The sequence below is a fragment of the Miniopterus schreibersii genome (genome assembly GCF_964146895.1).
Source record: "Miniopterus schreibersii genome assembly, chromosome: 9".
Taxonomy (NCBI): domain Eukaryota; kingdom Metazoa; phylum Chordata; class Mammalia; order Chiroptera; family Miniopteridae; genus Miniopterus; species Miniopterus schreibersii.
Genome location: NC_138118.1, coordinates 72058416 through 72346773, shown reverse-complemented (window position 1 = coordinate 72346773; position 288358 = coordinate 72058416). Strand labels below are relative to the sequence as shown.

Sequence of the window (288358 nt, the reverse complement as noted above, 5' to 3'; positions counted from 1 at the left end):
ATTTTGTTGAATGAGAGGTGAGAGCAATTGCCTAAGTGTTTAGCAGGATAACTCCTTGGCAGAGGAGAGGGTGTACGGGAAGGGAAATGAAGGTTACTCAGGGAGGGTGGGGTGTAGGAGAAGTTGCAGATATGAGATGAGAACCGGTCAGGACCTGCACCTGGTAGTGCATTGGGAGAGAAAGGAGTGAACTGTCTCCCAAGCTCTCAAGGTGGTTGGGGAAGACTGAGCACTGGGCACCCGATGCCAGGCTAGCTGCCCACTGGACAGTGCCTTGGAGGGGCTTTTCTGAGCACAGGGCCACATCAGGGGGTGGGATCAGGCTGTAGGCCGGTCAGAGAGGTGAGTGGGGAGGGCTGGAGAAGGGACCTTTGGGATTCTACACTGAGCTGGTTGGGACAGGTGGGCGGTGGAAGCGACAAAGCCAGGCCTGTTTGGAGGAGGTGGGGACCACAGATGATGGGGTGGGAGTAAAGGGATCAGGGCCCAGTTGGAATCTCTTGAGCTAAACATTTCCCTGGGCCCTGTCCTCACATGAAAGGCCAGGCATGCTCGCCTAAGCCTGGGGGTGTCCTTCAGCTGCAGTGGTGCTGGTGCCCCTGAGCCTTTCTCTGCTTTCTCCAGAGGCCGTCAGAATTTAGAGAGTGTCCTGTCAATGTGAGCGACTCTCATGTAATTCTCCGGTTCCTATTGAATCAAACTGTGAGGGTGGGATCTAGTGATCCATTTGAACATGGACAGAGGGGGAGAATCATCCCTCGTTGAGAGCCACTGACTTAACTCAAAGGAATCAATCTCTAATGGTGGAATTTCAGGTATCAGTAAATGTACTGGGGACAGAAAGACCCTCCCATTGCCTCTCAAATAAAACCCATACACAGCTTGCCACATTTCCTACTCATTTTAAAAAATTTATCTTTATTGTTGAAAGTGTTACACATGTTCCCCCTCCCTGCCATTGATCCCCTCCACTCCGCATCCGCCCCACCCCCAGGCCTTCCCATACAATTGCCTGTGTCCGTGGGTTACGCACATATGCATAGAAGTTCTCTGATCAACCTCTCCCCCCCTCCCCACCCGCCTTCCCTCTGAGGTCCCTCAGTCTGTCCCATGAGTCCATGTCCCTGGATCCACTCACATTTCCTGCTCTTTCTGCCTGTACCCCTCATTCTTACACAGAATACAACTCTGTTAAACACGGCAAAACGGAACATGGGTGACACTTCCCCCTGAGATGATTTTCCTCCCAGGCGTCAGAACGAGCACAGTTGATTTTGTCGTTTCTCCTCGGTGTGAGTATAGAGCTGGACATTTTTTTCTCAACAGTTTTTCCTTACCAAAGGCGAAAGGGCGATGCTCTCCCAGTTCTTGAGCCGACAGGACCCACTGATCTGTTTCTCTCACGTTACCGAGAGCCCCCAGGGTGGTAGCTTCTGAGACAACCGGGCCCCCTCGCCTTTGCTCTCGATTTGCTGCAGGTGAGCCTTTCAGGTGGGGGGGGCACAGTGTGAGGGATTCACTGCGCAACAGACGGGACAACAGCAAAGTGTTACCCCTCCTGATTCAAGTGAACCCTTTAGCTGTCTTTAATTTCTTGTCCAGAAGAAACTAGTAATGGGGGGAATGAGAGGCCCCAAACCAGGCTCACTGGGGTAGGTGTTAGAGGGGGCCTTCCCCTCCTCAGCTGCCTGCCTTTTGCCTCCCTGCCCTCTTTCCACTGGGTGCAGAGCTTTCTCAGCGCTTTCTGGTGCCTAGCCCATAGGTCTCCTGGTGTTCTGCACACAAATACATTAGCAAAAACTGGATTTCTTTACTACAGGACTTCTCAGGGCCTTTAGAAAGCAGACAGACATTGTGAAGCTCCAAAGAAATAGCTACAGTGTGCAGACTTTTCTGGACTCTTTTAAACACAGAACCTCACTTTTGAGGTTATACACAAGACGGGTGTTTCGCGGACCACACTCAGGAAAAAGCATCTAGTCGTAGCTGGCAAGGAGCTGTGATAACTAGTGGTGACAGTGAAGACAAAGTGAAGAAAGGGGGGACAGGGAAGGTGGGGAATGTAGTCCCTGTGGCCTCATTGCTGAGTCAATGGGACATATCTTCCCTCTTCTCCTACCAGCCTGACTTTTTAACTATTTGATCCCAAATATTTCTGTTCACCTCTAATTTCCTGTGGGGCATATCAAACCCAGCACCAGGAATCTTGTTAGCTGCTTCTTATGTATAATCCATGCCCGACCTGTAAGCCACGATGCCGTTCTATATTCCTGCGTGACATCACTGAGCCAGCCTGGAGCAGAGACTGCCAAGGCCCGCTGCCTGGAAGGAGGGACGTAGGGAGGAAGCGCTTCTGTGAAACGAAACTTTGTTCTAGAAGTTCCAAGGAAAGCAAATGAGCAGCCAGTTCTCGGAAGCAACTTAGGTTGACCTGATAATATGCTGATGGTGCAGATCTGGCAGTTAGTGGACCCAGGGTGCTCTTCTTCTGTTTTTTGAAAGCTCCTACTATCCATTCCCTGTATCTATTCCCAGGGAAGCGGGGATAATAGATCCAGCTTAAAACCATCAATATGCTGACTTCTCAAGGGCCCGAGGATCACAGGCAGGAGGGCAGAGCAGGCCATTGGCCAAGTGGCACAGAACACAGACTGCAGGCCCTTGCGTGGGCTCAGACCAAAGTCAGGCTCCTGCGGAGTCTACCTCCTTGCTTACCAGGCTCACTCCCCTGCCTGCCCTACGCCCTTGCCCCCAGTGTTGCCAGATCTAGCAAATAAAAATAAAAACACCCAGTTCAATTTAAATTTTAGATCACCAATGAGTAACTGTTTAGTATAAGTATGTCCCATGAAATATTTGGGCCATGATTGCCCTAAAGTTATTTGTTGGGCTCTGGCTGGCGTGGCTCAGCTGGTTGGAGTGTCGTCCTATGCACTGAAAGGCTGCCAGTTGGACTCCCAGGCAGGGCACATGCCCGGGTTGCGGGCTCGATCCCTGGTAGGGGGCATGCAGGAGGCAGCTGATCGATGTTTTTCTCTCTCTCTCCCCCTCTCCCTTCCTTTCTCTCTAAAAATCAATAATAATAATAATAATAAATCTTTAAAGTTATTTGTTGGTCATCTGAAATTAAAATTGAACTAGGTGTCCTGTATTTTATCTGGCAACCTCACCTTTACCTCTTCCCCTGAGAGCATGCCCACAATCAATCATTTGAACAAGAGTTCTTGCCTCAGGCTCTGCTTTGGGGAACCTGCTAAGAAAGTGGGGGGGGGGGGCAGGAAAGGAAGAGACGCAGTTTGAGCCACTCAGGACCCTTTGTTCAAAGCTGGCAAGTGGCCTGAAAGCAGCTTCTCCAGCAAAGGCTCTGGGATCTGACACCAGCCTTGGCCTCAGCTGTGTGTGGCCTCTGGGAGGAGCTTTCAGTTCCCACAGAGAACACAGTAGCCGCTCCATCTCCGCAGAGGAGGATTTGGCCTCCTGGGTTTGGCCTAATTAGGCATGAAATCTTGGTGGGGACAGATGCCAACAGATTTCATTTTACTGAAATGATACTTCCTCCCCGGCCCTCATGGATTACAGGAACTGCACTGCTAACCTTGCCTCATTGACCTGAGTCCTAACAGCAACGATTTAGCTTCATTTCCGCATCTTTCAACACAATAATCCTTTGGTCTTCTGTGGCTGTGTTCATCTGAGGAGCACCCCAGCTCTCCACGTGCACCTGCGAAGTTGAACTAGACCTGTGAGAGGTGCCTGGCCCTATAAACCAACTCATCTGTGAATCTTACATATCTTAAAAAATAATTCATTGCAGTGCACTATTTTCTAGTGTATATAATGATTCAAGTGTGCAAGTGATCTTGTTAAAACATAGGTTCTGACTCCGTTGGTCTGGGGCCCAAGATTCTGCATTTCTGACAGCTCTCAGGCAATGCCAGGTATCGACATAGTGTCCTCTATCTGCAGAGGAAAACCAGGCCCAGATGGGTGCACAGACGGCTAACGGCACAGCTGGAATTTGAACCCACGCAGCCTTGCCCTGGAGTCTGTGTGCTTTACCACGAAATCAGCAAACGGAGAAGCCAGTTGAACGACTGGGTGGACAGGACTGGTACATAGATCAGTTCCCAGGACGCTGGGCCAGGAGACCTGCAGAAACCCATAGTAGTGGCCAGGTCACCAGGGTTCAAGGTCAGCTACTACCTCTCGCTGGGTGAGCTTGGGTGTCGTTTAACTTGTTTCCATCACTGTGAGAAAGGCTGACGTCATGACTGTGACCCCCTCAGAGCTATTGGAGGGCCCCATGGCAAAATGTGTGTTAAGTGCTTCACACTGAGCCTGCCAAGTAAACACCTAATAACTAGTCACTGTCATTACCACTCTAACCTCAGGCAGTCATCCTCCAGCGAGCGAGGCAATGCCTGTGGCCACACGGCTGGCAGCTGGACCTGGGCCAGGCCGGAGCGGAGGGGACACAGTCCTTTCCTCTTACTGTGCTTTCACTCACCGTGTCGCAGCAGCTTCTGTCTCTTTCGGCTGGAACCTGAAAGGTGATGTTCTGGTCCTGCTGCTTTTGGGAGTCCGTGTGGGAGTCTGTGTGGACACGCCGTGCCCGGCGCCTGTTAAAACGGATGAAGGCTTCTGATGGGAGGTGGCGCTCTCCTCCAACGCTCAGATGCAACAGCAGCGATCCCCATGCCATCGAAAGGCGTGTCGTCACTGGGAAATGAAGGGAACCTCAAACCGCTGTGGGGTGATCCGCTGGCGCAGACAGTGCCCAGGCAGCTCAGCCCAAGTGCTCTGGCTCAGTGGAGGGGACAGCTTAATGCCTCCGTCACCTGTCTTCACGGCATCTCCCCATCACTGGGCTTCTGTGGACCAAGTCTCCCTGGGGCGAGCTGTAAATTGTCACACATTTAATTTCTCCCAGCAGCAGGGCATTGCCTTTACCCACCTGAGCGCCAGTCCCCACAGTCATCACCTTTGTGGAGTCACTGGGTCCCAGCTCAGACAGGCTAGAGTCCCCGACGAGCGCTGGCCCAAGGCAGCAAATACTTAAAGCTTCCAAATAGAGACGAGCGCTGTGTACGCGGAAGACTCGGCTTCTATTTGTAGCTGCGAGTGATATAAAATTGTGGCTCTGGATTACGATCCTTTAGGACTGGAAGCAGGGCGATGCTTGTTCTCGTTTACGTATAAAATCGGTTGTTACTCATAACAACCAAGGAAATGGTGATTTAAAACACTCCCCTGGAAGTGCAGTGCACAGCTCTCCTCTCCAGGACGGCACTGCGTGGTGGGACCTGCTGGGTGACGGGAAGGCTCTGGGTCTGTTCCGCGCGTAGGGTGGGCAGTGGCCTGGTGTCGCTCTTGAGAACTTGAGATGTGGCTTGTGTGAGAGAGGACAGGATTTTACATTTTAATGAATTCCAATTACAAATATTTAGGAGCCACACGTGGTAGCGGCTAAGCCTTGCAGGGAGCAGTTGCAGAGAGAGAAGGAACTTTGTGCACCACCAGGGGGCTCCCAGGAGCACGCGGGGTATCAGGAGGGCGAGGTCAGCCCGCAGGCGGTGTCCTGCCCGCCCACGTGTCCCCCCCCCCCCAGGTCTCTCCCTGGATGGGAATAAAGTGTCTTTGCCTCCTGTCGCAGAAGAAGCCGTCGTTAGAGTTCAGAGGCTCCCAGTGAACAGGCCGCGAGCTGCAGGCGCTGTGCTCTCCAAGGCGACTGCGCTCAGGGGAGGTGGGGAGGGAGTGCTGGGTGTGGGCAGCGTTTCCCCCATCTCCTGTTTCCCCCACCTCCCTTCTCCCCACTGCCCACCCAGTGGGTGACTCTGTCCCACCCAGGGAATTCTGGGAAGTGCCTATTCCCTGGTAGAAATTTAATACTAAAGTAGCAGAGATGACTCATAGTCCCCTTGGGCATGGAGAAATGTCTTGATTTCCTTTAAACCAAATTGCAGAGCTGGTCAGGAGTCGAATCTTGGGTATTTTGGCGGGCAGCCTGGGAGAGAGCCTCTTGGGTGCCACACTCAGCCCTTCTCCTCTGAGGTCCTGCCACTCCCGGGGTGCAGCCAGGAGCTGGGCTCTGGGGACAATGGGGTGCAGCCTGGGAGTTCAGCGTGAGGGACCGTGGGATGCAGCTGGGGAGCTGGGCATGGGGAAAAGTGGGGGACACTGAGGTACAGCCGGGAGCTGGGCAGAGATCCCGGAGCTGCAAAGTGGCCATCACAGCGTCCCCCTTCCGTCCAGAGTGACCCCTCGGTGAGCTCAGGTTTACTGAAACCACAGAGTGGAAGTGAAGTGGTCCTTGTGCCCTGAGGGAAGGAAACACAGGGCCTGCCCTCCCTCTTAGAATTGAGGCAGGAAAAATTCAGAGAACACAACCCAAACTAGCCATGTCCGAAGTGCTCAGCAGCAGGCCAGCGATTTTCCACCGGTGAGCCCCAGGAAAGTTTAAAACATGCAATACCTGGTGCTTTAGTCAGGGGCACTGACCTCTTTTCCCTGAGACTATCAAATAAAAAAATTGACAGCAGCCAACACAACAGTATCCATCCAGTGGGGATGAATCAAAATTATACCTTTTTTTTTTTGGTCAGATCAGCAAAAAATATATTTTTTGGTGTGTCCCGATTCTAGTAATTAGTTTACGTGCCATGAAATGGAAAGGCTGACAATCGCTGGTCTAGACCAAGCCCTGTGCATTCATCCACTTAACTTTTCCAGGTCAAGGAGCAGCAGCATTTTCCCTGAGAGCGAGGCTCAGAGGCCCTGAGGGGCCCAGGCTGACCAGGGTGACCAGGTGCCTGATGGCCGAACCCAGGTTTTCAGTCCAGCCTCTGACTTCTGCTCCCGCATCACCTCAGAGCGGAAGAGGCTACTCCCCACCGCAGCCGTGTGGCTATCCTAAGAGCACGCACGAGAAGAAAGCCCAGCACATCCTGTGAGAACACTGCGATTAGAGCAGATAGATAGTATTTAGTAACTGGAGGAATGGCCTCTCGTCTGAGAGCCAGGGACGTGGGAGTCTCCGCGTCTCTCCCCATTGCCTGGAATAACTGGAGATAAAGCCCAGGCTCTCAAACAAAGGCGGGACTGTTCCCTCTCAGCTGCTAAGAACAGCGTCAGTTATCCACAAATGGAAGCCTAATTGTGACCAGATTCAGGTCTCACCAGTTTGGTGCTATAACAGGGACCTGTCTGGGCCTGAGTCTCACATCCTTCCTCCAGCCCCCACCCGGACCCTCCAGCAGCTTCGGCTCCGAGTCTTGCTGATTGAAATTAGAGCTCTGGGCTCAGGTGGGCAGCACAGGACCCCCAGTGGGGAGGGAGGGAGGCCTCTGGGCTTTTCCTGTAGTTTGGGATAGCAAGCGGGGGAGAGGGGGTCTGAACAGACTCCTGCTTCTCCCAGGACTGGTGGCTCGTTCTTGGAAAATCACAAGTCTAAATAGGAAACCTGCTGAGAGAAAGCAGAAAAAAAACAAAGGAAGGCCAAGAAGAGGAGATTAAAGATTGTTTTCTTTGATTAATCCCCCCCCCCTTCTGCTTCGTAGGCTACACATTGGATTACACGGGAAGCATTTAAAAAGATCTAACTCTTGTTAATGTGCCACAAAACTATGTAAATAAAATTTTGCCTAGACTTGGGGTTTTTAAAGGGCAAATGCAAGTGAGGATCTGTTTTGTTAAGAAGCCCAAAATCCATGCTTTTAATGAGTAGAATTCTTAATAAATATTTGATTTGCATAGTGCTCTTCTGTTTACAAAGTACCGTTCCATGTGTTATTTCATCACCATTCTTGGTAGGTGGGTGGGGTTATGAAGGTCATGAAATTTGGAATCGAACAGACCCAGGTTCAGATTCCATCTGCAGTATAATCTGTGTGACCTGGAACGAGACACTTGACCTTTCTCAGTTTCCTCCGAGGTTTGATGACATTGTCAAGGCTGATTGCTACCAACCTGTACGGCGGAATCATCCAAGAGCATCTGGAGGGAGGAAGAGTCGGGGGAATTAGTGGGAAACAGTCAGGGATCGGTAACAAAAATTTAAGGTCAAGTTCAGGCCTGTCAAGAGGGATCAAAGAGGAATTCTAATCCTGTAGTCTGTGTCAAACACAAAAGCAAGGGCCTAAATGTGGCAGACACACCCTAGGTGACCCCCAAAGAGTCATACCCGTGTATATCTCCTCCCCTTGAGTGCAGTTGGAACCCGTGACTTCTAACCAATAGAAGACTGCAAGGACTACTGATGTCCCTCCCTTGACTGGGTTACGTTACATGGCTAAGGTGATGGATGTCACTCCCTTGGTTGGGTAGCTGAGCAGACTGGAGAAGGAGCCTCTCCCTTGGTAGCTTTGAAGAAGCGATGGTCAGGTGCCCCTTAGGAGCAACCTCACAAGGCCAGGTCAGGAAGCCACTTCTTAGGGCAGTGGTGGTAATGAAATGAGTGGATGTAGACATACCCCTGCCTTCAAGCCTGGAGAGGCTCAGGTATACATTACTCCAGGCTTGCTGGACAATCAGAGACAGAGGAATCAGGGAGTTGGTCTTACTTCTAGATACGAAAGTTCATTTGAAGGATATGTGACTGGTTGTTTGGCAATCAGGAGACATTTCTAATTTGGACTCAGATCCATAATTAGAAGCTCTCTGTCATCTCCTAGGGCATACGTTCACATAGCCATCTGTCTGGGACTTGGGGTCTCCACTGAAATGGGGTGAGCTATTGGGCAGATGTGTGAAGAGCTCTCTAGCCAGGCTCCGGGATGCCCAGATGTTACAAGTGACACAAAGTTCACGCTCTATAGCTGACTGTATTGCCTTGTTTGAGCTCATGGCTGCATGACTTTGAGCCCTGTTCCAGCATCTCACCCATACAGAAGGCCACCAACAGCAGCAGCCGGTACACAGTGGAGTTTAGCTTGTCTTTGGTAAGGACCAGAGCAGTGTTAACATCAGCTGCATGAGCCACCAGCAGACCACACGTGGCCTCCATCGCAGCCCTTGCTGGCCACACAGGAAGCTGGCTCTTACTGGTTTCCCACAGAAACTAACAGGATTAGAATTGAGGCTTTTAGACTCTAACTAAAGCTGCGATACTCAAGCTTGGATGCACATTAGAATGTCCCAGTCATACCTCAGATGAGTAATATCAGAATCTCTGGAGATGGTACTAAGGCATTAGTAATTATTTTAATTGCCCAGGTGATTCCAAGGTACCTCCAAGGTTGAGAACCACTGAAGTAAAGGGTCTTTTCTATGTCATCTCTAGCATGTAGGCCTGCAGTAGACTGATTCTTGGACAGCGTATTATATTTAAATATCACACACACACACACACACACACACACACACACGCTCTTAGAAGATGTATATATAGATAGGTCTACCTATACCTATAGTACATAGATTATAATATACATGTCCCTTCAAAGTGATAGGCAATGAATTTAGCATCCTATAAATGTTCAGGTTACCCTTTGAGCTTTAATAATAAAACAAGTCATCCATTGGTGATGAATGGGTTTATATACTTATCTCCTGCCTTTGGAGTTGACTCTCAGCATGTGGCTGAAGGGATGGGCACTTTCTAGTAGGTTCGAGGCAGATTGTTAGCAGTGGAACAGACCTGTGCTTTCCCATTGTTCCCATTGTTCAGCCCTAACTTTACTTCACAAACAGCCCTAACTTTGTGGAGCAAAACCACCCTCTTTTTTTTTTTTAATATAATTTTTAAAAAATTTATTTTAGAGAAAGAGGGAGAGGGAGAAAAACATTGATAAGAGAGAAACATTAATTAGCCGCCTCCAGCGCGCCCTCTACTGGGCCTCGAGCCTGCAACCCAGCCAGGCATGTACCCTGACCAGGAATCAAACCAGCGACCTCCTGGCGCATGGGATGAAGCTCAACCAATTGAGCCACACCGGCCAGGGCAAAATCACCCTCTTAAACCTGAAGAATCCAATCTTTCCCCCAGACCCACAGAGTCATCATCCTTGGGGTTGGGGGTCAGGAACTAGAATGAACTTTGGAACAATTCAAAAACCTATCTCTGAAATATTTTAGAATTACTTGGTTTCAGTGCTATCATTGGACTTAAGACACAGGTTTCGTGTTGTCTCATTGCCCTTCGCTGGGTGTTGTAAGAAAGTGGGATGGTAGACGCTGCGTTGGAAATGAACATACTAAGTGAAAACCCCTCCTCAGGTCCCCTCGACTGTTTTTTCTCTTGTTTGTCACCTCACCGGTCCCCGAGTCACCCTTCTTCATCGAGGCTGAGAAGAAATGCAACGATTTGGAGCATGGACTGTGGTTTTCTGAGGGAACAATGGGGAGCTGGGAGATGCAGCCCTTGAGCCACTGGAAACAAGATGAAGAGAGCCCCTCCCCACCACCCTCCAAGGGGAGATCCCAACGTGCCCAGTGAACATGCCTCTTAATAACCTGCTGAGATCAGGTTGCAGCAGTCACAGCCACCAGGAGGCCTCGAGGGGCTGGCCTAATCCTGGACAAAGGGGCAGGGGGCGCAGGTCTCTCATCCCAGAAGTTCCTATAATCCCTGAGGCTCAAAAGACCAATAGTTTCAATGTGTCCTGAATTTGCCGAAGATAATCCCACCTCGATGGTGGCCCCCTGAGTTTCTGGGTTTCGTTGTTGTCAGTTAATTCCTATTTTCTTTTTGGTAGCTAGTCTCTTTTTCTATTAGCCAGAAATATATCCTTTTTTGAAAGAAAAAAAAAAAAATAGTTACCCCTAAGGATTCATGTTATCAATAGGCAAGCATTTTATATTAACCAAAACTGGCCTTTACCTTGTGAGCTAACTGAAAAGTCAGGGACCAGTCTGTTTCTCATACAATACCTAACACCTTAATGAGGTAAAAGTATCTGCTTTTAGGTAAAAATAACTTTTCTGAAAATAAGCTCTGCCTTGTGGAAAGATGGAAGGGGTAGACAGGCCACCCTGTGAAATGTCAGGTTTGGCGGCCTCTTCAGATGGCAACAGTTTTTATTCATTACCCGCTATGATTAGCTTACTTGTACGTTCAGAGGTGGGAGTTGTTTTTCTCTGCAAGTGAGGTAACTGGGATCCTTAGGAGCAGGCTTTGCAGTTCTTACTTTGGGTGAGATTGCTCGGCCTCGCTTTTCTCATGGAATTCCAGGGGCGTTGGCAGGCTTTCCGGCAGCACGTGGTGCCTCTGGGGACCCCCCCCCCCTGCCCCTAGACCACGTTTAGAAACAGTAAATACAGCCGAGGCTGAGAGGGGACACAGCCACTGATGGGGCCTTGTCACTGTCAGGCATTGAGCTGGGGGGGGGGGGAGTGCCAGCTACTTTCAGTAGGAAATCCTGGTTTCTTTAGGATTCCTGACCCAATTTAAAGATGAAGAGAGGATCAGGAAAATCACTGAGTAGTCCAAACTGTGGTAGCCTGGCCCTATCCCCGTAGCCAAAAAGGCTTTTGAATACTATTTTGTTCTTCTGCTAGAGTAAGGGATTGTGCGGGAGAAGTGAGGGTTTTATGTTTTGAGGGAAATATATTTACTTTTAAATAATTTTTGACTCAGATGGGTTGCAAAAACAGTACGGAGATTTGCTGTGTATATTGACTCCCTCCCCCCGTGTAACATCTTACATAACCATAGAATATTTATGTAAATTAAGAAGTCAACCTTGGCACAACATGTTAAACTACAGACTTTTAAAAAATATATGTTTTTATTGATTTTATAGGGAGGAAGGGAGAGGGAGATAGAAACATTAATGATGAAAGAGAGTCATTGATCGGCTGCCTCCTGCATGTCCCCCTCTTCCCCCACTGGGGATCGAGCCCACAACCTGGTCATGTGCCCTGACCAGGAATCGAACCACGATCTTCTGGATCATAAGTTGATGCTCAACCACTGGCCATGCTGGCTGGACTCCAATAGTGAGAAATCAGTTATAATTATTTGCAATACATTTACTTATATTTTCCTCTCTAGTATACAAATAATTTCAGAATTCCTAATCCTGCCCCTATGCAAAACAGATACAGCAAATCGAGCACAGTGTTTGTGTGTGTAGTTATTTTTTAATTTAACCTGACAGTATTCAATCAAAACTTTCCCAAAGTGTTTTGGTAGGCAATATTGTAGATAGGGTCACCTGACAGGTGTATGCTAACTTTTAAGAAGCTGTCAAATGATTTCCCAAAGTGACTGCATCATTTTGCATTTCCCCCGGCAGTGTAGGAGACTTCCAGTTGCTCTGCATTTTTTTCAGCACTTGGTGTTTCCAGATTTCTTAGGTTAAATTACTTAGCCTCTTTTCTTTCTCTGTAAAATGGAGTTAATAATAGTACCTCCCTTATTCAGTTGTCTGAGAGTTAAATGAATCCATATGTGCAAAACACTCAAAATAAGGTTGTCAGATAAAATCAGGACACCCAGTTAAATATGAATCTTAGAGAAATAGATTTTTAGTATAAATACATTCTACATAATATTTGAGATTTCCTTATACTAAAAAATAGTTTATTCGAAATTTGATTTTAGCAAATAAAAATACAGAAAGCTCAGTTAAATTTGAATTTCAGGCAAACAAGTATTTTTTTTAGTATAAATATGCACAAATATTACTAATCTAATGTTTTAGGAGCCTTATTTAGGGGTGACCTATTCTTGGGCCTCAGCTTAGTCCCTAGAGGATTGGAGCTTTGCCAAAGGATTTTTCAAATATCCATGAAGGAGATCGTGTAAGAGATTCAAATGTTCTTGGATGAGCTTGGACTAGGGTATTTGTTTCCAGTAAAATCTGTATCGAAGTGGAATATATATACAGACATGTGAACACAACACACGTGTGCAGCTGGATCTGTTTTCTCACAGTGGACACACCTGGGGAGCTGGCATCAGATCAAACAGCACATGCCAACCCACTATCCCGACTGGTAACGTAGGAGACTGGTTTGGGGCTGGATGGATTTAAAGCAAAGTTAAGATACTGCTATTTTTACCCCAGCAGATGACTTGGGGAGTTTCTGAGGGTTTCCTCTTAAGTGACTTCCTCAGGGCTTTTGACTTGAAAGTAGGTCATTATCATTTTGAATAAAATTGGCCAAGGGAGACAAGTCTGAGCTAAGGAAAGTGCCTATAAAGAAAGGGGGTTCTGGAATGCTGGCAGGTGCTTAATTGATTGGAATAATCTGTAATTATATTTCCTCTTAAGTCTTTCCCAAAGACTAGGTAATAATAGCAAATACTTCCACAGCACGAACCATGTGCCAGATGTTTGAAGACCTTTACATATGTGAACTCTTTACATCATGACATCTTTACCATGTGAGATGGGTGTTATTATCAGCCCCATTTTTCAGATGAGGAAATCGAGGCACAGAGAGGTAAAGCAACCTGCTTGACACAGCACAGCCAGGAGGTAGCAAGGATCTGAATCCAGGCACGTTGGCTCCAGAGTCTACCCTTTTTTTTTCTTTTTAAAAAAATATATTTTTTTATTGATTTCAGAGAGAGGAAGGGAGAGGGAGAGAGAGAGATAGAAACATCAATGATGTGAGAGTCATTGATCGGCTGCCTCCCACAAGCCCCCTGCTGGGGATCGAGCCCGCAACCTGGGCCTGGGCCTTGACTGGGAATCGAACCCCGATCGCCTGGATCCTAGGCCGACGCTCAGCCGCTGAGCCATGCCGGCTGGGCCAGAGTCTGCACTTTTAAAACCACACTGCAGACCCTCCAAGATTTGGTGGGATTCCATTTTGCAGCTCTGCCCTCTAAGCTGGGAATGACCATTTCCCTTTTCCTGGAATAAATTTAGCACTATGGTCCGAGAAGCAAGTTTTGCCTTTCCTTGTATGTGAATCGGCCTCAGAGGTTGACGTCTGAGGGGCAAAGCGAGTCAGTGGAACAAGCCCCCAGTGAACGTGAGGGCAGCTGCCCACAGAGCATCGGGGACACAGGGGGAGAGGTGCTGGGCGACGATCTGAGCCAAGGTCCCCAAGCTCGCTGGGTTGGGGTCGTCGCTAATGGAGCCCTGATTTCCCATTGCAGGTGATAAATCTTCCTAATGGCGTTTCAAACGCATTGTTCTCAATTTAAATATTTTAATATTAATTTATTCTAATGTCACCTCAAGTGGATAATGCATAGCGCCATCAGCCGAATTAAAAAGGGGAACAGGCAAATCCTTGTAAATTCTCTTCTCTGGGAGCGAATCCAGGGGACAGTGAAGAACACGCCATCGAAACTCATTTCTTTTTCAGTTGGGTAATAATGATACTCAGAATTGTAATAAGTATAAAAGACAGTTAAATTTTTAGCTGTCAGCTGGATTGTATTGTCTGCAAAAAAACCTTATCCAAGCACCCGGGAAAGGCTCGCAGGGCGAGGGTCTGGTCAGGACAGAAGGCGGCTGGAGAGCGGGTTTCCCAGGAGCTTCTCTGGGGCACAGAACCTTCTGGTTTCAGGGGAGGGCAACCCCCGGTCATTACGATGCCGTCCACCGCGTCCACTGTCTTTCTCTAACGCCGTGTCGTTATACAGGTGGGTGCGACCTTGCAGCTGACTCTGCACTTTCTTTCCCAACCTCAGATTTCCAACCTTAAAACTTTCCCGTAGGTCTGTCAGGTCTCCGCACTTGACCTAAGCCCTGCCGGCAACTGCCAGCAGCACCCACGTGGAGAATGTGAGCTACTAATAAAAGGTGGCATTAGCAAGACCTGTGCGAAGAAAACTCAGACCCAAAAATAACTAGTACTGACTTTGCATCTTGCCGATAACATATATCATAGAACTGTAGGTATTTCGGGCTGAGACTGACTCTCTAGTGAAGCCACTTCCTCCAAGAATGAGTTCCCTGGCCTGCAGAGTCATGTCTTGTGGGCGCCACCCCACTGTAAGGCATCCGGTCTCCTTACCTTGGCATTCAGGGCCTCCACACTCTGGTCTCAACCTTTTAATCACTGAAATGACCACAGTGTGACATTCTCAGGGTGCAAAAACAGGTACAACTGGCTCATTGTGGCTTCTTACTTAGAGGAGTCACCTTCTCTGCTTTCTAACTCACCTTATTTTTTTCTACCCCAAGTTCAAAGTCAGAACTCCCTTCCATGGCGTTTCTCTCTACAGTGAACGAAGGGGAAATCCTCAGTATGGTAGCCTAAGTCTATCCCTCAGATCCAGGTTAAAACTGCTCGCTTTGCAGCACCCAGGCCTGAGTGGTGGAGCCTCTGGATTTGTACAAGAGATTTATACAAATCAGCCTTTTCTTTACACAGACGTCAGGGGGAATGTTGGAGAGAAGCACTTGGGCCTCACTTTGCTCTAGAGCAGGTATTCTCAGCCCTCTCCATGCACTGGAATCCCCTGAAATACTTTCTAAACAATATGTAAATGCTGAATCAAACAATATGATCCATCCTGAATCAACCAGCCTGTGGTGGGGCCTGGGCACCGGTGTGATTTCAGCCTCCTGGGTGAGTCCACCGTGCAGCCTGAGTTGGCCAGCTCGGCTACAGGGTTCCTGACCGGCTGCTCCTCTGCTCTGCTGTCCCTTCCAGCCAGCTGTCCCTCGGGCACTGGACCATCAGATCCCTTCTGATCCCTGCTTGGCCTAAACCAGACTGTCCTTTCCCTTTCTTATCAGCCCCCGTCTCCGAAGGATTGTACTGGGGCTCCCAATCCCCCCCCCCCCATTAGCCACATCAGCTCCAACATCAGTGGGAGTAGGCGAAGACCCAGGCTGGGTGTCATCCCATGTCTGGAACAGATCGTTGCAGCGATTCCATCAGAGCTTCCAAGGCAGGTGCCTTAGTGCCGAGTTGCTGAGCTGGTCCTGGGGTCACACAGGTGGATATGGATGTTGTGTGGTTCTGCTTTCAAAGAGCTTCACACCGAGAGGAAAAACAGCCCTTTGCACACTGACTAAGAAAGGGTGCAGGATTTTGGGGGGTAATATTTGAAATATTTATATATATATATTTTAAAAAATCCTCACCCGAGGACATTTTTCCATTGATTTTTAGAGATAATGGAAGGGAAGGAGGGAGGGAGGGAAGGAGAGAGAAAAACATTGATGTTGATGAGAGGCACATCAATTGGTTGGCTCCCACACATGTCCTGCCTTGGCCGGGATCAAACCTGCAGCCCAGGTACATGCCCTTGACCAGGAATCAAACCTGGGACCCTTCAGTGCCCGGGCAAAGCTCTAACCACTAAGCCAGGGCTGAAATATTTATATCTTGATCAAAAGGTAGTTACATAGGTGTATATTTATGTAAAAAGTCATCAATGTTTCTATGTCTATTATACTTTAATAAAATAACAAGGACCATACTAAAAAAGAAATGTAACTGTAAGGCCATTGTAAAGGGCTGTGGGTGTAGAGCTGTGTGGACAAGGTCTCCCCTCGCCCACTCCCTCGGCCCCACCCTTCCCGACAACGCTCAACAACACGAACCTGGCGTCTCCGGTCACCCCCAGACTGATGGCTGTAAACCTGGTCCTGGACCCTCTGCAGTGTTCAGGCCGAGGCGCTGAGGGAAGCGATGAGAAACCCAGCGATTTCCTCATGCCCACAGTCAGTTAGTGGTGGGAAAAGAAATTCCTCAGCCTTTTTACTCCCCGCCGGGGCACTTTCTGCCCACCCTGTGGCTTACAGAGGCCTTCTTTCTGAAGACACTTGAGATGAGTAATGGAGTGTTTTATAGAATATGGCAGCAGGTTTCATACAAGTAAAGCCAACAGAGAATGATTTTGAAATAAAATCCTGTCACAGTTGGTTGGCAGTGACGTGATTTTTTTTTTATATATAATGTCTTCTTGACTACAGCGATAAAGACTGCAGGGGAGTTGGTGAAAGGGGGAACTTGGTGCCAATTTGGTAGCTGTGTGAAATCATTTCACTTCAAAATAGAGAGCAGAAATGTGAGAAATCAAAATAGATGCTCCCCGGCTCTCTGCCTTCCTACTCTTCTTGGGTAAAAAAAAACAAAGGAGAAAAAACTCAGCAGTGAAAGCAATCTCCAAGGACCAGGTCTGGATGAGCAGCTGTCACAAAGGCAGAGAAAAACGGCTCCCTTTGCACTCACACAGAAGCAAGGTCAAGGTTTTGTGAACTTGAGGCAAGATCCCCAGACCTGGGCATCACTGCAAGGGAGTCGTTTAGCTTCCGGATACTCTCCGTTACAAAGTGCAAATATAGCCCTGACCCGTGTGGCTCAGTGGTCAGAAGGTGTGATTTCTTCGCCGGGGCACGTGCCTGGGTTGCAGGTTTGACCCCTGGCCCCGGTTGGGGCTCCTGCGGGAGGCAACCAATCGATGTGGCTCTTTCACTCCTTCCACTCTCTCTAAATATCAATGGAAAAAATATCCTCAGGTAGGGATTAACAAAAACAAAAAACCAACCAAACAGAAAACCCCAAATGCAAAGGAGTTAGCTCAGTATCTAGTAGAGAGTCTATCCACCTATTGCTTCCCAGAGGTGGGGTAGGGAGATTAAAAATCATTTCCCCTTTCTCTGGACCCATGTGATCCTTTAACTGTCATTTTCTCTTGATGCTTGTGCCAGTTGTTAACTTATTTCCTTTCGGCTCCAAACCCACCCTTTTCTGTCCTGCTGTGTGGTCCTGGAGCTGGACTCAGCAGGTGCCACTCTGCCCTGAGGGCCGGCGCAATGTTATGCTCTACCAATAGAGGGCGCTGCAAAGCAGAAGGGGCAGGAGGGACGCTTTTGTTCCCCGCGCTGTTTCCCCCGCCTTTTGGAGCAAGTCGGAGTCCAGAGGGTCCCAGCAGTGGTCCAGGGTTCACGGCAATGGTGACGGCTCTCAGGGTCCCGAGATGAGCACCCTCTAGCACCCTGTTTCTTTTTGGCTGCAGCAGCCACACCCTCTGTTCCAGGGCCTGCGGCTCAGCCTTGTGGAATCCTCCTCCAAACATCCAAGACCCTCATTTACTCTTCCTTCATCCGCAGGAACGGTAGCTGCCTTCTGAGCTTCTGCCTCTATGACACCTTACAGTTCTCTTGTATCCCTGTTAGGAGTTAATCTTTTGCCTGGTTAACAGTGCTTTACAGGAGATTTCCCCTGTTCAAATTACTAACGGGGCTTGTCTCTCGACATTTCCCTAACAGATATAACACAGGCCATCTGACTCTTTTCGTGGCTGTTTGCATGAGTGTCGAGTGCCCCTCTGAGCCTCTGTGCTTTGGCTTCTAGGGAAGCAGCCTTCCAGCTGGGGTATGTTAGATTGGCTATATTTCAGGGAATTAATTTTCAGATCCCAGACTTCCACTTGTACTCTCTCCTAATAAGATCAGCCTGAGAACATACCTGCAGGGGAGATCCCATGGGAAAGGTTCTGTTCTCCTTTCCCAGCTCACCCTCTACTTTCAGAGAGAAAGGCATACCTCTCATTTCTCCCTGATTTTGTGGTGCATTATCTGAAGTTGTAATACAGTTATGTTGTTTTGATTAATTTTGTTCTAATAATTTTAACAATAACTCAATCCAGACAAAAACTTTCAATATCTAAAAGCTTAACATTGCAGGAAATGAAAAAATTATTTTGATTTAGTATACTGTTGTTACATAGAATTATGCTAAGGTAATTAAAGAGATTTTCAAGATTTTACAACAGGGTAAAATTTGGGAAATGGAATGGAAATATGAATTCAAGGAAGAAAGGAAACACTAAATATTCTTACCATTAAAAGGTCATTTGTGTATTTTTAAATTTGGGGTGGTGATAAATATAAAATTACTGTGGTATCCACATTCCTTTGGATACATGTGAAAGCAAGCAACAAAATTTTTGTTTCAAATTGTCGCTATTGACTGCATGTCAGAATTACACCCTTTGCAACTATTTATATGCAGGAAGCGAAACTCGATTTCATCCTTAAAAAGTTTGAGAGGATATGTAGTTTTCCAAAATTGTATCAGGGTAAACAAAGTTGGTAAACAAAGTTGCCTCACGTATAAGATCCATGAATGAATGAAGTCTGACTGGATGACTAAGTGAATGAGTAAGTGACTCTGCAACTGAAAGCAAGAAATCCCTTCTGGGATACATGAGAACGTTCCTTATTTCTCTGCCTAGTTTCCCAGCATATGGAAAATGGCAGAAACAGCCTGCCCTTGATATTGGGGCCCAGGTCAGGAGACAGGTCAGCCCGTTTCTCCTTTGTCTTTATTTAGAATGACCTGCGGCTGAATGAATGGCTTATGATAATGTATCTCCTCAATGCCTTGTGTGTGACGTAGCCTTGGGAGAGGTAGCTTCTATATTGTCCTCTGTAAAACGGATTTAGAAATTCCTAATCAGTGGCAGTTGGAATATTCATTTTACCTTTCAGAGGGAACACTGTGGCCTAGTAAGAAACACTGTCTTAGAGACAGAAGACCCGTGTAGACCTACTGGTTTCGTAGTAACTGGTTGCATGTCGTTTATAAATGCCTGCATGTCTCTGTACCTCAGCTTCCTCATCAGTAAAAAGTGTGTAGTGATAACTGTGAGCCTTAGATGAGATTGTACATTTAAATGTGCTTAGCAGGTCCTCAGTCAATGTTTGTTGAAGCTAAAGCTACAGTACTAGTTGGCAATGACCTTTGGGCATATCTACCTCTCCCTGCCCTAAGGGCTACCAGTTACTCTACCATAAATTAAGTTAGGAGGCCATCGAGGGCTGCACACTGCCTGCCACAGGGCTTGACCTCGTAGGGACCTTCCAGCGTGATGCAAGCATGTGGAGCATTTAATCAGGGCACACGCCTGGGTTCCCACTTTACTCCCACAGATGTGGTCAGTATCAACTTTAAAGGACGTGGCCTGTGCCTCAGTCATCGCCTGGAGGCAGGCATGCTTGCAGGCATTTCATCTTCAGAGTCTACTGTTTATTTAGTCAAGAGTTTATTTAGGGTCAATAAAACCCTTCTGTGTTATCTGAAATATAAAACACAGGCAGCATAGCTTCACACCAGAGTGGTCACTGAGTCTGCTGTCTTGTAAATGTACAGAACCGGCTGAGGTTCCAGCCAACTGGATTACAAGCTGACCAGGACATGCACGCACACACACACACACACACACACACACACACACACACACACACAGTGATTTCTTTACACCAGTCGATGACAGATCCCTGTCACCAAGCTGGTGGTGGTTCAGCTGGCGTTTTATGAGCAGTGGAGATCAACTGAGAAAGGGAAATGCTTGTGCAAAGTATCAGATAATAACATCATGAGGTTCTGCCCATCACTGCAACACACAAATAAAAGGAAGCAGCTATGGTTGCGGAGTCCACCAGGTTAAGCAGCATTAGAGGGGCTTCTGCACTCACACCCCTGCCTTTAAAATCAGGATTGCTCACTGAGCTCTTCCCACATTTACACCACCGAGAGATGAATTTTAAAATGAGCTTCTTGGTGATCTCTGCAGAATAAACCCTCAGGTTATATTTCTATAAAGATTAAGGATCTCATTCCAGACCCCAATTAACTAAGGGAAATAACAACTGCAGGAGACACAGAGGAAAATCAGGTTCCTACAATGCGTCGGACAGCAGCTAAGCTCCTTCCCAGGAATCATCTCATCACTCCTCAGGGCACCACTGCAGGGCAGGTCATGTTCCTTCCATTTCGCAGGTGAAAACACTGAGGTTCAGGGAGGTTACATTTGGGACCAGGACTTGAGTCCCTGTCTCTCTGAAACACAGCCCACATTCTCTCCCCTTCATGTCCTTGTCTCTAACCCCGTCGAAAAAAAGTGAGTGCTCAGAAAACTGGGGCTCTGGAGGTCAGATTAGTATTTACAGTTTATCCCCATGGACCCAGAGCAGTGGTTCTCAGTCCGGGCTGCACCCTAGAACCCCTTCTGTTCCGGGGTTTGTGCTCCTGGCATGTAAGGAATCTCTTAGGGCCGAGTTTCTCAACCTTCAAATCCCCTGCGGGTTTGTTAAAGCAGATCGCTGGGCCCTGCCCTCAGCACTGCGGGCTCTTACGTCTGGAGTTGGCCTGATAATATGCATTTCTAGCCAATTTCCTGGTGGTGCTGCTGGTGCTGGTGGGCCCTCCTGTTGTGAACTGTTATCTTAAGGTGTTGCTCCTCCAAGTGCTGTCCCCACCAGATATAAAGGTCAGAGTTACTCAGGGACTCCAGGGCAGATTCTTGGGCCCGGGCCCAGACCCGTAGGGGGTGGACACCAGGGATCCGTCTTTTAAAGAAGTGTTCAGGCGATTCTTCAGTCCACTGAGGTCTGAGAACCGCTGTCCAGTGGATTTTAAGCTCCCTCAGCTCGTATTCAGCCTGGCTTGTAAATCCTGACTCATTCTGAATGACAACCATACAAGCAGAACTTCATTGACAACTGACCGCTAGCTGCTGCTGTGACTTGCTTTTGGTTATTTAAAATGCCCATAAGGGATCTCTTAGTCCATGCTCTATAAATAAAGCCAAAAAAAGGAAATATTTTTACTAATTTTATTTTTTTAAAAACAATTGTTAAGGCTCCATCTTATCAGGAGGAAAGAGGCCTGACTGGGGGTGGCTCCTTGGGACACCCCACACAGGTAACATCGGAGGAAAAGGGCACCTGTGACGAGGCTCCCCGGGGAGCTGCGTCATTGCCTGGCTTCCTTGGGCTGAAAATGTCCCCAGAAGGTGCCACAGGCAGGCTGAGGAGGTGGAAGCCAGGCCCAGGGACGGATGTGCCCTGCTTCCCGGGGCCCTGCCCCTCAGCTGTGGCCCCTGAGAAAAGCCAGACGCCAAAAGGAGAATTTGTAGGCGCCCTGCCGGCTGGTTCCTGCCCAGTTCTCACAGGACCGCCTGCGGATCCCAGCGCCACCAGCTATGGGACAGCGAGGGAAAGAGTGCGAGGCTGAGAGGGAGATGGCCCAGCTGTCCTCCCTGAAGAGCTGCAGAAATTAGTCCCCTTATCTTAAGTGACAGACACAAAGGAATTTCTAATGGGGGCGAATGAAGGTCATGGGAAAAGGTTTCCCTTTGTTCTTCCAGGCTCCAAAATCAGCTCTTCGCCCCAGAGGAGACACACGGGGAGGCCTGTGCCGCCATCGCAGACCTGGTGGCAGTCACCCTGCTTGGGATGAAAGCGGGAAGGCCAGGTCCTCCGCCCCTGCTGCCCACCCCACCCCAGCCCTGCCCAGAGGCCCTCACACTGCCACCGGGTCACCAGATCCTCAGCCCAGCCTGCCAGCAGGAACAATGGCCCTTTTTTCTTTCAGGGCCTCATTTAGGCCGTCGGGCTGCAAAAGCAGACGGAGGTAACACAGCTCCCCGTGTGGCTTTCTCCTACCTGTGGCCAGCCCGGACTTCACTCAGGTGACAGGACATGCACACCTGGGCGGGTGTGGGGGGGCGTCCAGCTGTCATCTTAGGGGGAGGGGCCCCAGTGTCTGTACTCACGGGGAGGAGTCCCAGGGAGCCCAGGAAATATCTCATCAGGGCCCACTCTGCAGAGAGCACAGCTCATCCGCTACCAGTTTCTAAGGAAGATCATTAGATCTCCGGGGAAAACCAACAAACAGCGAGAGGTCCGGAAAGGGTTTCGCTTCCCACCTGGCAGCAGGCCCGAGATCAGACCTGTTACCCAGCCCGCAGGTGGGGCTCCGGGAAGAGGCACAATCCTCCTACTGTTCCCTCGGAGGCCCTGGTTTCTCCCGGGGTCGCTGTGAGTGGGTGAAGCACAGCCCCCGGCCGCCGAATCGGGGCTCAGTGAGCTTGATCAGTGTCTACAGGGACAGCCCATGTCCCTGGAATACTCCTGGTGGGTTTCATTTCAGAAAACTTCCTGAAAGTGGAAGGGAATTTATATTTGAGTTTCCATTTTATTTGTTATTTTTATGAGGAAGTAGGTGAGAGTTGAATGATACACAGGGAGAGGTAATTGAAGTTAACAATGGCTACAGCCGAACACTCAAAAATAACAATAACCAACTGTTATCACACACGTTCGAGTTGCCTTGCCCTGTGCTAAGTACTTTCCAGGCAATATCTCCCTTCATCCTCGTGATAACCCAGAGAGGGAGGCGCAAGCCGCGCTCTCCCTGACGGCAGAGGAAACCGAGGCCTAGGACAAACCGAGTGTGTCCATTGTGGAAGCGCACAAGTTATGTTGGGTGGAACTGAAGGTCTTTTCAGGCTGGTGGGTGGGATGGTCACTGTGTGTGTTTTTCATCAGGTAGGAAATCCTGCTCTAAGTTTCCCGCCACCACCAGAGAGAGCTTTCCTCCCCGAGCTGCTCGGCCTTTCATTCCCCAAGCGGCCCAGATAAGATTGTCACTGCGTCTCCCTTGTTTACCGTTATATCCCCAGATCCAGCAGAGCTCCTGGCATTTGGTGGGCACTCAACTCATACCTATTAAAGGGACTGAGTAAATGAATAATTAATTGAATAAATGAATCAGTAAAGCATTCACGCCGGGCCCTAGATTCCTGGAGATGAGCAGAACATTTGGGGAGTGTGTCAGCCCCGGTCCTGCAGAGAGCAGACACTGGAATAGAATTACAGTGCAGATTTATTGGGGGAAACACCTGTGAGAAATTAAAAATAAATAAGCAGGACTGGGCGAGGAAGACCCCTGTGCAGATCCGACCCTCTTAAAAGGAAGGGTGGTGCGAGCCGGCTTCCTGAGCCCGCCAGCTTCCCTGGGGGAGCTCGGAAGCAGCTGGAGCCAGACAGCCAACTGCAGGTTCCTTCTCGAAGCCACATCTGACCTCTGGGCTCCGCACCTCCTCGGGCTCTCGGGGGCAGGAGGTGGAGTTTATCTGGGTGTGACAATGGTTATTGCTTTTCCTTCGTCCAGCCATGTCTTCACCCATGGTCCTTCCACTTGGGGGCACCTGAGTGTCCACACCTTCCTTCTTTCCAACAACACCTGAGTTGTCCCCACCGGGAGGCCAGGTGAGTCAGGACGCCGTGGCCCTCTCAGCGTTGCCACATTCTCTCTCTGTCCGATCAATTTTCAAATGGCCCAAACTCAACAAGCCCAAACCTCACTGAAATGTGTTCCTGTCCATGACAATTTTCTTTCCTAAAATTCCAGCGCGGACAAGAGCGCCAGCAGGCGCTGGCAGGTGCTGCGGATAAGCATCCAGCATTCCTCCCCAGCGCAGACGCCTGCCACCCACCCCTCCACCCCCTGACCTTTGAGGCACAGCCCTTCAGGACTTCCCTCTCGCCTCCAGGGGGGCCGCCAGAAACCCAGGCCCTGGCAGAACAGGCCCCACAACATCCTTGGTTTCCTCAAAGGGTGTCTGGTTATCAGGATCTCCATAAACACCCGAACCGAGGCCTCTGTTATCAGCAGCGGGAAGAGCACGTTTGTTTTCTGGACGCCCTGCATCCTGGCTGTGGATGTGCTGAGTAAACAATCCCGGTGACTTAAGTCGCTTTCCCTTGCACGGTGCCGGTGCTAACTCCAAACCTTCCAGCCGGGCTGTGAATGGGAAGCTGTGCGTTAGGCACTTCCTCGCACTGTGACCTTTCTACCCATCACGGTTACAGTGCCTGCCATTGCTTTCCCCCTGCTCATTCGCTGGTTCACGCGTTCATTCACTCGCTCATTCCGTTTTCGCTCACTCCACAGGCACTGGGAGAGGGCCTCACGGGGTTGTAGTTAGCGGCCTGGGCTCCGCAGCCAGACTGCTGGTCTCAGATCCCAGCTAATCAAGGTCTAGGATGCGGGATCATAGTCAAATGGCCTAACCTCTCCCACCTCAGTGTTCTCATCTGTCAGTGGGGGTAATTAGAAGGCCCACCTCAGAGGTTAGCAAGGCTTAAAATAGTTAAACAGTGCCTGGCACGAGGTAAGGTAATTAAAGGGATACTGAGTCAGCAGCTTCAAATCCTGGCTCTCTAGGAAGTTCTTTCTGAATGACGCATGGTCAGGACAAAGGCTGGTGTAACCTAGGACTAGGGTGAACTTAGAACTTCTCCGACCTGCGATACCTTTGAGATGGGGGCTAGAATAACGAATAGTTCTTGAAATTATTTATTGAGTAGCATGAGTTTCAGCATAGTGCAGAAGTATAAATAGTTCTCTTCAAAAAATAAACGTAGGAGCCCTGGCCGGCTTGGCTCAGTGGTTAGAGCACTGGCCCGTGGACTGAAGGGTCTCGGGTTCGGTTCCTGGTCAAGGGCATGTACGTCAGTTGCAGGGCCCATGCCTGCCCCTGTTGGGGTGTGTGCAGGAGGCAGCCAATCAATATGTCCCTCTCACGTCCGTGTTTCTCTCTCTCTCTCTCTCCCTCTCTCCCCCTCCTACCTCCCTTCCACTCTCTCTAAAAGTCACTGAAAAAATATCCTCAGGCGAGGGTTAAAAAAAAATGAATATAGGAAGTACTTTGAGATCTTACTTTCCACGTGTCATCCATTTGGCTCAAACTCATAAAAAATAAAATTATTTTTTAAAAATAACAAATAACTTTGTGCATATACAAAGGAATGACAATTATAATTACTTCATGTAATAAGTAATTTTATATAAATAAGTAATTTAAGTATATAATAAGTAAAGTAAGTATATAAATTACTTATATAAAATTAAGAAAATATAAGCAAAATACAGTAATATTGTACAAATTGTACATAAATACATATTGGCATACTTTAATCAGTTTCTCAGTACTAACTGTATTGCAGTAAGTCTCTGGCATTTTTGAAGAATGCATTTATTTCAATGTCTTTTTATTTTTTATTTTTAAAACACAATTGAATGCTGTATCACTTACAGTTGCATTTAATGATTCATAAACTTGAAATTGACCCTTCTCTGTGGACTAAAATATTTTTAATTGAGAAAACACTCTCTCTAGAGGTGCTGAATTATTTAGTAAGCTCAGAGCAAATGCAGCTAAATGGAAGATATTCTCAATTCTAATGCTTTTGAATTGGATTGTGTTAATATGTCAGCCCAGATAACTTTACAGAGTATGCCTTTTGCATCTTTGGTCAACAAATATTTTTACAAAGGCTGAATTGTCAAATAATTTCTCGCTATTTATGATTCTTTTGAATGTTTCACAAAGGTTGGGTGTTGTCGAATTGCAGGTCTTTTCAATTACATTCCATTTCAGTGCAGAATATAAATTGATCCAATTAAAAACAGGAGCTTCATCAAAAGCTCCTTCCCACGAGTCAAGGTATTGCACACCTCTGAGCTCCTGCAGTTTAATTTCTTCACTTCCTCTCTGCTTGGGAAGAGACAATTTCGATGTGTCACAGTGTAAGCCTATTTTAGATCGTTACAATTCCTAAAAAGCTTCACCACCTGAATTTTTATTGTGCTCCCTTTATTGAATAATTTATTAAAATATTCCAATTGATTTTCATCAAAATATAACCGACATTTAAAGAATTACTTCAGGACACATAGGTTGACTTACACAGTAGTTATTTGAATGCTCAAAGATTTTAGAAATTGGATTGCTGGTGGGCACAGGGGAAAGGAAGAAAATGGGTGCAGCCCTGCTGAGGCTTTTGTTGTTATTGTTATTGTTGTTATTGATGTATGTGGTCAGTATGTTTTGAGAGGGGTGATTGGATTCTTAATATAAGTTCTGCCACAAGAGTTTTGTACTTTACTTTGTTTATATATAGAAACGCTTGTAATTTCTGACAATGACAGTTTCTGTTTCCTTTGGTGGAATATCACATCTGTTTGGATACCTTCATGAATTATGTGTTCTGCGATAGTTTCCTAGTACATTCTGCTCCACAGCTTTCTTAGTTTGGTAAGAACATTATTTTCCATGAACCTAAGCATCCCTCCAAATTTATTCCTGTTATTACTGCAAAAATGCACCTTATCTTCAGTGCTGAACTTTTGAACTGAATTTATGACAGTATTCCCAACAATGTCAGATGTTTTACCTGAGAATAAATCTCCAACAGTTTTACTTCAATTTCATGAATTGTTTCGGGGGAAAATTCCACCATCATTGGAATGAAACAATTTTCTATTCGAAGTGTCCGAGGACTTACGTAAAAAGGGCTTCATGCAGCTGGTCAGCCTCTCTTCTTTTGCTAATGTCACCAATACACACATAACTATTAGTTCACTTTCTGTATGTATAGATTTAGCATAAAAACAGGCAAAACAAATTGAGAAGAACAGTTCTTTGATCTAAATGAAAAGTCATGCTTCACAGGGTGATACGTAAACATGCGTCCCTTTTGCAGTTGCACATGTGAAATTGTCGTTTAGAAGCACAGCCCTCTTAAAATAGGTCTGGTTTTTGAAGTAGACACTGGAACTTCAGCACATTTGTGTCTGGTTTTTATTTGGTCAGTGATGTCCCCACGATCTGATGGTGGATGGAAAATGTCATCGAAGAATTTGTACAAGTTACACATTTATCAGCTTTCTTGATACACTGGAAATTCAGTACTTAGTTTTTCATTTAACATGCATTTTTTTTGGTTCGATTGCTGCTGAAAACATTTATTGCCAAATTAAAAAGTGTTGTCATATGGTAAAATAAATAGTTGTAATTTTATGCCATATTATCAATGAAAAACTTCCAAGGCGAGAGTGTTCAGATTATTCATCACACACTTGACACAAACTACAATTTCCCTTATTTTCCAGACTACACTAACTGGAGGTCTGGTGACTTTGTGCATCTTTCAGGCCACTGCACTGGCCAAGACACACCTGGCTGGTGCACCAAATGGCCAGCAGGAACAGTGGTGCCGAATATATCTCCCATCACCTTCTAAGACCAGAAGGATACACACACACACACACACAATCAGCAGCAAGTGCCCTGCATGCTGATCTCGAAAGGGAGATGCCAGTTACTGCCTGTTCTGGAAAAGCTGAAGAAGAGGGAGAGGTCATTGCGGGCCCTCTTTCACATTCAAGCATGGTGTTAAAGTGAGAACCATACATCCCATATTTGCAGACCAGACCATGGTGGCAGCTCCAAGGACAAAGGACAGCTACCAAACTCACCCCAGCTAATTCTAATGCAATCTCCACTAACAGTATTTTATAGAAAAATAAACCGCCTGGGACAAATGCTACAAAAACTTCACGGGATGCCAGGCCTAAACTGGTACTGCCCCGGGTGAGGCGGGCTGTATTATCTCTCTGGCTGTGTGTGAGGTAAGCAGGCAAGCCTTTGGGGTGGACACCCCGCAGCAAGGGAGGTCAGGACAGGGAGCACCCGAGCAGAACCTTAAAAGATAGTTTGGAGATTGTCAGGCAAAGCATGAAAAGCGTTTAAAAATTAAGAGCTCTGTGTAAGCCTTTTATTCATCTCAGGTATCACAAAAGTCCTTAGGATGGGTAATATTACTCTGATTTTATGTATGAGGAAACTGAGGCTCAGAGAGGCTAAGGCACTTGCCTGAGGCCCCCCACCCAGGACCTAGTGAGGCTGGGGTGTGAGAGGAGGCCTGAGACTCCGGCGCCGGGCGTCCGCTCCCCGCAGGCCCACCAGGCGGTCCCGCATACAGTGGCTCCGCGCAGAGGTGGCCTGCGCACTGGGAGCTGCGGGACACTTTGGCAAAAGCAGCGGCAGGGTGGGCCTGATGAAAGGCGCCGCTGGAGTGAGTCCTGATGGTTGCACAGAGCCACAGCCACACTCCTGTTCCCCACCAAGACCTCCGGGTGACGCCCTCCCCTCCCCTCCCGCCTCTCAGCCTCCTACCCTTTACAGGTGAGCTCCAGCCAAGGTAAATGCAGCTTAGTACTTCACCGAGTGCTGTCCTGGATAGTTGTTTGTTTTTTTTGTTTTTTACTGTTTTATGTGCATGTTGAGTCTCTTAAGCAAAATCTTTTTTTGAGGCAGAGATTGATGCCTTATAGATACTATCGGTTTCTTAATAACCCCCTCTTGGTGCTGAGCACACAGGAAGCGTTCAGAAAAACATTTGTTGGTGGAAGGAGGGTTGTCAATGAATGGATTTTGGATCGCATTCGATCGATTTCTCTAATACAGTCATGTTTCACCTTCTCGATGGGGATACGTTCTGAGAGATGCGCCTTTAGGCAATTTTGTTGTTGCGCAGACATCACAGAGCCCCCTGACGCAAGCCTAGGGGCGCAGCCTGCCACTGTCATTGTGTGTGCGGCAGGGCGGGGGTTTGTCGACACCGGCATGGCCACAAGCACGCGAGCACTGCGTCGTCCTGTGACCCTGCGGCGCCTACGGCATCGCTGAGCAATGGGCGTTTTCTAGCTGTTACAGTCTTATGGGGCCACCCTCATAGATGTGGACGGCTGTGGACTGGAATGTCATTACGAAGCACATGCTGTATCTCAGACTTTTAGAAATTTGACCTGAGTTTGAACCTGCTTTAATTCTGCTTTTTGATACTCGCCAGGTCTGTGCCACCATGCCCCACACTTACCCTTTGGTTTGCTCTTGCCTGGGGCTTCCGTTTTAGTTGCTTAGCCTTGTGCTATGGCTGCACATTCCACCTTCTCTGCCCCATCTGAGCAATGGGCTCATTTTCTTCCGGACATTTATGGTCGAGTGAGTCCCGATGGGCAGGCAGTTGACCCATTAATGCCCCGTTGGCCACTCCCACTGGTGTGTTACTTGATTTTAGTCTCAAGGGATTGACCTTCACTCAATTTGATAAATCTGGCCCAATGGACATAGGACTAGACTCTGGAACTGTGTTATGCAACATGGTAGCTACTAGCCACACGTGGCTTTTTAAATTAAATTAAATTTAAAATTCAGTTCCTCAGCCACAGTAGGCACATTTCAGGTGCTCAGTGACCGCATGTGGCCAGCAGTTACCCTACTAGACAGCACACATTTAGAACTTTTCCATCACTGCAGGAAGTTCTACTGGAACAAGGCAATCGATTTGGGGTAAGAGTGTTGAATAAATTAACAAATTCTATAGCCAAAACTGAGCAGTAGAAAACCAAGTTTTGAGGAATGATTCTTATTCTGGCTTATTCATTATTTGATGTAATTATTAATAGAATTTCTAGGGATAAAATTACTTATATAACTATTTGTTTAAGTATCTGCATCTTTCAACAAATCTGTGAGAACTTCCAGAACAGGGAGCACATTTCATGTTTCTCTCTGCCAGGCTCAAACTTGTGTCTGGCATGGAACAGGCTCAAAAACGGGAGAATGAATGAATAAATGCTTGGAAACATCATTTAATTTTCTCTATTGCTAACTATCGCTGTTAGTCTCATGGATTCTGTTCTGAGATGCACCAATTTCTTTAACCTGTTCTATTTTATTGCTGTGCATTCTGAGACTATGAAAGAAAGGAAAAGCTCGAGAATGATGTAAGAATTTATTTGAAAACATGAAAAATCTGTGGTGGGGACACAGAAGGAAAAGCTCCCCGGGGACCCATGTGGGGGTCCGTGGAGGCCTTACACTGGGGGAGACGTGACCCTCATTTGTCTTTCTCGTGGAGTTGGCAGGAGCCGGAATGGGTCATCCTGATTTTTGACACCCACAGGTGCCCTGTCTCTCAGTCAAGGAAGGCAGGACAAACCGTCGAAAGTCAGCTTCCTGCCCCCTTTCTTTCCCCGGAGGGGCCCTCGGCCAGGGCCCTGCGATGCTTATCTGGGCCCCGCAGATCTTCGGAATGAGGTCATCCGGGAAGTCGAATCCCTTTGATACAATTCCCTCGGCATCCTCTGCCCTTTGTCTTCTTGGAGGATGACGGGTGACCCTCGTGCTTCTTACGTGGCCGGGGCAGCTGTGGGGAGGCGGAATGCCAGGGGCAGGCCTCCAGGTGGCTGCAGATGTCCTTCCCCAGCTGCCAGGGTGGGGGCCGTGGATGTTCGTGGGCTCCCCAGGAAAGCTGCAGAGGAGAGGGGAGGAGAGAGGAGACGTCCTCTGTGCTGGGGACTCTCTCACACACAAACATGTGATTCTATGCACGCATCTGCCATGACAAAGCCAGGGGGTTTTCCTCTGCAATTCATCTCAGTTGACAATCCGTGACACCAGGTCCAAGGGCTCGCCCTTTCCTGAAGGGTAGGGGCGGGTAACATTTCTGAATGAGGCCTCCACAGTCCTGAGCCCGTCTCTTCACATCTTTTAATAGATGAGCCCGTCTCTTCCCATCTTTTAATGGACATTTCCCTATTGTACGTGGACACCTTGCAGTATTTCCTTCCCAGTGAGAATTCTCCAGTGTCACAGGCCTTTCGAAAAGCCATAACCTGTGCCCCGTTTCCTATATGAATCCCCCCTCCCCAAAATGTGTGCGGCCTAACCTGTCCCGCTGCGAGCACTGCACCGCCTCTTCCCGGGGTTGAGGCGTCGGTGTGTGGGCCGGGGCCTGTGTGCGGAGCCTTCTGGCCGCTGCTGACCTCCCGTCAGAGCAGCGGGAGGCGGTGACGCGAGCGTTTCTCGCCGACCAGCTCACATCGCTGTCTTGCTTCATCCGGAGAGCCCCTGTCTTGCTCTCTCGCCTGTTTCTCCGTTTCGGTTTCTTGTTGATGACTGAAGTGTGCCCTGGGCAGCCAGGCGGCATTTATTGGCAGCAACAGCGGGTCTGAAGATCTTCGCGTTTTCCTGCCTGGGGCTGAGCTCATGAAGCAACTGGAAGTCCTTGGCTCTCAGGGACGATGACAGCATTTCTCTAGAAAGAGATAAGACTCGTGTGTGTGCTTGTGCATGTGCGTGTGAGAATATTCATTGTGCATATCGTCAGAAATCCATAGCAGGATGATGACCTAGAATAGTAAACTGCCTGTGAGAGACCGGTGACGGGAAGGTTTCCTGTTCCCAGTTGGCGTGGGGGAGGGGTGGGTGGCGGGGTGACAGAGGGCGTCAGCTGATTGGGGCTGCCTGGCTTTCGCTGTCCCTTCCTCCTGCAACATTTTTCCAGCCTTCATCCAGATAGTGTACTAGTGAAGGAAGGAAATAGATGGCACCACCTCAGGGTTTCACAAAGGGGCTGCTTACAGAGGTGTGGGGGGGTGGGGGCCAACCAAGGACAGAGGAGGTAAGGAGCTCGCAGCAGCAGAGAGCCATCACCACCCCTGGGCCTGGTGGGACCAGGGCTGGCTGGAGCTGGAGCTGGAGCTGGAGCTGGAGCTGGAGCTGGAGCTGGAGCTGGAGCTGGAGCTGGAAAGGTTGGGGACCACTCAACACAGCGGACCACAGCCTCTGTCAGTGCCTCAGCAAGGCAGGGACCAAGCTGAGGAAACCGTTACCCCTCCCTCTCCTCCTCCTGCCTTCTCATCTGCTGGTGGTGTCCCAGGATGAAATCCACCTCGAAGCCAGGGAGCAAGTGAGCTGGGTGATGAAGTCCCAAGAGTGTGCCCCTGAGGGTCTAGGACAGAGCAGAGAATGAATCGAGGGTAAGGGCCAAATGGCACAGGTTTCGTGCCTCTTCCCCCAGCCCATGTGCTCTGGGAGAGGAGACTCCACTCCAAAACCATAGCCTTGGGCTCTGGTGATCTAACTCCCACCCAGTGAATTCCACCCCCACCCTCAACCCCTATCCTCAGCGTTGAGTTCAAAGCACACAACACAATTCAGGCCAATGAGCCAAGAGACAACTTTTCTAGAGACTTTGGAAAAGAAAATGTGTCACTTGATGAGAGCTACAGGGAGAGAGAGATTTTTCCCTTTGGCTAGACATACATGAGGAAACACGCAGCTCCGCCAGCTGCTTCCAGCCACATTGCAACCAGCAGGGAGCCAGCTGCAGGAGGAAGCAGGTGGCATGGAAGAGAAGTGAAAAATCGTTGCCTTGTGCCATCACTGGGCCACTGAAACTCACCTTATTATGCTAGTTTTAAATTACCTGGCCCATATCATCTCTTTATCATTTATGTTAATTCGAGTTGGTGTTTCTGATACTTGCAACCAAAAGCATCTCACTGAAGCCACCAGGATTGGGCCTGGAACCAGAGAACATTCTCCTATTCGGTGCACTCCAGAATTTAGAGCACCTCAGGGCAAGACAAGCTATCATTTGATAGAAATAACTGGAATGTAAATGGGGGGAAACTAAGGACCGGATCAAATCCAAAATGCCTGTGGAGAGGTGGAAGCTGGAATCACAGAGCCAAGGGTCCCATGTCCGGTGTAGACAAGGTCGGGGAAAATGCAGGTCAAGAGACAATGACAAAGACTGAGTCATGGCAGTGAGTGGGTCTGTCTGTCAGGCTTAAAAGGCCTGGGGCAGGTTGGACAGACAGTTTTGAATGAGGTCACAGCTTTCTTTACATCCCTTGAGAATTATTGGGTGTTGAGGCAAAACCAGTGCTGCGTTCCCAGCGTCACCCATCATGACTCTCTGGGGAGTAAGCCTGGCGACTCAGCCTGTGGTTGCTGTCACAGCCGGGCCAGCCACTGGCGAGGGAGGAGACGAGGTCGGCTCCTGGCTGGCGCTCACTTTGCTGCCAGCAGTAATACCAAATATTCCTTAACAACTTCTTCCTTTGTTAGGGATTTTAATGATGTCTCTCCTTGATCATAATAGTAAAGATGTGTTCTCCTGGTGGGCTGATGGTAAATAGGAAGGCAATGGTAATGGTATTAGTTATAGTTATTGAGCACTTAATATACACCTGGCTTTAACCTAAGCACTTTATGGGCATGAATTCATTTCATCTTCATCACATCCTATGAGAAAGTTATGTTGTTTTTCCCAAAAGGTAGGTGAGAGAAATGAGGTTACCTGGGTTGAATTTTAAGTGATTGGAAGGCTTTTAAAGCATTTGGTTCACCTACTTTAACTAAACACTTGGAAATATTGTATATACATAAATGAATATATATTTATATATATATGTGTGTGTATATATATATGCAGGTATTATAAAGAATATTACAGTGAATGTCCATACATCCACAACCAGTTTGAGAACTGGCCCTGTTGAAGATTCTGGGTATGAGTTTCCTGGTCCATTAATATTTGACCAAGGAGGCAAGAGCATACAATGGAGTAAAGATAGATTCTTCAATAAATGGTGTTGGGAGAATTGGACAGGTACATGCAAAAAACTGAAACTAGACCACCAACTTACACCATAAACACGAATTAACTCAAAATGGATAAAAGACTTAAATGTAAGTCTCGAAACCATTAGAATCCTAGATGAGTGGATTAAAAAGCTGTGGGACATTTACAGCCTGGAATACTATGCAGCTGTAAAAAAGAAGGATCTCATACCCTTTGGGACAGCATGGATGGACCTGGAGAGTATTATGCTGAGCGAAATAAGCCAGGCAGAGAAAAACAAATATCCCATGATCTCACTTATATGTGGAATCTAATGAACAAAGTAAACTGATGAACAAAATAGGTTCAGAGGGATGGATGCTTGGAAGAGACAGACAGACCTCAGTGGGGGTGGGGAGGTGGGAGGGGACAGGAAGAGACTAACCAAAGGACATATATGCATAGCCCATGGACACAGACAGTGATGTGGGGAAGGCTTGGTGGGGAGGGCGGGGGAGCAAAAAGAGAGAAAATGGGAGACATCTGTAATACTGTGAATAATAAATAGATAAACAATAAATTATTATTGGCACTAGTGAGATACTATAGCTGGAAACAGGCTATACCTTAAGCCAAATGCCTGCAAATTGGAGCGTTCAGAACACTGTGCGGATCAGTGGAAAACTGAGAGTTCAGTCAACCCATTTGCTTGCTGCATAAGATACCGACTGACATTTTTCTCGTTAAACCTTATTTGTCTCATTGAAGTGACTGACTTCGGGCCTGAGTTGACTTAATTGCACGGTTTCTTCTGATAGATGGTAGACAGGGGTTGCTCTGCTGGGCCATGATCAAGTGCAACAGACAGGCCATGAATGACAGTGGGCAGCCCCAGATAGTAGATGGCTTGCGAACATTCTCCTCGCAAAATAACCTACTGCTGCCAACCTAGCAGTTTGTTGGTTTAAAAAGCGTGTAAATCATAGAGTGCAGCATTCTGTCCAGTGAAATAAATTTTAATGTATCACACCAATCACTGGCTCACTTAATCCAGTCCCAGTTTTTGATAGATAAGCTTGGAAACATAGGCAATGAGCTATTTTGGGATACTTGCCTTTGGTCTTTTGCTTTGAAGCTTTCCTTTTAATAAACGGCATTAAATTATGTTTTCTAAAAGTGATAAAGATACTATTACAATGCATATGTGAAAAATTCCACCTACCCAGAGGTGATGACAGTTAATACTTTAGTATATTTCCTTCCAGTCTTTTTCCACATATTTTTTTACTAAAAGAGGTGATACTGTATCGCAGTGTGATTTCTTTCAGTTAATGTATGTACTGATGGGGTTTTTTAACCACTGAACATGATGACTCAAGTAGTTCCCTATGTTGTTATCAATTCTTCATAAATATTTTTAATGATAACATAGTATTCCATTGTATGAAGTAGGACAGTTTATTTAAATATTCTCCTATTATCAGTTAGGTTGTTTCCTGTTATTTATTATTATAAGTAATACTCAATTCAACTTCTTTGTTCACTAAGTTTTTTTCTACATCTTTAATCAGTTTCTTAAACTAGCATCCTATAATTATAGTAGAATTATTTAGTCAAAGTTACAGATATTTTTCAGGCTTCTGAGACAAACAGCCAAATTATTTCCCTGGAGGGATATCCTTATTTATATTTACTCTAACAGGATACATAAGGATTTGTCTCACCAGTATGAAATATTACATTTTTTAAATTGCTATTTTAATTGGTAAAAATTATAGCTTTTTTAATTTGCATTTTTCTGGTGATTCTTAGGTTTAAATGTATTTTTGTGTATGTACTGTTCATTTTTTGTTCATTTTTTTGAAGGGGTAAACTAGTTTGCTCCTGCCCTTTTCCTATTTATTACTGGGATCTCAGTACTTTTTTCTCATAGACTCATATGAAATCTTTGCTTACTAATTGAATTAGTTTTTTTTGTCTTAAGTATGATAATATTATTTTCAGCTTACTCTTTGCATTTTAATTTGTGTTTCAATGTATAAAATCTCTAAATTTTTTACATAATCCTATCTATCATCCCTTTGCTAGTCTTTACATTGAACTTATGGTTAGGAACCAGAAATAAATAGAAGGTAAAGTCATTAAGTATAGTATGTATTTTTCAACAGTGTTATTGAGGTATAATTTACATACCATAAATTCATTTGTTTTAGATATACAATTCGGTGATTTTTAGTAAATTTACAGAGTTGTGCAAACCTCCCCAGAAACTAAGTTTGGGACATTTCTGTCAAACTCATGCTCATTTGCAGCCACCCCTCATTGCTCCCCGTCCTGGGCAATCACTAATCCACTTCCTGTCCCCACGGATAACCCCATTGGGACCTTTCATAGGGATGGGGTTGCCCAGTGTATGGCCTTTCTGACTGGCTCCTTTTACCGGCTGTAATGTTTTCAAGGTTTAGCCACGCTGGAGCATATATCAGTCTCTCACTGATGGCTAGGCCACATTTTGTTAATTCATTCATCCACGGATGGATCTCTGGGTTGTTTCTACCTTTTGACTCTTATGAATAAAGCTGCAACGAACCTCCACATACAAGTCTGTGTGTGGACAACCATTCTCACTCCTCTTAAGTATACGCCTAGGAGGGGAATGTCTGGGTTATATGGAAAACATACACGTAACATTTTGAGAAACAGCTACTGATTTTCCAAAGGGGCTGTGCATTTTGCATTCTCGCCAGCAGTGTTCCATTTCCTCTGCATCCTTGCCAGCACCTGTCACTGTCATCACAGTCCTTTTACACGATGCTCCTTCACTTGTCTCTCTTTTGTTCTGCTCTATAATATAAGGTAAGGATTTAAAATAACTTCCCCTTAACCATTTGTTTGTCGTGTCTTTTTATCCCATTAAATTTATATTTAAATGAAATATTTTTATGATCTTTTTACTCCCAATATTTCCTTTTCTCCCAATATCTCCAATTCTTCACACAAAACTTCATCTTTTTCCTTCTCATTCAAACAAAAATGAGCCTTTCCCTGAAATTTGCCCATGTGAAACGCCAGGATAAACCAATGTGACAATTTAAATGATCGATGACTGCTTTAAATCTTTTTTAAAGTTGTGGGATAAAAATCTTTTTAAAAATACTGCAAATGAGTGTGTTTATCCTCAAAGTGTTCACCTTGACTGTTCTGATGGGGGACTATTTTTTTGAAATTGCCCTGCAGAGCGTGCGGCGTATTATTTTGGCTCTCCTTCGTGATTACTATGTAGGTGGCAGGTGGAGCTTATTTTTAGAACAGGCATAAAGTCATTTAGAACCAAACTTACTCAGTAACTCAAGTGACTGAATTGAACCAAAAATATGGACTGCATAGTAACACACACACTCACACACGTACACACACGTGCACACACACAAGCACACACAGAGGGTTTCTTTTTCTGTGTGTTTCCTAGATTAAACCAGAAAACAGTTCTAAACGTAGGGCTATTAATATTCTCAAGTGATAACACTATTAGTTAACCAAGAGAATAACTTCCTCTAGGTAACATCTTTAAAGATAAAAACATTCAGATAGATGTTCAAGTTCTCGCATATTTCCTTAAAAGTTTAACCTACTATTTGATAATGACATTTAATTTCAAAGTTAACTTTGATAATTCCAAGTTCAAAGTTTTATCTGTACTGAAGTGTTCCCATAGGAAGTTCTGATTACAAAGTCGGGGCATATCGGAGAAAAGGTCTGCACTCCGGCTCTAAGCTCCCTACCGAGCATGTAATGAGTTTCTGGTCTTGCTGGCCTTGGTGTTGAACTCGATGAATATCAAGCATATCTATGCTTCTCGTAGGCTTCTTCAGAATGCTAATGATCCCATTTCTTACAAAAATGCTTGGAAAAATCTTTTTTCTTTTGGTTTACCGGGCTTCCTCCTGCTATGTCTGTATTCAGAAAGAGTGTTGACAATAGCAGAGGTCTCCCGGAGGCCGGAAAGTAAACTCTCAGAATCGAATTTGAACATGAATGGAACTGCCTGGCTGTGAAGTTGACAGAGAGACACCCCAAAGGGCTTAACTCTACTGCCTTGTAGACAGAGTGTAGTCAGAGCAGCCTGGATTGTGAGCTCTTTGATGTGCAGTGTGGCTTCTGACACCTCCCTGGGCCTCAGTTTCCTCAACTGCAAAATGGGCACACAATGAAAAATGTTTATCTCACAAGATATGGCAAAATTGGAATCTAATGACACTGGACACAGTGTGTGGCACATAGTAAGCATTCGAATTATGGTAATTCTAATTGCTGTCATCATTGTCAGCCATCATCATCATCATCTTTGTACCTCCTTACCAACTAGAGCAGTCTGAGAGAGCTTCCTGCAGCACCTCTGGTTCCCATTCCTGGGGCAGAGCCTCTGGGCTTGACAACAGAACATAAACTAAGCCTGCAACACATGAGCGCATGGCAGTGGGTCGAGTGAGAGATAAGGGACAAAGGGAAGGCTGGGAAGACGGTCCTTCGGGGCCAGTCCCTCTGATCCCTCCAACTAAAAGTGGCAGCACTGATGCAATGAGCCAATCGATGCAATCAAATTGTTCGAGACAGTCCTTTCAAAAGGATATCAAGATAATTGCTTGAAAAGGGTAAAATTCAATCAATCAAACAGGCATTGTGTCTACATAATGCTAGATAATCAGATTGATCGGCTTTTCCTGAATTGACAGATTGAGATTCATACTGTTCTTGTAGAGCGTAGAGACAGCAAAGCAAATCGTCCCTTCAACTAGAATCCAGGTACCACCGGTTTTGGGGAGGTTGTTTCAACATAGATTCCTGGGTCCCCCCTGACCTCCTGACTCAGACTCTCTGGTTCCTGTGGTTTTTTTAGGCAGAGGTTCTCACCTTGTTGCACATTAGAACTACCTGGGGGACTTTTAAATAGCCCAGGCTACACCCCGAACCAATGAATCAGAATCCTGATGGAACTGGGGGGGGGCAAGAACCCAGGCATCGATATATTTGAAAGCTGGCCAGGTGCTTCCCAAGGGCAGCCAAAGTTAAGAATCATGGAATTGAGTTGCACGGAAGGAGGCAGGTATCAGAGCTGTCCTGAAAGCTTCCCGTGGGATTCCGGGTGTAGGAATGACAGAGCGTGCCCTCTGAGAGATGTGACCGATAGAAAGGGCAGGTGAGCATTCTTCCTAAGTCCCTGGAGCTGTTTGCAGCAGTCGTGACTCATGGTGAGTTTTTGCCCTGCGATAACCTGTTCTGGAGAGGCTACAGGTCCTGTGTCTGCTTACGTTTCTAACACAGCAGCCAGAAAGCCCCTCCTGACCAAATCCTCAGGTCCTGATGTTCTTCTTGGTTCCACGTCATGGTCTCCTCCTCCCAGAGCATTCCAGGTGCATCCTGCCTCTCCCTCCACCCTCCCTGCGCCTTCAGCGCCTTCCTCAGGCCTTCTCTCAAGTATTCAACGCACCAGGCTTTTCTCCCACCGGTTGTGTGTGGGAACCTGCTATTCTAACCAATCAATCTGTATTTATGTAGACTAAGGGGATCAAGAGCTACTTTCCCCAGGAATCTCTTGTGTTTTAGTAGGAGCCTTTTGGAGAGAATTCCTTCAACCAGATAAGGCAAACACTTCCTTCTGACCCAAACTCAACTTGTCTTGTCTGCAACCTCTTGCCCCACCCCTCCCCAGCCCGACCTGTATATAATTGATAAGTTGAACCAGAAGGACTTGTGGGATGGAACCATAAAAACAATTTTGTTTCTGTTTCCCACTGCCCCTTTAAACCTGTTCAATGGGGTTGTTTCCTCGAGGAAAGCTCAGGGCAGCACTACAACTTTCCTGATAACTTTTCTCAGATAACAAGAATCTTCCAGTCACTTTAAGTCACAATTTGGACATGAATTGCTTCTATTTCCTCAATGGTCCAATAAGAGCAAAAGTTGGTTGCTTCTTTCTTCTGTGTCTTATATTTCTACTCTTCCTTAGACTAACTGGACCTCTAGACCACACTTTCTGGACCTTCAAGGTTGAAGCAGGAGGAAGGTTGGGGGATAGGTAGGTAAGATGCCCATATCCATTTCCTGAGCACTACAGACAACTTGTAAATACTTGACCATACTTGACGGGCATTGTCATAAGATGGCAGCACAGTCTCTGGGCCCTTCTCTTGTAGGTGCTTTAGGCTCTCCTGAGACACCACATTGGGCCCTTCAAATACAGTCAGCCTTCCACATCTGCAGGTTTCACATCTGCAGGTCAAAATATTTTTCAAAAAAATCTCAAGGAGTTCCAAAGAGCAAAACTTTGCCACACACCAAGCACTGCCCTGAATCCATGTGAGTGGTATGTAGGCACACCCTGCTGTAGCCTATATGCAAATAAAAGTTATATGCAAAAACTATGCCATTTTATCTAAAGGACTTGAGTCTCCATGAATTTTGGTATCTGAGGGTACAGTATTGACAAGCCCATCACAACAACCTTGGTCCTTAGTGAAGGTGGGCTACGTTATACTGGGAATAAAGGAAGTAACCCAGAAATCCCATGCCAGAAATTCTTTAAGAATTCAGAAATCTTTGTGCTACCATATTAGCAAAGATTCTTGCTTATCCACACTGTATATTTACTAAGGGGCCTTGAGGAGGTGGGAGTGGGGGGAGGGGGAGGTGAACGCTCTGCTCCACAAAGTCACTCAGGGTCCCAGGCTGAAAGAGGTTTCACCATCTAAAGGGCTCCATCACGGGTGGGGAGTACAAAACTTGGCGTTCTCAATCCCTTGGACCAGGTAAGAGAGGAATAGGATAGTCACACATGGGTTTTGCACTGCTTTAGCCAGAAGTGACATAGGTCATTTCCACTCATTCTTCATTGGCTAGGACCGGTCAGGTGACCCCACTTAGTTGCACAGCTTTGGGAAGTGCAGGGGAGCAAATGGAATACTTCTCAGCACTCATTTCCTTGCCATTAGCAAAGATTCTTGCTTAAGGTATCTGTCATTCCTGGTTCAAGAAGCAATCTCAGAGAGATCAAGAAATGTACCTAAAGAGACACAAAATTTGGAGCTGGGCCTCATATGTGGGTGGTCTCACTTGAATTTTTTGTTCCTTCTACCCCATCAGTGACTAACTGTAAGTGTTTGAAGGGGTATTTTCCACAGCAGTTAGCATTTATTTATCCTCGAGGGCTTCTAGCAAATGCGAAACAACACCACTAGACATAAGCTGACACTAGAAATGTCTGCCTTATAAATATAGATAATTGTGCTATTTTTACGGGGCGTGCTCATTAAACCATCAGGTGAAGTCTCTGATGCTGTCCTGGGAATATAAAGGGTCATGCCTGGTGCCTAAAAATAAAGAACTGATTCACTCCAGGTTGCTAATGTGTCTGTTGCTTCAAAAGCAGCAGCCACCAAGAAGCGCAGCTCCTGTGCGGGTAAGAGGCTACATTTACACTGCTGATGGCAGGTTTTTGCAGTTTCTGGAAGTCTGCCATCCCAAATTGCTCCAGGTCAGAGGAAAGTTTTTCTCTCCCTCGCCCTGTGATCAGCAGTGGCCATGGTTGTTTATTAACTCACAGCAAGAGCCGGAGTAAGGAATTCATGAAATTGAACACTCCACAATTGTAACGTGAAACTTGGCAAGTGATGAGATTTCTTACCTCGTCCAGTTGCTTGGGGTCTATTGTTTTGATCATTACATCTTGAAATACTGACCATTTTCCAAACGGCCATATTAATGGGAAAAAAGAGCATGCCTTGGAGTGGGTGGCCCCCACTTAGGTTTGCTTTGACAAGGAGCTGCTTTGCCCCTGGTCCCCAGCCCCTCTGGGAAGTGTCACTTACACAGTGTGCCCCTCAATACTGACTGTCATGCATGGAGTTGTATATGCATAATATTGACAAGCCCATCCCAAACCTTCCTCTCTGGCCTGGCACCTGCTCCAGTGCCTCAAGGAAACTATGCTTCTAGAAAGGAGTCCAAGGCAAGAGTGCCTAGGACGACATGCTAGACCAAAAAATAAAAATAAAAAAATCAAACGATGATAAAAATAGCCAGCATGAATTAGATTCACCTTATGCCAGGCACTCCTGTAAGCACTTTAAATATCAATTTATTACACCCTCCCAACTCTGAAGTGGATACTACCAGTATCTTTATTTTGCAGGTAAGGGAGCTTGAGGCACAGAGAGGTTAAGAAACTGGCCCAAAGTCACACAACTAGAAAGTGGCAGAAACAAGTGACAAAGGCAGGTGAATGGTTCCAGAGTTCAGGCTCTTAACCAATAAAGGGAATAATTTTTAAAAAAGGACTTGAAGGTGGGAAAAAATGACTGACAAGAGGTAACCCTCTAAGCCCTTTGCCGTGTTTCTCTCGCTGACTTCTATAAGGCCCTTCCCAGCAAGACAGACTCAGACTCTGGCTGTGGTCCCATGAAGATCTGGGCCCCCAAACTGAGCTGATCCCTGAAACCACCTGGGGAATGTTAAAAGGCAGCTACAAGCCCTGCTCCAACTCTACTAAACCAGTCTGGGCCCCCAGAAATAATCCTTTACATTAAGCTTCCTTGGCTGTTCCACGGCCAGGCAGTTTTGGAGCCCCTGCCATAGCAGAATCAGATTGTTCCCAAGCACAGGGATAGACCAGAGCAGGCCTGGGTGAGGGAGGCAGGCCCAAGACACATCCCCCTTTATGACCACGGGAAGCCTCTTCTAAAACAAGCACGAGGCTAGGTTTGAGGGGGTGAGAAGTGGTCATTGTTCAGAAGGGAAATGTTCAGTCAGCGAGGGTCTGATCACCAGTCTGCCCCGGTCATCGTATTGCCTTCGTGATGGGACTGAGATCCTTTTTCCTTTTTCTTTTTACACAAGCTGCACCGCTGTAGAAAATGCACACCAGTAAAAAGAAGAAAATTAAAAGCATTTGCATTCTCACCGCCCAGAGTTATGCTGCTAACACTTGAGGGTATAGAATCGCTTCCTGCCAGATAGAGACATTTCTTGTCTGTTTTGGGGACAAGTTGGTGGCATCACCATCTTGCCAGCTGCTCACCTGTGGCCTCACTGTGTGAGGCACCAGTAGGGACCTCATTCCGTCATCAATGTGAGGTTGCCAAAGCTTGAGACCCCAGGGGTCCCCTCCGAAGTCCTGAGCTGGGGCCAGCAGGCGTGCAGGCCCCGGGAAGGCCTGTGCGTGAGCGGATTGCTGGTGGAGCAGTGCCACTAGTTGCCACAGCTGCTGCCACATTAGCAGGACACAACCAGGAGCACCAGCTCAGGCTCACGGTGACCAACTGGGAGGAACCTCAGGGACCACCTGGGGGTCATTTTATAAACAAGGAAACCAAAGCTTAGGAAGTGAATGCGAAGCCCAGCTGTCTGTCCTCCCTGGCTGTGAGCTCTAACATCCCTGGGACATAACTATGGGGTCTGGCCAGGGAATCGGGTGATTCCTAAGGGACATGATTAATGAGTGAGCTACAAAAACAACGGATGGGCAAAGCTCACCGGAGCTTGACTTTGTGAAACTGTTATGACTATTGGCACACCTATTTCTAGAACTTAACTGTGGCTTAGTTGGGGGAAATCCATGCAATAGACCCAACAAGAGTCGCAGCCCCACATCTTTTGGTGACAATACCCTCATCCTCCTTCCTCCCTTTCTTACTCTCTCCCCTGCAACGTGATTGGTTCGGTTTCGCCTAGAGCTTGTAATTTTGGAGTGTATTAATAATGGCCATTTTAATGAATTTACTTTAAAAAATATTTGTGCTGTACTGCAGGGTTGCAAACTTTTTCTTAAGGTCATATAGTAAATATTTTAGGTTTTGTGAGCTATAGGTTCTCTGTTGCAACTGCTCATCTCTGCACTTGTTTGTACAAAAGCAGCCACAGATAATATGTCAATGAATGAGCATGACTGTATTTCAGTAAAACTTTATTGACAAAAATAGGTGGCCAGTCTGCTTAACTCCTACTCTCTTGAATAATTACAGCCTCTCTCATAAGTCTTAATTGTTTGATGAGATGTCAGAAGAAAAAGCATTAAATCTTTAGAGTGAGTGTGAGGTTATATCTCTATTCATCAAAAAAGTTCTTTTTTCTGAAAACTCTACTTTTTCTGCTTTTTAGTGACTGCCAGAACAATGTTCTTGCCAAATGTATGTGTCGTGATCCGTGTGAGTATCTTCACAGTGTGGAATTATTTGAGCTGGGATTATACAGTTCAGCATTCTCTCCAAGATATTAAAGCAAACAAAGGATGGTATATCAACCACCAATGCTAAAATTTTTGTTGTTATTTAAGCAAAAAATGCCCTCAAAGTAGCCAGTTCTTTTTAGGAAGGTATTACAGTTTCCTATATCAGTTAGTTGCAAAAACAAATCACTCTAACTTAATGCCTTAAAGTAATATTTATTTAGCTCACAAGTCTGTGGATCACCTGGATGGTTCTTTTTGCCTCGACTAGTCTCCAAAGATATAGAATGGGCTTGTTCACGGTCTGCAGCCAGCTGGTGGGTGTGTCGGGAGCTGGCTGCTCTAGCATGGCCTTACTCACATGTCTGGCAGTCGGATGACTGTCAGCTCAGGCAATGGTGGGTGGAGAAGGGGTGCTGGACCTCATGGCTGTCATTCTGCAGCAAGCTGGCCTAGGATTGTTTACACTGAGGTCCAGGAGGGCCAAGACTGTAAGTGGAAGCATGAAAGGCCCCCTGAGGCCTAGGCTCAAAACTGGCACTTGGCCACTTCCACTGTATCCTGTTGGCCTAAGCAAGTCGTGAGGCCAGCCCATATGCAAGAGATGGGGAAATAGATTCCACCACTTAATGAGAGAAGTGCAAAGTAATGCATTGATGGGAGCAGATCCTAAAAGGTGTGGACAATTGGGCCATTACTGCAATCAATCTAGCAGAGTTTCTAAGAGACTAGACAGAGTAATTGTCTGGAAAATAGGACAGGAAACCCTACTGACATCATCCACATGGTTGAGATGAAAACAAAACTAGCAAGACTGACATATATTTTCACAGCCTGTTCTTATTGTTGAATGAATCCCAGCCATGGCTCAGGTTCCATTCTGCCCACCTCACAGGCCTGTTCAATTCCAACTTGTTTCCTAGTGAGCACAATTGGGCTCGGCCTGGAGAAAGCCCTGGGTATGAACATTCAAACTGTCGAAAGAGAAATTAGGATGTTATTCTTTGATTGACAAGAATTATTTTAATTTTTAACAGAAGGCTTTATTATTGAGTTCCTTAAAAGAGTGAGTTCTCTATTTACTGCATAACTTAGTTTTATGAATTTGCCAAATTTTCTGGGCACTCCTTTCACGTGAAATGACACATCCCTATTTCTCTCAGGACTCCTTACATATTAGGGTGACACTCTTAGTTTTGTTTTTCACCATGTTTGTAATTATGAAAAGGCCAAATCTGCAACAATAGTACCTATTTTCTTTTCTTTTTAGGGGTCAATCCACATGGGTCTGGGTAGAAAAGCATTGGGCAAAGGTTTGACAGATGTGAGTCACAGCTTCAGTTCAGTGAGACAGCACAGGTACTAGAAACAGCAGCAGGCGCAGAGTCAGAATATCTGGGGTTGGAGCTCATCTGCAAATATTTTCTTTTTTATAAAACATTGTTGAACTCTTCTTGCCTTTAGTTCATTAGGGTGGGTACTTCCAGTGTCCATCACTACGTGATTCTATTTTTTGATTGCGTGACTTCTCTGGGCCTCAGTTTTCTTATCTGTAAAGTGGGACTAATGGTACTTACCTTGCTCATTTCACTGGGATGGTAAAGATCAATGAAAAAATCAGAAGTGAGTTTACCGCCAAGCTCCTGACGATTGAACTTCAGAGCACCCCACTTCGTAGCTTTCTTCTAAGTCAGTATTATTTTGTACCTAATTTTGTATTCATAATTGTGAGTCTACCAGAGTTTCTTAAGAAAAAGGAAAGAATAAGGAGGGCCCTTAATATTAAAGAGAATAATAATTATATAATGCATATAAATTTATATTTATTTATTAATCTATAAGGAATTATAAATAATAAAGGAAAGAACAAGTCAGATGCCAAAGGATGCCAAACCTGAATATGCCTCCAGAGATAATGTTAAAGAAGTGTTTTATGAGGGCTCTGCCGCTGAGAATCCGGGGAGCAGTCCTTTCATTTAAGGCTTTCACGTCTAATTAAATGCAAATACTCTGGAATGGCAGCGCACAAAGACTCATCTGTCATTTATACTTTAGTGTGTAACTTAGAGCTCTTTCTGAGAGCAGGTTTTAACAGATAGGGGAAGGAGGGAAAGCATAAAGTATGAGACCCTAAAATGAGTGGGGGAGAACCCAGATGGAGAAAGTAGGGTGATATCTAAGGTAAGACTCTGGCAATGGCCAATCAGGAAGGAAAGGATGCCAGCCATCGTCCCAGAGTAGGACTCTGGACGCCTGTAGGGATTAGATCCTAGCTGAGGTCCAGGGATACCAGGGAAAGGGTTGGAAACTCATACACTAAAATGTTGACCAAAATGTAGACAAAGCATTTATTTATCCTTGGGTGGCATGAATATATTTTTTGTGTGAACACTTTTATTTTCATCCAATTATAAAATGGACATGAATTCTCTGTATCAGGATTATTTTAACATTTGAAAAAGATTCTACGTTTCAAAGCAAAGAGTACAGAGAAAACACCTCACAGTATTGGACCAAAGCTAGACTGAATTCTTAGGGCTTAGATAATGTTCCAGATGAACAGGCCCTTTCTACTGGGTGATTTTATATTTTCATACCTATTTGACAGAAACATTTTCCTCCTGGAAGCAGATTCAGGCTTAATAAGAGTTTTTAAAGTTATGTAAAATTGAGTCTAGTTTTCTTATGGATGCTATTAAGAGACCATTAGGGTAGAAGCCTTTACCAGGGCTCATTCAATTTAGTTCAGTTCAATTCAATTCTACAACCATTATTTATGGAGTGGGGGTGTCGAGATGAGTCAGGCTTGATCCCTGCCCTCAAGATGCCTAAAGCCACGTGAAGGGGACAGGTGCAAAGACAAGAGCCGCCGCGCTGTCTGTGATAAGTGCTCTAGCCCTATTAAGTCTCACCACCCAGTCTAGGGGTCTTGCCCTCAGAGACAGAGGGAATTTTGGATAGCGCTTCCTGTGCAAGGCAGTTTCTCTCTATAGCTATTATTAAGCATCACCACCAACATAGACATAGGCCAAATTACAGCTTTCATTCCATACTTAGGACTTTAAAAAACCTTGGTCCCATTTTCCACCTGTCCTATGGAAACCTCATCCCTAAGTATGCTGGAATATTCTGGAACATTTTGCTTCTTCAAACTCACCAGCCTTTCCTGCTTGATTTCCATCTGGTTTCAGTCCCACAAGCATCACCCTTCCCTCCTAATAAAAAGGGGAGTGAAATTCAAAATGCCTGTGATTTGCCCCAGTTTCTCCTAACTGCCCAAAACACTTGCCACACTGCCCTCCTTTGCCCATATTTCCAATAAGTCCCATGAAATAGAGGCTCAGAGTGTGTGTGTGGGGGGGGGGGTGAGAAAATGAATTCCACTTGGGAAGGGGTATCTGGAAAGCCTCCTGGAGGAGATGCCATTTAATTGGGGCCCAGAAAGGTGACTGTGGTTTCAGAAGGTGCGAGCGATGCTTTGTGGTGGTGGGATCTCCGTAAGGAAGGGGCCAGAATTGCGCGAACGGAAGGTGGAAGGTGGTAGATACGAGTCTGCTCTGGGACAGGCGTGCTGCTTGCGGAGGGTGTGGCCCAGGGGAGGGAATTCAAGGCGGAGGGGTGGCTCATAGGTATTCTGCGAAGGGTCCTGGGTGCCAGTCTAGGGAGTTTAAGATGTATTGTTAGTGCAAAGGAGATGACCCTAAACCGCGGTTGGGGGGGAGCGTCCATGGGCCGGGTGCTGAGAGCGAGCCCAGGGCCCCCCTCCGAAAGCCCCTCCCCGCAGCCTGCGCCCTTAGATCCGCTCCACAGACCAGTTTGCGGAGCATGAGGCCGGAGCTTCGTCACCAGCCCCCAGGGGCCTGCCAAAGTTCATGCTCTCAGAGCAGAGTTATTTCCTCCGTGTCTGAGCTACAAAGAAATATTTATTGAGTCCAGGCCAGCTCCACAGGAGAGCATGGTAAGCCCCCGGCATCACACCTTCACCAAACACCGCTCCAGGCCCCGTTTAAACACACGAAGCCGGAGCCTCCACCCAGGAAAGGGAACATCAGTGGAAAGCAGATTTCCTGCTGTTCTGGTGTGGAAAAGACCAGGGGTTCACTCCACCCGCCTCTATCTCCGCATGAAGGAGGTGAGATTCAGCTCACAAGGAGGCAAACAGGTCTCGGGGAGGAACACATTAGAGAAATAATCCCTCCAGAGTCATTCGGAAAATTGCCTTTGCTGATCCCCAGAGGCAAAAAACAATGTGCATTTGATGAATTCAGCCAAATAAAATCCTGGAAAATTATCTGAGTTTTAAAAAATTTCAAAGAAGAGCTTAAAAGCATTAGCCGGCTTCTGCGAGTCGGGAAATGACACAGACACGCACACACATGTGTCTTAAGATGTATCTTTCTGTCCGATAGTGCCTCTAACCTAGAGTAGCGTCATGTATTGTTTGTCTCCTACAGGGAGAGGGAAGTGGAGGGCTAGGGAGAGGTGTGAATTTTAAAACAGACTCCAGGAGTGAAAGAAATCATATGGTCTTTGTCACCAGGAGAAACCTGAGTCCTTCGTGGTTTGAAAAACTTGAAGCATTGAGTCTTTTCTTTTAGTTTCAGGGAGAGGGAGAGAGAGAGAGAGATAGAAACATCAACGATGAGAGAGAATCATTGATCAGCTGCCTCCTGCACGTCCCCCTGCTGGGGATTGAGCCCTGACCCGAGCATGTGCCCCGACCAGGAATCAAAACCACGATCTCCTGAATCATAGGTTATGCTCAACCGCTGAGCCACACTGGCCAGGCAAAGCACTGAATCTTGGGTGTGGGACTTTACCTTGAATTTTTATGTCTGTGTCTTGTATGTAGAACAAAGACATCTAAAATGCATGTGGGGCACCTGTCCAGGGGAACTAGTAGAATTCTTACTAGTTGCCTTTACCTACTGTGTGCTCTCTGTTCTTGGAACAGGTCATGAGAGGGAGGAAGAGTGTACAATTATCTGTTCCCTCCCTCTGGTCCCTGAACTTCCCTTTACAACACCTGGCCAAGGTGTGATACCGATCTAGTGTTCATGGCCAAGGCTTCTTAGAATCCAGAGAGGTAGAGACTTGGGAATCCAGTTCCAAGGACGGGCCTCAGGTGGCCAGGCCGACCTGCCCATGGCTCTCACAGAATCAGTCTCAGCAGTGGCTTCTGTAGCAGAGAAAAGGATGAAGGTCTGGGACACGGAGACACAGAGCACCTGAGAAGGCATCTAAAATGGGTCTGATACAGGGAGGAGCCGAAGATGGTTACACTGGGTTATTAGAATGAAAGACCTGTACTGCTGGCCAGATTACATAACAATTCAGGCAGGACAGAAAACTGTTTACAATGTGGCTCTTAGTTGGTTGGGTTTGGAGTATATCATCCCATTGGAGCAATTATGCAGGGACTATGACCTGAGAGTTTGAAGACAGGAAATTATTTTTAAGGTCGTGTTCAATATCCTCTCTTGTTATAATGGTGTACCAGCAATTTGTCTGTATTCAGAGTTTTACCATGGGCTCGTTCAGCCCAGGAAAGGGGCCTTAATCAGAATAGGCTCAGGATGTTGTTCCAGAATGTGCTTCGTCACTGGATTTTAATTGAGCATTTACTAAGTACCAGGCCTTGTAAGAAAAGCATGTACAAGGAGGAGCCTGCTTTCTAGGCCCTCGCTTTGCAGAGGAGGAGGCCCTCGCTGGCCTGATGGACTCACGTAAGGAGAGCCTCAAGGTTTACTCTCAGGGCCCCAACATCTGCTCCTTGAGTGACCCTTCCTGTCCTCAAGTCCTTGCGCAAATGTCACCTTCTCAAAGAGACGTACCTCGAGCACCCTATTTTTGAACTGCTATGCCTCTGATCTCCTGTCCTTACTCTACCTTTTCTTTTACTTCCATACATGCAGCTTCTAATATGCCACATTAATTAACTCAGTCTTATGACTATTATTTATGAACAGTTTCTTCCCCAGGAATGTAAACACCTCACAAGGCAGACACTTTGGCCTGTTTGGATCACTGTTTTGTTCACCGACGTATCCCAAGTGCCTTCTTGTAACTGACTAATAGAATAACTCAGCGCCGTCTCAGGCCCTGGTCCCCAGGCTATGCTTGACTGGGACTGGGATGGGCTCCCACTGGAGCAGGCTCCTGGGCTGCAGCTGAGCCAGGCTCCGTGTTCTGCAGCTCAGACCTCTGCTTTTTTCCTCCTCATTTTGTGATTGAACATTGATTGTTTGTTAGAACCTAATACAGGGATCTGGGGCTACATCTTCTAAAGCACTATTCCCAGCCTGGGAGCAGAGATTGTTTCTCTCTCGTTTTTCTTATCTCTGATCACAGTGCTGGGATTTTATAGGCGCTCAATTAATGTTTATGGAAACGAAACTTAGTTGGCAATGACATTGAGTCCCTCCTTTTTCAAACCTAGGAAGAACCCTATTGCGCACTGTTTCTACCAACCAGGATTTGGTCCTATCTAACTGTGTGTCTCCAGACCCAGCCACGTGGAGTGAAAGGCTGTTTTGTGTGGGAGTGGGAGATGATTCTTGTTCCCTGGTACCGGTCTTCACCACAGCTTCTCCCTCTTCAGTTCCTAAAATTCCTCCCTGATGAGCTGCCCAAATCCTTGCGGATGTCTGCTCTCCTTGCTGTCCTTGTCTGTCATCTCTGAGTCAGCCTGAATTTAATCACACCCCTCCTTGCTGATTGGGTCCCACATCTCCACAATCAGAAATATTGTTTACATCTCCCAGCTCCTTTCTAGGTTACCCAAGATAAGCAAGGGGAGGAAGTAAAAATAGGGCAGAAGGACCAGGAGACACCCAAATGAACTCTAATGGGTCCTTAGGTGTTCCTGGGCCAAAAAGCAGGCCTCTGATTGGCACTTGATGGTGGATTCCATTTCCAAGAGTCAGCAGCCTCTGACCGAGCAAGGTGAAGAGATGTAGCAGAAATTCTTTACAGTTGACTCAGTTCTGGAAGGCTGATTACAGATGCTCCCAACCACCTTTCTCCCCTTGTCTGAGGCTTCTAGGAAGAGTGCTGAAAGTGGGTGGTGGTGCACAGGTCTCTCTGAGGATATCAGGTGAGAGCTTGTGTGTGGGGAAAAAGCCCTCCTTGCCAAGCTAGATCCATTCTCTACAGCCCAAACAGGGCCTTAGAGGGGATACCTGGTGTAAGATGGTCTCTGTTCACTGTTATAACCAAGAGAAGGAGGCCAACATTCTTGAAAATGAGTACCAGTCCTTCATGCTGCTCCTTCTCTGGGAAAGTGTCTTTACAGTCAGAGCCAGATCGAATGGGATGGAGCCAGAATGGGTGCCAGGAAGGGAATCCAGGCCCTCTCAATGGGACAGCATTCCCCTGGTGCCAGGACTCCCTTTCCTCGGGACTTTGACTTCTGTGGCTGTCCATGCCTACTTACCATTTGGAGAGCGGACAGCTATGGGCGCCCAGATCCTGTACCAGCTCCTAACAAGTAATCAATGTCCTTTGAGAGAGCGAGGAGAAGAAAGCTACGGGGTTAAGGAAACAGGGGACCTGGTCCATGGTGTGCCCTCTGCCTTTTTCTCAAGTTTGCTACCTTGCCAGGACCTTTCCCATACCCTTCCCTTCAGTTGGTCCCCACCCCACCCACCCTACCCAGTCCCTACACACCTATTCTCTAACAACATAGGATAAGAATGGTCATAAACCCCAGGGGGGGTCTCAGCAGACACATTCGAGGTCATCACCTTCAGGTTCTTAAAAAACAAAGGGTGGGAGAGGTCAGCTCCCCACTACTGCTGCTCCTCATACCCGAGTGCAGGCAGGGCAGGACTGACCCACCGGCAGCATGGGGCTGGGGTTCCCTGGAGAACCCTACAGCCATTGGGAAGCTCTACCGTTTTCTTCAGCTAAGGGCCCACTCTCAGGAGGGAGAGGGGCGAAGGGGTAGGTGGATGTGGCCAGTGTGATTGGGCCAGCGCCTCGGGTTGGTTTAGCATGCCCATTGTAAAAGCCAGTGCTATCCTACTGAGAGCAAAGGACAAGAAGTGAGACGAAAAGAGACATAAGAAATAAATCCTAGATGTTTCTTTTGACATTTGACTTACCATTGTATCTGGAACTGGGATAGTCAACCCTATATTGTGTGGATGTTGGCATGTGATTTGGTCTGGTTCATTTGGGTTGAAATTAATTTTTTAAAAATTGATTTTAGAGAGGGAGGAAGGGAGCGAGCGAGAGAGAGAGAAGTAGAAATAAATATGAGAGAGATACATTGACTGGTTGCCTCCCGCCAGTGCCTAGGATGATGCTCTAACCAACTGACCCACACCGGTCAGCACTGAAATTAACTTTTAAAACATCTTGTGTGGTGGTGCTAAGAGACTCCCACCCATGGACATAATTGTAAGTTCCAAGTGCCTTCTGTGTCTGGGAAGTCAATAAAAGCAGTGCTAACCCAAGCTTTGCTGTCTATTAATATTGTTGCCTATCTGTGCATCACGATCATTTCTAAATATTTGTTGTAGCTCCTGTGAACAGTAGTCTAAGAGCCCACAATAGGCAGAAATCACAGTTACATAAATACCTCTCTTTCTGTTGTTTCCCTGAACTGATTTCAATTCTTGGCCAAGAGGCACGTCAATGTCATTTGCTATTTGTTTCCTTCAGTGAAAAGTGTTTCTAAAGAATTGGCTTCTCCGTGAGTAGTGTCCGGTGACATCACGCATTTGGAAATATATGTTCACCCACTTCAGGTAGGGAATCCTCCCTGATAGCAAATATAAATATATAAAAGACAATTGGAAATGCAGAACCCAACTAACCAGTGTTTATAGTATCTTTCCTGAAATGGCCAGCTTCACCAGGGAGTTCCCTGTGTAGCCTGGAAGGATTCTGGAGAGTAAGTCACGTTTCATTTATTTCTCCTTCGATGGATGCTCCATGACACTACGGTCCCTTGGACTGATGTCTCAGAGAAGAAACACTGAAGGATGAATGAAATGCCATTTAACGCCATTATATCATTTACTGACATCCTGGCTAGGCTCAGTCTATCCTCAGGGGAACTCTCTACAGGGGAGCCCATCTGATGGGAAATATAGATTTTTGTGTTCCTAATAAGCCAACAAAGATAATCACAAGTGCTGAGCTTGGCAGTGGAGAATGTCAACCTGAGAGTCAGAACTGGGCAGATTCTTACCCTTCCTTTATGTTTTGCGCTCTCCGATTTCAGGAAAGTTTGCAGAGACTGGGTTAATGCTCTGTAACTGGAGCATTATCCACATGAAAATTACACTGGACGGAAGACCTGAGTTCAGACTCCATTTCACAGGATATCAGTTTGTAGCTCTCTTAGCTAACTTCATTCTCTGGTTATAAAATGGGGATAACTATAATCACCGCCTGAAAACGCTTTGAAAACTTTGAAGTGACATTCAAATGTAAGCCATCATTATCACCGTGACGGGATGCCCCGTTATGTCCCCTTTTTCCCCTACTTTAAATAGTGGAACAGCGCCTTTAACAAGAACTAGTAATTTCCTGAGTTGATGTGACTGGACTAAAGGGGCCTGTTGGCCAGTGAACATCAAAACCCAATAAAACATGAACAGGAGTTTGTAGCAAAGAAATAGAGGTTTATTAATTAAGGAGATAGTGCCAAGCCTGGAGACACAGGTAAGCTAGTGCTCTAAAGCCTGGCTCCCGAATGGCCCCCATGGGGACAGGTTAAATACAGGAAAAGTGATTAATCTTGGTGATTAAGGGAGTTGGGGTTATGGGCTCTAATGGTTGGTTGGGCCAGGGTGGGCAGTAATCGATCATTGCATCAGGTCCCGATGTCAACCATGGAGTCATTTGTCTGGTTTCATGAGGATGATCGGTAGGGTCATTCTGCTTTTGTGGGCCTGGGGCTGAAACATAACAGAGGTCAAGATGTGCTCAAAAGTCCAGAGGCTTTGTTCTTAAGACAGTTTGATGCTGACCAGGATCTGATGTCCTAAGGGCTTAATGATTAAGGAAGGGACAGAAAGGGTCTTGTTAAAGAAATGGAGTTTCTGTGTGGTTACATTGACTTCATGCTTCCCCTCACATTGCTCAGTGGTGATCAATCTTCTGACAACTCCCCTAACCCCCTCCTTCAGAGATAAAAAGCCAAGGTGCCAACTGATCTTGCTGAGAAGAGTTGAGGGATTTTTGAATTGTGAGAATCTAGGTTGGTTTTTTTTACCTGTTTAATAACCCCCTCAAGGTGAAACGCAGCAGGGATAATTAAGGTAAAATCAGCAATGACATCCTTCACTGATCTTCCAGAACTATGTAGAATTTTGCATGATTTTCAAAACATTTTACCTAAAGATTGCATTCATTAGTTTAAAAATGTAAATTAAAATGTTATGCTCCTTTATTATTGCCTACTCTGAAAAACTTACCACCCGTTCCAGCCTGAGTGTTGGCACATTTATGAAATCGAAGTTTCCTCACTTCATCATGTTGGATTTGATAAGTGATAAGGAGTTTCACTGGTCTCTGCCCTAGAATGCATAGGTGTTGCTGTAGGAGGGAGCTGGTGTGAGTCAGCAACCTTGATTTGCAAGGGTTGGACAACCAGAAGGAAGCACAGGTTGGGTATTGCAAGAAGGTCACCAATATCTTGGTCATCACAGATCTTTAGGTGACTGAGATTATATCAAGGACTTGAAGTTCAAGTCATAGTAAGTCTAGACAGAGACTCATAGATTTAGAGCTGGAAGTCACGTTAGAGACAATTTAAACTTCTGCTACTTAAGAGTGTGGTCTAAGGACCAGCAGCCTCAGCATCACCTGGGAGCTGGTTAGAAACGTAGGAGGTCAGGCCCCACCCCAGACCTACAGAATGAGTCTACATGTAACAAAATCTTCAGGGGACTGGGAGGCACATTAAAGTTTTAGATGCACTGGCCTAACCCATTCCTCTTGTTTTATAGATTAGCAAACTGAATCACAGCGAGTCTAAATGACCTGTTCAAGAGCTGACAGCAGGTCGCTAGCAAAGCAGGAGTCATCCCATCTCATAATCTGGTTATACATCTGTGAATCTGAGTAGCAGTAGGTTTTGGACCTGGCCCCAAAATCAAAGATGGGTTCTCCCAATGAAATGTGCAATAGTGATATTAAGCAATGCCAAGCCAAGAAGTCCGTTCTTACCCTGGCCAGTGTGGCTCAGTAGGTTGGTTGTTGTTTTGCGCACCAAAAGGTTGCCAGTTTCATTACTAGTCAGGGCACATACCCAAGTTTTGACCTTGATCCCCCATAGTGGGAGTGCAAGAGGCAGTGATTGATGTTTTGTTCTCACATCGATGTTTCTCTCTCTCTCTCCCTTTCCCTTTTTCTTACTCTAAAAAAATTTTTTAAATCTTTTTAAAAAGTCAGTTCTTATGCTTGGTTAAGCTAAAATTTCTACACTATTTATATAAATGGTTTCTTCTCACCAAAGTACCACAACTCTCCTGGTGGCAGTTTATTCTAATTGCAGGTTGAGTACTTAGAAGCCTTGAAAATGGAAACTGTTAACATGACAGCAAAGGGGAACGTAGTTTTGCATCCATTGCATAAGGTAATGCAGTGCAGTGTTGAGATGGGGTCTACCCCAGGGCCTTTGCTCTGCGGCTCCCTCTGCCTGGGATGCTGCACCTCTGAATCTTCACAGTGCAGGCTCCATCTTATTCAAGCCTCATCTTTGGAGATGCTTTTCTTGGTCACTCTATCGAGAGTCCACTTTTCTCTTCATCCCTTTTCCCTCAGTCACTCTCTGTCCCCTTGTCTTGTTTTATTTTATTCATGGCAACTATTAAATGAAATTATTTAGTTTAACTATTTGCTTGCTTTCCATCCCAAAGTATGTAATCTGATGAGACCAAGGGCCTGGCCTGGCACATCCACAGCTACATCCCTGTTGGCCAACAACAGTGCTTGACTGTTGGTGCTCAATAATTGTCTGCTAAATGAATGAATAAGTAATTAGAACAAAGTTTTTCATGTTCATGGCAAGAATAATCATCAATAAGAGCTAATATTTAGTGACTTTAGGCATGTGCTGGGCACTATGTTATGGGCTTTACACACATTATCTTGTTTAATTTAATTTTGTATTATTAAAAGTTTTGAAAAGCAGGTTCTAGTGTTGACTGTTTGGACATTATGGCATTAAATGCCCCTTCCTAAAATTGGGGAAACTGACGGAAACCTGGACTTGGCTTCATGACATTTCCCTAAATTTAAGGAAGCTCTGAGCAGCCTTCTGCACAGTGGTCCACGCTGGCTGAGGTCTCAAGGATCCAGGCTGAACTGGATGGACCAGGGAGATCACTGCACTCTATGCTGTCCAGGGGTCCCCTTGCCAGTATTCCTTTGAGCACATGAACTGGCACCACCGGACAAGGGCGGATGGCTTGGAAAAAAACGTCCTGATTATACTTTTCAAAGTGACGATAGAAAAATTAACTCTGGCCCATTACCTCTTGCATGACCTACAAAACCATTTGTAAGAGAAAAGAACATGTGTAGAGAGGAACATGATGCCCACCAGAGGACAATCCTTGATCTTCTCATTTTCCACCAAAGTTAACAAAGCAAATAGGCCAATTTTGGCCTCAATCATCAAGTATGTTTCCTGGTGCCTGCAGAGGAGGGAAGAGCAATAGATTTGCTCTCACGATGGCTACTCAGTACTTCTGCTCAGTTTTTTCCCCCAGTTTGAAATTGCCCAAAGTGCTCGGTCCCCATTCCACTCTCCACCGTGGTTCCCACCAGCTCCACACGTCCGCATCAAGAGCTGCAGCCGCTGACCCGGTTGCACCAGGCCCACCCAGTGATTGGGAAGTCATGGGAAAGGCACCTCTATGCCCAGAAGCAGGAGGTTGGGGAGAAACAATTTCAGTAAATGCATTTCATTCCAGAGAAGAGCTTTTTAAAGAACTGTTTAACATTTAAAGTTCTATTATTACTTTTGGCAGCATCCTGAGTCCATGTCTCTTTTTTGGCGACTTTTCTAGTACTTTATGTATCTGGAAGCAAATTTTGCAACCGATTTCAGTAGCACTGGGAAAGATTTTTCAGTGTAATTATAGGAGGTATTTAAATACTATTTAACTGGTGTTTTTCTGTATACTCACCAAATAAAAGGGGCAACTTAAAATAACTTTATAGAATGACCTATAATATAATCTATGTTTATATATCATAGGCATAGAACATGCTTTAAGCATTGGTCATTGCAGAATTAGCTGTATAAATTTTTAAAATCTAGTAACAGTTACCCACAAATTCCAAATTAGTTATCCAATGCAAAAAAAAAGATGGGTATATAAGACTGTGGGTCGTCCCCTCCTTCTCATGGTCAGTGGTGGGGTCGGTCATCTTTAGGGAAAATTTGAAATATACACAAAAGTAGAGAGACTGTGCCCATCATCCAGTTTCAACAATCATCCATCTGTTGACCCTGTACATTGACGGTGAGAGGAAGGGGTGACAGCGTGGCCCTGTGACAGCTGGAAAATCAAAACGATTGTCTACCAAGGTGTGGATGGGTCTATTGCTGGTCTCTTGGGATAAGTTAGGAAGTAAACAGATAAGAATCTCTGCTCTCTAGAAGCTTACATTCTAGCAACTTTGAAAGTAATTTACCATGCAGATACCAATGGCATTAAATACGGTGATTTCTAAGGGAAGCTGAAGCCATTACAATATTCTGATGGAGAGTTGATTTCTTTTATATGTATATATATCTTTATTGATTTCAGAGAGAGGAAGGGAGAGGGAGAGGGAGAGAGAAACATCAATGATAGAGTCATTGATCGGCTGCCTCCTGCATGCCCGCAACTGGGGATGGAGCCCGCAACCCGGGCTTGTGCCCTGATGGGGAATCGAACCCCGATCACCTGGATCCTAGGCCGACGCTCAACCGCTGAGCCACGGCTGGCCGGGCTAGAGTTGGTTTCTAACCACAACCTTTTCATCTGCTGGCAAATAATCTGAGTAAAGACTATGAAAAGGAAATATTCTTATAAACTCAATATAGCTTCTGAATTCTCCTGCCAACTGGGACAGCTGGGTGCCTGGTAGAAGTTCCTGGGGAGAAGCCCTTAACAGTTAAGGTCAAGGCAGAGCTAAGCAGTATTTTCTTTGTAGCAGTCGATGTTAAAGAAACCTTTCCTTCCCTACCTCCCTCCAAGCACTATACTAACCATTTGTTGCTGGTGAATTTTGGACACACGTTTTGTTTCCTGCACAGACATTAGACATGATTGAAAACCAAGGTTCTGGGTGGAGACAAGGTGGAATGAGGGAGAGAGAGGCGGAGGACAGGACATCCTAGTGGCTTATATCCTAGGTGTTGTCAACAGGCACAAAGAAATGCTTTAGCATCGCTCATGTTGTCTCCCAATCTAGGCCAATCCTTTTGAAACATAATACAGCCTTGAAAATTTTAAGAGACCCTTTGCCACTCAAAATCTGAAAGTGTCAAGTGATACAGAAGGAGTGTGGTTTATTATTTCCTTTAGAAAATATGTAGATGTAAATGAATTCAGTAAGTACACTTTAAAAAGCAAATGTGAAAAATATTGAGCTTATATATATTTATATATATTTATACACACACAGACACACACACATATATATATATAGCTTTAACTTCATGAACGTACTGACTCATAAATTAGGACTTTGTTTTGTTAATGGAAATTGTCAATTTGAAGTAATTATAGATTCTCTGTATCTTGTGACCTTTGAAAATTCAGCATATTTTGTGTAGAGTTTTTTCATATAAGAAAATGCTATTTGTTACATCCTTTGCGTTCATCCTCTAAGCTCCAAAAATATTTTCTGTTCATTAGGCTAAGCTGACATGAGAAGTTGTTTTCTCATTTGTTTGTCTTAAAATGGTAGCTGCCATTTTGCGACTTTAGAATGTGGGTGCGAGGATGACAGATAGTGGAACGTACATCATTAGGCGCTACTGGAAAAGGTGATTAAACTCTGGACTATGGGTTAGGGATGCAGGCAGGAAAGGGGAGGATTTCTTAGCAGGGCAACTGCTGAGCAGAAAGGCCCACAGCTGACTGCTGAAGATCTTGGATTCTGCAGGGGCATTTGAAGCAATCTCTAGTTCCAAGTTTTCAAAAAAGGTATCTAATTAGAATTAATAAAACAGTCTTCTCCTATGTGAAGATCTTTATTACTACAACTATTTATCCTAAAAAATATTTTTTAATGAATTTTGTTATGTTTCATGCTTTTCTCATCGATGCATTCCAGACTTTTCTTTTCATGGAATTTCTTGCTTTAACCCTGGTGAGTACTTCAACCTAATTAGTGTACAATCTCTTTAGCTACAGACTAGAAGCATAGGTCTTCCCAGATTAAATTTCAGAGAGGCTTTCTTAATCTTTGTTAATTGCAAATTGGAAAGATTGCTTGTCTGTCTGCGATGCTGAGATGTGTGTGGATAGAAGTCAGATTCATAACGAGATAGAAAGGCAGAGAGTTGGCCTGAAGAGTATAATTCATTCACCTCTGTGAACCTGCTGGTCAAAGGAAAAAACAAAACTTTCTGATTCCTGTTGCAGGAGTGAGGAAGATACAAGAAGAGAGGGGAAAGGGAACAGACTTAGGTCAGGATTCCTCCTCCCTCCCATCTTCTACCAGGCAATCCTGTGAAGTCTGGAGAAGGGGCCACAGGGCTGGGGTCAGCAACCTGTCTCTATAGAGGACCATGTGGAAAATATTCTATGCTTTGCAGTCCAGATGGTCTTTGTCACAACTATTCAGCTTTGTCGCTGTAACCTGAAAGCAGTCAGACAATTCATAATGAATGCACATGAGTCCTAGTAAAACTTTATTTAAAAAATGAGGGGCAAGGTGCATGTGTCCCAAAGACTGGGGTTTACTGAGCCCTGGGACAGGCAGCTGGGCCTGATCAATCGGCGTGGTCTCCCCGCTGACAGAGGCCCAGAGCAGAGCCTCTGCAATGATTCTGTCACTCAAATGTATGACCTATGGGGACTAATGCAAAGGCGCCTAGCTTATTTAAATTCAGAGTGAAAGAGCCTGAGGTCCAAAGGGGTTTTCATGACTGTAGAATCTCAGACACTCCGAACGTTTGTTGCTGGGATAAATAACCCGTGGGCAGGGTTCACTATGTTTTCCATTTGCTCAAGTCAAGAGCATGTTTCATAAGCAAATGCAAATGCTCAAGAGCTTTTCGGAGTTTGTAGCAAGTGGCATGAATTTACATTTTGCATCTCCCAGGAAGGCTGTGTCAAGAGCTCCCTCTCTATCTTTGTCAGACATACTGGCCTAAGTCCTAGGAACAGGCCCTCCAAGAGCCCCTACGCTGGACAGAAGGCTGTCTTGGCAATAGCTGACCCCATGCCTGCAGCCCATAGGAAGGGAACATAAGATAAAAGTATAAAGCCGTCAAAACGGTCATTTCTAGATGAATAGGCCAACCAAGCACTGTGCATTCAAGCGCAATGATCATGGATCATCAGTGCCACGATTTTCAGCTACCAGCAGAAAAAGGCAAACGAAAGCAAGTGCCCCGGACTGCCTTTCGCCTCTGCCCTGGCCCACGCACTTCTAGTTGCTAATTATTGTCCCCAAGGCACCTGCCCTGTCTTGTCCTCCAGCGTCTCAGGCTCTCTCTCTCTCTTTCTCTCTCTCCCCTCTCTCATTACCTAGTCCCCGGCCGTTTCCCAGGGATGACTTCCTGTACCCCGATGCAGCTGGCATCTTAATTCAGCCCCGTAGCACTGTGCTTATCCCCAGTGATCCACGTTCCCGGTTAGATTTCCCCAGGCGCCTGCCCCTGCACTTGACTGTTCTATACGTTCTTGCCACAGCTCCTACGCTTTACTCTCCTGAGGAGAAGCTGTAAGGCAGAAGAGGGCCCTTTTAAAGCCTGTGTAAATTCATGTAAGTCATAAAACTCACCCACAGAGTTGCCCAGGAGTCCCCGGGTCAAGGGAGAGGTGAGGACAGTCATTGGCTAAGATGCTGGTCTGTTGGGAACCATCAGGATTTCACTCCAGGGTCTGCACGACAGGGAGGGGGTTCTCCACGCAGACATGGGGGGAAGATGAATCGTTCACGTCTCCATGGGCGTCTGGTTATAAATTCTGCATATTGAGATACTGAAACCTGTTCACGGAGGCAGGATATCCGGTTAATTCCTCTCCGAGTGTGGGAGGTGGCCCTCAGCACGGCTGACTGTACCTGATATGAATGCTTACTGTTCGGTGGGATGTGGGGGTGCTGATCTGACTGTGTACCTCCCTGTAAATGACTGTTACTCAACCAAGGGAAATGATGCAAAAATGTTCATCATAGGTCATCTACACGAAGCCTTGGGTGCTCAGTAACAACTACTTTTACATTTTCTAGGTTTTGGGGGGGCAGGAAAGGAACAACTAACTTATAACTGCTGAGCACCCCTTGTCTCGCCCCTGCCCCCCATCCAGGTCAGCCATTGCTGTCATTTTTTCAACTCTGAAACTCTGCTCTTCTTTTTTCCTGTGTCTGAACCATCAGGACAAACATCTCCGTAGCCCTCTTCACCCTCACAAATCTGACTTCCCTGGAGGGGAGAAACCAAGTGCACCCTCTCCTTTCAGGCATGAAAGTGACAGTGAACTTGAGAGAGAAACGGAGAGGCACAGAATTCCTTCCGCTCCCGTGAACTTTCTGGGCATTTTGTTGAAAGGGGTGATAGACTGACCTTAACAATAATACACACAGCTGACATTATTGGGTGCTTGCTCTGTGTCAGGCGCTGTGCTAAGCACTTGTGTATGTTTTGCTCTCACAGCAATCCCATGTCAGAGGGAGCAGCTGAATACCTCTTTTAGATGAGAAACCGAGGTTAGGTAGGCTAAGTGACTTACTCAGGACACATAGATAGCAGAGGGTCTGGCCCCGCATTCAACCCCTGTGGGGTAGGGAAAGAAATACAGGAGAGGCCCTCCTGAGTCCCGCCACTCTGTGGTTATGCAGCTTCTCAGGGGAGACCCACCCCCACCATTCCAGGCAGGATTCACTCAGCGCAAACTCAAAATGCCTCGTGGGTTACCTGGCAGCCCACACCCATCACTCTCTCCCTTGATGCAATCAGTACCTGTGTGTTCAGGGAATGGGAACTCAGATTATCACCAGCTGAGGAATAATTATGAACATATATATAATTCATGTATGCAAATGTTAGAAGTATTTATACCTTTTTTCTGTCCTTAGTCTTGTTTAAAGTGCTATCATGCAGGGGCATGTTGAGGTCTACAACCTCATCTCTTAGAATAGAGTTTTGTTTGTTGGATTGAATGTAATTGTGGTATAAATCCTTAGTGCAACAGAGGTTGGATATGGTTTCTTGTTGTTATTGTTTTTTTAAGACAATAAAAAAATTGTCTTAAAAATGCCTGTACGTTGTCTATGGAAGACATGCTGCTGACCCTGTTGTCAATAGAGTGCTTTTCTCCTCTTGTCCTTGTGCCGTTATTGAACAGTGACACGTGTTTGAAATGGCCAGGCAGAGTCAGGCTGCAGAACTGCCTTGGAACCATGCAAAATGAACCACCCTACCTGAGCCCCACAGAGACTTTGGCTGCGTTGGCTTTGTTCTCTAATGGAGGTAATTACCGAAGACAAACTCACACTGACAAAACCCTGGCGCAGCAGGACCAGTAACAAGAGCTGACCTCTATTTAGAGCTTTCTATGGGTCAGGCGGTGTGCTAAGCAAGTCACACATATTAAGTGTTTGCTGTCCATTCAGGTGCACTATTATCCCAACACAACAGATGAGGAAGCTGAGGGATAGAGAAGCAATTTGCAGAGCTAGTGAAATAGCAGAGCCAAGATTAAAAACAGGCCTCACTGACTTTTAGTCTTCTGAGTCACCGTGCACTCAGCCAAGTGACACAATCCCAGCTGATTCTTGGTCGTAGCAGCCGTAGCAAACTCATACATGCTTCTTCCTTTGGACCTTTGCCTCTTTTCAGTCATGCAACTTCAGAAAAGACGAAGTGGGCATCTAGCTGCCTGAAGTCCATGGTAGAAACGTATACTTTGGGAGAAAGGGCATGTTTACCTAGAAACTCTTGTCTTCCGGACTAATACCTAGGGATTTGCTGAGGAAGACCCATGTGACAGATGCGCACACCAGCCAGATTTTAAATCACCAGCATCTCATTGCTGCATGTGGAGGTTCTTGCCTGGTGTCTGCAACTTGTTCCGTCAGTGCTCAGGACAGACGGAAGGGCCAGAGAACCAGGGCCCAGAGACTGAGGGGAGTTGGAGTATAAGCCCCCCAGCTCTCCCACCCTCAAATGGATTAACTCCAACAACTTTCTTTTGGCTTCCAGAGCTCTGCAGCAGTCTCAAGCTTCCTTAATCTTTCTCAGTAATGCACCTTTCATTGGCTCCCTTCCTATCCCGTTGACGTGCTCCACTCTTCCATTGCTTGTTCTGGAAGTGTTATTTCAGAGTGTGGTTCTAGAGACTCCACCATGAAGACAGTCTGCTCTTTGGCTCCCTGCGTGTGCCTAGGAAGCGTCCACATGTATAGGCGCTGCTGTGGTTTCTCATTCAATGAGCTGGCACACTGGCATCGAGTTCTTTCTGGGGTACGTGGTCCGTCCTCTGGTGAACTCGTGGAGCCTCCCCTTGCAGGATGAGGAGCTCTGTAGCCCTGCCTTGTGTAAATGCCTTTGCCTCGAATCAACCGCTTGGCCATTTTTTTCTTCCATAAACACGAAAGCAAGCCCAATCCTTTCAACGTGGATAGGCTTTTATTAGCCTGCAGTCTTGCGTCATATGTGTATGTTGGGTAGATGTATTTGCATCAGGATTGTATCATGTTAATAGGCTGGCTTGTGGCTGAGTCAAATATGTCCTTATGGGGCTGCTATAATAAGTGCTATAAAGTTTAGTCGGTCCTTAGGGGTGCGGGTGGGGGTGATTCTAAATACGAGTCCAAGATACTGACCGGATCAAACTTCTTAGGATCAGTGCAAGCTGCCCCGAGTGTGCAGCGAAGCATCGCCAAGGACCGCTGCCCCTAAGCCTGTTCCCTTCACTTTCAGGTGGATGGGGTGGATGGCAGAGGCTCAGGTCTTCTCGGTGACTACTCAGAGCAATGCTAAGGGCACTCCTCATGAAGTAACTTTCAGCATCCTGGGCTCTCTTAGGCCTCTGCAAACTATTTTCATGCAAGCCCCATAGTTCTGGCATGAAGAGGGTTCTGGGACAAGCTCTAGATAAGGCACAGCCTCACCTGGCTGGGCATTCAGCCTCGACAGGTGTCTGCCGGTGAGACCACTTGTCTTTGCCCCTTTCAGAAAAATTTTGTCACTAAAGCTGTTTCTTTGTTGCCTCTTTCATGAATCTTATAGATGAGTGCATACATCCGAAGAAGCATTGTTGGCTTAAGGGATTTGTAGGAAACATTCAAGTGTCCTCCAGAGTGTTTAACCAGCAGTCAGTGCAACAGTCTTCACAGCAGAGGGCTGAGGCCAGAACCACAGTTTTAAAACGCTGTGGCTGACCCGCTCCATGCATCTGAGCCAACTGGTTTACCTTCTCATTTACTAGGAAAAAGAAATAATAACAGTGCATGGCATTCTAGTATTTCCCACCTAACAGGAAGAAGAGTCTCCTCTGTGACCTGATTAAAGTATTACATGGAGAGCAGGTTTCAGATAGGCCCTGGGTCTATCTACTAACTCGTGTAAATCCACCCGTTACATTTAAATGGACTTCCTTTTAAGTAGGTCATTCTGCCAAAGGACAAGGGACTTAATCCTGACTTTAGTTTAAACGTGTTTTGCAAGATAGTTTCTCCTAGCAACCCATTGGGGCATTAGTTTGGCCCTGATGCAAACGGGGTTAGCAGCGATCTGCGAAGCTTAAAAATCCCTTGTTTGGTTTCCCAGAATTTGTTTCCTAAAATATATATTTTTTTGTTTTTGTTATGTTTTGCTAATGGCAAATGAGTTTGTGAGACTGAAGATTTGATATTCTCTTGCTGTTCTTGACCAGGGCATGGAGTTCCAAAACCGCGTTGGGCAGCTTGCTGAAGCAGGCATCCCCTTTGCCTGAACCCTCTCTTTTATCGCCCGTCTCGCCAGCTTCTTGGGTTTTGCTCCCATATGCTCAACTCTTCCTTTCCTCTCCATTCCTGCTTCGACTCTATGGTAGCCTAATTGTCATCACCTCACCCCGTGTCACTATGATGCCTCCAGGCTGGCCTCCTGGACCTTAATTCTGGATGTTCCAGGCAACCGTGCCTTCTGCTTCTTGGCGAGCCGTCCCCAACAGGTTCTTCCACCGTGTCCCTCCCCCACTCAGCAACATGCCACACTCCCTGCGGCTTACCATGCCCTCTCAGGGTCCCCTGCCCGCCGATGCCCTCCGTAATCTAGCCCGTCCCCCACGCCCCCAGCACACTCTCCGTTTTCACTCCTCAACATGTTTTGCTTTTCCCACTTACCACCAACAACTCGCGATCACTTCCAGGGACAGTGGGTTTGCTTGTGCAAGTCCAGATGCCAAAGGGCACTGTTCCCATAAAGTATTACTTAAGCGACAGCCCCCAGCAGCGAGCGTCATGCGGAGCTGGTTGGTTCTACTTCCCCACTTTTCTTCCTTCACGTTGCCTGTCTCTAAATCCCGCTCGTCCTTCAACACGGGCCTCAGCTGGGATGTTTTCCTTAACGTTGCCCCCTCTCATTTGTCTCCTCCTGCTTTGAAGGAGGTTCTGGAAGTCTTACGAGCTCTTACCCCCAGCAGTTCCTTGTAAGGACTCCCCTGGAACAGGGCATGAGTCCTTCTCATTCAACTCCCCGTCTCTACGGCAGGACGCCGAGGGGCTTGGCGGGCTGAGCAGCTTTCTCTTTTTTTCAAATGTGGCTGTTTTAACTCTCTTAAGTAGTGTCTGGTCCCCTCGAGGGACATGGTCGCTGCCATCCACAAACGGTGTTCCCTGCCCGGCCGGGCGTGGCTCAGCGGTTGAGCATCGACCTAGGATCCAGGAGATCGGGGTTCGATTCCCGGTCAGGGCACATGCCCGGGTTGCGGGCTGCAGCTGATCAATGACTTTCTCATCATTGATGTTTCTATCTCTTTCTCTCCCTCTCCTTTCCTCTCTCTAAAAAATCAATAAAGATATATTTAAAAACAAACAAACAAAAAAGCACACAAAAAAAACCACGGTGTTCCCAAAAAATGCATACACGCTTAACAGCTGATAGCTTAAGTGATGTTTCTTTCTTTTCAGATTTAACCTATTGGGATTATTAATTATTTGAAGTGGGTATACATATTTTGGGGCACCCTGTATGTAGCTAGCATGGTGCTGAGCACAGGATTGGTGTCCTATAAATATTGATTATTTGATTCCTGGGCACGACCTACTATTAAACAGGAAAGGAAAAAGAACATCGAGCGTTGATATGTTTCTTAAGGCGAAATCAGCAACACCCCTATTTGGATTCCAGAAATATCTAACACGAACCAAAGGTGTAATCTTAAGGCAACAAGGCCCTTTCCAGGAAGCTGTCAAAAACGGTCCAGAGAGAAGACAAATCAATCATTTTTAAGCAACAACCGTAAAGGAAATTCCAAGCAAGGCAGCTTCAATTATTCAGAGCACTGAGTAGCTATTCGAGGTTATTAATGTGCAAACTGAAAGGCAGAAGAGCTAGAAAAGCCACACCTCTGCCCTCTTGTTAGAGATTGAAATTTCATGAGGATTACCTGTTGTCATGGAGGAAAATGATTCTAAATACCTATCCGACCGTCACTACGAGGAGTCACACGTCCTCTGGTAAATGCTCCAGAAAGCCCAGCCGCAGAACTCTGTCGTCCCATCTGTCCATCTGCTCACTGAGGATCCTGCTGCCTCAGACAGACAGACGCAGCCCTGGGCAGAAGGCGCCCGGTGCAGACGCCCCCTCCGGCATTTCCCCAGCACTTTACCTCTCCTACCTGATCTGTGATGGCCCGCATGTCGTCAGGGTATTTTTAAGATTTGAGCATAAACAGAGGTGTTAGATTTCCATTTGTCTTTCCCAGGCCCCTTCCAAAATTCCTCCAAAAAATCTCTTTGGCAGCAGATATTGATCTACCCCACGTACACCAGTGTGGGGTGTTAATCGGCTTCGTCTTCAGGTTTGTATCCTGTGTGGGAGGGTGGCTGGGGGAAGAGCCAGTTGCACTGGTTAGATGTCCGCTAAGAGAAGGAACACTTCTTTAGATGGTAGTGGATTCGTAATTTCATAATTAACCCCGCGGTGTGAGCGGGGCAGCTCACATCCGTCATTGTTTTCCTCTGTCTACACAGCTCACATTTAGGAAGCTGGGCCCTCACCCAAATACTGTAGGTCTTAGAAGGCTCCTTTATTAGATTGCCCACTTGGAAAATCTGATAAAAAGCCTCTGTCTCTTTTAGCAAAAAAAGTGCACAGGCATTTTTCATCTAATTCCAGGATGTACCCAGCCTTTCTAAAGCATCTGGACCCCAGATTGAAAAGAATAATAATAAAAATAACCTCTACCACACCTGTGTTCCCGGCTGTGCCAGCACCATTCTAGGTGCTTTAACACATAGTATCGCAATAACCTAAGGAGGCAGTTCCTACGGTGATCCCCGTTTTACGGTGAAGGGAACTGAGGCCAAAGATAGAGCCTGTTTAACTCCTCAGGACTGGTAAAAGGCAGCGGGAGGATTTGAACCCAGCTAGTCGGGCCCCCGAGGCCACCGTACCACCTGGTGCTCGTTTAGGATCCCTGGATTAGGAACCGTAAGGGAAGGTGATAAGAAGTGAGCTATTAAAATAAAACACACAGCGCCTCCAAGCCTCTCCTATGATTTCATGGACTTTCATCCCTTCTAATGTCTACACCATAAGTAGAGATCTAAAAATCATCCTGCCCATATACCTTGAGGAAACTATTAAGCTTTACAAACTATTGAAACTTTACAAACATGAAGGCCTATTGATCCTCTGAGCCGCCTTTGTAAATAAACAGGAAATTCTGTTGTTACCGTTGTCAACAGTATCTAAGAGAATGTTTCAATCCTACATATTCGAAAAGTGAAACAATGTCAGTTTCGATCTGGAATTGTATGTAAGGCCCAGGGCACAGAGAACAACACTGGAAGTAATGGGGAACTTAAGCGACATCAGTCCCTCAGGAAGGTCACAGAGGAGTCAAGGGTGAAAAATGCGCAGACACCCCACCAGACTGGGGCTAAAGCCGACTCGCCCTGAATCCGCCGGAGAACTGAGTCAGCCTGGACGGTGCCGGTTTGACACTGCACCAGGAAAAAGCAGAAACTTTATGACTGCCACCTTTTTCCGTGCCTAAATCGACAGGCACAAGAGAGAGAGATCTGGTTATCAGCCCTGTCAACAGCAGCTATGAATTATTACTCCCTAAGGGTCTCTTCCTTGGGTCCTCTTTTCCTTCCCAAGGGACTGGGTCATAAGAGAGAATCAGATGAGTGTCACATTTTAATTTTCTAAGAAAGACCTTCCTTGCTGCTCTTATCAAAGTTACCTCTTTTAAGTAAGCTGAAGTAGAAATAAAGATTGATATGTCTTAGTGTTTCTCTCTGTGTGGGCTTGATATAAAGCTTTAGAACAGGAAAACCAATCTTGGGGATTACCCAGAACACATTCACAACATGTGTGTGGTTGTAAAAATATATGTGCTCGAGAAGATATGACTTTGGGTGGTGGGCACACAGAGCAATATACAGATCTTGTAACATAGAAAAAACCCACACCTGAAACCTGTATGCTCGTATTAACCACTGTCGCCCCAATAAATTTAATAAAAAAATAAATAAAATATGTGCAGATTTCACATTAATATCCAATAAATGTGTGCTTGTGTGCGTGTGTGTGTGTTTGTGGAGATAGTTTTGATTAAATATTCCTATGGAATGTTTTAGGTTAGACCAATTTTGAACATAGAATAGATGAGATTTGTTAATGACACTGACACATATTTTTACAGTTTGCAAGATGTTTGTACAAGTGTTACTTACCTTAGCCTTTATAACCACCCGACAGAATGGGTTTTATTACCCCTGTTTTATAGACGGGGAAGCAGACTTAAAGAGGTGAAGTGTTTGGCTAAGGTCACAGAGCTAATAAATCAATAAATGTGGACCCAGGTTCAGTGCTCGTTCTAACTACCCTCAGCTTTATTTGGTTTATAAAGAATGACGAAGTTGTATTTTCATGGTTGGCAGTAAAAAAGGTATTTCAGGAATAACCTGTATAACCTTTGTAAGACCTGGCGTTTGCCTGGAGAGGCGACTGTGTGGGGAAAGGCGGTGGAGGCCGCAGCTGGACCATCGTTGGTTCAGCGGGTCAGGCGGCTTCCCTGCAGCTCGCTGGGGATTGACTAACAGCAGCCCGGGGCGCACGGGCGAGCTCGGGGGCGCCTCATGGGTGAGATTCTTCACATCCGTCCTGTCTCATCTCAACCAGCTGGAAGGGTGCGTACTCACACGGAGCAGGACATGGGGCTCAGAGGGGCCAAGTAATCAGTCGAAGGCTACAGGACTAGAAGGTGGACAAATCTGGATTTGAACTCAGGCCCGTCTGATGCCAAAGCACGAGTCTTTCCATTTCACCCCCCAGGTCCCCAGAGCAGCCACCTTGGTGGAAATCACTGGCTCTGTGTCCGGATGAAAGTGACATTAGCTCCACGCAGGTAGCCAGGAAGTGGGCAAGTAAAGCTTTTTTAGCCTATTCATTTCTTCCTCGTATTATCAGAAACCCTTTCTGACCACGCCCGATAATAGAAGTTCTCCAGTGTTTTGGTCTTAGGGCCTCTTTACTTTCTTCAATTATTGAGGATCCCAGAGAGCTTTTGGTTATGTGGATTATATCTATGGGTACTAACTATATTAAAATTTAAAACAGAAAAAAATTTAAAAATATTTATTAATTTAATAATGAATTGATTATATGTTAATATAAATAATGTTTCATGAAATATAACTGTCTTCCAAAACAAAACAAAATCTAGTGAGAAGAGTGACATGGTTTACATTCTGTTAATTTCTTTAATATCTGGTTTTATGAAAGCAGCTGGCTTCTCTTATCTGTTCCCGCATCTGTCTGTCGTAACATCACATGTCCATGGCCTCCTAAAAAAACCACCAATGTACACTCCTGAGAGAATAACGAAAAGGGAAGATAACATTTGAGCATTGTTAAGAAACTAGCTTTAACCTTGTGGGATGCCTGAAAGGGCCTTGAGGACGCCCAGAGGTCTCCAGGCCACACTTTGGAAGTTGCTGCCCTACCCCCACTTCACCACGGACGAGGGCTGGTGAAATAACTGGGTCTTGGCGTTGGAAGAAATATTACAGGTCAGAGTCCAGTCATCCATTTGATGAAACAAAATCCCACGAAGTCCAGTCTCAGCTCCCCATTTTGCAAGGATAAGGAGTCCCCTATGTTCAAAGGACTTTGGATGGATAAGAGAGCCTTTATCCATTGAGAAGAAACTTTTTTCTCAATGGTTTCCCAATTTGGTCTGAAAGCTGTATAAGATTAGTCCCATTCTCTTCTACGTATTCAAAATATTTGAAAACAACTACCTCGTTGCCCCTTGAGTGCTGTCATCCTCTCTGAGCTAAAGACCTTTATGTTTAAGAACTTTGGAGACCTTCCTGCTTGGAGTGTTCTCTAGCCCCAAATCCGTATCTTCTTTCCAACATCTTCAAAGACCAATTTGAGCTCATACGATGTTGCCAGAACCCTCTAAGGCAGATCTTCTTATGGCTTATTCTGTGCTCTGACTTGGGTCAATGTCGAACATTCTTAAAGGTCTCTCTTCTGGTTGTATGACCTCCAACACCCTTCTCCAAGGCATTGTTTCATCTGTCCCTTCCCTCTCACCCCTACAGCAAGGCAGCTCTATATAGGTGCTTCAACATTTGCAAACAGTTGCAAACATCAGCTCACTTAATTAGCACAGGAACTGTGCCCAGAATGCACTGGTGCAAATAGTATAAGAAAAACACAGAAGTTTCCATTAACCCGATTTTATGGATTACCATCTTAATACTTCATGCCTGGGATTCTGCAACCTGCTTTGCTGGCTGCCCAGCTCTCAGCGTCTCCCTGTTCTAAATCACTCTACATACTGATGCTAAAATCATCTTCCTTTCCTGCTGATCTGAACATGCCACCATCTGGAGTCCATTTATAGCCTCCTGTCACCCTTGGGATGATGTATTTTCCTGTGACCTTCTAGACTATGCATCTGCTAAGACCTCTGTCCTGCTTTTCTCAACAGTGGCAGTGGTCAACTACTCATTGCAATTTTGTTCATTTATTTGTTCATTCACCCAGCATTCGCTCTTGCATGCATTTATTAACTTAGCATCTACTATGTGCTAGGCTCCGCATTGCAGGAAAATACGAAGATAAATCATTTCTGTCTTCAAGGGATTTGTAAACTCATATAGGTCTTACATGAAACATTTAATTCAAGTACAAGATAGACTGTGATAAGAGAGGTGATGAAAGTAGACTGATAGTTGTGGGTAAGCCTTTAGGTTCACCCAGTGGGAAGAGCAGAGAAGGTTTCTAAGAGGAGGCACTGTTTGGTTTCTGTGAAGATGAGAGATTTCCATGAGCAGAGTAGGGAGAATGGGATAAGATTGGCTTTCTCGCTGTTTGTCCAGTTAGTTCTCTTATTGATTGCTCTCTCGTCCGTCTTCTTAGACATTTGACCACAAAGATTTGTATGTGTGTGTGTGTGTCTGTGCAAAAGTGCCCTAAATACTCAAGGGCCTGGTAAGCTTGCACACCTGACTTCTTAGAAAAAAGGAAATTTCTAGGAGAATGACAGTACATAGCAACCGAAAAGGCATGAGCAGACAGATTTTATCTCCAGATTATGAGTGTAATGAATAGAAGATACATTTACAAGGAACGGCACCCATCCTTATCAGCCCGGGTCCGGCTGGAGCCACCAATGCAAATAGTGTAAAGAAAACGCAGCATCCCCGAGGGGAATATTTGCATGATGCGTGGTCCGTGATGTGCTACAAAAATAACAGCACAGCATCACACAGGTTTGTCACGAACAGTTTGATGGCAGATAGTTCTATTTAGGATTCTTGAAAATGAAATGAGTAAGGCTTCACATTTTTAGGCTGGAAACATGTCCCATTATTTTGCTATATTTCTCTCAATGGCATATTCATCCCACAAGAAAGCATAAAAATAGTGTTAGTGTCACGTACGCAGTTCTATCTGGCGTGCTCAGTGGAGGGAGCATGGACGGTACTGGGTTTCTATCTGCCTTCTGACCTCCCACTGCTCAGCCTTGCCCGTGGGAAGGCCGCATTCAGTCGTTTAGATCATTACACGCTGAAGGGCTGGCAGGCTGGAAGAGGGAAACAAAGCTGTATTTAGGCTTTCTGTGTTCGAGGGCTGGGAAAGCACTGCAAAACATCTTCAGTGGGGGGAAAAGTAAAACCAGAAGATGTTGGGAAGGGATGGGCTCCAAGGAGAATTCATCAAGGTGTTAGGAGACTCATGAGCATGACATGCATTTGGTACTTTTACCAGGAGACGCGCAGGTACTCAGGGAGTGGAAAAACACAGGGGAAATTCCAGCTTTCCTGGGAATTCATGGTAATCACGTGAGACCACAAAAATTAAGGGAGGAAAATCCATGAGCGTCACTACTCTCAAGCCCATGCAACCGGGAACAGAAAGTCATTTCCTGCGTGTTCTCCACGGGCCACCTAGGAAGGGGCGGACAGCCTCTGCTCCTCCCTACCCTCTGCGCCACAGTCCGGTTTCACCCTTTACGGTCGTATTTTTGGACACTAGCGTATCTGTATCTCTAGCCCTTTCTCTTGAGCTCCAGCTGCTCTTGCTGGTTAGCTTTTCACTTGGGCGCCCTCTAGTTTGGTTAGTTTAACTGCCGTGTAAAATTAAACCCTCAGAACCAGCTCCCCCTACTTCCACGACCTCTCTAAATCTGGGACCATTTTTTAAATTATAATTTTAAAAATAGGTAATACATTCACATGCTTTTAAAAAAACAAAAATGTTATACACGAAACATTTCTCATCTTTCCTTTCCCCATGTAGCCAATTCCGGCCACTTGCAAGAAATGTCAAGTGTCTTCATCCAGGTACAGATACGAAGATAAAATTTCTTCTTTTTTATTCACAGGGGATTATATTCTTCATGCTTTTCTGAACCGTGGGTTCTACTGGTGTGTAACAAATACCTCTACACTTAGCGGCTTAAAGCAGCTCACTGTCCTCTCTCGCAGTCTGGCGAGTTGATTGGGCTCTGCCGGTTGTCAGTCCCTGTGCTGAACTCCCACCGTGGCCGCACCCAGACGCTGGTTAGCACAGGAGTTATATGAAGGCCCGCCGGGCTGGGTGTCCCAACTGGGTGTACGAACGGCCGGCAGCTGATGGTGGTGGTTGGGTGGAAGCTCAGCTGCCACAGTACCTTTGCAGGAACTTTCCGTGGGTCTTGGGCTTCTCCCAGCAAGGAAGCTGGGTTGCGAGTGGGGGCACCCAAGGAGCGAGCATGCCAAGAGAGCAGGAAGCAGAAGCTTCCAGGACAGTGTGCACTACGTACAGAACTGGCACTGCCACCTACGCTGGACTCCATTGGCCAAGAGAGTCCCAGGGCCTGCCCGGGTTCAAGGGGATGGAGAAATAAACCCCGTCTCTTCATGGGGGAGTGGCAAGATCGTACTGGGGAAGACCTTAGGGATAGGAATACTGCGTTGGTCATCTTTGTAAAATAATATCTGTACCACCACCTGAAGTCCTTTACTACTTCTCCCAACATGTGTCAGAAGCCTAAGGGCCTTCTTTTGTAAAGTTTAGCATCTTAACCTCCCCCTGTTGCCACTGGCTCCACTAATTCAGACCCTCCTCTCTTTGTAGCTAGTTAATTGTTAGAGTTATCTTCCTGCTCTCCAATGTCCCTTCACTGCAAATAGCCAATAAAACTTGTATTTTTTTACATAGGTATTTCCATAAACTTGAGCTTTGATGATGTCATTCTCTGAAGCAAAAACTGGCTCGAGTACTAGAGTGGTTTTGTTTGATCTTTGTGATGTTGACATATATAGTATTTACATTTTTTAAAAAACATTCAACATTGTAAAATCCAGATTAGGCTCCTTTTGAAAAAGTGGGCTCTCATATGTGGAAATTCAGTCACTCAACTACTATGTTCTAGATACTGAACAAAAGGAAAAAATATTCGGTCCCTGTGGAATTTAGATTCTGGCGTGGAGAGGTGGCGATAGATAAATAAAGAAGTAAAATATATAGAATGTTGTATAGCAACAAGCTCTGTGGAGGGCCAGGAAGGGGTAAATAAGAAGAGGGGTTGGGGAGGGCTACGATTTTCAACCACATGGTCATGGATGGCCTCACTGAAATGAGGCATTTCAGTTAAAAAATGTGAGGAGTAGAGAAAGGGAAACATGGATTTCTAGAACTTCCCTTTCCAATAGAGTAGCCCATAGCCACATGTAGCTATCTAAATTTATATTAACTCAAATTAAATAAAATTAAAATTTTCATTTTTTTAGGCACACTAGGCACATTCCAAGTGCTCAATGTGGCTAGTGGCTACAAAACAGATACAAACATTTCCACTGTTGCAAAAATTCCATTGGACAGCATTGCAGAGAAAGAGTATTCTAGGCAGAGAGTACAGCAAGTACAAAGGTCCTGGGGTGGGACATTGATTGGCTCATGCTAAATAGTGGCATGGCTCTTCTGTTTACACATTCCTACTACTCCCTGTTGTCTGCCTTATACTGTAGCTGAGTAGCAATTTTCATTTATTTCTGTAATTCAAGGCAACTTTCCAAAGGTCCTTATTGATACTGAATTTTAGACCCTTGGTCAATACTATATAGAATCTACAGGATGAAGTCTGAACTCCCTGGTCTTGCATTGAGAAGCTGTGTGAAAGATGGTAAAGACCAAGAGTCTGGACTAGGAGACCGAACACATGTGTGCAGTTTTGGAGCAGAGTAGGTTCATAGTGTGATTCACAAGGTATCATCAAGAATGAAATGGCACAGGCACCCACTAATCAGAGCGAACGTTGACTGAAAGTGTCCTGGAGGGCCTCTATAGGACCAGGGCTACTGGACCTTCAGTGGTGTTTCAGGAGGAAGTCTGGAGTGCGGGGTGACATTCTGGGGCTCAAGGCAATGACCGATTTCCAACTGGAGCTGAAGTATTTCAACATTATAGCAATAGGTAAGTCTTATATGGCATGCACAAGTGGGATTTCAGCCTTGAATAAATAAATGTGATAGGTATTTGGAAACTGTAATGGGCTAGAGAGCTTATTGCAGAGCTCCTTCCGCACAGCGTATGGTGACAGGATTCAAGGCCTTCTGCAGTGTGTCACCAGCATCCTTTCCGGTGTTCGCTCCTGTTTCCCCATTATATTATGGCTCCCTCTCTCTCTCTCTCTCTCTCCGGTATGACACATGCAGTGCCTCAGAGGCTCTGTGTGATACCACCTTGGCATCCTTCTCCCGGTTTTCCTCTGTACTTGTAGGACCCTTCCCCTCCTTTCTGCCTGGTTGACTCTTCCCCACTCAGCTTTAAGGCACAGTCTGAACTGCCTTCATTGAATTTTATTTGCTCCTCTCAGGCCAGAAGCATATCTCACTCCTGTGGCTCAGAAACTTCATTTTCTGCACTTGCTTGGCGACTACCCAGAGTACAAGGCAATTCTTTGTTTTTCTATATGTTTATTTTCTCCTGGGCCAAGTCCTAAGTTCTCTGCAGTCAAAGGTCACAGGTCATTCTTCCTTTTTCCTTACAGGGCCACATTTCCATAGATATTTGCCAAGCATCTCCCTGGTGAGGGGCTGAGGGAACACAGAAAACCAACTGGGGGCCCCGACCTCCTGTAATCCGTATCTGTCCGGTTTCTTTATTTAACGCCAGTAAGCTTATTCAATTCTTACAAGTCTTAGACAAAGATGGGGCCCCCAGGGGCCCCCTGACAAGGGGTAAAAGCCCTGACTGGCCTTCGTTGAGGATATGGGACGCGGAGACTCTCAGCCACCTGGACTTTTAGGCCCTGCCGGGATCGTTTTCCCCTCCACGCTCCCCGGTTCCCGGCCCCTGGAACGGCGTAAACAATGATTCACACCGCGCCGGCCTCCGCGCTTTACCGAGCGCATTCATCACGCGCATCGGGCTCCCGGGGCGGTCAGGTTCCAACACGTTCGCGGAGATTCACCTTCAGGTCACCAGACTCGCCTCTATTTTGCTAAACACCGATCATAACGCGAGTTTCCTCCCCTCATCGTGTCACTATGAGTGTGCCAGAGAGGGGGGCCGCGCGGAGCGGGCGGCGCTGGCTCGGTGTGTCCGTCTCGCCGCGGAGCACGGAGCCCGCGTGAAGTTCTCGGGCGCCCGCCGTCTCCAGGAACAGCGATGGTGACTAGGGCTGTGGAGGAGCGCGGAGGGGCTGGGAGGGAGGGCGTGTCGCTGGGTCGGAGTCCAAGCCAACCCCGGCTGTTGGGGAAAGAGGGGCCTTCCAGCCTCAAGGAAATTGGGGTTGGGGGTGGGCAGGAAAGTGGCCTGGTGGAGGATTCTGGGAACCCGCACCCGCGGGGGAGCCGGTGCCCGAGGCGCCCTGCCCTCTCCCCCTGGGGTTCCGGGAGCGGCTGGGGGCCCCGCGCCCGGGGCGGAGGTGCGGCCGGGAGGGCGGGGCGGGCGGGGCGGGGCCGAGCGCACCTGGGCGGGCAGGGGGAGGCGCGCGGGGCCGGGCCGGGCGGGGGCCGGCGCGCGCCAATGGGCAGCGGCTGGCAGCGCGCCCCGCGCCCGAGCCGCAGTCGCGCCCTCTCGCTGCCTGGCGAAGGCGCGGGCTGCGCGCGGAGGCGAGCGCGGGGAGAGGAGCCGCGGGCGCCGCGGGCGCCGCCAGGGCATGAGGATGGCGGTGGGCTCCGTCAGGATGCAGCCGCCCTGCGAGAGCCCGGCCCTGGCGCGGGCGGCGGCGGCGGCGGCGGACAGCGCCCTGCGCCGCAGCCCCGGCGCCTGCGAGCCCGAGCGCGCCCCGCCGCCCGCGCCGCTGCGGCCGCGGCTGCGGGACCTGCCGGCGCTGCTGCGCAGCGGGCTCACGCTGCGGAGGAAGCGGAGCGTCGCCGGCGGCCGGGTGAGTGGCCGACCCGCCCGGGCGGCGCGCACGTGGAGCGCGCCCACCCCCGGGGGCCGCTCGGGGGCGTCTGAAAGTTGGGGAGGTGGCAGAAGGAGCAGCCTAGTGCGGGGCCAGGCAGAAGCGGGTCCCGGGACGGCGGGATCGGAGGGTGCCCCTCCCCCCAGGTGCACCTGACTTCCCCCAGGAGCGCCTGGATTCCGGCGGCCGGACCGCGGGCATCGCCGGAAGGAGGGCCCTTTGGCCGGCCCCAGAGGGGGAGCTGCAGGTGTCCGGTGCCGAACGCTCGGCCAGCCCTGGCCCGACGGCAGGGCCCACGAGTGGGATCCCAGTTTGCAGGAGGCAGGGGGCGTGTGCGATTGTTTTGGACGCGCCTTTGCAAGCTCTGGGCATTGCCACCACGGAGGGGGGACACCCTGGAGTTGGAAGTGACCAAACGAGCTTCCAGCCCCTGGGTTCCGAAGTCTCCAGCACTTAGCACTCCAGTGACGCCCCCTTGAACAGGAGGGCGCGCCCCCCTTCCCCAAATCGTAAATCTTAACACCGTCTGATGGTGTGTTCAGATACGATGTTTTGGTGAAGGAGGGCCCGCGTTGGGTTCCAAGGGCATCTAATGGCCTGGGCATTGACGTGTCTGACCTAGACAGGTTTTGTTTGTTGGAGAAGCGGATGCCTGCCTATCTCCTGCCGTCTTTCCCTGGCCACTCACAGGGCCTCAGGCCACCTGGCTGACTTACTCGGGTTTCCCTGCGCACCAAGGGCTTTGGGCGGGGCACCTTTGGTGGGTTCTACTCAGTTTGTGTGTTTTTTAAATGTGTCATTATTAATCAGGTTTTACTGAGAAGCTGCAGCAAGGTAGATTTGGGGGGGGGGCGGGCTATAATTTAAGAAATGAAGTCTTGATTGTCTGCCTTTAAAAGAAGACCTCAGCGGGGGACTTTTAGCTCCTGCAAAGATGGGTTGGTGGAAACTTAGAGCGAGGGGGGAACACTTGTTTTGGGGTGGCTTCCTGAGGGTAGGGAAGAGCCTGAGTTGATGTAGGTCTTCGACGTCTCTAGGCCGCTTTCTTCCCCTTTTAGGTGCCTCCTTACCCACGTTGGGATGGATGGATGTGATGCACCTTTCTGAGGATGTTCTGAGGAGTAGCTGGGTGGGATAGATGTGTTTAGGTTCGTGACCAGGGGGGTTGAAGAATTGCCCACAGGTGACCTCGCGTCCCGAAGGTGTGATAACTAAATAAAGGCGAGAACCAGAGTTGTAGACTTTGCAGGAACCTAGGGGAAAGTAGGTCAGCTCCTGTTCCTGTTATCCATGACAGTTACTTTTTCATGGCACAGAACACTGAAGACAGGAGGGCGGCCGGGCAGTCTGGGAGGAGAGGTGCTGAGGGTTTCTGTGTAAACAGATCTGCAGTGTTCATCTGCACGCAGGCTTGTGTTTCTCTCCGCCTGGGGTGATGTTGTGTGCCTGGCCAATATACAAATTTATGCTTATCTTCTAGATTATTCTGAATGGGGTTACTTCAGATCATGTATACTTTATTAACCCTTCGTCGGTTCTAACACTGTATTCTCTTTGGGACATTCCAAACACATTTCATAAGTGCATGGCCAGTTTCTTACTGGGGGAAGACTGTCGAATTTTCCATTGCTGAAAACTCATAATTTTCAACTGCCTTCCCCTCCTCTGGCTTTGGAACTGCCTTTGTGATTTTGGAAACTTCTATAACAAAAATGTAGGGATTTGGGGGGAAAAAAGAAAAACTGGTGAAACGTGTACCTGTATTAGTCTGCTCAGGCTACCATAACAATACCATAGACCCGGTGGCTTAAGCAACAGAAATGTATTTTCTCACAGTTTTGGATGCTGGGAAGTCCAAGATCAAGGTGGCAGCTGATTTGGTTTCTGGTGAGAGCTCTTTTCCTGGCTTGCAGACAGCCGCCTTCTCCCTGTGCCTTCTCCCCATGTCCTCACATGGCCAGTCCTCATGCACATGGAGAGAGATAATCACTCACTCTCTTCCTTTGTAATAAGCCCACTATTTCCATCACAGAGGCCCTACCCTCATGACCTAGTCTAACCCTAAATACCCTCCACAGACCCCCACCTCTAAATACTACCACTCTAGGGTTTAGGTCTTCAAGTTACGGATTTTGAGGAGACACAAACATTCAGTCCATCACAGGAGCATTTTGAAGAAATATATACACCAAACCAGTTGGTGTCTTGTGAGCAGCTGGGGTCATCTGGTGAGCCCCTTGGTTAGGGCAGTGATGCTAATGCGAACAACTCATGGCTAGATTCTTCTGTGGACCTTTTGTTTTGTATCTCATGGGCTACACCTCCAGATTACAGCTAAGTGATTATATGGACAAGTTAGCACAAAATCATTACCCCAGGATTTAAAAAAAAGCAAAAAAAAAAAAAGCATCTCTGTGCATTACACAGATTGGTAAGAAAGTTTGCAATTTCTGCATCCAGTAAGCTCTTTGGGGGATGTGTTGCCCAAGCCAGTGCCTTGTAGGTGATCTCATACTGGGGAAAATTAAGCAGACATTTGGCTCATACTGCAGAATTTCAGGGTTCCTTGGTTCAGTCACTTCTAATCATATTGAATTCCAAATGCACACTGATTAAGACTCTTTGCGCTTCTTTAGGCTAAGTGGGGAATGACTAAATTTTGCCCTGTGGGAGGACCCAGGCTACTGCCTAAAAATTAGTGGTGAGATAAGGCACAGCTTGAATTCCCACAAAAACCCTTTCCTCATTTTTTTGAGGTTATGAGAGATTATTATAATAAGCACCCAACCTTCAACAGTTATTGGCACCTGCCAGTCTTATTTCAATGATTTCCTCTTTCCCCACCTTTTTTTGTGGGAGCTGGTGTCTTTTAAGGTAAAATCTTAAACCTCATGTTATCTCACTCATAAGTATTTCAATTTACATCTCTGATAAGAACTTTCTTCTTTAAAGAAACAACTTCTATGCCTGCTTCTACACGTAAAAATGTTAACAATAATTCCTTAATATAATTCCCATTCTTCAGATTTTCTCCAAGATATCCTTTTACTTATGATTTGTTGAATTCGGGAACTAAGTAAGGGTCACACATTGCGTTTGGTCGTTAGGTTTCTAAATCTATTTTGTTAGCCGTCCCCTCATCCCTTGCCTCTTTTTTCATGCCATCGATTTGATGGAGAGAGTGGTGGGTCATTTGTCCAATAGAATGTCCCACTTTCTGGGCTGACCTCTTACCATGGTATCGGTTGACTTCTTTCTGTGTTCTTCACGTTTCCTGTAATCTGGCGGTGAGATGCAGAGGCTTGATTAGATTCACGTTCAAAGACAAGCATCCCTCATAGGTAATGCTGCCTAAAATCCATTGCATCATGTCAAAAGACAGAAGAGGTCTGGATGGCTCTTTTTGAGATGTTAACGTTGAGTAGCCGGGCTCAGGTAGAGGCAACTTACCTTTTTCCATTTCACCTAACGATTGAACATCGCAGATGGTTGTCGCCTAGATCCATTTCATTAGGGGTTGTAAAGTTGTGATGAACTAAATCTGTGATTCCTCTTTTCGAAAAATGTGTATAGTTTTCATTGAGGTAAAGGCAACTTACAACATTATATTACTTTCAGGTGTACAACATAATTATTTGGTATTTGTAGAGACTGTGAAATGAGCACCACAGTAAGTCTAGTGAACATCCATCGCCATCCATGGTTGCAGATTTTTTTCTTGTGATAAGAACTTTTAAGATTTACTCTCTTAGCAACTTTCAAATATACAGGAGAGTATTATTAACTATAGGCACCATGCTGTACATCATATCCCCTGACTTGTTATTTTTATAACTAGGAGTTTATATTTTTGACTCCCTTCACCCACTTTTGCCCACACCTCTGGCAACCAACAGTTTGTTCTCTGTATCTATGAGCTTTTTTTTTTTAGACTCCACATATAAGTGAGATCGCATTTGTCTTTCTCTGTCTGACTTATTTCACTTAGCGCGATGCCCTCAAAGTCCATCCACGTTGTTGCATTCTTTTTAAATGACTAAATAATATTCCGTTGTCTCTGTGCCACCCTTTCTTTGTTCATTCATTACACCAGCCAAGATATGGACATTCAGGCTTCCCTATCTGGGCTATTGTAAGTAATGCTGCAGCAAACATGGGGCTGTGTAGACCTTTTCAAGTTAATGTTTTTGTTTTTTTCAGACAGAAACCCAGAAGCGGAATTGCTGGGTCCTGTGGTGGTTCTGTTTTAAATCTTTCAGGAACTTCCTTATAGTTTTCCATAGTTGCCGCACCAATTTACATTCCCACCACCAACAGGGCGCAAGGGTTCCCTTTTCTCCGCACCCTCGCCAGCGCGTGTTACTTCTTGTCTTTTTGATATCACTCCTCTTGCGTTTATTAATTGGAATTCTGTCTGTACAGAACTCACCCTTGTGTGCTATTTGGCTAGACCTGAAATTTAGATTCTGTAGGAGAGACAGGGAAAAAGCTTAATTTTTTCCCTTTAATCAATTTTCTGCGTAATGGTTGGTGCTCTAACAACCTCCCATGATAATCAATGAGTTTCTCTTTTTTTCAGTATCATTAAGCACTTGTGGATCTTAGTGTATTTGTTTCAGTCCATCGCAGTCAATATTCTTTTTGATGCTCAATTTCTCCTTGTGTCCTGTACACTTTCACAAAGGCCCCAACGGTCTCCGATACTTTCTTGCTTTCTGGTACAAGATATTCAAAGCTTATCTTGTCCATTCCGGGCTTCAGACCTGAAGTCAGCCCTTTTCCCAAGGAGCACTGATTCTTTTTACTGAAAACCATTTATCTCCCCCAATATTGGCCTCTCGTAGCGATGACGTTATTTTTACCTTGGTCTTAAGCCTTCCATCTGAAGTTCTCGTTTCTTTTAAATCCATCTCATCAGGCCGCTTCTAAGACTGTCATTTTCTCCCTGCAGTAAAATAGCCGGTGACGACCACTCCTGCTTCTATATTTACTGTCGGAGCCGACGCTGACTTATTTTGGGCCTTGACTGCTGGGATCTTTTCTGCAGGGCTCTGCCACCTTCTTCAGCTCCTGGAAATCTGCTGCATTTCCACCATCCGGAAGGGTTCACCAATGTGCCGGGTTGTTCAGCAAGGCCCTCCTGTGATTCTCGGGCTTTGGATCGTCTCTCCCCTGACCTCTTCCCTGCAGCACCCTTCGCTCAGGCAGGGTCCCCCGTGGCGTGGCGGGTGAAGCTGGAGAGACTGGGGAACAGCTGCTGGCTCTGGGCATGAGATTCCCTCACTTTCATTTCCAGTCACGACCCAGATGGTCCCCTCTCCAAGAGCAACAAGGTAGCCCATTGCCTTGTCCAAGGTGGAGTGCGTTAACGTGTGACTTAGCACTGCCCTCTGCCGGGAATAAGACTTCATTGATTTGGAAATAAGACTTCATTGATTTGGAAACACATACTGAATGGGGACATCTGTAATAGTGTCAACAATAGAAATAAAGTAAAGAAAAAAACACCCCAGCATGGTAATGGCATAAAAACAGATTAAAAAAAGAAAGAGAAACACATACTACTCCAAGTGATCCTGGCAGGCCCCATTTATAGTCATTTTATACACATATCTTACATGCAAAGTGTGTAATTTGCTCTTCGTATTTAAATTAAAACCAGTGGCTAACACTTCATGACACTTCATGAGGTGCCATGCGTGTTCTGATGTAAGTAAACTTCACGGAGCCCTCACACCAAGCCTGTGAGTTAGATGCTATTGTTTGCATTCTACGGATGATGAAAGGGAAACACAGATGTTACCTGTCCCACATCGCAGAGTGGGTGGAGGGAGGGAGGTTTGAATCCAGCCATTCTGGTTCCATAGTTCATGCTCTGAATTGACTCTCTGGTTTTCCTCAAGTGCACTGAGGGCAAAGGGTATATTTACTCTAGTCTACCATAGCCTTACAGTGCCTGCTGATATGACCCTAGCACTCTGAGAGGCGTCAGGTAAGGCTGTCGGTAATGCTGGACATTAACTTTTCTTTCATTTGAACACACTGATGCTTGTGATAGACCTACTGGGTGTGGGGGCAGGAAGGGAGGGACAGTATCGTGGTTATAGGTGAATGGTAACGAGTATTTACTGAAATTAAAAGTAGCATTCCATGTGTCGTCAGCAAAAATCACCCAGGCCCACCTTAATCAAAGTCAATCCAAAAGGCTTGTGATTTTACCTGTTTACTTTTTCTTTATCTGCTCATGGAAGCCTATCAGAAGATAAAGGCCGCTAAGGGAGGCATGCATCTTCTAGGGAAGCTGAGTCAGATCAGACATGAGGGACACGTGATGATTTAAATTTTTTTTTTTTTTAATGATTTTAGAGAAAGAGGAAGGGAGAGGGAGAAAGAGAGAGAAACATCTATGAGAGAGAACCATCAGTTGCTGCCTCCTGCACGCCCCCTACTGGGGACTGAACCCGCAACCCTGGCGTGTGTCCTGACCGGGAATAGAATCGGTGACCCCTGGGTGCATGGGAGGGTGGTCAACCAACTGAGCCACACTGGCCAGGCGGCACATGATGGATGATCATATTTCAGAATTATTGATTACCTGCTAGCTTGAGCCTTGATAGTATGGCTCAAACATGGTAAAACTATGTTTACCGTGGCTACGAATAAAGTAAAGCTCCAGGGATGCCACTTCTAAAAATATCTGGGGAGAAGGGAAAGAAATTACAGATTCATTTATTCTACTTTAATTTCATGTGAATTTTAGTAAAGGATCTCAATGGCAAGTTAATGCTGTTAATTTACTCATTTCTTTCTCTCCCCTCCGACTCTCACGTAGGCTTTGGCTGCATAATTAGATCAGAGTCAGAGAGCCTCAGTTATGGCTTCAGGATAGGGTTGGAATCCCAGTGCCATCACTCTGCATCTTTGCATGACATTCTCTGAGCTCTTTAAGCCCGAATTTCTTCTTCCGTAACGAGATACACTGTGGGTCAGGTTTTCCCAAGAATAAAGATAAGATATAGAAAGTTTGGGGCACATTGGAGCTTAAATTTTTCCTTCCCCAGCTGGATGCTTATTCTGGGTGAATGGGCTTTCACAGACATATTTTTGGAAATCTAGGCATAAAAATTTTTTGCTTTCATATGCAATGTCAGATTCTATGTTTTTTTTAAAATTGTGATATCCTATCAGAAAGTGAATATTTTAGGTGGTGTCTAAATACTGGGGCTATAACAGAATAGTCTGAGTTTCACACTTGCACCATCTCTTAAATTGGCAGTAATTGGTAACTTGTGCAGCTAATAATAGGTGGAAAGGTAGGAGATAAGTCATTGGTGATGAGTTGGGGTTTCTTATTAGTTCTAATACAGTATTGCATAACAACCCTTGTTAGGGACATGATAATTTCAGTGATGAAATGTGATCTGGAAGTAGTTGGTGAGAAGTTATACAATTTTCTGTGAAGGTAAAATAGTTCAAATCAGTGACCTAACTTTTTGTGGTAAAATGTTATTATGAGAAATGATTCATAAATGGATCTGGAAAAGGACACTGTGGACACTGGCTCATCTTTATCAGATTGAAACTTCAATAGCCCCCTAAAGGGAGGAAACTACAGTCCAGAGAGGTAAAGAAACTTCCCCATGGTCACCCAGCTAGGAAGCAGGAGAGGCAGAATGGAGCTCAGGATTGTCTGATTCCAAATATCGATGTCTTTTCCACAATACCATGTCACCTAAGACTTTGACATAATTATAACACGTGGTCTGTGGATGCAGTGGATGCACTGGATATTCCAAGTCTTAGTGTAAAGCCCGGCTGGCTCGTGTTCTTTCCAGTGTCTTCAGTAACGGCTTCCAGGACCAGTCTTCAATGACACACAAGCTTGGCCATGGCCTGAGCAGCAGCCGTCCATCATCTCCCAGCAATACCAGCGTCGACAAGAACCACGAAGGCTTGCGATGACTCATCCCAGAAGCCGTTGTTTTCTCAGGAGGTTTGGAAGCTGACTAGCTCCATATTGCAAATGTACTTGGGGGTGTAGAAGACAAGCAGGTTCCTCTCCTGGACTGTATGGGACACTGGAGGAAGACGGAGGAGTTTCTGGTAACCCAGGATTTCCCTTGCTGATGACGACTTGTTTGATAGCTAAGAAACTTCAGATTAGGAAGTGAGACGTGCTTACAATTGAATAAAATCACTGAGAACACACAAACATCTTTTCATAAAATTAAACTTTGGTATCTTTATCTTTTAATGTGGTGCGATGACCCTAAGTGAATGGCTCCCTACGTTTCAGATCCCAGGCCTTTTAAAGAATCAAAAGATAGCACCCCAGTGAAACTCACGTGCGGACGTACTTTTGCGTCTCATTTCAGGCGGCCGGTGGATGCTGCGAAGCCTGGGTCCCTGCAGGCCCTGGTTCAAAAGCCCTTCCCTACCCTGCTTTCCGGGGAGCAGCGCCGTGGTTCTGTAATTGTTTCACTTTTTAAAAACTCTTTCCTTCCTTCCAACACCTAACATAGTATCAAGCAATGATTCTGTTGTCAGTAAATGTCTCCTTGAATGAAAATCTTTTGTCGCTTTGTTGAGTTGGAAATCACTTGCTCTGAATGTAGCGAACGTGTTAGGAGCCCTGGTGATATGATAACTATTATTATTTAGCAAGTCCTTGTACAACATTGACGGTGTCCAGTTGTTTGAAGCACTTGAAGAACATTAACTCTTTTAATCCCTATAACAACCTGAATGTGGCAGATGCTCCCGTTGTCTCTTGTTATTCCAAAGAGGAGAATGAAGTGCAGAGAGGCTAAGCTGCCTGCGATCCCCCTTAAAGTGGAGGAGCCAAGATTTGAACCCGCCAGATCGGGCTCCATATTACAAGGCCTACCTATTATGCTGTATCTTCTCTCTAAATAAAATAATTAATGTATTTCCCGATCGCGGTCTCGCTCTCTCTGTCTCAGCACTTTTGAAGCAGGGTGGTATGTTGCAATTCATGTGATCATTTCATGGGATACATTCCCCCCCCCCCCGTGAAGCTATAATTAAAGTGATGGTGTGTCTTAAAATGCTGGTGTTTTAGAATATAGGAACTATAGCAAGTCATGTTTTAGTTTTCAAAATTAGCTGCATAGCTTATCTTTAGAAATATCAAAGTAAATCACAGCTTTAAAACAAAAGCCATGTCTGTTTATGAAGTATGAAAGATGTGAATTAAGATTATGTTAACAATGTATACGAATGCCGATATTGCCTCGGTGTTGGTTTAAATGTCAGAGGAGAATAAATTTAAATTTTTCCTTCAAAATGTCTGAATAATAGCCTCAGAGTAATGTTAAAGTAGAAGAAACCAAAATTCTTCTCAGTGAAGTGACATATACATACAAAATGTATTATTGGTTTCCTCACAGGTGTTTTTAAAGGTAAAACTTAAACTTCCCATGTAAATTTCTTATTTTTTTTTAAACTAAGACCTGTGAATATACTCAAATGACAATAGATTCAGACTTGCCTTTGAGTCACCAGACTTTGTGTGGTGCGTTGGCAGATCTTACCTCGTGACTCAGTTCACCTTTTTTTAGTTTGTCTGCTTTGTCACGGGGCTTTGGCTTCTCCCTGGTAAACTGCTTTGCTTTTATTTCGCGCTGTTTGTGTTACCTGTAGAGAAGACCTAATTCAGGATTTCTAATAAAGGCAAAACAAACCGGTACTGCAGTTACAGGGGTCTGGAAAACCAGGGCTTCTGCAGTCTAGCTGGTTGTCTTCCTGTGGTTTTTTTTTTGGTTTGTTTTTTTTCCTAACTGGTCTAGCAACTTAAACTACAGCCCCGTCGGTGGTTTTGTCGTTCAGCTGAGTTAGACTTTGTCAAATCATTTACCCGCAGCTGTTACGAGGCGAACAGGCAAACACTTGTGATTGCCCCACGCCGACGCCTTCGGTGCTCACTGTAAATTTGTTTTACGCTCTCCTGTTACTCTTAGGGACGTGAACAGCCTATCGCTTCTCTCTGATCTAACACAGCAAGTGTTGACTGTAATGAACAAACCCTGCAAGTGGCTTGCTCCACGGTGTGCTGCGAACTTATATATATATATATATATAGGTATGAAGTCTTTTGTAGAAAACAAAGGCAGGGAAGATGTATGAAGATACCTTTTAGCAATTGGGGGAAGTATGATGCCTCTGTCAGTCCATTAAAATAGAACTGGCAGTGGTGCAGTAGAGAGGACACGTCTCCGTGTTTGTCACTTAACGCCTATGCGACCTGGAGTGAGTCAGGCGGCCTCTTGAGCCTGCCTCTGAAACAGAACCCCAGCATTCGCTCACGGAACCCAGCATTTGCTCACGGAACCCAGCATTTGCTCATGGAACCCCAGCATTCGCTCACGGAACCCAGCATTCGCTCACGGAACCCAGCATTCACTCACGGAACCCAGACTCGCTCACGGAACCCAGACTCGCTCACGGAACCCAGCATTCGCTCACGGAACCCAGACTCGCTCACGGAACCCAGACTCACTCATGGAACCCCAGCATTCGCTCACGGAACCCAGCATTCGCTCACGGAACCCAGACTCGCTCACGGAACCCAGACTCGCTCACGGAACCCAGACTCACTCACGGAACCCAGCATTTGCTCATGGAACCCTAGCATTCGCTCATGGAACCCAGCATTCGCTCACGGAACCCCAGCATTCGCTCACGGAACCCCAGCATTCGCTCCCGGAAATCAGCGGGGGAGAGGGAGTCCGTTTTCATTGCTCCTCTCTGGTCTGACCGAGGTCAGAGCGGTGGTCCTTCTACACTGAGATGCCAGCTGAACCCCCGGGATGCTCTGGGGCCAACCTTAGATCAGTGGGAAGACGGCTATTTAATACCCACCACGTCTCCTGAGTTGGGGACGAGGGAGCTCATGCATTAGCACGAGGAGCATTGGAAGAACCGGATGAAATCAAGAACCCGTCCTGTCAGAAGAGTAAAAGGGACATATCTATAAATATGTTTCTAGAAGATTAAATTGTTTGGCCACAAACCAGAATTCTGGGAGAGGCGTCAGAAGAGAATTTGTGGCCAGCCAACTCTTTGGGCCTGGGGAGATCTCACAAGGCGGCTTTATCTTCTTTAGATAAGAGGTTTGTTGCTGTTTTTTTGTCACCGATGAAAGCTGTGTCTTAGCCTCAAATTAGCATCAACATTTGTTTTATTCTGACTATTTTAAATTTATCATAAATCTTCGGATAGCACCATTTCAGGCGCTTGATTTCTCCTCCTCTTGGCACATAACCCCTTAAAAAAAAAATTCCACTTAGTCATATCCTAATTTGCCTTGAATATCTAATGAAGTTAGAGCTTAAAAAACTCGGCAACTTTAGTTCATGAGTAGCTGGGTGTTTATGGGGCTGTCATTTATATAATGCTTGACATTTACTAAGTGCTTTCACATCCACTTTTATCTTACTGTTTTCGTAACTTTGGAAGAAGTGCTTCTTTCTTATACAGGCTCAAAACAAGTTACCGAGCTTTTCTCTATGTCAGGACCTCACCATCTGTGAGCAGAGATAGTGCCCACCCCAGAGGGTGGTGAGACTAACTGGTATGTGCAGCGCTATTAAGACAAAGCTAGTCACGTAGAGGTGGCTTCTAGGCGTGAGCTGCTGCTGAGGTCATTACCGCCATCACCATCACCATCACCATCATCGCCTGAATGACAGATCTGAGGGTTTCCAAGTTCAGTCCCTTTGAAAAGCTGAAAGAGATCTTACTGGTTCTATTGATGGCAATTAAGTACAAAATCTTCAGCTCGAACACTGGTGTCTAGCTGAAGGTCACAGCGAGAAAGTTCAGAGTCAGGGGCTCCGTAGCCTGGACCCCATTTAATGCAAGTGTCTCTGACAGGCTATTCACCAAGTTCCCCTTATAGCTGTCAAAGGTGGGGTCTAAAGGAGCACCTCTGAGCCTTTAGCATACATGAGCATCCCTGGAGGGCTTGTGAGAGCACAGATTCCAGGGCCCCGATCTTAGAGACTTTGATTTAATAGCACATGAGTGGGGCCCAAGAATATGCATTTCTATCAAATCCCAGGTGATGCTGATGCTGCCGGTCCATGGACCACACTTAGTAACACTGGTCTAAAGGGCCTCAAAAGTTTGTTGACCTTCGTTATCAGAAAATTATTGAGACTGGGAGCCGGCTTGGTTTTCTGTTGGCCACCTTTATGGTGGAAGGCCAAACCAAGGGGAAAACCATGGCTGTAAGACCATTACCGATTTAATAATATAGGAAAATCCCCCTTATTGGTTTCCATGGGGTGACTGGCAATTAAAAAGAAGTGATGAAGTGTGGAACATAAAGGGCCCAAGGCGGCTGTGCTGGTTAGTCTGTGTGCATCCCATGTACCCTCTCCCCTTTTCTGTTCTAGTCTCTGCCTTGGAGGCTGTCCTCAGCGGATGTTCATCCAGGGCTCTCTTGACCATCTGGCTTTGGTTTGGGTTCAGTCAATAGACGGCCAGGAGGAGAGAGAAGTCAGGGGTGCCTATCGCTCCTGCTTCCTCCCTTTTTCAGTGTGGTGCTGGCAGTGACCATGACCATCTATAACTAGCTACCACCGGGCGGTCCCTCCTCAATTGCTTTGGCTCCCTCCTGCCTCCCGTAAAGCTGTATCTTCCCTAATCCCTCCTGCCCGTGGCTGTTGAAGACTTGTCATTACTAGCCGCTGTGTGCTTCATCTGATGGGCCTCTGAACCTTGCCTGGACATCTTCGAGAGACTCTTTCCTGAGAGGACCCTTGATGTAGGAGCCCGGGGAAGAGCAGTGCTGGGAGGAGTGACAGCAGGGGTGCAGCCTTGAAGCGAAGAACCTCAGAATGGAGTGGGCATTGGCAGTGACTGAGGCAAGGAAGCCAGGGTAGCCCCTGAAGTTGAGGCGGAGGGTAAGGAGTGCAGGTAAGGGGCCTGCCTGGCCTCTAAAGTGTTGCTGGGCTTAACCACAGGAGGTCCTGAGAGGTCCCTGGTAGAAGCTACACTGTGCTAGAAGGTGGCCCACATGCCTTTCCCGAATCGTTCCTGTGCATAGACTTGGATGGCTAGGGCTCAGAACCAGGGAAGCTTTTGTATGAGGCATTTGCATTCCCTCTCTGCAGTTGCCCACGGTGTTTTCTCCCTACCCATGCTTTCTTCCCAAACACCCTTAGCATTGTTAGTCTATACCCGGGAGTTACAAGACCTTTACGGGGTCCTTTGATCTTGCTAAATTTTGTCACAGTATATTGAACACGTTCTGAAATACCTGCCCAAACTGCATTCACAAAGTAACAAATGGTTGAATGGAATAATTACACCTTTGGTTCCTTGGCCCATGGGTTCCAGTGATGGGCGTGTCAATAAAATGAAAAACATTTCTTCATGGTTTTGGTGTTTGGCCAAATCATCTTCTACAGTAACCTCCCCGTGATGCGGGACCACAACATAAACTCATACCAAGTCTTTGTTTATCAGTTCTCTTGTGTTGAAATGTTATGCCCAGGCTGAAACTATTTCACAGCTCCTGTAGGTAATTTTGCCATAACCAAGGTTGAATACCAACATCCAAGTACCTTGTCTTAATAAATGAAATGTTTAAAGACAAAACACGCCCTTGGTCTTAACGCTTCTGTTGTTAGAATTCTTTAGGAAGAAGGAAAGTTCTCTATGAGGGAAAATTAACTTGAATTTTTTCCCCCTCTTTCTGGGTTTTCATATACAGGGTGTCCCCCCCAAAATGTATACACAATCGTCTGTAGATTCCATTCCATTTAAAAAATGAAATGCCTTTATAATTACTCAAAGTGTGTATACATTTGGGGGGGACACCCTGTATCGTTTGTCAGGAAACATGGATGTGTGAGGGAGTTGGGGGTTGACCTCTTACAATTGAGGCAGATCGCGATGAAATCACCTGTTACTCACTGTGGCACAGATTGAAGGCATAGGAGCCCTTGGTTTTTGCTCTATTTTTTCCTTCCTTTCGGGTCATTTATCTAATAAGGCTTGGTGGCTGGATACCCCAAGAAGAGAAGGCACTAGAAGCACAGAGGCCAGGGTCCCAAATCTGCGGAGAAGGAGGGGTGCCTTCCTAGAAGGAGGCCTCCCAGAAGCGGTGTCGCACCAGCGTGACCTGTTCGAGGAAACTGACCAGCGGGAGTAAGGGGGGCTCCGGTGCCCCTGACCCTGGTGGAGGGTCCGTGTTCTGTTCAGGGAGCAGAGGAGTTCGGCGTGGAGTGGGTGCAGGGGCCCGGGCCCGCAGGCTGTTTTTCCAGCCCCGCCCCACCATGCCGACAGCCCTTGCCTACCTCGACCCCCCTTGGTTCCACCTCCTGTCTGGAATGACGTCCTCACTGGGGAAGGAGCCCTTTCTCAGCACCTTCCTCCCTGACTGGCCCTAAGAAATGTCTGCGTAGCCTTTCTCCTGGCATTTTGAAGACCCATCTCCTCACTCACTGCCCTTAAGGACTTTGGGTGACACGAGGCTACTCAAGGCTACTTCTGCAGGTTAAAGACAATCACGTTATGACTCTCCGAGAGTCCCTCATCCAAATTCCCTTAAAGTTTTTTTCAGAGTATTTATTGAAGCTCTTAAAACATTTACCTTCTCTCCACCTCTGCCTCTAACCCTGATCCCACCCCCACCAAGAGAAGTGAAATTTTGCAGCTAAGTCACCATTACCTAGGCCATGGAGAGTCTACCAATGTGTTTATTGCTGAGCAGCATTACATTTTCAAAACTTTGAACAGGGACCTCTGTCTTGGCCAAAGAAAGTATGCAAGAAGGTTACTGCTCTGGTGCGAAGTGAGACTGTGAAATGTAAAATCCGTTTCATTTCTTGATGACTGTCATAAATGTAGAAGCTTCTAGTTCAGCAATTAGCTTTGGGAGCACAAGGCGAGAGATGACAGAATAAAGTAGATTAGTGATTTCATTCATTGTTCTTTAACTGTAGACAGCCTCCTATAATGTAGCTCTTCTCTCACATCCCAGACTGAACTCCGGCACGGTCCCCCCGCTATTTTACATTTCCTGGTGTGTTTTTTCCTAAAAATCGGTATTATGCCCCTACAATCTGATTTGCCCATCAGGATAGTGTAGGTTTTGCTCCAGTAACAAGAATACACCAAAACCTTTGTGGCTTAGCACAAGAAAAGTGTATTTCTTGCTCACAACAGGAACATTTTGTGTCAGGGTGCTCCATCCATGGGGTGGCTCTGCTTCCATCTCGTGACATTTCCATGTCATTGTCTTCCACGGGGAGTACAACATGTGAAAACAGAATGGAGAATTTCACACAGGCTTTTAGATACTTCTGCCTGAAGTGACTTTTGCTCACTTGTCATTTGCCGAAGCAAGTCACATTACCTGATTTCAAGGCACTGAGGAAGCGTCTCCTTCCCAGGAGCTTTGAAGGAGCAAAGAGGGACACATGTTAGTGATGTCTTCCCCAGGCATAGAAGCTGAGAATGCAGAAATGAATTAAGGCATGATCCCAGTCTCTAAGTCCAGCGAGGGACGTAAACATGTTAATAGTATTATAATACAGTTTTACAAAACTGTGCAAAAAACGAGATACATAGCATGATAACCACTATGATAGAACAGAAAGTACCTTGGGAGCAGAGAGGGAGAGAATTTACCTGCCTGGGCCTGGGGATGAGAGGAAGGCTTCAGAGTGGGGAGGTCACATGAGAGCTGGGATTCGTCTGTTCCCCAGGTTTGCATCCACATTACCTTGGTAAGGGTGGTATCTAATTTTATTTTATGGGCTGCATAACATCTAAACTAATAGTTTGGGGTACAGCTCAAAGGAATAGGCTTATCTGTTTCTGAAGACCTGAAGAAAGAAATGATAACAGTCTGTCAGCACTAGAACAGACCTGCTGGTTCACATGAAATGCAACGCACAAGGCTATTTAATGAAGACTTGCAAGAGCTGCTTTCACTGAGCCTTTACGCTACTGACAGTTCTTTGATCTCAGAAATTAAACTTGCTGTGACAGTAAGGCAAGAACGAAGCCAAGTGTAAAATAACAATCAGGGTTAGTTATTTGGCAACAAAGGTTGCATATGAAATACTTTGATTTGCCCAGAGATTCTGACGTATTTTACATTAGATAGAAATGTGGGTGGTGTGTTAACAGTGCCAAGAATTTGCTTTATAGACAGAAGAAGCCAGTTTCATCCTCCGATCTAATAAAACAATATTCGTGATCTCTTTCACTGCTATTGCCCCACTGGCCCTCCTGCTGGTCCGTTGTCATGCTGGGAAGACCCATCTCAAGACCTTTGGACTTGTTTTCTCTGTCTGGGACCCTCTTTCTCCAGATACCTACTCACCTGCCTCAAGTCTTCACTCAGTGGCCGTTCTCTCGATGAGGTCCCCTTGGCCACCTGTCAGATTGTAACATCTCCCTCCTTTTACTGTCCTATTCCTATACCACCTTCTAACATAAATAATGGATAGGTAACTTGTTTATTTTATTTATGATCAATCTTCCCCCACTAGTGTGTAAGCTACCCCAGGACCAGGGTTATTCTCTGTTTCATACATGGTTGTGTCCATAACCAGTTAGACCAGTGGCTAGAGCATAGTAGCTTCTCAATAATACTTGTTGAACACACGGGGGATGTATTTTTTTTCCATAAGGGTTCCTCTAAGCTGTACAAAAAGTTGTATATGTACATATATTTTTCGTCTGTAAAGCCTCACTTTTTAAATTCAGTAAATATTGTAATGCACCAATACCATTTCCTAGGGGAACAAGATTGGGGACCATTTAAGGAGCTCATAGTCTGGCGGAGCAACTTGCCTGGTTCTGCTTGTGATATTTAGCTAAATTTAGCAAGTTTTGGAGTGCTTAATGTGTGTCAGAATTGAATAGGATTCCTGCTCTCTAGAAGCTTCTTCCTTTCGAGTGTCATATGCTAGGACTTAATTTTGTCTCCTCACATCATGGACTTGCGTGGAACACCTCTTCCCCGATGTTGCTTGGTGCACTCAGGTGGCTCTCTGCCTTTTCTTGCTGAGTAATACACGAAGGGTGGTGTTCACATGCTAGACCACTCCGTGGTTATGTTGACCTCTCTGTCAACACATGGGGGATTATTTTTTCCATAAGGATTCTACCAAATGATACATGAAGTTGTTCTTCCACCCACCGAGTAAGTATATTGAAAGAAGATGTTTTTGAGAACCAATCTGCTTTGATAAACATAATAATAATTTATTTATAAACCTCAGTACTTCACTTACTACTAATAAAGCTTGTATGGCACATAGCAGCTAAGTGTGCCATGAAGGCTCATTTAAGAATAATTGGTTTAGACAATCTATACCAAGGAGAAAGGAGATCAAGCTCGATCAGCAGGATTTAAGGGGATTACTGGGCAAAGGGAGTATTTCAGGACAAGACTTAACTAGTTGGTAAGACTGTAGAAAAGACATTAGAAAATAGGTCATGACAGAAAGGAGCATAGCGTGTGGTAGGGACATTGAGGGGTGGCCTGGCTTAGGCAGGAGAGAGTAGGGTAAACAGGGTGGATCTGTAAATTCGGGAAAGGTGATCAGTGATCTTGAGTTTGTCTTTGTGTTAACCTTGTTAACAGCAATGGAAAATATCAATGGAAAACCGGTTTACTATAGAGGGTGCCAGATTTTGTATTTAATGCCTCGTAAAAAGAATTTTTTAAGTGGGATCTAACATATGGCTTCAAACTTCTTTTATTCTGCAAAATAAAGCTTGAAAAAATTCAATAGCTCTTACATTTCATAAGAGAAAGACATTTTAGCACAAAGGCCAAAAAAAACCAAAAAAAAAAAAGGTCGAATAAAGGATTGCTCTTCATAATTAAATAAATTTAATTATAAAAACTTACTATATTGTCCTTATTGGGCCTCACATAGACATTTTAGGAACCACTTCATGCAGTACATGTATGAGTTTTGGGGACACAATAAGATTGAGACTGTGTGTACGTGGTCTGCCAGATGCAAGGTGGCGGGAGCTATCAGTTGACAAAAGCGTTTCTTTAGAGGAGTCAGTCCAGGCTTTGGTGTGCGGCAGACAGAGCAGAGGTGGAGGGAGGGAAGTCACTTAGGAGGCTGGGTCAGGCGCCTGGGGCTGAGGGCCTGTCCCTAGATGCAGCCATTGGGAATGAGAAGTCCCCAAGGCAGAGAAGGGTGGGTGCTGGGATCCAGTGACCTCCTTTCTGTTTTAATGGACAGCTAAAAATCCAAAAGCACTCAAAATAAGTCCCTGGTGTTAAGAAGGCTATAACTGTTGGAAATATGACCAAAGAGAGATGACAAAAGTTGTCTTTATTCTACATAGAAGGCCTCTTAGAGTCCCAAGACACTTATTTAAGAAATTATGAGAGAGAGTATTGCATGTGTGTTTAGATGAAAAGTTGTCTCTGTGTGTGTAAGTCAGCTCATGTAAAGGAAAAACAGGGAAAGGGGATCTTTCAAAATGACTAAATGGTGGTGTTTTTTGAAGTTTCAGTTTTCTGATGTAGGGAAGGAGAAGCTGAAGGGCAGGCTCCTGGCCTCCAGGCGGAGGGAATCGGATGCCTCCCCTCCCGCACCCCCTCCCGCACGCCCTCCCCACCACCTTGTCCTCAGGCTGCGTCTGCTCCGTGCCAGGGCCCCACCTTCAGTGCCAGGGCCCCACCTTCGGTGCCAGGGCCCCACCTTCAGTGCTGATCAGCGGCCGAGCTGCGTGCCATCTGCCCTCAGACCCAACCTTGGGTTTGGCGGAGGCAGATAAGGGAGAAGATAGCTCATGTGGGAAGAGGGGCAGCTGACTGGGTACAAAAGAGAGTGTTCATTTCCTTTCACCACTCCTGGCTTTTCCCAGTTCTTAAATGTCCCCGCGTGTGAAGTCTTGGGAATTGTGGCCTGGAGATACTCACAGCTGCTTTGCACGGCGGACTCGGGTGGACGACTGTGAATTTCTGTGGCTGACCACATGAAACCCTCCTGCCTTCTGCTCGAAATTCGAACAGGGAACACCCCTATTTCTTGCTTTCATAAATTTCATGAGAGCTGTTGCTTTAGTTTCACTTTGCCAGTGTAGGGGTTTAGAACGAGCCACCCCAAGATGTGCCTCTATGGTATGCGGATTCTTTGGAGGCAACTGAGACCCTGTGGGCTCAAGAGAAACTTCTGAACCCCCACCCCCAGTATCTAGTGTAATTTGAATTAGGGGCCTTGCTCATAACGAGAAATTGTTAGAGATAACCTGTCTATACGGCGGGGGTGAACTACTGATTACTAACACGTGCTCGCCCTATAATTACCTTATGTTTTAAAATTGTGCTAATCATCGATTTCACCAGCAACAAAAGCATTCCCTCCTTTGTTTGTTGCCTGAGAGACGCTTTTTGTCACGCTGAGGTATCAGCATGAGACGGTTGTCAGGTCGAAAGCAAAGTTTGGTTCGACAACTAAGACATTTTTTTCTGTGAACAGCTTGGTCGAGAACCTAATTGTTCGAGATGGGAGACATTTGAGAAATGAACTTTGACTGTATATAGTCATGCAGTTCAGCCTGATTTTGAATATGTAAATATGTAAGCACTTAAAATATTAATCTATTGAATATTTTGAAAATTCAAATAGCTAAAAACAAGTGGAAGTTTTTTATTGAGAATGCAAGAATTGTAGAGTCATTATAATGGAATATTAGCACTTAATATGAATATATATGTAATGAGTTGATTTCTTTGGCAGGAAGTATAAGGAGATGATTTAAAGTGTTTTATTTCAGTTACATACCTATATATACATGTTTATGAGACCCGGGTCACCATATAAAATGTACTCCTTACTGTGGGTTGCAGTCAAAGAAGTTTGAAAGGCAAAGATTTAAATAAACAGCCACAGCCCTAGCTAGTTTGGCTCAGTGGTTAGAGCATCAGCCCATGGATTGAAGGGTCCTGGGTTCAATTCCAGTTGCAGGTTCTATCCCCCGTCCTGGTCCCAGTGCAAGTAGGGGGCAAACAATTGATGTGTCTTTCTCACATCGATGTTTCTCTCTCTCTCCCCCTTCCTCCCTCTGAAAAGTAATGGAAAAAATATCCTCAGGTGAGGATTACAAAATAAAAATAAATAAAAATAAACAGCCACAGCCTCTTCCACTCTTCCAGTTGTGTCTCCACTCAGCTTGTAGTGGGCAGCTCCGTAGGGTATAGGAGAGTGTGAGAAAATGAGAGACAGTGGTTCAAGATGAACTGCATCACCTCATGGTTAACAGGACTGTGATTGTGCCCAAGTGTGTGTTATCCAGCTGGAGAGCCATAGGACTTAACTGAGAATTATGTGAAAGGAATTGCCTGCCATGAGTCATGGAATTAATTTATAACTGAAAAGCTTTCAAAAGCTTGCGTGTCACATGTTGTCAGTAATAAGAAATGGGGGTTGACTTTTGAAAACCTTTGTTAGCTTTGAATCAGCTGCAGCAATGTGGGTGCGAGTGAGGGGGAAAGTGGTTTGCCAGGAAAGAGCCAGGGCCTGTTCTCTCACTTTTACCTTCAGATCTAAGGCTGTATTTATTCTGATGACTCTTTGTGCTGCATTTAAATACACTTTTTGAAAAGAAAACATCGGCACACAATTGTGTTAATTGACTCCTGGAGCTTCATTTGCTGGTGATTACATTTCTAACGTTGCCATTTAAAACCTCATTGAAATTAAGAAGTGGGCTTGACAAGGCATTAAATCTCCCCATCACGTGAAGGCACAGGCAATTCGCAGGCAAAGTCAGTGCCCTAGACGATGACCTCCACCCTGGGTAGTATGGCTTTCGTTATGTGTTCTCTTACTTTTGGAGATTGTCATCTGTAAGTAAATTTGGAATTCCAGAACCTATCAAATATAGTTCAACATTTTAAAAATTTAATTGTGGTAAAATGCAAATAACATAAAATTTACCATCTGAACCATTTTTAAGTGTACAGTTCCATAGGGTTAAGCACATTCACATGGTTGTGCAACCAACCTCCAGAATCATGTATGGATTTCAGGCCAGAAGAGTATAAAAAGCTTTATTATAATTATGCTTTTACCCTAGGATTTTAACAACATTTCAGTGTTCTGCATTCTTCCATTACGCAACAAGTCTCATCTAAATCTTGGCTTTGAAACATGTAGCAGAATTATGCTCACTACTTCTTTCCTGGAAGTTCTTGGTCAGCTCAGTGCCTCTTGTAACTATGTTTAAAGGAGTCTTGGCCTTTTATTCAGGGGACACACCTGCTATCAAACTCAAACCAGTCAGGAATATCAAGGTTCTGTGGGCCTCACACCCCAGGGAGGGGCGTGTCTCTTAGAAATTAATGAAAGGGTTTCAATCTTGAGTTCTTTTGCAAAGATGTTGGTCTAATTCAGTTTTACATCCTATCTGTGAGTTTTGAAATAGTTTTCAGCCTGGTTTTGGAACTGCTTTAAACACAGCTATCTTGGTGACTTAATCTTATGTTCACTGAAAGATCTGTGTGGGAAAGCAGTTGCTTGAATATGTACTTAAAGGCTCTTTAAAACCCCGTTCCTCCCGTGGGTTGAGAACTTCGTCGCTCCCTGCATGGTCTGAGCACTGAAAACATTCTCTTGTATGGACCTGGAGAGTTGTCACTTGGGGCTCCGGAAGGAATGTGGTGGACAATGAAGACCATGAGGCTGAGACCCAAACTCTTGCTTATGGCTCTGATGGAGCCCGTGCCCCATATCTGAGGATCATGATTAATTAAAACAATTAATGTGCAGTTTGTGTATCCAAGAGCAGTGCAGTACCTGTAGCCTGGGACAGGGCAGGGAATTTAGGTTTTACTGGGAGCTGCTTTGACCCCGTGCCTTCCTGTCACGTATTAAATGTGGCTTGTTCATTGTGCATCTCTCATTCCTCCCTTGGAAGCTGATATCTGACCTGGCTGTGTGCAGATTATTAAAGTCAAACACTGGGAACCCCCAAATTATTGATATTTGACTTTGGGGTATTTACTCCCTCCATTGTTTTCTTTAGATGCTGTTAGCTCGGAGTATTCAGAGGGTTCATGGCCAGAGAAAGGGATCCTAAACAGTTCCGCACTTGGGCCACAAAACGAGACACCCTGAGCAATGATGTCATTAGAATAAGAACTTTGGGCAAAGCCCAGTTTAGATCCTGTGTCAGTTATAAAGGCATTCTGAAATGGGAGGGCGGCCCGGGCCTCCTTGCCTGCTGTCTGAGGCCTCCTCTCCTGGCCTTCGCTGTCCCTTTGCCTCAGTGAGGGCTCCCTCCCCTTACCTGGCGCCTCTCCTGCCCTGTGTCCTTAGGTCTCCTGTCCTGTGTCCTTAGGGCAGGCGGAGGGGTGGCTGATGCCCCCCACGGAGCAGAAAGGAGGGAGCTGTAGAATCTTAACAGTCCTGTCTGCTCGGCTCTTTCCCTACAGGTGTCTCTTACTCTCCCCCACCCGTCGATGCACTTACATTAGAGGTGACGCGTTTGGATTTCTCTCCCACTGTGGACGTGTTCTTAACCCTTTATGTACGAAGTCACCATTTCCATCTGCGTAACTTGGCCCCTCCTTTCAGGGCTGGAGGGGAGGGTAGCGGTGTGAGTGGAGGTTTTATCTTGCTTTTAAGGCAGATTTTTTTTTTTTTTCTGGTTATAAAAGTAATATATTTAATATAGAAAAGCTGGAAGTTTGGAAAGAAACTTCCAGTAGCCGATCACACAGAGACCATTGCTATTAGCACTTCGGTAGATAGCCCTTTCTACTTGTTTTACTTGACCTTGCACTGTCTCTTCAGTTTTACTTACTCCCCCCTGCTAGAGCCCCCCACTTTTCACCCAAATATTCCCATGCGTCACAAGTTCTTTAAAATATTTGTAATGGCTGTATAATATTGATGTACCTGGACGAGGTCGTGGGAGGGGCCGAGTGTGGATGGAGCTGGAATGGTGGTGGGGGCGAGAGAGCTCTGGTGATTTCCACAGACTGCCCTTGGAGGAAGGGTGTAGACAGATAACTGTTACCAGCATCTGCTATTAGCTGAGAGGGGGCCTGAGGAAGGTCATACTTGCCAGGTGGTTTTAGTAGCATCCAGGGACCTCTACTGGGAGGCCCCCGATGATCAGGAAGAGCTGACTGGCCGTTGCTGATGCTGATGCCTGCAGTGGGGAAAGGGGGGTTTCTAGAGGGAGACCAGAGATCCCCTTGAATTCCAGGACATCCGGACGCTGTTACAGTGACCTTCGGGTATGTGATTTATTTCTGGTCCTGGCTGCAGGGATCGCTGGGTATGTTTGCTGAGATTGTAGTGGTGCCAGAGTAGAAAGTTGGGGGGGTGCTGTGGGTGGGGGAGGCGGGAAACAGTCTGAAACAGCCCGTCTGTGATGATTTATTAGAGAAAAGAAAGGCTGTCTAGACAGGTTAGAAGAAATAATTTGGTGGGCAGATTAGAAAGAAGGTGATTCAGCGGAGGTAGAAGGAAATCTAAATCCAAAGCAAGGCATTGGAAGGGGTAAGCACGCGGCCATCGGCATCAATGCCGCACAAGGCTAATCTGTCTCAGCCTGTTCTGGGGGGGGGGGTGTCTGCGGGGAAGTGACCCCATTTTGAACCCTTCGCTTCCTGGAATCTGGTTTTAAGAAATTAAGAGAAGTGATAGTTAGGGTGTCATCTCTGGAAACAGTAAAAGGAAATATGAACAAGATGTGAATGAAATTCTGATTCTATAGTATTACTCTCAGAATGTATTAGAAAAGTGGAAGGAAATAAACTCGAGTGGCTATAAAATGAGCTTTCAACGGAACTTTGATTTAAAAAGACAAGCACACAGAGGAAGGAGGCCATGTGACCCAGGATAAATAAAGTTTCACAAGCCTGTAAGACTCGGGTGCCTGCTAACTGAGAGCTTGTGAAACAAGTGAAGGCCAGCGAAGCTGACAGTTTTATGTGTGATCAGAACAAGAAAACAAGGAAGGCCTAGGCCTGCTCCCCGTGACAAATGGCAAGATATTGACCAAGGAGATGACACTAGTCTTATCTCCATCAAGAGAGCGATTTTTCAAACTGGAGTTGCACAGGACAGGCAGGAGTGGAGCTCCCACCTGCTTTAACTGACTTCGGGAGAGCTGGAAACATGACCTTCCGTGATCCCGAGAGCCCGCAAGTGGGGGTCACAGCTCTGCTGGAAGGGTGGTTATTAATTGTGGAGGATCTGTGTCACAGCCGGGGATTCCAAGTGTCATGAATTATATACGTCGTACATGTTATCAGCCAGAAATGTACCTGGAGCAGTTTTGGCGGAAATCATCTTAAATTGTAGTGGGAGATTATTTGGTTCAAAATGAAAAAAGTTCTTATCAATAACTGGTTTAAACATTGGAGATTTTAGAGTGCCTCCTGCTGTATAAAATTTGATCATGTATACCAGGATTGGTAAACTGTTCCTGTAAAGGTTGAGATAGTGAATATTTTTGAGAGGAGAACAGAAACCATATGTAAACCAATGGGCACAGCTGTGTTCCAATAAAACTTTATGAAAAACAGGTGGCAGTGGGTTTGTCCTGTGGGCCATAGTTGGTGCTCCCTGATCCCAATTCCCACCTGACTGCACAGTTGAGATGAAGGCGGTGAAAATGGGCCAAGTGACCTCAGGACACCCTCTGTGGTGGTACCTTTCTGACATTCTTTGTATGTCTTAGTTGAGTAATTGAGAAATAAAACTAGAAATCATTTTCTAAGTGTGCCTTCTGCTAGAAGACTGTATATTATCACCTTGATTGTGTTGCAGCATTCAAACATTTATGTACAAATTCACAAGAAACCGCTAAGATTTATTTCCAGAGTCCAAGAAGGGAAGAAAGGTGGCTACTCCCAAGTGTATTTCTTTTTCACGTTTCTAACTTGCCAGTAATGTAGGAAAGGAAAAGTGAACATTTTCCCCTCTTGAAGACCACAGTGACTTAACTGAAGTGTTTTTCATTACAGAGAATTAATTGGTACTCAAGTGGATCTTTAAGTTTTAAAACAAGCACATAAATTGTTCTGTGTGTAATTTTCACCCAGTCCCACAACCTCCCTCTCCTCTGGCAACCATCAGTCTGTTCTCTGTATCTATGATTCTGTTTCTGTTTTGTTTGTTCATTTATATTGCTCTTTAGAGTCCACATAAAAGTGAAATCATATGGATTATATTTAGTTTCTCTTAAAGTCACAGTTTCCAAAAACCTATCGACGATGTAGTACTTACTGTACTCTCTATAGACGCTTGCTCCATATATGACCACTTAAGACAGAGTTGAGAAATGAGAGGAACGGCGGTGGTGGTGGTGTGGCAGAGGTGGCAAAGGGCTTCCTAGATTTTGAGGTGGTAACATCATGTTTACCACGTGGCCTGAGAGTCTGGATCACCGGGCAGTGGGACTCTGGGGCAGCCCCTCAACACACTGCAGAAGATCCTAGATTCACAGAAGGTATGAGTCCCTCTGGGGTTTATGGGGCTGGTGGAGGAGAGATGGCATACACATACAGTGGAGCCTGAGGCATTATATTTTAGTGGCAAATACAGGTGTTAGAGTGTTGGGGGAAGAGATAAGTCATGGGAGTCTTGGGGCTTGGGTGGCTTCTTGCAGCATTTACATGAATCGAAGGAAGAGCAGAATGTAGAAAAACAGAGAAATGCAGGGAGCAGAGGTCATGGCAAGTGCTTGGGTGAGAATGCACATGGTTTGCTTAGTAAACGTCGGACAACCTGCCTGACTGCAACACAGAGTGTAGGAGAGAAGGGCAGCAGGGATTAGGGGGCATTGAGGGCATTGACTGCTCGGGTGAAGACTTGGAACATTGTCTGTGAGCACTCAGAGAAAGTAAACTGTGTTTATTTTTAATAATTTTTAAAAATCCTCACCGAAGATATTTTTATTGATTTTAGAGACAGAGGAAGAGAGAGAGAGAAACATTGATGTGGGAGAGAAACATCGATTGGTTGCCTCCCATATGCGCCCCATCTGGGGATGAACTGGCAACCCAGGTATGTGCCCTGACCTGGAATAGAACCTGTAAACTTTCTGGCCTATGGCACAATGCTCAACCAACTGAGCCACCCGGTGGGGCTGTGTTTGTTTTTAAATAACTATTTTACTTCTTAAAAACAAGGTGAGGTGGCCCTAGCCAGTTTGCTCAGTGGTTAGAGTGTTGGCATGTGGACTGAAGAGTTGTGGGTTTGGTTGTGGCCAAGGGCACGTACCTCGGTTGCAGGTTCGATCCCCAGCCCCAGTCAGGCATATGCAGGAGGCAACCAATCGATGTCTCTCTCTCACACCGATGTTTCTCTCTCTCTCTCCCCGCCTTCCACTCTCTCTCTGAAAAACAATGGAAAAAACAGGGTGAGGATTATAAAAAACAACAACAAAGAAACAAACAAAAACCACAAGGAGATATGTAAGGAGATGCTCTGGGAAGATTAACCTGATCTGTGTGAAGGTGCTGCAGGCCAGCATGGGCAGGGAGCACGCAGGGCCATTCTGTTGCGCAGCCGAGATAATAACATGCTGAAGGCAGTGCAGCTTTTCCCAAGCAAGTAGATGCTGTCTTTTGAAACAATAATTGAACGTTGTGGGGTTTTTTGAGACTTTATTTCTAGAAAGGCAAGAGTCCTTTACTTGTTGGTTTAACTTTTCATTTTGAAATAACTTTGAACTTAAAATCTATACGGATAATACAAAGGGAGTCCCCTTATAACCACGGTACACTTGTGAAAACCAGCATTAAACCTCAGTTAACTCAAGCACGGAACTCATCCAAGTTTTGCCAGTCGCCCCACTCAAGTCCTTACCCTAGTCCAGGACCGCACGTTGCCTTTGTCCGTTTCCTGTGTCTCTCTCAGTCTGAGGTAGCCCCTCAGCTTTTTGCTTCTGGTTTTTTGTTGTCGTTTGTTTGGTTTTGGTCTTTCCTAACCTTGACCGTTTCGCACAGTACAGTCTAGTTATATAGAAGAATGACCCTCAATTTGGAGTTGTCTGATGTTTTCTCATTAATTTCAGGTATGCGTTTTGCTAAATACCATAAAAGTGTCTTTTATCAGTGTATCATCTTAGCAGGCAAATGATGTCAGCTTGTCTCATGATCGATAACAACTTCTATCACCTTGTTAAGGTGACATCGGCTAGTTTCCACTGAAAAGTTATTTTTTCCTTCTGTTCATTCATATCCTGTGGGGAGACACCATGTGTCTCATTATACTCTATCTATATCCTGCATCTCATACTTTTCCCACAAATTTTGGCATCCATTGATGATCCTTGTCTACATTGTCTGCAACATTTAGTGCTGTTGTGTTTGCTTAATGGTGATCTTCTGTTTTCCTCTTTTTATTGCATTTAGTAATTCGAATTATTCAGTAAGGAAGAGCTGCCCCCCCAAACATTTATTTATTCAATTATTTGTAGCTGTATGTACTCATGGATATTTATTCTATCAGTTATAATGTAATAGTTATTTAGCTGCTCAGATTGTCCCAGATTTGGCTAGTGGGAGCGTCTTCTGTTGGCTGCCGTGGGAAGGGTTCATCTTGGAGTCCAGGCATGACTAGTGGGTTGGTGTTGCTACAAGTCAGGAATTCAGTGGAAAGCAGAGATAAGTAAACTTGGATGTTTCACTGTTGATTCAAGTCTTTAGTGACTTGGTTCCTAAACTTTAAAGGCTTTTCTGTGATGGCATTCACCCAGGAAGCCCACCCTATTCGCCAATACTACCCTCTTGTTTGTAAACACAGTGAGAAGAAAGGTATTTTCCCAGAGATTGAATGAAATCAAGTTGATCACACCTTGGGGTTTGTTTCTGTTATAGCTGTTGTGTACGTATTTTCCAGACGCTGCAGGTTCTTGCTGATTTATGTCCCTAGGCAGGCAAGGTTGTGAAATATTTACAGGTATTCCTAGAACCCTCTTTGATTTTCTACTTCAGCTTTTAAGTGGGGCAAACATGTTTGTACTAGAAGAGAGTCCCTTAATAACGGGAAGTAAAAATAAAGTTGAACGCTGTGGGTGCCGTCGAAAGGGTACGCGTGCTCTTTGAGAAGGCGCGGAGGGGCTGCGCTGCTCTGCAGACGTGAGGGCATCCTGGCTTAGGGCTGTGTCTGGGCTGGGGCGTGTGGAAAACACACCACACGAACAGGCGCAACGTGGGCTTTGCCGAAACACTGGCCCTTTGTTCTGCACCAGCTACACTTAGAAGCTCAGCCGCAGAGCCCAGTGTTGTTGGTCAAGTGACTTACTCCTGTACTGTGCTGGGAACTCAGCTGGGAGTGTGGCAGGCGATGCTTGAGCGGTGCTGCAAGCCTCGTGGCCGAGGTGGGTGATGAGATGTTCAAATTGCCAGTTTCAACTCCTGATTTTGACAGTTTTTCTCAAACCTGCGTTAGAACAGCCTGGGGAGACTGGCCAAACCCAGCAGGTGCCGCTCCTAGAGGCTCTAATTCTGTGGGTCTGGGGTGAGACCCAACCACCTGTTTAGTTTGTTTAGTTCCCCATGTGGCTTAATTCATATCCAGGGTTGAGAATCGCTGGATGTAGTGGATGCTACTTGTGACTCCTTCTTGCAGTTAGATGCCCTCGTCTGTCACATTCCTCTTAAGTCACCACATTCTAACTCAGAAGACACATATATGGGGCGGTAGCTAAAGATAGGCTTAAGGTGCAAACTCGGTGAATTGCTTAACCTCTTTAAGTCTGGTTTTGTTATCTGCAAACGGGATTAATAATAGTACCCACCTCACAGTTTTTCAAGGATTAAGTGCTATGTTGCATGTAAAATATTTAGCACAACTTCTAGCACATACTAGAAACTCAAATCCTCACCCGAGGATATGCTTACTGATTTTTGAGCAAGGGGGAGAGAGGGAGAGAGAGAGAAACATTGATGTGAGAGAGAACATCAGTGGGTTGCTTTCTGCACTCGCCCTGACCTGCGATGGAACCCACAACCTAGGTATGTGCCCTAACCTGGAATTGAACCCGCAGTCCTTCCGTGTACAGGACAACCAAGTGAGCCACACTGGCCAGGGCAATTATTTATTATTTAATGACATGCAGCATGTTACAGGAGAGTGGTGGCTTTGGAATCCGTCACTTTTGTTTTATTTCTGGCTCTCTTACTTTCCAGCTCTGGGACCTTAAGTAAATTTCTTAATTTCTCTCACCCTCAGGCCTCTTGTCTGTAAAAATATGAATAGGTGGGTACAATTTCTAATACGAGAAGGTGCATAAGACAAGGGAAATGCTCAGTAAGCATTTCTGCCACCTTCCCTTTCATTCTACATGTGATAGAGCAAGAGAAAAATGTAATCTTAAGAACATCGTGGACTTTAATGTGGCCAGGCTACGTTGAGAAGATAGTATTACGAAGGGCCTTTGTGGCTGTGACTGGCTGCTGGGAGCACCTTCCTTGGGGAAATGGTTGTGGGCCTTAATCGTGACCGGAGCCTGCAGGAGGGGAGTCGTGGTGAACTGCCCTGCCCTTCCATTTCACCAGCTGGCTCATGTCTCCAGACTGCACTGTGCTTAACTTGTGATGACCGTGTAATTCTCAAGCCGACACACTGCCTGGGATTCTGTCATTTTAAGCTTGATCAAGCTTTGATTGAGATGTCAGTGTATCCTCGGGCTTAAATAGGACCCACAGACTTAGTATTCTACTGGAGAGCCTACTAGATCACACCTTTTACTGTTTTAGTCCACGATCTCTTAACATGTGTGTCCTGCAGTTACTTACGGAGCTTTTTGGCTTCATAGGATTGTGAGAAATCTAATTATACTTGTTCTACCTTAACATCATCATATTCTACTTGATCACCCAGAATAGGGACAGGACAGTGGCTGGAGGTGATAGAAAGTTGTGTCATGAACTGAATTCTCAAGTTATCAGTAAGCTTTGTGTTTGTGATAGAGCAGGTCGCACTGCTGTGGGGATTAAACTGGTTCAGCCTTTCTTTTCCCCTTAGGTAGCCCAAGTTCTTTAACTCAGCCCAAGGAGAGTATTAAGACATGTCCTTTAAGAGCTGATAAAAAATGTGCCTTAAGTCTATCGTATAGTTTATCAAGATAATTTTAGTGACTGGAATGAATTTCATCCTTGGTTCAGACCCAGCCTCACAGGCTATTATAGCTTAACTTTAGTGGATACCTAACTTTAAAAAACCATGAAGGTAATATATGATTGCTAACCAATTATCCTCTTGAGTTATGCTGTTATTTTTTTTCTGGAAGTTCATTTGTGAATATTAAAGGGTTGTAATTTTCTCACACATGTTTAAAATATGAGGTTTGCCTAGAATCGTTTAGGGAATCCTTTGTCATGGTTTATTAAAATGGAAAGAAGAAAAAATAAATTTGAATTACAATCTAATTTTATTTGTATTGTTAGCAGTCTTCTCTCTACGGTGTACGTATGTCTTTCATGAAAGAATCATTGCATCTAACATAAATAATTCTAGGAAATTGGAAATTATCTTGCCTTGGGTATTGTGTTTATGAGGTGTGATGGTGAGAGCCATTTAAAACTGGACACCTGCATCGATTCGACCAGCTGTCCAAGATTATAGAGTAAATTGATAGGAAATCGGGATCCAGACAGAGAACTCGTGGGCTTAAAGTGTTCTTTAGACCCCGTGTCTTCTCCTAAGTGATCCCTGCATTAGGGATGGGCAGGCATCTTGCTCCCATGTGTGTCTGTGGAAGTTCCCACAGTGCCTGGAGAGGAGCTCAGGAGGGGCTTCGTGATGCTTGTGAAATGAGTGGAAGTTAGTTTTCAGAGGAGTGATTAGATGAAGCCCTGGAATCCTGAGAGAAGTAAAACCAAGGGATTCAAAGGCGGCAAGAGCAGAGCTGAGTGCTTGTGATTAGAGGAAGCACCTTGAAGAGGAGGGGGGCGCCTTTGCAGGCCCCTCCTGCGGGTGGATGCCGAGGGCATTTGTGAGGTGACTTAGAGCAGGGGGTCTCGGGTTCCTGGAAGCTGGCGCATGCTGCCCCCTGATGAAATTACCCCACAGCCCTTTCCGGTACCTGATTAGAATGAGGAACGGATGGACTGTTCCTCCCTGTTCTTTCCTCAAGTCTTCAGCACTTGTTATTCTTTCAACAACTTACATAGAGTGACCTCTAAAAAAAATACATACTTAGGGCAGTTATTTTAAGTTTAACAAATCAGTACTCTACGAAGTTCTACAGAGAGCCCTGTGGCTCGGGAGCTAGGCCGAGTCTGAGCTGTGCCTTGGAGCGTGGATGAAACAAAGCTCAGGCCCAGCCAGGAGAGGGCTTCGCAGCGGTTCTGAGCAGACCCAGGCTTTGTGTCCTGTGAAAGGCAGGCCTTATGCTGCTCTCGGGTCCCCGCGGGCCAGGGGCTTATCTCCCCCTGTTATCTAGTCAGCCTGGAAGAATCCCATCGCTTTATTTACTCACCTTACCAATCTTTTCAAACGAGCCATCCGGGGGGAAGTTTCTGAGAAGCAGAATTGTGCGAGTGTAAGACTAGTGTTGAAACAGCCAGGTTTAAGTTGGCAGCGCAGAGAAAGGAAGTGGTTTGCTTTCTTTTGTGAAAGGGCCCCTGCCTGGCTCTTTAGAACTTGTTTCTACCTAAACGCTGTCTTTTAAACTGGATCATAGAAAGTATTTGCTTTTCTGAGCGATTCAGGCAATTAGATGAGTAATAAAGATTGTCAGTTCTGGCCTGCCATATTGATATTTAAAAGTCCCTCTGTTGAGGGGAAAAAATTCACTTGTCATGATGATTCATCTTCAAATTATAAATTGGTGCATATGCAAATTTTAAATTGTTCAGTATTTCAATAAGTGAATACATTACCAAGGCTGGGATGACAGAAGGCCTAGGAAGAGCCATTTGGGAGTGTGTATAGATAGACCAGAAGGGGTAGGTAGATATTTTGTTTTAATACATGGGAATTAAAAATGGCCCGTCTACCTTATTAATTTCATTTTCTTGGAAGCCATTGCAAACCTTCAGCAGAGCGTAACAATTGGCATTTTTGGATAAAGGGTCTATATATCTATTTTAGTTTAATTAGAAGATAAGTAGGATGGGAGGCATGTGGAGTGGGCAAGAGGCGGAATGGGAATTCTGTCTTACTTTGAATTTTGGTAGAAGGTTCAGATGCTCGAAGCCATGATCGGCAGGGTATGTTTTGTAAATTTAGCAAATTCTAAGAAGTGGAGGCAACAGACTAAAAATTGTGGGACCTGAAAAGACAGCAAGCTTAGGAATAGAGGTGTCAGGAGCTTTTAAAACATGGGTTGAAAATCTCAGTCAATGTTAGGTCCTCTGTTCTTTTTCCTGTACTACAATGGGAAATAACAATTTTCCACTGTGCTTAAGCATATGCGGGTGATTGTGCTGCCTACTGGATTGTTAGGCTGGAAAAATTAGCTCCTATATTGCTGAGTTGATACAGAGATACAAATATCTACAAGTAAGTGAATAGAAAGATGAACGTTGCTGTGCTGGGTGCCGCGAAAGCAAAGTTGTATAAGCTGCCGATACTCTCTCCAGGAGCTTGTGGATTAGCTGGGGCAATGCACCCACAGCAAGACAGCCGACAGTGAGAGCACCCAGGAGCTGCCATAGGAACAGCTGAAAACGCAAAGAGCTCCAAAGGCGACAAACCCTGCTGGACGGGGGTGGGTCGGAGGAGCTTCGCCTGGGAGGCTCCTGCACAAACCTGGACTTGAGTCTGGTGGGATTCAGGAACGTATCGGGGAAGACTGAGGGCTTTCTAACAGAGAATGGGGGTGCAGAGGTGGCGTGTGAGTGGCAGATTCTTCTAGTCAGTACACCTTGAAGAGTCAAGAAGCCAGGTAGAAGTGCAAGGCAAAGACATCCCAGTCTTTCTGTAGCACTTAAATTTATACTTTGCAGATTGGGAGTCATTCACATGGTATATTCCTGCCCCGTTGGAGTGAATGTTGACCAGGTATTTACACCGACTGAGAGTAAAAACGTTAGTGTTCTGTGACTTGAGATTTAAGCTCATCTCTTGGCATGGACAACTACTGGGACTTCTGCTGTTGTGTAAATTGTACTCTTATGGTACAGTGATTTCTATTTGGTTCTAATTCCTCCCCCCCTTTTCTTTTAAAATAGGCTCTCCCGAGAAGAATTTCCAATCCATACCTGGAACATACTTCTTCCCAGGTATGACTCTTTTCTCTCTTACTGTATTTTCTGAAATAGCGATTCACAGATCCTGATGTTAAAATTCTCTAGTTATAGCTGTCCCCTTTGCTCCTTCACCCGGGGATGACACAGCCAAAGTGAAATGAGATGTCCTGATCATTGTGTCATATTCAAGATGTTCACTAGATAGAAAGGACCCTCTTCCAAGTCCTTCACATGAATACATTATCAGTGTAGCAGAGTTAATCCATCATATAAATATTTTCAATTTCCTGTATAGAAACACTGTATTTTTTTAAATAGTGGATATTTTACACTGAAAACTGGCAAGGGGATTATTTATATTTATATTTACATTTACATTTATATTTATCTAATACTAGAATATCACTGTATGCTAACTGGTGAGAAATGATGAGGATGCCTTCTTTACCGTGTTGTGTTAAAGAATCAGGCAACAAAGAGTTTTTAAAACAGCAGGAGATCATGAGCTTTGTGAGGACAGGGCCCTTTTTGGCCTCATTCCATTATTGTATCCCCAGCATCTAGACTGAGGCCTGATACCTAATGTTGCTCATTAACTGTTTTTCCGAATGACTGAGTGACTGCATATTGGTATCACGTCAGGCCTAGTCAAGTGTCAGCTGACTTATGCGTCTCTTAGGGCCATAGTTTCTGCCATCTAGCTTGTTCATAGTTTTGTTAAGTTTAACACGTTAAAAATAAATCATTCCCTGTCCTCACTTTCTCATAAAGTTGTGTTTAGAAGGTGATAACAGGAAAATTAAAGAAGTATAAGGATGAAGTTGAATCCTTCCCTGTCAAGTTATAATCAACATATTATCCATTTGTTTGCTTGGAGAGAAGATATATATTTTATAGGGGCAAAATTTTGTAGGTGCAAAAAGAGTTCACCAAGAAACGAGTGAACAGATATGAACACATACCCCCTATATCTATTCACTCTCGTGAGCTTTTACGTATGAAGACAGTTCATTGTCATTTAGCTCCTTTGCCTGTGCAGCGCAGTGCACTTGGGAGGGAGGTGCCAGCTATGGAGAAAGGAGGTCGTATTAGGGGACATAAACCTCTCTGGATCTAAGGAATACCTTCCTCCTCCAAGACTCAGAGACTCAGAGGGGCAAATAAGAAGATTAAAAAACGAAGTTAAATGAAATTTTTATCTGTTAGATGGAATCGCGAAGTAGATGAAACCAGGATTCTTGGAATTAACTCTGAACTCTCAGCAGCTGAACAGAGCTTAAAAGCTAACCAGGAAGCAGCCTGGTATCAAACTGTGTCGTGGTGCAAGATGTTCACCAGAGAGGGAAAAGTCAGTTTCCCATCTCCCTGGACCTTTATATGGATGTGTTACGAATATGGCAGAGTTAATGCATAATAAAAATATTCTTTGATTTGCCAGATTGATAGAAACACTATGTATTTAAAACCGGTGGATATTTTACACTAAAAACTTGTGTAAAAAAGATTATTTATAATTATGGTTAAAGCAGTTTAGCATATGGAAAATAGCTATTATAGCTTTAGAGCATAAATGAACCAATAGTAAAAGTAAAATAAAGTAGGTAATTGTGTTTGTAGCTACATAAGTGTCTTCAGCTTATGGATTTGGTCATGTTTTTTTATATTTAGTAGTCTCACGAATTACTGCATGATTTTTCTAAACTTATAACGAATGTTTGCTTTTTCCATTTAGATTTATGGAGAGAATTCCTCTTGTGCAGGAAGAGCATTGAGGAATATTATCATCGTTCAGGCAGCTGACCTGATAAAGGACAGAGTGAACCTCAAGGGATTTTACAGGTAACACAGTTTTCTAACACCCTGTCATAAATTCTCCTTGTGAAAAAAAAATGTGTTAAAATCTTAACCTTGATCACGGAGAGACAGGCTGTATCAGTAGCAGGAGGGGTTGATCAGTTTGTCTGAAGTGTCCTTTTGGGTTAGTGGTGGTGACTTATCTCCTCTTTAAACATAGCTAAGTGTTTGTTGACAGTTGGACTCCTGGTTCTGAAGCTAGGGTCTGGCACCCCCTGGTGTGGATGGGTTCCTGAGAGAGCCTCTGCTTTCTCTGAGATGGGACGTTTTATAATAATTTTATTGGGCATGTGCTGCACTGGGACACCCATAAATATAGGTTCCCCCTTCAGAGACCTTAGGGGACTATGAGAGGATTCTCTGGAGGGCCATGGACTGAGAGAGCTCGTGCTCAGCTGGCGAGGTGAGGGTGAGCATCCTTCTTGGGTGCTAGGAAGAGGGGGAAGGGTAGGTTGGCCTAGGATGGCATTTCTCTGCCTTGGCTGGTGGATAAGGGCAGAGGCATTGAAGTAAGTGGGCGGGTTGGTGGCCAGCTTTAAAGTACAGCTGGGCCAAGAGAGTGGTCACTCAGAAGGTTTGGAGCACATGGTTTCATTTTCTGGAGTTTAAAGAAAAAGCAAAAGTTTTAAAAATTATTTTCCCATATTTTTATTATTTTTACTTTTAAGTAAAGGTATTAAACCACACCAAGCAACACCAAAATAAAACTACAAAGAGAAAAGAAAGAGAAAAAGCGGCTATCATTCATTACCATTATTCCTTCTTACGGAAATGAGATTATAATACTATAAAGCACAGGAAGAATACTTAGGATAAGTAACAGCAACAAAAAGTAGGAAGGATTTCCAGAATAAAAGGTTGTTTCTTTAACTAAACTTAAACATGTCTGATTTTTTTTTCTTTTTTTTTAAGCAAAAACTGTATTTGCTTGTGAGCAAGCTCACAGGATTCTTTTTTTTTAATTTTCTTTTTTATTGATTGATTTGAGAGAGAGAGGGGGAGAGAGAGAGAGACATTGATTTGTTGTTCCACTGATTTATGCATTCGTTGGTTGATTCTTATATGTGCCCTGACCAGGGATCGAACCCACAACCTTGGTGTATCAGGACAACGCTCCAGCCAACTGATCTACCCAGCCAGGGCTCCTAGGATGCGTTTGAGCTACCACATAAGGCCGTGTGTAATGCCTGCCATTGTTCTCTTTTGCTTCTTTATGTGATCTCTATGGATATAGATTGAAAAAAGAATTAGATGTACATTACTTGGGTTCATGGAAAAGAACCATCCATGTTAGAACATACTGATGGGAACAGAATGTGGGGAGAGCATGTGTTTTGCTATTTCACATTCCCAGTGGTCAGGCCAGAACCTCCTTTGTTTAAAATCTAAGGACTGATTCATGTTGTGGGTATAAAGACAAAGTGCTAATGTGATGGCCCAGAACAGATCACTTTCATTCGTCAGATAGTGAATTAACGTAACGTGTTCCCCGTGTACCACATGAGAATTACCTTCAAAACTGACCTCTGAACACTGTCACCGCATTTATATCAAGATTAAGTTATGTCCGCACTACCGTGAATTTATTGCTAAAAATGTAACCAGAGGCAGAAGGAAGCCGAGAGATGTTCAACCGAGATTGTTTAAATGATGTTTTGTTATCACGTCGGCCTTGTGGCCGATCCCCTGTAGCGCAGTGGTCCTGTCCCACCCAGCGCGCTGCCGTGGTTAGAGCCACACGCCCTTGGGACAGTTTCTGGATTCAGCACGAGACTGAAAACACACCAGGAGGGAGAACTCTCTCGGTAGTCAGATCGCCCCTTTCGACCACGTCCGTTGGGTTTCTTCCTCACTGCTCTCCCCTGAATCCTGGGGATTTAGGTATTTTAACTGGACTGTGGCGGGCCTGCTCGGAAGCCAGGGGCGGATGAGTTCAATGCCGAGGCAGCTCACCTCATTATTATTTTTTAACTTTTTAATATATCTTTATTGATTTCAGAGAGAAGGAAGGAGAGAGAGAGAGAGAGAGAGATAGAAATGTCAATGATGAGAGTCATTGATCGGCTGCCTCCTGCAGGCCCCCGCCTGGGGATCAAGCCCGCAACCCGGGCATGTGCCCTGACCGGGAATCGAACCCCTATCGCCTGGATCTTAGGTCGATGCTCGACTGCTGAGCCACGCCTGGCTGGGCAGCTCACCTCAGCCCTGCCCCCCAAACAGAGGGAGGCCCCCACCCGGCGACAAGGTAGACTTTGTGGTCGCCAGCATCGCGGGGAGCCGGCTAGGACTGAGGACTCTGGTCGCAGCCGGCCACCCTGCCTGGGAGCCCGCAGGGTAACAGGCTCTCCGGGTAACGCCTGACCACGATTTTGAGGAGCCCCTGCTGAGACATTTCGCCCCCACCTGCGAACAAGCATGCACACGTCCGTCGAGCCCCCTTGTGCAGTGCAGCGGTTTAGTTTATTGAGTAAATGTTCCGTTGCGCTCTCTCATACTCCGCAGCGGAGGCCAAGGAGCTGCATTTTCTGAAGATGATTAAAAACGATACAGTGTTTCCGCCACGTGACGACTGCTACGAGCAATTAGTGCGAAGATGCGGCTAATTGACAGAGGTGCTGAGGCATTAATTAACACTTGGAGCCTTTAACATGAAAGGTGTCCTGTGAATTAGAAATTAATATTGGTCTAATTGCCTGTTTTGTTGTGATCTGTTTTCTCCTTTTGTTTAAAAAACACATCCATTTATTTGACTGTTAATCTTTTTCACGTCTTAATGCTAACCTGCAATTAAACACGTCTGATGTGGCCTTAATTGCCTTTGAGCATCTTACAAACAGTGACACTGGACCAAAAAAAGTGATGCGTTATCAAAAGCCGGAATGTTTGATCAAATCTCTCAGCAGAAAAACTTACTACTTTATTTTTTCTTTACCTTGGAAAATGTAGCACCACATGGCATTTCTTCATATTGTTGGTTATTGTGTGATTTCTAGGCATTTGTGCCTATGCCAATCACGAGAGATAGGCCGTATTTTTCTGTTTTAGGAATACAAATAAAGTATTCCTAAGTCTTTGACATCTTTCGGTCCTTAAATACCAAATACAGAATGAACATGGCCATTTACACAATACATCATTTTAAAAAAACATTTTGGTGACAGTTTCTCATAAGGGAGAATGGTGTTCAATGAAATTTCTGCAAATGAAAATTCATATTTCAGCAAGTTTTCTTCTTTTGGTTTTTCATCCCGGGCTCATGAAGAGGGAAAAGTAGGCATGAAGATACTTCTTGTAATGCCAAGATTGGGATATTCTTTGAATATAGTTGTATATTTTAAGACAGATTACAGAGAATATTTTGTGTGTGTGGTTAGTGGAATCCTTTGCGCACATCTGGATTTATGGGCTTTATGATCTAGGTTGCTTAGCTAGATTGTTTAGATTATATTAAATTTAAAAGATTCACAGTCAAATTTATTGTTCTTTGAGACAGACTGTAGGATTTAAAAGTAGCAAACAAAATTTTATACCACGCACTGTGGTCCCAACTCTGTCTAACCTTCTTGGAATTATTTTGTTCTTATTAAAGAAACTAGATAAGCCCTGGTCGGTGTGGCTCAGTTGGTTGAATACTGGAAGGTTGCTGGTTCGATTCCCCATCAGGGCACATGCCCGGGTTGCCTCCTTGATGCCCAGTAGGGGGCGTGCAGGAGGCAGTCAATCGATGTTTCTCTCCCCTTCTCTCTTCCCCTCTCTCTAAAATCAATTTTTAAAAAATTTTGTTAAGAGACTAGATAAAAATCTACAAGTGGTTGAACCAAAGTTTCTCACCACCAACTTGAGGTACTTGTCTTACCAAGGCAGAAACATTTTCTTTCTATAAAGGAGTGCCAAATTTATTTTTTCATTTATTCAAAGTTATGCATTTTGAGAACTTACTGTGCACCTGGACTGTCCTAGTTGTTGGAGTTTAATAGTGAGTTATGCATTGTCCTTGTTCTCCTGAAAATTATTCTTAAGTGAGGAAAGCAGATACTATTCATTCAGAAAGACGCATAATTATTAAATGGTAGGTGACTTGAGGAAAAAGTAGAAGAGGGTTTGATTCCAACTTTCTCTAAGGAAGTGATATTTGAGCTGAAATCTGAAAGATGAATGAGTGAGAGGTACATGGCATTTAATTTTGAGTCACTTGTTTAAAAAAGCAAGCACACGAGAGGGATGGTATTAAATATCAATTTTTTGGCCAATGAATGGAGACGGTGTCTTATGTCAGTGGCTTTCTTTTTGTCCAGGAGAAGCTGTGTTGGGTCAGAACTGGTGGACTGGCTGCTGGAACACTGTCCTTTCGTCCAGTGCAGATCCATGGCCATCGGGGTCTGGCAGCTCCTACTGGACATGGGGATTATGTCATCAGGTAAGTAGTACCTGCTTTTGAAGGCACGGAGTCCTTCAAAAATTGTATTAAGCTACCAGACCAAAATGCACTTGATTTTCTAGAGGATGCTACAATCTGAATGGAAATTGTTTTTTGCAGGTAAATTCTGCATTCGCTCTTATAAATAAAAGTGACAGGTCATCGTTTGATTTTTATTTCTCTCTCACCATTTGTAAAAATAATTAGGTACCTGCTGGTTCATAGACTTCTACTTATACAGATCTTTTGCTTACCCACTCCCTTCTCTACTCAAAATGCTGCTCACAATTTTTAAAAAAATCAGTGACGTCTTTAGTTGCCCTAAATGTGTGATTTATCTTGCTGTACTTAGAATTATCATCAGGAACTGATTTTATGAGTGGAATGTGTATGCCATTTTGATTGACTAAGTAATCATGAATAGTTAGAGATACAACCTATAAAAATTAGCTGTTTAAACAGATGAACAAATTGATGTTAACTAGAAACTAAAAAGATGGTAGATATCTCTTTTCTTAGCTGAGCCCAGGGAATTGAAGGAGAGGAATAAAGCAATCTGATTTTTTATTTAGCTCTATCACACAGGTGCTGGTGGGTCACTGGGAAGCCCTTTTTTCCCTATAGGTAATAAATATTGAAGGCCACAGCACATAGTAAGGTTCGGAAAGGCATACTCAAGTCCCATTGTGAAAGAGTCGTGCAGATGGGGACGGGGTAAATTTCTTAGTGAGTTAATAATACCTGGCACCTGATGCTCTTATTTACAAAATCAGTTAGGTACCTTTGAGCAATGTTATCAGCTTGCTTGCAACAAAACGTTTTGTGTTAATATTTTTTGGAAAAGTCTCCAGTTCTGATTCCTTTAAAATGGTGTTTACTAACCTTGGCAGCATTGGCATTTTGGGTTAGATAGTTCTTCGTTGAAGGGGGCTGTCCTGTACCTTATAGGATGTGTAGTAGCATCTCTTTCTTCCACCCACCAGATGCCGATAGCACCCCCTAGCTGCGACAACCAAAAATATCTCCAGACATTGCCAGATGTTCCCAGTGGTGGGTGGGGGACACACAGTCACCCTGGTCGAGAACCACTGATCTAACACTCGCCACCATGTTGTGTTTGGGTACCGCTAAAGTAATTTACATGTATTAGCTTGCTTTGGGACACTGAAGAAATTTCTCCCCACTGTCTTTGAATTACTGTAGATTTCAACTGTCCCTAAAGCAGAAAAATGATAAAATGTATGTGAAGATGCTGGTCAAACCTTCAAGTACTAAAAATAGATTGGCCAGTATATACTTTTTAATTCACTGGGATTGTGAACACGAATGGACTTAGACTGTATAATTATTGTCTTACCTCTGGTGGATAATAATTAGTAGTGCTTTCAGTTTAGTATTTGGCTTATGACTCTCTAAATAATATACTCTGAAAGACTGATCCCCACACCTTCTGTCTTTCCAACAGTGGACCAGCATCTGTACTTTCAGGATACCTATGTTTTCTACCAGTTCTCATCTGACGAGTGTAGCTACTTGTACTGTGAATTTGAACGAGAAGAGGAGTGGCAGAATGGGGTGAAGCAGTTACTGCAGCTGGTACCTCTCATTCGCACCAGGGCTGGCATCTGCGACCTGTAAGTAGATGCTGTTTTGTTCTGTTGTTAAATTGTTCTCACTTTAAGAACATTTCCTGGGTCTCAGCACCGAGCTTTGCTCTTTAAGATTACCATCTCCTTTAAAAGGTAGTGGTTAAGTCCCATTTCTCAGATGCAAGTTCAGAGAGGTAAAATAAATCACTTAAAATTAAATCAGCTATTATTTAATAATAATAATAAAATTAGAACTAGTATTCAGATCCCAGAAGTCCATGTCTTGCCAGCCACGCCATCCTGAGCCTAATTTAATTATTGCTCTATGCGTAGATGATTTAAATTAGGAATAAACATGATTTGGCTTGAGTTGAGAATAAAATAATAACTCATATTTCATTCACTACCCAAATTGTGACTTTCCTAAGAAAGAGCTCAACAGATGTTTCAGAAAATAATCTAGAAGCAACGTTTGGCAAATTAAAACATGTGGGTCATAATCACATGAAGATATTGAATTACTGCCCTGGCCGGTGTGGCTCAGTTGGATGAGCATCGTCCCTTACACTGAGAGGTCACCAGTTTGATCCCCGGTCAGGGCACATGCCGAGGTTGCAGGCTCGAGGTTGCCGATTGATGTTTCACTCTCTCTCTCACTTCTCTCTCTAAAAAATCAATAAAAACATATTTTTTAAAAAGATACTGAATCACTATATGATTAAAATGAATTAAAATGAACTCATTAGAGAAGGTTTGGGGAAAAGGACTTGTCGTGATTTGGTGACTCTGACATGCCTTTGTTTATCCACACCATTGACGACAAGCTTACTTCAGTTAGTGCATTGCAGATTAAAATTCTCAGTTAATAACTTTTACATATTTAGTTTTCAGAATCCATTCCCATACTATTGACTCTTTCAGTTAGCAGGGCAAGTAGTGTTCTCCTCATGTCATGGGTAAGAATGTAGGTTCAGGGAGCAACACCTACGACCATAACAAAGATAAGTCACACTTGTTAAAAAATGACAATACTGAACAGTTAATACAGACTTTTAGAAGAATAAGTGTCAGAATACTAATGAGGCACTGTGCTAATGGCAAGTGGGATTGCACAGAACACATTTTATATCAGGAACTATGCTAAATGCTCTGTATTCATTATTTCACCCTCAGATGAATCCCATAAGACAGTTACTACCACTTTTCCCATTTTCTAAGTGAGGAAACTGAAATGCAGAAGTCAGGTAACCTGCCCAGGGTCGCCCAGGCGGTGAGGGAGAGTTTAGGGCTTGAATGCTTGCCAGCCTCGCTCTAACGCCCCTGCTTTCAACACCTGCTCCCAGGTTCCTAGGCGTTACGGGGGTCATTCTAGCTTCCCTTTCGGAGATGTTATTAACGGAAGCTGGAAAAATGTTGGACTGACTCTGAAATGGTTAGGAATCCGCCACCACTGTTTACAGAGGACCTTGCAATGGTAAAGCAACGTTCAAATGTAATTCCCCACTCAGCTGACTAAGTACAAAAAATGTTCTGTAGTGTAATATGCTTTCAACATGGGTCAGACGTTTCCTGAGAAAAGCCAAGGAGCATTTCCATAAACTCGAACAAGCTTTCCAAGAAGGGGTGGCATGCTTGTTTCAGCTAGGGGTGGCCGTGACTTGCTTTGGCTCTGGCAGACTTGAGCAGCTCTTAACCAGCTCCTGTCCCGAGCGCGAGATGGAACCTGTGCATTGCCACGGGCATGCCTAGGTGAACGGTGGCACAGGGGAACTGAACCAGCTCGCAAGCTGTCCTTGCGCTATAGCTCCAGGCCTTTCTGCTCCCCTTAGAGAGCAGATTGGAATGCCAGTGAGTGCATCAGCTTGGATACAGGAAAGCCCTAGGTCTGCTCTAAGTTCTGAAAATGAAAATGTTTTAAATATTTGGGTCTTCATATTTATTCCAGATTACTTCCTGTCTTTTGTCCCACTGGTCACTGAACGCAAATGTTATGCCTCTAGAGTTGAGAATCACTGTAGCATGCCTTGTCTATCAGCAAAATTTTTAGGTTGGTGTAAACATGCGCATTTGGGAGTAGCAATTCCTTTGGTCACTGGGGAGCCATGGATCTGTCTGTCCCACACTGTAAGTACTAACTGTAAAAAGACAAAATTACTGAACCACTGCATGTCTCTTTGGGAGAGAGAGGACATCTATATTTTCTATAGTAGAGCTGTGAGCAAAATTCTAAGCTATGGTAGAGTGTTTTTAGCCAAATTTTGGAAAGCCAAGGTTTAGGTTATCCAGACTTAGCATAAACTATAGTCAGAAAAAAAAGGTGGCGGGGGACATTGTCCCCTTTCAGTCGTCACAGCCCTTCCTGTGGCTCGATGCATACGATCCTGTCACAACCTCTGCTCTCACCAGGCGATCTCCCTTCATCCCACCCAGTCTCACACCCACTTACTCCCTGGTGCCCATAGGGTGCTCTTCTCTCTTCTCCGCCTCTTTCCTGTCGAGTCAAGTTCTACCCACCCCTCAAGGGGGAGCCCAAGTCCTACTTTGACGGCAAAACTTCCATGCTGTCTCCAGTCCATGTCTGTCTTTCTTTTAATAACTTACTGTTCTTGCTGTTTGTATCAAAAATGTGCCCCCATTTTTCTGTCATTCTTAGTCCTGTCTCTTCTGCTGTGTCACCCATTACCTTTTATCCATTCCACTCAAATGCCCTCTAACGTCTGCTTGATTCATTAATTTAAGTTGATCACTCATGAACTGAAAACCCAGTCTTGTGGTCCTTTTAATAAGCTTTTTGATATTTGAAGGCTATTAAGGTCTGCCTGTGCAGTTCTCCATTAGGCCTCTCTAATTTGCTGTCTTCTCTTCAAATCTCTTTAAAACTATGGGAGGAAACCACTTAATGTCTCTTCGAAAACACAACCTATTCCGTACAAAGGCATTTTGTAAAAAGAAAAGTGGATTTTTTTTCTCCCACTTTAAAGAAATGTTTAAAGCAGGAAGGAAAGTGGAGCTGCTGCAGGTTTCTAGACTAATGTAAGGCAACAAAATTCCTCTTCTATACAAAATAACTTTCATATCCAAACTGAGTAGATAATTTGAAAGGAGTGAGTGAGTCGGCTGTCAAGGGTATTATCTCATGGGGGGAAAAAATATCAGACACGGTACCTCGTTCGAACTGAAAGCCAATCAGGTAACCAGGGTGAATGCACTTTATTCCAGGCCCTGTTTTTGGGGGGGGTGTAGGAACAATGAGGGGAGAGGCAGCCCAGTAATCCCTTCAGGACTAATGGACGTTTCTCTCCAGCACTGCGACTCCTCGGAGAATTTAGGCTGCAGGGAGGCTTCGCCATTTCAACTCAGCCACCGGGATCGGTAGGCGTGGGGGCTCCGAACAGCCGAGCCTGGGAACCGTGAATACATGAAACTGAGTTCTTCCAGTTACAGGGCAGTTAACAGTTGTGCCGTCTTCAGACGAGCTGCAGAGGGCTGCTGAAGTTAAACTCGTGCCACTCGCGCGTGCGGCGTCTTGGTTTCCTCCCAGCCGTCTGTTGTTCGCTCCCGCGTAGGCCTGCCTCCTGCCGGGCAGCCAGAAGGAGGGGGGAGAAGCCCCATATTTTTAGTCGACTCCAGTAAAGTCATTCGAATCGAGCAAGTTTAAAAGTCCCTTTAGTTAGCCGTTCAGCGTATCTTGGAGAAAAGGCTGGCTCTCTGCACCGCCTCCCTGCTCCTCAGCAGGACAGCCGGGGGGTGTTGGTGAGTGGCGTGGGCCCTGGCCCCTGGCAGAGGCTTCCCTGGCAGGGGGGGACCTTCCCCATCCTCTCGGGTGCTGCCTCGTGGGTGGGCAGCTGGATCCCTAGTGACCCCTGGTGTGACCCTGGGGTACCCTGCTGTCGAGCCTGGGGCTGGTGTCAGTTGGGTCTTTCTCTCCTGGCTCGATCAGTGCCTGGGGGCCCTGCCTGGCTGGTCTGCCCTCCTGGGTGCCCGCTGGCATTGCTCATGCTCCTGAGGGTCTGGCTGTGGCTCCCACAGACGTCTCATCCAGCCACGTGACCTCTGCTGAAACAGCTCCCTCTCACTCGTCCCGGCCTGACTTTTCCTGATTCTACCTGATTCTTTAAAAACCATACCCGTTCACTGTTGCTGCTGTGGTTAGCAGTGCGCTTCAGCGGCTGGTTTGCTAACGTTCGGGTTCCTCACTGACCAACTCCAGGGAACGCTCCATCCAGTGGGTTAAGATGATTTCTTAGCATTCAGGGTTCCACGCTCCAGACAGAGGGGAGAGGGCACCTGAGCAGAGGGAACAGTGTGTGGAATGACAGTGGGAAGACTGGTGGCACGTTGAGGCAGTGAAGGCAGCTTGGTGTAACCGGAGCAGTGGGTCGTACCCGGCAGGACTCAGCTTTGGGAGGGGCGGGAAGCAAGGCTCAGATTGATCTCAGGGGTCTGCAAATCCATAGGGAGGGAAGCCAGGCATTGTCTTCACGCTGAATAGAGAGAATGACTTCACTGTGTAGAGATACTGTTGCTTGAATTCACAGCAACATTTTGTCGTGTATCTGCTCAACCAGCATGTAGAGATTATGGGTCTGTGATCTGTTTCTGTATGAAAGGAGTCCCCCTACTTAAAAAAGAACTGACTCAGTCGTTCTGCCTAAGCTGCCCGGGCAGTGACAACAATGAAAACAATAATAACAGTAATAGCTAACACTTACATAGCACTTGCTACGTGCCAGGCACTGCTCTGAGCATTATTACGTGTAATGACTAATGTAATGCAACTGTTTGACGTTACTGTTGTTCTGGCTTTTTAGATGAGGGAACTGACGCAAGGCAGGTTTCCTAACTTGTCAAAGGGACAGGCTTCTGTACTCAGCAGCAGTCATGTGAATTGAAGGTTGAGTTGGAAATGACCTCTGTCAGTGGTACGTAACCGTGATGCTTTTAAGAAATAAAGAGGTATAATGTGAGACCTACTGAATCAGGATTGGGAGAGGGAATGACACACGGATATCAGTGTTTTCTGTAACGTTCTAACGGTGAGGCTAATACAGACCAATGTTGAGAACGACTGTTTTATGAGTCACCCTTACAGAAAGAGCTCTGTTAAATGACAGGAAATGTGAGTGATAATTAAATCAAAGTCTCAAAATACTATGTAAAGAAGCCAGATTAATATTATAATGTAGAAAAGATTTTATCGAGCATGGTGCCTATCGCCACTTGGCTGACACTTCTGAAAATTCCATAAATTTAGCTCTCTAAGCATTTATATCTGGAAGATACTTCCTAAGTAATTGCATTTGCTCCTCTTGATTCTTAGGTGAGGAAAAGGGGCAGAGAGCAGAGAGTCTGGGAAAAGACAACCACTTGTCGCTGACACTCTACTAAGTGACTTAATAGGCATTTACTGATCATTGGGTTTGTGTACTTTGCTCTGCTCCGTGAAGGATATCACAATATATAGATAATGTAAGGCCTTTTGTGAGGCCAGCATTATTATGACAAAGTTCAGAAAAAGGAAACAGACCAATATAACTGAATATAAACACAAAAATCTTTCTCAACTGATATTAGTAAATGGAACTGAGCAATGTATAAAAATGATAATGCATGATATGAAAAAGGGAGTTTATTCCAGGAATAAGAAGATGGTTCAGCATTCAAAAATCAATGTAGGCCGGCCTGGCTCAGTGGTTGAGCATCGACCTATAATCCAGGAGATCGCTGTTCGATTCCCGGTCAGGGCACATGCCCGGGTTGCAGGCTCGATCCCCAGCAGGGGGCGTGCAGGAGGCAGTCGATCAATGACTCTCTCATCATTGATGTTTCTCTCTCTCTCTCTCCCTCTCCCTTCCTCTCTCTGAAATCAATAAAGGCATATATTTCTTTAAAAAATCAATGTAGCCCGGCCGGGCGTGGCTCAGTGGTTAAGCATCGACCTAGGATCCAGGCGATCAGGGTTCGATTCCTGGTCAGGGCACATGCCCGGGTTGCGGGCTGCAGCCGATCAATGACCCTCTCATCACTGATGTTTCTAGCTTTCTCTCTCCCCCTCCTTTCCTCTCTCTGAAATCAATAAAGATATATAAAATAAATAAATAAATAATCAATGTAATTCACCATGTTCACAGTCTAAAAAAAAAATCTTATATGGTAAACTCCATAGATGCAGGTAAAGTTTTTGAGAAAATTTAATATTCATTCATGATAAAAAAAATTCTCAGATAACTAGGAGTATACGGCAACTTCCTCAATCTGATAAAAATCTATAGTTTACATCATACTTAGTGGAAAGAGTTCAGTCTTTCACTATTAAGACCGGGAACAAGGTGACTACATCTCTTCTCATCACTTCTCTTCCACACTAGTCAGTGCAATAAGCAAGAAAAAGAACTACAAGGTATACAGATGACTTGTCTGTCTTTGCAGATGATGTAATTACATACATAGAAAATCCCCAAGAGTCCACAAAACACTAGAATTAATAAGTGGGCTTAGCACGGTCACAGGATACAAAGTCAATATATAAAATTCAATTATATTTCTATGTATTAGGACAAAAAGCCCAGGGTGAGTTACTTAGGTATAAATGTTAGAAAGCGTGTGCAACAGCTATGTGCCAAATACTTGAAAAGATCAAATAAGACAAAAGATCAAATGAAAGATCAAATAAGACAAGTAAGCGGAGAATGTACCCACGTTCGTGGATTGGAAGACTCAATATTGTTAAGGTGTTAATTCTTCCCAAACTGACCTGTCTTTTCGATGCCAGTTGTCTCCTGATCTGTTGGCCTCACCATACCTGCTTAATAATAAAACCTACACTTGGAACATTGACCTTAGTCTTCAGATTTCTCTTTCTCTCTCTCATCTGGATGTGCCCTCACCCGGTCACGTTTTTAATATCAACTCCACAGTGATGACCCCCAAATTTATGTCCCTGTGTCCCCTTAGCACCCTATATACACTGGCACCGCCGCCACCCACTACCCTGTCACCTCTGTTCCCTTTATTCTCGTGTCTTCCTTAACTGTTCCTTTTCCACCTGACTTATAGAAGAAGCAACATGAGAAACCCATGGGCATCCTTAATTTTTGAAATCGTGCTGGAGTAGCCCCTTCTAATTGGGGAGATCGACTTCAAGAGCGCCATTCCTACATCCCAAACCTACCCTTGGTCGTTTTGACTTTCCTAATTAGATTTTCATTTTATGATCTTTGGAGAAGAGGAAATCCCGTATGAGTAAACAAACATTTTTTGTGTATTTCTCAAAAATGTTTTTCATGATGGAATTTGGCATACGTTTTGTGTTAAGATCATAGGATAAATAGATAATCTCCATTTATCACTTTAAATTATTTGTATAAAAATTACTCTGAAGACAGCCAACCTTAATCTTTGCTGTTACTCAGCACCCCTTCTCCCAAGGAAACACTCAGTCCTCCCAAATTTCCATTGTTTACACACAAGGTTTATTGTAGGTGTGGGAACAGATTGCTTACCTTTGTCATAGTACGTCAATGTTTAAGAGTAGTACAGGGATTTTAACAAAAATTGAACTTTTAGGCCTGGCTGTGTGCTAGCTTTTGGATTGTAGCTGTCAGAGGGATGGAGGATGGTGGGTGGGTGGAGGGGGAGAAAGTAACCAAAGAACTTACATGCATATATGCACAACCCAAGGACATGGACAATGGTGGGAGAGGGACTGGGGAGAGGGAGGGGATGGGGTGGAACGGGTCATTGGGGAGAAAAAGGGACATCTGTAATATTTTAAACAAAAGTAAAATTTAAAAATTTTAAAAATTAAATTTAAAAAAAAGAAAAAAAAAAGAAAAGCAATGGAAAAAATATCCTAGGGTCAGGATTTAAAAAAAAAAGTTTTTCAGCTTTTCACCATTGAATATGGTGTTACCTGTGGGTTGGTCAGGTATGGCCTTTATTATGTTGAGGTATGTTCCCTCTGTTTTTATCATAAATGGATCTTGTATTTTTTTTAAAAAAATTTAATCCTAAAATCCTCAATATAAAATGTACAAAAGAGGTATCAGTAATAACTGATTTTATTCCATTTTAGATGAGTGTATAACTCTGTCCCCCAGACTCCTAGTGAAATCTGTCCCATTCACATTTGCTACTGTTTGATAAACTGCCTTTATAAGCATAGCTAGTAGCCTGATGCTATGAAAAGGTATCTTCTCTTAAGAAGGGTTAAGAGGCGTTTATATTCACGAAATCACAGACCTCAAGAAAAAAAAATCCAATTCTCATTATTCTACCATCCCACGTTTTCTTTTTGCCATCAGAGTTGCTTTAGTGAGAAGAACAGACCTGTCTAGAATATAGATGTTACGGGAGGCTATGTAGCTGGGAGATGCTTGAGAGTGAGATGGGATGCCCTTCTTACCCTCGGGGGGTCAGTAGGTATTAGATGTGGTAGAGATTGAGCCCACCTTGAGGACTGTTCTCTTTTTTGGTGTCTAGGACTTGCTGGCAATGATTTCTTAGGATGAAAAATTTCAAATCTGGCCCAGGAAATAGTTCAGAAAGAGAAAGTCCCAGAATGGACTCTGGGTTGTCCCAGGAGAATGTGCATTGTGGCGTCATCTGCCAGTTTAACTTAATTTCCTTCTCAGCTTGGCAGAGGAAGAGCCCTGCTTCTCCTCAAGACTCGTCTTTGGAACGATCTCAAACCCATTATGCTAATTCTCATGAAGGAATTTCCACAAAGAGAATTCTGGGAACTCTGCAGGGAAACCAGTTAAATCCAAGTTGCTAGAGAGTATACTGGGACGGACTGGTATGAAGTGGATTTCATTGCCCAGATCATGGTTCCTGCGGCTGCCTCCTAAGGCTCTTTTGGAACTCAACCACGTGGAGCGGACAGTTTGGGTTGGGAGACCTCCTTGGGTGGAGACCTTCCTGCTTCTTTTATTCTCTTTTGCATTATGAATTGCGTACATGATTGTCAAACAATTGCCTAGGTTGGTACTGTCATTAATTCTGTACTAATTGTTTCTTAGGGAAAGATGAAGAGATGGGGGTGATAATTATGTTGCTGTTATTTAATATATTTTCAGAGTTATCAGTTCTTTGGTATTAGATACAAGAAAGTCATTCTTGCTGGATTTTAGTGACCAAAAAAAGGCCATTGAAAGGAAGACCGGCTGTAGGGAGCAGGAGTAGCATGGAATAACTAGAGGGAATAGTAGTTCTTGAATATAAGCAGAGTCCCTCAGTTGACCTGACTTGCTAACAAGCTAATATCTTGTGCAGTGGTACTCTTGGGATGGTAGTTCATAGCAGAGCATTCCTTGAAGTTTAACATATAGGGTGTGGCAAGAGGTTGACAGTTGTTCATATGGAAAATAATGCAGTGAACAATAGAAGAATAAACTCTGTGTTTTGAGTATTCACAACTGTAAACCTACTTTTGCCCCACCCTGTGTTCAACAAATATTTAGTGACTGCCTCTCGTGCTAGGTTGTGTTTAAGTGTTGGGAATGTAACAATGGACAAAACAGACAGAAATCTCTATTCCCATGGAGCCTGCAGTCTAGTGGGGGTGGGGGCAGAATTTCATAAACAAACATTTACCTCAGTTAAAGGTGGAAAACTTCAATAAGGAAAATAAAGTAAGAAATGAGGGCTATGGCTATGAGTCCGGAAGGGCTTCTCCAGGGAGTTGTCAGGGACTTGAAGGATGTGAGGAGAGGAGCGGTGCAGATTCTGAGGAACGTGTTCCAGTCGAGAAGACAGCAGGTACGGAGGCTCAGGGCAGAAGCCTTAAAAGCAAAGCGAGTGTGGCTGGAGGAGAGAGAAGAGGGGGGGAGATGAGAAAACGACCTGGAAGCTGATCCCAAGGGCTTCGTCTGCCCCTGTAGAGACCTTGACTTTATGCAGAAGGAGATGGAGAGCCAGGATTTTGAGCAGAGGAGGGGCATGATCTAACTTACGTATTAGTAAGTCCACTCTGGCTCCTGGGTCCAGGTAGGACCACAGTGGTAGCAGTAGAGGTGGTAAGAGGTGGTCAGATAGGAGCTTGACCTTGAAGCCCGTGGGACTCCAGGATGGATACAGTGTGGAATGTGGGTGGGTGGGTGCGCTTGGGGGGCAGCGACATCAAGGATGACTTCCAACTGGGGGGATGGACTTGCCATTAGCTTAGGTGGTGGAAGACTACAGAGAGGGCAAGATTTTTGTTTTTTGCTTGTTTGTTTGCTGGGGGCTGGGTAGAATAATAATAATATATTCAGTTTGATAGTTAGAGGGACAAGGGCAGAAGACCACAGGTTTTTGCCGTTCCTGTGTCCTCACAAATGTACCCTTAGATATTAACCTCTCGAACTTATAAAGACATCTGCCCGCAGCACTAGGACTTGGGTTCAGGCCCGGGCTGTTGTTAAGCAGAGACCTTGAGAAGCAGCCACGAGAATTTCTAAAGGGCTGTGCCTGTTGGGCGGGAGCTTCCTACTGGCACAAACCCTCAGGGATGGGTCTTCCTTCCTGGGGTCACTTATTTTCTCTTCTGTCTTAATGTCAACTTGCGGTCGCCGGTACCTGCTGATTCCAGCCAGGGTTTGTTTTTCCCTTCCCTGACCACACTCGGAACTTCTCTCTCCCTCTCTTGTCCACTGAGCAGCACAGCCCCTGTTAGTAACTGTGTGAAAATATGCAAGTATTGCAATTAATTCTTCTCTTTACTCTCCCTTGCCTCATCTGTTTCATTATCTATTTTGATCTGATACTTGAGAATTTTGTCTTTACTGGACTACACTGATGTGTCATTTACATACATAAAATAATCAGAACTCGTCTACATTTTATGAAAATATTTGCTGGGAAAAGAGAGTCTGGTATTTCTGGGCATTTTGGCATCGAGCTGGGGAGGGAGGAAGGCAAGTGGTTGAGGGTTAGCCTTCTTCAATCTTTCCCTCTTTTCAAACTTCCACTCTTTGCCCATTCCCACCAGTTCTGCTCCCAAGGCTCTCCTGTCCACCAGGTGAGCTGCAGGCGCCTGCTGGTGCAGGGGGCATGGGGCACGTTAGCAGGAAAGGAAGAGCTTCTGAACTCTAGAGCTCTCAGCAGGCAGTGGGATCATCCCTGCTGGTTAGGAGTCTGGGGAACAGCAATACCAGATCTGGGTTTTATTTTATTTTTATTTATTTATTTATTTATTAATTTTTAAAAAAATATATCTTTATTGATTTTAGAGAGAGGAAAGGAGAGGGATAGAGAGATAGAAACATCAATGGTGAGAGTCATTGATTGGCTGCAGCCCACAACCCAGGCATGTGCCCTGACCGGGAATCGAACCCCGATCTCCTGGATCCTAGGTCAACGCTCAACCGCTGAGCCACGCCCAGCCGGGCCAGATCTGGGTTTTAGAAAGGTAATCCTGGTGTTTATAGAAGACTGCGGTGTCAAGGGAAGAAGCCAGAGACAGAGAAGTTGGTCAGAAGGTTGTTAAAATAATTTGTGCAGAAGGCAAAGGCCTCGCCTGTCAGTGAGGCTTGACTGTGAAGGACTGAAGGAAGGGAGAGCCCAAGGAAGAGAAGTGAGAGTCTGGTGCCTGGTAAAGGCCGGGCGTGCAGGAGGAAGGGAATGGCCACAGGGCGACCACGAGGCTGAGCTGTGAGAGGCCCGAGTGGAAACAGGGAGGGCAGGAGGCCAGAGGAGTTCAATGTGAGTTATGTTGAGTTCAAACAGCCTGTAAGATTCCCCACATGGGCGAAAATACCCTGGAATTGCCACCACCTAGAGCCACTTGGAAGGGAGATGGAAAGCCAAGGTGAGCTCAGGGGAGATTCAGGGGCTGGAGACAGACGGGAGTTCTGGGCGTAAATCATGGTGATTGAGGTGACAAAAATGGGATGTGGGCTGTGGGGCAGCTCTCAGGGGATCATCACCCTGTCTTTCTCATACACATTGCCTTTAGAAACGTTTTTGCCGAGGCATGTTTTGTGCTGGAAGAATGATGAGAGATAGTTTTGCTTCTGAACAGGAACTAAATTATTTGCCACTGAACCAGCAACTGCTCGGCCGTTACTCATGAAATAGACATTCTCAGTCACGTGCACAAGGGCTTCCCTTGGAATTTTGAGTTTCTTTCAGCAGTTTGCTGAAAAGATATTCGTGGCGGAATCTGCGGTGGTGGGAAATACCTCATCCCGTTAACTAATCCTCTAGGTGTCTGCTGGGGTCTGAGAGACGTGAGACAGCATGGCCAGCCCACGCCTCACCTCAGACCCAGGCGGCGTCGAAGCCCTTGTCTGATCTGTCGTCACCTCAGCTTCATCATATGAATTTGGTTTGGTGGCTTACGTTATAAAGGATTGCAAACCTCTCCTTAGTATAATTTCATGTATAGGGAAACCTTGTGAATAGATAATTTTAATAATAAAGATTGTTTGAAATATTTATTATCAACATAACTTGGTTTTTGGGGAATACGGTAAATTATAGAGCTCAGTTCCCACTGTTTTTATTGGGCAAGTCATTAGCTAACATTTCAAACGCTTTGCTGCACAAGTAATTAAGTTATTGGACAACATCCGCACTGTTTCATACCTGAATCATGCAGTTCTTATAAAGGGAGTAGTTTGTAACTCACTGCTCTGATTGAAAGGGGATGGCTTTTTGGTGTGTTTTTGTTTGTTTGTTTGTTTTTTTATGAAAAGGTTTAATAACATGTACAGAGCAGGAAGCCAATGCCAGAATTGATCCGACTAGCTTTTCTTTTCTTAAAGAGCTGCTTCCTAGCTCCCCTGGAGCTGGGAGACGCCCTCCTGCCCCAGCAGACCAGCACTGCAGCCGGCCCACTGCAGTTGCCAAGATTGAAATCAATCACTGGACCACCATCCTGATAACGCTGCCCTGCAGGGCAATCACCACCCCCTCCGGTTCCACAGAGGGCTAGACGGGATTGCTTGTGGGCACAGATCTGGGGGCAATTTTGTATATTCAACTAGCAGTAGTTAATTTTTTTCTTTGACCAAACCAGGAAAAAGAATACAGTTCCATAAGATTTGTTTTAAAAAGCAGATAATTTTATACATTAGTATATACATTTGTGCAGTGAAAATTTTTTCATGAATTACATTAGAAAGGTGATTTTCCTAAACAAACTGATCTTACACTGTGTAATATGTTCTGTGTCTCTTTAGTTATTTAACATATGCTTTTTTTTTTTTTTTTTTTGCTTCTCAGTTGGGCCGAGTCTCTTAAAAAAGAACAAAGGGCTTCTGCTCTTGTTTTCCACATAAATCCTATCATAGTGTTAGGTCTATAATAGGCCATTTCATAATACATCTGTTTTGGCTGAAAGTCAGATGGAGTGGAAAATTCATGATTCATATTTTCAAAGTCTGGATTTCGTTTAGACTAGAGGGAATTTTAGCGCTTAACCAGCACATACATCCACTGTGCTTCGTGCAGGCCTATAGCTGCCAGACTAGTGAGCCGGGATTATTTCATGAAGTCGTTTGGAGAACAGCACTCCACCCTCAGGGCTTAACTGGTGCTTTGTAAAGAGGTTCTCGCTAAGTGATTTTGAAGAGACAGTTGGGCAGCAACAGAGCAGAATTCCCATGGCGTTATTGGCACCACATTATTTGCTTGGGTACTTTCATTACTGTATTAAATAATAATAAACAATCACATGTTAAACCACGGGGAATGCCACGTGCTCCCCATAACTTGGTAGATCGATCCGATGAACCAAAGCTGAAGGGTAATTCGTTCTTTGTTTTTCGAAGGTCTCATCGGAAAATTGAAGACTCGGTAGAAAGCAGTGATGAAATCCTTGCCCGTCTGACATCTGCGGTAAGGCCACGCAATTTCCCTTCCGCCGGGTGCACAAATAATGAGTCCAGGGTTTGCGGGGGAGGCATTTGGGTACTGATGTAGAGACACTTGCCCTGTGGGAACCCCCCAATCAAGGCAGAAGGAGGCAGCGGCATTGACTTGTTCTACTTGCTGCAGCCTCTCCTGCAAGACCATAGATATTCCTGGTGCAAAATTCCTGGAACCTTAGGAGACTCATCATGTCGGATTTCTTAAATGCATTATGACTTAAACTAGGGAAGGTTGCAACCTGCTGCACAAAGGAGAAAGGATGTATGTTTCATTAGGAAAAAAAAAAAAATTAGCACAGCGAACAGAAGGCCAGGTTATTGGTTTTTAATGTACTAGATTGCAACATTTTCCTTGTGTTTTTTAAAGCCATGAATCAGAGTGAGTAATTGCCTTGCTGGCTGAAGAGAAGCTCGTGCCCACCTTCACAGGAAAAGCTAGCTGCGGTCACTAATCATGGCGCTTAGGTCTGAAGGGCTCTTCACACACAATCTTCTTCCAACGGCTTGTCTTTCAGGAAACTTTTCCAGCCTTGCCAAAGATTCTTTAAGTTGCTTTAACTCTATTGCTAGAACAGTAATTGCTGAAAATCATGTTGGACTGGGCCGTGTGTGTGGGTGAAGCTGATCTTGTACAGTTTTACACACCGGGTTGGCACCTGGGCATAGCTTGGAAGTGAGAAGTTGCCTTTCCTACTCTTCTGAAATGTAGCTTAGAAAAGTAATTTTTGACTAAATACAGTGATCAGTGGTATAAAACTTCATGTGAAATGGAATCTTGACAGCATGTTAAGAAGAACTATTTAGCGTGACCTTTGCCGCTTACTTTTATTTATCTCTTTTATTGAAGTTGACACACATCATTATATTCTTTTCAACATGATTCGATATTTGTAAATATTGTGAAAGGATTGCCACAGTAAGTCTACTTAACATCTGTCACCATACATAGTTACAGAATTTTTTTTCTCATGATGTGAACCTTCAAGATTTACTCTCTTAGCAACTTTCAAATATGCAATACAATATTATGAACTAAAGTTACCAGCCCCATGACTTGCTTGTTTTATAACTGCAAGTTTATGCCTTTGACTCCCTTCACCCATTTTGCCCACCCTTCACCCCCGTCACTGGGTAATATTCATATATTATACACACACACACACACCACAGTTTCTTTATCCATTTGTCCATGGACAGTTAGGTTGTTTATATATCTTGTAAATAATGTTGCAGTGAACATGGGGTGCAGATACCTTTTCTAGTTAGTTTTTCATGTTCTTCAGATACATTACCTAGATGTTGAATTGCTGGATCATTTGCTAGTCCTATTTTTAATTTCTTCAATCGTTGTATAAGCATTTATTAAGGGACTGTTGTGCTTCAGTTTTTATAATGTAGTTGCTTTTGTTGACAATGGTATAAAAACTTGAACACCATGCAGGAAGGAAAATATTTACATACTTCACTCAAGTGACAGCTGTCATCTACCGTGACCCAGAATGCATTCATTAAAGGAAAGCTAAAGTGACATCTGTAATGCAGAGTTGCTAACATGCTCCTCAAGGGTTTGCATGGTTTAGGGGAGTGGCTCCCAGCAATGCTGTTCACTGTACTGCCTTGTATAGTGATCTCATTTTATTCAAACTTGGGAGTTTTGTAGGTGGGTGTCTTTTTAAAAAAAATCCTCATTTCTTTAACCCCAAGAGTTTATTTCTTAGCCCCAGTTTAGGTTCATCAAAGGAGACATCTCATCATCTAAAAAAAAAATAATAATCCCTGAAATTCTACCCTAGAACGAAACACAAGTGAATTTTCATATTAAAGGAACATGAGAAGATAGTGCATGTGTAGAAATAAAAATGTCTTTATATAGAGTCAGATTTACAGTTGTTGAATCTATACAAACATGAACAATCTAAATGTTCCAGCCATGTTTCTGGTGATTTTTAGCAAAGAGCCACCCTCCCAAGTGCCTGATATCCACAAACCTAAACAATAAAACTCTATAAGAAGTTTTCAGCTTATGGGAAAAGGCCATGGGTATAACAGAATCCTTCCTTTATAGAAAAGTCTGCAGAAACCCTCTGGACATTATTATCGTGAAATTGTTTCCATGTTGTACATACAGTTTCTGCCTTAACTCCTTAGCTTCCTTTCTAATATCTTCTGACCCTACAAACTTTGTTACCTTAAAAACGTTCTCTTTTTCACTTACTATGAGTCTCTGTTGGTCTGATCAAGCTGGGGGGCTGAGAAGGGCCCTTGAATGATGTAGCCTACCAGTTTCCATTGAAGTGCTGAGCATGATTTTATTTTATTTTTAAACATGAATTCTTCCAGTGTTCATGACAAAAAGAGTATTCAGAACTGATCATATGGCTTATATATTCTTATTACAGTTTAGGGTAAACAAAAATGTAGGGAGGTGTTCACAATGAATTAAGTGTTGCTCTCACAACCAAAGTTCTTAAGATGTAAATTTAGGAAATATGTTTAACTTTGAGACATTGTAGAGAACTGAGTATATTTGGGAAGCATCCAGTGACAGGAAATACAAACATAGATATCCTTAAATAGGAGATAAAAACTGATTCTAGACTTGCGTCCCTTGCTTTCTTAAAACCAACATCCCAAGCAATCCCTACTAGACTATCTCATTTTTAGGCTAAATTTTCATGATGTTTTGAATTTGTAGGGATAAGAGAACACAAACATTTTATCTGAGCTTGAGTGAAACTTGTGATTTTTGTTAACACAGTCTAATTGCCAAACCACCGAGGTGATGTGAGTTAGGCTGAGATGTGAATGTCGTGTATTAGATGCCTGTTTGGTGGCATGGTTACATTAGTGGCATTTATAAAAGGTCAGGGGGCATGTGGTTTGCTGTTCTGTGCTGCTCGGCCCTGTGAAATCAGCCATCACTTGGATGGTGAAAGTAAACAGTGTTGAGTGCCTGCAATAAAACACTAATTTGGTGGTGACAGTGGTGGAGAGTTTGTGGCCAGATCTTGAGAGATGAATTAAAATTACAAATCAAGTGTTTGGAATTTAGGAAGAGAGGTCAGTGGGAATAGGAACAAAATCCAGTATTCTGGGGCCATTTAACTGGACATTCTTATACCCTCATATTCCTTCTCAGGGATGATTTAGTTTATAATTTTCATCAGTTTCAGTTTCTCTGCATGTTTCTGCTCTATCCCCTCGTGTTCTTCAGTTCATCCAACTTTGATGTAGAACCCGAGCTTCTGATGCTTTTAATGGTATTTTCTATATTTGTTCTCATAGGGTCTTTGGGTGCATTACCAACTCCTCTGAGAAAAACCCTGAGCTAAAAAATCGTACTTGCTAATCAAACCCAAGTTATAAATGAAGGTGTCTGCTGTAAGTTCTAGAAGATCTTGAAGCAGATGAAGCCCCAAGAAACAAATAAGCCATGCTTTTGGTGCAAGTGTTAGAGAAAAAGAAACCCACTGTGGAATTGCTTTATGTATTTCTCTAGAAAGATAATAAAGACAAAAGAGAGATGATTATTGCTAACTGCTGCACATTGTTGACTTCACAAAAACATCTTTCCCTGCTCAGTGCCCAGAAACTGTGCCGTAACTCTATCAGTTTTCATATCGGCTGTGAACTTGTTCTCACGATTTCTAGCATTCTTTCTAGTTCAAGTCTTGTTCTCACTCTCCCTCCATTTGGGAGCCTGCTTCACAGGTAGCATGGATCTGATTTTACTCTCATTAACTAAGGCCTGCACTTAACTGGAACCTTTGGTTTTTCTTCCAAGTCGTCTTTTCCTTAGAGTTCTCTTGGGAAATACTGGCTACAGAGGCACAAGGGAAGGAGTCTTACTCAACGACCAATTGTCCTGTATCGCTGAATGCATGACACTGTGAAACTCAGTGACGTCAGCTTTTCAAGATTCTCTGTCTTGTCAGCCATCTCCATCTTCTAGGTGCCAGTTCTTATATTTTGCTTTCACTCATTTAAAATTCCTCTTTGCCATGTCTAATCTTTCACCTGAAGCTTCAGGCAGTTTCTTTAAGGATGTGACTTTCGCAGGACTCAGTTGATACTGTCTCTGGGTCGAGGAAGCATACAGACTGGCCAGGATTCCTGTAGTTTGTATTCCTTGATGAATCTACAAGTTGGATTTGATTCATTGGAGAAATTTTTTTTTTAATAGTAGGATCTGAAGATAACAGAGATAGCTTTTTAGATCAGAAATTTTCCAATTGGTGCTGGCTCATGGGATTTTGGTTTTGATGAATCTCAAAAAGTTAGACTCTTAGAGACTTAAGAGACAGTATGCCAAGTTAACAAGGTCTAGAAATAATCTTAGGTTAGTCAACGTGGGGAGAACCTGTCACATTTAATACGTGATGAGTGCAACCCAGTGATGATTTTTACCACATTTAGAAATATGGTAAAAAACACTCACTTTTTGGCTGGCTGGCTGCCTCTTCCTTTCCGGGGAATGGAGACACGGAGTGTCGTTAATCTCCCTTTTCTGCGTCTGTCAGACCTGAGCGAGCATGTTTGTTCAGAGAATAAAAGTAAGCTACTCCCTCAGGGAATGACTAACCTTCTGTCTGGCTGCCACAGGATCGTGAACATCTTGTTACCTTATATTTCTTATCTGTCGGGAACATAAAATTCCTACTTGGAATCCTCAGCCTGGCTCCAGCTCTTCCAGTGGCTCCAGAGCTACTCTGTGATTTGGAGAAGGGCCAGGTGGATTGAGTTTTTAGAGAAAGTGTCAAGGGAGACCCTAGGAGACAGATCTGGTTTCAAGGAGCATTTAAAAAGCACCAGAGGAACGGTAGCACATTTCTGGTATAGTGTTCCTTGTTCTTGTTTTTATAAGAAGTCACGGGGCTCATTAGTCAGCTGGTGTCCAAAGGGCCTTGGGCTGTGGATTGTAGGTCTCTGGGACCATTGGAGAGCCACTTTCCTCAGGAAGGATCTCACAGTAACATTTCACAAACTTATGACTGTCAATACCTAGACAGACAGCTGAGTGGTATATTTCTATCCCATGTCAATAAAAAATGCATAGATGTCCTATGTCTGTGGCACATCAAAACGATGTTCTTCATCCTGGAAATACACCCCCAACTTCCAAAAGATATAGATGTACATGCACAACTTTGCAAAATTAAATACTAAATTCCCATCTCTACTTCCAAAGGCACCTCCTTCACCTACCCAGATTACGTGCTAATCTATCTCTAGCCTTGAGAATTTAGTTTCGGTGAGTAGTATAATAATAAATGCTGTTTTGCCTCCTGAAATGAGCCCAGTGGGGGAACATTTGTTTAAAATTTTCTGTTCAGGATACTCTGAGTGTGTAGAACCCATTCAAGAATAAAATGTGTCTCAATGAATCCCTTGTGAATGGGGAAAGTGTGTGTGTGTGTGTGTGTGTGTGTGTGTGTGTGGACACATACATGTGTGTACATATATATGTATACTGTGGTATTTGGGTATCATTCTCAAGATGAAGAAAATTCTTTTGATATGCAGTGCACATAAGAAACAGACATTTTTCATTGACGGAATAGAAACTTACCTCAATTTGTGTATTGACAGTCATGAGTGCGTGAAGCGTTGCTGTGAAATCCTCTCTGAGGGAAGTTATAGGAACTTTAAAAGGATGATCCATGAACATTTCATACTGAGCTGCTGCTTTGGGCATTTGTTTAAAATAAAACTTGTTATAGCTGCTTCAGTGAAGTGGGATTTAGCTTTCTTAAGTCAATGGTATAGCTTTAACATAGCATGTTCATATTGCAGAAGGACTAGGAGGCATATTAAAAAGTAAAAATTACCAGGGAAGACTCTGGCTTGCAGAGGTTAGTTTGTTAGCCTGTTTATTTCATACGACCAGCTGAGAGGTGGGGAGAGGCTGAGAAGGACCGGCAGCCGTGGAGTTTTCACCTGGGCGGGCATTCCGCGAATGCTTTTCCGCTGTCGCATTTCAGTCGCACCCAGCAGTGTGTTGTCACTCGCGTTGGAGAGATGGAGCGCTGTAGACGGTACTCACTGAGCGCGCACGTTAATCAAAAATGACTTAAGCCCTGGCCGTTAGGCTCAGTGGTTGGAGTGTCGGCCCCCGGGTTTGGTTCCAGCCAAGGGCACGTGCCTGGTTGCAGGCTCCATGCCCGTCCCGGTCGGGGCGCGGGTGGGAGGCAGCCAATGGATGTGTCTCTCATCGATGTTTCCCTCTCTCTCTCTCTCTCTCTGAAAAGCAGTGGAAAAATATTCTCAGGTGAGGATTAAAAAAAATAATAATTTAGGGTTCATAAAGCAATTTCCCACGTTATCTTTGCTTAAAACACTTTATAGTTACTGACTAGGTCTCAACAAATGGGGTTTAAGATTTGATTATAGAATTTTTTCCCCCACAGTTTTTTAATTTAATTTTTGTGTAAAATATTACAGATGCCCCCTTTTCTCCCCAATGACCCATTCCACCCCTTCCCATCCCCCTCCCCAGTCCCTCTCCCCACCATGGTCAGTGTCCTTGGGGTGTGAAAATTTATGAGATGAGACCTGTCAAGTTATAGTAAATAACATTTTAACTTTTAAACGGCTAGGAATCATTAAATACTGGTAAACATGGCTGTGTGGTTTAGCAACTGAGAATTCATTCAGACTGGTGCTGAGGGCTTCTGGTTTGGTTATGTGCATTCAGAGAAGTGGGTGAAGCCTGATAAAGATTTTACAGCAGGTAAATCATTTTCCAGAACGAGACTCTCTAAGGCCCTAAAAAGTGCTGAGGGATAGTTTCTCAGGAAGGATCTGAGGATCTGTGTTACTATTCTGTGGTAGGTAGACTCATCCCCCAAAGATGAATACCCTAATTAGCACCTGTAAACATCACATTAGATGGCAAAAGGGACGCTGCAGATATAATTAAGGCTACAGACCTGGATTGTCTGCATGGACCTAGTCAAATCCCTCGAGCCCTTAAGAGCTAAGAACTTGCCCTGGCAAAAGTCAAAGAGAAATGGCAGAAGAGAAGGTAGAACAATCCAATCGTGAGAAAGATTAAGCATAGTATTGCTGGCTCTGAGGAGGAGACAGGCCTCTAGGTGACACTCAGCCAGGAAACAGGCGCCCCCGTTCTACAGATAGATGCAAGAACTAGATTCCTCCCCAGACCTGAATGAACTGGGAAGCATGTTCTCCCCCAGACCTTCTAGGAAGGATCACAGCCCTGCCCATACCTTGACTTTGGCCTCGTGAGTCTCTAAGCAGAGGATCCCATTGAGCCACACTCTACCTGGACTTCTGACCTCCAGAAATGTGAGATGATAAATGGATGTCTTTCCAAGCCGCTAAATGTGTAGTAATTTATTATGGCAGAACTATAAAATTAATAATACACATTTCCTGTTGAACACATACCCACAATCCCTTTATTCATAAAATAACAGTTCTCTCCCAAATGTCAAAAGGTGCCAGGACACAGCTAGCTGATCGAAGCCTTTGAAGTTTCAAAGTGAATTTCTAAAACTAAAGTCAGTCCTTCATATACTCACTTATAAAGGGCTTTAGAATTCTGTGAAACCTAGAAGCTTATTTTTAAAGTAAACTCTGAAAATACAAGCACTTTAAGCACTGTTCACAACTTTTCGATGGAACATCTCAGTCCCTTCTATGCCAATTGCAGGGGGGTGTTGCTAGGTAGGTGGGATATAATAAGCAGCGGAAGTACTGGGTGTCAAGGAGTTTATAAGTTAGGTGAGAAATATGAAATATTAAGGCAATTAAGGACTGGATTGTCTTTTCATCTATGTGATTGTTAAGCTTAACTACATTAATTATAATAATGTGATGATGATGTTGTTGATTGATGATAATGATGATGATGATAGCTAATACTCAAAAAGCACTCAGTGTCAGGCACCATTCCAGATGCTTCAGGTATTAACTCATTTAATTCTATAACAATTCTATGGGCTGTGACTCCGACCCACCAACTGGAATCCTAGGACTTCTTTCAAGATTGGCATTAAAATAAATGGAGATTTCCTTCGCCTGCTTTAGGCTTTTGAATCTTGAGTTTGGAATCGTGTTCTCCCAGGAACCTCTCCCATGTTAGCGATTTGTATAGATGGATTTTCTAGTTGGAAAAGGTCTTATTTGATCTGAATTCATCCCAGTGCAGTGTTTCTACTGTAACATTCCTTCAAGGTCCTACAGGAGTCTACCCCCTACAGATAGGAGACTGTTACAGTAGGAGATCCCTAAAATATCTGGGATACTAATTAGTGCTGTGGTTATAATGTTGCTATAGTTGGGAAGTTTATCTCCAAAAAGCACAATGATTGAGAAAAGGCATTTTACTATGCAAGGAGTGGCATGTAACATGGAATAAAAGGTATAGTAAAACATGTGTTTGCAAGTTATAGTATGTCTTTAAAAATACTTTGTTAAATAAACTATATCAAGTAATTTCACTGAAGAATCATTTAAATATGGTATAGATTGAAAATACTATGGGCTTATCAGAAAATGAAAAAAAATCTTGAGACATAAACTTAATGATGTAAATATAATCAATGTTTTATTTCATTATTATAGCAAAAAATCAGAAAGTATATTCCCAAGTATACTTGTTTCCTTAAAATACATTTCATATATGTGAATATTTGTCAAGAAATTAGTGTTGAACAGCAATTAGGGCATTGAGGAAATCACAGATCAGGAGTATTAAGAGCAGCTCTGAGGACTGAAGGAGCAGCTATACCTACTTTTTTTTTTTTTAATTTATCTTTATTGTTGAGAGTATTACAGGTGTCCCATTTTTTCCCCCCAATTGACCTCCTCCACTTCGCTCCCACCCCCTCTCCAGGCCTTCACCCCGTTATTGACTGTGTCCATGGGTTATGCATATATGCATATAACTTCTTTGGTTAATCTCTTCCCACTGTCCACCCCTCTTCCCTCTTTCCTCTGAAATATGATCATCTGTTGCATACGTCAATGTCTCTGGATCTATTTAGTTCATCAGGTTGTTTTGTTCATTAGCTTCTTCTTAAAGAAAACCCTTCAACTTTTCCTGTAGTGCTGGTCTGGTGGTGATGAACTCCTTTAGCTTTTTCTTATCTGTGAAGCTCTTTATCTGACCTTCAATTCTAAATGATAGCTTTGCTGGGTAGAGCAATCTTGGTTGTAGTTCCATGTTTTTCATCACTTCGAATATTTCTTGGCACTCTCTTCTGGCCTGCAAGGTTTCTGTTGAGAAATCAGCTGACAGTCGTATGGGTGCTCCCTTGTAGGTAACTGATTGCTTTTCTCTTGCTGCTTTTAAGATTCTTTCTTTGTCTTTAACCTTTGGCATTTTAATGATGATGTGTCTTGCTGTGGGCCTCTTTGGGTTCCTCTTGTTTGGGACCCTCTGTGCTTCCTGGACTTGTAAGTCTGTTTCTTTCCTCAGGTAGGGGAAGTTTTCTATAATTATTTTTTCAAATAGGTTTTCAATTTCTTGGTCTCTTTCTTCCCCTTCTGGCACCCCAATAATACGAATGTTGGGCCTTTTGAAGTTGTCCCAGAGGCTCCTTATACTATCTTCATATTTCTGGATTCTTTTTTCTTTTTGCTCTTCTGGTTGGGTGTTTTTTGTTTCCTCATATTCCAAATTGCTGATTTGATTCTCAGCGTCCTCTACTCTACTGTTGATTCCCTGTAAATTATTCTTCATTTCAGTTTGTGTAGCCTTCATTTCAAATTGGTACTTTATTATGTTATTGATTTTCTCAGTTATTTCCCTAATAGTCTGCTTAAACATCCTTATAAACAAAATTCTGAACTCTTTTAGCTTGCTTGGATCTATTTCATTTAGTTCCTCTTCTAGAGTTTTCTTCTGTTCTTTCCTTTGTGACATGTTTCTTTGCCTCCACATTTTGGCTGCTTGCAGGTGTTTGTTTCTGTGTATTAGGTAGAGCTGCTATGTCTCCTGGAATTTGTAGAGTGACTTTGTGTAGTAGGTGTCCTGTAGGGCCCAGTGGCTCAGCCTCCCCAGTCACCTGAGCTGGGCCTTGCAGGTGCTCCTCCCTGTGTGGGCTGTGTGCACTGTCCTGTTGTAGTTGAGCCTTGGTTGCTGTTGGCGTCACTGGGAGGAACTGACCCCCCGGCCAATCAGCTGTGAGGACCAGCTGCAACTATAGCCAAAGAGCTGCCGTTCTGGAGACACCCCTATGGAGCAGGATTTACTTCAGTGGGGCTTTGGTGTTCATCAAGTGTGCCCCTTGAGTGTCACTTGTGGATGTGGTAGGGTTGTAATCCAGCGTGGTTGAGTTTGACCACCAGGTGCACTGTCTCTGGGGCTTCCTGGGAGGTGCAGAGTCAGCCTCTGCCAGTGCCTTGCCCAGGGCCACCCAGCATGAGCTACACAGCAAACCGTAGTTGGCTGCTACTTGTGCTGGGCTTGGAGGTGCCCAGGAGAGGCCAAGCTATGAGCCAATGCAGCTGCCGCTAGTGCCAGGCCTGGGGCCGCTTATCAAGCCATATGGGGCACGCTGCTGCTTGTTTGAGAGATTTTAGGAAAGTCCTAAGCATCAGGCTCGAGAGGCCACTTGCACAGAAAAGCCCCTGGAAATGGCCCGGATGAGCTGCAGGTGGGGAGGGGCGGGGCCTCCGGGAATCACGGGGCGGGGCCAAAGGTGCGAGTCAGGTGCTGGCGATTCAAACATGGCGCCTGCCTGCCGGCTGTGTGCGGGGAGGACTCGCCAAAGGAGCCATGGCCTCCGCCAGCCCTTCTGCCTGGGAGGAAGCCGCCCTCCGCCTCTCACCCCGACTTCAGGCAGGTTAGTCCCTCCCCGAGTGTCCCGGGTCCTTTCAGGCTGCTCCCGGCGCTGGGCTCAGAGGGAGCGTCCGAGTGAGTCCGTGCCGGGCCCTTTAGGAGGAGCTGCTGGGGCTCCCGCAGCCTCTGACCCTCAGCCACAGTCCCCGCTGGTTTCACAGCCCGGAGTTGTGGGGACGTCTCTTCCCGGCCCTGGAGCCCTGGGCTGGGGCCTGCTGTGGGGCTGGGACTCTCACTCCTCCGGGAAACCCCCACCTCCGAGATTCCCTCCCGGGTTTAAACCACGGCACCGGATGTGGGCCTGCGGCCGTGTCTCTGGGATTCAGCCCCGACCCTCCCGCGTCTCCACCCCTCCTATGGGTCTCGGTGCTGTTTCAATTCCCTGGTTGTGGGGCTTCTGTTCAGCCAGATCTCAGGAGGCTCCGAGTGATGGAGGTTCTGTATTTTAGTTGTAATTTCGATGTAGTTGCGGGAGGCGGCGGGTGCGCGGTTACCTGCGCCACCATCTTGTTTCTCCCTAGTCCTACTTTTTTGAAAAGATGTCAGTGTTGTTAGCTTGCTCTTTGAAGGTTTTTTCAACCAGTACATATATAACTTCTCCTGTTGTTTGTGCCATGAAATTTGAGATTTCCCCAACCAAAAAATGGCCTCTAACACTTTTTTTTCATCTATTAAGATTTGCACTACCTCCAGCTCTGTTGGGTGGATTAAATGGCTATAACATCTCCAACCGCTCAGTTGCAGGCTGACAGATATCACCACCCACTGGAGGCTCGTGCTTGTTCTCTCTGGTAGCTGATGATTTTGAAAAGAGGCATTCATAAAACAACTCTTTAGAACAATTCCTTAGCCTGGGTGCTTCTGATATTTACCTTCCTGCGTGAAGCATTTTGTGAACCTCACAAAATGGACCATTTCCACTGTGGACAGCTCTGATTACTTGAAAGTTCTTAGAGCTGAATCTGCCCTTTCGCAACTTCTCTTCATTGGTCTGAATTTTACCTTCAACTTTTTAAATATTTGAAGCTAATGATCACATTTCCCCTACATCTTCTCTTCTCAGCAGCAACTACAAACACTTCACTTGTGTTCTTGAGCACAAACGTGTATCAGGGATGGTAACAGGAGCCAGGGGCAGAATGATGAATGAAGGAGTTCATTTCAATGGGCTTGTAATATACTGTTATAGATTCCCAGCTAAAGAGGTGAATCCACTAGCTTGTGATGGTGCTATAATCAAGGAAAGTTGGAATGCTCCTGGAGTACAAACAGGGAGGACTCCACTCAAGAGAAGATGGTAACTAAGCTGGGACCTGAAGGACAAGCAAGTGGCAACCACACAAAGTGGGGAGGTGCAGAGGCATCCCAGACGGAGAGACAATCATATGGAAAGGTCCAGAGCAAAGAAAGAACATGGCTTCTTCAGAGAATTGCAAGTGCTCTGTTTTACTAAGGCTGGGACATTGGTGTTTTTTTAAAAAACATGGATTTTGAGAGGAGAAATGGGATTAGAGGTGATACTGAAGTTGAGATCAGAAGAATACAATATATCCAATATTTGACATTGGACTCGGTCATGGTGTCATGGGGACGTTTTTGAAGAGTTTTCTCACAAGGGATGCAATATCATAACATTTATATTTTAGGATGGTTTTTCTTGCTGTAGGGTAAAGAATGACATGGTATGAAGACAGATAAGTAAGAGACAACAGTCTGAGTCGGAGAAGGTGGTGGGCGGAGGTAAATCAGGGGTGCCTCACTCCTTGGTGTGAGTCCCAGGGCAGATGGTGGTACCATTTATTGACTGGGTATATGGGACCTGGGACAGATTTATGGGGTGGAAGGAAGTGGTAGGAAAGTGGCTTTGTGTTTGGCAATGTTGAGTTTGAGCTACTAGTGGGACATTTAGGTCCAGGAGATGGATGGAGAGGGGGCTTTAAGACCCTGGAGATGCAGATATAATTGAAGCCTTGTGAGTAAATGAAATTGCCCAGGGTAAATGAACAAAATGAGGAGGTCAAGAGGGCTGAGGCTAGGGCCGAGGATCGATCACTAAGGATCCTCAAAATGGAAAGGCAGAGGAAAAGGAGAGCCAGGGGAGAAGAGAAGTAGCAGCCAGAGAGGAAAGAGAAAAGCCTGAAGCATGTGGTGTCATGGAATCCCAGTGGGTAACAGTGTCAACTCCTGCAGGGACAGGGTACATGAAGACTGCTGTCTGTTGCATTTACCTATGAGGAGGTGTCCATCTCCTGGTTGTCCTCCCGTCGATACAGTCTGCGCCTCATGAACCTAAACAAATGGTACTCCAAACCAAATACCATCCAGATATTGACCTTTCTAGAGTCCATCATTATTTGTGTGTGTGTGATCTGAATGTCATTCTTCTGGTAATATTCCTAAAAACATTGTTATCCGTTATAAGTATCTAATTTCCATTTTTAACTCATACCATGCTTGTATCAGATCTTTTTAATGTGAACCTCCGTCCAAATAGATGTATGTACATGTAGCAGACTTAAATAAGAGACTTAAAAACCTAAATGTAGGACTTTATTCCCATTCATTCTGTTACTTTCAGGCCACTTCTACATATTACTTTTTGAATGATCAGCTATTATCTAAGTTAAAATGAAATTAATAGGCATATCTGTATGTATTCAACAAAAAAGTCTATATAAGAGGTTTTAAAAATATCCCTAGCCTTGAAATAGATGAGTAAACATAAGCATATTTTATCTTCCCAGCATGCTAAACAAACATGTCTTTGATGTGGTGACAGCAATTACTGGGGAAACTACTATTTGTTAAGTAAACTCTTAGGTGGGGAACAGTGGTGTCTAGACAGATATTTATATATCTTTCTTAATTTTCCAATTATTGGTTGACATTAACAGGTAATTGCAACATTATCTGTGTGTCAGATTTGTGGCAATATTAGCTTTTCCATAAGATAATGAACTTGGAAATGGGCAAACAGGCTTCTGAGGAACAAAGAAAATTGTTACTTAGCCCATCAGTATTCATAGGACAAAAGTCTAGCCACCGTCACTGCTTAGTTTGTGTCTTATCTAAAAGTACATTGATTACTTTAAGAAGCATTTTTTTTTCCCCCTGGAGTGTTAAAGTCCTAATAGCTTAACATTTTATAGAGGTTTAAAAGTAAGTATATTTGGTTACAAAACAGGAAAGAATACTGGATTATGTTTCTTCTCACGTTTTAATTTGGGAAATGAGAAGATGGGTTCTGTGTTTTAAAAACATTTCTATTATGGTTTCAAAATATACATGTTTCTAAAACGAACAGATTTACTGAAAATGCTTAGGAAATGAATTGGTGATTCTATTCAAAATTGGTTTGTCAGGACCACCCTTTGGTTAGCTAAGACGGTTGCCACTCTTGGTCTGTCCCCCCATGACCTTCATTCTAATCAGCTCCTCGCTTGGGTGTCAAGGGCCTCTTGCTCCACGAAGCCTGCTCGCCTTCGCAGCTCACCTTTCCCGCAGAGATGCTCCCTGCACTCAGAGTTCGTATTTGACTCTTTCTGTTGCCTCTTGAGTCTTGGCATCGATGCAGTTTTTCAGGCATTCAGGTTTTGAGGCTGAAGGCACTATTAAAGTACCAGAGAGAAAAGAAGGCAGAATGCTAGAAATAAGATCAGCGCTTGTGCCTGTTACATTTCAGGGCTTTTTTGTGAACAGCCCTGCTGCTTATTGAAGCTAGAAAACCAAAACAAGTCAACATGCCTCTGATGGGTAACCAGGAGAGAGGGAACATTTTGAAATACATCTTATCAGTCCCTTAATTATCCTCTCTCTAGATATTTACAAAAGTGAATATATCCTAAGCTACAGATATGTTTTGAATATATAGAGTGGTTTTTTTTTTATGTTGAATAAACTGCATTTGAAATTAAAGTTGAAGCTTCTTAAAAAGCATCCCTGCAACTTTCCTTGTACCTGAGTAGATCATGTCTGTCAAACTGCTGATGGTGACTGAATCTTATCATCGGCTCGGGTTAAAGTGTCATTTAACACCTACGACGCAGCGAAGGCCTCGCTCCTTCACAAATGAATTAAATCAGAGGAGAACAAAACAAAAAGGAAAGATCGGCTGTCCATTGAAATGGTTGTAAGATTAAAAGGCTGAGTCTTGGGAACACTAGGATATGCTATTGAATAGAGGAATGATTGTCTACCCGGGATACAACCTGGAATCGCTTAAGAACCTTTGAAACAACAACAGCAGCAAATACGGATGCCTGGACCTCGCCCCCAGAGGCTCTGATTTAGTTGGGGCCCAAGTATCAGTAAGTTTTTTAAAGCTCCCAGTTGATCTAATGTGCGGCCAGGCTTGAGAACTGCTGAAACAGGTAGATGAAAATCCAAACTGTAGAACAAGATGAGGGAGAGGAACTTTTAGTGTAAAATTAGTAGAGGTTTACAATCCATTATTCAGTTCTGAAATGTGAAAGCTCTGAAAAGCAAAAGTTTTTCGTAACTTACTCGATGAAAAAAAAAAATTTAACCTACTGAACATATTTAGTGGAAAATCCTGAGTCTTTTTCTGGTCTTCATTATCCCATTTGGTATGAATAATCACAGATTCTTTTGCATAAATATTAACGTGTCTGATTTCTGATTACAAGCTGCTGCCCCAGACTTCACCGAGGGTGTGCCGTCAGTAGGGTACCTTTCTGAAATGTATAACATTTTGAATTTTGAAACCCATCCAGCCCCAGGGTGATTTCAGATCGTAGTAGGGAAGGCCAAGGTAGTCAAGTCTTTCTGTCAGATTAAGAATGCCGTTCTCCTAGTTACTTAGGCAGCAGTCCAGCACCCGCATTTAATAAAAACAGTGGCCAGTAGTATCAGACGAGGCTCTTGCCTCTACACGTGTCCATTCTGCAGCCTACTCTGAGAAGAGGGGTCCATTTCGGGCGTGGCGAGAGAAACTCAGGCTAACCAGCAACGCACAAGTAGACAGAGGAGAAAAATCATCATTATCCTGCAAAAGACTCTTCAGCATCAACAGCGACCCTCCGGTGTAGCAGTTTAAAACCACGCATGTATTATCTCGAACAGTTTCTGAATGGCAGGAATTCAGGAGCATCTTATATCTGGATGGTTTTTGCTCACAGTCTCTCAGAAAGTTGTCAAAATGTGGGCCAGGATGTCAGTCCTCTGAAGGCTTGACTGGTGCTGGGGTATGTATGGCATTTATTTTTCAATCCAACAGATTCCTTGTTAAAGAAAATTCTAGTTTCTGCTTCTAGAGTTGCTCAAAGTTTTAGTTTTCAATATAAATCTAACAGTTCTTTACAGAGGAGACCTTGCGTGCTAATACGTTCTGGAGATTCCTGATGGGGGTAGCTCATTACTGGGGAGTGCCTTCTCTTTTGATTTTCATGGCTCTCCCTGGGGCAGCTTTTTCTCTCCCTGAAATCCTTCCTATGTTCTTGTAAGGTGGAAGCCTGTGCACCCACCTCTCATAGGTCAATGAATGAGTGTTGATTGCCCTGGATTATAGCATAAAAAGACAGACAGGCCCCTACCTCAGTGAAGCTTCCACCCAGAGGACGGGTGTTAGTCATACAATTGAAAATGATTAAATGATTGCCAGTAAAAAAAAAAAAAAAAAAAAATTTAAATGAAAAGAAAGTGCTGTGAAGATGCTGTAGGAGCTTAGAATGGGAGCTTAGCTCGTCTGTGCTTTTGCTTGAGCAGTGCTTTGTGCTTTGCGGTTTGCAGGAAGAGTGGCCTACCTTTGGGGTTCTGCCAGGAGACCTCCTGCATCCTGGGACAGTGGCCGCTCTTCTGCACCGCACCCTGCGCAAAGCCCTCTTCCTTCCTCCCAGGCTGCAGGCACGCAGGGGGTTTAGCGTCCTAGAGCAGTCTCATTTCCTGCATGCTTCAAGAAAGAAAAGGCTGAGGTTCCTTCTAAACGGACCCGTGCAGTCCTTTCTCACCGCCATCTCTCCTCTCCTTCCCAGGTCCCCCAGTGCTAGGCTGGCTTCTTGTACACCCCATTCCTCCCTTTCTTCCCCCCCCCCAAATCTTTAAAAAGATGTCTTGTTATTCAGTGGAAGGAATATAATATTTTCCTTTTTTGAGCTATTTGTATTTTGAGCCTTACTTCTAATTAGAGAAAGAAAAGCTGAAGATCTTGTGAAGAGAACTTCAGGCATGGAAAACTGAAAGAGGGGGGCGGGGAGGAGGCTGGTTTGGGTCCTGCGTGAGCAAATGCAGCGGCCCACAAGCATCATTTTCCGCCTCTGCCTTCCTTCTGTCTCTGAGCCATGGTGGGCTCTTCCCGGGGCGGTCATAGAATCCATAAAATCCAAAAAAATTGGGCAGCCGTCAACACGATCCCGGTGAATGGTTATGGTCCATCTCTTGACTCCACCCCCAAATATTTGTGACACTGTGAAGGAGCACAATCCTGAAAAGAGATGGTGATACTATAATAAAACTTATTAACAATTTTAAGTGTATAAAATATGCAATAATTGAGGTTTTGTTGTTTTTTATTTGACTGCCTGCACGGGTATTTGGGAAGGTTTTTCTATAGCCACTCATCACTTCTCTCTCCCCCAGCCTTCTTTTTCCCTGTACGATCTTGAACTGAAAATTTCCTACCATGAGCTTTTTTCAGAGCTCAGACTTCCAAGGTTGGAGAAGAACTGAATGTCTTCTCATTACTGCATACTTTTCCGGAGAGAGCCTTAAGATATCAAAGAATCAGCTAACTCAGGAGTATGCCCTTTTGGATGCCATTAGGACTTGCCAGCAGGGAAGGCCTGGCAGCCGAGCAGTGCCAGGGCGATCATGCCCTGGCCATCGTGAAAGCGGTATCCTAAGTGGAGTACCAGTGTCCAGCGTATTGTGCTACTTTGCCTACAAGTAAATGAATATAAATTAGATTAATTTCAGCAGCAAATCTTCTTTAACCTTGAGCTTCCGTGTTCTCACTTGAAAATGTCATTATCGAGACCCTGCCAAACTCAGCACCACTGCCACCACCTCCAAACACCTGAAGACACACACACCTCCGAGCTTCAAAGGTCGTGTCCCGTAGAGGAGTGAGCTTGCTCAATATGGAGTTTTTCATTGCTACCAAACACAGAGTATCTTCGTTCCTTTTTTTTTTTTAACGTTACCTTTGAAAGTGACTGTGATCAATGTTTTTTGGGCCTCTTTTATGTTCCTCTTTGGGAAGGCTTTTAGGAAATGATTTAAGCACTCGAAGTGTGTGGGGTTGAGAGACTGAGCAAGCAAAGCTCTGGACGAGTAAATGGGGAGGGGGTTATGGCACTTAGGATTTTTAAGTTGGTCTTGTCTGTTCCCGTTTCACCGACCTTATGAGTCAGTAGAACTGGCTTTTTATGTGGCATATTTTCCTAACTGTTTGCTGGAAACCTGTCAGACTTCAAGTGAACATTTATTGTGTTTGAGCAGAGGTCCAATTAAACTAAGGTCACCTATCTTAATTGTTCTAGAACTTCTGTATAAACTAGAATCTTTGAGGGATAAATAGGGCTAATATATTTGCCAATGTGTCTGGCTGTTTTAATAATTTGTTATTTGCATTGTTTCTGAGTGTTTTATAATTATATTTTTGAGGTTCTTCTCATCAGTATGGCAAAAATACCAGTGTTTTACAAAATATACATTCTGGCAACTGTCTAATTTTTTTAAAGTAAGTCAGTATGATTCTTTTAGAATTTTGGCCCAAAATTTCTATGCAGAGGTTTTTCCACATTATTAAAATCAAACAGAAACCCCCAAAGTGCAGCAAATTTAAGCTTTGATTGCAATAGCTCTTAATTTGGGTTGCATATGTAAGAACAAAGTACTGCTTTTGATAGCTACGTTTTTCTTACTCTAATTGATTTTTTCCCTAATATTTTATTAGGTGCAGAGAGAGCTAGCAGCTGTTATTGCTTTGAAAGCCAAGAAGTCTGGTGAGTACAGTCTTTCATGGGGTCTAAGGAAGGTTTTAATTCTTAGGGAATATTTCATATGTCATGTGCTAGTGAGCAGCTGAGCGTATCTCAGGAACTTTTGGTGTAGAATGCAGAAAAGTACCATTGTTTGTTTTTAAAATCACTTATTCTACCATCAAAATAGCATAGGATGTTACGTATGGTTCTTTAAATTTTCACTGCCTTGCTTTATTTTACATTTCAAAGAAAAATGAAATTCGAAATTAAAATGTTTCTAGTTCTTTGCAACCATGAAAACGCCTATGTGTACAACAGCAGAAAGCAGACACGTTGCATTGCCTATTATAATGACAGAGGAAAACAAATGACATCAAGGTTCTCTTTTTTTAAAAGATATATTTCTTATCTCCAAGTAGTTTCTTCTAAAAATAATTTAATTGTGTAGTGACATTTAAAAGCCAGCCTTTTACGTAGGACTGATTGCATGGGTCTGATTCCTAGTACCTGTAGGAAGCAGTCTGTGGAAGTGATATGTGGGAAAGAGCTTTCAAATACATTTGGAAGGAGAGGCTGAAATCCAATACGAAATGGAGACTCACTGAAGTAGAAAAACACTTGCTTAGGGAGGAATGTCAGAAGGAGGCATCCTTTGCTGTTCAGAGGGAGGAGGTCAGTGCTGAATGGAATGACAAACACAAGGGAGATGCTTCTTGGATAATATCAAACTGGAATAAGACTTTTCAGGTGCAAAGACTGAGACAAAAATACAAGAGATGACAGAATTTGAGGAAATAAATGGAAATGTCTTAGGGACATAAGCCACACATTTTTTACATTTTTCTTTTTTCCAGTTAGGACCTCCAAGTATTTGCTTTTCTCTCAGGTGCTTATTGAATCACACACACCTTAGTACGAATTAGCTGATCACATTTATACCAACCTTTGTTGAGTTGGCTGCTGCAGAGGACACAGAGACTGGATGCTATAAAGGTGGAGGGAAGATGTAAGACCAGCAATCTTGACCTAAGGTTATTGCACAGAGAGGGCAGTGTGTGTGCATAGCTCCCAGGTGAACAGCATCGGACTGTGGGCATTTGCATGGATGGAGGCCAACATGGAGGAGACATGAACGTAAAGGTTGTCAGGGAGGGCTTAGAAATAAGTCGTGCTAGAGCTGATCTTGGTTCCTGTAATGCTAAGGAGACAAACTTACAGTCTGTTCAAGTTGGGATGGCCGTGCCTTGGAGGATTTTTTTTCTTTAATTTCAGAAAATGTTGGGAAGGTAATCAAAAACTCATAGCATGTCAATGCTGGAGGACAACAGAGCAAGTAAATACAGGGAGGGAGGCTGGAGAAGGGGGTTGCTATTTGCACAGCGTAGTGTGGGAAGGCCCCTGATGGGACTTCTGAGCAAAGACCTGAAGTCAGTGAGGGGTGAGCCCTGTGGATCCGGACAAGAGTGTTGGGCAGAGGAGTGTGAGATGTGTTTGAGGAGCAGCAAGGATGTGAGAGTGGCTGGGGCCAGGTGACCAAGGTGAAGAGGTAGGTTTTGATTGTCAGGCTAAGAGTTTGAACTTTCTAGAGGCGAAAGGAAATGAAGAAGCCTAAGGTCCATACATGTTAGATTGTGCAAAGCGGAAGATTGGTGTGAAGGCAACTTTATTATGCCTCGACATGGCTATATGAAGTTAGTATGCCTGTTTTTACTTGTTTGATCTATGGAGCTTGGAATGCAAACACCGCTTTGGCAACATCTCAGGGACAGAGTGAAATGGTCTCTCACACATACACTAACAATGGGGACATATTCCTACTTTATTAGGACAGCAATTTTTCAGTATTCTAGTATCCTTAACTCTATCATCCAGTAACTCCATAACTGGAGTTCCTATTGGGCATAATCAGAGATGCATATAAAGATTCAGGTAGAAGGAATCTATTGCACTGTTGTTTTTTAACATAAGAAATTGGAAACAATCCTTAAGTCCCCATAGTAGAGAAATGGTAAAATTGGGAGATCAGCATAATGGAATGATGAAAAGCTTTTAAGGTTGTATTTTGAAGTATTAATGTAGTAAAATGTCCTGTGGAAAAAAATCTATACAATAAGCATGTATTACTTCTCTTTTTCATAATAAAAATAGATTTAATTATTTCTTTTCTTGTAATTATAGTATAGCATGCTCATTGAAAAACTTTTGGTAATGCATGAATGTATGAAGAAATTGAAAAATCATCCGTCATTTCACCAAGAAAGATAACCACTATTACTCTTGTTAAAAATATTTTTTATTTTATTTTTTATTGAATTTATTGGGATAGTATTGGTTAATAAAATTATATAGGTTTCAGGTGTAGAATTCTATAATACATCATCTGTATATTGTATTATGTGTTCAACCCCAAGTCTAGTCTCCTTCCATCACCATTTATCCCCCCATGCCCTCTTCTACCTCCCCCAAACCTTTTCCTCTGGTAATCACCATACTGTTAGTCTGTGTCTATGAGTTTTTTCCCACTGTTACTCTTTTCTTGTATATATTTCCTGACATTTCTTTATGAATATGTAGGTACTGTATTATTATATATTAATATACAGATACCCAAGTTGTGGGTTCGATCCCTCGTCAGGGCACGTACAGAAGGCAACCAATCACGCTTCTCTCTCACATCGATGTTTCTCTCTCTAAGCATGTCCTCAGGTAAGGATTAGAGAGTTCCAGCTGTAGAGTGGTACTTTCTTTGTAGGCTTGTTATTGTTTTTTAAAACTATTTTTAGGGGTGTGCTTTTTTTAAAGGAGGTGGTAAACACCTAATAAAAAGTCTTAAAATGATAGTTGGTACATCTGTGGCTTGACAAAAGGAATTGATTACCCTAATATCTTATGTCTTGCAGTAAAACTGCTCATTAGGGCTCAGGTGGTCAGGCCAGATTTATGTCTCACTGCAGAGGGTTATTAAAACAAGAATTAGTATAAAGAAAAAGTATTTTGCTTCAGCTCACCATACAAACAGAAACGAAAGAAACAGCCAATCAATAAATTATATAAATGATTCAAGACTCCAGCTTAGTAAAAAATCCATTTTGTTGTAATCTTCTCAGAGGCCATTAGGATGTGCCTTTAAACAGTTTTCTGCTCTAACTGCTAACCTTAGTGGATGTGAATCGCATTTTAAGGCTTCACAGGGTTTTAAAAAATTAGCTGAGATACCCTTGCATGTCTTCCTTGTCATTGGATTGCTTCTTCTACTACTAATGTTGGCTAATTTGAGTCTTGGGAGGTATGTTTCTTCCCTTTTCCAGGAAATTCACAAACAAAGCACTTTTAGTTCTGTTATTTTAGATCACATGAACCCTGTGCCATGGTGGGCTTCTATTTCTGGAAAGACGGAAACCTCATATTGGTAAATCTCTGGCAGTTTTTATATTTCACTCTCTCTGCTTAGCCCATGGCTAGTTAAGTGTTTTAAAACTACATACCTAGGATATTTTATTTTTTAACATTTTATTTTTATTTTTTAATGTTTTTATTGATTTTAGAGAGAGAGGAAGGGAGAGGGAGAGAGAGAGAGAAACATCTATGAGAGAGGAACATCAACATTGCTCGGCTTCCTCCTGTACGCCCCCTGCTGGGTATCGAGCTCACAACCCGGGCATGCACCCTCACCAGGAATTGAACCAGAGACCTCCCGGTACACGGATTGACATTCAACCACTAAGCCATACTGGCTGGACCATACCTAGGATATTAATGTTTAGAAAAGAAAGAAGGATTTTAGGCTCTGTTTATGCCATTAAATGTCTCTGTGATCTTAGCAAAGTGATTCCAGTTTGTATCTTGGAGGTGGGGGCAGGTGAGGATTGGTGTAGAATCTGGTACCTTAGAGATTCCTTCTAGCTCAAACATTTCATTGTAACAATGAATATTTTCATTCATTGCCTTCATTATCCTTCATGGAGTTACAACCCTGGGAATATTTTATTCAGGACTCTTAGGTGCAAATGATAGAAAAACTGGAAACCAGAAAGGGGGTTGATTGGCTCAGAGAATCTATGGAGTTAAAGAATCTCAGCAGAAATAGAGCAGCTCTTTCCTGGTAGGCCCAGCAGCAGTCTTGGTGGGGACCTCGTTGGATGTATGAAATGCCCACCTCCAGACCAGCAGGAGCATTGCGGGGAGGGGAAAAGATCAGGTCAGCCCCACGCAAGGCACATGGAGGAGGCCAGAGCAGGCAGGCGTGGCTCCTCAGAGAAAACCAGCAGAAAGGGAAGGGCTGCTGGTCACCAGAGCCCCATGTGTTCTCCACAAGCCAAATTGTTTGTATTGACCCAGTCTCAGAATTCAGAGAGGAAGTGTGTGCTTGAGAGCGCTCCGGCTAGACAGTCCGCCGACAGAACGCAAACCCAGGCTTTCCCAGGCTCCGTCTCCAGCTTTTCCGACTACTCTTCATTGGGTCCCCTCCCTGGTTAGTAATTTTCCGGATTATGAGAGTGAGGATGTGATGGGTGAAAAGACATTCCCATTTTCCACTTTTGTTCCTGGAAGTGGAGAAGAGTAGAGTGGCAACTCAAAAACGTTTCGTGTAATGGATGGCAGCATTTCTTTTTTTCTCTTTCCAAGACAAATCGCCAGGGATTGAGGTTAAAGTGTTTTTTGTGTACTAAGATATTTTATTATTTCTTTGACATATTAAATATATATAACATAAAATAGTAAAAAATGGTTTACCTGTTGCATTTAGCTTTGGCTTTTTATAAATGTTATTTTTAATAGGCTAAGTGTTATTTTTAATAGGCTAGAAAAGATCAGAGGGCAGTCAGTGTTTTACATTGGAGTTAAATTGTTTCCTAGCCTCGGACATTCTCTTGTTTGGTCATCTTTGCTTGAATCCTATATTCAAGAACATTTGAACATTTGTGTGATTTCAACAACCTGGTTACTGCTATTTGCCATATATTGAACTCTGTGTATGTGACACATTCAAGGAGGCAACCCCTGGGTCTGGTAGTCATGGTGGACCCCCCAGGCAAGTTGAGGGTCTTTTTTTATTTTTTAAATATGTTTTTTATTGATCTCAGAGAGAGGAAGGGAGAGGGGAAGGAGATAGAAACATCAATAATGAGAGAGTCATTGATCGGCTGCCTCCTGCACGCCCCCTACTGGGGATGGAGCCCGCAACCCGGGCATGTGCCCTGACTGGGAATCGAACCCCAATCTCCTGGGTCCTAGGTCGACGCTCAGCCACTGAGCCATGTGCAGCCGGGCCATTTGCATCCTGTGTAAACACATCACTCATAAGGAGAGGACTGCATACTACAGTGGGATTTTAGAGTAGATGTTCATAATAAAAGTAAGGGCCAGCAGAGATAGACTCACGTGCTAGTACGATTATTGCTGTCTCAAACTCCTTCTACCTTTTGGTTTCTATGATAACTTTTGATTGAAAAAATTTAAATGCTTTTAAAAGCTATAGGGATTATCTCTTGAATGTTTTTTTTCATCTGATCTCTGAGTGTTCATATAATGAATATTTGAGCTAAAAAATACTAGTTTAAAATGGCAGGTGTCTGTTGGCTCTATTTTGAGTAATTAAGATCCTGTGCCTGATTTTTAGTGAGACTTTCAACCACTTAACTTTTTCTGAGTCTTGCACAGTGTGCCCTCAAAGAATGTACCTTGTCCTCTCTGATATTTCCACACAGTTTGGTTTTTGTCGGTTTCTTCTCCTTGGCCGCCTCCTGGATGCTGAGCTGGCCAGCGGCCACCACTCCCATTGTGGTCAGCACAGACCTACACCGACTGTGTTGTGACCCCACTGAACGTGGTACTTAGCATTTGTTAACCACGAGGAAAGAAGTAGCCTGTGTTTCTGCTAAAATAATCAACCGCATTCTGGTCTTCCCTGATGGATTGATGGCCTAGGATGTTTTCTCTAGAAGAGAGGGCTTTGTCTGACACCATGCCGATTGCTGAAGTCTGTAAAATCTCTTTCCTTCTCCGGTGCTATAATAACCCCTTGTTCTAACATCTCCCGAGACTGTTCTGTCCCTGCTTGCTAACAGATTTTGTACGTTCGCATCGCATCCAGTGCCTGTCCTTACCAAACAGCGATCCATTCAGTGGTTGACGGGTTGTATCTCCCTCTTTTCATTTTAATGGCATAAAACCATAATAAGAGTCTTGAAACCATAATTCCCAGGGCAGTATAAAGTTAGAGGGTAGCTGAAAATGTAAAATTCTTACAACCGAGAAAATAATAGCATCCCGTAAAGCCCAGGAACAATTGAAAACTCACGCAGCAGATGCTCTGTAAATTTTTCCCAACTCTCCCACTGGGATACAAAGAAAATTGCCTTTTAAAAAAAAGATCCCGTGACACTGTCTTTTGTAATTAGAGCTATTAAGCCGAGATGATAAATAACCATTCAGTGACACATTATCGAAGAAGGTAGCCCCTTGCCCTGATTTCTCCTGAACAGCTCTAAGTGGCCCTTTGTTCCTGTTTTAGAGAATCAGATACTGGGATGGAGAACAAGCACCGGCGGTCCCTGAACCCTGGAAAGCGAGGGCTCACAGCCAGGGTCTGTGTGGTCCTGTGCGGTCCAGGACAATGATTTTACATCATTCGGATTCCTACCTATTACTGCCTCTGTGTCATAAACGTTACCGAGTCTAGAGAACCAGTTTCCTGAGGTTCGGAGCGGAGGGGTGGGTGTAAGGCTGGAGAAAGGCGTGAATGGGTGGATGGCATTTTCTCTTTGCTGAAAAATCAGCTTCTAGCCTCGCAGCTCCTGGGAACATATTTTCTGTGAGGAAACTAAATGAGTCTAATGAGTGTACCTTGTGCATAAATTCCATATCAGTTCTACACCCAAGGTCAGATGAAAGTTAATGACCATTTGCACACCAGAGATCTGAAACCCACATTCTACTTCTTTCTCATAATGACAGCAAAGGAGAGCAATTTATATTTAAATTGATTTAAATTTCAAAGCATAAACAGGGAGATCTCCCCGGTACCCCTCTTTCCGCAGTGAAAATTTCTGGCGGGGCTCAACTTCCCTAACAAATCAAGTCCCAGCCCACCCCAGCTCCCCAGTGTGGACAGTGTTTCGTTTTCTGTGGAACCACCCTGTTCCCACCCTGCTGGGTAAGTGGCACCAGACCAAAAGCCAACAATGTCATCGGGGCCATTTCTTTAATGATTTAGGTTTTGCATTTGCTGAGCTAATTAGCTGATTGAGGCGACTGATGGGTGCCTTTAATACACTGGGGACTGGCCAGCTTCCCCTCTAAGGCTGCCAGCTCAGAGGTTCCTGGGGTTCGGGGAGTGAGAGCTGCTTCCCGGATAAACATGATAAATGCCGCCCAGCATTCGGACTCCAGCCCAGGAGGCTGATGTGCTATTTACCAAGTGCCCCAAAAGGACCAGCATCCACTTAAAACCCTGCATCTGATTAATTCTGTGTGTTTGAATGAAAGTTTGCCTTTGAGAGGTGGGTGAGGGCAGGAGGATTGATCTAAGATCTACTTTCAAAATTTATAATTCTGCGATTGCTTCTGTGCACATCCCTAAGGTACCGAATAAAAGTAATCTGTAGATGTTTTAAAATATTAAATAAACTACTTAAGGAAATAATAAAAGAAGAAGATGATTAGGTAATTAAAAAGAAAGCTAGATTCACGGCTAAAGTCATCTCTCTTATGAACTACAATATTCCTTGAGAAGAAGAATCCTGGCCATGTGCTGTTTTTATGAAGTTACGAAATTCTGCCGTCTGGTAAACACCATCTCCTACCCGAATCCGGCGTCCTAGGCATGCAGTCAGGAAATCGGACTCCCACGCTGGCCTGTGTTCACTCTGGCGAGTCGCTGGCTTCCCTCACCCTGTTCCCATTTGTTATAAAAGGGAGAGGTCAGGCTTGGTTGATGACCAGGGAGCCACGCTAGGCCTGCAGGTCAGGTCCTCAAGACCAAGTACCAGGCAGCTTTGTTTTTCTTCATCATACAGTGCTGTCCATTCAGTAAGAATTTAGGAATAATAACTGTTGCTCATTTAATTTGTTTTCTGAACTTCTTTCATTTCATTGACATTTTTCCTAAGTGAAAGTCTATCAAAGGTCCTCTTTTCCTCACACATATCTTCCCAACACACACACACACAGGAACATTTTCTGCTGTCATTTGTATTGAGAAGTAAGAGCTATCAAGGGAAATCTTTGTCTTGGCCATATGACCCAGCTATTGTCCATCATTCGTCACATTAAAAGTCTAATTGTATAAACAGCTATGAGAATGGAGCTGTTCTCAGTAAAACTGAAAATGACAACTTGTGTGAATATAAGTAAATAATACTCCCTGGTATATAATGCAAAGTGTGCAATTTGATTCAACTGAATTCTGCCAGAGTACGTGATGCTGTTTCGATAAAAGTGAAATTTACTTTATATACTATTCTTTTTTTTTTTTTTTTTAAATATATCTTTATTGATTTCAGAGAGAGGAAAGGAGAGGGAGAGAGAAAGACAGAAACATCAATGATGAGAAAGTCATTGATCAAGCCCGCAACCCGGGCATGTGCCCTGACCAGGAATCGAACCCCGATCACCTGGATCCTAGGTCGACGCTCAACCGCTGAGCCACGCCCGGCCGGGCCATATACTATTCTTTCCATTGATGTGACACGTGAAGACTTAACATTTGATAATTTCTAAATCAGACATTTTCCTTCAAGGTGGCTAAACAAACCATGGGTCTAGCTATTTGCATTTTTCAGACACGCTATAAAAATACTTCATTTTAATACTGCACACAATGATTGTGATCTGTTTTGGGAATGAGATTGGTGATAGAAATTTTGACCCTGTAGTCAGCGAAGGCTCACATTGTACAACTTCTGCTTGAACAGTATCTTTTGACATACATGTTTTTGTTTGGAGATTAGGAAACAGGGATAGATACATACTTGTAAAAATAATCCTGGGTTTCTTTCTGTAAAGCTACGTCAAAATTCCTCCTTGACTTAAATAAAATTTTGTTTTCCTAAAGCAGTGGTCTTCATACTGAATTTGCGTAGTGGTTTCCTGCAGTATTTGTTAACAGTGCTAATCCCTGCCCTGCCACTCCTCCCCATTAAGTGTGGATGGAGGCCCTGGCATCTGAATTTTTCACCACCTTCACCCCTAGGTGATTTAGTTTCCTCACTTTGACAGAGAGGTTCCAAAGCCTGTGTGATCTGCAATCTCAGGGAGCCAGCTGGTGTTTCCTGAAGGGTGTTGGTCTAATGAACCAAGCATGGTAGAGGGAATCGAAAGTGAGTATACTTTTGCTACTCACTCATTTATTGGACAACTGCCTAACTTTTCAGTGTTTCTCTACCTGAGGGGAGATTTTCTCATGGGAATGATAACAGAATTATTACAAAGTTCTCATGGCATTGGCAGTAAAAGCTTTATAAATGAAGAGAATTGTTACCAAGTTTTATTTGGTGGACAGACTCAGGAATAAGTAAACATTCTCACTGAAGTTTCTATACTAAACTTAGCAGGAAGACATCTGGGGGGGAATGATTTGCAGTGGTTTAAAGGGAAACGACTTTAACCCTGGCTCCACATAAACGCACCTGAACCGAAGCCATTTCCTTGTAAATTGTGGGCGGATCCCAAGTCAATAGAACTAAAGGCTAACTTCTATCTACTGAAATGCAAACATTTAACAAAAATGAAGCATTCACTGTAAGACCTATTAAGATCAATTGAGGAAGTTTCCACCTTATCCTGTTATTGTTTTCTGGTAGAAAAAATGACTGATACATTTGAGATTGGGGTTATCTCTGTATCCTGAGGAACAGATGGTAGTTTTTAGAAATGTTGCCAGTTTCCCTCCACTCTAACTGCAATAGGGAGCAAAGTGTGCAGATGCAATTGCCAACTTAGTTTTATATGTTCTTATTTTCTTCCTTTCAATTTTTAGTTTTGTTTTCCTTGTTTAAAAGACCCATTCCTACATCTTATTTCCGAAAGTGGAGCTAAGTGCAGGACCTTCTCCTCTGTCTAAAGGGAGCCTTATACAGCAAACACAGATTTATCACAATTGGTAAGAAAGCAAACCACCATCCTTCAGATAGGGGGCAGTAAGGGAGACTGGAGATGGTCGATAAGCCCTGGCCAGGACACCTCTTGCTGACAGTGGAGGTGGGGGTGGGCATTGTCCCAGCAGCCTGTGGTCCCAGGAAGTGACTACCTTGTCTGGTCAACAGGGAAGGGGCAGGTTCCATCAGCAGGCCTCACGGCGTTGGAGCAGCACACCTAAGCTGTGGGCTCTACCACTGGCCACTTCAGTCCTCTCAGCATCATCACTGAAATTAATGAAGGGCATAGAATTCAGGCTTAGCATTTGTACCTAAATCCAAGTCATTGAAGTTCTTTCTTTTGCTGGTAACATTAGGCCTGCATGAGTCGACTAATTTCAGGGTTAGTCTTGTAACCAACTGGACAGTCTCATCAAAAGATCACATTAATTTGAGTCGTCCAGTCCCCTCCAAGGGAGTTTCCCTGGGGCCTGCCCTAATGCAGTTTTTATTACTTTGATATTTTAAGAAGAAAGCCAGACAGATAAAATAACCTCTATTTTGTCTATTTTATGTGAAATTCAAAATATATATACTTTTACTTATGTGAGAGGAAATAGTGGCTCAGAGCCTTTGGCATGGATAGGAAAAATAGTTTGGGCTAATAGCCAATGCTGTAACATAACTTTTTCCCCCTCAAAATATATTTGCCTTAGTTTGTTATCTGGTAATCTTTATAAGATCGTTTTATCTTATGAGCCATTAAAGCACTTATTCTGATACTTAAAAATGGTAATGTAGCAGGTTCTCAAAATTATTCACAGCACTGAAACGTAGATGGGAAATGCTGCGTTCATTTTCGACAACTGTGCCATGGTCCTCACGAGCTGCTAGCACTGCCAGTGAGCTGCACTTTAGGTGTTTCTGATTTGAACAGTTTTTGTGAGAAATGGTCTGCTCAGAACATTGCTCCTGCCTGGGCCCAGTTTAAACCCTCCCTTTTGCATCGCTCGGTGCCTGGCATGTGAAGGTTGCTGGAGCCCCACAGTGTCCCTAGGCTCCTCTGGTCTCTGCAGAGGTGCCCGTGCTAGGCCCTGCTGCCCCCTGAGGATCTGCAGTGGCAGCGAGGGGCCCACTCGGCTGGGTCAGGGCCTCTGGGCCTTCCTGGCTGTCCCGCTCATATTGCCTCTTGTCGGTGTTGTACACCCCTCTCACACGCTTCATCCAGTCTCTCCTTTATGAAGGCTGGCTCCTTTACTGGCCTTTGTCCCCAAGGCAAGTAAAAACTTTTGAGTCCTTGCAAACTTTTTATCCTGGGAAAGAAGAGCAACTTGGGAAAAATAAGCTATACACCTGGCCTCCCTTAGCCCTGCTGTGCTCACTGCTGATCTACTGTGAGTGTGCTGGGCCCTACGTGGGGCTGGGGGCAGACTTCCAGGCAATCTCCTCTGTATGCCAAGGCCCAGTCTGGGTGTCAACCTCCACTCGCATCCCCATGTCATCACCTTCTCAGAGCTGAAGCCCAGCCAGGGAAGATGGGACCCACAGCTCTGACATTCTGTCTCTGCGGCCTCTTTACCCATCTCTTCCCTGCAGTCTACTTGGAGCAGCTTGGGGACAGCCTCGAGCTGTCCTGACTGCCTCCTTGAGGGCAACAAACTTGGCTTAGCTCTTCCAACAGAGAAAGACCAGAGAGCAGAGCCTCCCAGAGCTGGCTCCTGATGTGCAGAGGAAAGTAACATTTCTTTACAGACTTTGCCCTTTCAAGCCTGTCTTGCTACAAAATTCCACCTTGGATGTCAGAATACAAATAGTAATGACTTTGTTTTTATGTTCCTCATCTTCCATTCTACCCCAGTAGGAGGTGGGTCTGAATAGAAAGAAGCTCCCATCCACAGATGAACACGCAGAAGTAAAAGCACATCACCATGCCTTAGAGCATGAAGTAGCTACCCTTGACTGAGCGCCTCACAGCCGTCCCTCTTCCACACGCCCATCCTGCGGGCGGTGATTATTAGCATCCCCTTGACAAGTAATAAAGTTGAAGTCTGGTGACTTGACATAACTGGAAAAGTTCATACACTAGAGATACTGTAGGAAGGATGCCGAATGTGTAACAAAAGGAATTTCCTTTAAATCCTAACAGATTAGAATTAGATGAGGGTTAAGGGAAATTTTCAAACCTTTCTTTGCCTCCTCTTGGGCTGCCCACCCTCCACTGATCAATCGATTGATTAAACCAATGCTTTGCCTGTGTTTGCAAACACAAGGTCTCTCAGGGAGTTCTTGGTGGTTCCTCTGCCATGAATTCCACTGTCACGTCAAGGGGACAATTTAGCAATGGAATTGCTAAACATTCAGGACCCCAAAAATCTGAAGAGAATCGTATGAGTGGCAGGAAGTTGTAATGTTATTTTTTAAATGTAGATTCTTGTCTACCATGAAACCTTACGTAACAAGGGAGTCAGTGTAGACCTGACCTGTTGTGTTTTCTGGTTTACAGTCCCAGAGGCACATTTGTGTAGCTGTGAAAAACAAACCCACAGGCTCAGGTTCAGTTCTTCCAGAACCACTTGCTATGATTCAGCAGCTTCTACAGGATCATTTTCTTATTCTACGAAATGGAGCTGATGGCATATAGCTTAGGGGCTTGTTCTGGGGGAAGGTAGGGGAGTTAAATGAGACGGCATAGCCCAGCCAGTGTTGCTCAGTGATTGAGTGTCAACCCATGAACCTAGAGGTCACGGTTCGATTCCCTGTCAGGGCACGTGCCTGGTTGTGCGCTGAATACCCAGCAGGGGGCGTGCTGGAGGCAGTCGATCATGTTGATGTGTCTTACCGATGTTTCGCTCTCTCCCTCTCCCTTCCTCTCACTCTAAAATCAGTAAAAACATATTTTTTAAAAAATGAGGTGGCCTTATAGCTTCATGTTGGCACATAGGCTCAGAAACCACTTTTCTTTACCTCCGAAGTTAAAATTATTTTAATTTTTATTCCTGAGAGAAAGCATATAGAATAGTAGAGGGCACTAGGATATTTTTAAATGCATGTCTTGCAGTGTCTGAGCATCATTGCTGCTCTGTCTTTTACTGTGTTTATCATAGCAGATTGACCTGAACCTGTCCTGTTACCAGGACACATCCTTGAAATGTGCTTAAAACCTAAAGCTTTTCTGTTTCTCAATAAAAAATGTTGAAGAAAAATTATAGCTAAGTTTCACTTGATTTTTTTATTGAGGTTTTATTTTAGTTGGATCATGGACAAGCCATCTTTGCATGAAAGGAAACTTGTTTTTTTCTGGTACGTTTCCTTATAAGAAGGGCAAACAGATGGGTTATTGGGATCAAGTATGGATTAGCTCTTTATTACTCTGGCCTACAGAGCAAATATTTATGATCTAGTTGAAGGATTTGATACAGGATACACTGTGCTCTGGTGGTGTTGTCATTTTTCTCTGTCGAATAACTTTCCCATGAACTGGACGTGTATTAAATGTTACTCAAAAGAAAACACTGTAAAAACCCATTAAGAAGTGGAAGGAAAGGAGGTTTGGAGGTTCTCTGCTGTGAGACAAAGACAGAACTGAAATGGAATCCTGTCTGCCTTAGGGAGGCATAAATCACACAGTCAGCCATCGGCAGGGAGGCGCCCCCGAGCCTGCTCTGAGTGGCTTGAGCTGCCTCCAGCCTGAGGTGTGTCTGAGGATAGAGCCTGAGCCCCAGTGACCTGGCCTTCCAGGCCTGCTGAGGCTTCAGCCAGGAAATTGAAGTGAGTCCTTAGACCATTTGCAGTAAACCTCCTGTTTTCTGTCTTTTCCGTCTCACTCCTGTGCAGTTCATTTCAGGCAATTTAAATTTTCATAGCATATTGGAGCGGAAAAGAGTAAGACCTGGGTATTTAACTATCTCCTCCACCAACTCCCTCTTCCTGTGTCATTCTGGGCAAGCTATTTCACATCCCTGAGCCTCAGTTTTCTCATCTGTAAAGTGAGCATAATCATAATAGCTCTAGGAATCTGATTAAGGAGAAGGCCAACCATACACCTGTCCTAAAACATCACTTGGGGTAAGTGTCCACTTTGGGAGAACAGATGTATGATCTCACTTACGTCAATTTCTATATGAAATGAATCAAATAACTGTTAGGTGTGTCTGGGGATAGAGCCTGAGCCCCCATGGCCCCGCCTTCCAGGCCTGGCTGAGGCTTCAGCCCCAATGTGGGCCAGTGATTATTAATAAAGTGGGGGTCACCTGGGTCAAGGTGCGCATCCCCAGGCTAAGCCCTCTGCATCAGGAACACTGGAATGGGGCCCTGGAGCCTGAGCTGGTGTTGAGCTTCTTGTGTGCCTCTCATGGTCCCCAAGCAGGGAGAGGCGGGAGTCTAAAGGGTGGGGGGTGCCACCATCAGCCTGGCCTCTGGAAGCGGAACTCGGGCAGCTGTGTGGAGAACGAATAGGCCGAGAGGAGGCTGGCTCTGCGCCTGTGGCCATGGCCTAGGTGAAAGGTGGAGAGGTCCAGAGCTATGACGGTGGCAGGGAAGAAGAGGAGGGAACCGTCCCAGAGCTAGAAGTGACAGGATTTAGGGAAAGGTTTATGTGAGCACGGAGGGAAAGGAAGAAACGTGAAGATGCCTGGTGGTGATCTAAATTAAAACGCAGGCCCTGGACGAGGGAGAGGCCTGTGGAATATGGCGAAGGCGCTGCGCGCGCGACCTCAGGCCTTTGCATCCTCTCACCCCGGTCAACAGGTGACTTTCTCGAGGACAGGCTGTGCCTCTGCCCTTGTCACAGCAGCTCTCGCACAGCAGATACGGGACAGTCTGCGGAAGGAACCTACTCAGCGTGTAACTGGAACTGTGGGCCCAGAGCCCGGGAAGAGGGCAGAGATGAAGACGCAGATTTGGGAGCAGCCCGCAGAGCGCTGCGGGCTGAAACCGGAGCAGCAGATAGGATCGCCCAGGAGGGGGGCCTGCGGGAAGCTTGCGTTCTCCGAGGGCGGAGGGTCATAGGATGGAGACGAGAGTTTAAAACAACAGTCTCGAGTTCAGCTGGCGGGCTGAAGCGGACTGGGGCTGAGCTGAGAGCCGGGCAGAGACAAAGGGCCGCTGGTCAGCATTCAGAGACGGTCCACAGGCACCGCAGGGCCGGGTTCTAGCACATACGGCACGTCAAGGCGGTGAAAGCCGACCACTATTTTCAAATTTTAACACTGAAAAAAGAGTAATAAGGTGAAGGTTGCAACTGCTGTTTTTTCCTTTTATTTTTAATTTTTTTGCTTTAACCCCCACCTGAAGATATTTTCTCCATTGATTTTTAGAGAGAGCAGGAGGGAGGAAGGGAAGGGGGGGGGAGACAGAAACATCCATGTGAGAGAGACACATCAATTGGTCGCCTCCCGCATGTGGCGCCCTGACTGTTGCCAGGGACTGAACCTGCAACCACCCAGGTATGTGCCCTTGACCAGGAATCGAACCCGCAACCCTTCGGTGCGTGGGCCGACGCTCTAAGCATCCAGGGCTCCCTTACTTTCCAAAGAACAGGAGAGGTTTGAACATCATGAAGCATTTGTGACTATTCGTGGTGACCAGCATTGGGCATACGCTCTCAGCAGTTCCTGCCGCAGGCTTGTTTCCCTGCCACCCGCAGGACATGTAGTGCCTGCTGGACGTCGATGGTGTGTGGTTCAGGGGCCTCCTAAAGCAAATATTATGGCCCTTCTCCAGGAATGGTACAAAAAAATAGCTGGTTATTTAGATAATGAGGAACTGGGTCCCGCCTCCTGTGGCCCGGAAACACCTTTGTGTTTTCCTAACACTTTTGTGTCTACAACCCACAGAACACACAAAAGAGTCCGACCTGGTGCACAGCTCATCCACATTTATGAAGAATACTAGTGGCAGTGCATTTTCATTTTTAAAATCCTTTTCTATTCTTTCTATTGTATTCTGTTCTATTTCATGAAAGAAATGAAAAGAGACATGGGTCCACATGAATGGATTTGTGACATGCAGTTTGACCAGCTGTATTGCCCCATCCTTGCCCCAGGCAGGCTTGACTGCCACAGATGCACACGTTTTATATTAAAAACAAGGACAGGTTACTTAACCTCACGTATAAACTGGGGGTGATTTTACCTGCCCGACTCGTCGGGCTGTGTGAACATCAAATGAGACCCTTCATGAAAGAGCTTTCTCCCCATAAAATGCTGCACAGGTGAAAGATTAGGTTATTGACAAATCTTTAATTCTTGGCAAAATACTCAACAGATTATTTTTCTCAACTATGTTTGCTGATTTTTCACATTGAGACTCAAAATGCTAACTTTGTGTTTGTAGTTAAATTTTTGGTTGATTTGTAAATTTAAAAAAAAAAGTAGTTTGGTTGATTTTGAAAGAATGCTGACAACTATAGTCACCTAGTGCATTATAATCATTGCGTGTTTCATGTGTTAGTGTGGCTCCTACCTTTACAAAGTTGATCAGCAGAAATTAAATAAGCATCATTTTGAAAGGACATTGATCCTTTATGTTTAAATAATAGTATTAGTAGAGTTATCAGGAGAGTTTTCTTAGCAACCATTGTAGTAGGTGGTAGGGAGAGAATACCTATTGTCCCCAAGGCAACAAGAAAGTGATAGCAGGTAAGCCCTTTAATTCTTGGAGACTGTCAACATACAAATAGGTACATTTAAACCAAATGCTCTTATGTGAATTAGTGCTAATTAGTCCACATATATTCTTAGTCCTCATGTAGGCTCTCATGTTCACCATTCAAAATATATGCTTTTGATCTTGTGCTTGTGACTTTTGTTGTGTAAGTTATTTTCAAAGGCCTTTTCTTGCTTTTAGACTCTGGGTGTTGAGAGATAAGGGAACGGTTTGTGTTGGCAGAGTGAGGCTCCGAACCTCCCTGGTCCCAGGAGCTCTCATTCCTGTGTACGTGTTACCCTGGAGGGAGCTGTCCCAGAATCAATATTTGCAGAGGAAATCTCTCCCAACCAACTCATATTCTGATCAGATAAAAGAAAAAACTAAGCTCAGAAATCTAAATAACTGCTTCCTCCTCCTCTTACCACATGAGTTGCACCAGGAGGAGACACAAAGAGAGAAACTGCCTCCTTATTTATTCCTTGACATTAATCTTTGTATTGAAGGGCCGTAGAGCTCTCCCGTTTAGCTGACTATGTATTTCATACATGAGACTTCATGGGGAAATCACAAATCCTTTTAAGCCCAGTATAAATTAAGTCTCTGTTCTCAACTAGTATATAGGAACCACTGGCTAAAAAGCATTTTTGGAATCATAATTTTTCAGTATTTCCAAGAAAATAATGTTATCTCTGTGTTGGGGGAGACCGAGGTTTTTTCTTCGTGATCAGGGTGCTGTGGTTAAGAGTCCCCCAGAACTTAGAGACTCTCTCCACTACGCTGATTGAGATCGATGGCTGAGTTCCCTTTGCCAAACCCCTTAACTTGCTTGTGCTTCTATTTCTACTCTGTTAAACAAAGTGTAATGCAGACAACAAGTATTGAGATCTTCCAAGGCATGACCAGAAAATGCAGCACTATTGTTGGGGAGAAGCTAGAACTATATAGGACTGAACTTTTATCCCAAGTACTCTCTTGTGTTAATGTCTTCCCCCCTTCCTTCTATCTATATGTATTAAGAATTTTGCCTAAAACTCAAAAAGAAATGTTAACTCTCAATCCTGAAATTGTATTTCATTGTTCTGCATGTCCTATTTCTTAGTATAAAAAGGTAAAAAGAAATGCCTTTACCCCAGAGTGTTATTGTTTTAAAAACAAAAACATGAACTTAGTAGGTAAAAAATATTCCAAAATTTAACTTTCTTCATTTTCATCAAAACTTAAACTTGAAGGAACAAAAATTCAAGTAAAGTATAAATTAAGTGCCAGGGTGTCCTTGGTCCTTCACGTGGGTGAAGTCGTCTCACATGGGTATCGAATCGATTGTCCCCTCCGGGAAAATGACTCCCCCTTGCAGGGTGAGGAACGAATTCTTATATTATTTCAGTTAGCTAAGTGGACTTCCTTACTTCTCCAGCCCATTGATTTTTAAGTGGAATTTAGGATGTTATTCTATATTTTATGCTTTCCTTTGCATTCACCTCTAGTTTAGCAGAGAAAACATTAGTGTTTTTCTTTATTCTTAAATTTCCTCCTAATCTGGCAGCAGTAGCAACAGGGGGCCTTCTTTGAACGAGCATGAATGGACCTTTTTGCTGGAAACAAAAGAGCTTCTGCCCACTTTCACTGCTCCCGCCTGGACTTTCGATGCTCAGCTGGTAGGAGTTATCCTAGGTATCCACGGAGTTTAACAGAATCTCCCTCCCGTCTTTTTTTTTTTTTTTTTTTATCAATAGGCATCAAAGACGGGGCTTCTGGGTCACTGGGGAGCAATTGTTCCACCCAGTAGTAGTTACAGAGCTTGGACTGTGCACGGCGTTTAGGTGGGCGTAAAAAGCACGCAAAAGCAAAAGGTACAGGAGATGATATTTTTAAAAATACCAAGCAGAAATCATAGTTTTTAAAAGTACACAAAACAATGCAGACTGAATCCAAAAGTACAGTGGGCGACCTCACTATCAGTGGGGTCGGTATGTTTTTGGCCTGGGTTGGGGACTTTTTGGTCTGCCTTTGATGGAGAGGGCTAAAAAGAATAAATGCTACGATTCATTGGCAAATTGTGTCCATTTTGTCTAAAAATACCGCTCAAATCCTCCGCGTTTCTTCAGCTCCTTGCCGCCTCCCTTGTCTGAGCCAATGCCATCTCTACCCAAGGTGAGAGCAAGAGTCACCTAACTGGTCTCTCTGCCTCCTGTCTTGACTCTCTTAACTCTGTTCTCCACAAAAAAGGCAAAAAGAACTTTGGAAAAATGCACCAAATCGTGCAATTCCCGATTTGAAATTCCTTAGTGCTTCCCCACGTTCTTAAGCTAAAATCTGAACTTACCGTGGCCGTACTCTCTGCAGCCTTGTCTCATAGGATCACTCTCGCCTGCCACAGGCGGCTCCATCTCAGCCCAAATATCACCTCTTTATAGAAGCATCACCCCTTGTCTCCTCTCCAAAATGACCTCTCACACGTGTTTTTCTGTCATTTCCCCATTTATCGTGATCTTTAATTCCACTTTATTTTTTACAAATTATTGTTGTTATTGTTATTATTAGTTGTAGTAGTAATTGTTCATTGGCTGTTTCCCCAGGTAGTATGTGTACTTCATGAGGTCAGGGCGTTATCTGTCTTGTTCACAGGAATAACCCAGTGCTAGGCATATCGTTGATGCTCAATAACTATTTGTTAAAATGGAAGAGCAAGCTGCATAAAGAGAAAAATAATGAAATCACTGTGCTTGTGTCCGAGTTGGGTACAGTATGTTTTGGTGTTGAATGTCAGGGTGAAGTTGGAGATTAGGAGGAAGCTAGAGGGCTCAAGGAAGACCTCCGGTGATGAACAGAGTTCACTCTTGATAAGATAAGCAACACATAGGCCAGAGCATGGCACTTGTTGTATTTTTTGAGATTGATTATTTTGGCAGATGTGCCTTTACTGGATTGTATTAGGGAGGCTGGAACCAGGGGCTTTGTGATAGGTTATTGCACCAGCCCAGAAAGGGAGACAAGGACTTGGACAGGGAGATGCTGCGGGAAGGTGGGAGAGGGGGTAGACTCAAGGCTCCACGGCTTGGAATTGTGTGGTAGCAATGCATTGAGCAATCCAAATACAAAATATTGTGCTTCCTTTATTATATAACGCTAAACTATTAGACCAAAAAAAATCACAGTAAAAAATGACGTTCTCACATGAACTTAGTAGAGGCCTTCATCCACACCCCAACTCCCCTTTGGGCGAAGCACAAAACTGATATGTTGATGTCCTGATAGGTTTTGGTGAAAAGTAAAATGAGATCAAAGTTTTCCCAGCCACTGATTTAATAAATGAGAAAATCTGCATGAGAAGTGCCCAGTGCCATTGGTTAAACTCTTCATCCAAGAAGTAATAAACTAGTACCAATATTTACATTTTGTGATTCTACCTAACGTTTTTACCTCTCAAATTGCTACCAGAAAGAAAATTATCTGAAACAGTGTTCTTAGGATGCTGTGTGTATTTAATACCGCTCTTTCTTATTTATTTAAGCGATTGGACAAGATGAGGAAAGCAGCGACAAACCTGTAACTGTGGCCGAAGCTGACAGTGTTCCAGATCCTCAGGTAGGATCAGTTCTGGGCCAGCCCCTCGCTGTGCCTTTCTTTGTGTTAGTGCAGGTTTGATATGTTTTACCTTTTGTGTTTTGTAAAATAGTCATATTATGAGAATAAAGTGCTTATTTTTATAGAGAGATATTTCATCAAAAAAAGGCTTTATAAATCACATTTATAATTTCATTCATGGGGAAGGGACAGGTAGGGAGACATATTCCACTTCCCAGAGAAAGCAAGGAAAGTAAGCAATGACCAGGAGAGAGCACCCCTCGGGCAGACCATCCCCTGGAGACAGCCAAGGAGGCTCAGCTAACAGCACAGCCGGGGCATGGCCAGACAGGTCAGCGCGATGCCTCACCGGCCAGGATTCAGTGCCAGCCCCAGTATCATAGCATGGATATGCTTTTAGTAGCAACTTACCTCCAAACACTATTGCAGCATAAAAACTTGGACACCCTAACGCTGTGAACTGTTAACTTTATGTAAAAGCAGAGCATTTAGAGGTTTTTATTGGGGACAGCAGGAAGAGAAACAGCATGAGCGACTTTCTTTTGCAAGTCCCTAATTTAAAGACATTCTTTTGCAAGTCCCCAGTAATTCAACTCTACTTCTCAGAATTTTACCCCCCCTTGACACCCAGCTATAGCATTATGTAACATAGCTAAATAGCTGGCTACCTTAAGCTGGTTTCTTAACCCTTTTGAATTTTAGATTACTCACCTATAAACCCACCTGGCAGGATAGTTGTGAGGATTAAAAAGAAAAGTATGTAAGATAACTAAGCCACTGGATTTTATTATATATGAGGACACGAAAGAAGTGGGTCCAGGTGAGTCTACTAGTTTGAAATGGATTGTGGCATGTCCAGAGCAAAGGGCTGATCTACCCAGGTAGAAAAATCTGGCAGACTGTATGCTCAGGCAGACGGTGGAGAAACTCTGGGAGCATGTGAGTCTTTGGTGAGCCCTCTGTAGAACAGGTAGCTGTTCTGTTCTACAAGACCCTGCAAAGGAAATGGCCTTTGAGGTCTGTGTCAACAATATCACAATATCAAGCTCATCAAGATGTTTACGTTAAGTATGTGCAAACTTTTTGTATACTTCAATAAAGCCAAAAAACAGGGGGAAAGAATCTTAGCTTGGCTAACCCATCACATCTCCCCTTTAAAGTTCTGAAACTGTCCAGAATAATCACTTTCAGGTTTTCAGTCAAGATTGCATTGTTTGGAATTGTTTTGCTATGGTAATGATTCAAAATGCTGCAATCCACAAGTTCATTCCGAAAGTACATGTCAGGCTTCCAAGCACACCCAGCAGGGATTCCTTTCTTGAAGCTTTCTTAAATCATTAAGTCTTTAGTGAGACAGATGCTTCTAAACTTAAATCGTTATTTTTTGTTTGAACTAATTCTGTGGGCAGAAGTCTGTCTTGATGCAGTTTTATCTCTTTGTGTATCTCAAAAGGAGACACAGACCCCGCTCTTGGAGATTTGGGGGTTTTCTTCAGCAGCAGTGACATAATCGCACAGGACATACAGAGGCATGAAATCATGAAAGCAGTTGAAGCCAGTGAGTCTATTAGATTAGGAACAGATTCTGTTTAGGCTTGAAAGTCAAGAGTTAAGTTCACCAGGCGGGATGCACAATCACAGTATCATAGGCCTCGTCTGTGTTGGAAGGAGGCAGCCATCACCCCCTGATGCATCTGAGAAAGCTTTTTCTGCTACTGCAGAAGCAGCACCAGGTTCTTGCCTTGATTCTGCAGGTCCATCTACGCAGACACTCTGGGTAGAATCCTCAGGAGTTCCAGACATGTAAGGCGAGCTTAAAGAAAACGTTCAGATTCCCCATCCGCTATCTAGGCAGAATTAGAAATAGATGTATGTGTGTGCTTATGGGTGTGTATACATGCGTCCACTTTTATTAATTTCTTTTAAAAATATGTTTTTATTGATCTCAGAGAGGAAGGGAGAGGGAGAGAGAGATAGAAACATCAATGTGAGAGAGAATCATCGATCAGCTGCCTCCTGCACACCCCCTGCTGGGGATCAAGCCCGCAACCCAGGCACATGCCCTGACTGGGAATCAAACTGTGACTTCCATGTTCATGGGTCTATGCTCAACCACTAAGCAACACTGGCCGAACCACTTTTATTAATTTGATGTTTGATGTATGCACATATAATTGACCAAGCACCTATATGCCAGGCTCTATGGTTTTTCACATGATTGCAATCTTCACTCCAGAGCATATTTTAAACAAGTTAAGTGGAAATTGTTTTTTTCATTCCTTTCCCATATGGGATGAAATGTGTCACTGTGGAGAAAAATGCCCCTAGGCTGTTGAAAACATTGGGTGTATGAAGGGGTAAGACCATCACTAACCCCAGAGAAACTGGCCTTGTACAGAGGTTTCCCACCTACCAGAAAACTCCAGTTCTCCCTAATGTGTTGGTTCCTTTTTTCCTTTTCTTATTAAAAATCTTTTCTGCTTAAGAAACACCGTGCTTTAATGCGTGATGTGTGGGCAGAGTGGAGAGGAGTGCACGCAGAGTTGAATTTGCCTCCTGGCCCGTCTTCCCTCCTAGCCGGTGCCTGTAGGCAATTCTTTATGTCTCTAAACCTATAGGTTCCTGTAGGGTAGCATCTGTGTCTTTGTCATGAAAGTGTCCCCATCGTGCTAGGCAGTGATTAGCATGCTTGGTTTTCATCTGTGTAAAGCGGAGATATTAAGAAGTTGTCATGAGATTGAAATGAAGCAACATAAATTATGCCGACCATACTGGCACGCAGAGGAGCGTCCGAAGGCCAGACGTCCTTGGTTCCTTTCCTGGCTCTGCCACAGCAGCCTCGGGCAGGTGACTCCACTCTCCTGTGGCCCACGGTCCTTTTCTCTAATAGGATTGAGAGTTAACACTTATGAATGCAAATCTCCATCTGTACCAGGCACTCTTCTAAGCTCTTCATTATTATTAGTGTATTTAAACCTCAGAGAAAACTCTGTGAGGCAAATAATATAAATATCACCACTTTACAGATGAGCTGGTAAGTGGTGGGGCCAGGAATCAAACCTAGGCCGTCTGGCTCGGGCATTCTTGCTTTTAACCACTGTACTAAACTGCCTTCCTAGCAGCTGTAAAATGGGGGTAAATGTTGGGTTGTTTTGAAGATTAAATGAGTATATGTGAAGTAATTAGATCGGTGCCTGGCATGTAGTACTCAAAAAAACTCAGCGTCATGAGGTGTCATCATCGTCATGATCATCTGTCACATTGCTTTTTGGCCTGAATATTTAAGGTGCCTGACGCAGCTGGGCTGCAGCAGCGCTCTCTACCTACCATTATGGTGTCTTCACATACATAACCATTCTAGTCCTTTCACTCGCTGTAACTCTTTGTGTAGGACTAAGGATTAAAGAATCTTTATCAAAATGTGCAGACTTTTTGTCAGGTCCCAGTTTAAGGGTTCTAGTGAGACCTTCAATGATAATTTATAACGTGTTGAACGTTGGAAATTCTCCCATTTGTTCAGGTGGCCATCGACCACTGGATTTGGTCGTTATTTTCATTATCCTCCATTGGAATAGATTATTTTAATGCTAAGTGCTGATAACTGTTAATTATACAAGTTAACTGACAAATATTTGATGATTCATTTATCAGTAGCCCAAGAGTAACTTTTCCTTAGTAGGTTGAAGAAAGCTCTTATTTAAGTCAGTGATAGGTACCATAGAAAACAGATGGTCCTTTTAAGTCCTTTATGCTAGAAGTGATTAGAATTCACTTATTCAGTTGTTTTACTCCTTTATTATCTGTCAGCTTTGCTGCCCTGCTCGGCAGTGTGATCAGTAATATATATAGATCTGATCTGTAATTTCTCTCAGGTCAGAGCAAGATAAAATGTTGGTGACCTCTCTGTTCTAGTCTGAAAGTTCAAGGAATCAGATATATGTGATGAATGAACCCCTTGTTCAGTGAATTATGTAAAAATATAATGTATTTAGTTTCATCAGAAGAGAAAATTATATGCGTATAGTAGACCAAGAAAACATTTGAGGGAAATCACAGAAATAAATTTCATGTCCTATGGTTTCTGCCTGCTCCCAGCATGCTCGGGCTGGATGCAGTATCACCTAGTGTTTGTATAGGATGGGTGCTCTGACCAGTGTTGAGGTGATTCCACAAAGGAGGAGAACCAGAGGAGTGACCCACCCTGGATTTGCATTGCTTCACATGTACAGTGAGGGCCTGGGGGTCAATGATTGATTTCTAAGGCCCTAAGAGGCCCCAGCATATCGTATTATTTTCTGTGGTGGAAATAGGCACAGATAATTGAGTAATGAAATGTACCATCCCAACCCATCAGTGTTTGATTCTGCCATTTGGATTTTCTGTTTCGAGTAGCAAAAAAAATTCTTTTGTGACTTTCTAGTCAAGATTTAATTTTTAAAGAAATGAATCTATAATGTAATAATCAATAAGAATTTGTCCAAATACCCTAAATTTGTATGGCCTAGCATTCTGTAATTGTAAAAGTGCTTCATAAAAGACAGCCTCTTCCATCCTGGATTTTCCCTTGATAGCAATCTCTGCATGCTGTTTTTTCTAAGTGATCTTTAAAGTTACAATAATGCAGAACATGTTTCATACATAGAACTGTGCTCTTTCACCTTTTGTCAGAAAGGTGGTTCATTTATCATTGCAGCTTTTCCTAAGGGAATCCTGTCCAAGTTTCATTTACCGCTGAAAAATGAGCCCAACACTTTTATGACTCCATTTATAAAGGAAACAGACTTTTCATTTACATTCATAACATTTCTCTTCTCAAATACTGAAAATCATGAATAGTTTTAATGATACATTACACAGATTTTTTTTCCAAAGCAGACCTTGGCATAAGGCTCTTTGATAACTCTTCTGATGTGAACACATTAATCTTTTATTTTTTTTCTGGCCTAGCAGTGTTAGGTAAACTGTTTATAATTAATTTCATATCAATAAATTAAGTAGTCCAGGAACGTGAAAGTCTGGAGCAAGAGCTGTTAGTTATCCTGCTTCTCCTGCTATAACAAAGCTCCTAAAGTATATTAATAAATACATGGGTTTTTGGAATTAAATCACTAAATTGTGGAGCTTTGAAAGGGACCCCCTGAAAACATCTGGTTTAGTGTGGTGCTTCCAAAGAAGGCGGCCTTATAGAATGATATAGGATGTATGGGCATTGCTCTGGGCTTAAAGTACCCCAGGGCAAAAAGAAGGATTCATAAACCTCCTGTAAGATTGCTTAGAATTGATTATTGTGTGAAAATGCATCTAGGAATTATGCAGAACCCAGAAAATCAAGACAACAGTATTTCTTTTTCAATTATAAGATGATTTAATTATAAATATGAAATAAGTCAATCTGAAACCCATTTTTAAAAGTAACAGCATTTTATGTTTAAAATACATAATTTGTGCACCCAAGTATCAGGTTCTAATAAAAATGTATTTCCTTAAAAAAGAGGAGTCTGTACTTCGAATCCTATGCATATGATATGAAGAATGTTTAAGGTTCCTTAAAAACTTATGTTTACACAGAAACCAAAAAAGATAGCCAAGGTCTCTTAAATTTCCTCCACTCAGCCCCACCCTTTTATTGCTGATGATGTCATCGGTTGTTTTTTTAAGGGGCCCACAAACAGAAGGAAAGGCTCTCTCTTCACATTGGAGTCCAGGGAGCTTAGCCCAGTTGCTTTGGAGCCTGTGCTGGAGAGAAGGCGAAATAGGCTCATTAGATAGCTGTGCGTGCTGCCCCCCGCGCCACCCCAGCCCGCCCAAGCCCGCGCGTGCCCTTTATTCATCACGCTGCTGAGCAGCCAGCCAGGGCGCAGGGCCTGAGCTGCAGGGTCATTGACGTCCTCTCTTCACTGGCAGGACAGAGTATCTAAAACTGAGGATGACAGGGATGGTCGGCATCAGTGAATTTCCTAGATAACAAACTTATTCCTTCTAATGTCAAAAGATTTAAACAATGTTCATCATTTCCGTGTAGAGATTTCAGTGAGTAGTTGCCTTGCTTTCTTAACGTAAAGGAGGGTACCTAATGTCACTCGTCGTCTTTTACTCTCTGCTACTGATCTTAAAAGAATCTTAAAAAAAAAAAGCATTTTCAAGGTTGGCCCATATATTTAGCATTGTTTCAGGTTTGGGGCTCCGTTAAAATGCTGACAAACAAAAGTACATCCTGCAGAGGACGGCGAGGACAGTAACGATGGGAGCGGAAAGCCCAGCGCCCGTCGCGAAGCTCGGCAGCCTCACCCCGCTTTCCTTGCTCCGCTGCTTCTCCCAGTCGGGGCTGACCGACCGCAGCCACGGCCCGTTTGCGTACAGAGAGCACCGCCGGGCCCAGCTGTGCTCTTCCATCCACGCGTGGTCTCCTGCTGCTTCGGCACTAAAACTGCAGAATCGGGCAGTTACCCGAGAGGCCACGCGCATGGCCCGCTGAGCCTAGAATATTTACGCTCTGGCTCTTTACAAAAAAAGTTTGCCAACCTTTGCTACTGAAAACGACTTCTTTTCTCATGCCCCCAGCACCTTGTCACAGTCCTTACTCTCAGTTAATAACACGACTTCTTATTTTTCTGGGAAATAGAAGCCTTCAGGAAAGAATGTCCACATGTCCCACCACCAGATACGCCAGCCTCCCTGCGTATCTACCCTGGACTTCAGCTTCCCTCCTCTTGCAGTGAGTGACATAGCAGCAGTCCTGGCTCTGTCTGAGAGTAGATCTCTGCCGCCTTTCTACTCAAGGACCTTCCTCCTGAAAGTGCCTTCTCTCTCTCCTCAGTCATCAGATTTCCCTCCATACTGGGTGATTTCTAATGAAGATAAATACGCTGGACTCCCCCTCACCTTATACCGGCAAGAAGCAAAACTCCCTCCGACATCACTCTTTAGCTAGTGCCCCATTTCTTGTAACAAAACTCTTTAGAAGAGCTGTCGCTCACTCTCCGTTGAACCCAAGCTAAGGATTTCCCCCACCACTTTTCTCTCAGAAAACCCCAAAAGCTATTTTTAAAGTCACGAGTTACTTTCGTCAAATTCGGTGCCAGTTATTTTGCACCCCTCCCCTTTGATATTTCAGCAGCATTTGATACCGTTTACCCCTCCCTCGCCATTTACCTTCTCCACCTCTCACCAGGTTGTCCTCCTGGAGCCACTCTTTCTTGGTCTCCTTTTCTGGCTACTCCTCACCTTCCCAATGTCTAAACCTGAGACCCAGCTCCTGGATTTCTCTTCTCTGTTTATATCACTCCATTGGCAACCTCACTCATTCCTCTGGTTTTCAACACCATCGACACTACGATGACTCCCAAATCCCTAGCTCCAGCCTGGACTTCTCCCCTGGCCCTCTAGACTGCCGTTGCCTGGCAGCTCCACTTGGGCGTCTAATAGGCACATTTCTTCCCAGACCTTTTTTCCCCAGGCTTCCCATCTGTAGTAAATGATAATCCTACCTTTCCAGTTGCTCAGGCCAGATATCTTGGAGACAAAATCTGTTACCCCAACCTTTGAAAAACACCCAGATTCTAACCACTTTCCTGCCATCTCCACCACTACCACAAGTTCCAAGCCATTTCTTGTCCGAAGACCAGTCTCCTAATTGATCTTCTAGCTTCAACTACTGGTCCCCACCCAACAGTGTTTTCTCAACACAGAAGACAGAATGCTCCTGTTAAAATCTAAGTTGGACTATGCCAGCCCTGTGTTCAAACCTTCTATAAAGATTTCCACCTCATTCAGAAAAAGAATCGGAACTATGTGATCTGCTCGAACCACACCTCTGACCAATCCCACCGATCCCGCCCCCTTACCAATTTCTGCCTCAGCCATGCCATTCTCTCTGCTCGTCCTTGAATCTATCAAATACAGCCCAGCAAGCCTCAGGGCCCTTGCACTTCTGTTACTCTGCCTGGAACACACGTCCTCACTTTTTTTTAGGTCTCCATTCACATGTTATCTTTCTACAGAATCCTTCCCTGACATTTCTGTCTGAATCCTCCACTCATCCCATTGCCCCCTTGCCTTGCTTTATTTTCCTTCCTGTCATATCCTGATATTTCATATCTGTATGCGATATAGTCCACATCCCTTATTGAATATAAGCTCAATGACACGTGGGACTTTGTTTTTTGTAGTTGTTGTTTACCACTATGTCCTTAGAACCTACGGTAGACCTTGGCACATGATTGTTGCTCAAATAAAATCTATTGAGTGAGTGAATGAAAGAATGAATCATTGAATAAAATAGGGATGTATATGGGGAATGCCATAAGGGGGCTATCATAAATATTGGTATTTAGATACTTGAAAGGTTGTCATATTGAATAAAAAATAGAGTTTCAGTTGCTTTAAAAGGCAAAACTAGTACTCGTGGATTGAAGTTCAGTGGTTCCAGAGTTTTGTCTAGTGTGGAAGGGACTTTCCAACAATTCTAACTCTCACAAGAACACAGGCTGTCTTAAGATAAACTGAGATGCCTGTCCAAGGGAACCTTGGAAAGGAACTGGAATATCTCCTGTGAGGATGTTGTAAAAATAAATCTGTGACTTGGGTGGAGGAAATCCACTTGCTGTAGTCCGGGAGTTGGCCACTTCATGGACTTTTTTTGTTTCCTTCCTGGTTGTTGGAGAATCTGGTAGATAAGTAGATGCCCTTGCCCCCAGAAATGAAGATTTAGTCATTGCTTTGCATATCAGGTCTCATTTTCTGATGCCCACTCAGCAAAATGGGTAACTTTATCACTAAGTGTTAAGACCATAGAGCTGTGATCAGCTCTGGCCCCTTTTCCATATTTGGCTATGTCGCTGAGTTCATTTAAATCTTGTGTTGAGTAAAACAAAAATTCCATAGTTTTGACTGCTCTTGCTAAGAGTAACTTTAGATTTATTTATTAGATCATGTCCTGATATGTCAGTATGAGCCATTTTTTAAAGAATTTGAGCAGAAAAGTTCATAACTTGTGTTATAATGAACATATTTTTTTGTCTAATCAAAGTCCTAGATTCTTCTCCATATTATTATTACTTAGGTACTTTGGCTTAATCAAAAATATAATGCTCCCAACAATAAAGATAAATTTAAAAATAAATAAATAAATTTAAAAATTTTTAAAAAACCTCAAAAAAAAAAGAATAAACTCTGTTTCATGTAAAAACAAAACAAAAATATGATGCTTTATGGATCATTTCCAAACCCTGAGGAAATTTTAAGCCTTTCTTTGCAGCTTTTTTGTTGCTGTTAACCCTCACCCAAGGATATTTTTCCATTCATTTTTAGAGAAAGTAGAAGGGAGGGAGGGGAGGAGAGAGAGAGAGGGGAAACATTGAGATGAGAGGGACACATCCATTGGTTGCCTCCCGCACGTGCCCCAACCTGCGCCAAGGATCGAGCCTGCAGCCCAGGTATGTGCCCTTGACCAGGAATTGAACCTGCAACCTTTTGGTGCGCAAGCCGATGCTCTAACCACTGAACCACACCAGCCAGGGCTCCAGCTTATTTTTAATAAACTTTTCCACTATATTTTATGCAACAATGGAGATGTTCTGCTAATAATAACCCATAGTAACTTTCCAGTTGTGAAAAAGAAAACAAAACCTTGTGCTCTTGTTAACTGTGTATTTGTACATGGAATGATCTGGTGGAGCTAAAGCATTAGGAGGTTTGTCCTGTTATTTTTAGAACTCTGTATCACTGCGCCCTTTTTGCCGGAGTGGTTCCTGGCTAACTTTCCCATGAGTTTTTAACCTTCTCACTAGGCTTTGCTTATGTAACAGGAAACAGGCTGTCAGGAACAAATAGTGGCGTATCAGGAGCACACATTAGTAGCAAATGATTTAGTTTGCTCTGCCCGTCGCTCTCTTAAAGTAGACCATTCAGTGATCTCAACTTTAAGATTTTGCTGTGGCATTCCTAGGCTAAAATAATACAATTTCAATCGGGGAAAAGCCCAATATTTTACCAAGACCATGATTGAGTCCGAGCGACGGAGAAGATGAGCTTGTTATAAGGTGAACTTTGCAGCGGTGTCATGTCCTGGGACTGTGGGTTTAAGTACATCTTCGCTTTTTCTCCAACTCTGAAGGCAGGAGTGATGTGCAGGCTTCAGGGGAGAGATGACATCGGACGAATTGAGCTGGTCCAGAAGCTGGCGAGAGAAAACTGTCAGTTTTTGCAGACAGACAAAAAGGAACAGGAGAAATCTGAACACGTAAGCCCTTTCCTCTTGATGGTGCAGGTTCGGAGGGGTGGGAAATGTTTCTGTCTGGTTGTATGCTTGAAGGAAATAATTTTTTACTTAAAATTCTTTAAGGTTTGGCTTTTTATATTTTCCCCCCAAGAGCATCCTCCTTAGTAAAAATGACTGCTCAAAGCCAGTGGTTTACAACACTGGATTTATAAGAGGACTCTTAAATTGTGTAGAAATAAAAGGACACATGTAAGCAGCTATGAATGCATGTCTGTTTGTGATCCTGAGTTGCTGGCTTTCAAGTTGGACTTTGGGGATTTCATCCCATCAGAAAGTTTGTGGAATATGGATTTTGAAAGAACGTACACTTTTTATGATTGATTAGTACAAGGGTGGTTCTAGTTACCAAACAAATGTATCCCGAGTCCCTAGAAATAGACAAGAACAGATTATAGATGCTCTCACCAGGCGGGAGAGTCAGAAGGGAGTTTTCCCAGCGTCTTGTGAATGTTTGTGTTCCAACAAGAGTTATATTGTCTGGATGTGGTTAAACTGGAGGGAAGGGACGCTGGGCTCGGTCCCCTGAAAGCAGTTATTCAGATTGAGCCTTAGAACCAATGCCTCTGCTGTCATGCTGGGAAGACAATGGAGCCACTTTCTTCTGCTGAGCATTGTTGCCTGTTGACTTTTGTTGTTATTTGTAAGACTTCACTCTCAGTGCTGAACTAGCCAGTGTTGCTCGCGAAGGGGAAAATTCCTCTGTGCTTATAAACATGTCTTTCTCTGACTTTCATTTTTCCTTGGAATTTTATTTTCAACCCTTTCCAAAGGGAAAAAGTGCTTCATGCGTTTTCTGCTCCAAGGCTGTCAATACCAATGCCAGGGTTTTTACTGAGCAGGATTTGAGCATGTTCAAGGTTAGCAGGCTGTTTGGTTTAATGACATAACACATCTCCCACGGTGTAACATCAGGTTCTAACAATTGGTGCTAAAGGGGCAAGATAATTCGGCAATTTCAAAGCCTTGTAACTGAGCTGTTTCAGGGGTGACTGTTGACTTGACAAATGGAGGTCTCAGGAACCTTCACTTTGCTAGGTACTATTGAAAAATTTAGGTTGTTGAAAGCACCCTGAAGGTTGGTTGACGGTATCAAAGACTAACTCCTAACCCCTGCCTCATCTGTGGCATATTTGAATATCCCAGCCCATGACTTAAATTTCTCAAAACAATATTCCTTTTGATTTTTTTTATTAGAAGAGTAACATTTTCATATGCCATATTTCATTAATTTTAAGATGCACATCTTCCCCACTTTTCAGCAGCTCCGAAATCAGGATGGGCCTTAATGATTGATGACATGAAAACATGTTATAGTTTAGTTGTGGACCCTTTTCTTTCCAAGTGGTCCTTAAAATGAATGACATATTTTACAGTGCATTGCATATTCGATTCAATGGACCAACAACAACCTGAGCATAGGGCAAGATCTTTTGAAATCAAACAAGCGGTAGAGTACCACTTCACCAAGCCTTAGGCCCCAAACAACTTTATGCTTATTTAAAAAGTACTTGTGTTGCCTTTGACCTATATTTAGTTCAATCCAGAATACTATAGTTATAGCTAATGAGAACATAATACCATCCAAATATGTAAAAATGGAAATCTGAAGTTGGTGCCAATGACTGTAAATACTTTTAACGTGAGACAGAAATTTAGTCATAGGAGGTTAGCAACTTTGCTTATGTTATCTACTCTGTCATCTTCAAACCTTCACGTTAAGATTGTAAAATGGAGCTCTGAGGTTTTTTCACTTCTTGCGTAATGTCATAACATGGATGCGCTAACAGCTCTGAGGTGTTGGTGTTTCTGGGAGGAAAGATGGACTATCAATAAACATTGGAACTATGGCTTTTTCTGTGTAGACTTTTCCTACTGAAGCTGAAAGTAAGGAATGGTTAGGAGCTTTCTTCCTTGGTGATAAATATAACGGAGACATTCTGTGGTCTCCTTCCTACAGGATGACACCGGTTGAACTAATCTTGTTTTTTCTGTATTTTAATTTTTCAATTCCAGTTGACATTCAGTACTATTTTATATTAGTTTCGGGTGTATAACATAGTGGTTAGACATTTCTATGATTGATGAAATGCCCCCTCGTAAGTCTAATACCCATCTGACAACATACATGGTTATTACGATATTATTGACTACATTTCCTATGCTGTACTTTATATCCCCATGACTATTTTCTAAATTTCAATTTGTACTTCTTAATCCCGTCACCTTTTTCACCCAGTCCCCCAACCTCCCTCCCCTCTGGCAACCATCAGTCTGTTCTTTGTATCTATGAGTCTGTTTCTGTTTTGTTTGTTTATATTGTCCATTTAGGTTCCACATATAAGTAAAATCATATGGTATTTGTCTTTCTCTGTCTGACTTGTTTCACTTAGCATGCTACCCTCTAGGTCCATCCCTGCTGCTGCAAATGGTAAGACCTGATTCTTTTTTATGGCCGGTTAATATTCCATTGTATAAAGGCACCACTTCTTTATCTATCACCTATTGATGGGCACCTAGGTTGCTTCCATCTTCCATCTTCAAGGCTGATGCTCCACTAAATGGATTATTTGATACTAGATGCGTATACTTTTTATAATAGTTTATCGGTAATAAAAACCATTTGGTAGGTTATATTATTCCTTTATGTGTTAAGCATTCAATATATTGATACCTGTCCTTGCACGGTGAGGTCACAGTGTCCCTAAGGTGGGTGCAGCATTTTCATTTTCCCTGCCCTTCCTTTCTTTTCAATAGCCATCGTCTGCTCTTACTCATAAAAACTCAATTACAACACACAGCATGTACAGAGGAAACTACAGTTTACTTAGTGTAAACCTAGGCCTGCAGTTTCCTCTACTTGTTATAACAATAGCAAACCCTGGAGTGACATACAGGTTTCCTTTTTCATGTTTTAAAAATGCTTCATCTACCTCATCTACCATTCCTGGGCCAAAGCTGGTTAATGAGGCAGTGGTAAAATTCGAGTTAGAATTCGAGTTGCCTATCGAGTCATTCTTTTTACTAAACTGCATTGCTTCCCCAGTTCTAGAATGCCACATCCCCTTTTATACATACGTGCCAAAATGAGAGAGCTACTGCACAGAGGAAGACATGAATTTGATAGAATAAAGCTTTTGTTGCTAGTATGTCTTATTACAAATTGAAGGGTCTCAGAGCTTTCTGAGTAGGCATTTCTAATATTTGCCTAAACTGGTTAATGCCATGATTATAAATGCATGCAATTAGAGACACACTTCACTCTGTGCTTCTGCCAAGGTGTTTCTGAAATGAAAAAAAAGTTAAATGTATAATTCTCACAAGTTTCTCAGGAAGCACTTGGTTTTCCTAATTTCTATGAGCTAGCTGTAGGCAAATTTACCCAGCAGTTCTTCCTAAGTGTTGAAAATTATGTGAGAACTTTAAGAAGGGGACAGAAATTGGCTATTTCTTCTAAATATTATGCTAGTGAGATTAACATTTGGTCATTAATTCTTTAAAGAAATTACCTTTTATATAGGCATCCTATTTCCTAGTCTTAATTCTATGATTATATTGATAGAAGGAGGGGCACATGTTGCCAAGTGGGGACTTTTGAGCTTGACCTTGAAGGATGACTGATGGTCATAGAAGGGCAGGGTGGGGAAGAGTTTTAGGCTGAGGGACTGGCAGGAAGACACATGACTTGAGCCCTGGGTGATTCATGGGGAAAGAAGGCAATGGGCTGTAGGGGAGGTTAGAATTCAGTTGTGAAAGACCCAGTAAGCCAACCTAAGGAGTGGAGACTTGCTTTTCTGGCAAAGGAAAGCCATCCAAGATGGGAAGCGGCATAATCTGATGTGGTCTTCATAAGATCTCTCCCGCATTTCTTTAGAGGAATAATTTAGAGGAAAGTGTTGGCGGGAACCCTTAGGGAGCTGTTGTAGTGAGTCAGTTGAAAGATGTAAGCCTAAACCAAGGAGGTAACTATGGGAAATAAGAAGGCTGTAGACTTTGAGAGTCATTTAGGTGGTGAAATGTGTGTGTGTGTGTGTTATTTCATATTAAGCAATTCTTGAATTTTTATTAAGGATTTTTGGTATTGTGCTAAACATAAGAATATTCTGTTTATCACCAGAATGGTTGGTCACCTTTGCCAAAAAGATGCATAAGACATTTACCTTGCTTTGTTTTCCTGCAGGGTGTCTCATAAGGCACACAGTGTTTATCTCATTAACAAACTATTAGATGAGGCCTCTGGGTAACAGTATGGGGACTACATAAACCTTCTTCTTAGACCAGACACCTTGACAATACCTTAACCAGCGAGAATCTCTGGAAGCCCCAGAATAAACTAGATTATTTGGCCAAAGCTTTGGCATTTGCTGCAATGATGTGTATGTCTTCTTCAGAATTAACTGTGATTTAGGGACACTCCCCTGACCCATACAGTCTGAGTTGGTGTTGCTGTGCTGTTGTTCTAGAGCACTCTTGCTTACTTCTTCATTCAGTATGCCTCTATTAAAGCTGATGTTGTGGTAGCTTCAACCTGGAGGTCGGATAGTCAGGCTCCCACCCTGAAGGAGTATAGTCAAGTTGTGGAGAAAAGACACTGACATAGATAACAGGTACAGGGAAGCAGTGATGACAATCCCAAGAGAAGACATAGGCGTTAGAAGAAGAATTTACACCTGGAGGGACAGGATTCTCTTGTGGCTGATGTTGAGTTTCATGAGGACCTTAAAGTAGGTTTTAGGTTGGATTTAAATAATTCAAGTAGAAGAAAAGCAATTCCCAGTGGAAGGAGTAGCGAAAATGCACAGAAATGTCAAAATGGAAGGTTTTTTTTTTTTGGAAATCCAAAACCATTCAGTGTCCCCAGAGGACCACAGGTGGGGGTGAGGGAGGAGATTCTATGTCCCCAGAGGACCACGGGGGGGGGGGGTGAGGAAGGAGAAGGAAGACAGTGAGAAAAGAGATTGGGACCAGACTGTGGAGAACTCTGAGGGCTGAGAAGCTTCCCTTCATTCTAGAAATAACGAGGAGCCATTGACTAGTCTTGGGCGTTTTTATAAGAGAGAGGATGGGGGAAGCCTGTGTGAGGCAGATGCTGTCCTTTCAGTTTGACGGGTCAGGAAGCTGAGGCCGCTGCGTGGTTAGCGGAGCCGGCCTGAGCGTGGACTCGGGTCTGATGGCCCCTCGGCCATCGTCATTGGAGGGGGGACCGAGAAGGACCAGGAAGCTAAGATGGCAAGAATCACGACAGCCCTGAGGAAGAGGTCTGATTAGCAGGACAGCCCCGCAGGACAGACAGACGGTTACTTATTGAAATGGTGGGCTTAGGTGCGGGAAGGATCCGAGAGACAGGGATGCAGCGGTGCTTGCTGAGTTGGAGCCCTTGCTCAGATTTGAAAAGCTTGTAAGCTGTTCACGTTTTATCGGTAAAATAGCCGTATTAAAATATACATTTAGATATGGGTCCTGTTTTCTGGAACACAGCTGCACTGCTTACCAGAAAACCGAAACTATGCTTTCCCCGAAATGTCGTTTACGCTGTGCAGTGAAGTTACGTGCAAACACCAGCAGCAGCTCCGGAGCCGAGCCCCCGCCTCCAGATTGCAGAAAAGGGGGTCCGTGAGGCGTCCGTGAGAGCTGTGCCGAGCGGCACCTGCCCTGGGGACCCTGTCTGCACCCCTCCCTCGCCCCACCCGCTTTCTTGGGTTCCTGTGCTGAGGCCGGGCCCACCCTACTTCCTTCCCCCTTCCTGCCTCGCTTGTGAAATGTGGGTGGGAAGGGGCTTTGCACTCGCAGGCTGCCGGAGTAGGGCCCGCGCCCATCCCCAGCCGGGGTTTCCCTCTCCCTGCTTCCTGCAGCCTCATCCTGGAATTCTGCCCACGTCAAAGGGTCCTTGTTCAAGGGTTACTAGGGCAGAAGTGGCCCGGAGTGTTCTGGCTGCTGTCACTCTCATTTCACACGTTAAAAGTTGGCCGCTGCCTTTTTCCAACTTTCACCTTTGTTAAAATAAAAAGCTGAAAGTCCTCTTTTCCCTCTGTATGAAATACTGAAAGGCAAAGAGGCATCACCATTCTGTATTCACAGTTGCATTATCCACCTAGTCAAGTAAAGTTAAGAGCAATCTTGGCATTATTTGACGCTTACTCTTAATTTAATTTAACCAAGAAACTACCTCAAGACAATAAGAATCTTATGACGTTACTGGTTAGTGTTGAAGGCCAGAATTCAGGCATAATAGGCGATTCCTAAGGCATTAAATTGCCCACCTATAAACTGAGAAGTTGCTAGGTGGAAACCATGTTATTTTTCTTAATAACAAAACCCTGACTTTGTGTTGGTTTGGTACTAAAGCACATTTTCAGAGGAAATAGCTTCCTTGAGAGTAATTTTAGTTCATTTTTAACCAGCATTAATATGGCCACCAGAGTAACACAAAAGTGGTTCAAGATAAGTTCTTGACTCCAAGCAGTTTACAATCTAGCTGGTGGGGAACTTCACACATGAGAAACAAGTAACCCTTCAAGACAGCATTTAATGAAGTGTTTTAAATAATTCCACAGGCCTGGCCAGTGTGGCTAAGTGGTTGAGCATCACTGTTCAATTCCATGCCCAGGTTGGGGCCTCCATCCCCAGTAGGGGGCGTGCAGGAGGCAGCCAATCAATGACTCATCATTAATGTTTCTATCTCTCTCTCCCTCTCTCTGAAATCAATAAAAAAGCATATTTAAGTAATTCCACAGGCTTTCAGAGAGTGAAAAATACCTCCCATAAACATATTCCCCAATTGCATTAATCATGCTCTTCAAACACAGGGTTTACAAGTTGAGTTCACTTAATTCTGAGTGTGTGTATGTGTGTGTGTGTGTGCGTGCACGTGCGCACGTTCCTTCAGAAGAATGGCAGCCAGGCAGCCGGTGAAAGTCAGTGATATGCTATGTGCTGGAGCCATCTGCTCATTAGCTGTATTTTTAGGTTCTCACAAGAAGCCCATTGCAAGTCCCCCCAGTTATAAAAATTTAGTTTCAGCATTTTTAAAGATGGAGGGGTTTGTCATTATGCTTTTTTTGTGTATTTTTCTGAAAATATCCACGTTTATTTTAAAAAGCCCAATTAAGAAAATTGATACTAGCTCAGTTAGTTAGATTTATTGAGCTCATGTTTTGTATTCTCCAAGGATCTTGTAGTCTCTGCAGTACAGATGCTGCTCCCTGAGTTTAGTAAGTTCCCGCTGAATTAAAATAGCCATATCATCTCAATTATGTTAGAGAAATCATTAAGGTGAAATATTGAAAAATAGGCTATTTTTCTTTGGCTTTTGGCATCCTCATTGGTAGACCCCTGGCAACTATCTATTCTTTCGTTTTCTACCTGCATCAAGTTCTGATGTGAATTAACATAACAATTGTATTGCCTTATAGATTGTTGTCTGATCAGATAACACTAGAAATCTTTGCTAGTTCAGTTTCATTTGGGTATATAATAGACACTTTAAGACAATAATGTAGAGAAAAGCTAACAGTTCTTCACAGACAGATGGACAGTCCTTTATGACAATGTGTACTACTGAGGCATGGAGACATAACATGAAGAGATATCAAGAAGTAGAGGGACACAGGTACCAATTTACCATGTGCCTTGGGTCCCAGCGTTGCCCTGATACATCACTGCCTTCAGGGAGCTAATGCTCTGCAGGAAACTCAGAGGCTGAGTTCAGTTACCTGTACAGCATTATACAGGGCACTATGGAAGCTTGTCCCACGGAGCTCAGCTGGTCCAGGGAGACATGCATGTGTCCCTGATGGAGAGACAGAATCGGAGGGGTCAGAAGAGTAACCAGGAGGAGTGAGAAAAGATGAGCATTCCAGGTGGGCGAAGGAGCATGTGTGATAACCTGAAGGCTCTAATGCAGGGGATGCTGCAGCTTTAGAAGCAAAACCAGGTGTCTGGACCATAGGGGCCAGGGGCAGGAGGGAAGGGGCAGGCCAGTGAGTGAGGCACAAGGGGTCAGAGGATACAGGGCCTTACAGGCTTATCCAAAAATTGTGTGCTAAGAGCAAGGTTCAGCTCTTGTGAGGAATTTAGTAAGTAAGAGAGAAAGATGATTAGGTTCGAATTCCTGAGGTTCCTCTGCTGCATTGTGGAAATGGTTTGCGGAAGAGCAGGTCACATGCATTGCTCTCAGAGCTTTCTTTCTGACTCTCCTCTTCACATGTCTCTGTTGGTTCTACAAAAGCTGACTCTGATTCAGTCCTGTTTTTGTAGAAATGAATTTGCAGCTTGCATGTACTATGAACATTTTCTGTTCACAAACACCACACGGGCATATATGTTCACTTTAAATATACTCACTCTGCTGTATGGTGTCTGCCCCAGATTGATTCAGCCAATGCTTGGTGATTTCTGAGAGATTCGAATACTTCCAATTGATAAAGATGAGGAAAGGGAATTTATAAAAGATTTCCATATGGGATGCAGAGGACCATTTTTTCCTTTTGCACCAAGTGGGTGGGAAGGAAAAATTCCATCTGGCATACAGCAGCCCTAAATGTTGTTCTAAGATAGCGAAAATAGGAGATTGCTGAAAATACCGTAACAGAACACAACAGACTGTGGGCAAATGTGCAGTACATATTTCTCTAATAAGTCATATTAAATGCCCATATTTTACTTAAAACATGACCATGTTCTTATTTGTCATTACATGAAAATTTGTCTTTAATTTTTTAAAAATAGTCCACTCTGTCACTGAAGGGAAAATGACTTGTTTTCATCTTTGGGAGTCAGTGCTGTCGCAGTTACGGTTGCCTGGAATAGGTTTTTTTCTATTTTTTTTTTTTTCTTTTCCAATATTTTCCTCCTATAATTAAAAAAAAAAAATGGAGCAATAAGATATCGCATGCACGTTCCTTTATTGTACATTTGGACATAATTAGGTGAACAAAGCTCAACAGTTTTAACAAACACTTGTGAATGTTCTCTTTGTCCAGGTTCCAGGAATGGCTGGGCAGGACTGAGGCAAGCTGAGTCAAAATTAAGGATTAGGGGCTCCTCAAGATCCAAGGAACACCTAGAGGGAGAGAGTAATGGTGATAATAAGACAATTAAGGTGGCAGGAAGTAGCTTGGGGGTAGGGATTTGTTAGGAGGCTCATGAAAATGTAATGAGTCAGAGGCGCATAGCTTGGTGTGACCACAAAGGTGGGGGTGGGAAGGAAAATATTAAGGTAAGATTTTGGCCCTTTGCAATCAAAGAGAGGAGAGTATAGACTTCATACAGGTGATTCTTTAAACCTTTCATGGTCTTCCCTTGGCTAGGATTTATAGAGTTAAAACACGCTCTGTATTGATACTCCCAGGAATAAAGAACTCTAACGATCCCCAAATGGTGTGATGCATAATAAAATCCCAAAATGAATTTTATGGTTGACGGATGCTATCACTTTCTCCCTGCTCAGTGAACTTACTGTTATTACAAGTTGGGGGATTGCAATGATGAGTTATTTTTCTAAATCAACCTGAGTATCGTGGAGTTTTCCTCTGAGAGTCACGGGTATTGGGAAGAACTTTCGATGTCACGTGTCTTGGTTGCTTGGGTAAGAAAACATGTCATTCAAAAACTGGCACCTGCTCAATAGGATTATAGAGTTTCTTCTAAAATGGGCAGTTAATGCTGTACAACCCATTAATTCTGTTGGAGGTTCGTTAAACACGAGAAAATGTTTAAAAAATATTTTCATTGATGATATTCTTTTAGTGAAATAGATACCTTTTAGCCTCTGTAATCAGAAGCAAAAATTATTAATAAAAATAGCAATGAGCAGAGATCTAACAGAGGTTTGTTAGAGAAAGTTGCATTCAGTCTTTGTGGTCTTTTCTCTCTGTGTTCCTGATGCTGTATTTTGTGGGGCCCTAAGGCTAGGCCAGCCTGATCGAAATGACCTTTGCCCCAGTAAAACATTTCCATTGAACTGCTTCTCCCCTACTTATCAGCCATTACGCAGTCCGAAAATTAGCACAGCATCTCCTGAAAGCCAGGCACAAACAATTTGGTCAGCAAAGAATAAATGGGATCATTCAGTGCTTCTTATTAAACACCCATAGAGAAGCACAGACCTACAGATTATCTCCGTATTAGAACAATACTTAGACATGACTCTAAAAACAGGGGAACCGAGAGGGTAATTGAAGCCATGGAGATAACTGTCTCCCTTAGCAATTTGTACAGCTTGAATTTTAAAAGATGTGAGTAGAGCTAGAATATAAAATAACAGACAGGAGCACATGTGGCCCAGGTGGTGTTGATTTTTTATACCTACAGGTGTGATGAAGGGATAAGCAACCAAGGTGATGAAGGGAAGATTTCAACCTTGACCTTGGATAAGGCAGAATTCTGACCAACCCTTAAAACCCAAGAGAAGAAACCTTGGAACAAAGCAGAGAGCCAGCCCTCTTCTGATTGTCTTTGAGGGAATACACTTGACTGCCAGACGCTTGTGGTCAGAAGCATTCACGACTTGCTGAACGATTACATGCCATTTCCATTGTAATTCAGCAATCAAATCTGACCTTTATCTCAATTTTCAGTAGATCCCATTTCCGTCCCAAGTCAGTAAATTCCTGTCCTTCGGTATTACTCATAATCTTGGCACACGTGGGAGATCTGCACAGACCTGAGAAAAGTCCGCCACACCCTGGAAAAATCCTTACTAATAAAGATCAGAGTGGCCCTGGGTATATTCAGCAGCTGCAGCTGCTTACCCCCCTGGGCCCCACCCTCTGCTGTTTGCCAGTTTGGGATCTTAGGTTTGACTTCTACTTTGCTCCACATGTGGCTGCTCCAGAACCTTCAGGGAAAGATGTAGTGAGAGCGTTGGTGATGGTCCCCTTTAGGCCCAAACCTAAGTGGTTTTTAAAATATATATATGTTTTTATTGGTTTTAGAGAGAGAGGAAGGGAGAGGGAGAGACAGAAACATCGATAAGAGAGAAACATCAATCTGCCGCCTCCTGCACGCCCCCTACTGGGGATCGAGCCCACAACCTGGGCATGTGCTCACCGGGAATCGAACTGTGATCTCCTGGTTCATGGGTCGATGCTCAACCACTGAGCCATGCCGGTGGGGCCAAACCTAACTTTTGAGACTGCTTCAATTCAGAAGAGAAAAGCCAGGAATGGTGTCTTTTCCTTCTGAGTGATACAGGATGGCAGGCTGTGCGGAAATCTCAGTCTAGGGGACCCTAGAAAGAAGAGTTGGGTAGCACAGGCCTATGGAAGACCCATAGTGATTTGAATGTGTCCTTAGCTGAATGTGGGGAATTCAGTCACTTACCTGTTCACTGGGGTCTTCAGACAGAGGCCAGCGTCCCTTATCACACAGTCAGAGATTTAGTTTCCCTACCCTTAGCAGCTTATCTCAGATGCCCATGCTCGAGCTCATAGAGATCGTTAGAAAGAATCTCCCTGGGTGAAGATGGGAGACAGTCCAATAGCTGTTTAGCTTGCTCCTACCTGCCACTCACGCCATTCAGCCACAACACATAAAGCTGGCTTTGTTGAAGGCCTAAGTAATTTTTAATCTCAGGAGAACTTTCCCCTTTTCACATACAGAGCACATTTTTTTAAAAGATCTGGCTAAGATTAATTTATTCTTGCCTCTATGCAGTGGGGAAAGCATTGGCTGAGCACCTGTGAAGCAGGCATCACAGAAATAGAACAGAGAGAGAAGTGAGCAAGATCTGATTTGAGCCCCCAAGGCACCCACCACTTAGTGAAGGAGCCGGGTGAGAAAATGAAGGCAGCAAAGCAGACAGAAGAGAATTTTAAAATAACAAAAAAGCTACAAAGAGGAAAAGAAGGATGTAGTGATAACAAACCACAATTCCCCCTCATGTTCTTAGTATGTATATCATGAGGCTTTCCTTATGTTTCCATAACATACTTTACTTAACCACCCTTCCCTTTGGGGTCAAACACGTTTTCAAAATTTTGCCTTTATAAATGATCTGACATGCACATCTCTACAAAAAACTCTTGACCTAAGTTGATATTTCTTAAGGATAAATTTCTAGCTGAGTAATTACTACCTACAGGTATGAACTGTGTTAATCTTTTATGTTTTTGCTTAACTACTTTCCATAAGCATGTGCCAGTTTTCACTTACATCAGCAACACATGAAAGTACTTGTTTTGTGATGCCCTTACCCGCTAGGATTCTTAGGAGGAGAAACCAAGTATTCTTGTCAGGATAATGGGGGGTGGGGGGGATATATTATTTTGTTCAAATTTACATTTCTTTTCTAGTGAGGTTGAGTATTCACAATTCATATTAATTCACTTATCTTTCTTCTGTAAATAATCTGTTTACCTCCTTTGCCCATTTTTCCATTGGGATTTTTCTCATTGATTTGAATAAGCTCTTTAAATATTAAGGATATAAATCTTTGTCATATTTGTTGCATGTGGTTTTCCCCATTTCGTTTCTTACCTATTTACTTATTTTTATACATATATGAGCAAAACTGTTTATTCATATTTTTAATTTAAAATTGCTTTTAAAATTAGAAAGCCCTTCCCAATGTTTTGGCCGAATACTCAATTTTATTTATTTTCTTCTATTTCTTCTAGAGTGCCACTTTCCACACAGGGCTTCAGTATACCTGGGATTTATTTTTGTAATGCAAAAGTAAACTTTCTTGATTAGCTATCACATACAACATTTTTCTTCATTTAATTTACTATTTTTGTTACCAGTATTTAAAAAAATCCATTTTATTCTGGAGGAAGTGAAATTCTGTTGACAAAGTTCCTCCAAATTAAATTTATTGAGTACAAAGTTAGTGAGTCATATTACCTCTGTGAGCTTTAGTTTCCTCATTTCTAAAGTTAAAAGATGAAAGACCTAAGGTTTTTTCTAGCTCCAAAATTCCTTTCTTAAATTGAAGACCCCCCCCCCCCCAAGTTCAGCAGCATCCATACTTTTGAGTGTTAAAACAATTTGGGAGGAAATAGCATCATGTTATGTGGATACCAATTGATTATTCAGGAGGCTTTGAGTTTTTACTCTGGTATAATATGCCTGTCGATGCCAAGAATCATTCTGTTCTTTTATGTTCTAAAAATACTCCTGTGGATAGAACTTCTAAAAATTTGCTCTATGTGAAATGGTACTGATATGGGACAGATGGCTGATCTAACATATCTCACTAGAAGGATCTCTGCTGTCAGGATATTAAAGCCGTATTTCAAGACAAGTCATTAAATATTTGGAATTGTTTTTCTGAGTTCAGAATGTCCTGATGAGGACTGAGATACGGAACTCCCAAGTAATGACAAACAAAAAAATACTTGATTTTACTGCTTTAAACTCTTGGAAATGACAAGAAATTGCCCTAGTTGTTTTTACTGGCTAAGTTCATTAGCTAACCCCTATCCACAGCCGAGCTCCAAACCACCACTTTTAGAAAATGCAAATTTATATCTCTCCCACATCTCTCTCATAAAGAATTTGCTCTTTGAGGGCAATCCCATGTTTTACTTGAACTTTTATCCCCAGCGTCCTAGTACTAGGCTTTCAGTCACTTTGGGAACCTGAATCTGGTAGAGAAGGCAATTGTGGGTGATTTGAAATGTTTCCCAAGTTCAAGCCCTCAGGCCAAATCTCTACAAATCCAAGTGGTACCAGCTCCAGGATTCCAGTTATCAGAGATTTAAAGTTTTAAATTAAAGGTTTTGTACTTTGGGAAATTAACCTGGAAATGACAAGCAGAAAAAGCAAGGAGGCTCGTCTCCAATGGTCAGTTTGTAACTGTGGACAAGCCTGTGGGAGAATTCATACTTGCTGAAGAGTAGACATAAACTTTCAAACTTCAATGAGTCATAGTTCATGGAGCAAGGACCTTACCTGGGCAGGTTTGTATATGCAGATTTCCATCCTCATGAGCAAGCCAAGTGCACACTGATACTCAGGAAAAGAGAATGTTTAGGTGTCTGTATTGTCACTTAAATACTTCCATTTCTTTTCAGTCCATTCTTATCATTTCCCCTCATACCCCCCCTAGAAAAAGAGGGAGTTCAGCCTACTACTGTGCAACCATATTTATTTTGTCATTTTTAACCCCTTCTCTTCCATTTTATTTCTCAATTTTGTTTGCCCCTCCAATAGTTTTAGCAATATTTTGTTGCATTTTTAAATTCTCTTAACCTATTTTAATATCAACTTTCCATGGCCGTGCAATGGACCAAGAGTGACAGGATCTTACCTTTCTCCCAGCCTCCTTGCAAACTGTGAAATGAGGTTTCTGAGATGGTTACTGCAGAGACCAAAGGTGTGCCTCTCTAAAAACATCAAGGAATGTGTGAAACGTGAATAAACAAGAGTGTTTACTTAAAATGCTTTGTCTCTCCGTGCTCCCATGCTAAGTGATCTAGCAGTTGCTATGGTAACTAGGAATCTTTTATTCCATAACTTGCTTAAGTGCTGAGGCTGCCCTTTTTATTTACGCTTTGCCCTCTCTGAAGTCACACACCTGCACCAGGGTACACACAGACACACAAGCATATTTGCAAGCACACACGCAGACACCCACAGGTAAATGCACATTGACATACATACAAAAGAGATTGAAAAAGTTATAGTTCCTTGACTTGAAGCCTTTGCATTTTCTAAGTATATTACTTTATACTATCTTTATATTTTATTTTAAAATTTTTTCCAGCTTTATTGAGGTATGATTGACAAATAAAAATTATATCTACTTAAGGTGCATGATGCGATGTTTTATTATACCTATGCATTGTAAAATGATTACCACAGTCAAGCTAATTAACATAGCCATACCTCATATAGCTACCATTAGGGAGAGACAGAGAGAGGAAGGGAGAGAGAGACCCTTAAGAGCTACTCTCTCAGCAAATTTCAAGTATTTGATACACTTTAAATTTGAAGAATGCTTCTTTTAGATCTGTTTAGAGTTAAGAGCTAGCTTTTTCTATAAGGAACAAACTAAACTGACAAACAAAAGAGAACCAGAGGCATGAATACGTGGAACTGACCGACAGAGGTCAGAGGGGAGGGGATGGAGGGAACTAGATGGAAGAAGTTGGACACAGACAACATGTGGTGATGGCCAAAGGCAGTGGGGCAGGGTCTGGGTGGAGGTGGGGAAAGTGGGGACATCTGTAATAGTGTCAACAATTTTTTTTAAACATTATTAATTACAGCCCTAGTCGGTGACAAGTGTATCTGCTACTATAATATAGAGACTTTGAGTCATAATTTAGCATAGGTTTTTATCCCATCTTTGGGCTGCTTGGGAAAGTCTAGGATTTGAAGCCAGGCAGGTCTGTCTTCACTTGGTGTGGCTATCAGTTTAATTTGATTCAGGCCATAAGTTCTTTTAAGGGCTGCTATCATCTGAGTTTAATTTTTGTACTAAGAATTGGTTATTACCCATGGAATAGAAATGGACCCCACCCTTTGCATGGGGTCGAGTGTAAAGCAAATTGTAGGATGTGAAATGCGCTAAACTGATGTAGGTATTAGACAAGAAAGAGTGTCCAGACAAAGCATGCAAGAATTACATTAAGTCAGGCAGGGAAATGCTAACACACTCTACTCTAAAGCTATTGGAGTGTGAGTTGTTTTCCTGGCATCGAGAGGGTGGATTGCATGACCTGCGTGGGGGCATCTAAATTCATGAGTTGACACGAGCTTCTCTGGAAGCGGAAAGGTCAGGTGTGCCGGATCATCCCCATTCGTGTCCCCTCCTTCACTCTAGCCCTGCTCTGCGCTGCGGGCACTGAGTTCTGACCCCCCCTATGGACTGTCACCCACAATCATTTGCCTCCCACCGTCAAGTGGGACTTGGCTATTGGGAAATGTCGCAGATCAGCACGTGGGAGAGAGGTCAGGGTGTTTCTTCCCACCTCTGTCCTGTCTCCTACTGCAGTCCTGGCCATGACCGCACACCCCGGTGACTGCAGCTCCTCCTTGGGAGCCTCTGTTACGCCTGTAGCTCCCGGTGGGATCCAGTACTCACTCTGACCTCCTCTTGCCCTTCTTTGCTGGTTTATGGTTATCTCACCATTTTTTGGTTAATTTCCTCAAACCTACCTACACGCCTGTAAATAATAGCCCCTTCATTAACACGTTCAGAACCCTGGCTACGTGTGCTTCTCTTTTTTGCCAGGATGATCCATTAAGCTAAAAAAGCATATTGAAATGTATACATGGGACGCAAAGATACTGACTTCATATTTCTAGACTTTACAGTCCTATCTCCCCCGCTCTTTTCTGCAGTAGGTTTACTGGTGGAAATTGGCCTCGGGGTCAAAGTCCCGGGCTTGCCCTAATTTAAGGGTTCTTAGACAAGTCGTTTTACATGGTAGTCATTAGCGGCAATAAGATTTAATTAAGTACAGTTCTTCTCTAGCAGCCGGAGTTTCCTATCCAGTCTTGCTTACTGGTCTCCTGTGGGAGTTCGTTCACGTTGCGGAACAACTTTGTGTTTCCTTCACACCTACGGAAGTCAGACTTTACCTAGATTTTGTAACTTTGGGAATGATGAATCCTATTGGTCCCACTTAGGCTTTACTTTGAGTTATTAATCTTAATATGTGTGAGATTTTTAAAAGGAAGCAATTATCATGATTTAAATACTCCGGTTCTGCCAGAGTCGCCTGCACAAAGATGTATGGGATGTCCCAAAAAATTGTGTACACACACTTTGAATAATTATAAAGGCAATGTTGATTAAAATACATTTCATTTTCAAAATTGAGCTGTCAGCTGTTAAAGTGTGTATGCATTGTTTTGGGACACCCCATCTTTGTCAGGTCAGCACTTTGCACTCTGATCAATCTGAACCCCTGCTCACCTTCACACACATCTGCCTACTTAATCTTTCCCTTAGTGTACTCTCCTAATCAGCTCTATCTTGCCAGCAATATTTTTTTACCTTTTTTTTTTCAATCTGTTTACTTTTTTCCCCCAGGAGAATAAAGAATCATGAGATACACTGTCAGCAAATTTTGTGAAGGTTGTTCTCAGGCAAAATTGTTTTTGGCCAGAAGAGATTTTTTTTTTCCGATGAGTGCATCAATTCTGCTGTACCCACATTTACAGGACAAGAATAGATGTGGACACTGGCGGTTCCGTTTGCTAAGTGTGTGTGGATTTCCGTAGTACAAGATGAGAAGAGATACCCAACTGCTAACTCATGTGCATCTTTCCTGTTTAGAAGAGACAACACTTTGGCTTCTGTGAGAAAAGGAGAATCAAGGCAGCTGAATTTTGTAGCATCTTGGTGTTGGGAAAGATGCTGAGGTCATCTTGTCCATTTCCCACTCACTGAAGAGCTGTCTTCACTTGTTCTATAATGTTGACAGGCTCTGCTCCAGATGACAGAGAGCTCATTGCCTCTCTGTTGTCAATACTCCTTAAATTAAGCTACAACTTTCCTCCTAGAACCTCATGAATAATCCTATGGCTCCCTTTCTTACAAGGCAGGGAGCTCAGAGTGGAAATTACTTACTATGGTTTCATTCTCCAGATCTCTTCTTTCTTAGACACTCCAGCTACCTGAACTGTACCTCACAGTGTATGTTTCTCAAATCCCCTTGTAGCTCCTTGGTGCCCACAAGTGAATTTATACTTTAGAAGGGAGACAAAAAAATTGTATCAACATGTGCTCCTGAGAATGCCGAGTCAAAAGGACTCACATGCTGCCCAGGGCTTCACAGAGAAGGGCCAAGCAAATCAGACTGGGGAAGCAGGGGGGCTTCCTGGAGGAGGTGATTCTTGAAGTCAACTTTGTGGGATGAATAAAAGTTAGACCAAGAAGGTTATGATATGAAAAGAGTCATACAAGCTACTGGCTATAAATGCTTTCTTAGTCTGTTCCAGCAGCTATAACAAAATACGACAGACTAGGTGGCTTATAGACAATAGAAATTTATTTCTCATAGTCCTGTGAGATGAAGGTACTGGCAGTTTCAGTGTCTGATGAGAGCCTACTTCCTGGTTCATAGATGGCCATCATTTTGCTGTGTCCTCACATGGCAGAAGAGATGAGGGATCTTTCTGAGGCCTCTTTTATAAGGGCACTAATCCCATTCATGAGGGCCCCACCCTCATAATCTAATTACCTCCCAAAGGCCTCACCTCCAGACGTCATCATACTGGGCATTATATTTTAACATATGAGATTTTGGATGGCGGACACAAACATTCAGTCCATAGCAAATGCCTTCCTATAAATAAATTAGCTTCTTTCGTTACTGTGTTCACACACTTGAGGGGAAACAGCATCATGATTTGTGCCCTTTGTATGACCTTGAATGCCATGGCATCAGGCTAGGTGATTCTTTGTGTTCTCCATCTGAAGGGTCCCTGGTGCTGCCTGCTGCAGACAGGTTTGATTATGGAGCACTGGGCCACATGAGGAATGTCGAGGATTCTGGTTGGGGCCAAATGGAACAGGAAGGGGAGATTAGAGGGCAAAAAAAATACACATCTCGCCCAGTTCATAGATTAGCCCATAGTTGGACCTATTCATGCCCACCCCCTTTTTTTTTCATGTGCCCTACACTGAGGGACAGTACCATTTAGGGAATGCCTTCCTGGTGTTGTGTTAGTTACATGGCCTCTTATATGTGGGTTGCATGGGAGTTTCACTTGGTAGAATTCTGACAGATGGAATAAATATAACCCTCAAGTTCAAAACAGTCATCTTATGTTATGAGCTTTGTAATACAAAAGTGACTAAGTGGAGAGGGTAAAGAATGCCTCCTAGTAAGAGTGACCTTTGAGCCATGTGAGATAGGAGTCTTTGTTTTAAAGGTAATTCACTCACTCTCTTGCTTGCTCATTAATTTGCATGTTCAATAAACATTTATCAAGTGACTATCACGTGCCAGGCCACTTTGTGTTAGGAGGAAGAACAGAGGTCACAGCCCTTGCCCTCAAGATGTCATCATTTAGTGGAGAACTCAGGAGGAGTGGATAATTAGGGGTCAGTGCGATGGGTGTCATGACAGGGTTCTTTGGGCATCTCATCTGGATGGAGGGAGTTAGATGCAGGAGACATGTCAAAGAAGATTGATGATAAATATGAGTTGCATTGTATGTAATGGTTTGTGCCTTTTGGGGTTCATAGATTCAGGGAGACTCAGAAATCTGGACTCTGACTAGAAAAATGTGCCTACACATAAAATTTTATATACTCGATGAGGGTTCTCTGAGTCTCTAAAGCCCATCCATGAACCCCTAGTTAAATGCTATTGTAAGAGTTGGTGCTCATAGAGCAGCAGGGACATGAGGCCATGGAGAATGCCAGTGGCTGCTTTAGGTGGGTACTTGGGAGAGGAATATTTTCCATTATCTCTACTATGGAAAAAGCAAGCAAGCCATGTGGCAATCTCAGCAGGCCTCAGCGATCACTCTCTCTTGCTAGTGTTGGTGGTAAGTGGAAATATAAATATAGTCAGAAACATGGTTCAGGACAGCACAAGTTAAGATCTGCCAAACGGGGAACAGCAATTCTTCATCTTACGTTTTTTTAAAAAATCAGTCAGGGGTCATGTGGTGATGAGCTGTTCTCATGGCTCATCGATGGCCTCCCAGATCCCTCCCCTCATTACCCCCTCTTGTTTCCTTTGCTAGCCCCTCCCCCTGGGTGAGCCCCATGGATCACTATTACCCTCTGAGGTTTCTAAGCTTTTCTGCAGAAAGACATAAAACCATCAGCAGGGGTTCTCTACCCTCAGCAGTCCACAAAGTACCCGGCAATGTTTTTTTCATAACTTGTTTATCCCCTGTTACGCCCCCTGAACCCATTTTTCCAATAATCTCATTAGGCCACCAACTCAAGTTCCATAAGATGGTCTCAGTTCCCCTTGTACTAAGAAGATAGCCCATCTCCCAGGATCTAGCTCAGCTTCCCTATAATCTCTACTTTAATTTTTTCTGAATCTTCACCCATCTGCCTCCTCGTGATCCTCTCCAAAAGGATGAAATCCCAGTCCCTTTATAGCCTAACCCCTCCACTGTGTTTCTGACCTGTCACGGCGCCCCGCTCACCTCACTGCTTCCCCAACCATGGAGGCTCTGCAGCTGAGTCCCTCCCTTCATGGTGACTTTCCTAGGAGGTGGTCTCCCCTGTCCACTTCCTCCCCACTCGCTCACGCCTCAACACCACTCTTCCACCACTGGACCTACAGGGATCTTTCCATCGCTGTGTCCTAGACTTACTGTCTTTGTGAACTTGACAGCATCAGACAAGCCTTTTCCTTGAGTCTCCTGCGACAGTCCCCTCCAGGCCCTCCTGACTCACCTGGATTTTACCTTTTCGTAATCTCTGCCCATCGGTCGCCTCCATGACTCTGATTCCCTACCTCTTCCCCCTACTTTCTGTTTTTTCTCTTTATCTTCATCTTCATACTTCCCTTTCTCTCCTGTTCCCTCTTAACAATCTCATCCACTCCCCAGACTTGAATAATTCACAAATTTGTCTCTGTCCCTGACCTTTGTCCAGGGGCCTAGTTCTTTATTTCTAACTGCCTGCTAAACATCGACAGCATGATGTATCATCAGCACTAAAACACCCACTGTCTGAAGCCAGACTCATTGCTCTCACCAGAACCAGTTTCTCTGTACGTTTTTGTCCCATTTAATGGCATCCCATCCTCTGTCACCCACGGTCATCTTTGAGCATCACATCCCATGAGCTACAGCTTTGCATTGTCTCTTGCATTTGGCCTCATCGGGGTGCTCACCAAGTTAGACTTACGTTGTTATGGAGCCTATTAACTTGCCATTTAAGGGCAGGGTACTCATCTTATTCATCTCTGCGTGCCGCTTGGTGGCCGGCATGTGCCTTTCCAAAGGAGATCCTCACTGTTTGTTGAATAAATGACTGTGAATTAAGTGTTTTATTGTTTTACTTGCATTTCATGAGCTATTTGTCATTGAACATATTTTCCATCATTAGTTCTCTAAATACTTTTATTCTTAACCAAGCAAGCACTAGAATAAAGTTTCACACCCAGAACCAACCATGGTTACTTCTGCTCTTTTTCAGGAAGAGCAAGTAGGTGAGGATGCTCGGGTTGGGAGGCATACATTTACCCTTCCTTCTTTAGAGCCAGCTATGATACAGAGGGTTACTGTGTTTTCATGGCAATTTTAGATAACTTACATCTCCCTTTATACATCGATTTTTCTGCTTTCTCTCTTCTTGATTTTTAACAGGTTTTCAAAATGGAAACTACCACTATGACATTAGATGCTATTGATAGTACATCAATATGATTCAGCTCTTCCCCTGCCCAGCAGACGGTAGCTGCTCTGTGCACAGCCCTGTAATGCATATTAGTTGCACAGACATTAGGAAAGCCCTTCCCATCCATATGTGTGTGCATGGCCCGTGGAAGTTAATAATGCCATATATCACGTGCACGGAGAATGTACAATGTACTTCAGAACAACGGTGGGCTCATACAAAATGAGTATTGGCTTACGAGAAGAGGAAAACCAGGGAAACAATTCTGGCCTTTCAAATCTACTGTTTACTGAATTATTTGTTTCTGTGCGTCTCAGTATCCCAGACCCACATTCTGCCTGTTTTTGGTGTGTGATTTTCATTATCTGCCCCTCTCTCTAGCCACCTTGTTTCACGTGGATAACAAAAGAAGCCCTTTGGAAAAATGAAAGATAGCACTTACACATTGGTATTCATGTTGCAGGACTCACACTGCTGTCCTTGGGGAGTTTAACAATGAATATCCAACATTAATTGCCACAGTAACTGCGTGTCTGACCTTGCTGAAATGTAATACATCAGCTTTACATAGGAAAATTATTTGCCACTAAAAGATTTAAAAAGAATCATCATAAAATTATGTTGCTGTTTAGAACGACCAATATTTTCTGTTTTTAAGATCCTGGAGGATCCAAATGACTAGGTCCCTACGTTTTCTTAGGGGTCAGGACTCTGGGAGCTGAATTCATAATTTTATCACTGATTTAGTTGACAGTTATAACAAGATGAGGGCTTTGTTTTTCTTACGAAGAGTGAATAAAATACATTGAGATCCCTGATAGGTCTGTGGAGCTGATTAATAATGAGGCAGAACAGACTTAGTACCTTTTATCCTTTGGGGAAGGATATTCCTTATGCTTGTACTTAATTATAAGGTAGGGTTTTCTGTCAGCAGCAGAAACATGCTAGGAACCCTAGGACATGTTTTTCTTTTTAAAGAAGAGACATCATTTTTAAGACGAAGCCTACTTACAATCAACTTTTCTTGCTTTGATCTTTTGCTCAAATCCTCAGACAGAGGCAAGATTTTCTTACATGTATTTTAAAGTTCTTTTTCCCAGGCTCCCTTAGGCTTCCCGGGTGTCACCCATGGGGAGAATTTCACACGCACACTCTGGAAATGTTCATCACTTGGGTCAGGCTGCACACTGCTGGGTCAGCAGCGAGCCCGACTCCCCGACTCCGGCAGCCACGTCAGCGGGCCACGCTGGCGCTGGGCTGTGGAAGCTGCGTGTGCAGAAATGAGTGATTGTTCAGCCCTCTCTCTCTTTCCAAAGGGACTGAGGTGAAGAAAGTCAGTGCACTCACCCATGACATCCGAATTTCAGCCTAGATGAGATTCTCACTAGAGATCCATTGTTGCTTGTACTCTGGCGAAACAAGTACATGATAGATTGGAAGGGCCATCTCAAGTCTGGAAAACAAATGGGCCGAGTGATGGAATGGGCAGCTTGGGGCCCACCTTTTAAAGCAAGGCTGCGACATGGAGTATGATACTGTCTACCGCCACTCCTTAACGTGGCTTGTTCGCGTTCATATTTAAATGATGTTATAAATGACTTTCCCGTTTTAAAAGAGTGATTGTTTACTAAGCATTAACCAGGTAAAAGGGGAAAACACATGCCGTGCGTATGTTGTGTTTGTTTGAAACTCTGGATCTTTCAACTCAGATCATTCAGGTAGCTTTCAAAGCGAACTCTCTGAATCCTACCCCCACTTTATGATTTTTCTATTTGCTTTAAAGTATTTCTCTTTCCCTCATGCTTTATGTGTCCTTAGAACTTGAGCCTGGACACTGCCCAAGAGGGAGATTTTTGACCCGTCTCCTAATTTATTCTGAACCTTTACAGAAATTCTGGTGCAAAGCAACTCAAGGAAATGCAGCTGTAGTTAGCTCCTTTTCTTTCTTTTTAATTCTCTCTCCCTTTTTGCCTTCTCCCGTCCCCAATGAAAGCAGGATGTTGAAGTGAAGACTGTTACAGAGCAAGAGCAGAACGTCCTGGTGCTGAGGAAAGTGCAGCGCTGTGGCCCGGCCCCCCCAGGCGGGAGCGCAGACGGCGATGGGAGGTGAGTTTCCACCGAGGCTCGCTCCCGCTTCCCTTCCCTTCCCTTCCCTTCCTTTCCCTTCCCTTCCCTTCCCCTCCCCGGCCTGCCTTCCCTCCCCGCTCCATCTCACTCCCTGCTCTGCCTCCCCTTTCCTCCCCCCTCCCTTTTCTCTCCGCCTCCCCAGCCTCCTAGCTGACTGCAGAGCTCTTAGCAGCCAGATGGACTCAGTTCCCAGGGAAAGACCGAGATGGCCAAGATCTGTTAGCATTTAGGGGATGCCTTTGTTAGTCGCCCGGCATCATGGGCAGCTCCCGGCTGAGGGTCTCTGACCCCCACCTGGAGAGGAAGGACCCCGCGGGGCTCTCAGGCCGAGAGCGGCCCTTGCCCACCTTCGATGTGCCTTATTTCAAATACATTGACGAGGAGGATGACGATGAATGGAGCAGCCGCTCGCAGTCCTCGACCGAGGATGACTCCGTGGACTCTCTGCTCTCTGACAGATACGTGGTCGTGTCCGGGACCCCAGAGAAGATCTTGGAGCACCTTTTGAATGACTTGCACCTGGAAGAAGTCCAGGACAAAGAAACAGGTAAGACCGGGCGGCTGCCTGTCTCCCGCCTCCAGACCCGGCAGCGTCTGCCCTTGTCGGCATCCGGAGGAGCCAGGCTCCCGCTGTCGCTGCGCCCGGGCGGGCTGATCCAGCATATGCTTCGTGCCCCTCCCCCTCGGCCCCGTGCTGTTTTGTTTAAATCCAGTAAATGGACACATGTAGATCCAAGCAGCTGCCTGGGAAGTAGCTGTACAAAAAGGGTAGGAAGGCAGATGTTCTGGTTTCTTTGGCAGTTTTTACCAGATCTCACCTAAAGGCGGTTGGCAAGGGGCCAGCGTTCACTAGCCGGTGCTCCATGGGAAGAAATGCAAAGCGAGGGGGTTAGCAAGCATTCACCTGGCCTGCGTGAGGCACTGAACTGGGGGGAGTAGGCTCCCAGGGAAATGTCAACAATTAATGCAACTACTCAGCAACTGTCAGCTTAGCAACTTCTGCCTTTTCCCAAGTGGTTTACAAACTGCCCAGAGCACGCCCTGCTGTGCACAACAGGATACGAATAGCTTCTCAGGCCAGAAATTATAATTCACTGAAGTCTTCCTGGTCAGACTTCTTGTCTATTTAATCTGGGAGCAAAATACCCATTTAGTGTTTTCAGCTTTGCACTTTTGCAGATACTACTGTTGCACTTACAGAATGACCTAACCACACTTTCTTTTTCTCAGAAGGGTGAGTCCTTGCTTCTCTAAACCAGAATTTGTAATTTGTTCCAGCCTAGAGCAATTATTCCAATGAATAGGCCTCTGGCTATAGCCTAGATTCTGTAACTTGATCCCCTGACCAAAATGCACTGTTTGCTGCCTCCCCCCCCCCCCCCCCAGCACCTGTGATGCCCACAGTTTGTGATCATATATTGACTGCGTCAGGAAAGGGCATTTTTTGGTTGCGTTAGTACAAAGTAACTCCTTAGGTTTTTCATGCATGCAGGAAGGATTGTGAAATGACAGCTTAGGTGGGAGCAAGAATTTGCTTGGGTCCCAGAAGGTCTGTCTGAACCTAATTGAAGTCTCGCCCTACGGTGCATTTTAAAGACGTTAAGAGAAACAAAGGTGTGTGCAATGTCACTGGGTAAGGGAAAAAAGCAACATGACCCAGTCAGGTGTCTACAGTAATGTTATGTTTGATCTCAGAATTCCAATAAATACTTTATTTTGCGTATGTATGTTTGGGAGGGAAATCAGTAGTCATTTGTACACAAACTAACTAAAAGAAAAATGTATTCTCGTGGCATTTGCTGGGCTATGTTTGTGTGCCCCGTCGATCAATAGCTTGTGCATTTGAGCACAAACTCAAATCCCGCGGTCTGCATCATCAGAGATAATCCTCGTGGAACTGGCCGTGATTTTCCATGTACTGATTCCCAGACTGCTTTACGCAGGTGGTTTGGACTAGAATATCGGCAAATCACCTGCCATGAGGAGGACACCTTTAAACATGGCTAGCGGTTTGGGGGGATTGAATGCTCTTTTCTTAATAGCACCGCAGTTTATTCTTTAATACAAGACTTTGTGTCCAGGTCATATTGATAAGAGTAGAAATTATTAAAGCCAATACCAGGCCTAGCTTGATTTCTTTTTTTTTTCTTTCTCCTTGTCATTAGTTTCTTGTGAAAGATGCCTAGGTGCCCTCTAACAAGTTCCCACTATTTAACACTGAGAATGAGAAATTGCCCCGATTATTGTTACGAATGCCAGGAGTTGCCTCCTGTGGGGAAATGGTATTGTGCATGGTGTCTAGTGACTGTTATTCCACTTACTTATCAATTATACCAATTCTAGGGTCAGATATGTCACTTTAGCCACGTGCTCAGCCAAGCCAAGGGGACTAGACGCAGTGGTTTGACCTAAGCAGGGCGGGAAGAAGCCCATTGGGATCAGCCTCTCCTTATTGCTGCTGATTTTCTTAGAGTTTGTGGAAGACACACTTCCTATTAGTGCACAGACACTCGAGGGGGAAAATTGTAACAACTTTTCCTCCAATCAAAGAGAATTTTATGAACATAGAGAAGTCAAGCCCTGGCCGATGTGGCTCAGTTGGTTGGGCGTCATCCTGTGCACCAAAAGATGGCTGGTTCGATTCCCAGTCACAACACTTCCCTGGGTTGCTCAGTACCGAAGGGGGCGTACACAGGAGGCAGCCAGTCAATGTTGCACTCTCATATCGATGTTTCTCTCTTCTCCCTTCCTTTCTCTCTAAAAATCAGTAAACCATTCTTTTAAAATAAAAAAGTTAACTTTAGATTCATGTGCATGTAACAGGGATGCCTAAATGGAAGTCACATGCAGTTCTTTAAAACTTCACCCACAGCGCTATCAACAGAAAAGCCACCATGTGGTCCTTGTTGATAAAATTAAAAGAAAGATCATAAATATGAAATAAAATACATTTTATGTACAAACTGAAGAAAAGTGGTTATGAGTGTGTTGTAGTTGGAACACTAAGTGAATCACATGTTTCAAGTAATTGAGGCTCCTTGTCACCGTCAGAGGTGAAGTCTCGCTCTTTATCTTGGTCAGGCCAGCAGTCCTCGGTATAAAAGCCCTATGTGTGCAGGAGCCTGATAGAGTCGCTTAAACATATGGAAGACAGATGGAGGGAAATGAGAAAGGGCTGCAATAAAAGTATGCAGCAACGATTTTATGTTCTTGAGCGCCCCTTTTAGGGAGATGGAGCCATATGGGGCCGGGTGGAGCCATACGGTGGGCTTCCACATGTCCCCAATGGCAATGAGGAGGAAAGGGGCACCTGGGAGGAAATAAATGGTCCTGGTGGCTGGGGTGAGCCTGTCCAGGATTCTGACATTCCCGTACCCACCAGAGGTTGGGAGAGATAACCAAGCGTGAGATGCAAGTTATTTCCCATCTCTTCTCCACAAGAGTCACTTCATTGTGAAAATGTAGGTGCCAGGCAAGTAGAAGAAACCTTCGATATCACAAAGGACAAGTTGAAGTGATTTTAATTGATGTTGACACACACGTGGGGAAGTCTGTTCAATTAAATGGAAAAGAAAGGAGAATGTGAGGGTTATTGGGATAACCTGTTTCTGTTGTACCTGAGTTCATAGGGTATTCCACCACCAAATCAGACTGAGTCTTACAGCAAAAGTAGTATCAGAGATGCTTAAAAGCCATCTCCTCATGATTTCCCCTAAATGATTAGGTCGACACAACACTTGTTTACCATGTGGCTTTCCATAATCCCCTGTGAGCATACCTTTCCTCCCTGGTAGTACCAGGCACAGGGAGTCATCCTGAGAGTGTCTGTGGAATCAATGAATGAATGATTCTTCATTGTTTATATATACATATATATATTTAAATATATCTTTATTGATTTAAGACAGAGGAAGGGAAAGAGAGAGATAGAAACATCAGTGATGAGAAAGTCGTCATTGACCGGCTGCCTCCTGCACGCCCCCGACTGGGGATCGATCCTGCAACCTGGGCATGTGCCCTGACCAGGAATCGAACCGCAATCTCCTGGATCCTAGGTTGACACTCAACCGCTGAGCCACACCGGCCGGGTTCTTCATTGTTTAAAATGGAACAACTATTTGAGGCCTGATAACTGGGTATCTGTGAACGTGGAAGGTGACTGAAGCCTTTTTGAAAGACCTCCTTTCCTTTCAAGGTTCAGGTTCTAACTTGAAACATTTGGGGTGTTGGAGAGAAGTGAAGCAGCTGTATCTTTCATCTTCCCAGAGTAGGGCAGGCACCATTGGAAGGAGGAGAAAGGAGGGGCAGTGAGTAGAGGGGAGGGCGGAGCTGGTCCACAGCCCGCCCTGGGTGGAGGGTCTGCCCGGGGCCCTGCCCCTGTGTAACCCTTTCCCCACCCTCAAGAGGACGAAGCCTGTTTTACTAGACAGGCTTCTGGGAATAACGATTTCTGTTTCCAAGCGGGGGTGGGGGGGGGGAACGACTACACATCGGATGGATTATATGCAGAAAAACCTCCTCATTGATTTTTCTAAGTCTGCGTTATGACAGATCGACCTTAGGGAAAACACGAGGAGATGCATCGTGTGCCCTCTTCTTTTTTAATTTCCTATTCTTTATTCATCTGCTTGATGAAAAGGTGCTATGATTACAGGTTTCCAAGAAAAGCAAGCAAACAGGGAACAGGACAGAGAAACTAGGGAAAGCCTCCCAGCTGATCTTATTAGGCCTGACCTGATTTCTTCAGGTATGGCTGATTTTTTTTTTTAACTTCATGGGTTCTTATGCAGTATATTCTGTTAGCGTGTGCTCAGTGTGGGGGTGTCTACCAGCCTGCTCTGATCGTGTCATGGGTGCCTCAGTGTTGGCAGTGTGCTCAGCACCTGGTAGGCGGAGCGTGTCGCTGTAACAGGGCAACAACGTCTGTGGAAGTACCTGGTCTGTATTATGGGAGCGTCTCAACTCGATCCATAGAGTCCAAGTGCTACTCCCCACCGCCGGCTTCGTGGCTTTTTTAGAGCATAATTGCACCGATAGAACTTCGGGAAAAGCTAGGACAGGCACCACATTTTCTATTCACGTTTTCCTTCCAGCACCGAGCCTGTCGTATGCACTTGATACTTATTTCTCGTGAAGGGAAAGTAAGAACACCTTTCTCCTTGGAAAGATAGAACACGACTTGGGCGAACTTCTTCTTGATTTCCTTACCTTTCCAGGTTTCTGGAAAGATACTTGGTGCCTCTGTCCCGGGCTTTCTCTTGCCGGTGGTAAGACTTTACTAACCTGTAGCAGCCTGGCTTTCGCAGGAAGAAAACTTTTTGAGGATAGGCACAGAAATTTTTAGATTGTGTTAAGTCTCTCCCTGATTTTGTGCAATTGATATACACATAAAATTTATCTTTTCTTTTTCTTTTTGTACTGTGGCTGCACATTAGCCACACATGGTGCAGTTTTAAAAAATATCAGTGCCACCCTGGCCAGATAGCTCAGTTGGTTAGAGCGTCGTCCTGATGTGCCAAAATCTGGGGTTTGATCCCTGGTCAGGGCACATACAAGAAGTGACCAATGAATGAATAAATAAGTGGAACAACAAATTGCTGTTTCTCTCTCTCTCTCTCTCTCTCTCTCTCTCTCTCTCTCTCTCTCTCCTTCTTCCCCTTCCTTTCTTTCTCCAATCAATAAATTAAAATTAAATTAAATTAAAAATACCCATGCCTGGGTCCCACCCCATAGATTCTGATTCAGTGGACCCTAACTAAGGCTTATGGGCTTTAAAAGCTCTGCTGGTGATGCTGACACTCAGGCGGGTGTGAGAGTCACTGAAATGGAGCACTGACTTTGTCTCACGCCCCCCCCTTTCTGTGGTAAGGATGTATTCCAAGTTTCTAATAGTTATAAATATGTAGTCACCTCTGAGCATTAGGGACTTCACTCCCCCGTTCTTCTACCCCCCTGGCCACTCCCCTTCCAGGGCTTTGTGTCCCGCCTCATGTCCACTGGTCCCTGCCGTGCGGCCTCTGCAGTCTGAGACATTCAGAGTCCACAAGGCTGCACTGCTGGTCCATCACTGAAATGGTTTTGAGAAAAGGAAACAATCAGGGGAGACAGAGGTGGACACACAGCTGTTTGATTTCTCAACCCTTAGAAAGAGGCAGTGGTAATATAGTGAACAAAACCCATTTGGAATTTTGCCGGGGTTTTGTCACGCTGCACAGATCTCTGGGTGGTCCTTAGGTGTCATCACCAAGAACGTTACTTCTGTATGAAATAATGGGTTTTTGTTTGTTTAAAATTTTTTTTTGTTACTTCTAACCTGAGGATATTTTATCCATTGATTGGGAGGGAGAGAGGGAGGGAGGGAGGGAGGGAGGGAGGGAGGGAGGGAGGGAGGGAGGGAGGGAGGGAGGGAGGGAGGGGGGGAGGGGAGAAAGAAACACTGATCTGCTGCTCCACGCATCCATGTGCTCATTGGTTGCTGCTTGTATCTACCCTGACTTGGGATCGAACCCACAACCTTGGTATATCCAGACAATGCTCTAAACAACTGAGTTACCTGGCCAGGGCCAGAAACAATGTTTTAAGGAAGGAGAAATGCATGCGGAAGAGTAGAAAGGAACTACAATGGGATTCTGAAGCCTTGGGTCCCACACCTGGACTCCATTCATAAACCAGCCTGCTGCCTTGACCACGTCATACTGGAGATGATCTCCAAAGTGTCTTTCATCACTAAAACCCTGGACTCAAAGGGATCTATAGCAGCTTCTTCCCTTTCAACATATGTCACAGAACAATAGAACTTAGGCCTGGAGGAGACACTAGGATTCATGGAGACAGCCTCCAGAACCTGTGGTGGTTTATTCTGAAATCACGGTCCCTTAGCCATTGCACAAGGACTTGAGCTATTGGGTCTTATTCATGTTACTTTATGTTACTACTGCATTTCTTTGGCTTCAGAGAGCGGTTATGATGTTGATGGGGTAGGAAACTTGGAATCCAAGGCTCCGTGGCCATGCCTGGTGATGATTTAATAAGTATGCTTGTATATGTATAACCTTGTCCAATGGGAAACGTTTTAAGTTCCTTTGAGAAATTATGCTACAACATTTCCAAAGAATAGCTTTGATTTATCACCTACCAGTAAAATCCTTTGGCTGAGTTTTATTACCAGGCCATTTTGGGTTATCCAGAAGCAGTCTGTGCTGGAGAAAAGCATCAGTTTCCCCCAGTGATGAAGCTACTACAGCCTGTCTCTTCTACCAGCCACCCCCATAATTCCTTTACTTTTAACTCTGCACACTGCTTCTGTGCTAAAAATCTAACAGTGCATTTGTAATTAGTCCATTTCTATATGAATGTGAATTAATAACTGTAGGAAAATTTAATTTCTTCATTCCACAAATATCTTTGACCTCTTATTATATAGGCGCTGTTCTAGATGTGAGGAGACAGCTGTAAACAAAATCAGCACACTCCTTACCTACGTGGACATTCTAGGGAGGGAGTCAGCCAAAAGCAAGTGGGGAGACTATGGATACTAAATGATGGATGCGAAGTAACCAGCATCGCGACAGGTTTAGGATAACTTTGTCTACGCATCTTTAAAGAAGCTAGAGGATACGTTAATGCATTTAAAGTACTTTAGAGAATTAACATGAAACTTCTGGTCCTATTCAATAAAGTTCAGAGCCAAAGGAAATGGACTTAACAATACAAAGAAGAACAGAAATAAAAGAAATTTGAAGTAGGTACATGTACTCCAGATGGTCCTGGCTACAGCTGGGTGCCGTGGAATCTGCATCCATGGAAACTTTTACCATCTTGGCCTGTAAAAATAGCTTTCTCGAGACGAATCCCTGGATTACGCTGCCAGTTAGGTCTCTTTCAGCTTTATGAAACTGCCAATTTTAAATATTAAGCTAATTTTGTTTGCATACATACTAATAAAAAATATCACAGAAGACTAAATAAATTCATTAGCACCAACCCCAGGTGCCCTGGGTGAGCCTTGGAGACAGATGTGGAGCACCACTGTTCATGAAGGCTTGTTTTTCCAGATAAAGCAGATAAAGCAAAGGCCTGAAGCAGCTATGCACAGTGATATGAAAATCCCCACGTGCTGCTGAGGGAGGGCGAGCTAGGAGAAGTGCTCACATTAGAATATGGTTTTGGCTCTGCTTTCTCATCTTTCTACTCTGGGGTTTGTTTCTTTTGATTTGGTTTGCTTTTTGGCAATTCCCTTAGCTTCTCTCCTAATTACTGATAAGAAGAACACGATGGATTTGCTGTAAATGAAGCACTGGGAGACTTTATAAATCAGTATTGACACAGTGATGAGATCATTAGAATTGTGTAGAAACTTTCTCCTCAGTAGTTTCATCTGTGAAAGCAGAGGACTTAGACCACGTGACGTTTGAGGTCCCTTCCAGATTTGAGAGCCGGGACTTGAAGGTCACTCAAGACAACCACTCCATTTATCCAAGCTTCTTCTCCATCAGATGGATCCCTGTGCAGGATAATTATCCCCACCTAATGGACAGAGGAGCTAAGAAGGAAGTTAACTGAGCTGTTTCAGAGATCAGGTGATCATTGGAATCAGGATGAACCCCCGTAGATGCCTAGCTTTATCCCTCTATCACTTTTTGTCTAGTGACTAGAATCATGGACGAAAGGCATACATGAAATAAAAACCTACCATTCAACTCTAGCTATAAACCCCAAATCAGGTGCTTCAGCAGCCACTTAAGAGCGATCTGATCTCCAGCACAGACCTGCCTCTTGGTTTCCAGCTGTGAGCAGAACGGCCACTGCTGATCTGACTGCTTCAAGGAGGTTACAGAAGAAATGGGCTGTCGGGGGAGAGGTCCCAGTTTCAGCGGGTGGTGCTGTATCGGACATTCGCACAAGAAGTGATTAGAAATCAGATTTTGACTGTGGATTGCATTTGAGGAGATCATCTTCTGGACTAATCTATCCACACCACCTCTGAACTTACGCTGTTGTGTATGACAAGGGAATTGATACTGTTACACCACCAGTAGATTGTGGGTTCATTAATACTCTTGTTGGTAATGAGGCATAAGGTCGTTAACATGCACTGATTAAGAGTGGAAATGCGCAAGTTTCCATTACAGCATAACCAGCGGGCAAAGGAAGGTGTTTAATGGGAAGGGATGGAAGTAGTGGGGCCTCGGTTTTCAAACCTCTCCATTGACAAACATTTCGGGTTACGATCGCTGTAAGCCCGGGAGGAAATGCTTCGGTTTTCCAACATGCCTCGGAAGTCGGACATACTCCACGGCTCCCGCTGAGGGCAAGGTCCTGAGGCCTGGCTGTCAGCTGTTGATCCCTCGGTTTTCGGACGTTTCAGAGCTCGAACGGGCTTCCGAAGCGGAGCACATTCGGAAACCGGGGCACCAGCCTGCTGTTCAGGGACCCAATGGACCGTTGGAATGCGTTTTTTTTAATTGGATCATTTTCATGTTGACTCCACAGGACCTCTTCCAGTACTTAGAGATCACAGAGAACTCTAGAGCACTCTAGGAACAAGCTAAAGTGTTGCACAGCTATGGGAAATTCATTTCAAGAGGATCCAGAGGCAGGAAATGGAAAATGAAATATGTGAGGGGCAAGGATTACCTCAGAAATTAGATCTTAAGCCTCCTGACTACAAGAATTTTTAAAACCTTGAGCGTCTTAGCAAGAGTTTTTAGACTTTCTTCTTTGAATACTTTTAAGGGAAATACAACTTCTTTTCTAATGGGTTAGAGCCTGGAGGTAAAATAGAGGGTCTTTGAAAGTTTCCTCCACTCTATGTTCTAAATGAAATGCACATGTAACCGCAAGTTTCTGTCTAATACGTCACAAAGTTCACGTAGAATTAGGAGGTCCTAATAGGTTTCAGTTTTATTATTACATGAATAAGATATTCGCTTTAATCTGTATTGTCTCTTTGTCATGGGATGAAGGTTGTTCAGAAACACAGATCTTCAATATAACTTGTAGTTTTCCTCATAAAAATAAGTTTGAGAAAGATGATGGTTTTGTTTAGTTTTCACAGTCTGTCTCCCTAATGTCTCCCCTTTAAGAGTGAAGGCTGCTACGTCTGTTTCTTTTCTGTCTATAATTCTGTAATCTCTACAGCAGGTTCCCAGTAGTTTGGTGCTGACTTTTGTTCTTATAAATTATTTTTTTGTTGTTATTTTAAAAGGAAAGTGGATTTTTGTTCCTTTAACAAGAAAATGCTGTTCTCAGATCTTAAGCTTTTTAAATGTATCATATTTCCTGAGTGAGTTTTGGGTCTGTTGTCATAATTAATACTGCATTTTAGTAGAAATACCTGTGATTTTCTCTGCGCCCAGCCGTGTTTCCAGAAACTTGCTTAAATGTGTGATGCAAGCCAGATATTTTGGGGAGCAGCAAGTTGAAAGGAGCAACAGACTCTGAAATTCATGGAGACAAAATACACTGTGTTCAGCAGTGAGTTTGACAATCTGGTAATTTTAGCAAAACCCTAGTTTTACTGTAGCATCAGTGACTGAAATTACTCGAGGATAATATCAAAGGATTAAAAAACTCCTCTCTCTCTGTCTTTTTTTGTCTCTGTCTCTCAGAGATCTCATGTATCATCGCCCCACACGGTTGATGCGTTCAAAGTGAGCTCATCAGAGGTCCTTGTCTGTGTTTTTAAATGCCGCGACATTTCCCTCAAGCAAAATTGGGCGTCCTATCAGAAAACTGGAAACAGAAAAGTGATTTTTCAGGGTGAGAGCGTGCACTTCAGAGCCTTCCACATGTGAGGGGAGAACGTTAGTGGGCGGCAATCTGTTGATTGTAATCACTGCGTGTTAATCGCTCACAGCATGTGTCAGCCACGTCCCTGCTTCGCTTGCGGGGTGCATCGCCCCGGGATCCCTGTAATTGACAAGCACGCGTCTAAAAGGGGTGTTCTGTGAGATGGGAGGGTTTTTGCCTTTAACGGACCTGCAATGGAGCTTTTCCTCATTTCATTTTGCAGCCTTTCTCATTATAACCTTCCCTCCCATTTCCCATTACCTTCATTTTCTGCCCTTGGGGCTTTCTCGCTCTACAATTGAAATCATTCTCTTCATTGTTTGCAGCTCTCTGCCTTCTACTTAAGGCAGCCACTGGGCTGGCAGTCCTTCCCCCCGATCTCAGAAACAAATAGGAAATCAGACAGAATTGTTAAATGTGGCTGAGCAGAAAGTGTGGAAAACTACACTCTCTTGTTAGAATGCCCAGAATATCTCGTTTTAATCTAAATAGGGACAGAAAATTATTTTCAGAGTAATTCTGTACCCTTTTCTATTTCAAAGTTACTGTTCTTGTTTGTTCTCAGGATACTTGGTGACTCTTCAAATTTTTAAGTCGTTTAATCCTGTAAGTGAGCTTAACTTAGCGTAAAGATGTAAAGCACAGGTTACAGTTGCCCCTTGCACACCTGGCCGGATAGTTCTACCTAAATTCTCAGTCTAGAAATGGACACAGTTTTAGGTGAGTGGGTGTCTGTGTCAGGGCTCATGATGGAGAGTGGTTCTAATAGTAACGCTTCTGGTATTTTCCTTCTTATATCCCTTTCGGTGCACCTTAACGATATTTGTTTTGAGGAGAGTTTCCATAGCGCTTAGGACAAGTTAGGCGTTTTTCCCCTTAAATTTTCTTCCTGCCTTGCCCGATATCACATATTTTGTTTTTGTATAGTAGGCTTAAAGATAACGTCGATCTAATCTCATGTATTTTGTTAAGGAAAAATGAACAGGGTAAAGGTATTTCATCCTAATTTTGGGTCTTTTCCCCAGAATTGGACATGTAAAACGTTGCCTCTTGTGTCTTGGTTCAGTTTGATCTAAATTTGAAGGCATTACAGCCATTTAGCATGGATGACTTCTGTGGAAATATTTTAGTGAGCTCAGGGTCTGCCAGTGCTGATTGGCATAATGTGAGTGCACATTTCAGAATTCTGACAATTTACATTATTTGACAGTCTCCCAGGGAGAGTGTTTGTTCTTTAAAAAACAAACAAACAAAGAAAAACATTCAAAGCAAGTGTGTCTTCCACAATAGTGAGGTCAGGATAAATTCATAATATTTTTCTCTCCTTAAATGTACTTTTCCTGCTTTTGATAATTGAGAAACTTCAGCACCAGACCACATGACTGCTCATGTGTTTGAGTTCCTGAAAATGTTCCGTGTGTATGTGTTATTTGTGATTAGGCCTGGCTGCATACAATATAAAAACTCTGACAGTGACATAGACAAGCTTATAAATGTGCTTCTCTCTCACATGAAAATAAAAATCAAGAAATGCAGTCCAGAGCTTTGGTAAGGCCACTCTGAAATCATCTGGTATGAGATTCCTTCCAGCTTTTTGCTCCAGTGACCCTAGAGTCTGGCCGTCATCTCATGAACCAAGATGGGTGCTGGCTAGCATTGTGGTCCAGGCGTCAGGATGGAGCAAGTCAAGATACACCTCCTCTTCATCACACGTGGCTTCTGCTCCTGTCTTATGAACCAAAAGTTAGTCATGACCACATCTAGCTGCAAGTGAAGCTGGGAAATATATTGTATGATTCTTTTTTTAAACTATCTGGGGGGAAATATGGCCAAGAAAAATCACAGTTTGATTCCTAAAGAAAAGGGAAATGGAATGTAATTTTATCAATGGAAGCTTATGTTAGTTTGGTTTAGAAAGACCATGTTCCTGTATCTGTGGGACTTCTCCCTGTCCAAACCCGAGTTCCGTGGCTTTCCTGCACTCCCTTTCCCCAGCCCCTCTATGGACTGTTTGGACCCACAGCCTCAGGAGAGTGTCGTGCAGTGAAAGAGAGCTGAGGCTCAGCCCCCCTTGGGATCTAGGCCCCTTCCAGCATTAACTTGAAATAACTCAGTGATTATTTCCCTTACTTATCTCAGTCTCAGTGTCATCATCCACAAAAGAGAATGTAAGACTGACCTCCAAGGGTGGATATGGGGAGCACAGACCAGGGGGTAAAGCTCTGGTATATATGGTCATTAAAGGGTGGCTATTATGATTATTTCCAAATAGAGTAGCTACTGTCTTACCATCCCTACTTTCCTCATTGCCCACCAAAGCCACCACTGGCTTCCTGGTGCACAGTAAGAAATTGGTGTGGTTTAAAGCAGATTTGGGGTCCTCTAGGGCCAAAGCCTGTGTAGAGTGGTGGTGGTAGGTAGGGGCTGGGGTGTGGAGGTTTGTGCAGACATTCACTTGAGTGGAATATTTATCAGCCTGGATTTGTGGTCTGCCTTATGTGGTCCTTTAATGATCTCACCAATCAAATTCCAAACCCCTACAGAAGTTGAGACCATATCTTACAACGTTGTCTTCTTCATGGCAGAGAACACAGTGCTCAACCCTAAGTAACAGACCTTCGGTTGCGACCAAACCTTTCTTTGTGGCCCTAAACCACAAGTGTCCCTTCCACCTGGGTGAGAAAGAAAGCAGCTCTGGAAACTGCTCTGGAAACCGGAACACAAAGGTGTGCCTGCTGTCAGCCACTGGTTGAAATATCTGTCCTAGAAATGCTTTTAATCATAGGAAACACACTAAAATAAATTTTCCCATATTGGAAGTTTTCAGTGTATGTAAGATCTTGTGCCCGATTGTTTAGAAAGAGCCTTAGTTATGTTTAGTTGGATTTACTTTAAATTAGTAAGTTTGTACAATATCTTTTTATCTTTAACATACCTAGCTACCATGCTGATTCTTAGCCTTAAAATAGACGGTCGACTATCCATTGCTAAACTTGAAGGAAAACAAATTCTCCCTAGTATCCCTAGAATTTCTGTTAACCAGAACAAAAATAATAAATAAAATTTTACTTGTTTCAGTGCTAATGATTTACAATGGTCAGGGGAAAAAATTAACTTTCAGAATTGTGATCTATTTCTAGTTTTGAAAGAAAGCTGATAGTAGAGGTTCTTCTTGGTGCTTGGGAGATAAAATATCATACCTTGTCCTAAGTTGATTCAAGTAGTATTAGAGTTATTGCCTGAAATAACCATGCCCCAGACTTCTAATTTAAGGTTTAATGTTTCAATTATTTCTTTAATCTATTACATGAAATTTTAGAATGTTTAATTGGCAAGCCTATAGGAACACAGTTTATATCATAGGAATGCATTATGTGATGTTAATCATACGAGATGGAGCAACCCAGAGAGGTCAATTATGTTCAATTGAGTGAATCTCACAACTGGACATTAATTTTTGTTGGTAGATGCTGGCAGATTGGTAGTGAAGGCTACATACCCATGACGATTGCCACGTTCCAACCCTGTACTGTTTAATAAAATGATACTTGCATCGATCGCAAAGAAATTTTTCCTCCTGGCTCATTGGTGAGAGCAACTGCTGTTGCTAATCAATGAGCTATACAAGTGCAGTAAGAGTCTTTGGGGGAAACAGTGTGAGAGACGGTGTGAGAGCTGATTATCACAATATCCTTGGTTCCTTCTAGTCTAACTGGAGTACGCCCCTACCAGTTACCACGGGGCATCTCTCTAAAGCCATCCGACCAGGGACCATCCACACACCAAATCCAGTGGCCTTTGAATGCCCAGGCTCTTGAAACTCTTTCCAACTACTTTTTTGACACTTAAAGTCTGCTCTCTTTGCCAACCCTTCTTTCTCGTTGGCTTCTATTACAATTGTGTGTCCCAGTTCTCCTATTTCTCTCTTTCCCCTTCCTTCACTCATCTTTCTCCTACTATTGCCCAAATGCGAATATCACCCCAGCTCAACCCTCAGATCCCTGCTACCATCTTTCCAGGACTGTATCTGAGAATTCTCGCTGTTCCCAGCCACCCCCTTTCTGCAGTAGCTCCCACAGCCATCCAGCCCTCTTCAGCACCCTCCAGTCTTTGATGTTTTTGCCCAGTAGCTTCCCTTAACCCCAGGGGACTCAAGCTCAAAGTGTTTAAAAGTAAACACACCCTCTGCCCCCTTATTCTTTATCCGGTCTGACTTCCCTGATGCAGGTAGTATTCACTGAGTGCCTGACATATGCCAGGTTCTCTGCCAGATGCTTTAGATATCCTGTGTGATCCTGACTACGGTTCTGCTCAGTGTGGATGTGATACCTATTTTACAGGTGATTTAACCAAGGCCCAGAGAGGCTAAGTACCCAGGTAGAAATTCAGCTCTCTGGTTCTCTTTGGTTCTTTACACTATTTTCTGAGCTTCCCAGCAGGCTTGGCAGACACACGCATGAGCCACAAATAGGTTGTGATTATACTTGTACCCAGATGCTGAGAGCGGCTGAGTGGGGCTGGGACAGCAGGAGCTCTTAGGGCCTATCCCATCTCTTAGAGCCAGGATGACCGCAAACATGACCCTTGGAGTGGAAAAGGTAGGCAAGCCCTGTGATTATTATTCCATGACTCTTCTAGTGGCATTTTTTTTAAAAAAAATAGATCTTTATTGATTTCAGAGAGAGGAGGGAAAGGGAGAGAGAGAGAGAGAAACATCGATGATGAGAGAGTCATTGATCGGCTGCCTCCCGCACACCCCGGACTGGGGATCGAGCCCGCAACCCGGGCATGTGCCCTGACCGGGAATCGAACTTCAACCTCCTGGATCCTGGGTCGATGCTCATCTGCTGATCCACGCCCGGCCGGGCCTTCCAGTGGCATTTTTAAAGGCAGCGTGTGGCATGGAATGTAACTAAGAGCATAATACCTGTTATATTCAAATCTTTCTTTCCTAAAATGAAAACCAATTTCATCATCTGGAGAGAGAGACCCAAGGCCTGTCTGTAATAAGTCCCTGTTATTTTAGGGCTGACTTTTAAGGTTTGATGTAGAAACAGTATTAAATAGTAAGCATTTCTTGTGAAACCAATATTGAAAAATAAGATTTGGTCGTTTTAGACTGTCTAAGCAATAACCTGGTGAAACTGCAAAAATGTGCAAGGAATTGAATGAATTTAAATGCTGCACTGGAGGTCATTAATATTACTTTCAGAAATATAAAATACACAGAGAAAGACGCATAGCTTTGAACGGTATAGTACTTTAACCTACGATTCAAACATGAACGTTAAAGTGTGTGTGTGTGTGCGCACACGCATGCACACGTGTGCACTTAATCAAATTACATGGTACGTGTTGGCACAGCTTCTCAAAAAATAATGGTGAGCTGTGACATTCCAGGGCCAGAAAGGGGCCCTTTCAGGACAGAGCTTTTCTTGGCTCCTTGAAGTGAAGAGAAAGGAGAACGTATTCTCGAGTGCCTTAAAGTCCATCGCAGCGGAGGTGGAAATCCCGGCGGACAGAGCTGCTAACAGTGCTGCAGGGGAGGTGAGAACAGAGATTACCTTCCTCAGGCGGAATGGCTGCTGTGGGCAGCTTCTGTCCCAGTGCTTTTCATTGGCTTTCTTGGTGGTTCCCTTTAGCAGATGGGTGGTTTCATCATCGCCATGCATTTTGCTGATGGGTGTTGAAAAATAACTGATTAGATTAGATTTCTCTGATTGCTCCTAAGTAACCCTGTACTCATGACTTCTAGACTTCAGGGTTTGTTTTTATGGTGTTTTTCTCTCTTCTTTTTTACCAAAAAAAAAAAAGCGTTAAGCTTAGACCTCTTGGAAACATTTAGCTCAGTCCCTCTCTAATTTGATTACATTTATGTAATAGACCCTTACAAAAAGGACCTGCATCAAACCAATTACTGTTCCACCGTGACACACGTCCAGGGACACTTGTGTTTTGCAGAAATAAAATAGAAATTATGAGTGCTTGAGACACTCAGCACGAGACTGAGAGAATATTTTAATTTAGATATGAAAGAAAAATACATTCAAGTCAAGCCAAATAAAAATAGACAACTCTTATGCCTTAAAATTAAAACAGTAACAGATGCTAGGAAAAGTCTTGTAGGAACATCATTGCAGCTAATGGTGGACTGAACTTTAGGGCTCTGTCTATCAGGGCTCTGGGTTTTGACTGCACGTTGATACATTTTATTTCACGTTGCATAGCACTTAAAATTGTAATATTGTTTGCTTTCCAGTTTTGATTGCCATCAGCATGTTACCTTTAGAATGTAAGAGGACTTCCTGTATTTTAAAAAGCCATTACCAAAAAAATCGTTTATTTTTAAGGAAGGGGTATTCCCAAAGGAATGGCCAAATAGTTTTGTCAGGGATGAGCCAAGAATTTGGGATTAGATTTAGTGATTGATTTAATGACTAGAATTTCAAAGAAAAGGTTTTTCTGTATTGATACCTTGGTATTTACGGAGTCAGAAATCAAATGAATGCATCTCTTTATAAGAACGTTAGTGTACACAGCAACCAGGAATTTGTTTAAATGAAAGATGCTTTTATACACAGAGGTGCTTTTCTGCCTAGTCTTAAATTACTATTAATTAAGCACTATACACTGTAATAGATAATTATAGAGTTTTAATGTGGATGCCAATGGATTTGCTAGTCTTTCTAAATGGCTATTGTTTTCTAATAGTCTTCAGGGGATCATTTATGTAGCTATTGCGGTTCTAAAAATATCTGTAAATACCAATGGGACAGCCTTTTTTGAAGCATGGCTATTATAAAATGCACTTTTACTTGAAGTGTGTCATTTTGATTATATCACTCAATTGCTTTCATGTGCAGCAAAAAAAAAAAGAAAAAGAACAGCGCTGAAAAAGAATAAAGGAAAGCTCTTTATATATAGGAAATTTTCAGAACAATATGGTAGCTAAATAGAGAAAGAGGTGAGTTAAGAGTATTGGGAATCTGTTCTATTCTTGACACTTTTTAGCTGTTCTGTTCATTAGGATTTTAGCTGGAGAAGTTGTTCTGTCTCCTGATTGTTTTTATTTAATTAGTATTTCTATGGCAGGAGAGATAATTAGGTAAATGCATTGAATATTAAATATGCTAGTAACTTTGGGGAAATAAGCATTTCTGGGTCAAAGCCCTTAACAAAATATTGTCATATGTGAGCTGATTAATTGAACTGAATGCCAAATTGTTTTGCCAACATCCAACCAGACTCTCACAGCCCCTCCTTCATTATCGGAGGCTGTTCCAGAATGGAATGACTGGTTATGTCAAAGTTAATGGTGTTCTTTTTAATCTCAGCTACTAATGGAGTAAATCTTGATTAGAGAATCATTCCAACCTCATTAAATTTGCTAAGTGTAAGAACATCCCGAAGAGTCTGAACCTGAGTAGCACGTCAAGCATTTTAAATGCTGAATGTGTAATGTTCTCAGCACTGTCACCCAGTGGCTTCTGTATGTCATTGGCTCCAATCTGAAACAGATTCTAGACTATTCTCTGGTCCTTGCTGCCTGTATCTACCACTGAATTCAAAAAAACAAACAAACACACATAAAACCCTCAATTTCTAATCAGACCAGAGAAGTTGAGAATTCCCATCAATTACATTTAGTACAGAAAAACGTTACACTATGTGAACATTTCTGTTCAATAGCATCCCAGAGTGAGAGCGTTTAAATTGTATTCCAGAATATCCCAGGGATTCAGGCATTATGCCATTGTTTGACTTTAATTTAAACTATTTAAAAACCTTCATGAAAGATACATAAAGTTTCAAATGTTTATTCCACATTTTTCATTAGGGTGACCAGTGATACATTTTTGCTGCCAGGTTAATGACTTTGGGGGCAGATCTTCAAATAAAGCTTCTCCTGCCTTTTCGTGCACAGATTTAAGACTTTTGTGAACAGGGACTCCAGTAGAGAGCTCCTAGCTCTTCCATGAATGTAGGCTGTGCATGTCCACTCACATTAAATTGTCCAACCAGCCACCTTCCCACAGTTTACTTGTAAGGGACTTACCATGCTCAGCAAGGCCCAGGCAATGTGTCTGGGAACCCTGCTTTTGCCGTAAAGTAACAGCAAGTTAGACCAGTGACTGTTCACATGTTGCGGTGTGATACAACGTTCTAAGTTCAGGCTTAATTTATATTTTAGGTGCTACTTGTCAAATTTATTTTTTAAGAAGGAATATTGTTACTTACCTAAAATAAAGATCTTTTTGGGGGGAAAAATTCCATTCCCTTAATACCCTTCTTTTGTTGTTGTTGAGCGTTATCATTTGCAACCACTTACCTGTTGGATCAGGATTACGTTGACATTCTGCAATGTAAGCAAAGCATAGACATAAATTAACCCCTGCAGCTGATACAGGTCTGTAAGCGTCATCCACAGCCTCTTTTATCAGAGGCTTGTGTTCGTAAGCATAGCCTTGTTGCTTTGCACTGAACACCTTTAAAGTAAATGTTACTCATTCTAAAAATTCTGGAATTTTTCCAGTCTTCAACCTGTAGCTATAAAGTTCTGTACTGGGCAGTTCTTTCTGTCCACACATTTATAATATATAGACTTTGGAGAGCATAAATGCTCTTGAGTATACAAATAGCCCGCTCTTCTTATAATTTATTAGTATTTCAAATAACTAAAAATTTGATATCCAGAATGTGAAAGATATGAACATGAAATCATATAGTAAAGTGAACCTCAAGTTAAGAAGATTAGAGACTTAGGGCAGCAGCTCTCCTTTGCATTCTGCATATTATCTTTTCCGTCAGTTTGGGGGTTACATTCGAGGTCGGCATTTGCCGGCTAAGCAGTTCTATAATTATACGTAAGCTGGGCCTTTCAAAGAACACTCAAGGCAAAGAGGCAATGAAAACGGAACCTGTGCTTGCTGGTCAAAGAGGTAGGAGAGGAGTTAGGAAGGAGCATGGACTCCGCTCCGTCTCTCTTCACAGCAATAAGAACATCACTCACCACTTTCCCAGCCTCTTACAGACACATCTGAGAGATAAAGGTGAATGACCTTGGAACCTGATACATGTCCTCCAAGTTTTATTGGCCATTGTTCTTGCTCTGGACTTAGGTAGATGGCTTTTCAAAGCCTTAATTTATTAGAACATGCAGGCTTCATTCCCTGTAGGACTGGAGTGTATACCTCGGAAATCTTATAAAATTTATTTCTAAAAGCACATGATTTATGCATGGGTTTTCCATAACATCTTTACCTACAACTATGAATGATGTTTTAGGGGGGAAAAGATGACAAAAGTTGTATGTTTAGAGTCTTGCAATAAAAATATCGCACTGCCTGAGGCATTTTGTGTAAGAAGATTTTTTTTTTTTTTTTTTTAAATAATCTTCACCCAAGGATATATTTTCCATTGCTTTTTAGAGAGAGTGGAAGGAAGGGAGGGAGGGAGGGAAGGGGGGGAGACAGAGAGTGGAAACGTTGATGTGAGTGAGACACATCGATTGGTTGTCTCTTGACCAAACCTGGACCCGGGCCTGGGATCAAATCTGCAACCCAGGTACCTGCCTTTGACCAGGAATTGAACCCTAGACCCTTCAGTGCTCAGGAGGATGCTTTAACCATGAGCCAAACCAGCCAGGGCTGTGTAAGGAGTTTTAAAAATCTTAACTTTAATAAATAATGTATTTTGTAGCTAAAATTCTCCTTCCTAGCCCCCTCCCACTGCACCAGCTTTTATCATTTCTGTCCTGCAAGATCCGGGCCTGGATAAGCAGTTGCCCTTCTTATCACTGCTCTGCTTACCTCGTGTTTGTTTGTTTTTCTTTGCAGAGACCCTCCTTGATGACTTCCTTCTCACGTACACCGTCTTCATGACAACCGACGACTTGTGCCAGGCGCTGCTGAGGCAATATCCTTCATTAGCTTCAGGAGGCTGTGTCGCCTTCCTCGCAGGCAGCTGTCTCACATTTAGGAATTAACTGCCTTTCTTCATTTACCCAGCCCCCCGGTAGCGTGCGGCTATGTTCCATATTAATGTAATGATAGCCAAGGTAAAAGATGAAATGAGACAGAACAGACAGGGGGCCTGGAAATTCCAGCAGCTGCTGTTTTTGCATTCTGAACGGTACTGTTTATTATGTTTTTTTCTTTATACCTATGCCTCAAGACCTTACAACTCTGAAGGCAAGTTTGGCCTCGTGGAGTCAAGAGATTGAGTGCATTGGCAATAAGTGAACTCCCAAGACGATCAGTCCATCAGTCGGTGCTGGGCCACTGGGCCTGGGAGGTGTACAAGTGTGAGATCATGTTTCTGGGCAAGTTTCCCGGGGGAGACAAGCCGGCCCCCCGCCTGGGAGGTCCAAACTACCCCCTGGAGTCAGCGGCCTTCTTTTCGGAGCTTTGTCAAGGCATGCTCTCTCAGAATGACAGATGTGATTAGAAGGTTAATGACCAGTTTAGGGAGCGTTATGCTCTATACACTGAGGAGAAGAGAGGCAGCCGATGAAAGGCCAAAAAGCCAAGCCAGGAAAACTCACTCAGTTCCCCAAATGCGCTTCTGGCCTCACGGCGTTGAAGGAAGATGCTGCAGGAGCATCCAGGTAGCCTGTTAGCTGTCAGGTTTTTATTAAACCAAACTGGGGACTCCATTGGAGCCCACGTGAAAACTGTTAGAAAGATGTATTTTTTTTTTATTTTTTATTCTTTGCATTCATCTAAGTTTTATTGAGACCTTGTAATGGTCTTGGTCATATTTCTTTCCTGTTAAATAATTGTTACATTTCTCCACCACGTTAGCACTTTTTGCTTAAAATAGAACTTTAAAACTTTATAAAGGGCATAATCTCTCTTAAAAATATGTAAGCTAGAAATGGGGTCTACTTTTTAGTGCTTTACTACGTGTGGCCGCTATAGATATGTTGAAACTTTTCAGAACCAGTTCGTAAAACTGATCTTGAAACATAACGTTGAATTTGGAAGATGTCAAAAATGTGTTTCTTCCATAGCATCCCAGTGGGGTGTTACTAAGAAATTTAGCAAAAATTACAAAGTTTTCCATTTCTTCTTTAAAAGTGTTTTGAAAAAATACCTATGATCTGATTTCTTGTATATTTTAATGCTAACATATTTCCAAAAGAATTACCATCCATTAAATAATAGTTTGTTTTATAACACACTACATGCCTTGCAACGATTATTTTTAAATATGACCCTAACATAATTGGTGATTACCATTGAGCAACTTAATGCCTCATAGAATTTCCCTGAAGAATCTCCAAAACTTTACTTAGCTATAAACATGTTTTGGGTCTTTGACTAAGACATTTCATACAAAAATTTAGTTCAGATTCTTAGCAGCCTTTTTACTAATTATCCAAACCCGTGAAATCCAGAACCTCTTAAGCCAGGAGTCTTTATACATGACTGTTTTGATATGTTTACAGCCTTTGCCTTTTTATGAAATAACGCAAACCCCAAACAAAAGTATGGCATCCATATGTAGTCCGAGAGAGTTTGATGTGCATTTTAGTGAGGGTATCTTTTATATCCTACTCCTGTTGCATTCTCAGGAACGGCCCACGTTACTTCTTGGCTCCCGCCCCCCATTGTTTTTTAACATTATTCATATGTTAGAGCCATTTGTGCTGTGTTGGGATATGTTGGGTGGATATTTTGATTGTAATAGAACTTAATAACTTTCAGCTTTTATTGTCATAAAGAGCCTTATTTAGGCTCACAGACGTAGGTGGGCTAATGTTCACTGCATTACACTGAATATATCTCCACTATTTCTCTCCCCACCCCCAGCTAAATGTATAAATCAGTATAATTTAGCATACGCAGGATGTATGAATATACATTTGAATATACCCTGATACAGAAAACCAGAAAATATGAATGTAAAGGTAACCAGGAAATATTTTTAAAATACATCTTGTAGGGAAGAGAACATGATTAAGCGAATACATGGTAGTAACTATGAATGAAGACGAGTTGTGGAAATTTCAGTTCCCAAAATTGTTTCATCCTGTGGGCCCGTAACTGTAGAGCGTATACGCAGCCATCACTTACACGCGCTGACCCTAGAAGAAAGAAGCCGTCAGTATTTCTTCATTTTCCAGATTCTTTCTTCTTTATATTAGTCAAGCCACGATAGTTACAGAAAAAGGAAATAAAGACATTTGCATAAGTGGAAAGAATGTGGGATCAATCTTTATGTTTTGACCTTCAAGAGAAAAACTAGACAAGATGGATCCTTGACCAGGGTCTTTGCATGTTTGCCTGAGTTTATTTCACCGGTAGGAATTAAAGAAATCAGATGGCTGTGATGTATTTTTGCAGGTTCGGGAGATAGTGACTGAATGATGTTTTAAAACACTTACAAAGCCCGATTAAGAATCTGTTTTCTTTTTTGCAATTATGTATCAGCATTCAGGAATATAGACACTTGTGCATGCACCCCAAAGCCTGCCCGTGCTTTGTATCATAGCGTTTCCATATTTCCTATTCCTAGTACACCTTTCCATGTGTCCAGGAGACTCAGAAATAGTAATTTGGGGGACAGAAACACTAGGTTGGGTGGAAAACACCAAGCTTCTGTCTCATTCCTCAAGCTCTAAGCATGTTGCCTTTGAGGTTATTTTTTAAATAATTTTAACAACATAGTTAACACATTGCTCTTATATACAAATTAGAAAATGCTTGTAAGTATAGTAACAATTCATGTGCTCTGAAGTCTCATTACCTTGAGAAGCTACTGTCAGTATATCTTTCCCAGGTAATGGAATTGTTCGTATAAATGAGCATCGTTAATGGACACGGATCATCCTAACATGTTCTTTTCTTACTTTCCTACTCAACGATATACCGGGAGGTTCTCTACCAGTAAATATACTGCTGGGCCATTGGTTTTATGGCTGCAGAATAGCCTGTTAAATGGATATGTAAATAATTTCATTAACTATCCTCAGTGATTAAAGCATTTAGGTTATTCATATTTTCTTTTTTTTATTCCAGTGAAAATGAAAATTAGCAATCCTTTTTTATTTATGTTTGCACAGTTAGCCAGTCCTTTTCTTCTTCAAGTAAATTCCTAGGGGTGGGCATTTGAAAAATGTCATGAATTATGCTTCAGAAATCTGTGCTCATTTGGAGCTTCGTTATAAGTAACTGGTTTTACAGAGTGAATTTCTGAGGATCAAAGGCTACCTGGCCTGGCTCTCTTCTAACTGTTCTGGAAACGGTGTCCACCTATAAAGTGCAGCCAGATTTCTTGGAGCCACCCATGAGATTAATGGGCCAGCTAGTATCTCTCTGAGGTGGCATTAACCTGTGCCACCTATAGAACTATGTCAGCAGCCATCAATGGCATCATCTAACCCTCATCTTCATGGCCTGTCACCAAGTAGACGTAAATCATTTTTGTGGCTTTACTTTTGCTCTTTTCGATGTACACGTTTTGGCCTCCCTACACATACTCTTTTCTTCCTGTATGTTAGATGCCTATAGATTCTTTAGGAAATATGCTCTAGCAAGAATAGATGGATCCTCATATTTTTGTTCTCGACAAGGCAATAATACTCTTCCTTAACCATTTGCACCTATTCTGCTAAGACGTATCAAGGCAAAGAAGGAAACTCAGATGTCCCCTGTCGGAAACGCAAGGTCTTACATCTTGTCTCCCAGTGGATTGCTCTGTACAAAGACTGGCTACATGAAGATGAACATTCGAAAGTGTTTTTAAAGGTAAAGTAAAACTTCCACAGATTCTCCGATGCCAGATGACTGACTTCACTTTTAGTCACGGGTTTGAAAAATCTCATTTGCAGGTTGCAGTCATTCGCTTTTTGTAATAATGCTAGTTGCGATTAGAACAAAGCATTAATTTGTTTTGCCCTCTAAGGCCTGTTCCTTACATAGATAGAATTTTCTAAATTTTAAAGAATTCATTATTAAGAAATATAGAGGGCAAATTTTACATTCTCTAATTTAATGTTCTTTTACATAAGTCATGGGAAGTTTGATTGCAAATGAAATAAGGAAGGTAAAATAAAGCTTACTTCAAAACTTAATAGTACTTAATATGTTGTGGTTTATTATAAATTTGAACTAATCAGTCTCATAGATACTCTATTTAGATAAAATATTATCATTTTAAAACTATACTTACAACATATACATTATGAAACTTTCTCAGGATGTGGTGTATTTTGAGAATTTTAAGTAAATAATAGCTTGTAAAATAGATGCTAATCTAGATTTACTTTGGAAATTAGGTAAACCGACATATTTTTCTAATCAGTAATAGGCCACAACACAGATCATTCTCTGGAGATGATTTGCAGTCAGTTGGATTCCTTTGGCCACCAAAACCACATTAGCTGTGCAGGTTAACACAACAGGGTCAATGGCATTTGAGCAAGGAGGGGTTCTCTTTCAGAACAGGCAAGGGTCTGACTCTTCCGCCTTTCATGCAGGAAGCCACTTAGAGTTCCAAGTCCAGATATCATTGAGACACCCAGTTAAAAACTGTTTAACCAGCCGTGGCCAGTGTGGCTCAGAGGTTAGAGCGTCCACCCTCGGACCAAAGGGTTGAGGGTTTGATTCTCGGTCAAGGGCACATACCTGGGTTGCAGGTTTGATCTGGGAGGCAACCAATCGATGCATCTCTCCCACATTGACGTTTCTCTCTCCCCCCCCCCCCCCACTGTCTCTAAAAGAATCAGTGAGAAACAACAACAAACTATTTAACCAACTCTTTGACTAAATGAATGTTATTTCAAAACAACTGGGTAATTTAATTCAATTGATGCTTTTTCCTCCCAGATGATTATGTGGATATCATTTTAAAAAACATAAAATAGGCCTGGCCATCTGCAGTAGCCAACCAGAGACCTTTAAGTATCCAACATTTCCTACCTACAGCCCCAAGAGCTGCAGCAGAGTCAGGCCAGCTGAGGGAGGGGCTCGGAGGTGTGATCCCAGGAACTCAGGATCTCCTTGGTACCTGGGTTACCCCCCTGCGTTGTCCTGGGTTCCACCCATTTCCCTGGGCAGACTAACCTCTGCATGAGTCTAAATCCTGACTAAATGTGCACTGAACCCATTCAACTGCCATTTTCCTTCCCCTCCCAGACCATATACAGGAATGTACTGGATGATGTCTATGAATACCCAATACTGGAGAAAGAACTGAAAGAATTTCAAAAGATCCTTGGAATGCACCGTCGTCAGTAAGTATTTAATTTTGCATATTACAGTCAATGAAAGAAAGCAGCAAATGTGATAGAATTTGAGATGTCCTATAAAGTTCATTTTGAACAAGTCTGAGATTCCTCTTGATTCTTTAGCTTTTCTAGTTGTAAATTGTGTTTTGTTTTTATATCTCAAAATTAATGAACATTAAATCAAGCTTATTGACTACTTTTTAACCCAATTTTGATACAGGAGAAACAAACTGAGCCAAGACAACCTAGGCGCATAAGAACAATTATTTAAGCCTTGGCTGGGTGGCTCGGTTGGAGCGTCGACCCATACACCAGAAGGTCTCGGGTTCGATTCCCAGTCAGGGTACATACCTAGGATTTGGGTTTGATCCCTTGTCAGGGGCATAGGAAGGCAACCAACTGATGTTTCTCTCTCACATCAATATTTCTCTCTCTTTCTCTCTTTCTCTCTCTCTTCCCCTCCCTCTCTCTAAAAAATAGTAATAATAAATATATGGTAAGTCAAGAATTAAAACAAAAACAATCATTTAATATATTATGTAATTTTAAAAGTGCAAATATTTAACTTGTTATTTTGGGGGCTCATATCTCTAGTGGAATAGGAAAAAATGTTTTATAAATAGGTCCCAGCAAGTCATGGAGCATTTTAAAAGCTCAATTTTATGGACTCCCTGAGGTTTCTTTATCAATTTTGAAAAATTAAAGAAAACCATTCACTCAATGACTTTTGGCATGTCCAAGTCATCCCGAATGATAGGTCCCCAGGTATCTATCATTTGTCTTTCAAATTGCCAAACCCTTACTTCACTGTAATTATGCAAACTCTCCTTATTTATTTTGGTAAATGGAAACATCAAGTCATTATTCAGATAGAGCTGCAAAGTTAATCTGAAGGGGAAAATTGTTCTCTGATTTACAATATGGTTTCTGCTTAACAAACATGCAACACATTTGTTGTCAAAGGGTGGAAAACTTCTGTTAAGCTTCCAGCAGTCACAAATGCACGCCTCATAGAAAATGTTAATTCAGGCCTCCCCCTTACTGATGTGAGATTTAAAGCCTGGCTTAATTTTAGCGAAGGGAGATCTTACTGCAAATTAAATGTCTAGATAACTTTAAGGAGCAAATAAATCCTCAAGCACACAAATCACATGTTTGGAAATGCAGAAATGAGGTGTAAGTTAGGTCAGTGTGTTAGAAATGAATGTTGTGAATTTTGGTGGCTTTCTTTTATCAGGGTCTACACTCTTGTTTCCATAGTCTAGGACTAGTATGAAAATATGAACAACTTAATGAAACAACAAAAAAAGACAAACGACATCAACATAATCCCCTCCATGGAATTTGGTCTGTGCTGTAGGGAGGCCTCATTACTGTTGGGAACCTCAGTTCATGGTTGAATCCACTTCAGTGCATTGAAGACATGAATGGAATTTAATACATCCCATGAAGGAACTTACATAAAAGTGGGAAATAATAGATTAAATAAGAAAATGATACAAGACAAGATCCTTGTGTCTTGGGTGTAGGGCTATGAAATATCTTTAAATTCTGGAAGAAGATTTGAGCTGGGGACCTGCAGAATGTCCCCCCAGCTCCACCACACATAGAAATACTCTGGAAAAGGTGCAGTTTGGCTACTTATTTAGCGACCTTCATGACAGTGATTTCAACCTAAATCTATGAGTATATGAGAAAGCTGGAATTTCTGTGCAGAGAAGGAAGCAGCTCTTCCTTCACTGTTCATTTTCTGTGGGTAGAAAGCAAAATATGCCTGCTGAGTAGACGCTTCTTTTCTTCCCAGTTCCCTTGAAATCCAGAACCCAAAGTCAAGTGAGTTATCCGTGGTCAGCTAATGAACACTGCGCCTTATCTTTGGGGAAAGCAAGCCTCCGCCCAGTGCCTGAAAATTAGTCTTGTGACAATAGTTGCGTTGTTCTGGGTTTGGGAAAGAGATTGACTTGTTGTTTTCCTTTCAGCACCGTAGATGAATATTCACCACAAAGGAAGGTAAGGCAGCCCCCTCTCCACCTGAAATGGGGTGATTCAGCTCTGAGCCCTTGGTGCATGCGAGGAGGGCCTCAAGCAGGACAGGCGAGGCAGGGAACCCAGGCTGAGCTTGCTCACGCTCGCTCGTTTGTCAGCTGCCCTGAGCTGGGGCAGATGCAGCGTCAGCCCTGTGCCCTTGACTTGCTCTCACGCCGCATATTTTTGTGGCACGTTTTGAATTTCCCCAGTGTCCCCAGAGTGGCACAAATCTGAATGTCAAACATCGATGGGTTAAAAAACAACAACCCAGGCTAGAATCTTGACTGCAAAAGGAACGAAGTCTTGGAAGAAAAAGTTTTGCACTTTTCCACCCAACAGAAAGAGAGATGGCAGCCAGAATGAATGTGTTTCCTACTCAGCTGGAGGGAGAGAATGTAAAATGAGATGCCAGGCACGAATTTTATAGAAGCTGATAAGATACCTGCTTCCCTTAAGAAAATCACTGTACTACAGCAGAGTATGAAACTGCCTCAAAGCTGCTTTATCCAAATGCAAGGTTGATGTTGGGATGGGTATACAGTGTCTTTTTTCAGAAGAGTCTGAGGGTGTTTGTCGTAACCAGCTACTCCCCCCAGCATGTTGCAGGGAATAGTTGGAGGGACTTTTTGCCCTGCTGGCCTTGGCAGAGGTCTTGGTGTTGCTCAGACTCTCCACCTCCACATGCATTAGCTGAGGCAACTCCCAGTTTATTCCTCTATGATTGGATGGGTGGACTTCATATTAAAAAAAGAAATTGGCTAGCTCTTTTGGAACATGCTGTAAACAGCTGTGACTTTCCAAAGGGCAGGAATACATTCATTCATTGTTCTCATTCCCTCCTCACAGAATAAAGCCCTTTTCCACCAATTCAGTCTCAAGGAGAACTGGCTCCAGCATAGAGGAACTGTGACTGAAACAGAGGAAAGTGAGTATGGTTTTCACCAGGGTCTGGGGTAGGTGGAGCCGCCGTCAATCACTATGGCTCTCCAGCGTTAACACATCAGCTGCCTTTAACCATTTCCAGCCCTGACACCCTTTCACCAGCACGTTAGCATAAAAAATGTTTTTCTTTTCTTGCTTTGGGCATTACCGTTTTCTTGATAGTATCCCCGGGACCAAGGACATTTTTAATTTGGGAAATAAGGAAAGGAGACTGCAAAGAGCCTCCTGCATTCTTGGGAAGGGTTGCAAAATTGCCTGGAAATGCAGCCTTCCTCTCGACGTCTTCTCCCCCCTCTGTCAGCCCATGATGGCCTGTGACTAACTGGAAAGGCCACTGAAGCCAAGGTGCAGGGCACATTTAGAGAAAAAATCTCAGAGAAAATAATGAAAGGAAGGGCGTGCAGTCGCAATTCCTGCAAGGCAAGGCTGTGCCGGGCAGTGCCCCACGCCCAGCATGGTCTCAACCAGTGCCCGTCAGTGCCCACAGGGCTCACGACCTGGCAGGAAGAAGACTGCTCGGTCAGTACAGGAGGAAACACTTGTTCAGACCCTGAAGATGCTGACGTGCTTTTCTGTGGTGATATTTTATAATGGAACAGAAAATGGTTTCCTGCTGTTTGGATAAGTGTTGAGTCAAGTGCAGAGCCAGGAAACACTTACAGCAATTAAAATGTTCACGCTCTGTCACTCAGAGACTTTCTCTTTTAGCTGGCCTTTCAGTAAGTCCTGCAGTTCCAAGAGTGAGCATTTAACATTTGCTCAGCCTCTTGAACACTTAACGCAGTGTCACCAGGATGCTTCTTCTGTTACATTGTTTATATATAATGCTGCTCATGAGAGTGCTGTTGTATCATATTAAGTGAAAGAGCAAATGAAATTATTTTACCTCCTAATTTCTTACTTGCTGACCTTTCTGCCTATTTGTCTCACAACTTAATTATATAATTTTCCAAGCTGAGTTTCAGAGAGTCTGAGTATTCCAGCGCCCCCCGGCCTCTTTTAGTTCATCAGTTTGTTAAGCACATTTAGTGATTTATAGATCAAATCTTTGCCTTGCTCAAAAATTCCATGTTCATATGCAAAGAAAAAAGGCTTTTTGTCTTTCACAAGTCTGTTGACAACATATAAAACAACTATTTGTTAGATGTTGTTGGTTTAGTGACACACCCAACTGTAAATCCCTCCTGGTGGCCTGTTTACTTGGAGGTTGACACGTGGAAACTCCTGGTTTGTCTTTTGCGTTACTTGCATTTCTGTGAAAACATTCCAGGGGTTATTTTTGCGGAGCCATTTAAATTGCGTATAAAATTTCTCTCCCAGCTGCACTCCTTTTTTTAAAGTTTTGTATTATAGGAGAGAAAAATATCTAAGTATGTTATTGACCTTCTGTCTTTTCTAAAGAAGCTAGTATTTTATTGTTCAGAATAGCTGATATAAGAAGCAAGTAATGTGTCGATTATCTCAATTGCTATTAAAACAGCTTCTGCTCTCCAATCATAAAGAACCATTTTGCCAGGACCCATTCGCCCAGCTCGTAATAATGTCCTAGTAATAATTATTTGCACCGCAGACAATAAAAATGAAATTAAAATGGTTAGAAATGTGACCTCTAGTTGGAAACTAAACTCGCTATCACATTAATGAGGCAGAAGGGGCAGGGGGAAGAGGGTCATACTTTAAAAAATCAAGAAGTTTGAACAGCATGGATGGACCTGGAGATTATTATGCTGAGTGAAATAAGCAAGTCGGAGAAAGACAAACGTCATATGATCTCACTTATATGTGGAATCTAATGAACAAAATAAACTGAGGAACGAAATAGAAACAGAGGCATGGAACAGACAGACAGCTCTCAGAGGGGAGGAGTGAGGGGGGGACTGGATGAAAGAAGGTGAAGAGATTAACCAAAGAACATATATGCGTAATCCATGGACTCAGACAACAGTGTGGTGATGGCCAGAGGGAAGGGGTGGTGGGGGCTGGGCGGAGGTGGGCAAAGGGGGATAGGAGGAATGGGGACATCTACAGTAATGTCAACTGTCAACAATAAAGTTAAAAAAATAAGAATAAAAAGAAGGTTGAACACAAGAACCATGGCAAACGATAGATTTTTCGATAAGCTTATGAGAATTCTAATAACAGAATGTGGTGCTCTTGATTGGGCCACTGTGTCGGGAAATGGAGTGTAAAATAAAAACGTGTGAGTTAGACATTTCAATATACGGCTTCGGGAGGTCTCAGTAACCGTCACAGAAGGGCCCGTAAATACAGTGCATGTTCCACACACTCCGCTGTGTTGTGGTCAGACCATCTCCACCGCGAGCAGACGCTTGGGTCTCTCATGACAGTGTGGGGAGCCCAGGTCCTGCTCGGCCTTGCTCACCAGAGGGTGACGTCTGTATCTTGTGTGTGCGAGCGCACATTTGTGTGCGTGCACCCCCAGGCCCCCACGTGCACGCGTAAGTAGGTAGTCCAGCTGCGGTCAGGTGAGGAAGGCGGTGCCTTGACTGAACAGAGCCTGCACCCCGCAGCCAGGGCCCTTGGTTACTGACAGCGCTTCTGTCTCGTGCAGTTTTCTGCCACGTGTATATAACGGAGCACTCCTACGTCAGCGTGAAGGCGAAAGTCTCCAGCACGGCCCAAGAGGTCCTGAAAGTTGTGGCGGAGAAGATCCAGCACGCGGAAGAGGACCTGGCTCTGGTGGCCGTCACGTTCTCCGGGGGTAAATTGTCTTCTGTCCTTGAATATTAATCTTTCACTGGATCCTCTCTGACAGGAGGGAGCTGACATTTTTTTTATAGAGTAAACGTGCAGCTGGTCCCTTCTGGGTCCGCAGCTGGATGACCACAGGAACAAGGAGAAGCCGCCTGCCAGAGGTGTTTCCATGACAACAGCTGGGGGCCGTAGGATGCTGAATTTCCTCCCCTAGAGCTGAGTAGAGAGGCATGCCCATGTTTTGAAATACATTATAAAGCTTTTCATATTTTGTACTCTAGATAAGCCTTCTATTTTCATATTTAAATTAACTTGGGAAATTGCTAAAGGACAGAATTACTTTAGGAAGAAAAAAGGACCGCCTTGAGCTAGCCGTGTTGCTGGCTGACAATTTAATACTTAAAGACTCCCTACCGAAGGAAATAAAAACTGAACAATGAGCCCCAAGCTCACAGGCAGTGTCCCTTCAGGTGGACGTGGGAGTGAGGCCTGGTTATATAGCTCTTCCCCCTGTTGGGCCTCATTTATCCTGGGAGGATGGTTTATTGTCTGTTTTGAGTAAGATCACACAGATTACAAGCTGACACTATTGATCTGTGCGACCTGAACAGACCCCTTCGTTTTCATGAGAGCCTGTCAGATTTCGGCTTCCCTGGCCTCCTTTTGGGCTTACAATCTTTATTTAATATCTCATTAACCCTGAGAAAAATATAAAGAAAGTGACTTTGCATCAGTCCTTGAAAAATGGGAGAACTCTGTGAACTCACCAAACAGAAGTGAGGGGTGGGGGAGCAGACGACCCGCACTTCTGTTTACCCGTTAGCAGTATGTGACTGAATACTGCTTCTATTGCGTGGTTCCTCAGAGCCAGGTGAAATGGTCCTACAGGCCAGGGGATTACAATGCAAACATAACAGCCTTCTGTCCAGATGCCTCCTCTCTAGGGCCCTAACTGCATCCCATCAAAAACATTATCTAGAAAACAAAGAGCAAAAATTCAAGAAACATGTGGGTTACGTGAATTTTAATCAGAGAGTGACCAAGTTTTTAATAAAATATATCAGATATTCCAGACAGATATGGCAAATGGATATTATGTTTAATTTTAGGTGACCAAAATTATTAAGTGATTTTAAACAATTTTAAGTTTCATCTAAACCAACATTTGCCTCTCAAGGCACTAGCTTTACAAAAAGCAATCATCTGGTCCCCATTCAGACAGAAGGTGCTAGAGGAGAAGGGACCTCGAGTGAACTTGGCGGCACAGGAGAGCCACATGAGACCCAGCAGGGCCACATGTGAACCTGGAAATTAACGAGTGGCTCCTTTACTACCCAATTTCTATGTGATGGCCATGAAATGCCGTTTTTACACTCTATTAAATCGGGTTCATCAGGGTGAGCAGTGGCGTTTTAATGTGTATATAGACTCATTGCTAATCACCAGTAGAAATATCAGCTTATCTCTTGAATTATCCCACAGATTTGGAAATGTGCCATTATTTCCCATCGATTAGTCGTTTTGTCCGTTAAGAACCTTTCTGTGTGCAGCTTAATATCCCCCAAACAGTAACGCTTTTATGAAGGAAAAAACAAACAACAGAGCTTAATGTATTCCTTGTTCTGGTTACATAATTTTCAATAAATAATATTTTAAATGCTACTGCAAAATAAAATGACAATGAGATCTACTGTTATTTTAGTTTTGTCAAAAAAAAAAAAAAAGCTTAAAGATGTTGGCCATTTGTAGGTTTCGTGGATTTTTCTCAAAGGACTGGTACTGTTCTCAGAGCTTTCAGTTGGCTTTATGCTGCTTTGTATCGAGGGTGGTAGGTATATGTATAGAGTAACAACAACCTACCCAGTTATTCAGAGCTTAAAATTTTATCAACTGATCAGTTTTAATCTCTTATAGTATAATGACAAACCTAAAAATAAAGGAAAAAAATGTCTTAGCCCGTGGGAATATTACTGTCAGAACGCCATGGCATTTTATTCCATGGAGTGGCTCTCATAAATTGATATTTAAGGTATAGAAGGACACACAGAGGGTTGCAAGAAGCTGTAGGCAATGAGGGAGGAGATGGAAGAACCTCAGAGCCCAGCCCTGTGGAACCATTTAGTACACACGTCAGCGGCCTGACAGGACAGTCCTATTGATCTTTATAATGCGGGGCCATAAAGAATATATTAGATTATCATTTGTGTGCTCTGTAGGAAACAGGACTGTTCAAAACAAAATTTGGCCTTTTAGCTGATTAGGTTATCGAGAGAAAGACATGGGATATCGCATTTCCCAACCGCGCAGGGTATTGGAAGGGCTGCTTTGGGAGGAGCTGACAGTGGAATAGACTTGAATATTCCTTTAGTCGATTCCCACCTGCGTTTTGTAGTTAGGAGCAGGACATTTCTCCTAACTCTCTTGTGGTACAAGAGAGCTTCAGCGACCATAGAAAAATGGTCAGAGGATAGGAGCAATTTGCAATAAGGAAAATAAAATGGAAGAAGAATATGTGAAAAATTTCAGCATCACTGGTAGTCAAGAAATACAAAAAACCCCCCACAAACCTGTTTCTGGCTTCAGCCAAAACAGCCAACTGACCAAAGGTAATGATCAGTGTTGGTTGGTGTTAACATTAGAAAGTAGTTTGGCAGTTTGCGTCCAAACCTTTAAAATATTCATTCCCTTTGACCCAGTGATTCTACTACAGGGGATCAATCTTAGTAAAATCATCTATAAGCAGCGAAAGATTTATGCACAGGGACATTGACTTCAGCAATATGTATTATGACTGGGATAACAACAGACCCCATTTATCAAGCCCCTGCTGTGTGCCAGGCCCTGTGCTAGTGTTTAGCATACATCTTGCCATCTAATTTATATGACCAAAAAAAATTGGAAAACATTAAATGTTCAGCAACAGTGAAAAAATTAAGTGATAGTATAATAGACTGTTATGTAACCAATTAAACATGACATAAATAATTTTGACAAATGGGTAAGTGCTTAAATAAAATCAGAATATCAGACTACATATGGAATAATTGCAAATATATGTATTCATAATAAACATGTATGCATATGTATAAATAATTACCACTATATGTATGTGTATGTACACACACACTCTTACATACAGATTAGAACAGAAATATACCCAAATGTGAACCAATATTCCCATCATATGGTTATCTCAGAGTGATGGGATTCTGAGTGAATTTTATTTTCTCTCCTAAAATGTTCCGTGTTCCAAAAAATGACTAAATATTGTAAGAGAGAATCACAGGAGGATCCCATTTTATAGATAATGAGCGGTGACAGCCATGCCCCCACTGGTACCACTATATAGAGTATGCAGAACTCAATTAAATCTACTATACGTCCTATTTACTTGGAAATACTTTTTCTTTGGCAAGTTTCACTCTTTGGATGTACCTTGTATGCCTACTGCTGTACTTGTGTTTCTAATTCCTTTTTTTTTTTTTTTTTAAATAAAGGAAAGCATGAACTTCAGCCCAACGACTTGGCCATCTCCAAGTCCCTGGAAGCATCTGGTCGGATATATGTCTACCGGAAAGACCTGGCCGACACCTTGGTGAGGACCTTTAGCCTTGCACTTGGATCACGCAGACACAAGTGTCAGACTAAAAACATACTTGCACATGTTTTATAATGAATGTTAGAAAAATACATGGAATTGTTTCTTCTTCTAGCCAACAGTACACATGTCAAGTAACAATGCTTTGGCAAATCAAAGACACACAGCTCGAAGAATTCTAAACGCTTCCTAAGTCAACTCCTGCTTCCCTCTGAGCCCCTGAAACAAGGGATTTGGGAGAAGAGACTCCTTCTCGAATGGAATTCTAATTCCACTTTTCTGGCGGAGCTATGGAGAGTAGGCTGAGAAATGCACCGTGAGGATTTAAGGGGAAAGCGAGCCTGCCCTTTGTTTCCACCCATTTGGTGCACCTGGAGTGCACCCTTCCCTTGCAGAAAGGGTGGAGGTCAGCCTTCCCTGCGTAAAATGATCTCATCACAATGGGACAGCAGATGCCACTGAAGAGTGAGCATTTGAAGGAATGTAGAACCCATAAGTGTAAGTTACTTCAGTTCAAATTTAGGAACATTGACACGTAACTAGATGATTTGCTTGTTGTTTCTAAAAACCTCAGTTTAGCCCTGGGCAGCATGAGCTCAGTGGTTAGAGCACTGGCCGGTGCACCAAATGGCCTCAGGTTCGATTCCCAGTCAAGGGCATGTTCCTCAGTTGCATGTTCAGTCCCCAGCCCCAGTCGGGGTGCATGTGGGAGGCAGGCAATTGATGTGTGTCTCTCTCTCCCCCCCCCCTCCCTCTTCTACACTCTCTAAAAAAAAAAAAATCAAAAAAATATCCTTGGGTGAAAATTAACAAAAAACCAACAAAATACCCTCAGTTTACAGCTGCTCTCTGTCTGGTAGCATCCATCACCCGTAAGAAGCTGGCTTTACCAGACTGTGACTGTGTCCTCCAGACTCATGGTCCTGGTCTGTGTCATGGAGTCATCCCTGGGCTGGGGCTTTCTAGCTGGTTCCTGCTGTATATATAATTGGATGTATATACCATGTGGGTAAAACCAAAACTGCTTATCATAAAAATGTTTTATGTAAGATTATCTACAGGATATCATGCTACCATAATATTAGTCACTGTCATTTTTGATAATTATTACCAGACACCTATGTGCTGCTTAATTTACATACAGCATCTCATTTACCATCCCCAGTAACCCTGTGAAGTTCGGAGAGGCCGAGTAGCTTACTCTAGCTTCCTACAACCAAGCAGGGGACGGTGCTAGGAACTGAGTCCATTTATATTTGGCTCCGGAGTGCCTGCCCATTCCTTTCATTTGGATGCAATGAGAGAAAAGAAGAGGGAAACCTATTGTCTAACTTGGACCCGTCCTGCTGCTGAGTGCCCGGCAGGTCACTGGTCCTGTCTGCACATGATGTAATTGCATCATCGACACAGGACACACTGATGCTGCACAGCATCTGAGTAAATAATGAAATTGAGTTGACTTCACCCCTCCCCATGAAGGAGGACAGTCTGCTGTGTAGCTGCTCTGGGCTCCTGGTGATGGAGGGAACCCTCTCTAACGGTCTTCCCGCCCTCCCGCCTTCCTGCCTCGTGCCACGCAGACTTCTCATGCTGTGACCTGGTGTTCATCCCCAGGGCTCTCATCTCCGCTGTCCAGGGCCAGCTTCAGAGAGGGGAAGGCAGGCCTGACTCGATGTCTTAATGGAATAAATGGGTGCTTCAAAGTACGTTCCGAGATGAGCCAGACACCATCCCGCCCTGGAATGTTTCCCCCACCAACTTGGCACACCACCTAAAATTTCCCCAGTAGAATCATAGCTGTAGGTATTGTTTTAAATGTTTTTATTGACTTCAGAGAGAGGAAGGGAAAAGGAGATAGAAACATCAATGATGAGAGTCATTGATCGGCTGCCCCCTGCACGCCCCCTGCCGGGGATCGAGCCACAACCCAGGCATGTGCCCTGACCGGGAATCGAACCTCGATCTCCTGGATCCTAGGCCGATGCTCAACCATCGTGCCATGCCAGCTGGGCAGCTATAGGTATTTTATTACCAAAATATTCCAGTTGACATGGGACATTGTAAGGGAAGAATGACCTGTGAAACCACCAGTATCCAGTATACTTGCCTGTGGACTATATTCTTGGAAAGCAGGGACTAGAGCCCTGGATGAATGGGTTGGAGAATTACATATATAATGTTTCTTGGAGAGGGTGGGGGACAATCTTGAATAAACAGAGGGTGGTACCAGGGGAAGGAGCATATTTGGGGAGAGCGTAGGGGGCGGTTAAAGGCCAGGTGAAAATATCCTCACGCCTCCAGATCAGTAAACCTAGGTTAGTGCTTCTTCTCAACTCGTGGCTCTCCCCTTGAATGTCTGCTGTGCAGCGTGGTGGCCATCTGGTCCCAGTCAGACAGTCCCTGAGAAACCTTGCCTTTTCCCCACCCCAACACCTCAGTATTTGCACGCGCATTTATGCCGTCTGCCCTTACTGAGCCCCACTCTGTCTCCCACTCTGGGGTCACAGGGACAGTTTGTACCTTGACCTGCTCTGAACAGAATCGAGTCTGTGGGAAAGCTCTGTGAAGGTCTTTTGCCATTTATTTTTTAAGTAGAAAAACTATTCATAAATGTAAAAATTCTAAAAGGCAAATTATTTATTTTGCAGTTTAGAAACAGAGCTTAGTATCTGGAATCTGAACTATTCCCTTCATCCTGTGATGTCATTTAGTTTGCCAAGTCCTACTCTTTGTTTTCCAAGTCACCAACAATTTCAACATCACTAACTATTCAAATCCAACCCCTGAAATTGGAGGGTTTCTATTTTAATTAAAAATATCAAATATTTCGGAAAGATGCCGAATAATTTTTAATGCATTTGACAGTGACAATAGATTTAAAGTTGCAGTGACATTTAGTAATTTCATGCTATATTTTAAGGAACTATTGTACCCTAACACATACCTACTTGTATAGGGAAAGCAGTTGATGCTTAAAATAACCACCCCCCATAGGGTATAAATGAAGTAACTTTTATTTTTTTATTTCATGTTTAAATAACTCGCTTTCCACAAGCTCTCTAATAAAATATGTGCGTGTGTGTCTGGGATGAGACTCGTTAAACACATTTCCTGTAGAAGCCGTGTCTGTCTTTATTGACGTGCCCTGTGACATTTCTTCTGTTTGTTTTCATACTAACCCCGCTGGCACATTAATTCCTACCAGAAGCCCAAGTGGTTTCAGAGCCTTCGCTCTCATTACGCTGCCTGGCCGGCAGTGTCTTATAATCAGATTTGTGCGGGCACGTGGGGGGCAGGTGGCGGGGCAGACTCGCTCATTGACAACATCCTACTGTTTCTCAGGCGCTTTCCTAACTTGGCTGTAGCTCGCTGAAGGTGAACGGACTGGGGGAAATATTAAGTGCCCTCAGACAAGATTGCTTTTCTAATCTGGGCTTCTGGTGCCTTTCTGTGGGCAGCCAGTGCAGTGCCAAATGTTGGGAAACACTGAGGATCCTCTTGCTTGTTTTGGTTTAGAACCCATTTTCAGAAAATGAGGAATCACAGCAAAGGCCCCTGAGGATTTTGGGGATGAACACTTGGGATCTCGCTCTGGAATTAATGAATTTCGATTGGAGTCTCTTCAATTCAATCCACGAGGTGAGAAAGGAGGGAAAAGTCCAAATAAATGCTAGTGCTCTTTTAACTGTGAATTGTTTTTGAAGAATATTTATGCATGTGACTAAGATACCATGGTCCAAAGAGATATTAGAAAGACTAGTCCAGTCCTAGGAAAATCAGAATACATGGTCGTGCTTTATATCTCCTAGTATAAACATATGTTTGTAGACTGTGGTATAAACATGTTATATTTTTACATGTATGAATACATATGTATGTGTATATACAGGGTGTCCAAAAAAATGTATACACACTTTAACAGCTGATAGCTCAGTTGATGTTTCTTTCTTTTTAGATTTAACCCATTAGAATTAGTAGTTATTTAAAGTGTGTATACATTTTTTGGGACCCCCCTATATATTATGTATCTAGACATATATATTATGATGTGTGTGTATATATATATATGAAGCTTTAATGGGGTTGAAAATATATTTTGCATTCAATACTTTTGATACTGATATTTTACTTTTTCCCATGAAGTTTACAGTAGTTACACAAAAATTATATTTATATTTATGTATATATACATGTGCACACACACATGTATATACTTAAGAACATTCAATAAATTTAGACTGTTCGGCAAGACATCAAATACTTTCTTGAAAATTTTGAGATATAGTTCAGAATTTTACATCCATTAACTTCTCCCTTTAGGACAGCTTATAACATTTATGAAACAATGAGTTGTGGGCAAAATGCTACTGACAATTAATGAGTAAATTTAGCCAGAGGAAAGGCTCACAGGAATCAGAAAACAGACAGTGAGACAGCTCTGGGCAGCCTTATGTTGCATTTGCCTTTTCACTATGAAACGGTCTTTCCTTCTGAAGGAGGAACTTGTGCCCAACGTGATCCCTGAGCCTCACTTTCATTTTGGAATGGCTTTTAAATGTCCTCATATTTTCTCGTTAAATTTACAACAGGATGATCTAAATTTGAGCAAGTAGTGAAGTCATTCCAGCTAAATGACTTGTGACTTTGGAAACATTACGAGAACGGGATGTGTCCCTGCTTATGCAGTGGGAGAATGTGAATTACTTCTGTAAAATACACACACTCCATTTAGAAACGAATCTCTTCTGTTGCCTTACATGGGATCAGTCTGTATATAATAAATAGTTACTGGTCTCTTTTTTATTTTTTTATTTTTTGGAACTTGCTCTTTCTGATTTGATGCTGTCTTATATCAGTAGCTCTCAAAGAGTGCGCATCCAGACCAACATCATCAGCGCCACCCGGAAACTTGTTAGAAATCAAATTTTATTGTCCCTATCACATATCAACTGAATCCGAAACTCTGGTTGGAGGGTGATCCTGATTCGCAGTAAAATTTGAGAACCCTTGTCTAGAGAGTCTGCCTGTGAGGGTCTAATGTGAATCTTACCAAATACTAGTAATAGTATTCATGTACACTTGACTTTGCCAATATGGCAAGTTTAGGAAGTTTGGATTTAATTCAACCTGTGATTTAAACTTTGAATGCCTTAGATTTTCACATAAAAGCATCATTCTTACATTCTTAAAAAAAAATACATTTATATAAGGAGTCTAAGTGAACATTAGTCAATGAGGCATCTCTAAAACTAAAGATAAGTTGTTTCAAATTTAGTAAGTTGTAGCATGTTATGATATGGGAGTGGCTACCAGAAATAGCTTTTAAAAATGGACTGAGTTTTATATCAACTTGACTTTGTGCTAAAAATAAACACTGGCATGAATACGTTTTCTTTCAGCAAGAGCTGATCTACTTCACATTCAGCAGACAAGGGAGTGGAGAGCACACGGTGAACCTCAGCCTCCTGCTCCAGAGGTGCAATGAGGTGCAGCTCTGGGTGGCCACGGAGATTCTGCTCTGCAGCCAGCTGGGCAAGCGAGTGCAGCTGGTGAAAAAGTTCATCAAAATCGCCGCACAGTGAGTGTCTAATGGTGAAAAGCACAATTCCTTTCATCTCCTTGCTGGAGTACAGTTTTTCCCCCTCGTGATGATAGGAAGGGCTGGATGTAAATGTGTAATATTGAGTTAAGTGACCAAATGATTGGAAAGGTCTGTTCATGAATATTTATATCTTTGCATTTGAAGTATTTATATTTTAAAGTAAATGTCAAAATACCAGACCAAAGCACTCTGCTCTGTGCTATAGAACTAATAAGCAGGCAGGGCCACGTCTCCATCCTGCAGCTAAACTGCAGTGTGGCCAGTGAGCCAAAGCAGGCTAGGAAAATGGGGAAAGGTGATGTGAGGGGGTAGGAATCATTGAAAAGCAGGCGCATTTGAGAATTCTGCTCTTGGCTCCTTGATGCCAACAGTATGAACTTGACAAACTCCTTCGCAGGCCCTGCACTGGCTGGTCCCTCATGACCTCTGGGCCTCACCCACTGGGTGCACCCATGCCACAGCCACTCTGAGTGGCTGTCCCTTTCCCATGCACGCCATCCTCCAAGCATGGACACGTGTTGTTGCATCTGCTAAGAATGCCCCCTTCCACCCAGCAGATTGCAGACATTCTTTAAGACATAGGTCAAATGTTTCTTTCTTCCTGAAGACATCACTGATTTTCAAATGCAAAGGTCAGCTACTCCCTACCCTGATCCCCAACCCCCATGCATGCTTTTTTCTTTTTTAAAAGCTTATTTATTATATTTATTGAACTTATCTGTTTATATAGGGTCCCTTCACTGGGCTATGTTAACCTTAGAGGACCAGGACCAAAACCTTTCCCAGTTCCTTCTACCTCCCGGCCCTCCCATTTTATTTCTCCTTTGTCTTCCAAAATAAGCTTTTATATCAAACAGTGTTTTGAGTACATGTCAGTATAACATTCAGGAAATAGGTATTGATCACTCATTATAGGTGCAGATCCATGTAAGGTACTGAGGGGAAATCAGACTGAGCCTGCACCCCATTCCCGCCTTCAGGGAGTTTGTAGTCTGCTGGGGGGAAAGGGCAGTACTTCTATAAGGCAAGTAGCTAATGTGCAGAATAGACTGGGGATATGCCCTGTTATGAGATCACACTCTGGGGGCTTTAGAGGAGGGGACACTCACATGCCAACAGTTTGTGGAAGGAAAACATTTGTGAAAGCAGCAGCATCGGGGCTGTATTTGAATTCTGGGTAGAATTTGACAGGTGTCATTCATTGGAGGTAGAGAACATGTGGTCCAGGAAAGTACCCCCGTCCAGTTTGACCCTAGGGGGGCGGTATTTGTAAGGAAGTTGTGGGAGATTCATCTGTAAGGGAAGATGGAACCAAATTGTAAAGGATTTGGGATTTCAGAGTGAAGATTTGGGCTGCCTGGAGGAGGCAGCAGGAATTCACTGAACATGTTTGTGCAGGAAGCTGATGATCAGTCGTCTCTTGGAAGGCGGATCTGGAAAGTACACGCAGACCGAACCGTAGGCAGGAGACCCCAGAAGCAGGGCGTTTCTTTTACTTAGGCGAGAGAGAATGGAAGTACCTGACTAGCTTGGTGTGACTTGAATGGAAGGAGAGCTAGACAACAGACACACCGAAATCTTGGATTCCTTTTATGTTAAATGCTCTTTTTTTTTTTTTTAATTTGGCTAGTATGTTCCATAGTAGCCTGTGAAATACTTAAAGGCGAGGCTCTTCTGAATCAAAAACATTCTTATAAATGCCAGTTACTTGGAGAAATGGGACATTAATGTCCCAAGGAGTACACCACACAGCTCTCTCCCCAATATAAGATTATTTCTATCCTTGGGGAAATGAAATCTATTCATATCGTCCCCACCTGGCCCCATGATCTTGAATTATTTATGGCGCTGGTCTCTAACCCTAGCTCTCGGACTGGAATGCCAATAGAAACACAAAGTGAAATTCTTCATAATCACAGCAGCAGGAGTAACCTGGGAAAACAGTAATTTCCGTGATCACAAAGTGTTTTCCCTGCCTGAGGCGTCCTATTTGCATATTCATGGGTCCCCTCCTCACCATCCCCTCCCCCACCTCTGCCGATAGAGTGGATTTTATTCCTTCGCACAGACAAAGGAGTGTTTGCTGACCTGGAATGTTCAGCTTCAGTCAGTCTGTTCTTGTCACGGAGTGAATGAACCTCAGCGCCAGGGGAGTCCAGCCAGGAATCCTGTCCAATATCTGACTGTAATGGGAGGGCCAGCTGAGACCTGTGAGGTGAGAGGGGCTTGCCTGTCCAAAAATAGACATCTTGCTGGCGAACAGGACGGGACTAGGGAACTATTATAATGAGAGCATGTTATATATAAAGAAAGATGAATTTAAGAATTTTCAGTTCAAACTGTAAATGCATCCAAAATAGATTGCTAAAAAGGAGGAAGATTTTGGAGTGTCAAAGGGTATGAGAGCATAGATCTCCTACAGGTAAGGATGAGCTGGAACCTGGAATCAGTTCATTTCTTTTAGAAACCACAGAGGGGACACCACCCTCCCACAGGGACGCTCACAGGCATTGGGGGCTGTAGGGTGGGGTTCGGCCCTGCCCTCAAGGTTGAACTCTGTGGCCCCAGGGAGTGTGGAGTGTTTTCAGTTGTATCATTTGTGATCACCTGGAGAAAGGACGTTGCCTCAAAGTGCCTTCTGCTTTCTTTTATGCCGCAGCTGCAAAGCCCAGAGAAACCTGAATTCTTTCTTTGCTATTGTGATGGGTCTCAACACTGCTTCTGTCAGCCGGCTGTCGCAGACCTGGGAGGTGAGCCTCGGGGTCCTCATGGAGAGGGGAGTAGGAGGGAGAAATAAAACCAAACCAGAGCCAGGCCGGGTGTGGCTCAGCGGTTGAGCATCGACCTATGATCCAGGAGATCAAGGTTCGATTTCTGGTCAGGGCACATGCCCGGGTTGTGGGCTGGATCCCCAGTGGGAGGCGTGCAGGAGGCAGCCAATGACCCTCTCATCATTGATGGTTCTGTCTGTCTCTCTCCCTCTCCCTTCCTCTTTCTGAAATCAATAAAGATGTATTTTAAAAAAATTGAACCAGAGACATTCCAGCAAAAACCCTTTGTTTACAATGTGTATATTGATTTAAATGGTTTACATAAGTATTACTAGGAAAAAATGTGACCAGTTGGTAGGGACTATGTTGAACCAATGGTCTTCAGAATGCTTGTGTAACGTGTATAAAAGAGATGAGAATTGTAAAGCGTTCCCCAGCCGGAATTCGTCTTCCTCGGTTCTGCACCCGTGGTAGCATGGGTACAGTTCCATGGGTGTCCTTTCAACCGCTCACCTACCTGCATGATGATATGTGTCCAGAAGTCTGTTAGCTAAGATGCTAACGAATTACACTTCTGGGCCTCACACTTGCAGGGCCCCTGGCAGTGTGTTCACATGGACCGTGTACATCTTTGCAAAATTTGCAGAAGTAATTTTGTATTCATTTTCAAAATGCTGTACGTTTCAGGCCTCCCAAAGTCCTGGCTCGGCCTCTGTTGGTGTCATAGGATGAAGGCTGTTTAGGTTCTGAGATGGAGAGGCCCCCAGAAATTAGCACACGTTCTCAAACATGGACCTGAAGGGCACATGTGGGAAGAACTGAAATTGGGGCATCCCTAAATTTAGCCAGACACGGGGGATAGAGCTCTCTGCTTCTCCCATGGCCCGGTCACCTTCTTTCCTTGGGTTTTTGTTTCCTTTAATCTCTGTTCCCTACTGACTGGCTACTTTGCTCCATGGACCATTTCTCTCCTTCATCCCTTCTCTTTAGCCATCAAGTCTCCTCTTGTCTCTAGCCCACACGTGTTTCACTTCGGTCTCCTCAGCCTCTCCCCACTCTTCCCAGATTCAGCTCCAATCGCTAACTGCTCCATTCTCTGTGGTTCCCAGTGCAAACTCCTGCCAGAGGGAAACCGATAGGCCACCTGTTTCTTTTCTTACCTTAGATCTCAGCATAGGTCTCTGGGCAACTTACAGGTTCCCCTTCTGTGAATCAGGGAGATACTCCGATGGAATGCACTGTGGTAGGGGGCCTGAGGGTCAGGGTCAGTGCTCCTTAAAAGGGTTCAAAAGAAAGAAATGAAAGGCTCGCCTGCTCTGGTGCAGCAAACAAGACCATGTGTGCCCATCATATGAAGGAGGCAGGCGACGAATGCCCTGGTTGACCAGAGGAGGAGCAGGTAGCTGGCAGGGACGAGGGGGTAGTGGAATTTGAACTAAACCTGGAAAGAAGCTTTGATTTGCAGAAATTGGGAGGAGAAATTAAATTTAAACAACACGCATTCTGTGAGCACGCTGATTGCCTACCTTGTGCAAGGCACTGCATTTTCACGCAGGAAGGGAATGCGTCAGGTAGATCAGCACAGAGTGTGCCCTGATGCAGGATATCTTGAACCAACTCCAGGCGACCGCAGAGGAGCAAGTAGAGGGACTCATTCTTCCTCAGGGGAGCTGAGAAGGCTCTACAGAGAAGCCCTGAGGAGCAGGGTCTTAGAGGTTGAGTTGGGAGTTGCTGGGCAGTTGGGGTGGGCATCCTACGCAGAGGCGACCACAGGATCTCTGGGCCCGGTGACAAGTGAGCACACGACCCCAACTAGGCAGTACAGGAAAAGGGGCAGATGTGAAGGGCCTAGAACGGAGGTCAGCCAACTTTGTAGCTAAGGGGCCAGACAGTATCATTGATACAAAAAACGTCAGCCAACATTATGATTCCCAATCAGCAAGACTCTTTAAGATGAGGGCATTTGCCAAAGGTAGAATATGGACTGCAATCCAAGTTTTTATTAAAAAGTGACCAGCGTGTGGAATGTCTAACCAGCTAGATTCCAGTCCTGTGGCTGTTATGTATTTGAAACCGTTTTTAGCTACATTCCCAAGGAATGTCGCATTACGGGGTGATGAAAATTGGATCATGAGAAGCAGTCAGGGCAGAAGCAGATGACAGATGTATTTATGGTCAGAAACATGGCACCTGTGAGCACAACTTAATGAACAGCCCCCCCCCCCCCCCGCTGCCCCCGTCGCCTCTCAAAATAACTGACCCCTCTGACCTGTTCTTTTTTCTTTTTAGAAAATCCCTGGGAAGTTCAAGAAACTTTTCTCTGAACTTGAAAGTTTAACGGTAAGTAGCTGACCAGAGGGGATTTATTCTTCAGATGAGTTGCTAGCGCCTAAGCTCCTTCTAGAGTTTAGCCATGGGTGCCTGCACGCCACCAGGGCAGGGAGCTTAGACGAGTTCACTTGTCTACAAAAATGTAGCTTCGTGTCTTAGGAAGGGAAGGGAAGCAAGTTTATAAATAATGCTGCTGGTTCTCCGTGGAAAACGGTAGCGAGAATGGTCCACTTAGTATGATTTTTTAGAAGGCAGATTTTTTTTTTTTTTAAATATGTCTTTACTGATTTCAGAGAGAGGAAAGGAGAGGGAGAGGGAGAGAGAGAGAAACATCAATGATGAGAAAGTCATTGATCAGCTGCTTCCTGCATGCCCCCAACTGGGGATCGAGCCCACAACCCGGGCATGTGCCCTGACCGGGAATCGAACCCTGATCACCTGGATCCTAGGTTGACGCTCAACTGCTGAGCCACGCCCGGCTGGGCTAGAAGGCAGATTTTTAAGTATAGCCCATTTCAAAGCCAGTGGAATGCATGGGTGTAAATGTAGTTTGCAGCCAGTGTCTTATGCATTACTCTTTTCTCCTCTTTGCCATTTCGTAGATTTAGGTACAAAAATGTACCGTTTCTTTTCAGAACACAATGCAACAGCGTTCTCTTGTTTTCTCTGCAGTCGTCTGTGAATCCTGAGGGCAGTTTTTCTTTGCAGTGTAACTGACAAAAGACACTGACAGAAATAACGCAGAGGAAACTGTGCTTAAGGAACCGATTGGAGGAAAATAGTAGGGCCATCAAAAGGTGTCTTTTGCAGCCAGTTCCCATTACTGTAAACCAATAACTTGGCTTTCATTCATTGCCTAGATTTCCTGCCCTAATTTAGTGAGTTTATTTTCCTAGGAAACCTTTGTCTACTTCGTTCCCAGGGAGGACCTCTCAGTATCTAAATCATGTTCAGATTGCTTAGCAAAAGCGGGTTGAGAATTGTTTCTATAGCACATTGATTTTTCTTTCTCTTTGTAATCTGCTTGGTTCGGCAGGATCCTTCCCTGAACCACAAAGCCTACAGAGATGCATTCAAAAAGATGAAGCCGCCCAAAATCCCTTTCATGCCCTTATTGCTTAAAGGTAACGATTTTTTTTTTTCTTCTATGCCATGTAATTTCACCTTCCAGAAATTAATCACTGTAACTATAGAGGACAGAAAAAAGAGCACTCAGTTTATTTCTTTAAAGTAATTTTGACACTCAGACCTTCACGGTGTTTGCTGGCGATCGTTTTCCAGATGCTCCGTTACTTCTGAGATACCCAAAATACTGAATTGTACTCGAACAGACATGAAAACATTTTCTCTTCACTCACAGAGTTTGTCACTGGAAACTTCTGTGTTTTCACTTTACTCTGCTTCTAAGCACTATTTGATTTTCTGTGAGTTTACAATCCACTTAATTCAACCAAGAATAGGCTGAGATGAAGACCCCCCCAGTGGTGATCGGTCGAGCGCTGTGTTGGCGACCTAGGTTTCGGAGCTGCAGCCCACAGCCCGCTGCTGGGTGAGGAACAGCTCTGGGCAAGGATGGGCTCTCTTCTTTCGAGGAGTGGGATCCGTTTGTGGCAGCTCCACATTAGTCCACTGACTTCTCCTCTGTGGAGCAGCAAATAATTTGTCGTGAAACATGTTAGTTAAATGTACTAATGAGATATCACCAGACTCTTTCAATTCCAGGGAATTCATGTAGGGGAATTTTGTTTTAATCTGGCCTATGCTCCTGACATTCTGCCTATGTCTTACCTGCGTGCTTTCCAGGGAAAGGGGGTTTGGTCATTTTTTAAATTATTTTTCCTTTTTATTGATTTTAGAGAGAGGAAGGGAGAGCCAGAGAGAGAGGGAGAGAAAAAAACATTGATGTGAAAGAGAAGCATTGATTGGTTGCCTCCCGCACATGCCCCAACTGGGGATCGAACCTGCAACCTAAGTATGTGCCCTTAATGGAGCTCAAACCAGCCACCTTTTGGTGTCTAGGATGGTGTTCTAGCCAACTGAACCACACCCACCAAGGTGGATTTGGTCATTTTTCTTGGCCATATTTTGATTCCTTAAACAGATTTTATAGAAATACTCTTTTATATAGCCTCTGCTCTTCAGAGGCTGTAACCTCGGCTGGGCCGGCCCCATGACTGGGCCTGTGTCTGTGATTCGGAAACGGGTTTCCCAGAACTGGGCTGCTGGTTGGCCTGGCCAAGCTCCTCCCCCGCCCCACTGGCAGCAGAGCTGATATTCCCTCTCTGCTTCTCTCAAGAACAAGCACAGCCTGGAGAATTACTGAGTTGCTGTGCACACTCGCAGCCACTCCTTTAGTCTTCATGTGGCATAAAGCGGGAATCTCTGCGTAACAATAAAAACAGTAATATACTAGGCCGGTTGAGAGGCGCGCGGATACTTCATCCAGCTGAAAAGATCCCGCTAATGTAAATGGATGAAATAAGGAGAGACTGTAATAGCAAAATAATTTAAAAGTTCATGTGATTCTACACATTTATTTCCTTTTAGGATAGGTTTATTCGGGCTTATGATTTTTATTTGCAAAATGAAACACCTTTAACGGGAGAGTGGGGGTGGCAGGTGGGAAGCAACACAGGGACTCTTAGACACATAGGAAAAACAGAATATGAGGTCAGATCTTAGAAAGGAGTTGACTTTAGGAATTAAGATTTTTGAAACAAATATGTTTAAGGTAATGAGAAATTAGCTGACAATGCCCCTTCAACTTAATTAGATACGAGCAAAGCTTTCTGCTGTATGTTAGTGATTTTCCCCAAAAAACACTTAATGCCGTCGAGCGTCTCACACCTCTTAGCTTGGATGCAATTTTCTGCTCTGCTGAGTTTATCGAGACACCTCGTTGGCAGCACAGCAAGTTTCCCTTTTTTTTACTGAATACACATCACTCATCCGCACTAGTAAATTTAAACACCTTTTTCTTTTTTCATTAGAAGCTTTCTTGAGTTAAATAAGCACTTATTTTTCCTTTAACTTTTTGTCATGGTAAAAATCAACATCATTAGCATTCTTTTGTATTTGAAGTTGCCATTTTGGTCTCAAATAATTTCCAAAGGAAAATAGGATGAAAAATAGAAATATGTATATATCACAGACACTTTGGGAAAAAGTGAACCACATTAATTCTTAGGGTTGTTTTTAACTGAAAACTTATTTTAAAAGTTGCAATAAACTACTTTAGAAGGACCCAATTTTTTCATGAAACCCCCGCACCCCCACCCCACCCAACACACCTATGCTTCCTACTTTGGGTTCCCTTTAGTTAGAGTAAAGGGACCGAACTGAACTGGTTGAGTGTTAGGAAGGGTTAGGCCTCCCATGTTTGATATTTTGAGGTGGTCAGTGCCCAGTAAGCCTGAAGGCTGTCAAGTAGGCACATAGCCTGAGGCTCCTGTCAGCCACCAGCTTTCCTACCTTCCAGCTGAATTCCCTGCCTTTCGACATGCTTCCCCGGTGCTGCGCTGTGGAGTCCCTGCGTCAGTGTTGAGGAAAGGCTGCAGCCGAGCTAAAGGTCCAGAGCAGCGGGATACTCTCTGTATTACGCAGCGTTTTTGGAGATGGTGGTCCCTCCCCACAGAGCAAATACTCACCAGGTGTTTGAAGATACACTGGGGTCCTCGTGGGCTGGGCATGCGTCTTGGGTAGACATCATTGTGCAGTTTTGTGGGGTATTTAAAGAAAGGGAGCGGCAGGGTGCTTGTACGTTTCCTCTTTGTCCTCCACTTGCCATCTCTTCAAATGGAGTCGTTTCGCCCCGCAGTTCTATTCTGTGAAGTGTTTGGGGCATGTTAGGTGTCTCCCCATAAAAGGGGCCTGGAGGCGCCCACTGCCCACACCCTGAGCTGCTTCACAGCCCGTAAGCTCTGAGATCCCAGCTTCTGAGCTCAACCGCCTGTTGGTTTCCCTCTCTCACGCCTTTCCCATCCCACACCTGCCATTGAAATATGTCAAAACCCTCAGTCACCTGCACCCCCTTCTCACGGGTGGCAGCCCCTTCCGGCCTCTCTTCCCTGCCTCAGCCTCGCGCAGCATTAGCCTGGCGGCCCCTCAAACAGCAGCCACCTTCCTCTGCTCACCTGGACAAGTCCCCGAGACTGAGGTTAATTAACTGAGGCCACCCGGGAAGGGGAGACTTACTGCTGCAGGGCGCCCCCCATGCCGTGAATTCAGCAAGTTGACTGTCACAGGCCGTAAGAAAGGTCAAGTCCTTTCAGCAGCTGAGGTACCAGAGAGACAGTGGTGAGAGGATCGGGCTCCCTGGGTTCGAATCCTGGCTGTGACATTTAGAGCTGTGACCATGGGTCGTCTGCACACGTTCTGTGGACCAGTGTTTCTTCACATTTCTTCTGCTAGGGCTTCACCTTCAGTCTTTTGGGAGGATCCAGGGAGTTAATGCTGTGTCCTACGCAGTTAACAAATATAAGTTGTTGTTATGTTCATCAGCCCTCATTGTCATCCTTGGGAACACAGGAAGGGGTTGGCAAACCTGGTAACACTGGGGACATGGACTCAAAGGACGTTTGTAATTCAAATTCTCAGGGAGTTCGGAGAGACTAGGCTTTTAGGTGGTGGTTCATGTAGATAAAGAGCACACACAGCGCTTTGTTTGCAATACAAAAAAGGTAAAAGTTACCCGTGTTGACTGCTTTCCTAAATGTTGTCACACAATGAAAACTTGCAGTTTTCTTCTGAAAGCAAAAATCATGAGAGGTAGTAAAATAACCAGAAATGTTGGCAAATGACTGTGTAACTGTGAATCGTTTTCCTGCTAGGACATCAGTTTTTTAAAAAAAGAAAGAAAGAAAAGCATAGGAAGCTGGGTAAGGGACGCCCTGAGGAAAGTGCATCGTGTCTGTGCAGCGATGTGGCTCCTGCCGCCCCCTGGCGGGCATCAAAGTTAGGTGGCCGGGTGTGCTGTGGGCGGGCTTACAGGGCACCTCGCTCTCATAGCCCCACTAGGAACCAGCAGGGGCAAAGTCTTGATTAAATGCAAATGATTTCTCTTCCTGTCTAAAGGAATTTTAAGCTGTTCTTTCCCACTTTTACATCAGGTTATTTTAATAGGTTTTTGAAAATTATCTACACTGGTTTGCCCTCCACATCCGTGATATAACCTGATTATTTTCATGCTCTACAAATTGTAGTATATTTCTTTGTTTCTTGTCTGTGAGGATTCCCTAGTGCTCAGTCATTGGCCCTCTAATCTGAGTTTTTACATCACCCATTCTCACAGCTTCAGCTGCTGTCTTTATTGTACCCAATTCCTAAATTCCCGTCTCTTGAGGAGGCAGGCACCCCTGTGTTTTGCGCAACCACAAGGACACTTGTATTTGAATATGTTCTGTCACTGTAAATGCAGTGAGGCCCAAACCAAATGTAACTTTCCCTTCCTCTGACAGTGTACCTGCATCCTACTTTCCTTAGATTATTTTCATCAGTGATGCTTTCTTCCTACTGGTCGAATAGGGCCAGGGACCTTGCCGTTTCCAGACCTGTCTCTTTCCTTACCCACTTCTCATACACAATCGGGCACTGACTTTGAGAGCTAAAAATCTAAATGTAGACATCTAAATCTAAATCTGAACGTTTTGAATAAAGCAAGTTCCCTACACTTTGCCACAAATTGTGTGTTTTTTTAAAAAACAACAACAACATAACATAAAATCCTATTATTTCTGGAGATTCAGTTGTTTTCTGCTCAATGTTCTGGCCTAAAAACATAATGGAGCAGTCAGGGTACAGATAGAATAGTCTTAATTTATATGAAGCCGGGTGAAGTCGAACACTTCATTGTAAGTGCTAAATATATGCTTGCATTAATGTTATAATGTTTTCCCCACACACATAAATTATACCCTTTCACATTGAACAGTGTGCAGATTCAATTTCAAGTTGCCTTGTCAAATGCGCAGGACAATCCATAATGTTTAAGAAAAATTAATAAGTTACATTGCATCTAGACTTCTTCAGCCCTGATTCATGACTCCATTCCTAATGGTACATGTGTCTTTTTGCTTTTAATTTCCAGATGTAACATTTATTCATGAGGGAAATAAAACATTTTTGGATAATCTTGTCAACTTTGAAAAGCTGGTAAGTAAATTTCGTTATTCTTTTTCAAATGTTCACATTTCTTTCTCATGCTAAAAAAACCGATGGATGAAGCCCCTTTCCTCACTGAATGCATGATAATTTCTGGGAGCTTATTTTACTGCATGTTGTGCATTGTCAGTAACATGTATTGCAATTAAAAATACGTGAGCCAGCAAGGTTTTGAGAACCAAGTATAAAAATCTGCTTTTTATTGTTAAAGAGGAAACTTCGTTAGATTAACATCAGCAATGAGTGTATGTTATTGGACCAAAAATAAAACCGTGAGGGCCCTGTCGGGGGAATTCACACTCGTGTGGTTAAGCGGTTAAGCGTTACAGCTGTGAGGGCATCTCTCTGATGCTTCCCGGGCACAGGAGACGCTCTCCTTCTGGGAAGGTGTGTCCACCCCCCAGTGCTCCCAGCTTGGATGTGAAGGTGGAATTTGTAGGGTCTGTGCACGAGGGGAAGGACCACCCTTTTATGAGCCTGTGGACTGAGGGGGCCACGGTAGAGAGCAGCTCTGACACAGTGCCCTCCCTGCTCACAAGAAAGGGGTCCCCAGTCAGTCCTTTCTTACAAGGACTCTTCCTGAACTATTTCCAGGACATTCCAGGGCTTTGTCGTGCACGGGCTCCTCCTGGCCTTTGTGACCAGCCCACTCCCAGGGCGGAGGAGGAGTTGCCTGTAAGAACGGAGCAGATATAAAACAGGAGTGGTCCGGAGAACCCCGTGGGTGAGGGGAAGAATGGATTTGTCTGACAGATGAACTTTAGTCATGGATTAGATTGTCCTTCATGGTTCATAATGATGCCAGCGACCCCTGTCCATAGGTCCTGACCTTTTCAGTAATGCTAATGGATTTGTGTGAACTCTTGCAGGAACTGGCCCCAGTTCCCTCTGAGAGGTGTGTTGGGGGTGGGGGGGGGAGGTGGGGGCCGCAGACCAGGCCCCAAAACAACAGTGCAAACTGACAAGTCCACACGAGGTTTGGCGCCTGACCTTTGCCTCCCGAGCTCCCTGCTCTAATCATCGGGTTAACGCGCCACGCGTAGGGTGACGAGGCACAGGACCGCCGTACAACTCGAGAGCCACGCACCTAGGACCTGAAGACAGACGTCTCCGGCTGTCTTGCCACAGGCCCATTTTAATCCCTGAGGACGGTCCCTTTATGACTAGTCGTTTCTAAAGTGAATACACCTGTAACTTTTCAAGTCTCTGCGCACCAAGTGCCTTGGAATCAGGGCTCAGTTATTTAGATACTACGGTTAAACCGGCACAGCTGGAAATGGATATTTAAAGTGTTGGGTTTCGGTACTTACTCTTTGGAGATGTGTTCTCTGTCGCTGTGTACTGTTCTGAAGGTCACGGGGCACCTATCTGCAACTAAAGGCTGTGGGCACTAGCATTCTGGTTTCCAGGCAGATTTCTCTCTGGTGTTTGGTATTAATGAAATGATCGCAGGAACATAAAGCCTTTGGTGGATATTTACTCCAAATCCTGGCCGATGCACCTGGTCGAGATCGCCAGATAAGCTTTGGAGAGCGTGTGTGACAACGATATGGGATGAGGTCTGTCACGCCAAGCCTAGCAACTCTCCTTCTGTCTAACCAGGGGATACGGGAAAACGATTGTACTCTATACGCTGACTCCTACCCATTGTCAAGGGCAGGCTGGCGGTTGACCTTCTACCTAAAGTAAACCTGTGATTTGGTTAAGTTCACTGTGTCGTTTCCCTTTGGATAAGTGCCACCAGAGTGAGGGAGCAATTGAACAATGGCACAGATGGGAAAGAGCGATGGGAGGGTCCCCTGTACCCTTCTCTCTGCTTCTGACCAGCATCTCTGGTCCTCCCCTGCTTTATCCACAGTCCAGGGGAAGGCTGTCAATGCCAGCTGAAGTCTTGCTTTCATAGGCGCCGAGGCTTCAAAATAACCATTGGGACTAAAACCAAGAAAGTCTAGCTTATACTACTTCTGCTAGGGTCAGTGGTACCCTTAATTTCTTTAGAAGGTTTTAGGAAACAGCATGGCATATATAAGTAATACTCTATTATTAATGTTAAATTCCTGAAATTTTATTAAAAACACAGAAGCTAAGTGCAGCTACATAAAGCCCTAGGACACACAGTGGGTTCCCGGTCCTCAAAGTTGATGGCATATCAGACACAGCACAGCTCCTGCTGACTCCCTCCTTGCACAGCAAAGATAGGGTGACGTTAGAATTTTCTAGGACAACAAACCTCTATTTTATCTTGTACACACCCCGTGTTATACTTGGATGCCGGGGAAGGACACCGAATTCCCTAGCAGAGGCAGAATTTTCAAGGAATATTTCTCAGCAAAGGATAGGGTTTCACTTAAGCTAAAACAGGATCATCTTTCACAGTAATGAACCAGTGGAACGTAACTGAATTAACTTGTGAGGGGCCAGTTCCTCATGATGGATATTAGCTTGAGCCAGCGAGCAGATAATTCAGTGTATTATCTTTATCTGGCTGATCCAGGCCAACGCATTAAACCAGACGACACGAAGACCCAGGAGCGCTCACTGGGCCTAATAAGATTCCCATTGTCCCCTGTGAGGCCTCCGCGACTCTACACATTTCAGTCCCAAACTGAAATAATGAAGAAACCAGTGCTCTCCCCTCTTCTCCTCTCGGTCCCTCGATGCGAAGAGCATCTTTTACCACACTGTCATTTCTCCCCTTCGGGAAACCTAACAATGAGGATCAGGGCTCAGGTTTCCATGCTGCTCTCAGGACTGAGCCTGCACGAGCTACACAAATGGCACACGATAGAAATCGGTGTGACGCCATCCGTGGCTTAAAACCACCAGGGACTGTCCTGGGAACAACGGCGAACTGGGGGGAGGAAATTTAACAATACGCCCGCAGACATGAGTCAGGCCTCGTTTCCTTACAAAGGCCACTGCAGCTACTGCTCTAATCACTGTCCTATTTAATTCTCCGCTGTCGAGGAGGGATACATCTGTGAGAACAATTTCATACATGGGTCCTAGTCAGACACAGTTTCTGTCGTTCCTCTGGATTTTAAGTTACAAGAAATTAGAATGAACTTTATGTCAGCAGTAATCCATTGAGGGTTTGCTGTTTATGGCCAGACCGGTGCTCAGTGTATACACACAGGCGTGGAAGGCGATGACCCAGGTGGGTTAGGTTTGAGGCACCAGGTAATGAACAGTGTAGATTCTTGACTAACGGGATGATGCCTGGATTTTGGCATGAGATTAGAGAGGCACTGCAGGTTTTCCAGAGGACTAGAGCATGATGACAGACTGTTTGGAGATTATTCTGGAACCTGATGGGAGAAAATGTAGTGGAGAAGGGTCTGGCCGTAAATGCTATATGTCCTTCGTCATGGAAAACTGGAAATGACAGCACTTAGAAGACTGGCAGGTGCACACATAGGAGGTGATGGGACCTTGTCAGAAGCAGCTCCAAGTTTAAGACTTTTGCCTGGAGATCGGTGAGAACTTTAAAGAAAGAAATTGAAGTAGAATACGGAAGAGTGTAGGAGGGAATATAAATTATGAATAGAAAGCAATCTTTGTGAAGATATTGGTGTTTTAGAAAATGTTTGTCTTTCATGAATCTCTTACCTCCTGTCACCATTTGAGACACTGGAACCTTTGATTCCACAACAAATTCCTCCCTCCATTCAGCAGGGGGGTGTGAGTCGGCGTGTATGACACATGGTAGCAGGGAAAGATCCACAACAAATACAACACAAAGCCAATAGACAGCGTACAAAGAACAGTGAGAAGGTTGAGAATGACACCCCCCAAGTTCAGTAAGGGCCTCATGGGGAAAAGGCAGACACCCCCTGAAGTTAACAGCCTTCGCAAATTAGGACAGGCAGACGGGGTGTGAGAGCTGCATTTCTTACCGTGTGTTTTTCCGTGGCTCAGTTAGAATTGTGCAGCTGGGTTTGGGAGCCACTGTTTCTATAGACAGGACTCAACATTCCTCTGTAACCCAAGCTCAACCTTATCCATTAAAGTCCAGCTCCAAATTACACCCAAGGGTGTAAATATCCTCTGATCCTGGCGGCAGGCATGCTAGGTACATCAGCAGTACCCTCAGCGACCTTCCCACTGATACGTTCCCTCTCTGCCTTCCAGCACATGATTGCAGACACCGTCCGAACCCTGAGACACTGCAGGACCAACCAGTTTGGTGAGTAATTGCAGTCGGTGTACAATGTAAATTCACCAGGCAGTGGTATAGGCGCTGGCCCCGTCACAAGTATTTGGTGGTAATAAATACAAACAGATTGTAAAGTGTAATGTGCATATTGTACGCTTATGCTGAATTCTCTCTGTCTCATCACTGCATGTTTGGGGTGCAGAGAAAGACAAGATGCGTCAGAAAGTTTGTACTGTACAGAGTGACTCTGGACCGTCAGAAGCTTCCCCCCCCCCCCCCCCGAAAGTCTTGTTAGCTTGCCTGTTGGCACAGAATTGCTAGTGGGTTTATCAGGGGCAACCTGCCCCTAACCTCTTTGCTTGGAGCCTTCCTGGAACAGGAATATAGTTTGTCAATGTGCCCGATGCAGCCTTCCAGAGTCTTTCCTCCCCTCCAACAAAAATTTCCTGTCTGGAGCTGCCTTTCACTGAAAAGGTATTTTTCTGAGCACTTTTGTGGACTCCCCACTGAGACCAATGTAAGTAGGAATATTTGTTCTTTTCTGAGTCTCAGTCGTCATTTACATCATGTTTAGATCGTGTTTTAACATTGCAGGAAGGAAGGAAATCAACTTTATTGAGTTCATGGAGCTTTCACATGGGCAGTGGGATCCTGTCACCAGTATCTGTGACTGGTGAATAGAGATTATTAATCTTGTGGGTGCAGAGCGGAGGAAGCTCGGAGGTCAGCTCGTGTAGCCACTGTTCAGACCAAGTCGGCCCGATTTCCTGGTCCATGCCCTTCCCTCTGCCTTGTGCAGATTTGGTAGATATACAGGGCAATAAAAAAAATAGAAAGTTGAACTCAATCACTGTAAATCAATCAAAGGTGGCCACTAGGTAAAACTTACTTTGTTAAGTAATTCATCCTCACTGTAAAACAATTTTTCAACAATATAGGATATATACAAAGGTAGAAAAAGGTCACACTTCCTAAGGATGGGTGCACGTTCTTAAGAATCTATTTTTCTGTCCGGGCTGGCCTTGGCTGGCAGTACTGTCCCCCAACAAAGCAGCTGAACTTCTGTACGAATTACAAAGTTTCTGTTTGAGAGGGAGAATGATAAATACAGGACTTAATTTTCTAAATAAATCAGTTCATACCATTTGATATGTGCTTAGATAAGTCTCCACTAAGTACACAAGTACAACGCTGTTACAATAGAAACAGCAGTAATAACATTGTCACGGAGATTCATTCAAATGTGCAAGCATAATGTCGCCGATGAGATCATATTTCTTTTCCTCCTTCGCTTCCCAATATTTATGGCTACTCAGCTAATTTCGAGGCTTCAGGCTCCGTCATGAAGGGGCTCTGGTTTACATGTGCTGCAGGGTGGGCAGGAAGGCTCTGCGGGCTCTGCTGGCCTCCGCCCGTCTCCAACCTCCCACCGCTGGAGAGTAGGTCTCCACAGCACAAGGTAAAGAAGAAATTCAAGTAACTGTGAGGCCCGTTTGTGTTCCGCATTTCTATATTTTTAAAAATCATGCTCAGGACTGAATTAACCTAAATTCATGTTGTCAGTTTACATGGGCATGGTCAACCAGTGTCAGCCTTTGGGATAAAAATAAGATGATATTTATCCAGCTCCTTATAAATTATCAAGTGCCTTCAAGTGCCAGTTGTCATGGCTGGAATCATCCATCCTATCCCCTTCTTTTAAGGCCAAAAATTTAACAACAAAATTATCTCAGAAACATCCTGTTTTCTTAGCCAGTGCGTACTAAACCGAGAGCAGTCCCTCAGCGTCTCCCAAAACGGCATTCTGGAACGACACAGCTTTTGGTCTCTTTCAAACAAGTGGGACGGTAGAAACTTCAACGCCTGGTGCTTTTACTTTTTGAAACCAGGGAGTCTTGTTTCTATGAAACTGAAGAATTCTAAGCCACCTATGACATGTAGGCCTGAAATTACAAAAGGCATTGCCATAGAGAAAAAACGGCTGCCTTACAATGCCCGGCCTCCTCAGGCCCAGTCCTCCTGCTCACGCTGAGCCGCGGTTGGAGTTCCCAAAGCCGAAGCCAAAGGATGTGACCTCACCCCCACTCACATTCACATTGTCTCTTTACCAGGCAGTTTAGCCGGTTTCCCGATGCCTTGGGGGATTTTTGGGTGGGGATGGGTTTTGTTTGTTTCTGAGTGTGGGAAGTGGGCTTACCCCATTGTCCAGAGCGCCTTATCTCTGGTTCCTTATCAGAGCTGTCACCAGGTTGTCTCAAGTGTGGTCACAGGACACTAGAGCCTCTTGCAGCCTTTCCATATTTTAACCACCCTGGAATGGGGAGCGGAAAACCCCCTTGCTTCGCTGTTCACCGGGTAGATGCAACCCATCCGCATCTTTTTGGAACCTGTTTCGCCTGTGAGCTGTACCTCTAGTGCTGTGATATCCATTCATTCAATGGGTCCCTTAATTTTTTCCCCCAAAAATAAGAACACCAAAAAGAACTACTGTGTCTGTGCACTCCCCTGGTTAGCAGTTATTTCCGACAGCTCCAGAACAAGGTTAAGAGCCAGTGAAAGCCATTGAAATGGCAGTTCTTGTGACACAGGACCTTACACCAGGGACCTGGGAGCCACCTGGTTGGGTTCCAGTCCCGGCTGCCACTTACTGGTGTCCATGCCGTTTCCATTCTAAGGGGATGATAACCCAGTCACTGAATACCATGTAATGTTGGGCAATAAACATTATATAAATGTGGGTAAAACAAATACCATACTAGTCTAATTACCTGACCTGAGGATCCTAGTCTGAGCTGAAAAAGTAACTGCACCGTTAGCATGAAGATCCCTCTTCTGTGATTCTGACTAATGAGAGTCTGCCTGGTAGGTTTACGCTAAGCCTTAATGTGGGGTTTTACTGGTATTTAGCAATAGCATCGCCGCCATCATGAGAATGACTGTCTTTTTTTCCTCTAAAAATTAGGAGGAGACATGTCTCCAAAAGAGCACCAGGAGTTAAAGTCCTACGTCAACCACCTGTACGTCATTGACAGCCAGCAGGCCCTGTTTGAGCTCTCCCACAGGATCGAGCCCCGGGCGTGAGCCCACGCCGGCCTCCTCCCCTCCCCCCAGTAACTGCGGCACTTCGAGCTGCGGGAATGTCAATGCCAAGCACGTCCCTTTCCTGCGAGAAAAGAAGTTGCTGAGTTTTATCAGTAACTCACAAGACATACACAGGAAAGCCAACCGAAGCGTGCTCAGGAAGTGACGCCAGCCACCCGAGACGGGGAGGGGCCCGGCCTCTCCTCGCTGCGCTCAGAAGGAGAGGACACAGGACTCCGAGCATCTTCAAATGGAGGAGTCTGGTTTCTTATGCCGACGTTGTTGATCCCATCCAGTTTTCAATTTGAGATGTGCCAGCATCAAGACAAGGGAGCCTGTCATGTTACAGTGACCAGATATTTCAGTAAGAGTGCGCATGAAACAGGAAACAGTTTTACTTTGCCTGGGAGCAGATTATTGTTTATAGGCTGTCAGAGAAGTGGCTTGTTTGAACACCAGAAGACAGCGATGGCATCTCTGGATTTCCAGGGAGACGGCGTGGTCTCTGTCGATACAAACGATGACATCAGCAGAGGCCACTTGTGTCTGAGGAGTAAGTGAGGACCAGCAGCTGGCATCCATGCTCTCAGTTCCTAAAGGGAAAAATGTCAGGGCGCGCGTTTCTTTGCGCCCACAATCACTTAGGGATGTCTGCTGGCCGGTGAAATTTGTTTCTGCACAACTGATCTGCAACTATGGGCAGTTAGGAATTAGGCTAAGTTGCTTTGCCAATAAGGCAAAATGGGAATCTTTGGGAAATTGACTCGCTGTTCAGTTTCTGGGGATTTTCTTGACATGTGCAGGCAGGCTCTCATCTCCTATTGGGAACAATATGATTTTTGAAAGAGCACAGTGCCTGACACAGGGTGGGCGCTCTGTAACTGTTTACCAAGGTGACTGAGAGTCACAGAGGTTGCACTCTTGTGCCTGATGTGCCCCAGTGTTCTGCACTCCTCCCAGGCTCCTTGCCCACAGCGTGCAGGGGTCACAACCTGTCCAGGGAGGGTAAGAGGGATGGGATGTGCAAGGCATCCCTCCCTAGAGAATATCGAGGTCTGAAGATGGTGGTGGTTGCCCGTCTCCCAGCAAATGAAAAGAGCCCTGAAATATCCAAACGTCTGATCTATGCTGGACACTCACAAGTCCTATAGTTCACCTTCCAACCAAGACAGCAGCCTTCCTATAGTTTGTCTTTTTTTTCCCCCCAGAGTCTTTTTTATGCCTATTTTTATAGATTGGGGCTTCTCCAGTAAATTAGACACTTGCTATTCTCAAGAACTGATTAAAGTTCCCTCTGCTTTCAAAAACGTCTGTGGGATACAGTCATGAAATCCACCACAGCCAGCTGGACATTTGTCACGTTGCTAAAATGCAAGGGCCCGGCTTCCTGTGTCAGGTCCACTAGCATTCCACACCTGTGAACCCCAGTGCACCGCTCCACACGGCCTCCTGCTCATCTCTCAGGTGCCTGTGCAGAACCGCTTCCTTCTGTCTCTTCAGCACCTCCTTCCTGAGCTGCGTCCAATGCTTCCCGACACCTTCATAGCAGTGCTGTTTCCTGGGCTCAGGAGCCACGCTGAGCTTGAGAAGTCACCGGAAGGAGCCACAGAGCTTTCAAAGAACTTTCAAAGAGATTCAGTCTGTCCCAGCATGTAAAATTCAATCCTGAAAATTAACAGGGTTTTCTCAAAAGGCACATCCAGGGCTGGTCCACTTAGAGTAATGCTCCCGGCTGCAGGGAATGGGATGAGACCCACTGGAGGAGACCAGAGGCTGGAACCAGGGAAGGCAGACTTTTCTCGTGGCTGACCAAGCAGTGGGAAAACTCTCCTCTTGGCAGTTACTGCAGAGAGCACAGGCCTACAGCACACACAGGCGTTCTTGTCTGTTCTCTGTGCTTGAGGAGTAGCATTTGCCCAGTCAAATCATCTAAGGCCATTTTGACATTGTCTCCACATTTTGCAATTTAAATTTTATTCACGTAAGATTTACATCGCTCCAACTAAACTATTTCAGTTGCTCTAGGAGAGAAGTGTGTCAGTACCTGTTGCTTAGACTGCAATTCAGATATCTGCAATCCCAGCAATTTAGACTGCAATTCAGATATGTAAACAGTCAAACAAATCTACACATGCATCAAGTTTAAACACATCTCGATGCTGTAGGCAGGACGTGCCTCACGCCTGGGTGGACACAGGCTGGGGAGAGCATGGTACTGTGCACCATTTCCTCCAGCCACGGTCAGTGGCTCTCAGGGCAGCCAAGGGAAGGGAGGATTTCATTTAGTTTAGATTTGCTTTTCCATCCCCAGCTTCTGAATGTCCACATCTTTCTGAAATTTAAGTGTCTCCAGAGATGTCCCAGGCAGCAGCTCTCAGAAATTTCAGAAGCTCTGAGGAGACATTAATCTGGAATTAAAGAATTCAAGGCGGAATTGGAGCCAGGGTTAGCTCAACATGAAGCTCTTGCTAAAACTCTGAGCTGTCCAGCAACGAGCGGCCAACGAGGGACTTAGCAGCTCCCTGTTAATAGGGATGGGCCGTGTTCCCTCTCTGAATATTTGCCTCGGCCTCTTTGAAATAGCTTTTGTTCTGGCCAGACGGGTGGACTGGAAGACTTCTAAGCTGCTTTCCAGCTCTTTTAGATTTTTATGATCACATAAAATCTCCATTCACGCTGAAAATCTTCATCTGCCCACCATCACCGGCAAGCAGTGCATGGGCCCTTCTGAGTGATTCTCTTTGCTGCAGCACAGCTCTCAACAGTCCTGGGGGTCTGGATTCGTCCGAATCCCAGCAAACCAGTCCTGCTCAGAAGTTAGCACCAGACAAGTTCCTTAGGTAATATCGCAACCTTCCCGAATTTATTTTCTTGACATACATACTTACAGATGCTCCAAAGACCACAGTGTTTCAGATCCACTCCTTGTTATAATCTGCACACTTGCCAAATGGTTGTCATGATAAATATTATGGCCTGCATTCACTTTAGTCTAGTATCACTAATTATGCTTAGAATAAACTCATTCACCCAGATCCCCATCCACAGGCAGGTCAGGTGGAGCGTTCACTGAGCTCAGAAGCAGGAAGATAAAGGAAAACCCCACCGCTCCCAGCTGGCAGGAGGAGACGTTGCACTATGAGGCTTACCCACCCACCTCCGAGTGGGAGAAGCGGCTGCAGGAAAGAGAGAGGGTGCCGGTGACTTGGGGTCCCCAGAGCTGGGCTTGCCCTGATGCCTCAGTCCCAGCCCGGCCACCTTGTTACAGCCACAAGTCACAAACGTGGTGTTCCCAAATGGCACAACTAGCCCACGCTTCTCAGAAACTAAGCAAAAACATTACGATGGGGACGGTCCGGTGCACTGCACTTGTCTAACACAGAGTTTCTTTTCAACGCTTCAAACATGTCCTTAAAATTTCAGCCTGCTTATTAACGAGCGGGCCACTGTGCTGAAAACTAGTGGGGGGGGGGAGGCGGAGTTTTTAAAAATTGCCAAAAAGCTAGATGAAAATGTACTACTGTAAAAAGCAAATCTGTATATACTAAACGTTTTTTAGCAGAGTACTATTTATTTGCATAGCCTATTTATTGTATTCGTATCACACTTATTAAATACTGGGATGAAATCAGCGAGCTGAAGCGAGGACCCCTGCCCTTCAACGCGTCGTTAATCAGGACTGCGGTGACGGTGACGTCGTCGGCTTGCGTTAACCATTAGCTGATAGAGAGCCCGCCTTCAGGGTGCCTACCTAACTTCTCAGGGACTACACCCGTACTTTTCCACCATCTCACGAGCTGGTAAATATGAAACATTGGTTGAGTTACCAGAATTGCCATGAACAGTATTTCCTTTCTCAGATTTCACGCTTTCCGCTTCTGTACATACGACTGTGCTGTGTATTTATCTATCGAAGCTAGTGAGCAATAATTTATATGTAAAAATGGCCAAGCAATATAAGGTGAAAACTCATATAAGTCACTGTTACCTGACCTTGTATTTTCAAGTGTTTTTTTTAAACTGCTTTTCCAAATATAAGATTATGTTAAAGATACTCTTCGTGCCTCGTAGCTTCTTGCTGTGTCGGTGATGCGTGTGGGCTGCAGAGCCCGCGTCCTGGCGACATATTACATGCAGCAGGTGGGCCTCAGAAATCGCTCACTCGCTGAGGGAGCCAGAGGTGAAGTGGGCCTCAGGCAGCCCACAGACGCCTAAATCGCGTGTGCGGCCGCTGAGTTACTGCAGAAGCTGAGCGCCCTATGCTGGAACTCTCACAGTTTCCTCATGTTCTGTCATCGCCTGGCCCCACTGGGGTAGGACCAAGTACCAAGGGGAGCTCTAAGCCCTGGTGGGGATGGCCTGCGCCTAATAGCGCCCCTGACACACGAGCCGTGGGTGGGACGACACAGCAGAGGGGCCCTAGGATGCTCTGGGGAAATGGGAAGTCTCGGTGTTGTATGCACCATGGTTGACTGTCCTTCCCAATCCTCTCTCCCCTCTGCGGAAGGATGACACGTCCTGGCCCCTGATGTCAGGCTTGGCCTTCGGCACGTGGTGGCTCCTCCCTGCACAGGGTTGGGTGTCTCACCATGTTGAACCCACAGTGGCCAAGGGTCTTGCTCTGTCCCAAGAACAAAGGGAAGTGACTGTGTGGCCTGTAAACCGGAGCCTTACATGGCAGCCTGTTCCTGCAGTCTCCTGCTGCGCCCTGCAGTGCGCCAGGTAGGGTGGCTCCATCCACCTGCTCCCCGGCTGGTGAAGGACGTGTGACCTGAGTGAGAAATAAAACATCATCACCAGAAGCCACTGAGATTGGGTGGCAGGGGGAGGGTTAAAGGGGGGTGGTCCCTTGGTAGAATTTAGCCTAAGGTGACAGGTAAATGCAGTCTCCCAGGACACTTTTTTTTTTTTTTTTTTATGTCCTTATTGATTTCAGAGAGAGGAAGTCTCGGAGAGGGAGAAGGAGAGAGAGAGATAGAAACATCAATGATGAGAGTCATTGATCCGCAGCCTCCTGCACGCCCCCGACTGGGGATCGAGCCCGAAACCCCAGGCATGTGCCCTGACCCGGAATCGAACCGTGATCTCCTGGCTCATAGGTCGATGCTCAACCGCTGAGCCGCGCCGCCTGGGCCCAGGACACTTTTCTTGATAAACGGCTTCTCCCCGCAGCCTGTGTGTGGACAGCCGTGCTGCCTTCGCACGGTCCCTGATGCAGGAGACCGCCTGCTGGCCACATCGTGCAAAGGGAAAGGGTAGGGAAGACCAGAAGGCGAGTTTCTTGGGACGGTCGTCACCAGGAACTGGAACTTCTGTGAAACAAGGGAAAGGGTAGAGAGCATGGGGGCAGTGCCTCTGAGGCACGTGAAAGCAAGGCGGCCGCTGAGCTTTGCGGCTTCTTCCTGCTCCCATGATCGCTCCCCGCGACGCGAGGCCTGGAACCTGGAGCGATGCAGGCCAGGAGCGCAGGAGGCAGCCAGGCTCCTCGTCAGAAGGGAACGGGAAGAAGGGGAAGTGCCCGTTGCTCAGGACACTTGGGGATTGTCTTCACTGGATCCCCTGTCCTGGAAAGACGAGGGCTCCTGCCAACTCGGAAGCTTGTTCTTGTTTGAATTTGCCAACCCCGAAATGCGCCTTCTGGTCCTGGCCCCGGTGCATGAACCACAGATCATATCCCAGGGACCGAGAGCACGAATCTCCTCCTTGATGGAGAAGCAGCCACTCTCGGCCCCCCCCCCACGAGGTGCACCTGATGAGCAGGGCAGGCTCCCCGTTCACTGGGCTGCTGCGGGCACAAGCTGAGGCCCCTGCTCCAGCCGCACTCGGAGCTGCCCAAGTCGCAGCTCTCGACTGTGTTTCTCTGCTGGTGACTTGGGGTTCGCCTGCCTACTCCTCGGGCTTGCTGGACTCTGAATTGTGCTTTCCTTCCCTCCGGCTGGGGGTGCCCCCAGGGGTTGAGTTTGGGTCCCTGTGGTCGGCTTTCGGGGCACTTCTGCCACACGGTCACGTCACTCCTCACCATGGCACGTGCAGCCACCTCCTGAGCCTGCAGGTGACAGGTGATGGAACTTGTCCGTCTCCCTTGAGCGGCCTCACACCCCGGGGAGAAGCCCGGGCAGGGGGAGGGAAGCAGCTCTTCGCCCTCCCCGCCGCCTGCCCACACCACCTCACCACCTGCTTTCTGCTAAAACCACACCGTGGTGCGGAGCTGCTCAGCGGGCCACCTACGAAGAGATCAACAAGCACCCCTATTGTGAACCCCCGTGGCTAACACCCCCCCCCCCGCTTTCCACAGGGAAGTGGGGGTGGGGGGCAGGCAGTGCCCACTGGGCTTTCCCTCTCTCAGGAAGACCCTCGGCGGTCCCAGCGTGGAGCCGGGAGCCTGAGATGCCACCTGGGAGGTGGTATTGAGCCCTCCTCTCCTGAGGCCCCCGGCCTGCTCACAGACGAGTGGAGGTTCCCAAGTTGTTAGAACTTGAGTGGAAATGATCACATTTGGAGAAAAATCCCTGCATTAGACACTAGCTCTTGGAGTCCTGACCAAAAAGAGAAGAAAGATTGAAGCCTCAACAGCTATTAGCCCCGTGGGAAACAAGGCAGTGGCCAGAGTGGCTCCCTGGTAGCTTCTAGCTGGGAGTCTTTCTCCCTGAGAGTCTTCTATGGTAAGTGACGCCAGCACCAAGGCCACACCAGGGCAACTACCTTGCTCCTAGCCCAGCACCCCTTGGCCGTCGAGTTCTCTACCAGCTGCTCACTGTCTGTCTGTCCCAGGCCCCTGCATGAGTTCAGACCCTGCCCCTCACTTCAGTCATTGCAGTAACCTTCTACTAATCACCCTCCCTCTAGTCTGAATGTCCCCCATATAATCTCCAAACTGCTCTCAGAAACATTTTTTTTTGTTCTAAAACACACATCTGGTGGTGTTTTTCCCAGCTCAGAATCCTTCAATATCATCTCCCAGGCTATAGAACTATTTAGTTCAATTGCATACAAGCTCTTCACATTTAGGCCTCTACTTATCCATTTGGGGCCAAAGAGATGGGGCCGACGCCCCAGGACACTAATAAGGTGGTGCCCCTAATACCTGGTATTCCTCGTGTACGGATTAACTGATTCCTTCTAATGAAAACTCCTGTTGAAAAGAACACACACCAGGCCTTTGCTAAATAAAATAAGTGCATGTGAAGCTTATTTGCTACTTGCAAGAGGTTAAATCTTAAAGCCACACGGAAAGCTGAGGTTGTGGGGGGCCCCGAGCTGGAGGAGCCCAGGCCACCAGGACTGCCTTAAGGATAAATGAACTCATCCCCACCAGAGGTGTGCAAACAGACCTAAAGCCAGCCAGCAATCTGCTCCTGGATGAGGGCTGTGCTAGGAGACCTCTGGGACCCTCCTGGCCCCCGACTGTTAGAAAGCCGTGCAGACCTGTGATTGCTGAAGCTAATTACTTTTGTTGGGTTCAAGGAAGTGACTTGGCTGCTGTGGGAAATAAGAACTGTTCATGCTCTTTTGTATTCGAGTGACCTGGGCTGGGCCTCAGCTGGAAGGGAAAAGGCAGAGGGAGGAAGCCGGAAAGGAGGGCCTCGCCCCTTCCGCGTCCTGTGCGTCCTGTGCCCGGTGCTGACTCCACAGTCCTCCCCGGGCCGCACACCTGCGATAAACAACCAAATAAAGGCCCTGCAGTCAGCGCAGCAGGGCCTGCTTCCAGCACCCGGCTGCTGCCTCCAGGAGGGTGAGGAGGGCACAGGGAGGGGGAACTGTCTCTGTCCCCTGGTGCTGTGTTCCCAGCTCCAGCCGTCTGGCCCCTCCTGCCTTCCCTCCCTGGCTCCCTGCCTGGTCTCGGCACTCAGGTCTGACCAGTCTCTTCCCTGCCCCGTGGATACACATGCCCAGGACCCCTTTCCTACCTCCCAAGCAAGGTTCATCCACAACCAAGCCCTTCTGGTGACCCCACACTGAACCCCCTTGTCCCCCTCTGATTTTTCTACAGCACGTCCCTCCCCATTACTTGTGGGGAAACCTCCCTGCATTGTCTTACCTCCCACCTGGCAGGGGCCACCCCAAGAGTGAGGAGCAGGGTTAACAGTGTGGGCTCTGCCTCCAGAATGCCAAGTTCAAATCGGGCTCCCACACTTAAGAGCGGAAAGAACTGGGATGGTCTCCACCTTGATCTTAACTGTTGTTTCTGCACCTCATGAAATGGGGGTTAATAAGCCCCCCACCCTGCAAGGTTGTATGAGAAATAATAGGAGAAAGTGCATGTGAAGTGCTTAGTATCATCCCTGGTAGACGCTCAGATTATAACTATTGAAGACGATGATAGTGATTAATACGGGATACACACCAGAAGATGTGCACCCACATTCCTACTTCACTGCCGGCAAGTTACTTAACTTCTCTTATCCTTAGTTCTTTCGATTGTCAAACAAAACATCTGTGCCCTGGGCAGGCGTGAGAAGGAAATGGGCAATGCCCGTGAGCTGAAGTGAGATACAAATATGAGATTTCCTTTCGAATCCCCGCTTGCCTTGCGCAAGGCTGGGACAAAGCAAGGACCCCCTAAATGTTTGCTGACTGATCTGAGCAAAGTCTGCATAGAGCCTGCAGATTTGGGGCGATCCTAATGTTAGCATTAACACTGTCATTAACGTATTAATAACAGAGAGAAAGAAGGCCATGGAGACAGGTGTCTACCAACAAGCCAAGGACAGAGGCCTGGAGCGGATCCCTCCCTCACAGCCCTCAGGAGGAACCAGCCCTGCCAACCCCTTAATTTCAGATGTCAGCCGCCAGAACTGTGAGACACGAGTTTGGTTTTTCAGCCGCCCGTTGGTGGCACTTTGTCATGGCCGTCCTGGGAAGGCAGTGCAGCCTTGCTGAGAGGACCAGAAGGAAGGCAGGGGGCCAGTCGTGCCAGCGCCTGAGGAAAGAGCCCCCAGACACAGGGGGAGAGTGCAGATCCTGAAGGGGCCCCTGGAGTTAAAGGACCAGCAGGAGCCTGGCGGGGTGGAGGCCGGGGGACGCGGCCAGACGGCACAACCTGGGTGGTTCTCTAGCTCAGAGGAGAAACTCCTGGGAGGTTTCAAGCAGAGAGCGGTAGGATCTGATTCTTTTCAACAAGATCCCTCCGGCTAATGAGTTTTCAACTGAGCAAGGAGGGCAAAGACGGAAGCAAGCAAATCGGTTAGGAAGCTCCTGGGATGACCCAAGCAGGACACCACGGTGACTCCCGCCCGTTGGTGGCAGTGGGTGGTGATGTAGATAGAGCAAGTCTAGGTCTATCTGGAAGGTGAGCCTGGCAGCATTTGCTGATGGATTGAATGTGGGGGGGAAGAGGAGTTAAGATTAACCCTAAGGATTTTGGTTTAAGAAACTGAAGTGGTGAAATTGCAGCTAATTGTTATGAGAAGGACCGCGGAGGTAGCAGGTTGGAAGGGGAAATCAAGAGCTCGGTTGGGGGACGTATTCGGTTCGAGATGCTCACTCGACAGAGAGTAGAGCCAACAGGAGGTCTTTACAGCAGATCCGGCTTGTGTGCTACATACGCTGGACTTTCAGCCCCACTCATTTCTTGGATTTTCACCAGGGTCAAGAGGGGGAGAGAGAGAGAAACATAAATGTGAGAGAGACAGACACATTGATTGTTTGCCTCCCGCATGCGCCCAGACCAGGGCCAGGGATCGAGCCTGCAACCAAGGCCGGTGCCCCAGCTGGAACCGAACCCAGGACCCTTCAATCCATGGGCCCACGCTCTAACCACTGAGCAAACCGGCTAAAGCTCGAAACAAGCTTTTTAAAGTGGTCCCAGACTTTCCATTCAAATCTTCTCTTGCATAACCAGACACAAACTTCATCCTTTATGGAAAATAACCTTCTCTTATCCTCAAAACAATCCTGTGAGGAAGCCACGTTTAGCCACAAAATGCTCAGCCCAGCTCGTGGTGCACAGTTGATGCTTCATGAATAATTTGTTGACAGAAAGAGACCGCTACTGCTGTAGTGACCAAAATGTGAGGCATTAGCGACATCTGGTGGGCATGCAGAATGCAAAGCAAAGCTTCCTTTCCTGCCACCCTCCCTCCTTTCCCATGAAAGAATGTTGACAGCAGATTCAGAAGGAAAAATCCTCAGCTTCCACCCCTCAGTCACTCGTGCTGGCCCCGATGGTGCTGCTGGGCTCATCTTGTTCTTTGGCACAGGCGGGGCTCGGGCTTCTCTGGAAAGGCCAGTATGTAGATGCTGGGACCGGCCAGAGGCCCTAGAGGAACCCAAATTTCTGTTGTGCATTGAAATTTCCATGTGCCCAGGGCTGAGCATCCCCTCAGAATCTGAGGTCAGTAAAGGTCAGGGACAAAGCACAAACAGAGCCTGGAAGCCAAGAAACGCCGATAAAAATGCAGCTAAATGGGCATCTCAGAGCAGCTCAGGCGGTGGGCGCGGGGCATGGCCCCCACTCCTGCTGGCACAGCCTGGCCACTTGCTCTCCAAACAGTCCCTCCAGTTGGAGACGCCTGGTTGTGTGGACCCAAGGCTTGACTGTTGGGGTGGGAGTGGGGACACTGACAAGGGAAAAGGCTCCCTCTGGAGGACAAATGTGGCACGTCCTGCATTTCATGCCCCTGCACTCACCCTCCAGACGCCGAGGGGACTCTTTGTTATGAGGGTTATTTTTATTTATCTTTTAAGAAAAGTTCCCAATGTTAGGGAGTGTTTGCTTGTTTGTTTGTTTGTTTGTTTGTTTTTGGCATTTTTAAATGGTACAAATCTTGGCAATTCGGAGCTGCTTAGCATCTTCAGTTAGATGTTAAAAAGTAGCCCAGTTTCTCCCACTATTTCCTCTGCCCTTCCGTTTATTTCACACAGTGCTCTGTTAGAAAGATCCCCGGAGTATATGAGTCAGGAAACCTGAGACCTTGTCCCTGCTCCAACTTCTTTTCAGAAGTGTGACTTTGGGCAAGTCATTTATCATCCCCGAGCCCAATCTTCTAGCATTCTGTGACTATGTAGAGTCACAGGCAGGGAGAGACAGCTTGGTTAGTTTACCATGTCACCATGCAATACCCGTTTCAATCCTCTACTGGAGAGTTTGATCATTCATTCATCACTCACATATATACTTGTGTATAAGTAATGCACATGTATTTTGTAAGTAAAGCATACAGAAAACATAAAGTTTAAAAGATCAGATAAAAGGTAAATATAAATATAAATAGCAGTCCTGTTTTCCTCGCATGCTCCAGTGAATTATCCTGCCTGCTTCCTCGAGTACACACACACAACTCTTGAGAGAGCACTACTTTAGGCCATGGAGAATCGTGGAAGGTTTAGATTAAAGCAAAAAAAAAACCTGACATGATGAGATCCTACCTTTGGAAAATGCCTCTGGCTGCATATAGAAGAGGCGGGAAGCATAGAGCTGGGTCGGAGGTTGTTGTTAAGGTCCAAGAAAAACTTCCAGTGACTAGGACAGGAGTGTGGGTATACAGCAGAGGTGACAGAGATATTTAGGAAGTGAGATCAAGAGGACATGGACTGAGAATGGAACAATGGAGTTAAATAAATATATGGATGCATGCATCTTGAAAGATGTCTGCAAGGAGAGATGCTCCCTGGGAACTGCATTAAATTTCACTGACATTTCTGAGCCACATGCCAAATGTGATGCTGAAAAGCAATCGGGACTGTATTATGACTTTCGTGGGCCTTGAACATTTGCCTTCGTGGGCCCCTTCCTCTATTAATCTATACAGGGTGTCCCAAAAAGATGTACACACACTGTAACAGCTGATACCTCAATTTTGAAAATGAAATGTTTTAATAAACACTGCCTTTATAATTATTCAAAGTGTGTGTGTACATCTTTTTGGGACACCCTGTATATATGAAAGCATATTTTACAACTGCACTATAAAGATGAATATAATTAGAAGTATTCTACTCCTTTTTTCCTCCAGATTTTAAAAGAAATTAAAATACTTTTCTGGATCCCTAGAAGTATCGCGGCCTTGGGCTGTGTCTACAGAAGGATAAGCCGGCCGGGAAGCCAGCGAGAGTCCGGCTGTGCTGAAACTCCCCAGGACCGTGCGCGCGGAGCGTCACCTAGCGGCTCACCTGCTCAGAAGCCCGCTGAGCCCTTTCTGCCCCCGCGGAGAAAAGTTAATCTGCAAAACCTTCGCTCAGGTCCCAAGATCAGACCCAACCCTGTAATCAGTGCTTGACTCACACTGAACTGCCCTGGGCACAGTTCAATCTTTTCTTCAAACGGTTGTTTAGTGCAGTTTTCAACAATTCTGTGCTTAAGGAAGTACACCAAAGGGAGTATAAGTGAATGCCGGTTTACAAAAACAAGTTTTAAAATACTAAAAAAAAAATCCATTTTGCAATAATCACTATTTCCTGCTTCCTTCTCTGAGAGTCCGTCTATAACTATCTACAAGGCAAAGTTACCCACACCGGGTAACTTCCCTTGTAGCCAACTTGAGTTGACCTCTTACTGGCTTCACATCGTAGCCTGTTCATTCAGTAACGGAGCCCTCCACCTGACAGATGTCACCAGCTGGATACACCTTCAGAGAAAGGCTTCGGAGGAGCCCGTGGTTCACAGCACAGTGGCACACTTGCCAACAACCGCTGGGTAATGCCACCTGCTTCCCAAAGCTAGGATTCGGGAGCTTTCCTTTTTGAAGACATGTATTTATAAAACAGGTTTCACAGCAATTGCTACCATACAATTCAACCCTCATTTGGGGGGTTGAATTGTGTCCGCCCCTCCCCCAAATTCATACGTTGAAGTCCAAACCTACATACAGCACCTCAGACGGTGATCTTATTTCTAAGTAGGGTCGTTGAAGATGTGCTTAGTTAAGATGAGGCTGGATTTCAGTCAGTATTTCATACCATCCTGTTGCTACAACACGTACAATTTCACATTGAGTTCAAGACATCTCTATATGTATATATTTTTAAATCCCTTGGCCATTTTCCCACCATGCAGCTCCCACTAGGTTCCTCTAAGGCTTCCTTCTTGGACGCAACAGCAAATTCTTCTCATTTTAGCTCCCTTCTGTCCCCACCACAAGAGGTCAGCTCCAGGCTACACTCTGCATGTCCAGATCCACTTAGGAACTTGGCAGAAGGAAAGGGTCTTTCCTTTTCCAGGATCCACCCTCAAAAAACACTTGTGATTATAGATAGTGATTTCATTTCCTGCTGTTACAATTACGTTGCACTATTAGTCACCTGCCCTGGATGATTCCCTTTTTCAGCTTATCTTCTGCTGCTCCCAACATGCTACGTGAACTGTGTCAGGTGCCTGGATTCTGATGGCTGACAGGGCCACCCGCCCAGTGGGACCAGGGCTTTGTGGAGTTTTTACTGAATTGTCTTATGTTCCCATTGGCATGAGTGTCCATCAGCGGTGCTGAGGGAAGTCCTTTTTGCAAGGAGGTAATGTTGCCTGGGTCTTATTGTTTGTCTCACTGAATAGCCTTGATTTGCTCTAGGCCAGTGTCTTAGGAGAGGGTCACTCAACCGAATTGCTTCTGCAGGTGACGTGCAGAGTTTATACGTATTATTTCCTCCTAAGAACAACTGACACATTGAGGTGATGTTCCTGCCGTGTGTGGTGGAGCGTGGCAGGCACACACAAGCACACACACAGGGACAGGACGGGGCTGTCTCCTGGAGGCAGGGCAATTGTTCTGCCCTCTCGGTCAGGGCACGCATCCGGGAACAAGGCACGTGGCCTACCACGGGCCAGCTGAGCTTGAGGGAGGCCAGGGGACATGATGATGCTGTGACAGGAAACAGGTGATGGAGTAAGACTGACTGCTCGAAACTCCATCCTTTCAGAAGCTAGTTCCTGGGCAGGACCTGAATCAAAGCTCAGCGATGAACAGCGGCGAGCTCGGTGCTAACAGGACCGCAGGCTGGCGTGCGGGATGGCTGCACAGGGGTGCTGAGAAGGCCCTAACGTTCCGTGGCTTCCGTCCTGAAATTCTTAATAATTTTGAATTTTTGTTCTGTAAGTGACACCCAGTGGGACCATGGAGCATGTGCCAGGGGCTTGGAGGCTCTTCAGATTGTGGGTTTTGTTCTTTAGAATGCCTTCTCGTTTTCGTTGCCAGCCCAACCTGCTGTGTTGCGTAAAAGGAACAGAGGGAACTAGGCCATCGGTGTGAGTTTTCTGGCCAGCGCTGGGCTGTGTTTTCTGTTTGCTGTAGCTCTAGGTGTTAGAGCTCAATTTTCCTCTGTCCTTGTTTTTGCCTCCCCTGTTGTCTTCAGATTTTCTGAGACTTCTCCAGTGTCTTCTGAGATGCACTGTTGTCCAAGTTGTGACACAGGAGCCCTAGTGGTGGTGGAGGGAGGTGGGCCACAGTCCTATGATTAGGTCACACTGATTAGTGAGCCTGTGCCCCTGGGTTGTGACTTCACAAAAGCTTCTTGGTTTTATTGATTTTGTTTGTCCCCTTAGGTGAGACAGGGAGGCTAGAAGGGGCTGAGTTGGTATCTCCCTTCCCCCAGCAGGTGAGGCTCTGGTAAAACCCCTGCAGGTGAAGCTCTGGAAGGCAGGCCTGGTCGAGACCAGGATGCTCTGGGCCTATCTGATAGTGGCCGTTTCCCCCTCTCCCTTCCTGAAGCAGGAGGGGAGTTTTCTCTGTGTCTGCATTGTGAACAGCTGGCAGAGTGGGCAGGTGACACTCATGAGTGTGGGGGCCTCCCTGCAGCTTTAATTCCCAAACTGTCCGCACCGGGCCTTCAGCAGCTCATCAACTGCACTTAGTTTTTCCCTCCCGGCCCTGACTTCACGGAGGAGGTTTCTGCTCCCAGGTTTCTGCTCCGGTAAGTTTTGCTTGTATATCCGCCTGTTGTAGGTTGTGACTCTGTATCTGCCTGTTGTAGGTTGTGACTCTGTATCTGCTTGTTGTAGGTTGTGACTTTGTATCTGCCTATTGTAGGTTGTGATTCTATATCCACCTGTTGTAGGTTGTGACTCTGTATCTGCCTGTTGTAGGTTGTGACTCTGTATCCGCTTGTTGTAGGTTGTGACTCTGTATCTGCCTGTTGTAGGTTGTGACTCTGTATCTGCCTGTTGTAGGTTGTGACTCTGTATCCGCCAGTTATAGGTTGTGACTCTGTATCTGCCTGTTGTAGGTTGTGACTCTGTATCTGCCAGTTATAGGTTGTGACTGTATATCCCCCTGTTGCAGGTTGTGACTCTACTACATTCGCCTGTTGTCTCTCCAATTTGGGGGCCGGTGACTTGTCTTATGGCCTCAGTTCTCTGATGGGTCTAAGAAGAGTTGTGGATTTTCGGGGGTTTTCAGCTTTTTTTGTTGTTATTGTGCGGATGGGACAGGCAGCCTCCACGCTTCCTTCCAGGAACTGGAAGAGCGCTAATACAATGTTTCACATTTTCCTGCAGTCCCGATCCTGGGGCAGCAGTGCGATGGTGGGAAAGCGCGGGCTGGGAGACTGCGCTGCCCTGGGGCCCGCTGCCCTCTCCTGACCGCGCCGCTTAACCCCACGCTGTTCACAGTGCGCCCGTGGACCGGCCCTCCCTCCATGCCCAGCAGCCCCCTCTGCGCCCAGCAGCCCCCTCCATGCCAGCAGCCCCCTCCCCGCCAGCAGCCCCCTCCCCGCCAGCAGCCCCCTCCATGCCAGCAGCCCCCTCCATGCCAGCAGCCCCCTCCCCGCCAGCAGCCCCCTCCACGCCCAGCAGCCCCCTCCCACCAGCAGCCCCCTCCCCGCCAGCAGCCCCCTCCACGCCCAGCAGCCCCCTCCCACCAGCAGCCCCCTCCCCGCCAGCAGCCCCCTCCATGCCAGCAGCCCCCTCCCCGCCAGCAGCCCCCTCCACGCCCAGCAGCCCCCTCCCACCAGCAGCCCCCTCCCCGCCCAGCAGCCCCCTCCATGCCAGCAGCCCCCTCCATGCCAGCAGCCCCCTCCATGCCAGCAGCCCCCTCCCCACCAGCAGCCCCCTCCATGCCAGCAGCCCCCTCCCCACCAGCAGCCCCCTCCCCACCAGCAGCCCCCTCCCCACCAGCAGCCCCCTCCCCGCCAGCAGCCCCCTCCATGCCAGCAGCCCCCTCCCCGCCAGCAGCCCCCTCCATGCCAGCAGCCCCCTCCCCACCAGCAGCCCCCTCCCCACCAGCAGCCCCCTCCACGCCCAGCAGCCCCCTAGCAAAGCAGGGTCTCAGGCCCCATCCCAGACCTGCTGGATCAGAATCCACATTCTAGCGGATCCCCAGGTGATTCCCATGCATGTTAAAAGCTGAAAAGCTCTGACGTGAAGTTACTCCGCACTTGTGCATGTTCATTTATCACCTCAGGACCCAAACTGCGCGCCGAGGCTCTGGGGCACCCCAGTGAGTCACGGGCTCTCTGGGACATTTTGAAATTTCAAGGGAAACACCAACATCTGCCCAACACTGTGAGCCATGGGCTCCACACAGCTCGGTTTCAGCAGAACATCGCTTCATCCTTCCGATGATGTCGTATCGGTGACAAGCTAGTATTTCCACCCCGATGAGACCTAGTGCTGAGAAAGGCAGTGCGGGCCGGGAAATGAGAGGCTGCTCTGTCCTGGTCCCAGGTCTGAGAAGCGTGCGGGGCCCTGCAGGCCCGGCTGTTCCGAGAACGGTGTGCGTTAGATGGCTTGAACCTGACCCGCCGTCGATGGTGCCGTCAGGTGTTTCTTTTCCTAGACGCGCGGACACACTAGCCCCATGGCCTGAGAGTTTGGGAACCTCTGGTCTAACGTGGTTAACTACCCCTCACTTGATGTTTGAGTGGATTAAAGGCTACACGGTGTCATAAATCCCAGTTCATTGAATGGAAGTTCACTTCGCTTTGCCAGAATTCAATCTGCTACTTCTCCTGCCGAGTGTCACCTGCGTTATTTAAAGACCCGTGCAAAGCCACCGTACCGAGGTCAGGGAACCCTGCCCTACAAGATGTTCCCAACGCTACAATTTTCCTACCACACAGTGCTTACTGTGCGTGACCCCTTGTTTGCAAACCACTTCGCATACACAGCTCCTCTGAATTTCACAGCCTCATGAAAAAAGCCAAGGAGTTATTAATAAATCCATTTAAAAGAAGAAAAACCAAAGCACCAATATTCAGAGAGATTGAATCATTGCACAAGCTCACACAGCAGAGATTTTTGCTACCCCCAAGCCTAGTGCCCCTTACATCCCTGCTGCCTGGAGGAAGAGGGAGATGTCTGAGAACTGGGTGGATGCAGGCAGGGAGCTTTAAGTTAATCTCTGACGCTGGTGGAGTGCCAGCTTCCTTCTGGAGCGCAAGGCCGCTCACTGTGACTACTGACATCAGCTAACAGCTGGCCTGAGAGTCGCGCTTATGATGCCAGTGGTGGGATGGGAGCCTAGTTAACTCCCCAGCTTGCCAGGAAACCGCTCAGGTCCGAGGGCAGCGGTGGACATCAGCCCAGCCTGCTCGGTGACTCCATTTGGTGCCTAGTAGCTGCTGCGGGGGCCAGTGGTATGAGAACACAATGTCCCTCAGATGATCTTTGTGTCCGCAGCGACTTGAAAGGAGTGGTGCGGTCTTTGGAATGGGAAAGGGCCTTGGAGATTGTGTAATGCCCACTCCCTTGGTGAGCCTGGCTTGACAGCCACTCTGAGATACGCAGACATCTACCAAACAGGCTCCAGACCCCCGGTGCCAGGCAGGGTGAGGAGCGGGTGAGAAAGCAGTGGCTCCTGGATTGCTCAGGCTGCCGGCACAGAAGGGAGCCTCGAACAGTCGGGCTCCTTCCCTCTCTGGTGGACACACAGAAGTCAAAGAAGTCACTTGCTTACAGAGGTGGCACCGTCTAACCAGTGGCCAGGTGACTACGCTGTAAGAGCTGAGGACAGGGAACTTTCTATTCTGCCTCATTTATTTCCATTTCCGGTGATTTAATGGATCTTACACACACACACACACACAGGCTGTTTTGGAGGGTCTGAGTAGATCAGGGAATTGGTCATGGACTCTGGTCCCTGTGACAGGGATACTTGTGGCTGGGAAGGGCTGGGACAGCTGATGGTCGTGCCGGCACGGCCGCCTCCTTGGAGAGCTTTGGAGATGAGGTGAGTCACATCAGCGCTGAACACGCCATTGCCTCTGGATCGCTCATTTGGTTCTGGTCCAGACCAGGAGTGACCAGAAGTGGTGACCATCTGTCCACGGTTCCTTAGCCTCCAGCCAGAGGCCTGGCTGCGCACCCCCCCCCACCCCAGCCTCAGTCCTTGGGGTGGAACGTCCCGCCGTGTCCTGCCCCTCCGGTCTAACCCCGACTGAAGGAGGCCCTGTACAGAAGCACGGTTTTCCTTTTCAATAACAAGCTCTGACTTTATCGAGCAATCACCAGTAGCAGACACTGTATAGCCCGCCTCCTCCCAGACCCCCCGGGTTCATCTCCTAGGGCTGCTCCGAGGAAGTGCCACGGACTGAGGGCCTCAGCAACAGGCACGGGCGGAGGGGAGCGTGGGGAAGGCCGGGGGAGGGGGCAGGAGGGGGGGCCCAGTGGGGGAGATGAGGGGCGTTTGTAACACTTTCAACAATAAAGATTAAACCTATTTAGAAAAATAGTTTGACTTAATCCTATAGCACTTGTTCAATAATTTCCCCCAATAAAGAAGATATTTCTTTCTTTAAAAAGAAGAAAAGAAAAAACGTATTGTCTCACAATCCTGGAGCCCAGAACTCCAGAATCCAGGTGTGGGCAGGGCCAGCTCCCTCGAGGCTCCGGGGGAAGGTCTGTCCAAGGCCTCCCTCTCTCAGGTCCTGGGAGCCCCTCGGTCTGCGGCAGCAGAGCTCCAATCCTCGCCTGGCATTCTCCCCGTGTGCGCCCGTCTCCAACCTCCCCTTTCATGAGGACACCGGCCACGTTGGATTAGGATCCCAGCCTGCTCGGTCTGACCTCATCCTAACTCCAGTGGCCCTATTTCCAAATGCGGTCACATTTTGAGGTACTGGGAATGAGGGCTTCCACATATGAATTTGGGTGGACAAAACTCAACCAGTAACAACCCCCCCAACTAACAAATGCCTCCATGCTCCTCATGTTTGTGTCACGGGCCACCAAGACCACCGTGTTGCATTAGCCTGTGTTCCCAGACTGGCCATAGAAGAGTTTTCACTGGATTCCTAGTGTGGACCCAGAAGACTGACAGCAGAACCGTTGTAGAGGGGCATGTCTAATAAAAATAGATCCCACAGCCCTGGCCGGTTTGGCTCAGTGGTTCGAGCGTCGGCCCGCGGATCGAAGGGTCCGGGTTTGATTCGGACTGAGGGCACTTACTTCGGTTGTAGGCTCAGTCCCCGGCCAGGTTGGGGCACGTGCAGGAAGCAACCAGTCGATGTGTCTCTCTCACATGGATGTTTCTCTCTCTCTCTCTCTCTCTCTCTCTCCATCTCTCCATTCCACTCTCTCTAAAAAGCAATGGAAAGAATATCCTTGGGTGAAAATTAAAAAAAACATTGACCCCACAGCAGAGGTTCATTGTGCCTTCCCATCTAGCAAACAAGAACAGAAAAGAACTCTGCTTTCTCCCGTCTGCTGGTTCACAGGTTCGCCAAAGAAACAATGAGGTTCTTGGACGAGATCAAAGAGGAACGAAGGTCACTGTTTTCATTGTTGTTTGGTTGGTTGGTTGGTTGATTGGTTGGTTTTGAAAGAGTTGCTTGCGGAGGATCAGACGGTGGTCATCTCAACATGTTGGGTGATGCGGGGGGCCCAGAGCAAGGCTGGAATGGCTGGGGCCTGAATGGAAGGGGTCCCACCTGCTCAGCTGGGCCTCACCAGCCCCTCGGTCCGGGAGGCCACCTCTCCCTCCCTCGCTGCCACCGGTGCCTCTCACTGTCCACAGCCCTCAGCAGCTACCTGTGTGCAGACAGCCACGGTGCAAAGGTGGTGACTTATCTATGCAAATGTGTAGGAGCAACTGAACTTAGTTCTTGTTACGGAACAAAGTTTCTATTGTTCTTAAAACTTTTTTCTGTATCTAAAAAAACACACCAACCCAAGTTAACTTTTTCTATATCGGAGACAACCGATCACTGTTTCTCTCTCGTTGATGTTTCTGTCTCTTTCCCTTCCACTCTCTCTGAAAAGCAATGGAAAAAATATCCTTGGTGAGGGTTAAAGAAAATAATAATAAAATAAAATAAAAACATATATATTTTAAAAAAGATGGACAAAACAGGTAAGCCACATGTCCTTCAGGAGCCTTCCCTAACGAGGCGATGGCGCTGTGCTCACGTGACACCACTGGCTCATCGGAAAGCAAAGGAGGAAACAGACCAAGAGAGGGAGACACCGCAGAGAGAAAGGAGCATAGAAATTCAAACCAAGCAGGGGAAAGCGGGCAGAGAGGGAGACCCAGTAGGAACCGCTAACCAGAGCAAGACACACGGAGCAAAATATTAGGAAAATGGAGAGTAAAACAGACTCAACATTTTAGAGCGTTTTTCTAACTCTCTGCCAGGCCTCTTCCACATAGTAACTGAACCATTTGTTTAAGTCTTGCTTAAATTATAAGGAGCCCAGCTCATTTTCAATGTCAAGAATTCTTGGAGCAGAGCCACGGGAGGTGGAGACCATACAGCGCTGCAGAGTGGGGAAGCTGCTGAACATTCGTCAGCTGAGGACTCCTGGGGTCCTTCTGCTATTCACTCATGTTTAAAGCAGTCGTCACCCCCCCCCCCCAAAGCCAGCCACTTGGTCATGACTGCAGTGCTGAAGCCCAGACCTATGAAATGTTCAGCATCTTTGATGGAAAATGTCTTCAAAGTAATTCCCTGAAATGAAGACTGTAATGGAGGAAAAGAGAAAACTAGGGTGATGGCCTGGTAGGTGAGCTTCTGTCCCCATTTTCTTTTTTTAATATGTTTTTATTGATTTTAGAGAAAGAGAGGGAGGGAGAGGGGAGGAGAGAGAGAAACATGGATGTGAGAGGATAGGAGAGAGAAAGTGATCAGCTGCCTCCCCCAACCGGGGGCCTGACCTGAAATCAAACCGGCGACACTTTGGGAAGATGCTGAGCCAACTGAGCCACACAAGCCAGGGTTGTTGTTTTCTTTTGATTATGGTTCTTATAAAGTTCTTTGAATCAGAAATAATTTTTAAAACAAACAGCCTACAGGATTAAAAATTAACATAAAGCTGACCTTCTTTAAAGTGTCCCAAGCGGTCACATGGTGCAATGAGAATTTCCTGACATTAGAAAATGAAGTCCTGAATTTTTACATGGATGGCACAGGGTTTGAGATGTACTATCAAAGGAGTGTAAAGAGAACAGACTTGCAAAGGACAGATCACAGGGTCTGCCTGAACGTCCGTAAGCGAGAAGCACAGCATCCTCCGGGTAGGGACAGATTGTCCACTTCCCCCTCTGAACATCCTCGGCTCCTTTGCTCCCTGAAAATGCTCTCGGAGTCGTCCCCCGTCCACCCCCAGCATCTCCGGCTAGTCGAAGCCCGTCAGCCGGCTTCCTTCACAGCCTCCGGCCCCAGCCCCGTCTTTCCAAACCACTTAGAGGCTGCGGCCCAGCTAGCTTGCTTTTTAACTTTCCATTTTTTATTGAGAGGTACATTAGGAGTTGGGAATAATCCCAGCTTCACTTTCCTGCTACTGTCACTAAGTGGCCACGGGTAATTGCCTGGAAGCTGCAGCCGCCAGATGACAGTCTGAACCGAACAACCCGCGGTGACCGGCGAGCCTCGCAAGGGTCAGCCACTCGCGCCTCCACGGCTCGTGATCTGCACGCGCTACTGAACCGTAGCTGGAGGAACCGGGCCTCCCGGGTCGGGGCAACTTGGATCGGAACTACCCTGAACAGCTTCTCCATCGGCTTTTCTGGGCAAGGGGGACGAAACACATAATCGTTGAGGGCTAATGATGATGATGTCTTACAGAAAATGACTTGCCCGTGTGCACATCAGGGGGGATCCGTGACTGGGACAGTTCGCCTGATGCCAACGGCTCTCAGAGCATCTCAGCGCCGTGGAGGCGAGCGTTCGGGCTCCTTAAGCTCCTGCAGGGTACACAGAGGCAGCGTGGCCTACTGAGAGGAAACGGAACCCAGCCTCAGGCCTGCCTCAGCGGTCCCCCAGCAAACAGCATAAAGGAAGGCCAGTCATTCCGTCTCCGGGATCCCCAATATACCCACTGGCAAAAGAAGGATCGTGCACACTGCCCTGTTTACAGCGTCGTTACAGAGATCAAAGTGATTAATGCTGTCAAAGGATTTTGAAAACATCTAGACCAATGGAAAAGGAGCATATTATACAAATAAGAGTGTCTCTACCCTGGAGCCTCTGGCTGTGGTCTCGATCTCCAGACCCTGCTGAAGCTGTCACATACACCCTCCCCAAGGGCCTGTCAGCGCAGGAGGCCCTCCACAGGGGACTGCCTTAGGTTTTGTCATTGAGATTCCTTCCTTTTAAGTAAAAGTTGGTACTATTTGCAAAGTCTTTTAAGACTGGAAGAACTTCTGGAGTCTTATATCGGCCACGTGTTTGACCTGAACCTCAACCAGCCTCACGCAAAAGCCCCGTGATTGATGGGCACATGGTGACCGTGCACGAGCGAGGAAATGAATGAATGCAAATTATCGCTCAGAAAACCTTAGCCAGCCCGCAGAGTTCTCATCAGCCTTCCCAGCTTTGACTCTGTAACGATAATGAAGTAAATGGCAGGGAGCATCACTAACCCAAGGAAGGACTGTCATTTTCTACTCTCTAGACAGACTTTCCTGGTTTACTTATTAGCTCCTATGAGGTTGTTATTAAGCCCAGTTGTAGTTTTCTGTTAAGCTTTTCCAAGTTAAAGGGCATCTTTGTTTTCCTTTCAATTCAGTATGTATTGGAAATATTGACATCTCAAAATTGAAAATATTCCCTCATGGGGTAAAATATGAAAGTAATTGCCAGCAGTAGGAAAACAGACCTCAGCGCTTTCAGATGGGGAAGACTGAGGAATTAGAAAGCAAAGGCCTTCTTAGCAAGGTTCACTCTCTTGTCTCAGCCTTTCCAACATGAAGGACAAAAGCTTGGCCCTTTGGGGAGTTTCCAGCCTTATTTTGAGGACACAGCAAAACTATTTCTGACCTTGAACCTTTTTAAATAGACTGAGAAACTCACATGCAATACACATGCATAAAGTCCCCTGTGTTTATGCCTATATGTGTAGCTCGTCCCCATGCAGATAGACACACGCAAACACCGCTCAACTCCATAAAGAAAGCTCGGTCTATTCATAGGAAAATAGTTGGGCCGGGCTTTCTGGGCTTTTTGTTTGTGCGCCACAGGGTGCCTCGCAGCACTGCAGGGGCAGGCAGCCCGTGTCACGCCAGCCACCTACGGCGCACGGTGCCGGAGGCAGAGACGGGCTGCTAATTAGAGGGTGTCAGGAGACGGGGAGAGAAGGAAAGGGCCAAAAAAAAAAGCATAAAACTTTCCATGAAGATGGAAAGTAAAAGAGGGCGGGTGGGTTTCTCCGTTTTATTTTTGGTGGGAATTCTCTGCTTTGGGACTGTGCTTACTTCAGATTAGTGCTCTCTCCCCCATTCTGTAGTTTACAGCCAAGAGCTGGATTCATGGAAATAGCCAGTTATCTTTTGGATGTTGTCTCCATGCTCATAATAAACATTTTTCAATCCGCGTTTATTCGTACATCGCACTGACCCCCTCTGCCCTACACTGGCCGTTGCCGATGGAGTTCTCGTTCAAGAGTCTTGTTCCCCAGTTTCGGGAAATTAAGCTTATATAATCCAGCACCTCCTGTCCTCCGAGGGGCCATGTGTAGCTTTATGTATTTCATGGTCAAAACTGTTTATCGAAGTGGGCCTAGCCCCCTCACCCTGGATAGCTACGGTGCTGCACAGAGTAGGTATCGCCTTATTAGGTTACTGTTATAATG

At 44.7% G+C, this 288358-nt stretch overlaps 1 protein-coding gene across 1 annotated transcript; it reads left to right on the top strand.

The window, feature by feature from the left end:
- The first annotated feature begins 76334 nt into the window (after positions 1 to 76334).
- Positions 76335 to 268486, top strand: RAPGEF5 (Rap guanine nucleotide exchange factor 5). The gene is made up of 26 exons (XM_081147885.1): positions 76335 to 76657; positions 110560 to 110610; positions 112310 to 112416; positions 116727 to 116848; positions 118314 to 118482; positions 132192 to 132258; positions 151013 to 151061; positions 171276 to 171349; positions 181464 to 181589; positions 204893 to 205002; positions 205482 to 205570; positions 225651 to 225729; positions 229421 to 229565; positions 230955 to 231052; positions 233026 to 233056; positions 233921 to 233999; positions 236589 to 236738; positions 240229 to 240326; positions 243846 to 243968; positions 245729 to 245907; positions 248591 to 248681; positions 250992 to 251042; positions 252070 to 252157; positions 257119 to 257183; positions 261324 to 261378; positions 264311 to 268486. Exons 1-26 carry the CDS (start codon positions 76655 to 76657, stop codon positions 264427 to 264429), a joined length of 2418 nt encoding a protein of 805 aa, XP_081004011.1. The 5' UTR covers positions 76335 to 76654; the 3' UTR covers positions 264430 to 268486.
- The last annotated feature ends 19872 nt before the right edge of the window (positions 268487 to 288358 follow it).

Excerpts from the sequence above, each read along its gene's own strand:
- RAPGEF5 (XM_081147885.1), top strand. Across the intron at positions 116,849-118,313 it reads CATGGGGATTATGTCATCAG|TGGACCAGCATCTGTACTTT; the intron begins GTAAGTAGTACC and ends TCTTTCCAACAG. Across the intron at positions 132,259-151,012 it reads TTGCCCGTCTGACATCTGCG|GTGCAGAGAGAGCTAGCAGC; the intron begins GTAAGGCCACGC and ends ATATTTTATTAG.